At 42.3% G+C, this 288,358-nt stretch overlaps 1 protein-coding gene and 1 non-coding gene across 2 annotated transcripts; both read left to right on the top strand.

Annotated features, from left to right (window-relative positions):
• The first annotated feature begins 52,775 nt into the window (after window positions 1-52,775).
• On the top strand, window positions 52,776-209,242 carry LOC124623038. The gene is made up of 6 exons (XM_047148831.1): window positions 52,776-52,842; window positions 71,839-72,242; window positions 175,249-175,468; window positions 178,711-178,888; window positions 192,195-192,331; window positions 208,321-209,242. The coding sequence occupies exons 1-6, from the start codon at window positions 52,776-52,778 to the stop codon at window positions 208,440-208,442; spliced, it is 1,128 nt and encodes a 375-aa protein (XP_047004787.1). The 3' UTR covers window positions 208,443-209,242.
• Trnaa-cgc lies at window positions 81,815-81,887 on the top strand. The gene has a single exon. It is a non-coding gene; the product is annotated as a tRNA-Ala (tRNA).
• Window positions 209,243-288,358: the final 79,116 nt, after the last annotated feature.

Raw genomic sequence — 288,358 nt, 5'->3', positions numbered from 1 at the left:
GGCAGAAAAGCAATAAAGGGCGCTGAACACAACTGCTCTCTGTCTACGGGAGGCAGTGCTTGGGGGCTCTGTCGCTTTATTTTTGACGAACAAGTTACATTTTGGGAGGAGACCGTTCTTTTATCTCCTGTTGTTTAGCTGACTATACACACTTCTGTTCAGACGTAGGAACATCACTTAAGGCGGCGGGTAGATGGTGGAAAGCCGAGTGCGGGCAGTCAGCAGAACCGTTCTCCAGAATTTCGTTGTTGTTACAAAGGGCTTTGGGCATTCCGAGAAATACTTTCAACAGACTGCAAGAAAGAGTTGTTGACGTTAAATAAAAGTGTTTTCATCGTAGAGTGAGAGGCTTATTGGAGGTGCTGGGGACACACCTAGTCTGTGTCCGATCGTGATAATGTGCATTGACATCAGTTAGCTGGGCAGTAGGGTGATTTTTGGTAGGTGTCTGTAGCGAACTCTCATGTCAAACAGCGATAGATACTGTATGCTTACGGGAAATACACTTTTAAACTCCTCTCTATCCAACCCCAGCATCTCGTCAATTGAACATATAAAGAATAAAGGTAGTACCCTGCACCCCAGCCTTTTCCCTGGCAGCTTGTAGGTGTAGGGTAGAGTTTGAGTGCTTCTGTCGCTGGTTTGATGCTGCGAATTTTTTTCCCACCAGCATAACACCAGTTGTATGGTATCATCACTTTTTGCGGTTTATTGAACCTCTTTTCCGTCCTTGTGTAGCGCTATGCATATTGTTGTGTAATTACGCCTGACCTTTGTGATTAATTACGTAATTAAGATCGATATTTGCGTCAGTTTCGAGTGGTATTGCGAAATTTTTTCCCAGCAGGATAACAAAAGTTTTATGGTATCGGCAGTTTTCGCGCTGTATTGCACGTATATGCCGTCCTTGTGTAGCGATACGCATGTAGTTGTGTAGTTCGGACCGTTCTTTGTGATTAAATATGTAATTAGGGTCGATATTTGCTTCAGTTTCGTGACCAAAACAAATAAAGTACACTAACCTAACCTTCCTCTCCCACATCTGGACAGTTTCCGTGTCTTAGGGGGTGCACTTGGGATTTCCATCCAGTAGAATCAGGGGTCGAGTCCCAGAAGAGCACCACCATTTTTAACGCCCTATCAATTCCATGTGCCTCTGGTGATTTAATTGCGCTAGGAGGGTACATTTCGGCTTTCAGTGCAGGAGGACCACGGTTCGAGTCTCAGAAAGGGTACTGTCAGTTTTTAATTTCCCGCCAATTGCTGATTCCCGGTTGGGGGTGGGGTGGGCACATCAGTTCAGCCCTGGGACAAAGAACATCTCATGAAAATTCGAAATTCCCGCTAAAATTCTGCCATAATTCTAAATTCCTGCCAGTGGGGTAGGTTGGTGGGAGGGGGAGGGGGATGGGGGGGGGTCTGGGGCACACGTGCAGCTGAGAAAACACGTGGCGTCATATAGGGGTTGGGAGTGTGTATTTGGCGTTGGGGTGGGTTTTGGGCGGAGGTGATTAATTGATCAATTTAAATAATTTGAATGTCAATTTGATATCAAAATTGGACCGAGGTCGCCACTACCTTACTACTCCTGACTGCACACTCTCATTCAAGGTGATCGACAGATCATAACAAAATACCTAGCTGTTCAGCTGCAAGTATGTGCTAGTAGTGCTGACACACACACCCTCCAGTTCGGGAACTTAAGGATGTGTTCTCCCAGAATTCCTCATCCCCTAACAGAAGACCATAAAAAGCAACAAAGGACTACCTGTGGGGAGTTGTTGTACACTGAAGTTCAAAAATCCATGATAATGCATTGTGCGAAATTAAAAATTGGAGACGTCGGATGGCAGGAGATTTAAAAATTCAAGATGGCAGATGGGTAAGAGATTTAAAAATCCAAGCTGAGTGATGGGGAGTAAGTTTAATATTTAATGACGGCAGACGGACAGCAGAGTTTGAAGTTGTAGATGGAGGATAGTGGGGAATTTAAAAGTTAAGTACGGCAGATGGTGAGAATCTGAATATTAAAGATTCTGGTGGTGATGAATATAAGAAATGGCAAGAAAATGCTGGTGATTTAAATTAAAAAATTAAAAATAGCAACTGGTGGTAAATTTAAAAACTGAAGTTGATATGAGGGTCACTGCTCAGAACAGGAGGTCCGTGGGCATTGAGGTTCAACAGGGGAGGCAGTGATGTTGCAAGTGTCGGAGGCCGAGCTCTGAGGGCTGGTGATGTGCCAGGCTTATGACCAATGTGTCACTGAAACCATGGTATCAAATGGCTCTAAACACTATGGGACTTAACATCTGAGGTCATCAGTCCCCTTAACCCATGGTATCTTTAGTAAGAGGTTACTAACGCGATTACTACAATGAATACTGCTTCCATCTGTGCACATGAAGTGGGCCGGGCTGCTCACTCAGGCGCCGGCAGTTCACGTACCTTTCAGCAGGTCACGCACACTGTCTGACAGCGAAATGGTGCTGGGTGAGGTAGCGGGAGAGGTTGCCCATTGTAGTGCTTTTATGGATACAGTGGGCGTCCGTGGTCCCGAAGATGCGCATTTTCAGGATGGCAGTTGTTGTGAATGTGGAAGCCCAGAGATTCCTCAGTACACATGAGATACAGCCAGGAAGGTGGAACACATACAGCCTAGGCAGCGGCACTGAGGTGGTCACCCAACAACAGAAGATGCAACTTGCATCAGCCAGCTTAACCCTTCCCCAGATACAGTTCTAGTAGGTCCACATCTTCTATCAGTCAGAGCTGTGACCCATCGATAACAGTAGCATGGAGTGGCGAAACCCAAACATGGCATGCAGGCTGCAGTATTTTAGATGATGTCTTTATACGGGCAGCGAAGAGCACATCATGGTTCACAAGAACAGAGTTAACAGTCAAGATCAGTGATGCAGGCAGAGTGACCAGACACGTAGGCCGACATATCTGAAATATGGATATTTAAAACCAGACCTCACGCCATTTAGCAAATTAGGTGACCTTTTGCTCTCATTTAAATAACTTACCTGAGCGGTCCTGTCCACACAATGATGTCTCAGTTACCGGTAAGTTCCCCTACCTATCCATTTCTCTTGAGTACTATAATGCTTTGGAACGCATGTTATTACTCTGTACTGTACAGGTTGCAGAACGACATCCTGGGTGCAGACATACTCCACTGTTTGCACTCCTTGCGTTGAGCGATAGCTCTGAAAATTGATTACTGAAGACCACAGCGGGGTTGGTGTTCAACGACGGTTAAAAAAACATCAAAAACTCAAAATGGCAGGTCTAGCTCAGCTGTGCACTGTAACACTTCCCTGTCCCCTCACGTCCCCATCCTCTAGTTATAATCTATTAGTTTTCGGGCCATTAATATGATAAGCCAGTCTCAACGCAGCCATCTTGGTGCTTAGAAGTGCCCAAGCACTACGAATTAGTTTGGTCTCTGTGCCCAAATATTTACCCCAAAAATTACATAAATGATATTACTAGCTACATTATTGACCTGTCCCGAAAGGATCCATGTGCTCTGAATTCTTTACGCTACGTTCAAAAGCATTTATCAAAAAATTATGTAAAACATTACTTCCACACTTGCAAAATTTGATTTCTGTTCAAAAGGCGATTTAAGGCAAAACAGAGCCTCAAATTAATTATTTTACACAACTGAATTCTTGTCAAGTCTCAGGAGGCAGGCAGACAATCATCGGCAAAACTGAAATTTCTAACTGATTGTTTTGCGTGTTCAGACAAGTCTTGTGTTGCTTTCATGCAACGCATTTGATTATCATCACAACGTAGTATGAAACTTAATGAAACATTGCAGAACACACATGGTCTCTACTGTTGCTTTAAGTTTCAGGTTAGAGCGCACTAGTAAACTTGATTTACCTAAGTAGGCTATATTATTCCCAATCACATTAGTCAAACATTATAGTAGTCTCGTGCTAGAGAATTAACCTCATCTTGTTGCTAAAAACGTTTGTCATCGTCTACTGTCTTGTAGTGGAAACTAGGCCTACATGACACTGTGATGAAACAGCCCACTACACTGTAATAATACGTGTTTTCATAGGTAAGAACTGACGATTGATATATTTTCAGTCAGATATTTAAGTGATCCCATGTATTCTGCAGAACAAAAATGTACCACCTTCTAATAATGGCTCAAAAAATGGTTCAAATGGCTCTGAGCACTATGGGATTTAACATATGAGGTCATGAGTCCCCTAGAACTTAGACCTACTTAAACCTAACTAATCTAAGGACATCACACACATCCATGCCGAAGGCAGGATTCGAACCTGCGACCGTAGAGGACGCACGGTTCCAGACTGAAGCGCCCAGAACCGCTCGGCCACATCGACCGGCTGTATTAATGTTAAATCACGCTGTCACACCGTGGAAATATAGTGTGTGAACTGGGACATTTGACATTTTACTTGCATTTGCTATGATGTAACAGCTATGGGGAGTGTCATCTAGTGGGGGTGACATATACTGGATGGCAGTCTTCCAGTGTAGCAACAAAACAGCTAACAGGTAATGTGTAACAGGTAATAGTAAACAGTAGTGGTAAATTAATAATGGGTAATGGTGTAGTGGGGTAACCGTGCAATGGGATAATGGCATAATGATATAGTTGCCGAACTGTGTATGAGGTAAAGGGCATGGTGTAAAAAGTAAGAGATAACAATATATGGGTAACAGGTTAGAGGGATAATAGAGAAATATGGTACAGCGTAGTCAAACAACAGTGTAGTGGGATGATGGTGTAAAACCGTAATAGGGCAGTGGTGTAAGGGCGTAATGGCATAATGCTCTTTGGGATAATGGGAACTACCATTTGGAGTAACGATAGTCATCATGAGTAGGTAATGGCAGTCACTATGTGTGTTTAGGATAATGGTTGTCACTATGACTGGGTTAGTGGGAGTAACCTCTTAAACCATCCCTCTCCCGATCAGTAATAATATTCACCACACATTCAGGGTAATGGGATAGTGGTAGTCACGAACTACGTTCAGTATGTTATTTCGTCGAAGTGTCACGCAATTTTTGCAGTGTCAACACATGATTCAGCATTATTAGTAGAATACGAAAAAAGTTTTGTACTGCAAGATAAAGCTAATACTGTAGCGTGGGGTCACTATAATTCTTGACTGACTTCGAATGTGGGATGTTGAAAACTTATTACTCTTACCCATGTACCTTTATCCATTACATATTACACATTACGTGTTATCCGTTTTCCTTTTACCATTCAGCATTAGTGAATTTCACAGTTACCGTTTGCAGTCCTCGAACCAATCATCCATTTACCGTTTTCAGTTACCCATTTACTATTTATAATTACCTTACACCCTTACCGGCCCATTTCTTGGCTACATCGGAAAATCGTCCCCCAAAAGCTGACAGCACAGGGGAACTGCTAGTAAATTGTGTAAAGTTCTTAGAAGAACTGTGATGTACAAAATTTCTAGCAAATTTGTAATCTGAAAACACTAGTTTCCACTACGTAACAACGTGATGTTGCATTAGCGGCAAAAAGTGACAAACGTTTTGGAATGAAAATTAAAGCTAATACCCCGCATGGACATCACCGAGGTGCTTGGCTGACTTTGATGTATGTTTTAGTGGCTAGCTTTTGACATGAAAATAATATTCTTCAATATTATAACTGCCGTCGACAAGTGCACTTTAAGCTGTAAGTTAGATCAGCTGAAGTGCTCAAGCGCGTTGTGCCATGTGGAATGCTTCCCATATTACATCTGGACGAGAGCGAAATGCATCGAATGTAAGGAAGGCAAGACTTGTCAAAACAAGCCAATTACTCACTCAGTTCTGTCCTGTTGATGCCTGATCACGTGGTACAGAAAATTCAGTTTGTCAGTGTAATGTCAGTGGAGTCACTGGCCAGAGTCAATGAACACGAAAGTTTTCTGAGTAATGTACTGTGTGACACTGTCGAAAACTTTTACTGACTAAACCAAAATATAAGTCATGGTTAGCGTGTTCTTCTGTATCTGCTTGTGCACCAGAAAACTTTCATTTCAAAATTCGGGACGTTGGCTTACTTTGGAGCATAGGCAATATGAGTACATTGTCATTTGTTGTGTAATTATAATGCTCAGCAATCAACGTTTAGTATGCAAGTTACGCCTTCTACAACATTTTTTACAAGTATTTTTAAACATAGCACAAAAACATTCAGGAGCTATGTGTAGTTTTTAACAGCAAAATGGTTACATTGTGACCGGATATTTCATTTTAACAGTAAAGTACTACACTCTGACTGGGGCAGAAGAGTAGGGAAGGTAGGGAAATGTGTTAGAAAGCAAAACTGAGCTAGTTCCATCATACTAGACTATATAAATGTTTTTATTCATGTTTCATTATTAAATTTGCCACTGCTCACCATCTTTCATTTTTAAATTTTTCGCCAGTGACATTTTATCGTTTTATTTATCACCACTGACATATAAAATTTTTAAATTTTCTCCTCCCGCCATATATAATTTTAAAATATTTCATCATCCACCACCTATAATTTTCGAAATTTCCAGCGAAATCGCCATCTTCAATTTTTAAATTTCCTGTCCATTCGTCAGCTTGGATTTTTAAATTTGTGTCAGCCATCTTGGATTTTTAAATTTCCAGCCACCTGACGTATTGATGCAGCCATGTGCTCAAGGTCGTTGATGAAGTCAATGTCCCTATAATGTACCCAGCCCCTGCCCCTTTGTGTAGAGAACCTGACTGGAGAAGGTCAAAGTGAGCTGGAGTTTTCATAGTTTTGCTACTTGTGTAATTTGAAATATTGTTATACGAAACAGTTTCGCTTAAATCTTGTAGTCTGGTGGAATGAATCAATAATTTGTAAATTAGCGTACTTAGTATGCGTATTATACATGGGGCTAAGAGAGATTCACACAAATTGTAAGACCACTCATAGTCCATAGCATATGTCAAGCCACGTGCAGTACTTATTAATAAGACAGCGTACTCGAAATTACTGGTCGCATTGTTGGAAGCTCAAAGACTGATTTCTTTTCTATATTGTGAAGTTTCAACATAGGTCTGCATCTTTGGTGATTTACGAATAAACTATATCTTTTGATTTTACTCTTAAATAAGAAAATATCGACGTATTTGCCCATTCTGTCACAGTCTTAAAGTTGGTTTTGAAGGCACTGTAGACACGTGATTGGTTCACATTTGCCCAGTGACATTCTTAGTTTTTTTTTCTTTTTTTGGGGGGGGGGGGGGGGGGTTAGCAGCACAAAATCGAGGTTATTAGCATCGCTAGATCCCGTGCCTCATTTCGTCACAAAACTGCATTCAGTGTAGAGCCAAATATAATTGGACGATAAAGATGCAAACTGTATAATAGCCATGTGTACGGCTTTATACATCAATCTGTCAGCACTAATTACCTAATTACGCGACGATGTGTACACTGTCAAATCAAATGACAAATCCCTGATCGATGTGCGCTTCTCTTCCATATGTCATTACACCTATGCTAGACTTCATTGTATGGTATATATAATGCTTTTCCGTAGAGTTTTAAACTACACCTGTTAATGCAGCGGACATACACATGCTGAGAAATATCTGTTGAAGAGCGCAGATAATTAGTACTTGTGGTTATAGAAGTATTTCATGTAATACTGTAGACTTATCTGCATATGCAACGTCGATGGTTGAAAATGTAAACTACTGTTAGATTTATTCTCACGTAAGTCTAGTTATTCTATAAGTTTTGCCATTATTGAGATAAGCTGTACCATGTCACGTTCCTTCCCAAGAGTTCATCCAATTAGTCGAGCCTGGTGGTCTAGCGGATACAAGGTTAAAAATTACTAAATAAAGTGAACCGGGTAAAACAAGACAGCATTCAACAGAATTAATGTTAATTCACACAGACGTCTTGCTAATAATGAAGGAAAAGAACTTCGGACTGTTTTCAGGACTATTTCTGAATGAAAGAAATTTGTAAGTAGAGGAGACTAAGTCAGCATGAAGCGAAGATGTTGATGAATGTATTTGTTTCGAGATAATTCAGACATAAGTTTCGTATAGTTTTATAGCATCCCCCTTATTAACAAAAGGGAGTGAAAATGAGAAAATAACTGCTATTTGTAAAACGATTTCAGCAGGAAGCAAGGAAGTTAAGCTCTCAGTAATGCATTTGTGTGTGGAAGATATTTCCACATTGTATGTAGAAACCTACAGAACCAAGGAGAAAAAAGACTTTGAATTGTTGAAAGTAGTCCAGAACATAATCATACACGTAGATCAGCTTCAGGCACTAGCCAAACATCTATGCCAAGATTTGCCTACGTGCAGTGCGTTGCCTCCTTCAGGCATGACTACTTGGGTGACGTCATAGATTTGTTGTTTACTATACTGCAGACAATACTTTTTAATAAGATATACAATACTCTAGACGAAGATGCAATAGAAAAATACAACATGATTCCAGTTGGGAACAGGACCACAAGTGATAAGTCCCCATCAGTACTGTCACGGTCAAGTATCGTCCTTCTGAATGCATGATTTCTTCTTGTTTCAGAGTGAATAGAGGCTACTGTACTCCATTGTTCTGCGTGGTGAACGTTTTCCAAAACTTGTTTGTATCATAATGATAAAAGTACCTATAGTTGTTTTGCACCCTGCATTTGGACCACAAGCCAAAATTTTCTAGTTCAGCTAATTTCCAGGTCTGAAACTACTGTCTACAATGATCATAATCAATACCATAATGTCCAGGAACATACTTTGTCAAATTTTCTAGAAATAGGTGGACAACATGGTTACTTCCGACATTAGCTGGATGCTGAATTTGGAAGTGGTCACTGTAGTGAAACATGCAAAACTTCCAGAAATTTTCATATGCTGTCAGCTCAAAATTGCTTTCTAATAAACCTCGTAGAAGCCTGTGGAATAGGCCCAGAACCAGGAGTGGAAGAACAGTCCATAGGCCAAAGTGTTTCAGACACAGAAGCAGAATCCGGTGAAGTTGTGGAAATAGCAAGCAAAGTACAATACAGTGATGGTTATTGTAAAGCTGAAGGAGACTAAAGCAGAAATTAGTTTAATACTTATTGAAGTTACGTGCTGGGGCCATTGATACCATTCACTCTTATATGAAATATGACGCTATTGTGATGAATGAAGGGAAATATTTTAGCATTATTATTATTATTATTAGTATTGTTATTATGAGCTGAAAAGGAACAAAGGCAACAACCCTGACATATTTAAATTTTACAACAACAAAAAAAGAGGTAAAGCGCTTGAGTGGAAAACGAGAGGTCGCAGCACCGAATCCTGGTCAGCCCTTGGATTTTTCTGGGTTTCAACCAAGTCATCAGTTCTCAACGCCGTGAGAGGTCACCAGAAATACTTGTGGTTCCAACTGCACTTGAAGCTATAGGTTTCCTTACCCGCTTGGATAACTGGGGTATTTTAGATAAGAAAGTAGCCCAAGTGGAATCCAATTAAGACTTGCAGCAGGCCAATGAGCCTAGACGAAAGAAAAATATAAAAATGCTTATTTCTGAAGTATCTGTGTAGAACAGTTATATAAAATTCCTATGTATTACTTTCATTATAAGCTAATATTTATTTTCAATTTTAGGCGTAAAAACACGGATTTCGGTTTTACAGCTACTACGTTTATCGTGACCATATTGCCCCCAATTGTCAAGTGGACGTATTTCTAAATGCTTCCACTACTTTTTTTACCTCTAATACACTCTTGTCTTTCTTTCTCTCTCTCGTTTCATTTCGACTCATTGTTTGAACATAATCTGCTATTTAACTCGCCTGTCAGGCACTTAACATTAATTTCTGGATAAAGGCATTCTCTCCTAGATGTTTAGTTGTATTACCATCATACGATGCATGCGCCACATTTCTCAAACAGGTTTCCAAATTTTATCCACCCTCCATGGATTTCTCGGTCAATTTGGGCTTTTATTACCCCCTGGATTGCAATAAAGAATTTTCTTCGTCGGTCTAAGATGAATTTGCCTGATTATAGATTTAGGAAGTAATTCTGAAAGTCCGTAACACAGCATAGTGTGGATGTGGATAATGGTTTACGCAGGAACCGGAGAAGAACAGAATCGAAGGCTTTCAGACGTGGTGGTGTAAAAGGATGCCGAGGATTAGATGGCTTGATATTAGCTGAGGAAGTTTTCCACAGAATCGGCGAGAATAGACATACTAATATATCCTAGAAATAATGTTGTTAGGTGCAAGAGATACTATCATACGAAGAAACTGGCAGAGGAGAGAAAGTCTTGGGGGGCTGCATCGATCCAGTCTGAAGAGTGATTAAAAAAGGGTCACACATACTTTCATATAAGTCTCTTTACAGTCACAATTGCATCTATCACTCCAGTTTTTTCCCATATCCATATGCTTCCTTTAATCTCTCTCCTGATAATGCGCTACATGTATCTAAATTTCCCGCCGAATGACTTTAATTGTTGAAATCCCAAGAAGACTGTATGTAAATTACGTAAAAGAAAATTGGGTACTACACAAACTGTTTGCACATTGGGAGATCTGTTGTGGCAACCCTACTTTGTTTATCGAAAGCACAGCGGCCATTTTTTCTGTACTGTTTATTTATTCTCCTATCTACCATGCCATTGTTTTCAACTGGTCTGTAAAGAAAACTTACCACCTGGCTCTATGAATACATTGCTAATTTGTATTTTTTTCATTTTGTTTATTTTAGAATATATAGGCTTAAATATTCCTTCAATAGACCACAAAAACTCAACTTGATGTTTTTCATCATATGGAAATTTTATTTTTTGATGAATGTGTTAATAGATGACGCTTTACAGGCGCAGACATATTCCTGGTTAGGTTGCACATGATATGGACATCTGAATAGACTTTTTTTGAATGACTGAATTGGTTAAAAGTTAATAAACTATCAACAGTTTGTATACAGGATTCGTAAGAGCGCGTCTATGTTTGCCTTTGAGGCTATTAGCCAGTCATGGAGGTCGTAAGAGAAGGATAATTTCGGCGTCGGTTCAAAGACCGGTAAAAAGGTGTAAAAGAGGATTCATGTCATTGCTGGTTCGATGACGGTGCCAGAGAGAGCGTATAGCCTGGAACTAATGCTTCAGGCGGTAGCCACCAGATAACACTTGATTTATCTCCCTCACACCCTATTGGCTACCGGCAGCAGAGTACAGAGGCGCGTTGCCAGCAGACCTGCGTTACTGGAACATACAGCCTTTGCTGAAGAGACTATCGCACTCGCCACGTTAGCCACAACGATGACCGGTTATGTAACCTTACCATTGCTTTGAGCGGATTGGTCCTCTTCACCCTACCGACAGGCATAAATGCTCAAGCATAATTCGTGAAGCCTACTACCATTAGATAAATTACTAACTAAAACAATTAACATCTTTAAATGCTGAACAAATGTAGAACCGTACATCTTTTAACATACACCCGGTCTAAATGTGTCACGGCGTGGAGGCGACGTACCCATGATTCCTGTTTCAGTGTTTGCCGAGAACGTACTGTAACGCCGTATTCGCAAGAGCGTAGGGCGATGGTGAATCGTACCAGGCCTCAGCTCACTGCCGTCTCTCAACGTTACCTTGAAGGAATTTCTGGTTTGGGCGCACGCACGCGACGGGTTAGTGCATAAGCTTCAGTCTACGAAAGTATATGCACTTCGTGACAGCGGAACGGCGCCGCCATTGGAGCACGTTGATTACTGTTCTCACGACTTATGATTAGCGGCGCTCAGATACTCAACGCAATGTAAGGTCAGTCCTCCATGCACATAAGTCACACTGTACTCTGCACAACGTCTCCACACTGCCAACATTACGGTGGTCTACGGACTCTCCTATGGGTCCGTTCCTGGGAAAGCTACGATGGATCTGCTTGCCGACGTCACGGAGGAAGAAGTCAATGATGCAATCCAGTGGGTTTTTACGAGGAAGTCGTCCGGCCTTGACATCCTCCCACTAGCGTCTTATCGTACACTTCCTCTCCTGCTGGCGCCGGTGTGGACGGAAATTTGTCAGGACCTTAACGGCGCCTCATGCAAATCCCAGACGGTTTCTTCGACGGTCTCCTCATTGACATCCACAGGACTCGAGGTGCATCATGGACTTACGATTACCACTCCTTGACGTTCCTCAACAGCAAGAGGAAGATCTTTACCACGCTATTGGCTGCACGGATTAAACGAACTGCTCGGTATGTGATTTCCCCTTATCAAACCTCTTTGGTAGGTGGCAATAACTTCTGCTCTGCTCTCTGTCGCTGTCGAGGCATAACCACTGTTGCTCACGCTCGTCGTGTGCCTAGACTTTTGGCCACTCTTGATTTAAGCCAAGGCGTTCTATCCGGTCGACCACTACTACCTAGAAGGGGTACTCCGTAGTATAGGATATACAGGATACCGTGATACTGCTGTCGACGTCACAGTGCATCAACTTCGCGGTGCGGCGTCCCGCCTCACTTTCCCCATCTTGATCTGTTGTTCGGTTCGTCATGGCTGTCCGCTCTCTGCAGTGTTGTTTGCTTTCGCAATGGAACTGTTGTTCTGCGGCTTCCGTCAACGCCAGTCTGTGATGTCTCTCGGTGGCGCTGTACTTTGGTGCACTGCTTAAGCGGACGATCTCGTCCTCGTTCTTCGTAGCGGTGCTGAGGTCAGGGAACTATTGACACGCGTTACCACCAACGATGAAGCTTCTGGTAGCTGACTTAGTATCCGAAATCGAGCGCTGTGGCTATAGGTGCGGGGCCTCCTGAGGACGGCACTGCTCAATTCCGTGTAGCTGCACTATCCGATGCTTAAGGTTCGGTTTCGAGAGTGATCTGCGTCGCACGGTTGCCCTCAACTGCCGCCGCCTACTGTCCCAGTTACGAGCTGAGCTCCAAGTTATCGTTTATGTGCCTTCGATCTTCTGTAGCGGACACCGTATGTGCATGTATATTTGGCGTCAAGCATTCTCGCATGGGGCAGACGCTCCCCATTCCGCCATCCACGACCCGCCGAATGCTAGCTGCATTGTGTTCATATGTTTACCATGGCTTGCTGCTCATGATATGGTGTGGGCTGTGCGGCTGGTCCTGGCGGAGGTTCGAGTCCTCCCTCGGGCTTGGGTGTGTGTGTTTGTCCTTAGGATTATTTAGGTTACATTTTGTGTAAGCTTAGGGACTGATGACCTTAGCAGTTATGTCCCATAAGATTTCACACACATTTGAACATTTTAAGGTATGGGACTCTCACCCTCCCGCAGTGCAGGGTGGTTTAGGCCTGTATCATGTTCCTGACAGAGAGATAGCCTTTTTCGTCAGCTCTCACATGGATCTGTGCTGTGCACTGCTGTTCTATGTGCCTTACCGGCCTGTTGCTGGAGGCTCTTGCACCACGTCCTCACTCAGCCTCTATCCGACTTTCGCATGTGCTGCCTCCCTACTTTTATTTCCGCCATTTTTTCCTCGATATGAGCTATGTCCGTACTGTGGTACTGAACTCACGAAGACAACCTAGGGCTTTCTTCGGCAGAACAGGTCACCGAATGTGGTTAGGGGAAATGCTCCTATGTTTATTGGCGTGCCATCTAGCGACTGGCATGTGCTCCTTATTTTGCCACTGACATCCGGGCTTTATGTTACCTCACTGTCAATGAGAAGCAAGTATGCCAGTCACCTCTTCACAGCGTTCGCCTTGCAGACGCCCTGTTTGGTGCTGCCTCTGATGTTCTGGACACCAACGACCAGGACCTGGTGTACGAATCGGCAATAAGTGTCTGGTTCTTGGTGCGGCAGTGAAATCCCCTGCTATACACGCAGGACACGACAGATAGTTTAATTTGTGGAAAGGGGCCAAAATGAGAGGCTTCCAGTTGCACTCGAACATACTACTTTATTCATTTGACAATCTTTACAAGAGTAAAGAAAGCATTAAAAACAGGGCTAGCCAAATATAAATTTTAGAGATTGATTTCGGTCTAAATGTGCCATTCAATCTCACGTCTCAAGGGCAAAACAACTTTAATTTAAAACCGGCTGAAGGCAATCTCTTAAGACTCAAAAACAAGAGTTTGGATATTAAAAGGCAGAAGGCCTCGTCTTAAAACATATCTCTAAATTAGGCTGAAGGCCCAAACAATCTCACGCCTTAAGGGCTGCGTTGGTAAAGTACCGGAACTTCAAGCGCTGATAGAAAGCACCGAAGCTGAAATCGTTATAGGTACAGAAAGCTGGCTTAAGCCAGAGATAAATTCTGCCGAAATTTTTACAAAGGTACACACGGTGTTTAGAAAGGATAGATTGCATGCAACCGGTGGTGGAGTGTTCATCGCTGTTAGTAGTAGTTTATCCTGTAGTGAAGTAGAAGCGGATAGTTCCTGTGAATTATTATGGGTGGAGGTTACACTAAACAACCGAACTAGGTTAATAATTGGCTCCTTTTACCGACCTCCCGACTCAGCAGCATTAGTGGCAGAACAACTGAGAGAAAATTTGGAATACATTTCACATAAATTTTCTCAGCATGTTATAGTCTTAGGTGGAGATTTCAATTTACCAGATATAGACTGGGACACTCAGATGTTTAGGACGGGTGGTAGGGACAGAGCATCGAGTGACATTATACTGAGTGCACTATCCGAAAATTACCTCGAGCAATTAAACAGAGAACCGACTCGTGGAGATAACATATTGGACCTACTGATAACAAACAGACCCGAACTTTTCGAATCTGTATGTACAGAGCAGGGAATCAGTGATCATAAGGCCGTTGCAGCATCCCTGAATATGGAAGTTAATAGGAATATAAAAAAAGGGAGGAAGGTTTATCTGTTTAGCAAGAGTAATAGAAGGCAGATTTCAGACTACCTAACAGATCAAAACGAAAATTTCTGTTCCGACACTGACAATGTTGAGTGTTTATGGAAAAAGTTCAAGGCAATCGTAAAATGCGTTTTAGACAGGTACGTGCCGAGTAAAACTGTGAGGGACGGGAAAAACCCACCGTGGTACAACAACAAAGTTAGGAAACTACTGCGAAAGCAAAGAGAGCTCCACTCCAAGTTTAAACGCAGCCAAAACCTCTCAGACAAACAGAAGCTAAACGATGTCAAAGTTAGCGTAAGGAGGGCTATGCGTGAAGCGTTCATAGAATTCGAAAGTAAAATTCTATGTACCGACTTGACAGAAAATCCTAGGAAGTTCTGGTCTTACGTTAAATCAGTAAGTGGCTCGAAACAGCATATCCAGACACTACGGGATGATGATGGCATTGAAACAGAGGATGACACGCGTAAAGCTGAAATACTAAACACCTTTTTCCAAAGCTGCTTCACAGAGGAAGACCGCACTGCAGTTCCTTCTCTAAATCCTCGCACAAACGAAAAAATGGCTGACATCGAAATAAGTGTCCAAGGAATAGAAAAGCAACTGGAATCACTCAATAGAGGAAAGTCCACTGGACCTGACGGGATACCAATTCGATTCTACACAGAGTACGCGAAAGAACTTGCCCCCCTTCTAACAGCCGTGTACCGCAAGTCTCTAGAGGAACGGAGGGTTCCAAATGATTGGAAAAGAGCACAGATAGTCCCAGTCTTCAAGAAGGGTCGTCGAGCAGATGCGCAAAACTATAGACCTATATCTCTTACGTCGATCTCTTGTAGAATTTTAGAACATGTTTTTTGCTCGCGTATCATGTCATTTCTGGAAACCCAGAATCTACTATGTAGGAATCAACATGGATTCCGGAAACAGCGATCGTGTGAGACCCAACTCGCCTTATTTGTTCATGAGACCCAGAAAATATTAGATACAGGCTCCCAGGTAGATGCTATTTTTCTTGACTTCCGGAAGGCGTTCGATACAGTTCCGCACTGTCGCCTGATAAACAAAGTAAGAGCCTACGGAATATCAGACCAGCTGTGTGGCTGGATTGAAGAGTTTTTAGCAAACAGAACACAGCATGTTGTTATCAATGGAGAGACGTCTACAGACGTTAAAGTAACCTCTGGCGTGCCACAGGGGAGTGTTATGGGACCATTGCTTTTCACAATATATATAAATGACTTAGTAGATAGTGTCGGAAGTTCCATGCGGCTTTTCGCGGATGATGCTGTAGTATACAGAGAAGTTGCTGCATTAGAAAATTGTAGCGAAATACAGGAAGATCTGCAGCGGATAGGCACTTGGTGCAGGGAGTGGCAACTGACCCTTAACATAGACAAATGTAATGTATTGCGAATACATAGAAAGAAGGATCCTTTATTGTATGATTATATGATAGCGGAACAAACACTGGTAGCAGTTACTTCTGTAAAATATCTGGGAGTATGCGTACGGAACGATTTGAAGTGGAATGATCATATAAAACTAATTGTTGGTAAGGCGGGTACCAGGTTGAGATTCATTGGGAGAGTGCTTAGAAAATGTAGTCCATCAACAAAGGAGGTGGCTTACAAAACACTCGTTCGACCTATACTTGAGTATTGCTCGTCAGTGTGGGATCCGTACCAGGTCGGGTTGACGGAGGAGATAGAGAAGATACAAAGAAGAGCGGCGCGTTTCGTCACTGGGTTATTTGGTAACCGTGATAGCGTTACGGAGATGTTTAATAAACTCAAGTGGCAGACTCTGCAAGAGAGGCGCTCTGCATCGCGGTGTAGCTTGCTCGCCAGGTTTCGAGAGGGTGCGTTTCTGGATGAGGTATCGAATATATTGCTTCCCCCTACTTATACTTCCCGAGGAGATCACGAATGTAAAATTAGAGAGATTAGAGCGCGCACGGAGGCTTTCAGACAGTCGTTCTTCCCGCGAACCATACGCGACTGGAACAGGAAAGGGAGGTAATGACAGTGGCACGTAAAGTGCCTTCCGCCACACACCGTTGGGTGGCTTGCGGAGTATCAATGTAGATGTAGATGTAGATGATCTAAAATCGGCTGAAGGCCAGTTACTTAGAACTCAAAAATAGGAATTTGAAATTAACAGGCAGAAGGCCTTAAAACATTTCACTAAATTATGCTGAAGGCTCAAACAATCTCGCATCATAAGGGAAAAACAACTTCAATTTAAAATCGGCTAGAAGTTATACATAAACAAACAACAAAGACAAACGGCTCTCAGAAGTTTCCAAGATTCGGCCTGGAATTGAAACACTAACGCTCGCTTAGGTGAGACAGGCAGTCGGCCCAACAATTCTCAATCCGACGGCAACCCAACCGACAGACAGTCAACGGACCATGTGATAGGATAACTTACACTCCACCCAACCAGCACAAAGTAGGGAGTTCACTGGAACAAAAAATGGTTCAAATGGCTCTGAGCGCTATGGGACTCAACTGTTGAGGTCATTAGTGCCCTAGAACTTAGAACTAGTTAAACCTAACTAACCTAAGGACATCACAAATATCCATGCCCGAGACAGGATTCGAACCTGCGACCGTAGTGGTCTTGCGGTTCCAGACTGCAGCGCCTTTAACCGCACGGCCACTTCGGCCGGCTTCAATGGAACTACACAGAAGGTATCGGCGCCCACAACGAATTACACATTCAGCTGTCAAACTATACGCCGTGCTGGACAGCCACATCACGACGAAGAAAATACACTGCCTGAATTTACGTCAACGGCCAGGGCAGGTAACTGGAACGTTAACGACCACAAGGCAGAGGATTCCGCTGGTGCACTTCAATTCAAAAATAATTAAGTTAAGTTAAACTCCACAGGAGGGCGGCTAGAATTTCGCCAACTTGAAAACACACGTTGTTCCTTGCGGGAATGTACCAACAGCCCACAACGAAATTCCAACGACAAAATGTGTTAATTGAGGCTGGCTGGTAGAATAGTAAAGACTCAACTTTCGTGTCCCGGATCGGTAAGCCACGGACCTCGTAGCAATGGGAACAGCCCCTCACACTCGGAGCGCACGTGGATGCTGCCCGACACACGCCACGGGGACTTCATCGCTGCTCCGTGCCAACCGACCAACTCCCGCACACAACACAACCGGAAACTATCAGCACGAGGCCAAACATAGTAGGAGGGTGCGAATATCGATACACACTGCTGCTGCCACTCGCGGAGAGAGAGAGGATAACAGCATAACCGCGATAACTACGGGACACTAATCATAGAATATCAACCAAGGTTTAATGCAAAGCATAAAACGAGCCAGTTACGGCTCTGGCTGGTGGTGACCTTAAATATCCATACGACTTCTCTTCAGGTTCTTCCTCTTCTTATCCTCTTTCGGCACTCGGGATACTTCCAACAAACAAAACGACTCCGTGAAGTGGATTTGTGGACATATGGTTCATTACTTGTTTGCTGACCACGATGAAGGTATTAACTGAATCTTCTGTCGGTTCTTGGTAGAACAGCATTATAATAAATGAAAAGCACTAATTTGCTTTTGTTCTTGAGTATTTACTGTGCAATGCTCATAGCATTACCAGTATAGTGTCAAGTATGTTACTTAATGTATGTTTCTGCTTCAATACAGGTGTGTAACTTCTCTTCGAATGTTGTTTACAAATGTTGCAACGTATTTGGTGAAAATAGTAAACGTCTGAAGATGCCCTTGTAAGCCGAAAACTGGCTAACACAATAAACGTAATACTGTAGAACAAAAGCGAACTAGTGCTTTTCATTCATGATAGAAATGTTCGTGATTTTTGGCTCTTGCCTAATGAACGACATTGAGTAGTTGTCCTCAATCCCAAATACAGACAGCTTCTCTCTACCTTTCTTTGTAGTATCTTTTTTAACCTAACGAACGGTTGGGGTTGTCACTGCTGTGAGGAGTTGAGTCACGCATTTTTCACTCTTAGTAACGTTATTCTCTGCTCAGTACAATGTTCTACCCCGAAAATCTATGCGTCGATAGTCCCCACGAGCGTGACAAATTGCGATTCCCTGCTCACTGCAGAAGAATGAAAAAAATTGGTCTCGTTTATGTGCTTTGTAAGTTTACTCCCCCATGAACCATGGACCTTGCCGTTGGTGGGGAGGCTTGCGTGCCTCAGCGATACAGGTGCAACCACAACGGAGGGGTATCTGTTGAGAGGCCAGACAAACATGTGGCTCCTGAAGAGGGGCAGCAGCCTTTTCAGTAGTTGCAGGGGCAACAGTCTGGATGATTGACTGATCTGACCTTATAACATTAACCAAAACGGCCTTGCTGTGCTGGTACTGCGAACGGCTGAAAGCAAGGGGAAACTACAGCCGTAATTTTTCCCGAGGACATGCAGCTTTACTGTATGATTAAACGATGGTGGCGTCCTCTTGGGTAAAACATTCCGGAGGTAAAATAGTCCCCCATTCGGATCTCTGGGTGGGGACTACTCAAGAGAACGTCATTATTAGGAGAAAGAAAACTGGCATTCTACGGATCGGAGCGTGGAATGTCAGATCCCTTAATCGGGCCGGTAGGTTAGAAAATTTAAAAAGGGAAATGGATAGGTTAAAGTTAGATGTAGTGGGAATTAGTGAAGTTCGGTGGCAGGAGGAACAAGACTTTTGGTCAGGTGATTACAGGGTTATAAATACAAAATCAAATAGGGGTAATGCAGGAGTAGGTTTAATAATGAATAAAAAAATAGGAGTGTGGGTTAGCTACTACAAACAGAATAGTGAACGCATTATTGTGGCCAAGATAGACACAAAGCCCATGCCCACTACAGTAGTACAAGTTTATATGCCAACTAGCTCTGCAGATGATGAAGAAATAGATGAAATGTATGACGAGATAAAAGAAATTATTCAGGTACTGAAGGGAGACGAAAATTTAATAGTCATGGGTGACTGGAATTCGTCAGTAGGAAAAGGGAGAGAAGGAAACATAGTAGGTGAATATGGATTGGGAGGAAGGAATGAGACAGGAAGCCGCCTTGTAGAATTTTGCACAGAGCATAACTTAATCATAGCTAACACTTGGTTCAAGGATCATAAAAGAAGGTTGTATACCTGGAAGAATCCTGGAGATATTAAAAGGTATCAGATAGATTATATAATGGTAAGACAGAGATTTAGGAACCAGGTTTTAAATTGTGAGACATTTCTTGGGGCAGATGTGGTTTCTGACCACAATCTATTGGTTATGAACTGCAGATTAAAAATTGAAGAAACTGCAAAAAGGTGGGAATTTAAGGAGATGGGACCTGGATAAACTGAGAGAACCAGAGGTTGTAGAGAGTTTCAGTGAGAGCGTAAGGGAACAATTGACAGGAATGGGGGAAAGAAATACAGCAGAAGAAGAATGGGTAGCTCTGAGGGATGAAGTAGTGAAGGCAGCAGAGGATCAAGCAGGTAAAAAGACGAGGGCTAATAGAAATCCTTGGGTAACAGAAGAAATATTGAATTTAATTGATGAAAGGAGAAAATATAAAAATGCAGTAAATGAAGCAGGCAAAAAGGAATTCAAACGTCTAAAAAATGATATCGACAGGAAGTGCAAAATGGCTAAGCAGGGATGGCTAGAGGACAAATGTAAGGATGTAGAGGCTTGTCTCACTAGGGGTAAGATAGATACTGCCTACAGGAAAATTAAAGAGACCTTTGTAGAGAAGAGAACTACTTGTATGAATATCAAGAGCTCAGATGGCAACCGAGTTCTAAGCAAAGAAGGGAAGGCAGAAAGGTGGAAGGAGTATATAGAGGGTTTATACAAGGGCAATGTACTTGAGGACAATATTATGGAAATGGAAGAGGATGTAGATGAAGACGAAATGGGAGATAAGATACTGCGTGAAGAGTTTGACAGAGCACTGAAAGACCTGAGTCGAAACAAGGCCCCGGGAGTAGACAACATTCCATTGGTATTACTGACGGCCTTGGGAGAGCCAGTCCTGACAAAATTCTACCATCTGGTGAGCAAGATGTATGAGACAGGCGAAATACCCTCAGACTTCAAGAAGAATATAATAATTCCAATCCCAAAGAAAGCAGATGTGAAAATTACCAAACAATCAGTTTAATAAGCCACAGCTGCAAAATACTAACACGAATTCTTTACAGACGAATGGAAAAACTGGTAGAAGCCGACCTCGGGGAAGATCAGTTTGGATTCCGTAGAAATGTTGGAACACGTGAGGCAATACTAATCTTTCGACTTATCTTAGAAGAAAGATTAAGAAAAGGCAAACCTACGTTTCTAGCATTTGTAGACTTAGAGAAAGCTTTTGACAATGTTAACTGGAATACTCTCTTTCAAATTCTGAAGGTGGCAGGGATAAAATACAGGGAGCGAAAGGCTATTTACAATTTGTACAGAAACCAGATCGCAGTTATAAGAGTCGAGGGGCATGAAAGGGAAGCAGTGGTTGGGAAAGGAGTGAGAGAGGGTTGTAGCCTTTCCCCGATGTTATTCAATCTGTATATTGAGCAAGCGGTAAAGGAAAGAAAAGAAAAATTCGGAGTAGGTATTAAAATTCATGGAGAAGAAATAAAAACTTTGAGGTTCGCCGATGACATTGTAATTCTGTCAGAGACAGCAAAGGACTTGGAAGAGCAGTTGAGCGGAATGGACAGTGTCTTGAAAGGAGGATATAAGATGAACATCAACAAAAGCAAAACGAGTATACTGGAATGTAGTCTAATTAAGTCGGGTGATGCTGAGGGAATTAGATTAGGAAATGAGACACTTAAAGTAGTAAAGGAGTTTTGCTATTAAGGGAGTAAAATAACCGATGATGGTCGAAGTAGAGAGGATATCAAATATAGACTGGCAATGGCAAGGAAAGCGTTTCTCAAGAAGAGAAATTTGTTAACATCGAGTATAGATTTAAGTGTCAAGAAGTCGTTTCTGAAAGTATTAGTATGGAGTGTAGCCATGTATGGAAGTGAAACATGGACGATAACTAGTTTGGACAAGAAGAGAATAGAAGCTTTCGAAATGTGGTGCTACAGAAGAATGCTGAAGATAAGGTGGGTAGATCACGTAACTAATGAGGAGGTATTGAATAGGCTTGGGGAGAAGAGAAGTTTGTGGCACAACTTGACTAGAAGAAGGGATCGGTTGGTAGGACATGTTTTGAGGCATCGAGGGATCACAAATTTAGCATTGGAGGGCACCGTGGAGGGTAAAAATCGTAGAGGGAGACCAAGGGATGAATACACTAAGCAGATTTAGAAGGATGTAGGTTGCAGTAGGTTATCAATGGAGAGACGTCTACAGACGTTAAAGTAACCTCTGGCGTGCCACAAGGGAGTGTTATGGGACCATTGCTTTTCACAATATATATAAATGACCTAGTAGATAGTGTCGGAAGTTCCATGCGGCTTTTCGCGGATGATGCTGTAGTATACAGAGAAGTTGCAGCATTAGAAAATTGTAGCGAAATGCAGGAAGATCTACAGCGGACAGGCACTTAGTGCAGGGAGTGGCAACTGACCCTTAACATAGACAAATGTAATGTATTGCGAATACATAGAAAGAAGGATCCTTTATTGTATGATTATATGATAGCGGAACAAACACTGGTAGCAGTTACTTCTGTAAAATATCTGGGAGTATGCGTGCGGAACGATTTGAAGTGGAATGATCATATAAAATTAATTGTTGGTAAGGCGGGTACCAGGTTGAGATTCAATGGGAGAGTGCTTAGAAAATGTAGTCCATCAACAAAGGAGGTGGCTTACAAAACACTCGTTCGACCTATACTTGAGTATTGCTCATCAGTGTGGGATCCGTACCAGATCGGTCTGACGGAGGAGATAGAGAAGATCCAAAGAAGAGCGGCGCGTTTCGTCATAGGGTTATTTGGTAACCGTGATCGCGTTACGGACATGTTTAATAAACTCAAGTGGCAGACTCTGCAGGAGAGGCACTCTGCATCGCGGTGTACCTTTCTCGCCAGGTTTCGAGAGGTTGCGTTTCTGGATGAGGTATCGAATATATTGCTTCCCCCTACTTATACCTCCCGAGGAGATCACGAATGTAAAATTAGACAGATTAGAGCGCGCACGGAGGCTTTCAGACAGTCGTTCTTCCCGCGAACCATACGCGACTGGTACAGGAAAGGGAGGTAATGACAGTGGCACGTAAAGTGCCCTCCGCTACACACCGTTGGGTGACTTGCGGAGTATCAATGTAGATGTAGATGTAGATGTAGATGTACTGGGAGATGAAGAAGCTTGCACAGGATAGAGTAGCATGGAGAGCTGCATCAAACCAGTCTCAGGACTGATGACCACAACAACAACAACAAGTTTACTCCACGTTTCCTGCGCTTTCCTTGGTTCCTGGGGGAGGGAACGGGACATGGTTCGTAGCCTCGGGCTGCGTCCCCTGCCAACTTCGTCACCATAACTTCGTTTGCGACGCAGGAAGGCTCCACTGGATAAAAAAGAAAAAAAAAACAAAGTTAGCATCTTTGACAGTAATCAATTCGCTCTCAGTCCGGGGTTCCAGCCTCTCCACTGCTTAAATTTTGAACAAAAATCGTCTGCGGTGGTGGCCGATGACTCAGAGTAAGAAGTTACCATCGTCTGGCATCTGCCTTATCAAGAGGGAGGAGGAGGAAGAGAGGTAGAACTAAGAGTGTATAAGGGCCCTCTCTTGCCCTTCGTGTAGATACTGCCACTACAAGATGGAAATCAGCAATGGTAACAGCATGAGGACGTAGAAGGCAATGGATACCACTGCAAAAAAATGGTTCAAATGGCTCTGAGCACTATGGGTATCAACTGCTATGGTCATAAGTCCCCTAGAACTTAGAACTACTTAAACCTAACCAAGCTAAGGACATCACACACATCCATGCCCGAGACAGGATTCGAACCTACGACCGTAGCAGCAGCGCGGCTCCGGACTGGAGCGCCTAGAACCGCACCGCCACCGCGGCCGGCCGATACCACTGCATCAGACACACATAATGTATATCTATAGGACATGTGGCCTTTAATTAAAAAAGTGTTATGATGATCTCTCCATTGGCAAAAGATCATAGACTAGTCCCCCATTTGGATCTCCAGAAGGAAACTGCTAAGTGGGTGGCGTCCATGAGAAAGAGATTCAATAACCAATGAAAGGGCAACGTAGGGGCGCGGAATGTAAGAGGTTTGAAAGTGACAGGGAAGCTAGAAGAACTGAAAAGGGAAATGCAGAGGCTCAGTTTAGATACAGTATGGGGCAGTGAAGTGAAATTGAAAGAAGACAAGGACATTGGGTCAAAACTGTGTAGGGTAATACCAACAACAGCAAAAATGTTACAACGTAAGTAGGATTCGTTATGAACAGGAAGGTAGGGCAGAGAAAGAGTCACTGTGAACAGTTCCGTGATAGTCTTTGTTGGTCTATTGTGGATATGGGGTATCGGCCAGTCCCATATTTACCAATGAAAATCGCCAAACAGTCGTATGTTTTGAGAAGTTATTTTATTTTGACAACCAGTTTCGACATCTCTACAAAGCCATCTGCAGACTGCTGCATATTGAAAACGAGCGTTTATGAAGATATACTATAGCTGAGTTTACAGAAAATGGAGCATTATAATAAAAGTTCTTAAAACCTACATTACTCAGTATGCAGCCTTAAGACAAGTACTTGTGCCCATACAACACAACAAAGCAAAATATTTACGCATAAAATACACAATAGCGTGCCTATCTGTCGCCTAATATTATCACTGATGAAGATATATTATAATTAGTTGACCCAACATCAAAAACTCAGCCAGATGGGAAACCCAACGGCCGACAAAACGGTAAGTGATTAGCGGTATGCAAGGAACATGAGAAGAATACTTATGAAATGCCTAGAGGACACATGTTACATACCAAATCAAAAAATAAAAAGATATGACTAGGTGCTCTTACATCAATTAATGGGCGGGCAATTACTAGAGTGGAACAAACAAGGATCTCCAATCTATATTAATCAAGGGGAGTCCTACAAAACCTCATTTCCTTGGAAATGTATCATGCAATTCACCAAACTATGAAATGACGCACCCATCCAAAGCAGAACTGCCATAGCAAATTACATCGCAATGGGTATTATAAAGATGAAGAAAGTTAAAGGCGAGGTAAGTGTGTGAAGACCAACAAGACGCCAAATCATAAGCCCAGCAAATAAAGAACATACAGGTGGAAAGAGGGGCAACAAATCTGAACGAAAAACAAGTTGTTAAATAGCCTCATACTATAAATCAGTCATGGAAAGAAACAATACTAAATCAAAACCTTGTAAATCATGAGGGAAACCAAGGCTGTAGACGAAACAATGTAATAGCACGAGCCTGAATATGCCAGGAGCCTCGAGCCACACAGCAAAATTGGTGACCCACAGCAGTAACACGTAACATACTCAAAACTCACAGCTATCATGAGGTTGACATCAATCAAAAATCCATAAAGATCATAAAATACGGTTGTCTGGTAAGAACATCATAAAATTCTCCATAAGGTGTATGGCGAAGTAAGAGTCACAAAGCTAGAAATATAATAAGCCAACCAAATACAACTCATGAGACGCACTCAAGAAGCGCCGAATACTCCCCACAGGACCTGGGGAATATGTCAGTTTGGGTCTATGAACCAAAGAAAATACTACTAAATGATAAAAGAAAACATACTAAAATACCTGTTATCGTGGTTTACCTATATTTGTGTACTCTCTCATTAACTCAGTTTCTTATGTGTTTGACCATAATGTTTCCAATATTCTATACCTTTCTTTATTTGTGGTATTTTGTCTTCGATTCTTAGAATGCATGTGCTATGTTACTATCAATGAAATGCTTTGGTTTGTCTGCCTATGAGTATTCGTACAGCTCACAGATTATTGTTGTTTCTGCAACTCTGTGAATCTCGCCTTATAACGCTCTGTACTATTGGTATGCAACACGTTTTTATTATTGACCATGTTTTGGTCATTTGTAAGCTTATATGCATCTGTGATGAAATTTTCCTTATGTTAGTGATGTCTTCTTGATTCAAAGGACGGTGAGGTTCCTGCTGCTTCATTGTGGTCTGCTTTTTTGTAATCAGCCCATTTTCATACCATTTTAGCCTGTTACATTTTTAGACTCAAACTGACATATCATCCGGGTCATGTGTGGAGTATTAGGTGTTTACTGACTGCGTCTGATGAGTTTGGTTTAGTTGGTTTAGTATTCTGATAAGAACTGTGACCGGTTAGCGTAGTCGTTTAGTATATTGTAGCTTTGTGTATATTTTATGATCCTTGTGGATTCTGGTTTGAAGTCGACCTGTGGTGGGTCACAAATGCTACTGTGTGACTCGGAACTGCTTGCATATGCAGGCTTCCGCTACAACAATGTTTGTTTAGAATCCTTGGACTTTCTTAGGCTTTCTCATTATCCACAATGTTTTGATTTAGTATTGGGCTATACATATCGAAATTGCAAGCATAGGACATTGAGGTAGAGAAAATATGCGAGCGTACTGAATGGGTAATTCAGTACGTAAAGGGGGTATTAAAATCTAATGGTCATGGGGAATTGGAATGTGATTTTAGGGGTGGGAATAGAAGAAAATGTTACGAGAGAATTTGGGTTTGGTAACAGGACCGGAAGAGGAGAAAGACCAATTGAGTTCCGCAGTAAATGTAAGTTAGCAATAGTGAATACTCAGTTCTAGAATCACAAGAGGAGGAAGTATACTTGGAAAAGGCTGTGAAATACGTCAAGATTACAGCTAGATTACAACATGTCAGGCAAAGATTCTCAAATCACGCGTTGGGTTGTAAGGCTTACCAAGTAACAAATATAGGCCCAGAACACAATAAAGCTAAGATGAATACATGCTCAAGAAAGGAATGAAGAGGCAGGCTTGAAGTTCTCTGAGGCTATTGATACTGCAATAATGAATAGCTCAGTAGGCAGTTCAGGTGAAATGGAATGGACGCCTCTAAGAAGGGCGACTAAAGAAGTTGGAAGGACAACCACAAAAAATAGCTGCCAGAAACCGAGGCTAACAGAGAAAATACCTGGATTGATCGACGAAAGAAGTGACTACAAAAATGTATAAGGAAGTTCATTAACACAGAAATTCAAGTCACTTAGGAATGAAATCGGTAGGAGTGCTGGGAAGATAAGGCGAAATAACTATATGAAAAACGTGAAGAAATCGAAAAAGAACCGATTGTCGGAAGGACTAACTTAGCACACTGAAAAATCAAAACAACCTTTGTTGAAATTGGAGGCAAGGGCAGTAATAATGTGGTATAAAGGGGTCTTCACTATGAGGAGAGAGGGGATGGATTGCAAGAGTATGCTGCAGACCTCTGTGAGGAGGAAGACTTGTCTGATGACGTGATAACGAGGAAACGTGAGATAACAGGAAAGATACGGAGATCCAGTTCTAGAATCAAAATTTAGAATACCTTCGACTGACATAAGATCAGATAACTCAGAATGGGTAGATAGCATTCCACCAGTATTTCTAAAATCGTTGGGGAAGTGGCTAAAAAACGACTACTCACGTTTGTGTCTTGAATCTACAAGACTGGCGATATAATATTAGACTTTTGGAAAAATGTTGTCGTACTTCTGACCTTTGTATCTGCACAGTGAGTGTACTAATGTGTGCAAACGTAGCCCACCACTTAGCGCGCAACTGGCCAAAACACCTGAACTGTCTTCTCAAGCCCAGGGTGTCAAACAGACATACTAAATAACTATGACCCTGGCCCTGTAAGGCAGTTAATATCAGGTGTGGATCGTAACAAAATCATTAGAAATGCTGCTGTCACGTACCTATAATGCATAAATTAATAAAAGTGAAGGTTGGGGGTCTATTCTAGAAATACAACACAGCTATTCCCTTTTTTATTCTATATATAATTTATCAACTGTGTTTTCAGGGGTCAAGTGATAAACAACAATCATGTTCAATTACCTCTGACACTCAATAACAAAATATTTAATTCTTGGACATACTGAAATTAAGATTATTAAAATTGGCATCTCTATATATGAAAATTTTTATCACAGGAAAGAATGATTGTTGCAAATCCTCATCAGCTCATTTAAATCTACGTTGTCATAGCTGGTGAATGCACTGAGCTGATGCAGAATAAATTCGCTTTTTTAACCAATGGAAAAAACCTCTCATGTACTTAATGTGAGTTTAGGTTAGTATCCTAGCTTTTGATAGTCAATGGTCAAAGCGTACGTAGTTGGAGTGAGCAAAATCTAGACTCAACATTTTCTGTGGCCTAATGCACGATGGTACTTTACCAAGCAGTATCTGCAATGGTGTTGCCTCTGTGCTGGATCTGAAATGCTAATTCCCTACTCTGGCCTTCACTGAATTCACGCAGTTGCACCTTTCCTGCATTCCATAGAACATTAATCGTTCCCTAGTCAAAATAATGGCTATTGCACACTCGCAATGGGTTGGAGCGACGTGACAATTTCTTTGCCCTTAATAATTTCCACTGGAATAATTAGCTACTACTTTGCTATCTGTCGCCACGATACATGAGACATATCGTCCTCACTTTGCAGAAAGCAAATCTCTCAGCGCCCTCACTTATTTTCACACTCTTGTACGGTCCACCACGACATGAGAGACAGAGATTGATATTTTACGTCTCAAAACACTTTTATATAGGGGGATCTCCCCACCTTGTCGCGTTTGCTTCACCAAGTAGGGCTTCAGCCAATCAATGGCTTTCTGGAGGTTAATGTATTTTTAATTTTCTTGCTGGGTTGCAGCCTAGCCCTGTTAATGATGTGCAGCCACTTATCCTCGGTCCTGGCCTTATTTACATTAAGAGGAATAATGTTCTGTTCTGGCCTTATCCCTTTCTGTGCTGAAGCTCGCAGTTCTCATGCTAAATGGGACTTCTATGATATCAGTAACCACCTGCTTAGTCATCTCCAAAATGTGTTTCCCTTTAACTTGTTTTTTTTCAGTTTTTCATGCCAGTCCATATCTTGGTAGATATTGTTTTGTTAGTTTTCGATACATGAGATTAGCTACAATTGCCTTTTGTTGATATAATATAATTATTATTTTCTGAGGATCTCATACTGTATCGTCCTGTATCTATGGAAAATCCGAACGCCTTACAATACCATCCACAAGTTAGTACGAGAATACAAGAGCGAGAATGGTCACACATTCAGCTTTACAGTTCATGCATTCAAGTTTCTGACAAGACTAATAAACAGAAGAATTGAAAAGAAAACTGAGAAACTGTCAGAGGACGATCAGTTTGCCTTTAGGAAAAGTAAAGGCATTATAGCAGGAGTTAAGACATTGCGAGTGATAATGAAAGCAAGAGTAAAGAAAAGTCAAGACACTTCCATAGCAATTGTCGACTTGGAAACAGTGTTCGGCTGTGTAAAGTGGTTGAAGAAGTTCGAAACTCTGAGAAGGAAACTAGGGACGTGTTATAAAGCAAGACGGGTAGTACACTGTATGTATATTCAGTAAGACTGGAAGACCAATAACGACGTGATATTACTAAAAGGGGTGTAAGACGGAGGTGTAGTTTTTCGCCCCTACTGTTCAATTTATACATCGAAGAAACAATGAGAGAAATAAAAGAAAGGTCCAATAGTAAGATTAAAATTCATGGTGAAAGGATATCAACAATAAGTTTCACTGTTGACTTTGGTGTCCTGAGTGAAACTGAAGAAGAATTACGGGATTTGTTGATTGAAATGAACAGTCCCTGAGTAAAAACTGTAGATGGAGAGTTAACCGAAGAAGGACGACTGTAATGAGGACTAGCAGATACGAGAACAACGAAATAGTTAACATCAAAGTAGGGGATCACGAAGTAGAAGTAGTTAAGTTATTCTGCTAACTAGGCAGCAAAATAACTCGCCACGAGCAGAGCAATGATGACATAAAAAGCACATTGGCTGAGAGAAGTCTGCTAATAGCAAAATATACGAGTAGATCTTAATTTGAGGAAGAAGTTTCTATGAATCTGTGTTGGGAGTAAAACATTGTATGGTACTGAGACATGGGTTATGAAAAAAACGAAACGTAAGAGAATAGGAGCCTTTGAGACGTGCTGCTACAGAAAAATGTTGAATATTAGTTGGAGAGATAAGGTAAGGAATGATGAGGCTCTCTGCATAATCGACGAGGAAAGGAACATATGAAAAACATTGACAAGAAGAATGGATATAATGATACGACATCTGTTAAGACATCGGGGATAAGGTTCCATGGTGCTAGAGGGACGGTAGAAGGTGAAACTGTAGAGGAAGACAGAGACTCGAATACATTCAGAAAATAACTGAGGACTTAGGCTGCAAGCACTACTCTGAGATGGAAGGGTAGGTACAGGAGAGGAATTTGTGGCGGAACGCATCAAACCCGTCAGAAGAGTGATGATTAAAAAACAATGTAGAAATATGTATTCTCCATTCTTCTGGCGATGATAAAAAAAGGAATCATGATATTCTTGCTAAGCTTATTCATGAAACCCTCACTTCTCGATACTGAAAATTAAATGAAGCTTTATAGAATTGAAACCTATACTGCAGTGTCTGGCTAAGATTCCTCTTCAATAACTGCGTAGCAGAGAACGAGAAATCCTTGGATCGGACAAGACTTAATTTTCAAAATGTTCGTTGCCGGTACGCACCTCTTCAACCATAGAACCGCCCCACCTCCCCCCACCACCAATTACACGAATCAAATGTTTCGATTTTTGAAAACATGTGGTAAATGTTACAACGAGAAATCATGTTTTGAAAACACTGTTTGATATTATGGTTTTTAAAACATAATTTCTTATGATAAAAATAAATAAACGACAAAATGTAGTATAAACAACAGGTGCTACACCGTAGCAGTGTCACTGTGCTCCGTAGTTCTGCTGGATACACGTCGGCACCAGTCGGTGATCTCCATGTCTGTCAAGTCATCTCTTCAACAGCCGCCAGCCGCAACGTCAGTTGCGTTGTAGGTGCTCGGTGAACGTGTATACGGCATTGATTTTTGGGTACAAGAAGGTAGTTGAAAATAATCTATGTGAATCTCTACTTACCTGGTTTATACTGTGGATCTATGTGATCATTGGTAGTCGTAAGTAAAAGACAGGCTACCTGACGGTTACTTATCTCGGGTGTATTGTACACACACACACTCACACAAACACACCTACGTGCGCGCGCGCGAGCCCGTGCGAGCACACAATGCCTCCCCCACGCTCCCGCCCATAGCGTCGCATTGGTGTCTTGGAGCAACGCCAAATTATAGTTAGTTTGCAATTTAATACACGCGTATGGTTTGAAATCTCCGGTGCCGACTTGTTCCAATGAGTTAAAAATAATATCCGGAGTTCCGGCCGGGATTAAGCCCTGGGATAGGTCACGAGATACCCTGACTGCAGACGTAGTCACGTTGTGGGATTATATGACACATATCCTACAAATGATGTACACAAGAATCGTACTCGAATCTGTGTCAAGATGCTGCAGCTTATCAACATTATGCCATACATAAACAGAATAACCATTCTGTGTGAACCGTGTACACGTAGCACCGTTATTTATGCTTTTCCTTAGTAAACCTTTAACACATAAATGACCTTATTTCATACCTTAAATATTTTCTAAGTTTCCAGTTTAAATTAAATAAATGAATGTAAAAAAAACTATTAATATTTTTAGAAAAAAATGTTACACTTTTAGCTGTCTCGACAAGTAGATCATAACGAACAGCTCCTAATATGTCAATACTTTCTTTCGACACAGCACTAACACGCGAAATTGTCAACGTGTAGTCAGATATTACAAACATACCATTGCTGCTTTGAGTTTCATTTGCATTCCCACACCGGCCTTTTCAATCGCATGTGTAGTTAAGTGAGTTATGATTTCTACTACAATAAATGATGTTCATGGTTTTATGTGTAACGTACTTCCAGTCCGATTCCTATCGAAACAGAAACTGAAAGAGAAAGCTGAGCTCTTGTATCATTCTTGGGAATCGAATAACAGGAATATTTTGATTTCCAGGGTAACGGATAACACATGCTTTGAGCCCTAACATAGCTACTGCGTTTTTCAGTAGCTTTCCCACAATTCAGGTCCGATGTACCGGCACATTACATTCAAGCTTATTAACGCCTCCCATGTGCTTGTGTTCGAATCAGTCTAGGCTGTGAATTATGAAGATAGGTTTTGTTCCGACTTTCTCCGTCATTTGCCCTGAGTCTTTATCTACAGACTTTCTACGTCATTTGAACTGAATCGTTGGCTACAGTTCCTGACAATTAAACAGCACTTTCATACAACTGTTGTCTTTTTACAATCCTGCTAGTTTTTCGGTTTTAGTGTCATAACTGTGATCATAGGTTCCCCTTTCTTCATTATGTCATTCTAACACTCAATGGTGAAGGTATTCATTGTGTTTGAACGGGAAGTTGTTGTTTATCCAACTTCCATTTCTTTAAGAAGATCTGTCTGGCGAAAACTCGTAATAAAATAGACGAAGTACTTTTTATCATCTTCAGGATTGTCCAACAAGAAACTCTTCTTCTGTAGTTCCTACCGCAACAACTGAAACTTCATTGTAATCACTCGTTTCTCCTTCATGTAGCGTCTTTTAGTGGCAGTAACCTCATCAGGGGCAGCGTGTTGCACACTGCTTGAACCAATATCTCACTGGCTTCCCTCTTGGGAACTGTTTGAGAAGATAATGACCACAGTATGAAACTGTTATCGTGTTGATATTTAGGCATTTTGAGTACTCTGAGAACTTGCAGAAACTGTTTTTGGGATGAATAATAAAGAGACGAATTTTGTAGCGTTCGTCCCTTTGTTCAGGTTTATTGCTACTGAGGGGCGCTTTTTTAGTGAGTATTTATTTTGTCAACAAGGAGCATACTAACTATTTACTATATACTCCTTTAATCCTAACTGTCTCGCTCGCTTTTGATAGATACATTACTGTTAATAGCTTCCAACTTCAACAGTCATCGCCGAAACAAAAAAAAAAAAAAAAAAATAAACAAAAAAAATACGGAAACAACTAAACAGGCTGTGTTTTGTAGTACTTGACACCTTATTATGGTAACAAGATACAGAATTGTTTGTTCTGATGATGGCTGTCTGGAGTTGGGAATGGTCATCTGTAATGTATCTGTCAAAAGCAATCAAGACATTTATGAATACAAGAGAGTGTTTAATTGTTGAGATGAAAATACTACTTTACTTCTAGATCCTCATCTTCGTTCGAGTACAGTTACTTTTGTAAGACGACGTGGTATCCTCCTTAAAGCAATATCCATAAAATCTTTCTGAGGCAGTTTTTCGGCAGATGGAAATCCCACAATGAATACTGGGCACATTCAGTGACAACCAGAATCAAAACTGGTACATCAAAAAAATTGTCTTTAACATTTCAACTATGACTCTTCAAGCTTTCCGGGCGGATATCCTGCCAATAGTCTTCACTGGTGTGCCGCCGGATGACGCTGTGCAGATTCCACAATATTTTGTTGCTTAATATCTGACATCACCGTTAGCACCTCTCATAGGCAATTGTGACCATAATACTCGAAACTATGACGATTTCCTAGATCCCCAGAAAACTCTTAGATTGCGATCGTCGGATCTGTTTGTAAGTTTTGATGTTGTGTCTTTATTTAGAAAGGCACCCTTGAAGGACTCTTCAGAGCCCATTAGCAACATGTTTGAGGAGGATATATTTGCCTTACACACGTGCTTACCTAAACCTACTTTTTATTTCATTACCAATAGTGTGAAGAAGTGGACGGTGTCGCCATGGAAAGCCCCCTGCCTTCTGTGGTGGGCCAATTATTTTATGGAGGACTTTGAAGAAAGAGCACTACAGTCAGCCATACTCAAGCCCTCTTGTTTTCTGCGGTATGTGGATGATACATTTGTGGTTTGGCCACATGGACTTCATACTCTACCTTCGTTTCTTCAGCATTTAAATTCGCTCCATACGAATATAGACTTCATACTGGAAGTGGAAAAAGATGGTACCTTACCTTTTCTTAATGTTCTATTACGAAAGAAAGCAGATGGAACCTCAGGACACAGCGACTGCCGCAAGCCAAGGCATACAGATCTATACCAGCAGGCCACAAGCTGTCATCACCCTGCACAGTGAAGTTGTGAATTACGCATGTCAGTTATAGACCACGTGTGGTGTCTGATCTCGAAAGCCTTTCAAGTGAGATACAACGTTTGAGGACAGTGTTTCGACAAAACAGTTATTCCTGGAGACAGATGCGTAATGCATTCAGGTCCAAGTGAGTACAGTTCATGGAGCAGAATGAAGATACGAGGACACCCACCACTTTGACCGTCTCGTCAAGAATCGAAAGTGTCCTTGGAAAATATGACATTAAATGTTTTTTTCGACCATCTGCAAAACTGAGGAACCTATTGAGTTCTGGTCAGAATGACCTTGGCGTGAGGAAACGTGGTGTGCATAAGATTTCTTGTCAGTGTGGGACGGCATATATAGGCTAAACATGTCGCACGGTACAAGTACTCTGCGACGAACATCAGCGTTATACACGTCTACGCCAATCGGAGATATCGGCAATTGCAGAACACTGTCTGAATACAGAACATAGCACGATTTATGAAAAGGCGGAAGTTTTATCTCCGGCATCATCCTTCTGGGATTGCGTTATTAAGGAAGCAATACAAATTTTAAAGCTGATAATCTCGTCAATAGGGATGCGGGATTTCAGCTGAACGTAGCCTGGAACCCAGCATTGGCCGCTATTAAATCACGACGAGAAAAGAGAATATCAAGAATTGTCGCAAACATAGTGTACAGCGCACGCACAGGAATGTCGCTCTGCGATTGTCGCCAGAGGGCGCTTGAGTGTGGAGCCATCTTTCTGCAACTCATTACGCAAGCGTGTTTTCCGCCCCTGCGCATTCTTCGCGTGCATGTGTGGACGTGCGGATACTCCACCTAGCCACCAGCAACGTTCAACCACCTGAATATGTCGGACAGTTGCTCTGAGGAAACATTGTTGAATTTGCAAGTCATCCAGGGGCAATCCCGTAAGGACTGTTTACAATTCAACAACTGTCTTTCCTTTTATAGTAGCCGCCAGACTGCCTTTCCGCTGATCAGTTGCTTCACAAGTAGGTGTCTGTGTCTGTGGCTAGCGTCTTTCCTTCCACGCTTTTAATTCATACGAATATCAACATTATATCTTACGCTTCCATCGACATTTGTAAACTGCAGAGATGTGTCGCTATCAAGTGTGGTACATCGGATGGAAACTCTTCCTCCAATACATTTTATCAGTATACAAACAGTCCGATACATCATCTACCAATTTGGAGTAATTTCTGCCATACCAAAGAATTTATTCGTCATCAGTATTCACGGTGTTACGATCATAGAAAGTTTCTTTAATTTCAATAACACTCAAGTCGCTCCAGTAACAAATTGCAATCAGGAAGGTAAATGAGAGGAAGTAACCAATTCACATGGAAGATATCGTGAGTGCTAATCGGTAACGAAAGTTAGAGATTTCCTCATGGAAAACTAAAAACTATTTGTAAGACTAAAAGTGATGATCCCCTCCCCCCCCCCCCCACTTCATCAAAAAAAGTTTAGAAAACAAAGTAGGAACGGATGCAGCAAACCGTGTATCCTCCTACGTGGCTAACGATTTTCGAAAACAAACACATATTGTAAACTTCATAAAACATACATTTAAACACAAAATAGATACCACACCTCACATGTTTAACAAGATACTCACAATCAACCTACTCACAGGTAGTCCTCTGCAACATTGTGAAATAGTTGCCATTTTTACCAACATACAGATAATGAAATAATGCACACAATAAAGGAAATCACCAAATCCATATCGTGGAAGTTAATGGACTGGAGGTGATTGACTTAGTACTGCTACTGTGAGATACAAAACAATATCGTTCACTTTTTTGATGTCACATTTTGCGTGTATTTTGTTATAACGACACAGTTTTCTCCACAACTTATAGTAAGTGGACAACGTTTCCGCCAGAGTAGGTAATTACTTTCCTTAAAGGCAGTACCGACTCATGTTATCTTATTAGGAGAGATCTAAGGAATTTTGACAGACACTTTCCTTAAACTTTCTTCTTATATTCCTTTTTAGGTAATGTTGCGAGGCGACACTACCTCAAGGGGCAGAAACAGTTTACTTTTGTCTCTTGCTTGAAATAATATTCTGTGAATACCGCGTCGCGTTATTCTTTCTTCGCAATTATAGTCAAAGAGAAAGAACTTCTTTCCAACATGAAAGGCAACTTTTTAAGATATAGACCTGTTAAGAGGGAATCAAAATAAGAGACGGTGGTTTCTCGTTTTGCATTTATCGTTCCTACATAGAGGTTCCAGGGTCCTTGATGCAGTTTCTCGTATTAGTTAATACGCATACCATTCCTACGACAGCCACTTCAATTTCTGAATAAATTCCTATTTCGTGAAATGTTTATAAAATAACCTGAGAAACTGTTACGGGTGCGTGGTAGCCTTCAGCAGAAACGCAAAATTCACTCATTTATCAAAATGAAGAAATGAGATTGTTTCTTAGTCATCAGTTAAAAGCGAGTGCAATCGTTACCTTTTGTTATTTGTGGTCATGAAACGCATCTTTGTTTAAATGAATTAAATCTGTATTAATGATAAGAGAAATTTATAAGTGCATTTGTTGCAAAGAGCAAAAGCAACTCTATTAATAAGAGACCACAAATAACATTCATGTAACTATATACAGTATAGATACTGCAATATATAATGAACATTTAGCCTGCACACTGTGGTTGTTTTACAGAGAGGAGGAAAATCTATAATTAACATTCAGGAGTTACGTCGATTCTTCTTTCACATTATATGGAAGCTGAAATATCGGTCCAGTTATCCGGATTTAGGTTTTCTGCGACATCTTTAAATCCCTTAAGACAATCACCAGGATAATTTCTTTCAAAAGACATGGCCGACCTTATTCACCATCCTTCCTCCATTCTTAGCTTGAGCTCCGTCTCTGAAGATCTCATCACCCACGAGACATTAAACTTTAATCTTCCTATTCCTGTTTCATACAACATCTAGAAACATTCGTGAAATGTGGATAAGGAATGATGAAGTTCTATCGCTTTTACTGATTGGTGCCTGTGCTGGGATACTGTGACAGCCCGACGAGTGTCACACACTCATAATCTTCTAGTCTACAGTCGGAATATTCTTCGTCATCATTATAATTAAAGTACAGCTACTCAGAGTCCATGGCACAATACTAGTGCGAGCGTGGAGGAGCTCCATTTGAGAACGGTATCTACAGAGTTAGTCAGATGGATACATGACACTTTTCAAAACCTCGAGATATGTCAACACTGCTCACCAAAGAGAAACCGGAGAGTTTTCCATTGACATGTACACAGTTTAAAAAACCATTCCTTTAAATTCGTAGAGTTTTATCAGAAAATGGTACGTCATGGTTGAAATATGAATATTTAATACGTTTGTTTGACGAAGATTCGTCAGACCTGATAAATGTTCGACAAGAAGTAATTAAAAACCAAACAGCTGGTTGCTGCATTTGTCGTCATATATCAAATGCCTCTTTTGCGTGTTTGGTAAATATAAAAGTACAGGCAGGAAAAACGAACTCTTCTTTTATTGACATGATTATGTAGAGATGAAGTAACAATGAGCGTTGAAAGACATGTGGAAACATGTTTACAAAATAAACATGAAGAAATAATCTTCATAGGATTTATAACATTTCATTATGGAGCAATGGTGAATAACTAATAAAAATGAGGAACTGACAATGTATTACATACTTCTTCCTCTTTAGGTAATGGTCGCGAATGCTCAGTTTTCAGAACATTTATTGCTTGAGGCATCTGGAATTCACAGATTTCTTTTTTCAATAAAAATGTAGGTCACATAGTATAAAATAACAGATGTATCGTTTGTTTTTAATAGGTAGTCCAAGACCTCTCATTCGTTAAGTCTTTGAGGAATGAAGGATATGAGAGAGTTACAAATACTTTGAGCTACTTAATGCACTGACACATGGAGACTCCTTAATGTTTGAGACAGATCCTATAATCCAGGCTGAGAATCTGAAATGTGATTGTCAACTTCAAACCATTTACTGGGGCAGATACAATAATTTATTCTGAAATGCACAGCACTGTGTGATCTGCAGATCTGAAAATACTTATATCGATTGTCAATAACATGATTCAAGAAATGTAAAGAATTTGTTCGTAATTACGGTGCCGTTGTCTGATCCATGTCATGTGGAAGCATAATACAGCACTGGTCAGTTTCATAGACGTTCACGTGGTTTCAGGTTAACTGGAAAGCTGGAAGCAGAGAAATGTTAATAGAATACGTCAAATTTTAAAGACAGACTTCCAAATGGAACGTTCATAAAACCTTAATAAAACAGGTTGGGAGAACATGATGACTTTCCATAGTTTACGAGAATGTTTGTGGGGTGAATCAGTCAAATTTACAATGAGTCTGGCGGTATGAGGTCATTAACTACGTAGTATGACGTTAAACACCGCATAGTCCGGACGCATCCACTGTTTAGGTCGAAGAGGCTTTCATAAGGCCGTAGCATTCACTCCTGAGACAAGCTGGCCTACAACAGTTGTGACTAGTCCTTGACATACCGGATACTGGCATTGGGACAAAGATGACGTCTGAGCTGCTACCACACTTTTTCTATCGATGACCCTCCTGGGCATCTTGCTGGCCGTCGGAGAACCTCAATGCAACGCGTAGCTCATAGGGACACACGCCAGGTATGGGTGGCAATTTCCTGTTGAAAAGTGGCACCACGATACTTCCGTTAGAGAGTTAACACATGAGTACGCAGGATTTCAGTGACATATTTTTGAGCCGTCATAGATCATTATATCAATGTTGGCAGTGACTTGAAGTCATATCCGCTGGCTACCTGGACCATGACTCCAGCAGTAACACCATTGTACTTCTCTACAACATTACGAGAATGGGTCCTCCCCCACGTTAAATGTTTACAAAGTGTGATGAAGCAGAGATAACGCCGACGCAGAGGAACAAAAAACGGCTTCAAAAAAGACGAAAAATTATCAAGAGCGAATGTGAAAGCAAGTTTCTTTTGATGTCATCTTCCGATAATTACGAAGGAGAGAACAGAAGTTTGTTGAAGATGTAAACAAGAGGCAGAAACATCTTAAGTAAATTTAATATTTTAACCCTCCTCAGCAACTATGGTTATATGTAAAGAAATAATAAGCCACCAGCTGCATAAAATAAATTTAATTTAGTTACCGGTTTCACGCAGCTGGTACCCTTCTTCAGAATGTTATATCTATCGCATTGTTTGTGAATGTCAACAATAAGAAGCACGCCGAAAAATGATATGGTCCTAGACAATTCAGGAGCAATAAGTAATACACTACTGGATCCAATTACAAAATAAGAGCTCGTAGATGCTTACATGTGGTTTATAGCGTGTACTATTTTGGTACACTCACTATGAACCACGTGTAAACATATACAAGCTCTTACTTTATTAATGGATTCAGTAGTGTATTACTTATTGCTCCTGTATTTTTTTTAGGACTGCAGTATCTTGCTGCATGCCTCTTATTGTTGACCTTCGTAAATAATGCGATAGGTATAACCTTTTGAAGAACGGTAATAACTTCGCGAAACTAGCAAATAAATCGATTTGTTTAATGCAACTGATTGCTTATTATTTCGTTACATAAGTATGTCATCTTTAGAAGAAAATACTGTATTTCATCTATAAAGATCAATAAGTACAGATAAATTATACATCCATAGTTCCAGAATGACCACAGAAGATAATTCATAAACAAGCGAAACACGTCTACCGTAAAAATACTCTTTGATGCCAGTGGGCTTAAGACGGAAAGAAACCAATAATAATTGATTATAACAGCTGCCACGTAAGATAGCATTGCAAACAAACGAATCAGTATTTAAAGTATATGTTTATATTACCAGGAACGGCCACTCATTGGATATTATTCGTTTACAATACACTGCCGGTAAAGGAAAGCAACACCCTCAGGGACAGCGTTCATTTGCATTGGGACATAACATGGGTATACTCAAGCGTTGTAAAGTTATTCATTTGTCACTGTCATCGACAATCACATAGCGCTCAGGAGGTCTGTCTGTGCACACTGCGTGTTTACCCCCCGAGCCAAGAGGTTCGGGTTCGATTCCCGGAAGGGGCGGGAGATTTTCTCCACTCGGGGACTGAGTGTTGTGTTGCCCTCATCATCATTTCAACACCCTCTCCGATGCGCAAGTTGCCCAATCTGGCGTCGAATGCAATAAGTACCTGCCCTTGGCGGCCGAACTTCCCCTAATGGGGGACTGCCGGCCCACAATGCCATACGCTCATTTCCATTTGACTCAGCAGGCAGAAACTGTGTTGAGCTTAGAAATGCACAGTTTTTGGAGCAGTCTTTCTATGGTACAATCATGCCCCACCACCGAGTAGGTACTCGTTTTTGAACAGCTTAAGCCATATGAACGGGGTCGCAGGAGGACGTGTCGAAGAATTGCAGCACACGTTACTTACACTGTATTGTGTCGTTGCTTTCAACATTGGTCTGTGGACATTCCCAAACCTAAAGACCTTCTTCTGGATGTCCTCGTAGTACAGACACACGTCAAGATCGAGGATTGCGCGAGCAGCGGTGGCCGATTGAACATCGTTAGGTGCCAAACAGTGGCACATGTTGCACCTGCTACGTGATCAGAGATCACTGGAAGCCGTCGGCTTGAAGCAGGTTTACGACTGCTTATGCCTCTGTCCATATAATCATGCCTACTCTGGTTGGCTGGAGAATTGAATGGCACTCTGTTGTCTTCAGTGATGATATAGATTATTCCTATATGCGTGCACTGGACGTACACATGTGCGGCGTGGGCATTGTGAGCTGCCTACTCCAGTGTGCATCCACCCATAACACACCGATACGAACCCTGGCTTCATGATGTAGGGACCTATCAGTTACAATTTGCTGTCATATTCGTTTTTTCTGCAGGCTAAAGTAACAAGTAGCCACTAGACTGCATAAGCTGTTATCCACATGCAACTACCATTTCCTCGACAGGAAGGTGATGTGACTTTTCATCAGGACAACTCACGTCCACATACACCACCTGCAAAGCATCGGACCCATCCTGTTGTACAGAAACTACTCTGGCGAATATCCCACCAGTTCTCTCACCAATTAACACGTACTGGACGTGATTAGAACTTACTCGTTCTACAAGACCTGCGAGAACCACTGCTGAATGCATCGGAAGTGCAATGTCCTTGCGACAGTCTATCGTAGAATACCATTCTGCACATTTAGGATCGTCTGCGTTCGAGAGTGCATCCCTGCGTTGCAACCAAAGGAGGTTACACTGTGTATTGATGCGACTCTTCGGTCAAGCATTACTTTGACACGTTTGTTTCATTCGGTCTAAATGTGTTACTATGTACTCCTACAGTGATGAACTACCTATTACCTCATTTGTAAATAAAATGACCTAGCCCTTTTTAACTGTAAATCGCTCATATTCACCAGTTCATCGCTCATCAATTTCCACTCTCTCGCCTTGATCCTGTCCCACTGGCACTGTCTTCTTCATTCTTTTCCTAGCACTGTTCTGTCAACTATGTTCCACTGCAACTGTGTTCCTTCTTTCTCTCACACTGATAATATCTGCTTTGCTCTTTCTATACCAAAACCACTGCCTACTATGTTCCAGTACTTATATTTAGACTCTTTCCCACTGCTACTTTCTCCTTCTCTCTTTAGCGTAAAAAGTGCGGATATGTTCGCATGGCCAAAGTTTTGATAACATTTTTAAATATGGTCGGGAAGACAGAATTTGGTACTCAGTAGTCCACTTTTCAGTCAGAATCCTATTATAAACATGAGTTTATTCAGGATTTCTGTGCTCCGATACGTGCATTTTTCCGCTGGTTGCATTATTTTTCCTGCTACAACAGGGAATGTTACTCGTACGAAAAGAACTTTATGTGTCAGTAGTACTTTCATGGTTTGCTTATGTGAAATTGAATCAACCCAAAACTACAAAATTTGACACCTCAGACCGCATTTTATGAGCAAAAAAATTTTGCGTTTACTTCAGCACTATAACAACATGACTTCACTACAGCCCTTACGAGGCACTTTGCAACAAAATTCTCCGTACCACGTCCGTTTATAAACTACGTTTGTACTTCACATCAGATTTAACGTGTACAAGTGGGATCACTCTGAACCTCTGTGCCTCGGAAACGGATACAGATACCACGAAAGTATTCAGGTTTATTCAGGATGATGATCTTAGAGATACGTCGTACAAATTTTAGCCATTTACTGTGCATGGTCATCGTAGAAACCGCGCCTTCGTTTTGGTTCCCAAAGACAAAATATTTCGGGTTTTCTTGACATACCTTCATAACCTAACTAGCGTCGTTATAAGCCTCTTGAAGCCCACCATAGAGCACATCTATTGCGATAAGCAGCAATCGGTTTGTTCCATTTGCATAAGTTCGAGGAAGTGTATAATACTTAGACTTCGATCCTGCATTGTAGGATGGTTACAGTAGGACGAGTCTTCTGCTGGGTACACAAATAGTCCCTAGCCCAAAGATTACCTAAAACACGCGAATATGCACTTTTATCATCAAAAGAAATCGAGGAACAATCCCCTGAAAAATTGAGATTTTATGCGCAGCGCTATGAAACATACTAGTTAGCGCGTATTGTCGTATGCGTACTATTTTGAAGCATTTACAGGACAAACAAAATAGAGTATCACTGCCAGTTCTTTCAAGTTTACCATATCAAAGCCTGGCGGCGGCTGGGGTGGTATATCACACGCCCGTCTCCTCTTTTGTTATCTCCCCTACTTCATCTCTTCTGTTCTTAATGTATCGTATTTGCTACGTTTTCCTATACATTTCATCCCCGCACTGTGGTATGCTTTCATAAACGTACTAATACTTGTAAGTAAATGTCAATTTGCTTAAAAAAACTGGGCGAACGGATAATGTTTCCTTTCTTTTTCAGTATAGAAAAATTAACTGTAAAATCGTATTTCACTTCATGTATATCTATTTTAGATAGAAATATAACGCTCGGTGTTGGTTACTTGCAGCACAGAAGGAAGGGGAGACGTTGGGAAAACAAGACAATTCTAGTCGCCAGTTATTACCCGACGGAGCATGGAGCATAATCTCGGAGAGTTATAGTCCCGCAACTACTGGCTTTCTCATTATTGCGGAGCGTCGTGTTTCGTAGAAATCACGTTCCGAGATATTCCTTTGAGACTCCTCGCAGTATACTGTAACTAATGTTCATAGCTGAAGCGAAGGTATAGAGGTGCTAAAGCTACAACCGCGTCTTGCACTGAGGATGTCCTACATTTAACAGAACTATTTGACTGTAAAGCAAAATTTGAATCAATTATTGGTTCTATATACTGTTTCATGTTAATGAAGTTAAGGGCAGTTGGAACGCCCTATCCCGATAATATTAAATTTAGTAACTTGGCTTCCCTGTATTGCAGCAACCACTGTAGCCATTGACAAGAAACTTTTACAGGACATTAATCTGTGTGTTCTGAGTCTACTGAACTACAGTAGTTGCATTTCAGCCACTGCTTTCGTAAATATAATTCTTTAAGTATACGGTTAAAATTCTGTGTACATAACATTATGTTCTTCTTTATTTCAGTATACTCATTATATGTATGTTATTACTCCCTGGAAATTTGAATACTCTACTGTAAGTGGTTTCTGAGATTTAGGGGAAAATGCAACAGAAAATGTAAATTTTCAGGAACGGCTTCTAAAGTTTCAAAAGACTGTAACTCAATATATGCTTACTTTTTTAAATTTTTAGTCACTCAGAAGCACCCTACACCATACTGTATATCATCCTTTTGATCTATTTCCAAGTCTTTTCTTCTTTCTGTACTCCTTAGTGGCCGACTGTGCTTCATACTCCGCTTTATCAATGCGAACCTGGTCCATCCGTTCAAGTTCTCTGAAATTAATTGCCATATGCTGTAGCACGTTCACCCTACCTATGTTGCCATCATTAAAAGCAATAACAGCATCACTGACCCCGGACTTTAGTATCTTCATTCCAACAAAAGTAATCATTTTATTCGGAAAATTTCAAATTTTATAACGAGATAAAATTTTTTTTTCCTTTCTAACTCCCCTTAATTGTAACACACCTGCACACTTTTATTTTTCGCTAGAGGGACAACATACAGCAGATACACATTATCTTATTATCATGTTATAATTGGTACCGTATGTTAAATTATTTTTTATTCTTATGAAAGGCATCGCCGAAAAAAAACTATTTGAGTTTAGCAGTATTGTCACGATAATACTTAAAAGAAAAATGATTAAATAGTCCAGCATCGAACCACTATCCTGTGTCCAGCACTGTACATTGAAGTAGGTGTTACTAATGTTAGTGTTTCGGCTTAAAGCTGCATGAATGGTGCTGTTCAAACCAGTCCCACCTGTACGTAGAGTAAAGAGGCGCGAGTGAGATTAACAACTGACAGCGTGCCATTCAAATGTCAGACTTTTTTTAAAAAATGTATTACACTTGAAATTTTTTGCGTTATTTATAAACGAGTTATATTATTGCACCTGCTCATACATATCTGCAACTGTGTTGCAAAAATTCCATGATGCCATTTAAAAAAGAACACTGGTGCACTTTGTATATTGTATTCTGGAACATTTCGTTCAAAAGATTTTAACTAAATACCCATTGTCCAGACTCGTTTCTTGTCACATCAGCCTAAACATATTTATTCCAGATGTCAGAGTTATATGGACATCCTGTTTATGTGTTCGATTAAAGAGCATCTAGAAGGATGACTGGTATTCATCCTAGGCCTTTTGTAATAACTGGCTAGGTGCTATTTCTAATAGCAATATTACTACTAATACTAATAATAATATTAATAACAGTAATAATAGTAGTTGGGTATATGAATGTAATCATGAGTAGTGCACTAAAATGACACATTATATCACAATCAGAGCTAAGTTCGCTACGATCTCTACGAACTGAATAACACAAGTATGATGCTTGTAGAACGTGAACCTGGGTGGGGGGGGGGGGGTACTTTTGCCCCACCATACTTCTCTATGTGTCAAATGTGCTCCGCATCTCCCTCTCGGCGACCTGCTCTAAAATTAGTCAAGTTAAAATACTCTGACTTATACACGCGTATTACTTGTAATGTTTGTGTTATTAAAAATCTTTATCTGATTGTGATCTTTGTTTATGTGCTTTCGCATTCGGACACTGACCACAGTGATGTACCAGTAAATAGTCGCAACGCACTATCTGCGCGGATTCGAATATATCACCGCTTTTCGAAAGCTAAATATTACTATCGCTACTTCTTCAAAATTGAAGAATTTGCAATTTTTTTAAATAAATAACAGATTCAGCCCTGCAGTGCTGACATGTGCTCACCGCTGCCGAGATGTATTTCAAAGGATCGCATTTTCTTCACGTGTCACTGAATTTGGCCTTACAAGTACCACGCACCTCTCCACAAGTAAACAGTCTTGTAGCAGAAGCAGGGGGAATTTATTCCTGGCAGAAAGCTCTAAGCTAACTATAAACAGTAGCCATAAAGTCAAAACCAATAGTATCTTGTTGGTAAAGTAGTTATCCAGCACATAACCTGTTCTCTTGATATCACTTACACAGATTCAGGTGAGTACGATGACTGCTAGATACCTATTTGTGTTTTTGATACTGTTACATATGATTCCGAACCGATAAAGTGTCAGAAGTCCGCCAGATAAAGGTAATTTATTCTGAAGAAAAAAGTATTCTGCAAAATCAATTGCGTGCCTAAAATGGAGTTTCCGATCTTTACTGAATCTCTACCAAAAGTTGGAATTCTCTTAGCCAACGCACACATTGAGTTTGCGCCTGATTTATAGGTATGTACCTAACCACGTATGTCACCGTATCGTGCCCTGATGATGGTGACGACACGTTGGGCGACGGACCAAATTAGACACTGAAAATGCTAGGAATTGGTCCCGATCCTTTACTTCACAGTCGCCACCCGCAAATGCTAGGAACTTGTTCGTGGCTGGATCTACCTCGCAAGATACTCTACCAGCTGTCAACAACCTCGTTGCTAACAGGTGACATGGAGTTGGAAAGAAAACTTTTTGTGTGTGTAGGGGGGTGGGTGGGTAGAGGGTGGTGGAAGGGTGGAGGGGGTGGGCTAACTTCCATTAGTGCATCATGTTCATCAAACCCTTGTGTCACAGCTCGTGTGCGATGAAGCAGTACATTGTCGTGAAGGAGACACGGAAATATAAGGAGCCCTATGAAGTTCAATTTACAAAACCCGTCCTGTTTGCTAATGAAGTGTATCTCCTCGCGAGCGTGTCGAGATACGCGTTTCATGCTATTAGAATGTAGCTAAGCAGATGATAATCACTGGGATGTCCGCCCCCGTTAGCTAAGAAGTCAGCCCGACAGAATGCCACTCCTAAGGGCCCGGGGATCGATGTCCGGCTGTGTCGGAGATTTTCTCCGCTCAGTTACTGCGTGTTGTGTTGTTCTAATCATCATCATTTCATCCTCATGGACGCGCAAGTCGCCGAACTGGTGTCAAATCGAAAGACTTCCACGCGGCGAACGGTCTACCCGATGAGAGGCCCTCGCCACACGACATTTACATTTATTTATCACTGTGATGTGAGATAGAGAAGGAAACATGCATCTGCATTCAATAGCTACGTGATGTTCATGATTAATATACACTGATGTGCAGAAACATTATGACGACCTGCTCCATAGCCTGTTTTTCCGTTTCTGGAACGACATATATGACTGATTCGGTGTATTAGGTCGCCAACAGTTTGTTGGTAGGTTTGTAGAAGTATGTGGCACTAGATGCCCACACACTGGTCACGTCATTCGAATAAATGACTGGCAGCTGAACTGCGCAAGCGGTGATGGCGATCGATAGTGACCCAAAGGGGTGCCGTAGGATTTACATCAAGCGAACTTGGTCGCCGAGATATCAACGTAAGTTTACTATAATGCCCATATGAGAACTGTAGCATGGTTCTGACTCCGACACATGAACAATTATACTGATGAATGGTGATATCGCCTTCGGGGAAGACATCAAGCATGAATGGATGCAGGTGGTTTGAAGCTTCTGCGTGTCTTCGCTTACTACCAAAGGGCCCGTGAAAGGGCAGCAGAATATCTCCCACAGCATAGTACAACCGCCACCAGGCTGCGTCCATGGTGCGCTGCACGTTTCGAACCGCCCTTCATCTCGATGGCTTCTTTTGGGTAGACAACGTATTGCAGCAAAATAGCGATGAGTCGACATATTTCCTTTGATCGACGGTGGAATTCCGATGCAATCGTAACTGACAATGTCGTTAGGCCAACATGTAAACCCATAAGGGCGGTGGTTTGCCCCGGGGCTCTATGCTCAACAACGTACGATGAACGGTGCGCTCCGCAACACTTGTGCGTGCACCAGCATTGTACTCTTTCGGCAGAGATGCCACAGATCACCATCTATCCTACTCAGCAGAGCAGACAAGCCTCCAAACGCCACATTCTGTGAAGAGTCGTAGACTTCCTACCATTTAGCGCCTAGTGGTAGTTTCACTATGCTACCTCTTTCCGTAGATGCTCACAACAGTAGCACGTGAAAATTCCACCAGCTTCGCCGTTTTCGAGATACTCGTTCACAGGCCCTGTGCAATGTCAATCTGTCGAAGTCGTTTATCTCAATATATTTCCCCATTTGCAGCCCGTCTTCTAGCTAGGGTGATTCCCCGTTCGTGCCTCCTCTGCTTACAATTTTTGTTTACCGCGTCACGTATCCACAACGCCATAAGGCGGCATCCAACGTCTCGGTGGGCTGTGTAACAATATTTTGACTGATCGTGTACTGTGTAATGTAATTAAAGTACCAGTTTCCAAATGCTGTAAAAACAAAACAAAAAACGAGAGAGAGAGAGAGAGAGAAAAAGAAAGCGTATATTTAAAATGACGTCAAATGAGGACGGAATATTGTCGAAGGAAGGGGAAACGTTATGGAAAGAAATACATTTAACGAAAATTTAACCGCTAGATGCCGCTCTCAGCGGAAGAACATGCAAAATAAATGACGTTGGGTGTCCGGCTGTTCCTCAGTTTACGTCTGAGACGTTCGGTATGACTTTCTCGAAGCAGTGTCACAGGCTGCTGCTAAAGTTGTTTTACGAAATTGTTGACTATACAACAATAGCTGTGCAGAAATTCCGGACCCTTAAGGATACGCCAAAAGGCATTCGTCCGATGCTTGCCAAGAATCTGGAGAAAATGATAACGAAATTAGAAATACAGGTTCGGGTGACAGAGGAAAGCAATTGATCCTACATTAATCGAAAATGTGGCCACTGCACTGCAGGAGGGGTCGAGGGTCCTGTGAAGACAAGCAGTGCGCGGCGAATTGCCCTTACTTTGGACAAGCCTGTGAGCATAGTGCATAAACTTCTACAAAACATCATGCATTGTTATCCATGCAAAATCACCTATGTTTAGGAGTCGCTTCTTGCTGATTTGCCATAAGGCAAATGTTGACTGTAGAATTTCTTGCTCACGTGGAATAGCCATTGAACATGCGGTGGACGCAACGAAGCTCATTCCCATCTCGAAGGAAACGTCAGTACACAGAATTGCAGAATATAGGCAACAAAAAATCTGCTGGCACTTCAACGGACAACACTCATTCTGCGAAAGAAACAGTTTCGTGCAGGTTGACGGTAGTGTCTATCGGAGGGCCATACTTTTAGGAGGAGATGAGTGCTGCAGGTCTGCTTTCCTGTGCCGTTACTAGTAAACGCTATGAGAGTCTTTTGTGCATCAACGTCATTCCACGCATTCAACAGCTCAGAAATGTGAGTAGGATCATTTTTATGCAAGATGGCGCTTCTCCGCAGATTGGACAGCCACTGCAGAGGCAGTTTGAAAATTATTCACTTATGAGCCTTCATTTCCCTATAGCCTGGCGGTCGACACCAGCTGATCTTCACGCTTTACTGTTATCTGAAAGATGCTGTGTTCAGTGCTCCAATTACAAACGTAGTTGAATTGAAGGTACATATTGCGTAACGCATTTTGAACATTGCTCCCGTGACACTACTACGTGTTGAGGAACATGCTATTTCTCGATATTAAGTTCAGCCAAGGAGGTGGTCAACCTACTGGTTATGTCTTGCGACAGTCTCACGACAGTTAAAATCCGATTTGATCGTTGCTTTCCTTGCGTTTTTTTCCTCAGAACAACAAAAAATGATTTTTCCCGTCAGATGTGGTACAGTGCCACAGCTGTTGAATGTTAAACTTGTGCGGTCACGCATATTGCACAGTACTGATCTTTCATGTACAACTCACACCATAGCCGTCGTTTTGCCACTCATCTGTCATTTGTAACAAACCCAATTACAAAATGACGTTTACAGTGCCATCTAGGGGCAACATTTGCGTAAATGTTTTAGTTTCCATGAAGTTCTCCCCTTCTTGATAATATTCCGCTCTAATTTGACGTCACTACGAGCAGCGGTTCTTCTTTTTTTTTCATTTTAACATTTTTTTGAAACTGTAACGTTAATTATCACCACCCAGCATGTATTTGACGGCTACTGTCCACCAGTGAAATGCAACTGATTTTGCTGCGCGGCGTCGGCCAATTCACTGATACGACTCCTGCCGTTGCAGCCTCTGCAGATCCAGCGATGTGACAAGAGATAATTACAAGTGCTTCATCGGAGATGATGCGTACCTTGCGTCAACATAATTGTGGTCACTGCAATAACTGGACAATTAACCAGAATCGTAGTATTACACCTGTAATGTTAGATAACTGCAATATAATACATCATGACGTCATGTAGGAAACCAGTACGGAGTTGCACTGGCAAGTACTAACCAGCTGGTTACTCATGGTGAACAATACAAATAGTCTCTGAAGTGATAATGTTTACAGAAAATGTCCAGCGAGTTGCAAGTGTAACAATTTCTCCCACTCTGCGCAGGCTGAAGTATAGCAAACTACTGATAGATTCACTGTAGGCGTTTTTCCCTTGCTCGTCTTTGTAAGCCGCACGTAGCGACCGCGCGGTTTGAGGCGCCATGCCACGGATTGCGCGGCCCCTCCCGCCAGTGGTTCGAGTCCTCCCTCTGGCATGGGTGTGTGTGTTGTTCTTAGCACAAGTTATTTTAAGTTGTGTGTAAGTCTAGGGGCCGATGACCTCAGCAGTTTGGTCTCTTAGGAACTCACACACATTTGAACATGGTAGCTTGGTGCTACCGATGTAGAATATGATTACCAGTATTTCGGTTGGAAACCTACTGTGCTCCGAGAAATTTAACACGTTACCGTAGCTTAGAAGCATACTATATTACATCTGGATATGTGAAGTGAAGTTTCGAAATCGATCATGCAGTTAACTTGTAACATTACACCTTCAGCCTGAGGGTAGTTTTATTTATTCTCATTAATATAAGCAGGAGCGTTCTCATCTTCACATCACCCACTCTGCTGGATAATGAAGATATGTGTCAGCTGTTCCTTGGTAGTGGAACATGTTCTTCATTAGAGCCAAGATTTTTCCGTGTTTTTCTTTTAGATCTATATTGGAATCCTTAATGGCTTATTTCACACATTCCTGATCCACTCTGAAATGGGGTGTACACATGTCGCAAGTTGTTTCACCGCTCAAAAACGTCTTTGAAAACGATACCAAGAAGCAAGGGCTTTACTCATTACAACTTTATCGACTGACATTCATTTCAAAACCTTAGTCCTATGTTCCGTCAATAACTCACTAACTCACTCCGTCAATAACTAATCAATACATTAAATTAAATATTACCTCTGTCAACACAACAAATCTTTGAGAGACATAACCATGAACGCAGAAGGTATAAAGGGAATAACTTTCACATCATAGCTAAGCCAAATCCATCTCTTGTTTCTTCCATTAAACAAACATTTAAATTAAAATACATCCACAACCTGTAATTTATGTGATTACTATCCTTACCTAAGCTTGCAACAAATTTAAACAAAATTGCTTCTATGCTTTTTACTTTTTTTGCTAAATTTGCAACAAAAAATTAAAGAAATATACTAGTAATAAAAAAGAATTTGTATGAAGGAACATGTGATATCACACAATGTACGGCCTGCTATATAATAACCGGCAGCAAGTCTTAACTTAAGTAATAAATAAATAATAAAATAAAAAAGTAAATAAATAGTAATAAAAATGTTTCATCACAAACAAAGTTTGTCTGCAAATTAGAAAAGGCCGCATCGTTACATCAATAGAAGCCTACTGGATAGGAGTTGCCTTCAAAAGGGAGTAAAAATTGGACTAGGAGCCTAAAGAACACGGTGCACCTGTGAATCACTAACCCACCAACAAAACACAAAAAAAAAAAAATAACAAGTATTTGTAACAACTGTGGAAAAGTGGTATGCAGTTGCCACTTTGGACAGATTATGATGTACTTAGAATGTTACGAAGATGAGTAGATGTATTGTGCTGATTTGATTATTTCTAGGCTCAATAAAACTAGAATAAGTATTTCATTTTCCTTTTTTTACCATAACTGTAGAAATAACAAAAACTGAGAAATAAAAGAAATATTTATGTTGTATCAGAAACATGAAATTAAACGGTATGTCCCAGAAGCGTTTAATAATTAAAACTAGCAATAGCATGTAAGTTGTAAAAAAATAAACACGCTTACTGTAACAAAAAGCAGTTTAAAACAAAATGTTACAAAATATATAATGCTGATTTTTCTCGCACACAACTTAAGAAACAAATTCTCATTAGATGTATACGACCCATTAATAATAAAATCAGTATGGAACATAACAAATGGATGTTACGACAAAAAAATGACTAGAGAACGCATCAATAAATAAAGTGCTCCAGTGAAATATGCCGAGTCACGTAACTTTTCCAACGTGGCCAGCGGTGGGTTAACACCTATGCTGTTTGCACATATCACTTCTCTCGTGATTCTCTTTCACAGTAAGACCCTCACAAAACTTTACACTCACTTGAAACGATAGAACTCTCTTCTTAATCTCATCATACTCCTTGTGAGACGTATCCCGTGTTTCAGGGTATTTATTCACCCCTTCAGCGACCAACTCTGTGTCCAAAGCGGCTGCATTCATAACACGCTGACGGCAGCTATTGCTGGCGTTTCAGACGCGTCTTCTGTGCCTCATTCCATTCCTCGCGGCGAGATGTCAACGTCACTGAAGTAGTGTACACGGCTCGATTGTTTCACATGCACTGCTGGATCGCGCGACAAAATGACTCTGGGAACTCGCGATACTAAACTACTCGTGTGCATCGAGCCTAATATACCAGGCTAACCTAGTGAGCGCGTCATCAGGAGTGCTCTCTCTCCGACACACTCTCTCTAATTCATGTCTTTGTAATTGTATATCCTTGGTGAGGATACTGGTGTCCAGAGCTGAGCATTAGCTTCCAGTCTGCTGTGACTCTGCTGACGCACAGTGAGAGCTGAGGCGCGCGTGTGGTGCGTGTGTTGCAGGGCGCGGAGCGGCGGCGGCCCGCGGGCGCAGATGCGGCCGGGCTGGAGGATGCGCCCGCGCCCGCCCCGGCCCGGCTAGCCTCACCATGAGAGCGGCCTGCCGCTGCTGTCTCATCGCCATGGCCGCTCACGTCGTCCTATCACTCACTCCAGGTGCGGCTGTGCGTTAGCGCAAAGTGCTCCGCAGGTGTATCTTAGCCCAATGTCTCACTCAAAAAAATACACTGCTGATCATTAAAATTACAGCTGCGTGACTCTCAGTATGCGCCACAATAAAATAAAAAATAAATAAATAATAATATGAATGTTTCATGACAAACAAAGTTTGTCTGCAAATTGTAGTTAGGATGACAGTTTGTGCATCTTTACATCAATAGAAGACTACTGGATAGGAAGTGCCTTCAAAAGGGAGTAAAAATTGCTAAAAATAAGTATACTAAAAGGTTTTTAGGCCAGATAATCAGTAAGATGAAGAATACTCTTGAACAATAAAAACCTTGCAGCAAGTAAAACATTTTACGTGTCTATGATTACTTACGAATAAAACCATGATGTTGACCAAAGATTAAATAAATTTACTTCCATATGTGGAAGCATAGTAAAATAAAAATGTTTCATGACAACCAAAGTTTGTCGGCAAATTAGAAAAGGCAAGAGTCCCTGTTGTAGTTAGGATGTCAGCTTGTGCATCTTTACATCAATAGAAGACTACTGGATAGCAAGGGCCTTCAAAAGGGAGTAAAATTGTTAAAAACAAGTATACTAAAAAGTTTTTAGGGCAGATAAACAGTAAGATGAAGAATAGCCTTGAACAATAAAAACCTTGCAGCAAGTAAAACATCTCACTTGTCTAGGAATACTTATGAATATAACCATGAAGTCGACCAAAGATCAAATAAATTTACTTCCATATATGGAAGCATAGTAAAAAGTTTGCAGACTGAAGTCAAGAAAGAAATCCAGCTGAAGTTTTACGAAGCAATAGCAGTACCATCCCCTAATTATGGAAGTGAAGCATGGGCAACAACATAACGTCAAGAAAGTAGAATAAAGGCCCAAAATTCGAGATTTCTAAGATGAGTGGTTCAAATGGCTCTGTGCACTATCGGATTTAACATCTATGGTCATCAGTCCCCTAGAACTTAGAACTACTTAAACCTAACCAACCTAAGGACAGCACACAACACCCAGTCATCACGAGGCAGAGAAAATCCCTGACCCAGCCGGGAATCGAACCCGGGAACCCGGGCGTGGGAAGCGAGAACGCTACCGCACGACCACGAGCTGCGGACAAGTGGAAGGATGTACAAGGCAAGATCGAAAAAGAAATGCAGCTGTAGGGGAAGTTTTAGGAATACATAAGCTAAAAGAAAATATAGAGAAAGAAAAGAGAGTAGAACTATAGACCATCTCACTGAAAAAAGTTTCCCCGTAAAGGCTCTAAATTACAAATGCTCTGGAAGAAGAAATTTAGGAAGATCATGCAAGAGACAGGTACTTTAAAAGGCCATTTGCGTAATACATGAAGTGAGGAAGTAGAACACAAATAGAGTTGATACAATCTAGAGTAGTTTCCCACCTGAGCAACAAAAATATCACAGCCAACCACAGTTTAGATACTAGAACTGTTACTCTTCTGAGAATGCCACTTAGGTGTTAACTCACCAAGTTCTCAGGCATTAAAAAATTAAATAGAGCTGGTTGATGTTTCCTCCGACCCATCTGAAGCATTTGACTGAGTGAATCACAGGGAAATTGAAATTCTGTGTGTCTGATAGTATCTCCAGACAAAGAATAATGTATGTAGAAAAAAAATGCTGAAAGTTGTAGTTAGTAATTTAATCAGTATAGGTCGGTGATATTATTCTGACTGGGAAGAAATCGAGTATGGGTTGCCCCAAGGCTCAGTGTTAGGACCACTGTTGTTCCTCATACATGTAATCTCTAATACACTGTGTTGTGCAGATGACACTAGGCTATAGTCAATCCACTTCCATACATGGCTACACTCCATACAAATACTTTCAGAAACGACTTCCTGACACTTAAATCTATACTCGATGTTAACAAATTTCTCTTCTTCAGAAACGCTTTCCTTGCCATTGACAGTCTACATTTTATATCCTCTCTACTTCGACCATCATCAGTTATTTTGCTCCCCAAATAGCAAAACTCCTTTACTACTTTTAGTGTCTCATTTCTCAATCTAATTCCCGCAGCATCACCCGACTTAACTCGACTACATTCCATTATCGTCGATTTGCTTTTGTTGATGTTCATCTTATATCCTCCTTTCAAGACACTATCCATTCCGTTCAACTGCTCTTCCAAGTCCTTTACTCTCTCTGACAGAATTACAATGTAATCGGCAAACCGCAAAGTTTTTATTTCTTCTCCATGGATTTTAATACCTACTCCGAATTTTTCTTTTGTTCCCTTCACTGTTTGCTCAATATACAGATTGAATAACATCGGGGAGAGGCTACAATCCTGTCTCACTCCCGTCCCAACCACTGCTTCCCTTTCGTGTCCCTCGACTCTTATAACTGCCATCTGGTTTCTGTACAAATTGTAAATAGCCATTCGCTCCCTGTATTTTACCCCTGCCACCTTCAGAATTTGAGAGTTTGACAGAGCAGTGAAAGACCTGAGTCGAAACAAGGCCCCGGGAGTAGACAACATTCCATTACAACTACTGACAGCCCTGGGAGAACCAGTCCTGACAAAACTCTACCATCTGGTGTGCAAGATATATGAGACAGGCGAAATACCCTCAGACTTAAGGAAGAATATAATAATTCCAATCCTAAAGAGAGCAGGTGTTGACAGATGTGAAAATTACCGAACTATCAGTTTAATAAGCCACGGATGCAAAATACTAACTCGAATTCTTTATAGACGAATGGAAAAACAAGTAGAAGCCGACCTCGGGGAAGATCAGTATGGATTCCGTAGTAATGTTGGAACACGTGAGGCAATACTGACCCTACGACTTATCTTAGAAGCTAGATTAAGGAAAGGCAAACCTACGTTTCAAGCATTAGTAGACTTACAGACAGCTTTTGACAATGTTGACTGGAATACTCTCTTTCAAATTCTGAAGGTGGCATGGGTACACATTATTGCAACTAAAATTGTTGCTAACTTACCCAGTGGTATAGCACGTCTGTCACACAGCAGAGTAAAATTTGACAAACTGAAAAAAAAAATTTCTTTGAGAATTCCTTGTGCTCCGAAGAAGAACTTCTTGCATTTTAGTTTGTAAAAGGTGCTCGTTGAGAATTTATAAATATTCGGCATGTAGCCATATTTCCAAATAAATTTGCGATGTGAATAAAAAAGTCTTGTTTCACATCATTACGATTTATCGTGCAAATGATCCGTGGAACATAAAACTAACTAACCGACTAATAGGGTTGAATGTGAAAATTATTTTCAAAAGTTGGTGCGCCACAGGTCATAAATAGTTCAAGAACGTCATGATTTTTCGGCAAGAGTTGCTGGTAAAAAAATGTTTTTATGGACCTGATGATTGTCTGTGGAGCGATACTGGTTGCTCAGTAAAGAGATATTATTGAACAACCAGTGTCAGTCCACAAACAATAATCAGCACCATCAAAGTATTTGTAAGGGATTGATAAGGCGATATAAAATCAATGATATCAGATAAATCCACTAAGCCGTCACTGTTGACGCATAGTAATATGACGACGTAATTAATATAACTATGTGACAACAATGACGAATTCATAAATTATATTATCTTACGCCAGGAATCCTAGCACAGAATTGAAGCACCACGAAATGGCTTACCCATACCTGTCAACCGAGCTGAATTCAATCAGATACCCAACCAGATTAGACCATTTGTTGCTGCGAAATGGGTTAGCCATGTGAACTACATTTTGCGCCGTCTGCATCCCTAAATCATCATCAGATTTAATCATGCATTCTTCTTACCATAGTACATAACCACAATAAGTAAAATTTCACTGTTTCTCATCCGTCCTGGTTTTCCAGTTGTAAAAGCCACCAGCGTCCATCTACAGCTATGGCCTGCATTCTGATGTGACGTTTATCGTAGAGGTTAAGTCCCACAGTACCAGTTGTTAGAGTTTATTTTCAGTCCATTCATTTATGGATCTCGGGTATAATAACTGGTTAAGGCCCTCTTTGCACGCTGTAACTAACCCTCTGCTTGCAAAAGTTGTATGGATATCTGCCCGACCAACGCCATGCACTCTCCCTTTCCCTAACCATTTACCTACGCTCGTATGAATCCGCTTCCAACTCGTAAAGTTCTCACCCCTCCTCACCCACATCGAACTCCTGCTCCTATACCATACTGACCGTAAACTAGATTCCAATAACACTATTGTCTCGCCTCTGAACATCAACTCTGGTATGCTGCGGCATCATTAAAAACACGTGCCACCGTCCCTACGTCGACGAACACTCCATATACTATCCCCACGCAATATCAACCAAATCCCTCTTTCAGACAATGAGATCCGGTCCAATATGTATCACCCTCTAGCGACTTTTCCACACCTGTCCCACTCCAGGTCAATGCTCTCCTCTTCTTTTCCCTCTCCATCGATTCCCATTCCTTTCCTTTTTTTACCACTACCATACCGTAACGTACCCAACACTCCTTCACTCGTCCCTGGATATGTGACCATGTCACCAGATCGAACCTGAAGCCACGGTCTAATGTTAGTCGAGGCTCTCGCCAGAATATACAACCTAACTCAATTCATAGCCAAAGCCCAAACCCCACTATGCTTTCCAAACTCACTCCACTTTGACTGTTCTAACATACCAATCGAAATGCGTTATCGCTTCTATACGCCAGTCCAATAATTATGCTCCTCCAGTTCCACTGCTTACCGTGACAGACACCAGACATCTACAAGCAGTTACAGATAATTTTGAAGCTTTCGAAAAAACTGGTTTACATTATAAGGAATTTTAAACACTCGCGAACATTGTAGACCATTCTCGAATTTATTCCCTTGAAAACTACAGTGATGCGAAAGAGATGATATACTGGTGATCGCTACGATTTAATGGTGACACGCATGTCTCATCAACTACAACACCTATCAAAAACACAAACACCATATTGTACACTGGGGAAACCAGGGCAGCACCATAAACAGGAACAGTGATTAGTCGTGAATGGTGTTGAAGGTATTGTTAACCTCATCCACAAAGACATTAATAAATAGAATTAGGTGACAAACGTCCTGGGATCTCTCCTGACACCGCGTTAGACCGCCTTTTGCCCAATATGCTGTGGACTCAGCAATTCGTTGGAAATTCTCTGCAGAAATATTAACCTACTCTTCCCCTATAGCCGTCCATATACGTGAAAGTGTTTCCGGTGGACGATTTTGTGCACGAAATTGCCTCCCGATTACGTCCTGTAATGTTAAATAGTATTTATATGGTCAAATCATTTGCTCGAGTTGTGTAGAGTGTACTTCACACCAATTGTCGACAAATATGGCCTGCTGAAATGGTGCACAGTCATCCATAAGAATCCATCGACGTTTGGGAATATGGTGTCCATGAACGTCAGCGAATAGTCCTCAAATAGCCGGAGAGAACGAGTTGCCGATGGTCCAGTCCATTCCATGAAAACACAACCCACACTAATATGGAGCCTCCACCGGATTGCTCAGTGCCTTGTTGACAACATGGGTCTTTGGCTTCATGGGATCTGAGCCACACAGAAACAGTACCATGACCTCATTAACAACTGAAATCGGGACTCATACGACCAGTATCATATTTTCGGTCGCTAATGACCGCGCAGTTGAGAACCCCACAAACCAAACATCATCATCATCATCAGTATAAGGTTTAGCACTTGTCTAGGGTCCCACTGATATGGTCAGAAGCCTAGTGCAGGCATTCTAGTTCATGTCGCGTTATTAAGCGAAGGCATTCGCTTCTGTCGTCTGCTACTATAGCCCATTAATGCTAAATTTCACCGCACTGTCTAAACGGATACGTTGACTTTATAGTTATTTCACGCAGTGTTGCTCGTCTGTCAACACTGAGAACTCTACGGACACAGCACTGCTTTCAGTCGTCAAATGAATGCCAACGGCCATTGCGTTGTCTTCCGTGCGAGGAAATACTTGGCATTTGGCATTCTCGGCACGCTTTTGCCACGGTGAATCTCGGAATATTGAAATTACTAATGATTTCCGAAGTGGAATATACCATGCGTCTAGCTCCAAGTACCATTCTGCATTGAAAGTCTGTTAATTTACATCGTACTACCACAATCATGTTGAATATCTTTTCACATGCATCACCTGAATACCAATGACAGCTCTGCCAGAGCACTGCCCTTCTTTTATACCTTGTGGTCGCGATACTACTACCATCTGCTTATGTGCATATCATTATTCCATGACTTTTGTCACATCAATGTATATTTATTCGTAAACTGTTTCGATACGCGAAGGCAGCAACTTCAGATGCTAAATGGTGGTGGCTCACAACACCTAATGACACACTGAAGCAGTGTGGTGTACTGACGTCGTCTCACATTCCGATACACTCCAGCTTTGTACTTGTACGGTGCATTGCCAGCTAACATGATTTTTGATCTTGAAGGAGCGTGGTGTGTGAGTGGTGGGATTTGGGGCCCACTGGAAACGCTGTTGACATTTTAAAATGACTTTTACTAACTGCAATATATAACGCTGCGATGTCAACACGCCTCTCAGTGTTGTGTCATGGCTGGCACTGACATATGTGTAGTGACTATCGCTCTAGTTGCTGAAACCGCACCACGAGACACTGACGGGAGGCGCATGATGGGTCGGCAGTCTACGCCCACATCCATTGACGTAAGCTGCGCGCTGCTTACCTCACTGTCGTGGAGCGCTTGCAGGCCCACACTACACTCGTCACCACGGTGGGTGTGCGAAGAAGGCTGTGTGGGGCATAACTCACTGCCCTCAGATGATGATTGGTGCTGTGGCGCGTAGTCTCACTAGGAACTCAGCGTTGAGGCAGCAAGCACGGGCGGTATGTCGACGAGGCTGTGGCACCAAGACCCATTAAGGATTAAGAGCTGGAAGCAGCCACAGCCCGGTCTGGAACCCATCGCTGCCGCTGATGATGCCTAGTTGTCTGGTTGTCAAGAATACTTCTGGTGTCGTGGTGGTGCAACTTGTTTCCAGCGACGACCAGTCACCCCTTGCCTAAAAATGAAAACTTTGCCGGCCGCGGTGGTCTAGCGGTTCTAGGCGCTCAGTCCGGAACCGCGCGACTGCTACGGTCGCAGGTTCGAATCCTGCCTCGGGCATGGATGTGTGTGATGTCCTTTGGTTAGTTAGGTTTAAGTAGTTCTAAGTTCTAGGGGACTGATGACCACAGATGTTAAGTCCCATAGTGCTCAGAGCCATTTGAACCATTTTGAATTTTTGAAAACTTATTTATATGCCTCTGGCGCCCACTTGTTTCACAAAAACAACCATAACAAGAGACTGGCCCTAGTGTGGTGAAATACCCCGTTTGCTAAATGATTAACACTGTGCGGTGCAGTTTATTGCTGTGCTCAGCTGTCCTTCACTTACAATCATCTGCTTCACTGTTACTGTCCGCCACAAATAACAATACTGGTGGCTCAAGACTCTCGACTGCTGATACAGTGCTCTGTGGTGGCTTGTTCATTACTTCATATTACTTTTGCTGGAGACTTACAACTTTTGTCCCAAGACTGGGAAGCACACTGCAGTCTGGAAATAATAACTTCGTAGTTGCGAAATTGGTTGAAATAGTTCAGTTTTTTAACGAGATTGATCGGATTTCACATGACTTGGTCTTCTACATGAATCAAGATCGATACTTGGAGTGAAATTTAACTTAAGCATTGAAGCTAAAAGACTGTCACGGTGCCAAATGTTATCGACTTTATCGACTGGTTCATATTCTGGCTGGTAGAAGACTGCCTAGTACAGCCAACACGCTCAGTCTATTGTTCATTAAGCAAAGTGCATCGAATCAGTATGGGGTTAACACAACAAGAATAAGCATTCTGCATTCTGTATTTCAACAGCTGCAAATCACTTCCGGTTCTGTAGCATGATATGTGGCGGGAGTACTCCAATGCACCTCCTATAGGAGAAAACATCTACTGTAAAATGACGCCCGAAGTTACTAGGCAGTATTTAAGTAAGGGGATAGCCACAGGTCGTCCCTTTGTGCTCATTCGAGGTGGTAAGAGTATTCAAGACAGTTCAGCAGGTACGAATAGTCACCTGAAGCCTCCCAATATCAGACTAGAATTATCCATTCATGTGTCTGCCTTGCGAGCCCTACGATAACTTTAATGTTGCAGACGATATACACTGAAAGGTCGGAAGCTTCCGGACACCCCTATGTAATGCGGAATCGACTACTACATTCACGAAAGGCGGACGTGACACTATAAAAGAAAGAGGAGTTATTGTAGAAGAGAAGCGGTTCGAACAGAATGGACCTGTCAGCAGAGCTCAGTGACGTCCAAAGTGTGCCAGTCATTGGATGTCACCTGAGAAACTTGTTCATTAGGGGTATTTTAACACTTCTAAAGCAGCCAAGCTCAGATGTTGGCGATGTAACTGTGAAGCGGAAACGCGATGGGAAGACAAAAAAATGGTTCAAATGGCTCTAAGCACTATATGACTTAACATCTGAGGTCATCTGTCCCCTAGACTCAGAACAACTTAAACGTAACCAACCCAAGGTCATCACACACATCCATGTCGTAGGCAGGATTCGAACCTGCGACCGTAGCAGCAGCGCGGTTCCGGACTGAAGCGCCTAGAAGCGCTTGGCCACTCCTACCGGCAAGGGAAGACCACAGTTAAGACCAAGCAGACCTCATGTACTGATGGGTCGGGACCGTCGAGAACTGCAGAAAGTGGTTGTAAAAATCATGTGAAGTCAGCAGAAGGAATCACTTGTGAGTTCCAACGTGCTAAGTGAAGCTTGAGGTGCTGTTAAGTAGGAAGTCACTCACAGTGGATGACTGAAAACGAGTGGTAAGTCACGCAGTACCGTGTGGCAGTGAAATGGTAAGGTTTGGGTTCGACAAATGCGTCGAAACGTTACCAGCCAACAGTGAGGTATGGACGAGGATGTATAGTTTTTTACAGGTGTTTTTCGTGGTTAGGGCGCGGTTTCCTTATAGTGCTTAAGAAAACGCTAAATGCGAAGTAATATGAACACGTTTTACAGGACTGTGTAAATCTTACAGTTGAGTGTCATGTCGGTACGATGATTGTTTGCATCATCATGACAGGAAGTCTCTTCTGTGAAGTAATGGTCTGCAGAGACAGCATTTCTGAAAAGGACTTGCCTGGCCAGAGGCCAATGGAACACCTTCAGAATGAAACGTCGACTTCATCCAGTCCGCAGCAATCAACAGCAGTAACTTTTCTGATTTCTGGTGCACTTCCTCCTCAGACACGTCACTGAAAGTTCAAGCCCTCATAAAGGCTTAGGGTAAACATACGCCTTATTAATGTCATCTAATAGGTGTCCGCATACCTTCTTCCAGTAGTATATAATTCATTTTCTACACGATCCTCATGATGGCGATAAACAACTACGTGAAGAGTTCTGTGAAGTTGTTGATGACAGTTTTAGATCTCGTTTAGTGTTCAGTTACGAGGTTAGGATCCATTTTAAGTGAAAAAGTGAACCGCCAAAACGTAATACTATAAGGAAGACAGGAGCTACATAATAAAATAAGAGAGAAACTTGGACCAGATTCATGTATTCTGCCCCGTTTGTCGAGACAAGACTACGGTTCTTTCTTTTTAGTGGATGAGAAGCTTACAGAAACCACGTACTCAAATGTCTTGGAGCTCTGGCATTTTCCTCGATTACGAGGACAAGCCGAATATTTCATTTTTAAGCATGACTGATGACATAAGATAAAAACCCTAATGATGCATTAGCCTCCAAGGTCACCTTATCTCATGGAATGTAATTTTTTCTTCTTGGTGGTTAATGAGGGACTCCGTCTGTGAGCCTTCCCTGCCTTCAATAATGTCGGAAGTGCGGCGACGCATAGCAGTTGCGAATGTCGAAGCCCAGGCATGCTTGCTTTAGGAAAGGTAAAGGCACCAAAGAGGCGGTTCTCACTTTGTGGTTGATAATGCAAGCAAGACTAAATAAAAGTGAAGACATTTTCTTAGGATTTAACGACATGGGAAAAGCATTTGTCAATGTAAAATGGTGCGAGATATTCGAAATCCTGAGGAGAACTGGGATACACTACGGGGAAAGAAGGATAATAGACTCAGGTGACAAAAGTCATAGGATACGTCCTTTGGCCACAAGTGGTGCAACAACTCTACGTCTCTTGCACTCAGTTAGTAGGTGGAAGAGCTTGCCGAAATATTCAGCCATGCTACATCTATAGTCGTCCAAAATTGCGAAAGTGTTGCCGGTGCAGGATGTTGTTCATGAACTAACATCTCAATGATATCTCATAAATCGTCGATGGATTCATGCCGGGCGACCTGGATGGACGAACCATTCTCTCGAATTGTACAGAATGTTCTTCAGACCAATCGAGAACAATATTGGCGTATTGTCAAGGCGCATTGTCAGCCATAACAATAGCATCGCCGAATGGCTGCAAATGGTCTCCAGGTAACCGAACGTAGAAATGTCCAGTCAATGAACGGTTCAGTAGGACCAGAGGATCAAGTTCGTGCCATGTAAACACAGCCAACACCATTATTGAGCACCAGCTTGCACAGTGCTTTGTTGACAACTTGTGTCTTTGTGGGCCTGTAGTAAACTCGAACCCTGCTATTAGCTGTTACAAACTGACATAATTACCCACCTAAGCAGGTCACGCTTTTCTAACCGACTACTGTCCACCTGATATAATCACGAGCCCAGGAGAGGCGCTGCCGGCGATTTCGAGCTTTTAGTAAAGCCACAGGTGCAGATCGTCTTCTGCCATAGCCCATTAACGCCAGATTACGCCGCTCTGTCCTAACGGACACGTTCGTCTCACGTCCCACACTCTTTTCTGCTGTTATTTAACTCAGTGTTTATTTTCTCTTAGCAATGACAACTCCTAGCAAACACCGCCGTCGACCTCTGCGATTTGCGAAATGTAATGTCCCACGCGTCTGGCTCGAACTATCATACCAGTCGTGCGGCCATAAGAAAGCCTTTCATATGAATTACCTGAGTACAAATTACTGCTCCGCCAGTTCGCTCGTCTTTTATACCTTGTGTACGCGATACTACCGTCACCTGTATATGTGTTTATATCTGCTCAAAATTCAAATGTGTGTGAAATTTTATGGGACTTAACTTCTAAGGTCATCAGTCCCTAAGCTTACTCACTACTTAACCTAAATTATCCTAAGGACAAACACACAAGCCCATACCCGAGGGAGGATTCGAACTTCCGCCGGGACCAGCCGCACAGTCCATGACTGCAGCGCCTTAGACCGATTTATATCTGTATAGCATGAATTTTATCACCTCAAAGTACACAATACGGATAAGAACCAGGAGGACAATAAGACTAGAAACTGAGAACGAACTGTGTGGAATAAAAAGTCTTTCAGTCCTACTGTTGAGTCTGTGTGTCAAAGAGGGAATGACGAAAAGAAAATATTGGTTCAACAGTTGAGATAAAATTAAGGATGAAAGGATATGAGTGATGAGATTCGCTGATGACACTGTAGTCTTTAATGAACCTGAGGAAAACTTACAGGATCTGCTGAGTTCTGAATAGGGATTGAGAGTGAATCGAAGAAAGACGATAGTAAGGAAAAATAGGAGAAAAGAGAACAGCAATAAACATAACATCAAAATCTATGGTCACTGAAATTAAGGAATTCTGCTACCTTGGGAGCAAAATATGCCATGACCGACGTAGCAAGAAGAAAATAAAAGGCAGCCATGACTGATAAACAGGGCTTTTCGTGGCCAAGAGAATTCTAGTGGTATCACACATAGGACTTAAATTGAGGAAGAAATTTTTGAGAATGCGTGGAGAACAGTGGTTGTGGTTCTTGGACAGTGAGACAACTGGTAAAGAAGAATACTGAAGTGTCAGACATGTGTGACTAGAGAAACCATTTGAATATGTTGAGAACTGATAAGAAAAGTAATTAGGATGTTCTCCACAGAATCGGCAAGAAAAGGAATATAGGGAAAACACTGACCTGAAGAAGGCGCAAGATGATGGGATATGTGTTAAGACATAAGAGAATAGTACCCTTGGGATTAGAGGAACTGTAAAGGCTAAAAACTGTAAGGGAAGACAGAGAGCCGAATATATCCAGAAAGTAACTGACAACGGAGGGAGCAAATGTTGGTCTGAAATGAAGAGGTTACATCAGGAGGGCTAGTCATCTCATTAAACTGTCCACCATTTCTAATTTCATCCTTTGTAGTGCAATATCAGCAGGACATTTATTTAAATTAACAGTAATGCTGCAAATAAGTGCAGTAAAGTTCCCTGGGGAGAGAAAAAGGAAACCTAATTAGCTCCTTAAGCGCAGTATACAAAAATTCCGTGGCAACCTGGCGCTAAAGTTACAGGGCATCATGTGAAGTCGCTGCTTTTGGATTATGTGGCGGCGTCTTACCGACCGTGGGAGTTGCTCTCCCTTCGCGTGTGCAAGCCAAGGGATGAAGGTGGTTCTTCCACGTGAGGCTCTCTTGTGATGGTATCCTAAGACCGCTGGTAGGGGAGCCACTCAGTGGATAAATTTGAACGACGAAGACATAAAGCCGCCAGCATTTCTTTAAAATAACGTAATCTCCCTCTTTCATATCTGTCATCGCCGCCTTGCCAAAATGAGAACAGGTTATCCATGGGGTGACCTCTCGCGTCATTATCTTTCCTTGCTCTATGCACAATCCTTTTATCTCTAACAAGGCCCATGATAAAGTAGTCATTGCGGTGACCAGCTGTGGAAGAACAATGTTATCTTCCCAGTTTTCTATGAAACGTATACAGATACGTGTGTGCGTGTTTACAAGTCACGCTTTGAGCACAGATAGGCGCTCAGTGTAATATAATGGACACATTCTTGGTAGGCCACTTTAAAGTACCACCTCATTGTCAAACGCATCTGTAAACTGCTTTTATTTGTTATTTGTTTTTCTTATAGGTATGACTTGTGTGTAGGTGTTGACAGATGTGAAAATTACCGAACTATCTGTTTAATAAGTCACAGCTGCAAAATACTAAGGCGAATTCTCTACAGGCGAATGGAAAAACTGGTTGAAGCCGACTTCGGGGAAGATCAGTTTGGATTCCGTAGAAATATTGGAACACGTGAGGTAATACTGAACTTACGACTTATCTTAGAAGAAACATTAAGGAAAGGCAAACCTACGTTCCTAGCATTTGTAGACTTAGAGAAAGCTTTTGACAATGTTGACTGGAATACTCTCTTTCAAATTCTAAATGTGGCAGGGGTAAAATACAGGGAGCGAAAGGCTATTTACAATTTGTACAGAAACCAGGTGGCAGTTATAAGTGTCGAGGGGAGGGGCATGAAAGGGAAGCACTGGTTGAGAAAGGGGTGAGACAGGATTGTAGTCTAACCCCGATGTTATTCAATCTATATATTGAGCAAGCAGTAAAGGAAACAAAAGAAAAATTCGGAGTAGGTATTAAATTTCATGGAGAAGAAATAAAAACTTTGAGATTCGCCGATGACATTATAATTGTGTCAGAGACAGCAAAGGACTTGGAACAGCGGTTGAACGCAATGGACAGTGTCTTGAAAGGAGGATATAAGATAAACATAAAGAAAAGCAAAACGAAGATAATGGAATGTAGTCGAATTAAGTCGGGTGATGCTGAGGGAATTAGATTGAGAAATGAGACACTTAAAGTAGTCAAGGAGTTTTGCTGTTTGGGGAGCAAAATAACTGATGATGGTCGAAGTAGAGAGGATATAAAATGTAGACTGTCAATGGCAAGCAAAGCATTTCTGAAGATGAGAAATTTGTTAACATCGAGTATAGATTTAAGTGTCAGGAAGTCGTTTCTGAAAGTATTTGTATGGAGTGTAGCCATGTATGGAAGTGAAACGTGGACGGTAAATAGTTTGGACAAGAAGAGAATAGAAGGTTTCGAAATGTGGTGCTACAGAAGAATGCTGAACATTGGATGGGTAGATAACATAGCTAATGAGGAGGTACTGAATAGAATTGGAGAGAAGAGAAATTTGTGGCACAACTTGACAAGGAGAAGGGAAAGGTTGGTAGGACATGTTATGAGGCATCAAGGGATCATAAACTAAGCATTGGAGGGCAGCATGGAGGGTAAAAATTGTAGAGGGCGACCAAGAGATGGATACAGTATGAAGATTCAGAAGGATGTCGGTTGGAGTAGGTACTGGGAGATGAAGAAGCTTGCACAGGATAGAGTAGCATGGAGAACTGCATCAAACCATCTCAGGACTGAAGACCAAAATAACAACAACAACATTACTTTTTAATCGTTTGATTAACGGTCTTTGGAGACAGGTCTTATCCTTTACAAGTGTAAGGAAATAAGAAAGCTATTTTCACAATACCCGACTAATTAGCCAATGTCGGTACATACGCTTGCGCAGTCGTTCTCGGAAGTGGGCCAGTTCAAATCCTGGTTGTGGAATTTTCTCACTGCCACTTTTTGGTTGGGGTGTGCCTGATCATCAGTCTTTGCACCAATGTCTTGGTGTAAATTTGAAAGTTCTCCGCATTGTCTCATGAGATCAGGGCATGTGGCTCTTTTGACAGTGATCAGTTGCATGGGAACGACAAGCCCCGCGACTCCCTAGATGTTCGTCGAGTGGCATCGGGTGCGGGCAACGACTCTCGCCATTTTCCTTCATTTCATCCATAACTAAACCTGCCCAATAACCCACTGTGAAGGCACTCACCGCAGGGATACACACTTGAAACATCATATCAAGCAGACGAAAGGCAATGACAAACCCCTTCCACTAGGGCCACACCTAGATCAGCGCTGCAGGAGTCATAATGCTGCTCCCCTATGCCTTTTCCGTAATTGTTTGACTACTTTGGCTGCTATCAACATTACAAGATTCGAATCTGGCCTGAAAGTAGGCTCAGAAGTCAGAATTACCAGCACATTATCTTTGGCGCTGCGTGTGGATTAATTTCACACACGCAGCATCACCAACCAAAAGACCACTCATCCGCCCGGCCCTCCCTCTCCCCAATCCGCCCTCCTCCCCAGACACTTCCATCCGCTCAAGTCTTCTTAATCTCCGCGATGCTTCACGGTGGCGGCACACTGAGCATTTATGAAAGGTATATGATAACACCGACCCTGAAGGTAGTTGAGAAAAGCACCTCAATGTTGCATATGAACACACACGTGTTACCAAACAAGGAGCAGGTAGATGGCTGCACACTAAAAACTTAACTCTTCATCAAGAAAAAAAAAAGAAATTTATTTTAAAAATTTCTTCGAACTATTATCAAGAATTTCTTCTCACATGTGAAATTTGAGGAACATAAGTAAATGCAAGAAAACTAGCAATGAGACATTAATATTTGAAATTTAGGCTACTTTCAGTTAAAGTTTCCAGTCGTGACATTAAGTTGACTCTTGTCTCAAATAAATTAAATAAAGCATCGTATGAATTTAGGCCTTAGTAAAACATAAAGATAATAAAAATATAATTTAACACATGCCACAAAGAAAAAATGAAACCTCGGGCATAACTAAATTTCTAGTTAACATATGAGTTCACATAGCATATTTGAAAACCAAACTACAGCCATAAAATAGTGTAAATACAAGCTTTGAGTAAAACAGAGAAATTATATTTGAAATCCTATAAGGTGGTAATGGGTGTCTTGTAAAAGAAAAAGGATCAGAATATCGGATTTAATTAAATTATATTTCTCTCAGGCTAGTTCTATAAAAGAATTTATAAATTATATTCAAAAAATAGTTTAAAACAAAGCAGCAAGTAGTAACACAGAACTTACATTAATCCTGAGGAGTAACTAAATTTCACAATACCACAGCAAATAGTACTCATAAATCAACAACTTTCGGAAAAACATCACGCACGTAATCTCGAATATAGCAATCAGCGTAATAGCTCATGCGTCCGAGATGACAATAGGACTAATACACAGAACAATTGTAAAGAAAATTGTAAATCTATTAAATGACGATCAATTTGGCTTCTGATTGGTAAAGGGACCAGAGAGACCTGGCGCTTGATAGGATTCGTCGAGCTAGAAAATTTCTCGAAGGTGCAAAATAGTGTATGTTATTCGAGACTCTGAGACAAATGGGAGTAAGCTGCAGAGAAAGGCGGGTAATATACAATATGTACAAGAGTCAAGAGAGAACTATAAGAATGTAAGACCAAGAATGGTGTGCGTGGATTAAAAAGGGTGTAAGACAGGACTGCAGTCTCTGTCGCATACTGTTCGATCTATACATCGAAGAAGCAATGACGGAGGACAGAAGAAATGTTTAAGAGTAGGATTAAAATACTTTGTGAAAGGATATCGATGATCAAATTTGCTGATGGCACTGATATCATCAGTGAAAGGGAAGATGAATTATAGGATGTGTTGAATGGAATGAAAAGTATTATATGTACAGAAAATGGGCTGAGAGTACAACAGAAAAAGCCAAAGGTAATAAGATGTACCAAAAATCAGAATAACGAGAAGCTTGACATCAAAATTGGTGATCATGAAGTTAAGGAATTGTGCTAACTTGCCAACAGATTTACCCAGGACGGACGAAGCGAGGAATGCATAAAAGACATAGCAGAGTCAAAGAGGACATTGCTGGCAAAGAACGTCTACTGGTTCTAAACATAGGCCTTAATTTGAGGAAGAAATTTCTGAGTGTCTACGTTTTGTATACAGCATTGTGTGGTAGAGAATCCTGGATAGTGGAAAAACGAGAACAGAACAGAATCGAAGCTTGTGAGATGTAATGCTATAGAAGAATGTTGAGAATTAGGTGAACTGATATAGAATAAGAAGGGTCTTGGCAGAATCAACGAAGTAAGCAACACATGGAAAACATTGACGCGGAAACGGTATAGGATGATAGGAGATTTGTTACATCAGGGACTAACCTCACGGTTCTTGAGGATGCTGCAGACGTTAGAAACTGTAAGAGAAGAGAGAGATTTGAATACTTTAAACTAATCATTGAGGACATGGGGTTCAAGTGCTGCTCTGAGATGAATAAGTTGGCCCAGGACAGGAATTCGAGGTGATACGTATTAAACCAGTCAGAAGATTGGTGGATAAAAAAAAAAGTCCGTTCTCAAGGCTCGCGTTCCCCTCTCCACGTTCTGGGCCTTAACTGTAGTTACATCTTTATAAAGGATGGCTGGAACACCTCAGCTGTTCAGTGTAAAATGGTAAATCAAAGTATCTCCAGCTTTATTTTATTTTTTATACCACTTTCGCCTTTACACTACGCTATCTTTATGCCCCCTCCCGGTGTGCGGTAGGGTTTTGGAACATATATTGTATTCGAACATTACGAAGTACCTCGAAGAATACGATTTACTGACACATACCACGGTTTCAGAAAATATCTTTCTTGTGAAACACAACTAGCTCTTTATGCTCGTGAAGTAATAACTGCTATTGAATTGGCATGTCAAATTGATTCCATATCTTTAGATTTCCAGAAGGCTTTCGACACCGTTCCTCACAAGCGTCTTCTAACCAAACTGCGTGCCTACGGAGTATCACCGCAGTTGTGTGACTGGATTCGTGATTTCCTGTCAGAAAGGTCACAGTTCGTAGTAATAGATAGAAAGTCACCGAGTAAAACAGAAGTAATATCCGGCGTTCCCCAAGAATGTGTCATACGGCCTCTATTGTTTCTGATCTGTACTAACGACATAGGAGACAATCTGAGTAACCGTCTTAGATTGTTTATAGATGATGCTGTCATTGTCGTCTTGTAAAGTCATCAGATGATCAAAACGGCTTGCAAACTGATTTAGATAAGATATCTGCATGGTGCGAAAAGTGGCAATTGACCGTGAATAAGGAAAAGTGTGAAGTTATTCACATGAGTGCTAAAAGAAATCAGCTAAATTTCGATTACGCGATTAGTCACACAAATCTGAAGGTTGTAAATTCAACAAAATGGTTAGGGATTAAAATTACAAATAGCCTAAACTGGAACGATCACATAGATAATATAGAGGGTGGAGCAAACCAAAGAGCGCAATTCATTGGCAGAACACTTAGCAGGCGCAACAGGTCTCCTAAAGGGCCTGCTTACATCACGCTTGTCCGCCCTATTCTGGGGTATTTCTGTGCGCTGTGGGATCCGCGTTAGGTGGGACTGACGGATTACATCGCAAAAGTGCAAAGAAGAGCTGCTGGTTTTGTATTATCGCGAAGTAGGGGAGATAGTGTCCCAGACATTATACGTGTATTGGAGTGGCAATCATTAAAACAAAGGCGTTTTTCTTTGCGACGGGATCTTCTCATGAAATTTAAATCACCACTTTTCTCCTTCGATTGCGAAAACATTCTCTTGGCATGCACTTACATAGGGAGAAATGATCATACGATAAAATGAAAGAAATCAGGGCTCGCACAAAAAAATTTAAGTGCTCGTTTTTCCCGCGTGCCGTTCGAGAGTGGAACGGTAGAGACACAGTTTGAAGGTAGTTCATTGAACCTCTGCCAGGCACGTTATTGTGAATAGCAGAGTAATCACGTAGGTGTATATGTAGATGTAGATGTGAAGGAAGAATCCCTCCTGTTGTACAATTCAAACAGGGGCCAGCACGTATCTGTAGATTTCTTTTTAACCAAGCGATTGCTTTGACCATCGCTTTGTTTAAAAGAAGTCTGCTGTGCCGTCAGGTCTGTTTGCTACCACTGCCTCTTTATAAAAAGCTTACTGCTAACTGCCGGATTATTCTGCAGCAGTGCGCAACGCAGTGAACTGACTTCGGTTATCTGCCGAGTTTCAGTAAATCTAGAATTTAGGAAAAAAACAAACCAGCGAAATAAATGACACCTCACATCTTGTGAAATATGTGAATTCTACAGTTGTACTCCTTACAGTTCCTAGGGATTAACTGCACACAAACAGATCTGTTGGTACGCCTGCAGAACCCGGGACCGCCTCCAGCAGCAGCGCGGCGACCACGGCGACGCCCGCCGGCAGCCTGAGCGAGTCGCCGGCCGCCGCTGGCGCGCCGCAGCCCCCGGAGGCGGCGCAGCTGCAGAGCAGCGCCTCTCCCCAACCGCCGCCGCCGCCGCCCCCGCACGTCGCCCACGCGGCGCCCACGCCCGGTGCCGCTGGCAGTGGGCGGCGGCCGGGCCAGCACACGGTGGCGCCGCTGCTCCTGGCGCACATCTTCGACACACACTCGCCCGCCAACAAGCACCACCACCACGACCACCGCTGGGGACCTCACTTCGAGGACGACGGCCTCAACGTCTCCAACGTCACCGTCCAGGTCGGCGACACCGCCGTCCTCAACTGCAAGATCAGCCTCTTGCAGGACAAAGTGGTAAGTCACCGTGTGTCACATACGTTGCGGAGTCATAGAAAGTCATCACGTTGCGGCAGGCCGGGTTGTCCTCGCACTATGCTTTACACAATCAGCTCATCTTCCTGGATAGGTTTCTGGTTGTCTGCCCCTTCACTCGGCGATGGTAGATACAGGTTTAGCCAATAAAAACAGCGTTGACGAAAATTCGACTAAATAACGACTAAGAAAAGGCCACAAAACTCCAGTTCGATGGCAGTAACTGCAAGTTTGTTAAACTATCGAGCGTTCGGGATATCTAAAATTTACCTTACATTGGTTTATTTACTTAGAAACACAGGACATGTTTAGCGAGTCCGTATTTATCATCCCAACATCAATTATGCAATGTTACTGATTATCTCTGTTAGAAGTTCACACGCGAAATCATCCAGAAGAAATTTAATTCTAAACAATCGCTGGCCCACTACTACTTGCGAGTGAACATACTCAGTCGTTTAGTGAGCTTCTTGTAAGAAGTGCACGCCGTAATATTTCGTAATCTGCGCGAAACACGCCACGTGGAGTTTATGTACGACATGAAATGTTCACACGAAAATATCTTCTAAAATAAACTATTTACGAAACTCAAACTTTCACTAAATACACAACACTTTAGTTGCTTTTCGTCAACGACACGAGAATTGGTCAAACGTGCGAATTTCTTCATTTTGGTACAGGTTTGGCATAGGTCTTTAGCAAAAGACGCCTCCCGAGCGACTATAACGACTCATGGATCTGAAAAACAAAGCCCTATTCAAACGCGTGGGAAATGTTGAATTCGTATTGGCTAGTGTGTTAAGCAGCCAATGGCATCATCTCGAGCACTTGTATACTCGCGGCATTTGTAATGTCAGCCAATCGGATTACCCCAAATAATTTAGGCTAGAAATTTCGTAATTCCGAAACTAAATAATATTTAATGAAAACAAAATAGGATTTCTTTCCACAAAGTAATTTACTAATGAATTTAATACTCAACGCCCCTTCAGGCCGCCTTTTTAGACGTCTAGCTCTCTCTGGTCATTAATCACAAACTCCCTTCATGCACATCAACTATTTTCACACATACATTTACATTGTTTGAACTAAATGTCGCGTTCTCGCTATACGTATACCCCACATCCACTCTCCGTTTCTCTAAAACACTCACAGAGCCAAAACATGTTGAAATATTACTTTTCCATTTAACTTTTAATGAAATCAGAAATCCGTCTAATGAACCCAAAGAAAAATTGTAATAATTAGATTATATCAACTAGTCATCTTGGTTGTAGCTTCATTTGGTACTATAGATGAATGCATTACAGTCCAGGACGTGTTTTAGGTAAAAAGTTGACTCTCAGAAAGTGCTGACGTACTTGATACGAAATTTTAAATGTATTGTTGTGTTATCCATAGAATTTCTTATACAAACTATGTAAACGATTGACTAATATTTAATAGTACTTCTTTAGATTCATATAGAGTATGTGTAACGCATTGAAATCAGCATTTCGCAAGTACACTGTTCGCTCGGCCAAGTAGCCAGCGTGAGAATCAAAATCTGCTCTCCTCCCGCCTCCAAGGCAAGCTACTCTTTCAGTGCAAGATGACGGAATAGTTTGCTTAGTTACAACGTCTCTTAGCTAGCTTGGCATAGGAACGAGAGAAATAAACATAACGGTGAAAAAAATCACCGATCCTTAAGAGCTATCAGACTAATGCAATGTAACACCGGCCCTAGCCTTGACAATGGACAGGAAGGGAATCCACAATCTTAGCCCCGTATACCGCATCCAGCTGAAGTCATTAATTGCTGATCACCCCGTTAGAGCTGTAAAATTGCAACCATGTCAATTGTTTCGTTTCTTCCAGTGTTTCAGATAGTCCAAGACATTTACGTCTATTTATTCAGGGGTTCAGTTGTGGTGCGACAGGGGTAGGTTAAGGAACACATGTGTGCTACCCTAAGAACACAGAAGTTGTCTTGTATTGTAACACTACCGGCAGTTACCAAATTAGCCTCTCCAATAACGGAACCCTTCTGAGAACCGTTTAGCCTGATCGTGGCTGTACGTAATGACAGGGAATCTGACTATAATTTAGTAATGGCGAAGTAAGTGAAACAGAAACAATAACAAAGCGAAGGGTTTTAACCTGACATTATAATAATATTTGGGGAAACTGTAATTATATATACATGCAGTCGCTAGACTAATTAGGCAATGGGATGTCAAGTTTTATGGCAAAGTGGAAATAAACTTCGCCTAACAAAACTTACCTCACTTGGGGCCCTAACTAATGTCTTCCAACACAGTTACTCTCCAAATTGTACGCTTAGTTGCCCTAGCGAACAACACAACAGCTAACCCTTGTTCATAATATAGAATGGTCAATAAATAAAACAGTACACACTGTCTCACAATAACACTTCCTATTGTGCAAAAATTACTATGCAGTATAATGAACAAATACCGAAGGGAATATGAACCTATTATTCAGGGGTTCAGTTGTGGTGCGACAGGGGTAGGTTAAGGAACACATGTGTGCTGCCCTAAGAACACAGAAGTTGTCTTGTATTGTAACACTACCGGCAGTTACCAAATTAGCCTCTCCAATAACGGAACCCTTCTGAGAACCGTTTAGCCTGATCGTGGCTGTACGTAATGACAGAGAATCTGACTATAATTTAGTAATGGCGAAGTAAGTGAAACAGAAACAATAACAAAGCGAAGGGTTTTGACCTGACATTATAATAATATTTGGGGAAACTGTAATTATATATACATGCAGTCGCTAGTCTAATTAGGCAATGCGATATCAAGTTTTATGGCAAAGTGGAAATAAACTTCGCCTAAGAAAACTTTCCTCACTTGGGGCCCTAACTAATGTCTTCCAACACAGTTACTCTCCAAATTGTACGCTTAGTTGCCCTAGCGAACAACACAACAGCTAACTCTTGTTCAGAATATAGAATGGTCAATAAATAAAACAGTACACACTGTCTCACAATAACACTTCCTATTGTGCAAAAATTACTATGCAGTATAATGAACAAATACCGAAGGGAATATGAACCTATTATTAAAGTCTGCCTGGCAGTATCATGAGCTACAATTCTCTTAATGAACTATCACAAAAAATCATGATTTGGAACAGTAGTAATTACCATAGGCTTCAGAAATTTGCACATGCGGTTACAATACTCTATGGAAATAGGTAGTACAGCTGCTAATATTATAAAAAAATTGGTGCATAATTAATGAATATACCGATTGCTACACTTGCTCGCCGGCCGAAGTGGCCGTGCGGTTAAAGGCGCTGCAGTCTGGAACCGCAAGACCGCTACGGTCGCAGGTTCGAATCCTGCCTCGGGAATGGATGTTTGTGATGTCCTTAGGTTAGTTAGGTTTAAGTAGTTCTAAGTTCTAGGGGACTAATGACCTCAGCAGTTGAGTCCCATAGTGCTCAGAGCCATTTGAACCATTTTTTTGCTACACTTGCTCAGAAGGAACCTTGACTTTCATTTACCACACAAATAAAGTAGCTTAGGTGGTCCCTTGAGCTGGTATGGTTTTTAAGAACCGTAATTAGTTGTAAATCGTAACACACAAAATCGAGGAAATGGCAAATATGTTTAGTAACACCTTTAAGAATAATGACTAGTGCAAAATTAGTCAAACGGTTAACAAGGGGACCTAGCGACTAGTCTATCATTGGACTCAAAGCCAAACTGACTTCATAAATGAATATATAACTTGAAACAAACGTCTGTTTACAAACTCGCTCAAAGGGAAATAATACTGCTTGGCAACTTCTTACTTAATGAAAATCATTCTTTGTGAACACAGTTTAGGAAACTCCAAGATGAAAATTTGTGTCGAGAAAATCATTTACTACTCTACAGGAAACTAACCAAACTTCATATTCCACAAATTTAATAAAAATTGCAAAATATTTTTCTGCCAAAACTGTTTCTTAAATAAAATCTGGACACTCGGTCTTAATTCACTTCGAAAGGACCCTGTCTAGGAATGTGATTGGGGATAGTCGTGGGTGTGCACATGTAAGTTATGAGTTCCATAAAAAGTTGTTATTCGGTACATCATACCTGGTACATTGGATGTAAATATTTAGATACCAGTTCTGCTGAAGGTGGTGGCGCGTGTGGCAAATTACTGTGGCTATACAATTGGCGGTAAAGCAACCATGGTTTTTGATTTTAGCCATGCCCTGATATAGCGCTTCTTGGAGTCGTAAATTTAACCAAACAGGGCCAATAATCTTACCTTGCTCGACAGGTCACTTAACATTCTCACTTAACATTCCATTCGAGGCTAATTTAGATGCTCGCAAGCTCTTCTTGCCTCGATTCATACATCGAAATTAACCACAATAGCTGATCATGGCTGCCACCGACCACTCAGTGTCACACTCAGAACTCGAATATTCATTCTATTCATTATCACAGTCAGAACTCGAATTGCCACTCGCCACAAAGGAAACAAGCGCCTTGAGCGCCTTGGTAACCTTCTTTAGATCCGCCAAGCTACGTCCATGGTGTCGGGGCTTTATTCCGGGTTTTACAATTAGCTTCACTACTTGTGGACCAGTAAAAATAGAGAATATTTATAAACTATTACATTCACAGAGTATTACATATAAAATGAAAGGCACAGCTACAATGTAGTTTCTTAAAACGTCAAATATTAATAAGTTCTTAAAAACCAAAGATATTTACCATGCAGATACACAAGTGTACAATGTCAGCAGAGAACGTACACGGAAAGCACTTTAATCTATAGATTACTGGTGTTACAGCCTCATTTCTAAACATGCAAAATCACGACTTGTCGTCATGTAAAATAATTACAGTTGTTGTGTCAGTTGGCTCAGTGGAGACGGGCGACTTAATGTGCAACTGTGAGCAATTGCATTTTGCTAGGTGCACGACTCTAAAAGTACACAGTTTGTAGTTCCCATCATAGTGTTTGTGTGGAAACTTTTTGAGTCATGATTACATTCACAGAGTATTACATATAAAATGAAAGGCACAGCTACAATGTAGTTTCTTAAAACGTCAAATATTAATAAGTTCTTAAAAACCAAAGATATTTACCATGCAGATACACAAGTGTACAATGTCAGCAGAGAACGTACACGGAAAGCACTTTAATCTATAGATTACTGGTGTTACAGCCTCATTTCTAAACATGCAAAATCACGACTTGTCGTCATGTAAAATAATTACAGTTGTTGTGTCAGTTGGCTCAGTGGAGACGGGCGACTTAATGTGCAACTGTGAGCAATTGCATTTTGCTAGGTGCACGACTCTAAAAGTACACAGTTTGTAGTTCCCATCATAGTGTTTGTGTGGAAACTTTTTGAGTCATGATGCGGCAATTATTGTCTGGTTTGAAACCGACGGTCATTATCAATACGTTGCACTCGTCTCCAGGCTCTCTCGATTAGCATATTTTCCATACTGTGTTCTGACACCGTTTTACATGGCTGCAAGTGATATGACGATGCGCGATAATACACCGACAATTCTGGCACCTACATTCCTGGTGTGGCCATGAGCACATCCCATCATTATTCCTCCTTTCTGCCATTCTGTCTCTTTGTCGACCCATATTTCTAAACTGATTGTTTGCTAACGGCTGGTCTATGTACATCACTTCATTGTTCTGGCTTAAATCGTTGGGCGGTACATGACATCGCTCTAACAATTCTTCAGCGCCCCAATGTTCACTTTTAAGTGGTGACTAATAGTTTGTCTGATAATATTATAAGGAGCAGTGAATCATTCCCTTGAAAAATTATGAATGACTGTGCTGGTAAACTTCTACGTTATTTGATTTTCAAGCAGCTGAGCAAAACTCAACGTACTCAGTTTTCTCTTTACTTATTCTAATCATCACTAAACTGACACAATATTTTTAGCGCAACGCAATCTGACTTTCAGTAATCCCTACACAAGAATGGCCCTGACTAACAATATCCTATACTTTTCATGAATCATTTACCTCACAAAAATCTTCGTTACTCAACCACTGAAATACAGCGAGTGCTAATACTGCCAGCTAAATAAAAGTTTCTAACTACTGAAGGCACTAACTACTGATAGGCATAGTTAGCAAATGAAAGATTTTGATAGAGAACAAACAATGTATTTACCTTAACAATGTTCAAAAGTAATAATATATATCTATGAGTTCATGACATCCATCTTGACAAATTTCCTTTTTCTGGCTGACTCACGTCCAGATCGTCCGCTTATAGTAGCCTCTCAAAACTCTGGCATCTCACTCTCCACATCCACCACTGCTGGCGGCTCACCTCCAACTGCACAACGCTACGCGCTGTTCACATCCAACTGCCCAACACTACACAAGCGAATATTCCAACAGTGAGTCCAACCAGCCACAGACTGCACACAACACAGTCAAGGATTTACATACAGAGCGCTACGTCGCGTTACTAACATAAGAACCTAAACAGCCTACTTACAGCAGCCTTTACTCGGAAGTGTCGTGTGCCTCATCACTATCAGATACGGAAAATCATAAGACTCGGTTATCTTAGTGTGATGCCCTAAACTGACATTTCATGATTCTATCTGCCAGCATTCCACTTGTTATATCTTAGTTTTGGTACAGCCTGCGATTTTTGTCTGAATATGGCCTCTGCACCTTACACCCGCATCTCTTTCTGTGAAGTTAAATATCTCTGTACTTCCTAAGAGTGGCGGCGTCAGTGGTGTGAACTGATTAGTAGATTTGTAATGCTTAGAGGAAATTCCATTAAACATGAAATACATATTGTTTAATCTTAGAGCACATATTTTTTACTACCAAGAAAGTACTAGTTGACTTCTAGATTCCCTTGAAGGCCTCCTGGTGCTGGTGTGGAATCAGAGCATTATGTAAAAATAAGTACGTTAATCCAATTTTCAGTCTTTGTGGCATGTAGAGCTAAAGTCAGTCCCAGTCATGTGCTGTGTGTATAAAACAGAGTGCTTGTGTCTGTGTCTGGGCTATCCTCCCAAACCACAGTATTGATTTCAATCAATTTTGCCTGAGAAACAGCACTCCTCACGAGTGTCAGTACTGTTTTATAGCCTCCTAGCTCTTACAGGATTGGAGATGTGGCCAAAACAAGTTTTCTTCGTGTTTCTGCCGTGTAGACTGCCACGCATGAAAGGCATGTTGTGTGGGAACACTATTATCCTGTCCTGCTTTCCAGGCCAGCATGTACGTCAGAGGGCAGAAACAGTTGACTTGCCCTGGACGTGTAGGCTGCCATGCGTAACAGGCTTCTTGTATTGGAGTATTATAAGTCTACTTCACTGATCTGCTTTGCATGACAGCCTACATGTAAGAGGAAAATACATGATTTTCTTGTTGTGTAGCCCACCCTGCAAGATGTATGTCATGTGGGTATTATCAGCCAGGTTTATGGAACAGTTTTGCAGGGGCTGTAGAAACAGTTGCCTAGCCCTGGACGTGTAGGCTGCCCTGCGTGACAGGCTTGTTATATTCGAATATTATAAGTCTACTTCGCCGACCTGCTTTGCATGACACTCTTTGTGTAAGGGGAAAATACATGATTTACAAGACTTTGTAGTGTAGCCCACCCTGTACGACAGGTATGTTAGGTGGGTATTATCAACCAGGTTTATGGAACAGTATTGCAGGGGATCTAAGTGTCAATGAGCATAGCTGGTGACACATTGAGATGGATATTGAAGGGGATGGAAGAGGGAGGAGGTAGAGGAACTGGACAAAGAGAACAGATGGTGGGAATGAAGAGACAGAGATTAGGGAGAAGGCAATAGACAAATCGAAATAAGAGAATGAGGTGGACAGACAGAGGGATGGAGAGGTGAGCACAGCGAGGGGAAGGAGTTGGTGTGTTCAGTATAGGGGTGAAACCAGGGGGAAGAGGCTAGTTAGACCATAAAGCTGAAATTTTGTTAAAGAAAACGAATGAAACTGTATAATATTCTGAAGGTTCTCGAAAACAAAAGGTAAAAGAATTTTAAACTAACTAAAGATGGCCATAATATGTACGTATGCTTCTATGTTCTGAGGATCATTCATCTTCCTACACCCATATATGAATGCACACGCACAAGTGCGGAAGGGAGGAAGAAGTTTTAGGTTTATGGACTGATCTTTGTTTCTTAAATCACTTGCATCGTATTCTAAAAACATGCTAATTTTTAGAACATATAGATAAAATTACTTTCATTTTATACACTTGATGAACTGCATTCCTTTATCATGATATGGAAACCTCGCATAAAGAAGTAGTCAGTTGGTATTATATGCACAGGAAAACGTTGAGGCTATTGCTCAAGGGTCAGACCGATATGCCTGTTAGCGTTCTTATAATAATCGTATTAACAAATTACAGAAAAAGTAACAATAAAATTTAATAAAGCAAAAACGATTTGTTTTAGTACCGTTAATTTCAATGCAAAAAGTACTTAAAATGCTTGCATTAACTAACTGTTCCCATTGCCAGAAGCACTGAATGAGAAACAAATCATTGCAGATGTGGCCACTAAATATGAATTTAATAGAGGACTTTATAAGTGTTGTTTATGTCTTTCAAAGTAACAGCTGATTGTCACTAATGGTAGCCATTCCTATATAAATGTAACAATAATGCTGTCTGCACACGAAACACACATGAGCCCACCCACCGCAGGAGCAATAGTGCACCATCTCTTCCACAAAGGAGTCCTTGTAAATATGCCAGTCAGTCTTAATCGTGCTCCATCTTATTCCATTGTTTCCATAACTATAAAGTCAATCTTAGAAGGACCTTAATCCAGTTTTTGACAACGTTAATTAAGAAAGGTACAAGATTTTATACATACTGATACATCTTTCTGCATGAAAATGGTTTTACTCCGCACCCTACAAACATTTGCAGCAATGTAATTTTTTAAAGTGTTTTACTGCTGGAATTATGCCCTTCCAGTGGTATTCATTTTCGTGTGCCATCTTTCGAGTACCTAATACACCATGCATTACGTTTCGATTTTCGTAGTCCAACTGTTGTAATTTCTGAACATTTGCTTAAACATCAAGAAAAGAAAGAAAGGTGAACGTAATACCGGAAATTAAGAACAAAAAGTTGTAATAATAGCTAGAGTGGAAGATCATGAGTATACTACTAGTTTCAGAAAGGAAAACCGTTGAAGAATGTAGGTCAGTACAATGCTGTATCAGAATATATTATTACTTTTACCGTTGCGTCTTTCGTCTCAAAAGAGGATGACAAAGTAGTGTTTTATTCGCTGTGCTTCGTTCTAGTTGCTATGACAAGTGTTTTGGAAACCTCACAGAAAATGATTGTACTGATATACTGCGGTGTTCCCGAGAGTTTATCACAAAAACAAACAGAACACATTTTTAATTGGCTTTCATGTTGCAAACCCGATATGTAGAAGAAGGATGGCCAAGGCGTCGATTCTTTTAGCAAATTGTCACAGAAGCACAGACGCATTCCCTATTATTTCTTGTGTCAGTATGTACTGAACAACTTGGTGTGTACGGAGCGAGGTGGCGCAGTGGTTAGCACACTCGACTCGCATTCGGGAGGACGACGGTTCAATCCCGTCTCTGGCCATCCTGATTTAGGTTTTCCGCTGTTTCCCTAAATCGCTTAGGCAAATGCCGGGATGGTTCCTTTGAAAGGGCACGGCCGATTTCCTTCCCCATCCTTCCCTCACCCGAGCTTCCGCTCCGTCTCTAATGACCTCGTTGTCGATGGGACGTTAAACACTAATATCCTCCTCCTCCTCCGACTTGGTGTGTGCTGTATAACTTTTGTTTCTATCTTTGCTATAACAGGGAACAGAGTAACAAGGCTTCAGCTATTAATGCTTCGAAGGCTTCAGCTATTAATGCTTCGGAAGAAGAGTCCACAAGATATGCGGCGAATGGGCTATAGCAGCTGCAGTTGTAAAAGTCATTCCTATATAAAAGTCACCGTACTCTTCACGTGAATTTAGATATTTGGACTACTTGCTCACAACGCAGTCGATGTACGACTTGTTTCAAACAAAAATAATTTCCTGCACTACATGTAAGTGCCATGCCAAATAATTCACTAAACATTTCAGCTGTCATTCGGTCCACCACTAGTTGACACATACATGAAAAGAGAAGAACTCACATTAAAATGAAAAGTTCTATGTTGAACGTTACTGCCAAAATAGTAGCTGTCGTAGAGCTTGTTGTACGTAAACTCTGAACTGATAAGTTCTCCAAGAGCATGAAACCTACTGAGGAAGAATGCAAAGATAGTGATTCACTTCTTGATACTTGTTTTGACTTCATGCAAAACTTTCTATTACCAAAGCGGAGTGTACAGGACGCACTGTATCTTCAGCAGCTATGTGTAAATGTATTTTTATACGTTATCATGAAAATAACTAGTCTGTAGTGCATGTATACAATGAAGGTATTGCGAAGAAAGGAGCAGATAAAGTGTGCACCTTCCTATTCGACTTTGTATGAAGGAATATGTACTAGAAAATGTCAAAGAGCTATGCTCGAATTCCGGTAGCTGCATTGGGCAAAATAAGGATCTCTGTACTATTCGAATATGTGCAACTATGGTGGGCAGTAAACTTTGCGTGGAATTTTGTATAATTCATTAATTCTTGTTACAGAACCCCACCCCCATGAACTATGGACCATGCCGTTGGTGGGGAGGCTTGCGTGCCTCAGCGATACAGATAGCCGTACCGTAGGTGCAACCACAACGGAGGGGTATCTGTTGAGAGGCCAGACAAACGTGTGGTTCCTGAAGAGGGGCAGCAGCCTTTTCAGTAGTTGCAAGGGCAACAGTCTGGATGATTGACTGATCTGGCCTTCTAACAATAACCAAAACGGCCTTGCTGTGCTGGTACTGCGAACAGCTGAAAGCAAGGGGAAACTACGGCCGTAATTTTTCCCGAGGGCATGCAACTTTTCTGTATGATTAAACGATGATGGCGTCCTCTTGGGTAAAATATTCCGGAGGTAAAATAGTCCCCCATTCGGATCTCTGGGCGGGGACTACTCAAGAGGATGTCGTTAGCAGGAGAAAGAAAACTGGCGTTCTACGGATCGGAGCGTGGAAAGTCAGGTATCTTAATCGGGCAGGTAGGTTAGAAAATTTAAAAAGGGAAATGGATAGGTTGAAGTTAGATATAGTGGCAGTAAGTGAAGTTCGGTGGAAGGAGGAACAAGACTTCTGGTCAGGTGACTACAGGGTTATAAACACAAAATCAAATAGGGGTAATGCAGGAGCAGGTTTAATAATGAATATGAAAATAGGAATGCGGGTAAGCTACTACAAACAACACAGTGAACGCATTATTGTGGCCAAGGTAGATACGAAGCCCACACCTACTACAGTAGTACAAGTTTATACGCGAACTAGCTCTGCAGATGACGAAGAAATTGAAGAAATGTATGATGAAATAAAAGAAATTATTCAGATAGTGAAGGGAGACGAAAATTTAATAGTCATGGGTGATTGGAATTCGAGTGTAGGAAAAGGGAGAAAAGGAAACAGTCGGTGAATATGGATTGGGGCTAAGAAATGAAAGAGGAAGCCGCCTGGTAGAATTTTGCACAGAGCACAACATAATCATAGCTAACACTTGGTTTAAGAATCATGAAAGAAGGTTGTATACATGGAAGAACTCTGGAGATACTAAAAGGTATCAGATAGATTATATAATGGTAAGACAGAGATTTAGGAACCAGGTTTTAAATTGTAAGACATTTCCAGGGGCAGATGTGGACTCGGACCACAATCTATTGGTTATGACCTGTAGATTTGATCTGAAGAAACTGCAAAAAGGTGGGAATTTAAGGAGATGGGACCTGGAAAAACTGAAGGAACCAGAGGTTGTACAGAGTTTCAGGGAGAGCATAAGGGAGCAATTGACAGGAATGGGGGAAAGAAATACAATGGAAGAAGAATGGTTAGCTTTGAGGGATGAAGTAGTAAAGGCAGCAGAGGATCAAGTAGGTAAAAAGACGAGGGTTTGTAGATATCCTTGGGTAACAGAGGAAATATTGAATTTAATTGATGAGAGAAGAAAATATAAAAATGCAGTAAATGAAGCAGGCAAAAAGGAATACAAACGTCTCAAAAATGAGATCGAAAGGAAGTGCAAAATGGCTAAGCAGGGATGGCTAGAGGACAAATGTAAGGATGTAGAGGCTTCTCTCACTAGGGTAAGATAGATACTGCCTACAGGAATATTAAAGAGACCTTTGGAGATAAGAGAACGACTTGTATGAATATCAAGAACTCAGATGGAAACCCAGTTTTAAGCAAAGAAAGGAAAGCAGAAAGGTGGAAGGAATATATAGAGGGTCTATACAAGGGCGATGTGCTTGAGGACAATATTATGGAAATGGAAGAGGATGTAGATGAAGATAAAATGGGAGATACGATACTGCGTGAAGAGTTTGACAGAGCACTGAACGACCTGAGTCGAAACAAGGCCCCCAGAGTAGACAACATTCCATTGGAACTACTGACGGCCTTGGGAGAGCCAGTCCTGACATAACCCTACCATCTGGTGAGCAAGATGTATGAAAGAGGCAAAATACCCTCAGACTTCAAGAAGAATATAATAATTCCAATCCCAAAGAAAGGAGGTGTTGACAGATGTGAAAATTACCGAACTATCAGTTTAATAAGTCACAGCTGCAAAATACTAACACGAATTCTTTACAGACGAATGGAAAAACTAGTAGAAGCCAACCTCGGGGAAGATCAGTTTGGATTCTGTAGAAACACTGGAACACGTGAGGCAATACTGACTTTACGACTTATCTTAGAAGAAAGATTAAGGAAAGGCAAACCTACGTTTCTAGCATTTGTAGACTTAGAGAAAGGTTTTGACAACGTTGACTGGAATACTCTCTTTCAAATTCTAAAGGTGGCAGGGGTAAAATACAGGGAGCGAAAGGCTATTTACAATTTGTGCAGAAACCAGATGGCAGTTATAAGAGTCGAGGGGTATGAAAGGGAAGCAATGGTTGGGAAGGGAGTAAGACAGGGTTGTAGCCTCTCCCTGATGTTGTTCAATCTGTATATTGAGCAAGCAGTAAAGGAAACAAAAGAAAAATTTGGAGTAGGTATTAAAATCCATGGAGAAGAAATAAAAGCTTTGAGGTTCGCTGATGACATTGTAATTCTGTCAGAGACAGCAAAGGACTTGGAAGAGCAGTTGAATGGAATGGACAGTGTCTTGAAAGGAGGATATAATATGAACATCAACAAAAGCAAAACGAAGATAATGGAATGTAGTCGAATTATGTCGGGTGATGCTGAGGGAATTAGATTAGGAAATGAGACACTTGAAGTAGTAAAGGAGTTTTGCTATTTGGGGAGCAAAATAACTGATGATGGTCGAAGTAGAGAGGATATAAAATGTAGACTGGGAATGGCAAGGAAAGCTTTTCTGAAGAAGAAAAATTTGTTAACATCGAGTATAGATTTAAGTGTCAGGAAGTCATTTCTGAAAGCATTTGTATGGAGTGTAGCCATGTATGGAAGTGAAACATGGACGATAAATAGTTTGGACATGAAGAGAATAGAAGCATTCGAAGTGTGGTGCTACAGAAGAATGCTGAAGATTAGATGGGTAGATCACATAACTAATGAGGAAGTATTGAATAGGATTGGGGAGAAGAGAAGTTTGTGGCACAACTTGACCAGAAGACGGGATCGGTTGGTAGGACATGTTCTGTGGCATCAAGGGATCACCAATTTAGTATTGGAGGGCAGCGTGGTGGGTAAAAATCGTAGAGGGAGACCAAGAGATGAATACACCAAGCAGATTCAGAAGGATGTAGATTGCAGTAGGTACTGGGAGGTGAAGAAGCTTGCACAGGATAGAGTAGCATGGAGAGCTGCATCAAACCAGTCTCAGGACTGAAGACTACAACAACAAACAACATGTTATAGAAAATTTTCCATGGTGAAACTGATAGTCAGGAGACCTAATAGACGGTACACGGTGAATAAATACTGTGAAATGATTTCCATTGGTTCCAAAAATACTAAATTAACCATAAAATGATGGAAACTAAATACATTTATAACTTCGGCCAGGAATCTCACTCACAACCAGCTTGGGGTTTTGACGATCTAATGCCCCAGTTGGTGAGAATTCGGCACTACATGCCTCAGTAGCATATCCCACAACCCATTTAATGCCAAGACGAAGAACTGCTTGCATAACGGGCAATGATGGACCAACGCGTTATTGACTTGCTCAACTTGTGAAACTCTTTCTCTTGGATAAATCACACAGTGTTCCTAAAATTGTAATCGTTTGTTTCTTTGCGCATGTAGATTATTTGTAGTGTATTTGCATGCAGAAATCAGGGAGCCATTGTCCAGCATAAAATGATTTAACGTTCTAGAATGGACTTCAATACCTTACGTAAGAACTATTTATATTTCCATGTTTAAAATTCTGGAATTCCTATCACAATAATTATTTTCTAAAGCCCTAACCGGAATGAGTGCATTCAATAATTTCGCCTAGTCTTGTCGTATTTTGGTAACAGGTCGTCAAGAATCGGAAGTGTCCTCTGAAGATATGACACTGAATGTGTTTTTCGACGATCTGCAAAACTGAGGAACCTATCTGGTTCTGCCTCGGGCATGGATGTGTGTGATGTCGGTAAGTAGGTTAGGTTTAAGTAGTTCTACGTTCTAGGTGGCTGATGACATCAGATGTTAAGTCCCATAGTGTTCAGAGTCATTTGAACCATTTTTAAAGTAATAACCACAAAGAACAAAATAACAGCAATGTGTAAACTGCTGACGACAAACTTGATTGTGCTGAGCGGTTTCTTACTAGCTGTTACGGCGTTGTTTGAAATACTGGAAACTGGTAAAAGTAGTACCTGAAAAACAGGAGCATATCTATCAACCACCTCAACAATTAGCATTCAGAATTATCTTCTGTTTTATTGTAAAGTTTTTCACAATATACCGCAACAAACCTTCTCAGCACGATCCGAGTAAATAATCCAGTTCCAGATAACTTTAGGTTTAAGACACTTCGGCGGTTAATTACTGTTTGAAAGTACTTGCGTCTCAGTTGGTTTGCCAATTATCACACAGAAAATGCTGAATTCCTCGTCGACTATCTAAAATACAGGTGTGCTTGTGAGGCGTCAGAAGGCGACAACAGTATTATCATATCTGTAATTGCAAATTCAGAAATAAGCGACGCAGAAGAGGTGATCGTATGATAGTATGTTGTCTAGCTGGGTGAACTGTAACACAATCTAGGTAGATGTTATGTAGTGTGTGCCAAGCATAATTTTCAGCAGGAGTACAGTCTGATTCTGAACGTGTTCTTAGAATAACCAGGCTCACAAATTGGACGACCAACGATTGGTTACAAAGCGTGTGGGAAACAGAGTTAAACGTTGTTCAGATGGCAGAGAAGGTTTTCTGTGTCTATGGCAAACATATTTTGGAACTGAAGTTGTCACTTCAAGTTTTGGAGCAAGATGCGCTTAAAGTAGCCAAGGAACTCCCTTAAAGCATCCATCTTGTCACAGTGTCACAGAGAAAATTGTTCGTGAACATTGAAGAATAGTTTTTTTAGGTTTTCGATAAAATATAACAGCCAGGCAGTTACAAACGCTACTGCAGAATGTTGCAGTGAAATTTTAGTCATAAGAAATACGATAAGATTATTATAAGAGACAGTCCACGATGCAGATAATTTGCTTCGCATATTTTAAGGTTAATGAAACTACGTTGGTACGTAAATGTTAAAAGCGTTATAATCTTCAGAACAAACAGAAAGATTAGAGACGTTAACATGAATACATAAGTACGTTTTTGTGTTTCAATATGACCTATAGCTCAAAAGAGTCTCCCTCAAGCACACTGAATGAGCACCACCGGACGCAGTGGCCGAGCAGTTCTAGGCGCTTCAGTCCAGAACCTTGCGACTGCTATGGTCGCAGGTTCGAATCCTGCCTCGGACATGGATGTATGTGTTGTCCTTAGGTTAGTTAGGTTTAATTAGTTCTAAGTTCTAGGGGACTGATAACCTAAGATGTTAAGTCCCATAGTGCTCAGAGCCATTTGAACCATTTGAATGAGCACCATACACAGGGTATCCCAGGAGTAATGTTCAGTATTCAGAGATTTGACAGGAACGATAATTAGAAGCAAAAATGTCTGGCAAACAAGAGTTCTAAAACGTAAACGTCGGGGCTATTAACACTCGTTCACGAGAAGAGTTGAGCTTCGCAGTATCGAAGACAAATAAGCGCTCATAGTTTCTAAGGTATACTGTTTAGAACCCATGTTTGGTGGACATTTTGTCTTGCTTTGGTCCACACAAGCACTTCTCAAAATATGGAAACCAAAGAGCTAGCAATAGAAGAGACCTGACTCACAGCGTTGAAGATAAAGAGTAATCAGGAAATTAATTCTGAGATCTGAATCTCTGACAATAAACGAAGCTATAAAAAAAATGTATCATTAGCTTTAAAAATAAAATTAATCTTCTAGATGGCAAAGTTAATTCAAAAGTTCGGAATAGGCACCTATAATCGCAACTGATATCCTGAAAACTCACCATTGTCCTACTGATCGATTGCACAGATTCCTTGGCTGAATGTTAAATTGGAATAAACGCGTACATCTACCAATGCACTGACGGATGTCATACTGTTAACCGCAGTACTTAGACTGATTTCTGTTCAGGGATTGTCTTAACAAGCACCTGTTGCTGCTCACCATGCAACCAAGACGCACTTCGAAGTACTCGTCTTGTCAGTCTGAATCGAACAGCCTGCTCTTTCCTTACCACAATAAAACATGATCGCCATTCATTTTATACGTCTCTCTGCCACCAAAATCATAACTGCTTCTTCAACGACATATCCCACCAAGAAAGCATGTCACATTAAAAGACTCCATTGATTTCTCTATCCTCCCTTCTTCTTCAAAAAACTTCCTTCTATTTGATTCGATCTAATGATGTCATATGAGGTTTATCAGTCAGTGTATCTGTGTCCAGCAGGGATCCTCGCTTAACAGATCCTGGGAAAGTTAAAGGACAATGCCTGAGGCCAGCTGCTAATTCTAAGGGATCTCCACATCTTCATGTTGTTTGAAAGTGACAGATTTTTATCTGGTGAACGCATTTTTCTTAGCACAGGCAGTGCACTAGCGTCTTGCTGATAAAATTTCTTTCTCCCATCTCACAGCTCTCTTCTCGGCCAGTCAGAGTCCAAGCGTGCCATAAAACCGAACAATTTCAGTAGTCCAGCAGGGAGACACACTGCGACGCAATTTTAAAACTGACAACGCTTCTCTCTCTCTATCTAAAGTTTTGTCTGACTGTGTTTCCAGAAATACTTTTGTTCCACCTGCATACTTAGCCCCACCCTTTTCTGCCAGACCCTGCATCGCCTGCCCTACGTCCATTGCATTTATGATCCCTGAGATCTCTTAGAAAAACAAAGCATCGACCTAGCTGCAGGTTAAATGTGAAATTGCTAATTAAAACAAGAAGTTAGCATACACAGTAACTGCAGTCATATTTCTTCTTCCAAGCTATTGTTGTTGGATCCTACCTCATCATCATTCCCTAGTTCAATTAATTATCATGTTAAGTGAAGAGAGAGAAGCCAAATGGCTTGCCACTTTACACCTTGACCTTTTCCCTCAGTAAATAACCTTACTTTGGTGGGAAAAACTGTGCAGCAATCACTCTAACGTCTTCACTGCATTAGGAGTTAATAATACAATTGATTTTACTGTGGCCTTATTACTACTTTGAATTTATCATTGTTCGGTAATCGTAACAGTAATATAATCGAGAGTTCTTCCTACAATCGTTATGTAGGCGAATGTTCGTTTGGGTGGTAGTACTTAAGAAGAGCCTATAATTGATCACCGACAATCTCAGATATTCCAAACCCAGAAAAAATTCTTCGGCTTTTCTAATGAATTAACCACATGGTTTAATACACTTGCTTATACCACGAAAACCAGCTTCGCTACTGAAATGTCTCCTACTATGGCCACCCTGTGTGTCTCTGAAACACTTGCCTGTCATTTTATAATTGTTATGGTTAGTGTAAAAAACAATGTAACGCAATATTTATCCCAGACCAGCGATGCTACTGTAAAATTTTCAACTATGACAATCGTTTAGTTTGCTAAAAAACTTGTCTGACCGTATCTAATTCATCTACATGCATACTCTGCATATCACACTTAACTGTCTGGCAGACGTTATCGATAATACAAAAATGATTTAAAGAATTGCTTTTTCCAACCCAAAAATTAATTACTCGTGCATTCAATAAAGTCTCAAACAGAGTTGGATAAAGTATGCAAAGAATAATAGTTTAAAATTCATAAGTAAAATACAACGATAAATGACCAAATTATGTTTACCTCTGAATTTATCAACAACGTAAGACACCACAGAATAAATGATCTCCTGTATGAGATGTGGAATATACGTATTTTGAGTAACACTGAAGAGCCAAAGAAACTGGTACGCCTGCCTAGCATCGTGTAGGGCCCCCGCGAGCCCGCAGAAGTGCCACAACACGACGTGGCACGGACTCGACTAATGTCTGAAGTAGTGCTGGAGGGAACTGACACCACAAATCCTGCAGGGCTGTCCATAAATCAGTAAGAGTACGAGGGGATGGAGTTCTCTTCAGAACAGGACGTTGGAAGCCATTCTAGATATGCTCAATAATGTTCATGACTGGGGAGTCTGGTGGCCAGTGAAAGTGTTTAAACTGAGAAGAGTGGTACTGGTCCCACTCTGTAGCAATGCGGAACATGTTGGGTGTCGCACTGTTCTGCTGGAATTTTCCAGGTCGGTCGGAATGCACATTGGACATGAACTGATGCAGGTGATCAGACAAGATGCTTATGTACGTGTCACCAGCCAGAGTCGTGTCTAGATGTATTAGGGGTCCCATGTCACTCTAACTGCACATGCCCCACACCATTACGGAGCCTCCACCAGCTTGAATGGTCCACTGTTGACATGCAGGGTCCTTGGATTCGTGAGGCTGTCTCCAAACCCGCACACGTCCATCCGCTCAATGCAATTTGAAACGAGACTCGTCAGACCAGGCTACATGTATCCAGTCATCAACAGTCCAATGTCGGTGTTGACGGGCCCAGGCGTGCGTAAATCTTATGTCGTCCAGTCATCAAGGGTACACGAGTGAGTCTTCTTCTCCGAAAGCCAAAATCGTTGATGTTTCGTTGAAAATGGCTAGCACATTGACACTTGTTAATGGCCTGGCATTGAAATCCGCGGGAATTTGCAGAAGAGTCGCTCTTCTATCATGTTGAACGATTCTCTTCAGTCATCGTTGGCCCGATCTTGCAGGATCTTTATTCTCCGCAGTGATATCGAAGAGATGTTATTTTGTGGGATTCTTGATAGTCACGGTACACTCGTGAAAACGTCGTACAGGAAAATCCCCACTTCATGTGTCCCATCGCTCGTGCGCCGACTATAACACCATGTTCAAACTCATTTAAGTCTTGATAACTTGCCATTGTAACAGCAGTAACCTTTCGAACAAGTGCGCCAGACACTTGTTGTTTTACATAGGCGTTGCCGACCGCAGAACCGTATTCTGCAATCTCACAGATATCTGCATCTGAATACGCATGCGTATACCAGTATCTTTGGGGCTTCAGTGTATATCGAATGGCTATTGATCAAAACTAATTTCTACGTCAAGAAATTTTTTACCATTATTTTATTAAATTTCAACTAACGAGTCATACTAGCTCATACGGATTCCGTAAAAATTTAATGATGTATACAGATAGTCCATGTGTAGCTTTTGATGAGTGAGTTTGCGACTATCAAAATATGTGATATAAATGGTCCTATCTTTTCATTGTATTGACGTAGAATCATAAATGTTTTACACCACAAGGATCTGGAGAGCTTAGTGTCTGGCATAAATATCGGCTTGATACCTCTATCTGTTTCTGAGGAAATGTGGTGTTAACTGAAGGGCAGATAGATGAACAAAAATGTGATCCTATGAAGGTTCCGTTTTTACCGATTGAGGTACGAAAACCTAAATCTGACATTCCTTATCTGCACAGCATTACATCTGTAACTACCAGACCCCATACACAATCCTTTTTTTTTTTCATTCACAGAATAAATGTTCATCTTCACAAAGTCGTTTAAGCTATGCAAAAACATTAAGTTGCATACTACCAGTTGGTCTGCTTCTTGCTCCTGTGAGCTGTGTTGCGGTATGCTAATCTCTACAAATTCCGGATATTATAGTTGCAAGTGACCGAAAGATGGAGCGTTTCCGACACCTACTGTTACACGGACTAGAGGCAAATGAAAACACAGCTTAACAATAGCATGCAAAGAACTATTTTGACATATATTTAAATTAACTAATGATACATACGCCCATGGTTTATTCAAGATTGATGTACATTTTCGAAGAAGGACCAAGTATGTCTAGTTTTATAGTATTAGCTGAAACATCTTAGGTATACTCCGACATCCCGTATCACATTATCTACGGAGTACAAAAAATTATGGTTGCACTTTCTCTGTGGTAACTATGCACTGTCCGTTGAATACTTAGACTACCTCTATTCATACCCTATCAAAATAGTTACACAGAATAAGACGACTGTAAAATCATAGATAACACTGTTCCCTATAGTCACCACGCAAATCATCGAAAACAATTCTTTCCTCACTCGGTATGCAAGAAAAAAACAATTTTTCTTTTCTCTATGCATTTATACTGAAATATCCATAGAAATTTGCATCTGAAAGAAGAGTATGATGACAGCAAGTTTTTGACCGAAGATCCGTAAATACAGAGGTCTCAAAGATTCTCCTATATGTGACACATGAATAAGGCCTCAGAAGCGTAGACCGTTAACATCTCCCAAGTCAAATACCAGCACCACAGAAATATAGCAGTATTACATCAGTGATAGTTTTATATAGATTGCATGTCTAAGCATTGTAATTTGTAATATTATTTTAGATGAAAGTCCAGATTCAATGATTTAATTATAATGTAAACACGACACTCTGACGCATGTGATTCTATTTATTTAGACCTAAGCTCAACATTCCAACTACCGACCCAACTTCTTGAAGAAACAATCGTCAAATCAAACACGCAGAGGGTCTTACAATAACACCCTTTAATCATATAAATGGCTCTTTGAACAAATTACGTTTTTATGTTTCTATAAGTTACAAATTTATATAATCCAATTCAAAACTAGATGCTCCTGAGGCCACATTCTTAATCTGGTGCCTCCGATACAACACAGCTTTTATAGCATCGTGTGTTGGATCCTTGGACACGTTATTGTTGTGGTCTTCAGTCCGAAGACTGGTTTGGTGCACTTCTCCATGCTACTCTATCCTGTGCAAAGCCTCTTCATCTCCGAATAATTTCTGCAGCCTACATCCTACTGAATCTGCCAACTGTATTTATCTCTTCGCCTCCCTCTATAAATTTCACCCCCACATTTCCCCTTAATACGAAATTGTTGATCCTTTCATGTCTCAGAATGTGTGCTGTCAACCAATACCTTCTTCTAATCAGGCTGTGCCACGAATTTCTCTTCTCCCCAATTTTATCCAATACCCTTTCATAAGCTACATGATCCACCCAGCTCATATTCAGCACTCTTCTGAAGCGCAGCATTTCAAAGGCCTCTGTGCTCTTCTTGTCTAAACCGTTTACTGTCCATGTTTCACTTCCATACATATCTGCACTCCAGGCAGATAACTGCAGAAAATATTTCTGTCATTGCCAAGTCTATATTTACATCCTCTCTGCTTCGGCAATCATGAATTATTTTGCTGCCAAAATGACACAAATCGTCTACTACTTTGTCTCGTTTCCTTATCTAATTCCATCAGTACCACGTCATTTAAAGATTACATTCCATTTCCTTGTTTTGCTTTTTTTGATGTTCATACTATATCCTCCTTTCAAGAAACTGTCCATTCCGTTCACCTGCTCTTCCAAGTCTTTTTCAGTATCTGACACAATTACAATGCCATCGGCAAACCTGAAAGGGCCGCCCCGTGTAGCGGTGCGGTCTCAGGCGCAATGCCACGGTTCCTGCAGCCCCTTCCGTCGTACGTTCCAGTCCTCCCTCGGGCATGGGTGTGTGTGTTGTCCTTAGCCTCAGATAGTTTAAGTTAGATTAAGTAACGTGTAATCCTAGGGACCGATGATCTTATCATAAATTTCTAATTTCCAAAACTCAAAATTTTTATTTCTTCTCCCTGAACTTTAAACTCTACTCGAAATTTTCCTTTGGTTTCCTTCATTTCTTGTTCAATTTACAGTTTGAATAACATCAGGAATAGGCTAAAACCTTACATCACTCCCTCCTCAACTAATGTTTCTCCCTGATTCTCGTCGACTCTTATAATTTCTGTCTGATTTCCGTGCAAGTTGTAAACAGCCTATCGCTCCCTGTAATTTACCCCGGCCACCTTAAGAATTTCAAATATAATATCCCAGCCGACACTGTCAAAAGTCTTCTCTATGGCTACAAATTCTATAAATGTAGATTTGCCTTTGTTTATCCTGTCTTCTAAGATATGTCGTAGGGTGAGTACTGCCTCTCGTATTCCTACATTTCTCCGGAATCCAAACTGATCTTCTCGATGTCAGCTTCTACCAGTTATTCCATTCTTTTGCAAGGCGTTCGTGTTTGTATTTTGGAACAAAGACTTATTAAACTGATAGTTCAGTAACATTCACACCTGTCAGCACCATCTTTCATTGGAGTTGGAATTATTATATTCTTTTTGAAGTGCGCGTGTATTTCGCCTGTCTCATACATCTGACACATCTGGCTCACCTGGTGGAAGACTTCCGTCTTGGCTGGCTCTCGCAACGCTGTCCATAGTTGTGATGGAATGTCGTCTACTCCTCCTGGGGCCTATGTGCAACAAGATCTTTCAGTTTCTCGCAGTCTAGTATGTCAAATATCATCTTCCTCTTCGTTGTCTTTAGTTTCTCCAATATTGCACTGAAGTTCATCTCCCATGTATAGACCCTGTATATACATCTTCCATCTTTCCATTCTTTGCTTAGGATTGGTTTTCCATATGAGTTCTTGATATTCACATAGCTGCTTCTGTTTTCTCCAAAGGCCTCTGTAATTTTCATGGAGGCTGTATCAGTCTTTCCCCAAGTGATAAATGATTGTGAATTATTACATTTGTCCTCGAGCCATTCCTGATGAGACATTTTGCACTTCTGTTCAATCTCATTTTCTTAGATGTTTTTATTCTCTTTCTCCTGCTCCATTTGCTACATTTTTATATTTTCCCCTTTCATCAATTAAATTCAGTATCTCTTTTAATATCCAAGGATTTCTATTAGGCCTTGTCTTTTTACCTGTTTGATCCTCTGCTGCCTGAACTGTTTCATCTCTCAAAGGTCTTTTATTGTATTCCTTTTCCTGTTCTAGTCAATCGTTGCGTAGTGATCTCTCTGAAACTCTCTACAACTTCTGCTTCCTTTAACCTAACTAGGCCACACCTCCTTAATTTCCTACTTTTTGTAATGTCTTAATTTTTAATCTACAGTTCACAACCAATATATTGTGGTCAGAGTCCACATCTGCTACTGGAAATGCCTTGCAATTTAAAATTTGGTTCTGGAGTTCCTGTCTTACTATTATATTCTCAATGTGAAATCTTTCGGTGTCTCCAGTTCTCTTTCACCTTCTTCCATAAATCTTGAACCAAGTGTTAGCGATGATTAAATTTTGCTCTGTGCAAAATTCTACCAGACAACCTCCTCTTTCATCCCTTTGCCCCAGCCCATATTCAGCTACAATTTTTCCTTCTTTTCTTTTCCCTGCTATCGAATTCCATTCCCATCACAATTAAATTTTCGACTCCCTTAACTATCTGAGTAATTTCTTTTATCTCACCATACATTTCTTCAGTCTCATCATCATCTGCGAAGCTCGTTGGCATTTCAACATGTACTGTTGTGGTGGGTTTAGGCATCGTGTCTATCTTGGCTAAAAAAATGCACTGATTATGCTGTTCATAGCAGCTTACCCGCATTCCTGGTTTCTTATTCATTATTTCATTTTGTACTTATAGCACTGCTTTTACATGACCAGTTGTAATGTTCGTCTCGTCACAGACCTTCACTAATTCCCACTATATCTAATTTCAACCTATCCGTTTCCCTACTTGCCCGATTAATGAATCTATACTCTATGCTCCGATCAGCAGAACGCCAGTTCTGTTTTACCTGATGACGACATCTTTCTGGGTATTCACTGCCCGGAGATCCGATTGGGAGACTGTTTTACCTCCAGAATATTTTACACAAGAGGAAGCCCTCATCATGTATCCACACAGTAGAGCTGCATGCTCTCGAAAAAAAAAAAATACTGCTGTAGATTTGCCTTGCTTTCAGCCGTTCACAGTTACACACATCAAGGCCATTTTGATTAATGACACAAGGCCAGAGCAGCAAATAATCCAGGCTGTGGCCCTTGAAACTGCTGAGAAGGCTGCTTCCCACCTTCAGGAATCACACGTTTGTCCGACCTCTCAACAGATACCCTCCCCACCCCACCCCCACCCCTCGTTGTGGTTGCACCCACGATACTGCTAAGTGTATCGCTGAGGTACTCAAGCCACCACACTAAGGGCAGGGTCCATGGTTCACGGGTGTAAGGTCCTTGAACATAAAATTGATTTAATTGTTTCGTCCCTTCAGTCGTCTCACTAACAGAGAAGCCTTGTTGATGAGCTAAAATTCATTCTTTGTTGACCTGTTACGGCTTCTCGGGAAAAGTTACAAGAATCTCAGTTTTTGGAGGTGTCTTTGTATTGATAACGAATGAAGTATCTATACAAGGAAATTTTCCTGTGTCATTGATTCAGACTATTCTGTCTTTCCTCAGCAACGTTTGAGTATGTCTCATTGAAGTCATTTAGTGATTTACATTAGTACGAAGCAGTCAAACTACATATAACTTTTTCTGCATCCAGGTCATTTTTACAACGCCTTGAAGATCTCTATCATAATGTTAATGCTACGGCACCTCTCCGAAAATAAGTTCTTATTCCCAGGCAATAAAATTAATATCATCTCAACGTACACACGACTGCTGATTGCGCCATCCGAAGTAGCGGTGCCTAGTACTTGGTTTTCTTATGGCACCGGAGCCAGTATTGGTGATAGTATGACAGCAGCCTTTCTTTTCCTGGGAACTGCTACCATGATCTAAGTCTGTTTTAGGGATCTTTACGAAAATCAGTAACGTTTAGTCAGCTTGAGTCCAAGGCGTCCTGGTAATGCCTATATGTTGTGCTCTTATCTTAACCCTCCTACATCATAAACTATGACGATGAGAGATTTTTCAAGTTTTTACAAGGAAAGATTCATCTACGTTCTTCAGCAGGTAGGTCGTTGGAATGTACTTGCAACCGTTTATTGCGCGATTGACGCTCAACTTGAGCAAGAGTCGAAATCCATCTTTACGAGTTATAACTCTTATCTCTAATTTTTAATGCAAAAATATCCCAGGTTGACAATCTCACCCACAAGACGTTCTACATTCCCCAAGCTTCCATCTGAACAACGCTTTTTTACTGATAATTATCACAACAGAAAACATTTCCCTACATTTCAACATTACCGTGCAGTAGCTCTCTAAAATACGAGGGGCGGTACCTAGTATACACATACCAATATGTCGCCCCTTTTATATGCAAATATTATGCTGTGGAAACACAGCTTCTGGCTAGACATATATACCGATATTCGATATAGTCTTTTCACAAGGATGGTCATGAAAGTTTATCACTAATAAAAAAACTTTATTTAGCCTTCAGCAACGTATAAAAATACAAGCAAACTACTGGCAATTTTGCACGTACGTAAACCTCGAACATCAAATTATATTATTATATCTAGCACCGCTAAATTTGCCATACGTTGTTCAGATGTACTTCTGAGGTTTTAAATGTACCTAACTGCAAGGGACACGATAACATAAGACGAAAGATGCTCCTTAACACTCTTCTAGAGGTGTACCAGGTGTAATGTCATAGATTATAGCTCACTGAGGACATTAAACGTCCGAGATTTTCAACTTTTACGACTTAAGAGAGGTAATAACCAGCATTAAATAAACCAACCTGTATTTTCATCTACGATTTATTCCATAGACAACCGGTTTCAGCGTTTCATAATGCCCTCATCGTGTACTATCAACAATATAGTAACAGCAATACTGCACCTGATGTCTCATAAAACTGTGTGTAACAGATGTTACGTGAAATGTGAATAACTACACTAAGAAGCCCATAATAGTGAGCCATAACATTATGGCTACCTGCTTCATTGCTTATTTGTCCGTCTTTCGAATGATATACACCACTGATTCTGCGTATCAGGCATCCAACAGTTTGTTGGTAAGTTTATGGAGGTATGTGGCGTTAGACGCCTACGCACAGGTCACGTAATTAACGTAAATTATTTACGCGACCATGATGGATTGCATACGATGTACACCAGGCGAATTTGGTCGTCGATACATCAAAGTGAATTCGCTATAATGCTCCTCAAACAACCGTAGCACGGTTCTGGCTCTGAAAAAATGGTTCAAATGGCTCTGACCACTATGGGACTTAACATCTGAGGTCACCAGTCCCCTAGAACTTAGAACTACTCAAACCTAACTAACCTAAGGGCATCACACACATCCATGCCTTAGACAGGATTCTAACCTACGACAGTAGCGGTCGCGCGGTTCCAAACTGAAGCGCCTAGAACCACCCGGCCACATCGGCCGGCTCTGGCGCTGAGACACTTGCAAGTGCACTGCTGAAAGATGATACCACCGTCGGGGAAGACATCAAGCATCAAGAGATGCAGGTGATACGCAGCCGTCAGCGTGACTTCGATTACTTCTACAGCGCTGGAGAATGTACTAATCCCACCAACCTGTGTCCGTGGCACGCTGCGTTCAGTGCCGCTATTCACATCGATGACGGTGTTCGTGGAGACGACTAGCTACCTAGTGAAGCAGAAATGTGATTAACTTGATACCACATGTTTCCATTGATCGACGGTCGAATCTTGATGAGTTCTTGCCCACTGCAATCGTAATTAACGATGTCGTTGGGCCAACATGTGAACACGTAGGGGTAGCCCACTGCGGAGCTTCGTATTCAACAGTGTACAATCTACAATTAACGATGTGCTTCGAAACGCTTTGCGTTTAACACCATTGTGCTCTTTTCTTATGGATGTCACAGATCACCACCTATACTTCACAAAGTAGACAAACCTCCGAGCCCCACTTTGTGTGAAATGGACCTACAATCATTGAGCGCCTATTGTTAGTTTCACTGTCCTTCTACCTCCTTCCGTAGATGCTCATGACAGTAACAAGTGAACATTTTAGCGGCTTCACCGTTTTTGAGATACTCGTTAACTCTGCGTAATAATAATCTGCCCTTTGTCAAAGACACTTATCTGAATGGATTTCCCCACTCGCAGCTCATTTTGGCTAGCATAATCCCCCACCGTTGTCTGCTACTCTTACGTACTTTCGTTACCTATTCATGTTCCAGCAACGCCACCAGGTGGCATCCAATGACGCCGTGCGCAGTGGTCACAATGTTATGACTGACCGGTGTATAACTAAATACAACAATCTGTTATAGGAAAATTTGAAAGTAGCATTGCAGGCTCCAGGTATATTACTTACTAGAGGAAATGAAATTAGAAATTGTAAGTAGGCTGTTTATGTTTTCTCTATGCAAGTAGGCTGTTTATGTTTTCTCTATGTAAGTAGGCTGTTTAGGTTTTTTTCATGGTAACGCCACCTCTGTATGAAAATCACTGGCTGTGCTGTGTGCAGTCAGTGTCTGCTTTGCATTGTTGTAATACTCGCCATTGTAGTGTTAGGGAGCTGGCTGTGAACAGCGCGTAGCGTTGCGCAGTTGGAGGTGAGCCGCCAGCAGTGGTGGATGTGGGGAGAGAGATGGCGGAGATTTGTAATTTGTCGTGAACTGCTATATTTATATATGATGATATCAAGGTAAATACATTGTTTGTTCTCTATTAATATCTTTCATTTGCTAACTATCCCTATCAGTAGTTAGTGCTTTCCATAGTTTGAATCTTTTATTTAGCTGGCAGTAGTGGCGCTCGCTGTATTGCAGTAGCTTGAGCAGCGAAGATTTTTGTGAGGTAAGTGATTTGTGAAACGTATTGGTTAATGTTAGTCAGGGCCATTCTTTCGTAGGGATTTTTTTGAAAGTCAGATTGCGTTGCGCTAAAAAATATTGTGTGTCAGGTAAAGGACAGTCGTGTATTATTGTTCAAAGGGGACGTTTCAAAATGAATAAAATAGACTATAATCCTAATCGGGACCAAAAAAGCGGCGAATAAACTTGCATTAGGAGACCACAGTTATATAATTCCATGTTAATCGTAGCTAAAAAATCGTAGCTACAAGAACAAATAATGTCGTCTCTTAGGTCAGTTAACATTTGCTTATGTGTACGAGGCAACAACGAAATTGAACTGTCTGCAACACTGTTCAGTATCACAAAGAAGGAGACGGTCATATTAGTTAAAATGCCAAAAATATGGAGTAAAGGGACCAGGGAACAGCCTCTCAATAACACCTGTACGTAGCCGCAAACCACGACGCAAATGTAACCGATACAATGTATATAAATGACACTTATTATGTCTGAGAGGGAACAACATGTCTATTATGGAGTAGCAACGTACAACAAAGGAACATATATGTACCCAACCTGCTTTGCACAGCAAGAAACTTGAAGCTACATATCATGTCACCGCGCAATCGCAGCTACCCAATCATAAACACATAGACGTAAAAACCATATTTAACGGATACAGCACAACATATAAACATCTAGTCGAGATCCCGTTAGTTATACATCGAGATGACAAAAGCCATGGGATAGCGAGATGCATATATACAGATAGCGGTAAAATTGCGCGCACAAGGTACTAAAGGGTAGTACATTGGCGAAATTGTTGTTTCTACTGAGGTGATCCACGCGAAAAGATTTCCGACCTCTGACCACGGACTACGCAGTGGCCGATGGCATTCGCTTAAACGAGGGGGAGTAGTGGCATTTGCGTATAGTTTTCAGTGCTGATAGGCAAGTGGCATTGCCTGAAATAACCGCAGAATCAATGTGGGATGTGCGATGAGCGTATCCGTTAGGACACTGCGACGAAATTTAGCAGACGATTTACTCGGTTGTCTTTGCTAACGGCACGACATCGAATGCAGGAGGTTTCTGTGCTCTGTCCTTGGTTGGATTCTAGATTAATGAGAAACCGTGGCCTGCTCAGATGCGTCGTGATTTAAGTTGGCAAGAGCCGAAAGTAGGGTGCGATTGTGGCGCAGATCTCACGATGTCATGGACAACACCGAGTACAACTTGGTGTTGGATCCCACTACATTCATGCTCATAAATGAAGGATAATGCTGTTACATGGTGAAACAATGGTCTGGTGGGCGCTTTTACGGCTTTAAATCACCTCGGGGTATGACCATGCAGTGCATTTGACCTGCGACCGTCGCACAGTGGCGCTGGTAGCGGTCCACATACGGAGAGGGGTGTTGGTGCATGTCAGAGTACGGTGCAGCGAGTAAGTGTGCAGACATTTTCAGATGTACTAATGGTGACTGTGTGTTGAAAATGGCTCAAAGAACACATATTGATGACGTTATGAGGGGTAGAATACTAGGGCGACTGGAGGCTGGTCAAACACAGCAGGTCGTAGCACAGGCCTTCCGTGTGCCACAAAGTGTGATGTCAAGATTATGGAAACGATTCCAGCAGACAGGAAATGAGTCCAGGCGCTACAGTACGGGATGTCCATAGTGTACAACACCACAAGAAGACCGATATCTGACCATCAGTGCCCGCAGACGACCACGGAGTACTGCAGGTAGCCTTGCTTCGGACCTTACTGCAGCCACTGGAACAGTTGTCTCCAGACACACTGTCTACAGTCGACTGAACAGACATGGCTTATTCGCCCGGAAACCTGCAAGGTGCATTCCACTGATCCCTGGTCACAAGAGAGCCCGTAAAGCCTAGTGTCAAGAACACAGTACATGGTCATTGGAACAGTGGTCACAGGTTATGTTCACAGACGAGTCCAGGTACAGTCTCAACAGTGATTCTCACCAGGTTTTAATCTGGTGTGAACCAGGAACCAGATACCATCCCCTTAACGTCCTTGAAAGGGACCTGTATGGTGGTCGTGGTTTGATGGTGTGTGTTGGGATTATGATTGGTGCACGTACACCCCTGCATGTCTTTGACAGAGGAACAGTAATAGGTCGTGTGTATGTGAACATCACTTTGCCCCAGTCTTTCCATCTTCTCAGGGGTGCAGTGTTTCCCAACTTCAATCTGATGGATGATAATGCAAAGTCCCACCGAGCTGCAATCTTGGGGGAGTACCTTGAAACAGAAGATATCAGGCGAATGGAGTGGTCTGCCTGTTCTCCAGACCTAAACCCCATCAAGCCTGTCTGGGATGCTCTTGGTCGACGCATTGCTGCACATCTTCAAACCCCTAGGACACTTCAGGAGCTCCGACAAAAATGGTCCAAATGGCTCTGAGCACTATGGGACTTAACATCTGAGGTCATCAGTCCCCTAGAACTTAGAACCACCTAAACCTAACTAACCTAAGGACATCACACACATCCATGCCCGAGGCCGGATTCGAACCTGCGACCGTAGCGGTCGCGCGGTTCCCGACTTAACCGCCTAGAACCGCTCGGCCACACTGGCCGGCAGGAGCTCCGACAGGCACTGGCGCCAGAATGGGAGGTTATACCATCTGATCCAGAGTATGCCAAACCGTTGTGCTGCCTGTGTGCGTGTGCATGGTGATCATATCCCATATTGATGTCGGAGTACATGTCTAGGAAACAGTGGCGTTGTGTAGCACATGTGTTTCGGGACGATTTTCTCAACTTATCACCAATACCGTGTACTTACAGATCTGTGCCGTTCCCTGTGTGCCTATCCTATTAGCGCCAGTCGTATGTAGTGCCATGTTGTGTGGCACCACTACTGCAATTATCGTTAATTTATGAGCATGAGTGTACATACTCTGGTCCATTGAAGCGATCATTGACTGGAAATGGTTACGTCTGGCAACTTGAAGAACATCTGCAGCCATTCGTGGACTTTATATTCCCAAACAACGATGGAATTCTTATGAATGACAATGCGCCATGTCATCGCTCCACAATTAATCAAATGTTCAAATGCGTGTGAAATCTTATGGAACTTAACTGCTAAGGTCATCAGTCCCTAAGCTTACACACTACTTAACCTAAATTAGCCTAAGAACAAACACACACACCCATGCCCGAGGGACGACTCGAACCTCCGCCGGGACGACCCGCACAATCCATGACTGCAGCGGTCTAGACTGCTCGGCTAGTCCCGCGATCGGTTTGAAACATATTCAGGACAATTCGAGAGAATGATTTGGCCACTCAGATCGCCCGACATGAATCACATCGAACATTTATGTGACGCTACCTGTGGCCCTGGGTTAGCGTTTTTGATTAGCAATAAAACGTGTCGAGTTCGAATTTCGCTACAGCATAAATTTTGAATAAAATTCATCGGCAATGGCGGCCGAAGACTTCCGTCTTAAAAATCCACTCCTGTTCTGCCAACGGCCTCGTTGGCAGATGGGAGGTGCGGACAGAGGTGCAGGGCAATCTCTTGCCCTTGGGTCGGGAAACTGTCCCTAAGGGCGGAAGAATCAGCAGTGATCAGCGGCATGAGTATGCCAAAGGCTGCGGAAATCACTGCAGTAGAAACAGATATTGCTTATCCACAGAACAAGTGGCTCCTAACTGGTAAAGTGCCATGATGTTATCTCTATCGGCAAAAGTTTCAGGAATAGCCCCCATTCGTATATCCGGGAGGCAACCGCTAAGGGGGAGGTGACCATGAGAATAAAACTGAATAACCATCGGTAGGATGATGTTCTACGAGTCGGGGAGTGAAATGTCAAAGCCGGCCGCGGTGGTCTAGTGGTTCTAGGCGCTCAGTCCGGAACCGCGCGACTGCTACGGTCGCAGGTTCGAATCCTGCCTCGGGCATGGATGTGTGCGATGTCCTTAGGTTAGTTAGGTTTAAATAGTTCTAAGTTCTAGGGGACTGATGACCACAGATGTTAAGTACCATAGTGCTCAGGACCATTTGTACCATTTGAAATGTCAAAAGTTTGAACGCGGTGGGAAACTAGAAAATTTTAAAAGGGCAGTGTTAAGGCTGATCTCGATATTGTGGGGGTCAGTGAAATTAACTGGAAACAAGACATTTCCTGTCAGAAGGGTATAGGGTAATATGGACGGCAGTAGAAAATAGTACAACGGACATAGGATTAGTTAAGAACAGGATATAGATCAGAACGGAGCTACTGCTAACAGCTCAGTGACAGGGTTGTTATCATCAGAATCGTCAGTAAACCAACACCGACAACATTAGTTCATGTATGTATGCCAAAGTCGCAAGCAGAAGACGAAAAAATAGAGACAGTATATGAGAATACTGAACAGGTGATTCAATACATAAGGGGATGAAAATTTAATAGTCAAGAGGGACTGGAATGCTGTTGAAGGGGAAGGAGTAGAAGGAAGTGTTATAGGAGAATATGGGTTTCGTAATATGGACGAGAGAAGAGAAAGGGTAAATGACTTGTCCAACAAATATCGTTTAGTTATAATGAATTTAGATAACATCATCGTCAGACGGAGATTCCAAAATCAGATACTGGATTGTACGGCGTACCCAGCAGCAGATTATAGGCCCCTGAGCACTATGGGACTCAACATCAGTGGTCATCAGTCCCCTAGAACGTAGAACTACTTAAACCTAACTAACCTAAGGACATCACACACATCCATGCCCGAGGCAGGATTCGAATCTGCGACCGTAGTGGTCACGTGGTTCCAGACTGACGCGCCTAGAACCGCACGGTATCAGCTGATTATACTCAGCTCATAATTTACTAGTGATGAAGACTGGGCTGAAATTTGAGAGAGTAGTCATGAAGAAACAATGCGTAATGAAGTGGAGTACGGAAGTGCAAAAGAGTGAAGAGATATTCTTGAAGTTCTCACAGGCTATGTATACTGCGATGATGAACAGGTCGGTAGCCAGTTTAGTTGAACAGGAATAAACATCTCTGAAATGGCTAACACGGAAGTTGGAAATAAGAAAATAGGTACAAGAGAGTTAACTATGAAGAAACCATAGGTAACAGAAGTTATACTTCAGCTGTCAGGAATAGAGAGATCAAAGCCACTTAGGAATGAAATAAATAGGAAGCTCAGGGAAGCTAAGGTTGCCTCATCTAACGTATAGAAAAGTCATAGGAGCCATCGTTGAAACTAAAATCAAGGTCGGTAACACTGAGAGTGAAATGTGCGAGAGCTGACAGGTGGAAAGATTAGATTCAAGGCCTCTATGAAGCTAATGAGTAATCTGATGACGTGATGCAAGAAGAAATAGGAGTCGATGGAGAAGAGATACGGGGAGCTTAGGGCGACTTTAGATTAAATAAGGCAGGCAGGTAAGATAACATTCCAAATGAATTTCTAATGTCACTGGGGAAAGTGGAAAGAAAACGACTATACACGTTGGCGTGTAGACTGAGTGAGACTAGAGATATACCATCAGACTTTCAGAAAAACGTCATCCACACAATTCCGAAGAAAGGGAGGGCTGACACGTGCACTACCTACAGCATAGTCAGCTTAACAGCTCACGCATCCAAGTTACTGACAAGAGTAATATACAGGTGAACACAAAACAAATTTGAGGATCTGTTAGATGACGATCAGTTTGGCTTCAGGAAAGGTAAAATCAGCAGAGAGGCAGTTCTAACATTGCACTTGATAATGGAAGCATGAATGAAGCAAAATTAAGGTTCATAGGATTTGTCGATCTGGAAGAAGAGTTGGGCACTGTGACATGGCGCAAGATCTTCGAAATCACGAGAATAATAGGGGTAATCTATAGGGAATGGTGGGCTATAACCAATAGGGAATAATAAGAATGGAAAACAGGGATGTAGTCTTTCGTCTCTACTATTCAATTTGTATAACGGATAAGCAATGACGAAAATGAAAGAAAATATTAAGAGTGAGATCTAAATTCAGTGTGAAAGGATATCTACAACACGATTCGCGAATAACTATTCAATTTGTATAACGGATAAGCAATGACGAAAATGAAAGAAAATATTAAGAGTGAGATCAAAATTCAGTGTGAAAGGATATCTACAACACGATTCGCGAATAACATTGCTACATTGCTATCATGTGTGTAAGTGAAGAAGAATTACAGGGTGTCCTGAATGGAACAAACAATCTAATGAGTACAGAATATGGACTGAGAGTAAACTGAAGAAAGACGAAATTAAGGAGATTTAGCAGAAATGAGAATACCGACAACATCACAATTGGGGACGACTAAGTAGAAGATGTTAAGGATATCGGCAATCTATACAGTAAAATAACCCATGACGGACGGAGCACGGAGCACGGAGGATATAAAACGCTGACTAGCTTCGACAAAAAGGTCATTTCTCGCCAAGAAATATCTACTGGCACCAAACATAAGTCTTAATTTGAGGAAGAAATTTCTGAGAATGTGCATTTGGAGCATAACATTGTATAGTAATGAAGCATAGACTGTGGTAAAACCGTAACAGAAAAGAATGGAAGTATCTGGGATGCAGTTCTGCACAAGTTTAGTTTGCAGATTTGGTGGACTGATAAGTTAAGCAATGAGGTGGTTCTCCGCAGAATCGGAGAGGAAAGGAATATTTGGAAAACTCCTACAGGAAGGAGAGACAAGATGAAAGGTCATCTATGAAGACATTGAGGGTTAACTTCTATGGTAATAGAAGGAACTGTAGAGGGTAAAAACTGTACAAGAAGACAGAGACTGGAAAAGAACCAAAAGGTAATTGAGGACTCAGGTTTCAGCTGCTACTCTGACATCAAAAGGTTGGCACAGAAGAGGCATTCATTGCGGACCTCGTTTAAGTGGTCACATGACTGATGATACGAAAAAAATTTCGAGAAGTCAGTTTGTGCACAATATTCGACACAGGCAACACTTTTGGTATTATGGACGGCTATAGAGACACCATAGCTCAGTAGTTCTGCAGGTACTTCCAACGGCTACTTGTGTCCAAATCACATCGAGTTCCGGCACTGCACCATGCAAAACGAACGCCAGCACGATGTTAAGAGGCATCTTTGTCAATGCATTGTAGGTTCCTTAATGTAATTTTGTGTAATCTCAGTTGGAACAGGCGTCGGAAGGCTCAACGTTTCCGACCGACCGCCGTGTCACCATTAGCCGATTGGCTTCACTTGATATGGATATGGAGGGACGTGTGGTCATCACACGGCTCTCTGACCCTGATCTGAACCGCTAGTTCTTAATGAAGATGCTCTTCAATTAGCCTCACTAGTGCTGAAAGCATCCCTCCTGCCAACAGCATCCGACTGAGCGGAACAGTGAACCATCCAAGTGTTAGCCTAGCCCGATAGCGATGAATTTCGGTGATCTGACGAGAACGGGTGTTAATTCTGCGGCAGCTTTGTCTAATGATAATAAATAATTCATAAGAAGTTTGCTGCCCACAATTTGATGCCATCTCAGGTGTACTGCTGTTGCTCTGTTGATCATAGGGTCTGATATTGACAAAATGGACTGCCGAAACCGGTTGCTTCTGGAATTAATCAGAGATGAAAATACAGTTGTTGGTTTATTCATTACTGGTTCTGTATGTATAAACATATCGACTCTCCTCCAAGCGTCCTTCTTAGCGAGGATGGATGAAGCGAAAACAGAAGAATACTTCTGTTAAGACAGTGACGAAAAATTTTAAATGGTATCTTATTCGATCTTTTGGGATGTGCGATAAAATCCTGGAGTATATGTAAGAGTAATACGTTTATGACAAGTAGTCAGTGCTAGTTGCAAATATTGTATGAAGAATTGGATGTAACCATCATCATTCCTATGAGATATAATCATCTTTTTGCATTAGGAAAGCTGTCCAATGATATCAGCAGCTGTAGCTCGCAAACCAATTCGTAATATGTACAAGAGAATTTTTCGCGGAGACCAGTTTCTCATCCTTTTTCTCTTTTGTTCAAGAAGGGTGTTCGTGACGACGGACTATTGATTAGCCTCCAGATGAGCTGGAATCTCCCTCCTTCTCTCGACGTGATCATTCCATGAAAGTAATATGGTTGAATGTGTTACGTCGCTTGCGTTTTCACGAGACGTGCGTTCTCGGTATTTTGACAGTACACCTTCTCTTTTCCTCCAAAATATATATTTGATATGTACTATTTTCACAGTGGCTCTCTCGTACCGTTTGCCTCTGGAAGCGCATGAGCACGTTTGTGACCTTTTCGCGCTCTGCACTTATTTGGACCCAAAACCCACCTGGTAAACGTACCAGAAAGATGAACGACACTCATCTGTCACTGGAACGAGATTTCTGTTGGATATTTTCGTCTTGATTGATTCGTCTTTTATTACGATTATTGCTATGAAGCTCTGTCCGAGATATGTCGTCCCTCCAACGTCCGGGCTGCCATACGCTATTGCCATTTTTCGGGGTGCACTCAGCCCTGTGATGCCAATTGAGGAGCTACTCGACCGAATAGTAGCGGCTCCGGTCAAAGAAAACCAATATGTAGTTCTACTCCGGAATTCATATCCCTCAAATATACTTTCACGTAATCTACGATTCCTTTTTTTAAATTTTGGATCCCACAATTAAACAGATAATTGTACCTATGCACGGGTCTGACCAAGGTTTTCGGGGGTTGTAAGACACTTGCCTCCCAAGTATTACGAAGGGGCTTCAGAAAGTGAGTTACACGTCAGTGTGCCAGGACAGGTAACTTTTATTGAATGCTGCACTACGCTACAAAAGTGACACAGATACATGACACTATATTTTAACTCAGGCAAGAAGTGTCAGTAAAAAACGGTCGGAAACTTATACCTGTATTATAAGTACTAGTGGCATTCGTGAACCGCTGCGTGAAAGTCCTCGTAGTCGGAAAATCTGTGACTGAAGTGTATCAGTTTCTTGATTCTCTGGACGTAGTCGTCTGTGGCTGAGGTCGACGGCCTTCCATCCTGAGCATCAACGAAGTCTCAGCTACCCTATTCTATCTGTTGGCATAATTCCATTACAGCTGGAGGTGACATAACATGTGGCCCACATACCACCAGAATTTCACGGCGACGCGATGTGCAAAATTTTTTACGCAAGATCCATGCTGTCCCGCGTACCTCAGCTTTGGACTACCATTCCAGTTCCGCACCATTCCACTGTCACACACTGCTGCACCCTTTTACGCTTAGAGCAACGTAACTGCGTCCGTAGGAAATTCGGACCATGTGCTCTCTTCGGAAAGTTCGCCACTCTTGCTGCTCAGTGTTATCGTGGGATGGCACGTGTAACGTATTTTTTGAAATCCTCTCGCCCCATTGAGATTCCCTTGGCTCAGTTATCATTTAACCTGTTATGCGGCTGGCAAATCCTTGACTCTTCCCTGAATCATTAGTTGAAGAATCTGATCCACGTTAAAGGATAAGAAACGATTTTTTTTTAAAGAAAGAAGGTAAAGTCATATCGCTGGATGTTTTCTGCAGGTAGGTGCGCTTTGGATTGTGTGTGTGTGTGTGTGTGTGTGTGTGTGTGTGTGTGTGTGTGTGTGTGTCTGTGTGTGTGCGTGCATAAAGGCTTCCCCCTCACATAATAAAACCTCAGATGAGGATGTTTATGGCTTTAGGGCGCAAAAATATACTATCGTCAGCGACCAAACGAAATATTAGACGAATAAGGTTAAAATCGATTAAAACTGTAAAAATCTCCAGAACTGAACAGGAATAACAAAATAATAAGTCGAACAGGATATTGAATGCAATATTGACTCAAACACGGTCATCGGTTGCAGTAACACGCAACACAGATAACAATGCAGAATGACGATAAAGATTTTATACTGCAGTAAAAATACTTTCAAAACATAACCTGATTAGTGTAGCCGAGTGACCTGTTAGTGAAAGTGAGTGACCCAGTGTCTTTGTAACGCGCTGAAATTTCCCTCCCAATATTTTGGAAACAAGGAGACAAATTAACAACAGGAGACAGGGTCTACTTCACAGGGAGCTCTTTTGTTTTCTTTAAAAGATTTTGCTACACACAATGGACGACCTATGCTGATGCTGTTAGCGTCGCTTAACGGAATGGTCATCTGTGTTTTCTAGAGAACACACAATCGATTTCATGTTTTCGGTATAAGTTTCATCTAAAAACATGATCGTTATATTACCAAAGAGCAAATATGTATAAAATCTTCTTTGCACGTAGAAACAGGTCTGTGAAAATGTGCGCTCGAACCTTATTCCCAGCACTGTCCTAATTTAACATCAAGTTCAGAAATCTCAGAATGTCAATAGAGATAGTGAAGATCGCTATTGCTAAGCAAACGATCTTGTTTGAGGAGATATGGATTCAAACGCTGGGTGTCTTTCATCTTAAGAGCAGACACCACACATGCAAATATAGGCACCTTGACGGCAAATATTGATACCTCCAGTGCGAATGCGCTCTTCGTTCGACGTCACGCGGGAGTCAGGTGTGAGTGGGAGTAATGAGGACATTGGACAGAGGAGATTGGACAGTGCGAGACACGGAAATTTTGGATGGATTGTCAGCATCTTCTGTCAGCCGAAGTTTTACGGCGAGCGCTTGCGATAAGCGGGTAATCCGTTTACAGTTACTAGTCCGGCACAACTTTTCATTTGTCGCTATGGGAATTATTTGAATGCTCGATTGCAGGAGATGTCGAAATTTCTCTTTCATCAGATGTGTTTCAGAAGACTTTTTCATCTCATTGGGAAATTTTATTCTCAGATAAATGTTGTTCTTTTTTTGGCTGTTTATCCTTGGTAGCTGCAAGACCAAAACGTTCTTATTTCATCATTTTGTGTAAGAGTCCGGGATAGTATGTGTTCTCACATGGCGCAGTAGGGATAACGAGTTTTTTTAGATGATTCCTTGCAATGAGCCCCAATACTGTTTCTAGATATTGTTCCTGCGGCCCGTTTTAGCATTTCAAAAATTATGTCCATGTTTTGCGCCTTAGATCTGCAGAAAACAGTCCCACAGCTAAAAAGAGAGTTTACGTCGGAGTAGTGGGTCACCACAAGACACTCGCTGTTACATACTCATCATAGAATCCTAACATGCTGAACACATTCGTTTTGTATCTGTGTTTATTACTGAATCTATGAATTTATCAAGTATGTTTAATGTGAGAGACTTGTTTTCCATCTTTTTGTTGAGGTGCGTACTATTCGCTTTATTTGTGTTCAGTGTTAATTTATTAAATTCTGCCCAATCGTTAACACCCTTGAGTTTTTCGCTTTCTTTCTCTAAGACGAATTCCGACTTTTAATGATTAAGATGTTAATGTCGTCAGCAAATAGTTATGTTTGTCCATGTTTTATACTGTTTGGAAAGTCATTAATTTATACTAACCGCAGAACCGGACCTAATTCACTGTCTTGAGGGTAGTAAACATGTTTCTTATCTCACAGTTCATTCCCTAGAAATTTATAATCAGCAGACACAAACTATTTCTGCCTTTTCCACTCTGTTTTCCAGGTAACATTGGAACCAATATTCGCTATTCGCTCTCCTCAGTCAGTCAATTTTTAACAGCAGCTTACATATTGCATTGAAAGGCTTCCTTGGCGTTGACTTTTCACACTACACGGAGAGCAGGGAAGAGGTCACTGCTGTTGTGCGTTTCGCCCCCGGATTCGTTTGCCATAATCTTAAATTTTGGAACCAGCAATTTTTTGTCGTGTCATGTGTGCTTCCAATTGTGTGACTACAACATAGAACACCGGCTATAAGGTAAAGAATTTCAACTAAATGTCCGTCGTTCTGAATGTATAGAAAGCCGTTTCCAAAACAAAGCAAGCTTATTGGCCGGAAAAATAATATCAGTGAATAAGTGCATTTGAATTCCAGAGAGCGGCCAACAGCCACGTTCGCGAAATGGTAGTTCAACTGTTTTATGAATTAGTCCCAATATTGGTTAGCTCCAGTCAGATGATAAAAATTGGCCCGCATCTCGTGGTCGTGCGGTAGCGTTCTCGCTTCCCACGCCCGGGTTCCCGGGTTCGATTCCCGGCGGGGTCAGGGATTTTCTCTGCCTCGTGATGGCTAGGTGTTGTGTGCTGTCCTTAGGTTAGTTAGGTTTAAGTAGTTCTAAGTTCTAGGGGACTTATGACCACAGCAGTTGAGTCCCATAGTGCTCAGAGCCATTTTTGATAAAAATTGGTAGTAGCTTCATAGGCGTCCCCCTCCCATTTACTCTTAAAAGTGGAGTCCCGACATTTTTCTAACTACAGAATTCACACACATTTCTGTAAGTAATGTGTCATTATTCCGCCAGCCTCTCATTTAGTTACTTGTAGTCTAATCTGGCTGATCTCAGTAAGACCATGTTTGTTTATATCACAAACTACGCTTTTAAAATCTTCATTCCCTTTCTCGCCCACACCCTCACGTGTAATTTGCGGACGCCCGTGAGATTGTTGTAGCTATTGTTGCATACATCCCAAGAAAAGCCAGTACTATTCCTGTGTTTAACGGAACAAAACGCTAATCTCGTGACGATGTAGATAATAAACATCGTTGCTGATAATGCTGTTGCGACTTGCGATTAAGGTATGGTTTATTGTTGAATGAGAAGTGCATTCGTCAAATATCAATACGAAAATGCACTCGAATTGGTATGTGTTGGCGTTAGAATTTACATGTGCGTTTCACCACTCCTGAAGGCCGAAAAATTCCTACTCCTTACCATGCTACGAAGTATATCACTGTTCACAGTAAGTGCATCAGGAGCACAGAAAGCATTTTTACACTGTTTCTGTGATGCATATTAAACGTACTAGAATTCCTGAATCTCTGTACCTTGTTACGTTTTAATCAAATTTGCAAAGTTTCCCCTTTGTAGCCACCATGACGAGCGCTACGTGAATTTATCATTATCCATTTAGAGTGGTGCCTAATTGTTTTGTAATTTTAATCACAATCACAAATTAATGACCCTGTTAACAATGACGCCTGTTTCAGGCAGAAGGTGTCTTGCATCTTCATGAAGGCCCGTATTTACGTCACATCCCTCATAGGCCAGCGTTTGGCAAAGTAGGCGCCCCTACATTAAACTAAAAATATATGTAATGGGATACCATGGTGTAGGATGTCCAAGAGCTCTCTGGAACTTTCTATGTAGTGTAAGAAACTACTGATCAAGAAAGTGCTGATTTTTATTTTGTAATATTTCATCAATCAGTAGTTCACATTGAAATGTTTCTAGTTCTAACAACTGCTGAAGACCTAAGATCCAGATGACATAATAACGAATAAGAAAGTATGCAGTTCATTGTGAATGTGAGTACAACATAGGATTCTGTGGAAGATAACCGCTGCGAATCTATTCGTTGGGCTCGTTGTTCTTCGCGCCCTCTTAACAACAACAAAATATTAAAATCAGATGAGCCTCTTTTTCAATTTTCAAGTTGCATAAGCCTCAGCACACAACATCGACTAACTCACTGAGATCACTGAAGACAGATGACAGGCTTGGACATTTTCTTAGAGCAAAGAATGTGAAATTCAGAACACTGGGTATATATCAAGTGTTTGCTCTAAAAATAAATCATGCAACAGGACTTGCTTTGTTGCAAGTCCTAGGCATCCACGGCCAGTCCCAATTTCATTAATTTTTTTTTTGTTACTAGGTTATGCTACTCTGTAAAATGAGAGACGAAATATACACACCCGTATTTAGACTGAGTTGCAATGGTCCTCTTCAGGGCGACGATACTTTAGTGATCTTCCGTATACACTGCTTCGTTTCTCGACTGTCATGTTATAAATAACGCCACAATCCTTTGGCGTCTCTGGTCTGTGATAACACGTCGTTATATAGGTGGACTGATTTTACGGCCGGTTATTCCTTGTGCTGCTCTTTCAGGGTGGTTGGGAGACAAAGGCTAATCGGCAGGTTGTTCGTAGTGGCAGCGTTTAACTCCAGCAAGCCATTCGTGCTGCACGGCAGTTCTCTTTTGTCTTCTGTTTACTTCCGTGCAGCCGAGCAGCTACCTAGCTGGGCTTAATACTCCGGTATGTCTGCAGATAGAGGATATCTTCCCTGCTAATCCTGTGATCCCTTTTAGCAATCCGACTAACCTCTCATATTTTAGTTTGTTTCATCCACGTCTGTCGCAAAGTCCTTTTGGAATCTGATGCGGCAATCATAGTCAGTTATTGATCATCTCCTGCTTATTTGATGAGTTGTCTCTGCCTCACATTGTGTTAAGGGTCTCTGGCATATGCGGTGGTTTGTCTGTTACCAATGTGTACACACATTGTAGGACTCACTCCAAACTTCGTGCACAAAATATGTTGTCTTTTTACCCCTGTGCAACAGACAACTGGCTGGCAGCGGTGGTCTCGCGGTTCTAGGCGCGCAGTCCGGAACCGCGCGACTGCTACGGTCGCAGGTTCGAATCCTGCCTCGGGCATGGATGTGTGTGATGTCCTTAGGTTACTTATGTTTAAGTAGTTCTAAGTTCTAGGGGACTGATGACCACAGCTGTTAAGTCCGATAGTGCTCAGAGACATTTGAACCATTTGAGCCAACAGACAACTTCCTCTTGCCTGGCGAGTATCTGTTACCGTAATACGAGCAATGGTTTCCGCACAAACATATCACTCAAGCATCATAGCGTTTTTATAACGGTTGTAGTAGATGTAGTGAAGTAATTTTGTTACTTGAGTACCAAAACCACACACGACGGGCTATGCACGGCGGATATAGCAAAGACGCTTTTGAAGGCGCGACCTTAGCCGAACCAAGTTTCCAAGTATTGAACGTAGACGTTACTTTAAGGAATAAATACCTCAGAATGTGCATCTGGAACACAGCATCGTACGGGACGGAATCGCTCAATGAGGAAAGACCGGGAAGGAAATTAATTTGTTCGAGATTTAATTTTACTGATGATGCTTATAACGGTATGGACAGAAGATAAAAAACGATAAAAATAAGAAATAAATAACTCTCCACAGTGTGACTGAGTATAGTTGTGTGTTGAAAATACTGACTAGGAGAAGGGACAGAATGTTTAGCTGAGTGTTTAACGTTAGATAGTAACTTGTACGCCATTGGAGGGAGCCTCAGAGGACCATAATTGTAGAGGTACACATATAATGGAATATTTCTTATTAATAACCGATGACGTGAGGAGCAGGTGCCGCTGTGAAATTCAGAGATTACCTCAGAAGAATAACTCGCGGCAAAACTCATCACACCAGTCAGACGACTGATGACAAAAAGATTTGCTCAGAACAGTGACGAGTCTATGGCATAGTACTTTGAAAGGATTTGGTAAACAAAGAGGATAATCTTCAGAATCCACCAGTTTCCTTATCTTTTAAGCGGACGGTTGTCCATTAATTGTAGAACAACACTATCCAGTACACCTATGGATTTTGTTGGAACTCAGAGTTTGTGGAGAAGCATATGCAGCCGTAGTACTTGATGTATGAGGGGTTTAATTTTCTTTTTTTTTTTCTTTCGAGAACTCATCAATGTAGTCACCCTGAAGAGAATCACAGCCGGACGAACAGGATGTGCTTCTTTGTTTATAGTTCTTATCTACTCCTACATCCTAACGCCGAAATGCATTTTACTCAAGGTGTGTGTTGGCAAACAACGTAAACGGCGGAGGAGAACTGATTATTTCTCTGAATGGTTAGACCGTAAGGCTGTTCTTACTCCTCTCTCACGGCTGCTATGTTCGTTCATGACACAATACGTGTGGAATGGAAAAATTAAGCAAATAATGAGATATTAAGGAAAACCCCACATACAGAGCAGAAGAATTGATAATTTTTCGATTACTGACTTGTTCCGTTGAACAGATACTGACTACTGCTCGTCAAACCGAACAGCAATTCAGTTGGAAGGAAACGTTAAAAAAATTCTGTACAGATTCCTAATATAATCTAAATACTTATCAAGTACACACTACTCCTCTAAGGTACACACTACTCCTCTAAGGCTGTGTCGATTGGGAACGATTTATGCCGGTCAGAGGGTACCTTAGTGAACACCTATAAATTGTGCGAACGAAATTTTTGATGAAATATTACAGTGTACGACAACTAAAAACGCGACACACAAATGTGACTTAGAAAATTCCTGTTGCTGTACACATAATGCAACCCTTTTCTGGGCACGAATATGCACTATAAATTTATAGAGTTGCCCAAAAATACGTACCATAGAAAGTAAAGCCATGGAAGTAAGCAAAGAGAACAGGTTGTTTTGTTTCACCATCCCTATCGCTCGATAGTATTATTGTACAGGGTGTTTCAAAAATGACCGGTATATTTGAAACGTCAATAAAAACTAAACGAGCAGCGATAGAAATACACCGTTTCTTGCAATATGCTTGGGACAACCGTACATTTTCAGGCAGACAAACTTTCGAAATTACAGTAGTTACAATTTTCAACAACAGATGGCGCTGCGGTCTGGGAAACTCTATAGTACGATATTTTCCACATATCCACCATGCGTAGCAATAATATGGCGTAGTCTCTGAATGAAATTACCCGAAACCTTTGACAACGTGTCTGGCGGAATGGCTTCACATGCAGATGAGATGTACTGCTTCAGCTGTTCAATTGTTTCTGGATTCTGGCGGTACACCTGGTCTTTCAAGTGTCCCCACAGAAAGAAGTCACAGGGGTTCATGTCTGGCGAATAGGGAGGCCAATCCACGCCGCCTCCTGTATGTTTCGTATAGCCCAAAGCAATCACACGATCATCGAAATATTCATTCAGGAAATTAAAGACGTCGGCCGTGCGATGCGGCCGGGCACCATCTTGCATAAACCACGAGGTGTTCGCATTGTCGTCTAAGGCAGTTTGTACCGCCACAAATTCACGAAGAATGTCCAGATAGCGTGATGCAGTAATCGTTTCGGATCTGAAAAATGGGCCAGTGATTCCTTTGGAAGAAATGGCGGCCCAGACCAGTACTTTTTGAGGATGCAGGGACGATGGGACTGCAACATGGGGCTTTTCGGTTCCCCATATGCGCCAGTTCTGTTTATTGATGAAGCCGTCCAAGTAAAAATAAGCTTCGTCAGTAAACCAAATGCTGCCCACATGCATATCGCCGTCATCAATCCTGCGCACTATATCGTTAGCGAATGTCTCTCGTGCAGCAATGGTAGCGGCGCTGAGGGGTTGCCGCGTTTGAATTTTGTATGGATAGAGGTGTAAACTCTGGCGCATGAGACGATACGTGGACGTTGGCGTCATTTGGACCGCAGCTGCAACACGGCGAACGGAAACCCGAGGCCCTGCACTAGCTGCGCGTTGCCCTTTGTGGTTGCCGTATGCGGTCGCCCTACCTCTCCAGCACGTTCATCCGTCACGTTCCCGGTCCGTTGAAATTTTTCAAACAGATCCTTTATTGTATCGCTTTTCGGTCCTTTGGTTACATTAAACCTCCGTTGAAAACTTCGTCTTGTTGCAACAACACTGTGTTCTAGGCGGTGGAATTCCAACACCAGAAAAATCCTCTGTTCTAAGGAATAAACCATGTTGTCTACACCACACTTGCAGGTTGTGAACAGCACACGCTTACAGCAGAAAGACGACGTGCAGAATGGCGCACCCACAGACTGCGTTGTCTTCTACATCTTTCACATCACTTGCAGCGCCATCTGTTGTTGAAAATTGTAACTACTGTAATTTCGAAAGTTTGTCTGCCTGAAAATGTACTGTTGTCCCAAGCATATTGCAACAAACGGTGTATTTCTATCGCTGCTCGTTTAGTTTTTATTGCCGTTTCAAATATACCGGTCATTTTTGAAACACCCTGTATAAGCAAAGAAAACAGGATCTTTCTTTCACCATCCTTAACGCTCGATGGTATTATTGTATCAAGAAATACTGAATTTCTGTGTAACATTCGATTTGTCATACGTCGAAGAAAGCTATTCACCTAGTCTCAACGGTATTATTGTATCAATAGTACTGAATTCTTGAGTAACATTCGATTTGTCATACGTCGAAGAAAGATATTCACCTAGTCTCAATCATAAAACTTTTGAATATTGATCTGCTTGTTATTTTATGTCACTGTAACGAACTTTTCTTCCAAGAATTCCGTGTCGGAAACTCACTGCCCTTTGTTTTGATAATCAGAGCCTTGTGAATATTCGCTCCCCTCCCACAACTTTATCAGACTTAATTTTGTTTACTACACATTAGAGAACAATCGTCTGCATGCTACACACTAGATACGAAAGAGCCGTTTTTGAAAATTCTCATTAAGTCCATGATGCAGCAATTCAAAGGAATGTGTGTGATGATTTGCATCTTGACATGTTTTTTGTTGAATTTAAGAAGATAAAGACCTTTATGTGTAAACGATTTCCCTTTGCCATTAATAATTTGCGTTCTCGTGTCCACCACTGCCACAATCATGTATAGTGGCTACATACCTGCCAAGTCTATCTGCAATATCACAGAACGGACATTCAGTCCCTCGTAGCCCAATGACTCGACCTCGTTCTAACTCAGGCAAGTGTTGACAATGGCGTCTTTGTCGACTTAAAGGAATTCTGGAATAATATCAACTCACCACGCCCAATCTCAAAGGTAACTAACGATCTTGAATTTTACAGCGTGTATTTAAAGTAAGCCTGATTTGCATTCTCTTAGTGGCGCTACTAGCGCAACTCTTATGCGACAGGCGCGAAATTTGAACTGACATCGTCCTTCAACTGCAGGCACGTGCCTACCAACTTTCTATTATGTCACTCCCTCATGATACTGTGTTTCTTTTTTCAGTTAGTGTATTTACAAAATGGAAGCCACTCTCGGACTTATACCGTAGCTGACTACAGAATATGATACCGTACACTGAACGGCATCGTTTCCAACGATAAGTTAATGCAAATCGACCTGTGAGAACTACTATCACACACATTGCACAGCTCTCCAACTTTCGTCACTACAATCCATTTTTTTCGTATGACTCGATACCTTTAGTGGTTTATTCTTTAAATCTACTTACAACCTGAGGAAAAAAATGGTTCAAATGGCTAGCAGTACAATGGGACTTAACATCTATGGTCATCAGTCCCCTAGAACTTAGAACTACTTAAACCTAACTGACCTAAGGATATCACACAACACCCAGTCAAACTGAGAAAAATTCGTGTTAAATCGAGATTAATACGTTGGAGGTACGAGTAATTATAACAAGGTCACCAGCTTCCTATTTCATTTTTGTTGTTGTTGTTGTGGTCTTCAGTCCTGAGACTGGTTTGATGCAGCTCTCCATGCTACTCTATCCTGTGCAAGCTTCTTCATCTCCCAGTACCTACTGCAACCTACATCCTTCTGAATCTGCTTAGTATGTTCATCTCTTGGTCTCCCTCTACGATTTTTACCCTCCACACTGCCCTCCAATGCTAAATTTGTGATCCCTTGATGCCTCAAAACATGTCCTACCAACCTAACCCTTCTTCTAGTCAAGTTGTGCCACAAACTTCTCTTCTCCCCAATCCTATTCAATACCTCCTCATTAGTTACGTGATCTACCCACCTTATCTTCAGCATTCTTCTGTAGCACCACATTTAGAAAGCTTCTATTCTCTTCTTGTCCAAACTAGTTATCGTCCATGTTTCACTTCCATACATGGCTACACTCCATACAAATATTTTCAGAAACGACTTCCTGACACTTAAACCTATACTCGATGTTAACAAATTCTCTTCTTCAGAAACGATTTCCTTGCCATTGCCAGTCTACATTTTATATCCTCTCCAGTTCGACCATCATCAGTTATTTTACTCCCTAAGTAGCAAAATTCCTTTACTACTTTAAGTGTCTCATTTCCTAATCTAATTCCCTCAGCATCACCCGACGTAATTCGACTACATTCCATTATCTACGTTTTGATTTTGTTGATGTTTATCTTATATCCTCCTTTCAAGACACTGTCCATTCCGTTCAACTGCTCTTCCAAGTCCTTTGCCGTCTCTGACAGAATTACAATGTCATCGGTGAACCTCAAAGTTTTTACTTCTTCTCCATGAATTTTAATACCTACTCCGAATTTTTCTTTTGTTTCCTTTACTGCTTGCTCAATATACAGATTGAATAACATCGGGGACAGGCTACAACCCTGTCTCACTCCTTTCCCAACCACTGCTTCCCTTTCATGCCCCTCGACTCTTATAACTGCCATCTGGTTTCTGTACAAATTGTAAATAGCCTTTCGCTCCCTGTATATTACCCCTTCCACCTTCAGAATTTGAAAGAGAGTATTCCAGTTAACATTGTCAAAAGCTTTCATTTTTATGCAGCTGAAATAATAAACTGGTATGCAAAACTTAAGCAGAAGAGTAGCTGCCACACGGCTTACAACGAAAAGTAACACACCTCGATGAAACAAGAACCTAAAATCGATAAAACTGCTACAGCTTAGTACTGATGGTAACTGATAGATATACTCAATGAAACGAATTGGAATGTCACTTTTATTCTAAGATCATAATCACACTGAAGTATCCAAGATTCTTAAAGGTCACCTGGACATTACAAAAGGCGGATCATGGTTCTTAATAGGGCGTACAATCAACACGGATGGCAGTGCTTCCTCTGTAACGTTCCTCCATGCTGGGCACAATGTTGGTTGTAAGGATTCTTGTGGTAGGGCATTACACTCCTCCACCAGTTCGATTCACAAGTGCTGGGACGGTAGAAGTGGACTTGCTGCATTACGTCTCCTCACTGCATCTCGCACTTGTTCGGTGGGATGTAAGTCAGAAGTCTGGGGACTGGAGAGGCCAGTCCACTCGCCGGATATCCTCTCGTTCCAAGATCTCCTCCACTTGTGCTACTCAGTTCGATAGAGCATACTCACCCATAAAAATGATCCCATGGCCGATGGCACTCCTGCAAAGACGCACGTGGGGAAATAGTACAGTGTCACAATAATGTCGACCGGTGAGTGTACAGTGTTCAAATTTTGGTGTTCAGCACGCCCGGGCAGGACTACGCCTCTCCACACCACAACATCTGGACCAACAAAGCGATCATGTTCAACAGTGCTGGACGTACCCCCAGACAGCGAGAGGTGGGAACACGTAGTGCACCCAGGAATATCGTCGAACATAGTCCTCTAGATGGTCTAAGTGTTACGGTGTGAGGAGGCATAAAGTTGCAGGAGCATACTGACATCTAGAACTCTGAACTCAGTACAAACTAACACTCTACCAAAAGGACTCTTTACTAAACTTCTGACCAGGAAGGGACCATGTTGCAGAGCGTGAAATTTCTTTCAAATGGTTCAAATGGCTCTGAGCACTATGGGACTTAACATATGAGGTCATCAGTCCCTAGAACTTAGAACTACTTCAACCTAACCAACCTAAGGACATCACGCACATCCATGCCCGGGGCAGCATTCGAACCTGCAACCGTAGCGGTCGCGCGGTTCCTGACTGAAGCGCTTGGAACCGCTCGGTCACAGTGACCGGCGTGAATTTCCGTCCGTAGTCATCACACATCCTGTTAAAACCATGGCCCGCAGTTTGTAATGTCGAGGGAACCATCACAAATCTCGAGAATTTCAATGTCATTATTGTCTTTAAATAAAACTGTCATTTCTGTTCGTCTCAGTGCGTATTGCTTTCAATTACCTTCTTACCATACAGTATCAGTTCTTTCTATGGATGGTGCCAGCTTCATCGAGCTATGTTACCTGGCAGTGATATACCGCAAGAAAGGTCCCAACGCAATTTAATTTTGCATACCAGTGCATATTCCTTTGTCGTCATCGAGGCAATTCTATATAGTTAAGGGAAACAGCACGTTGGCTGGTCAACACATGGTAAGGTCCTGTTGACAAGCCACACCTCAAGGAACACATTCAGAGGAAGATGAACCAAGATTTCGCATTTAGTAAAATGTGTTAAGGGTTTCAGGGCCACGAAACGTGTGTGTGTGTGTGTGTGTGTGTGTGTGTGCATGTGTGTGTTTGTGAGTGTGTGTGCTCGTGTGTGGATGCATAAGAAAAATGACTACCGTTGGAGTTCACATATTTATTGTATTTCCTTTCAAGTTAGTGATACCACTGTCAGATGAGCGTGTGATATTTCTCTCCTAATAATTTCGAAAAACGAATGAAGCGACTTAAATGCGTTACGAGAAAAGTGTAAGCATTTCGTTGTTTGCTTATCTCTTGTCTTTATTTATCTCTTGTTCGCAGCCTTTAATTAATGGTATTCTCTAACACTTCACATAACATTGCGGAAATGAACATAAATTTACAAAGTTATCAAAAATGGTATGTTTACTCCCAGTAACCCACTATTCATGAAAGAATTCGTATAACCGAGTATCTGGTAACTCAATTTTTCAGTCTGAGAGAATGTTAATAAAGAATTAAATGGAAACTGCAGATATTAGTTGTACCACTCATTATCTGACCCAGAGAAAGAATTCAGTAGTTTACACAGAAAAAGAGTAGGTACAACACATTACTTAGAAATATAAATTAAGAAAAAATGTGTATACTTTTATTTACAACTTATGTCGAAGCCCTCTGGATAAATATCTTTTACTGTGGTTTCTTTCTATATTAACGATCTACATGTCGGAAAGAACTCTAGTTTTGCACATAAATATGTTTCAGGAGTTGGCTGTGTGGAGGTGTGAATCCAGTTTCGCAGACATAAGAAGTATATAGCAGTTCTTTCGTTATGATTGTATTAAAGAAAGAGTTCAAAAGTAAGTCACATTGCTAACGGAATTCAATGGACATCAGCACTAAATATGTAGAAGCTGAAGCATAGCTGTGTGTTCTGTAGCCGTAAAAGTGGATAGTTGTGTCGCATGTTTCGTTGCAAATACTTTAAACACTATGAACTGATATTAGACACTGTTAATACGAAAACGAATTAACTTCTAGAAAAGGTTCTGTTTGCTTGGCATCAATGTGTAGCTGATCGATGTGCTGCTTGTAAGTCCCCACGACAAGAAAACATACCTGTCTTTGTAGGTAACCGGCTGGACGAAAATAGAAGAAATTTGTGAAGAGCTATTTCCTTTAAGAGACGTCCGTGAAAATAATGAAATCGTCAGAGATATCCGCTGCGGGCAGACTGTAAGTCTGAGGGCACAGAAACCAAACTGTACGTATCGCTCTGTGTCTCTCATAGCATGTTGCTGTGGCTTCACGCAGATATGAGGCTCGCCTTTTTAGCCTGCTTTGACATCGTAAATATCATTGTCAAATATCTGTGTAGCATTACTGTTGTTCGACGCTCATATACAGTGAGATCGCAAATGTTTTATGATGGTGTGTGGAGATGATAAAGGGAAATACATTTACGTGTATTTTTAGTTCTTGAAAGTGCATTGCTCTTCAAATGGGAAACAGAGATAGTGTTCAGTAAGATAAAAATTTCGCAAAGCATGATTTTAGCACTAATTGAAGACTATATGCAGGATATGTACTGTAATTACGATTAACTGTGAACTGAATGCAACAGGATATGCTGTAACATATGATTGTAGCATTATAGCGCTATCTAAACGCAAGCTTAGGAAAAATTGTAATCATTTACGTACATTAGAGCACAGACACATCCTTTGGTGGTTAGTGGTAGCGAGAACTACTGTACGATAACTACAAAGATGTATTTGGGATAGTAAAGCACAAGACCAGTGGATGGCAAATATCTTCGTATTCAGCTGCGGCGTACAAAACGGTGAGAAACGATACGAGAAAGTACATTCTAAATAGAAACTTAGCCGGCCGAAGTGGCCGTGCGGTTAAAGGCGCCGCAGTCTGGAACCGGAAGACCACTACGGTCGCAGGTTCGAATCCTGCCTCGGGCATGGATGTTTGTTATGTCCTTAGGTTAGTTAGGTTTAACTAGTTCTAAGTTCTAGGGGACTAATGACCTGAGCAGTGGAGTCCCATAGTGCTCAGAGCCATTTGAACCATTTTTGAATAGAAACTTATTTATAGATGTGTGATTTCTGAAACACCAACAAACCTCTTCCGTCGAGGTGGCAAGGTAGTTAAAGCAGTTGATGTAGAGGATCGGCGTTCAGTCCATCCAGATGTAAGTGTTTCATAGATGTTTTTAAGAAATAACAATGAAAGACACCACGAGAAAGACTTTATATATCTTGGAGAGGCTTACAAAATTACACTCCTGGAAATGGAAAAAAGAACACATTGTCACCGGTGTGTCAGACCCACCATACTTGCTCCGGACACTGCGAGAGGGCTGTACAAGCAATGATCACACGCACGGCACAGCGGACACACCAGGAACCGCGGTGTTGGCCGTCGAATGGCGCTAGCTGCGCAGCATTTGTGCACCGCCGCCGTCAGTGTCAGCCAGTTTGCCGTGGCATACGGAGCTCCATCGCAGTCTTTAACACTGGTAGCATGCCGCGACAGCGTGGACGTGAACCGTATGTGCAGTTGACGGACTTTGAGCGAGGGCGTATAGTGGGCATGCGGGAGGCCGGGTGGACGTACCGCCGAATTGCTCAACACGTGGGGCGTGAGGTCTCCACAGTACATCGATGTTGTCGCCAGTGGTCGGCGGAAGGTGCACGTGCCCGTCGACCTGGGACCGGACCGCAGCGACGCACGGATGCACGCCAAGACCGTAGGATCCTACGCAGTGCCGTAGGGGATCGCACCGCCACTTCCCAGCAAATTAGGGACACTGTTGCTCCTGGGGTATCGGCGAGGACCATTCGCAACCGTCTCCATGAAGCTGGGCTACGGTCCCGCACACCGTTAGGCCGTCTTCCGCTCACGCCCCAACATCGTGCAGCCCGCCTCCAGTGGTGTCGCGACAGGCGTGAATGGAGGGACGAATGGAGACGTGTCATCTTCAGCGATGAGAGTCGCTTCTGCCTTGGTGCCAATGATGGTCGTATGCGTGTTTGGCGCCGTGCAGGTGAGCGCCACAATCAGGACTGCATACGACCGAGGCACACAGGGCCAACACCAACCATCATGGTGTGGGGAGCGATCTCCTACACTGGCCGTACACCACTGGTGATCGTCGAGGGGACACTGAATAGTGCACGGTACATCCAAACCGTCATCGAACCCATCGTTCTACCATTCCTAGACCGGCAAGGGAACTTGCTGTTCCAACAGGACAATGCACGTCCGCATGTATCCCGTGCCACCCAACGTGCTCTAGAAGGTGTAAGTCAACTACCCTGGCCAGCAAGATCTCCGGATCTGTCCTCCATTGATCATGTTTGTGACTGGATGAAGCGTCGTATCACGCGGTCTGCATGTCCAGCACGAACGCTGGTCCAACTGAGGCGCCAGGCGGAAATGGCACGGCAAGCTGTTCCACAGGACTACATCCAGCATCTCTACGATCGTCTCCATGGGAGAATAGCAGCCTGCATTGCTGCGAAAGGTGGATATACACTGTACTAGTGCCGACATCGTGCATGGTCTGTTGCCTGTGTCTATGTGCCTGTGGTTCTGTCAGTGTGATCATGTGATGTATCTGACCCCAGGAATGTGTCAATAAAGTTTCCCCTTCCTGGGACAATGAATTCACGGTGTTCTTATTTCAATTTCCAGGAGTGTACATTCAAGCTCGAGTCAGCTGAGGTAGTATTTCCTCCAATATGAATCTTGGCTTATTACCAAGAAGTTAACACCGCATTAAAAAAAAAAAATGGGTTCACAGATACCGACCGTGTTCCTTTCTGCTTACCATTCACGAATGGGTTAGGAAGGGAGATAGTGGGTGACAGGGAGGGGGTGGGGGGCAGAAGGGGGGGTAGATAATACTGTGCACTGTGTACTCATAGGTATATAACCTGTTGTGGCTTTCGGAGTACACACGAATATGTAAATCTTTTTCAGCACACTGTGACTAAGAAACTTCTGATCTCTTACACATAAAACGAGCATTATCTCACGACTGACAACGCTAGAGAGTCTATTGCTTTCATTCCACCACTATACGTGATACACCTACAACATCCGGTTAAAAATACAGCAAGCTCATTACTCACATGTCCAGAAGATGTAACAGAGGAAACCCGATACAAATGGTGTATGATATGCTGAAGCTGGCACGCAGAGTGCCATATGAAGAACAAAATCACACGAATAAATGGTAAAAAGAAGAAAATATTATAACCGAGGCTTACTCGTGGTAAACGATGACATAATATAGGTTCTGCGGAGTAAAATGTACATTTACTAAAGTTCAGACTTGGGGACTACCCAGAACGTGCAGTATGACAAAATAACGGCTATGTGTAATCCATGGAAAATTAAGATTTCAGTAAAGTGCTGCTCGATTTGGGTCCATACAAACCAGTAGCAGACGTGAACATAACCTGGGCGTCTCTGATGTGCGAAAGAAATAAAACGGAAGGTAATGTGAGATAACGTTAAAAGTCCATTGAGTGGGACGAATATCAAGAGCAGTTTCGAAAATCTGAGAGAAATAACAATGAATTAGACTGTAAGATCGTAATCCACAAGAGGTTAGTGCAATAAAAATACTGAAATAAATCAAGAAAGACAGTTCAGAGCTAACAAACTGAGTAACGCAGAACTGTAGACTGTTGCACCTGAGAGTATAAAAATAAAGCTTGGAATAGCAATTAAAATGAAGCGGAAACGATAGTATTGTTCAAGATTAAGGTATTTACAGCCTTGGTCTCTCGTAAAATGGGAGATAGGTATCGATATTATTAAAAGGGTAGCGTGGTTTTGTAATGCAACTACAGCACCTAACTCATGCTTTTGTCAACATCAAAATCATCGCCTAGAAATCAGGAGATGAGGTGGCACAAACAATAATTGAGGATTTTCACCATGATCATGATCAGCATCATCTTCTTCATCACACCTCCGACAACTACTGTTACACAAATGCCTCCCCTAGACTTTAACAAGCATTAAAGTCATGTAAGTATTAGAAATAAAAAAGCAATAATTATCGTTGCAGTAGATGAAATGAAGGTACGTGGCGTAATAATGTAAACACGGTCTGGGATAGTTTCATTTTTCCCAGCCATTACAGTACAAATAAGAACTAACAAAAAACTGAAAGGTATGGAAGACCACGATCGGATGCTCGTATTAAAATCTGTGTAAGAAGAGGGCACAGTAGTTCTCAATTAATGTTAAAAACTGTACATCGAAGAGGTAATGGCAGAAATAAAAGATAAGCTCCACAATCGGATTAAAATTCAGGTTGAAAGAATATCAACGATAAAATTCGCTGATGACATTGCTAAGAGGAATTGCAGAATGTTAATGAATGTATTGAATAGTGTACTGAGACAGGCGGTTAATTGAGACTGAACACGAGAGAAACAAGAATAAATTAGAGAGAGAATCATAATCCACACGAGGCTATTGTAATAATGAAATTGAAACAAATCAAGAAACACAGTTCAGAGCTAAAAAAAAAAAACAGGTACTCCAACAGTTGTTTATCGAAAAAATACTAAAGGTATAAAATACTAAAGGTATAAAATACTAAAGGTAATGGGGAACTGCAGAAATGAGATTTGTGACAAAATTCGGGACGATAGAGTAGACGAAGTGATGGAATTCTGCTATCGTGCAGATAAAATAATGTATGAAGAATGAAGCAAGGAGGACATATGAAGCAGACTAATATGGGCAAGAGGGCGTTCCTAGCTCAGAAATGTCTATGAGCGTCAAACGTTGAAATTAATGTGCATAAGAAATTGCCTATAATGTACACCTGGAGCTCAGCACTGTACGGAGGAGAATCATGGACTTCGCAGGAAATGGAGAAGAAGAGAATCGAAGCACTTTTTGTGTGTGGTGCCGTTGAAGGGTGCTGAATTGGGTGGAGTGACAAAATAAGAAATGACGAGATTCTGAGCAGAATCGGGGAGCACAATGAGAAGAGATGGGATTGTACGAAAAGTTTTGAGAAATAAATGAATTGCCCCCGTGGTACTGGAGGGAGCTGTAAACCACAAGAACTCTAACGATACAAAGAGATTTGAATGCACCCAAGAAATGATAATGTCGAGTGGGAGTGATACTCTCTTGTGAAGAGGTTGGCGCAGGATTGGAGCTCCTGGTGGACTGCATAAAGCGGTTAGATGACTGACGGCCCAACAAGACGTACACTGATAAAGTGTAATCATAGTTACCATAAACACAAAATGTACTTAAATAATTGGAAGTATCATTTCTAGGTATGGTGACACACCATGCTTCTCATGGAATATAAATGTTTGATCGTGCGACTCACCATCGGGCTTATGAAACCGCCCCCGCCCCCTCACACTAGCCCTACACAATGATATTGCTCAGTTCATGAAATTAACCAGCACATGCTCGCAAATTTTTCCATCAACTTTCTCGAGGACACATACAGTTTCTTGTCTGAGTTGCAACAGATAACGGCTTTTCTTCTGGTACGTCGATAGGAGGAAGTGGCTTCAGGTAACAAGATGAAGGTTTGTAGTTTTGGTCCCCTCGCAACTAGATTAGTCTGTCCGGGAGCATTTCACGCAACAGAGTGATTGTGTCTCCTGAACTGGGACAAGTTGGACCATCTTGTAAGAACAATACATTCTAGATATTCATTTGATCCCAGCTGAGCCATAGGAAACGGTGATGCGGTGTGGCCGCGCGGATTAAGGCGCCATGTCAAGAATTGCGCGGCCCCTCCCGCCGGAGATTCGAGTCCTCCCTCGGGCGTGGGTGTGTGTGTTGTCTTTAGTGTAAGATAGTTTAAGTAATGTCTAAGTATTGGGACTGATGACCTCAGCAGTTTGGTCCTTTAGGAATTCACATAGATTTGCTTGTTCAGAATGCCATTTAAATAGTAGTGAGCCTCATCTAAGAAAATGGTGCATTTTACGAAAGCATGGCTCTCTCGTTCCTTTTCCAAGATCCATGAACTGGTGTCGTTTACAATGTACGGGTGTAAGTACAAATGTTTTGTTAAGAATACATGCACTGTTGCTGAAAACACGTGCATTTCATTTGCACGTCGGCGATGTTATTCTCCCGGACAGAATCGCGCTCAGCAACATTTGCCTCATTCCGACAATTTCGAGGGCGTCCACGGTTTTTGATATCAATTGTTGAACGTGCTTTTTTTTCAAATTTCTCGATCTGCCTATGAACAGTTGATTCGTTTGGTACATTGTTGTGTCCAACAATAATACGGAGTTTCCAAATGGTTACCGGCAAGCTTTCACCTTATCACAATCAACACTGGCTCTTCCATACTTTAGCTTTCCATGCCAGTGCTCCTCAAATACCGACCTGGAAAAAGAAAAGCACACTATTACGCATAACGTCAATGATTACTGGTGACAACTGCAAATCCGACTTCATTTTGAGATACCCATTACATAAAAGAAAATTCTACGAAATAAGCGCACATTCTAGACACCTCGAAGTCATGAGAGGAATGAATAATGAAAGGCCTTTGTCTACACAGTCTTGGTCTGAAATAAAATACAGTATTCCTTCCATTGTTCATACAAAAATATTCCTTCCTTTCCCCCCTCCCCCCTCTCCCGCTCTACCACCCTCCAGCCCACGCTTGAAGTAGCAAAAGTGACGTATTGGTGTCGTTATGACAGATGTTCACAAAAACCTTCTTAAATGATGCAAAATTACTTAGAGTGGTAATAAACAATGTCTGATTTAGACTATCAGTCACGTCAAAGTTACCACCACGCATGTTCAACATCGACGTGCAATAACCACTCACAGACAGGAGCTGGCAGGACTAGCAGTGGAGAGAATATAAACGAGGTCAGGGGCCGGGAAAAATTGTAGTCGTCGTCACAATGCGGAAAATGGAGAGATTCCCTTACGTCCAGTATAATACGATCATTGGCTGTCGGGAAAGGGTGGAAGCACTTTCGAAACAGCGGAGATTCAAACCGTTCACTTGCCGCCATTACTAACGTATACCGTGCGTGGCAAAATGGCTCAATTCAAAACCGGTGCCACGGCATCTGTCGTGCACCACAGGCCATACATGACAGTTGTGAACGTCGCCTGCAGAGATGTGTACGGGCAAATAGACATGCAACTGTTGAGCGACTGCCCGCATCTCGTGGTCGTGCGGTAGCGTTCTCGCTTCCCACGCCCGGGTTCCCGGGTTCGATTCCCGGCGGGGTCAGGGATTTTCTCTACCTCGTGATGGCTGGGTGTTGTGTGCTGTCCTTAGGTTAGTTAGGTTTAAGTAGTTCTAAGTTCTAGGGGACTTATGACCACAGCAGTTGAGTCCCATAGTGCTCAGAGCCATTTTTGTTGAGCGACTGACGTCACAGATCAGCCAAGGGGGCCACTGACGGTGGCTCCTCAACGACCTTTCAGGAAACGTTGCTGCTAATGGGCCTCCGCTTGCTTTATGCACACCTTGCTGACTGCTGTTCATCAGCAACGAAGGCTCGAATTTGCACGCCAGTACCTCAGCTGGACGTCCATTGCTTGGCGACAGATGGCCATTTAATATGAATCACGTTTTATACTTCATCGGACAGATGGCGTCTACGGCTTGAAGTAGCTGAAAGCAAACACCCTGCAACAGTCCTCGGAAGCGTCCAGGATGAAGATGGGAGTGTTACGGTAGGTGGAATCCTTTTTGGCACTCTCTTGGAGATGTCGTCATTCTAGAAGGCATAGAGGATCAACACAACTATGCATCTATCCTTGGGGACCATGTCCACCCCTTGATGCAGTTAGTGTTTCACTTGTCCTTAGAGGAACGGTGTATATTGCACAAATCAGGGCCGGCTTCAGTCCAAAGGCGAACCGTCCTCAGACTGTTCTCTGCAATACAGAATCTATAAATACAGTGGGACATACAGATAAAATATAAACTATTGCATTAAAACCAAGTTCCACCCATTTTTATTACGTTATATACATTTTATCTGTATGTCCGTCTTTACCTACAGTAATCTATAGATGAGAGTAGGGTCTAAAAATAGTCCATCTCTAGATTAAAACCGGTCACCAAAAATATGCTTTGTGCGATAAGGACTGTTTTTCGAACTACAATTGTGAATTTCGATCGCTGTTCTTCCCCTAATGTTTACGGAAAGATTGTTTTTCCTCGGCAGGACAATCCAACGTGTCACACAGCTAGCAGTGAACGTGCGCGGTTCGAAGAGCGTCAAGATGAGTTTACCATACTACCCTGGCCATCAAACTCCCCCGATTTAACCCACTCGAGAATCAGCGGGCCAACAGCCTTGCCGCTGTGGTAACACTGGTTCCCGTCGGATCACCGAAGTTAAACGCTGTCCGGCTGGGCTATCACTTGGATGGGTGACCATCCGGTTTGCCGAACGCTGTTGGCAAGCGGGGTGCACTCAGCCCTTGTGAGGCTAACTGAGGAGCTACTTGATTGAGAAGTAGCGGCTCCGGTCTCGGAAAATGACATACGGACAGGAGAGTGGAGTGCTGACCACATGCCTCTCCATATCCACATCCAGTGTCGCCTGTGGGCCGAGGATGACACGGCGGCTGGTCGGTACCCTTGGGCCTTCATGGCCTGTTCGGGAGGAGATTCGAATCAGCGGGACCATCTGTATCGGGCTGTCTGTACCATGGACCTTCAACCGACAAACGTGGCGCAGCTGCCATGGCACTAGAGTCGTCGTGGGTCCACATCCCTGTCCGTAGCTTCCAGAACCTGACTGACCTCCTACCTACCAATCTCTCTACAGTCCACGATGTAGAAAATGGTTATCCAAGCATTTGACATTACTGTGACTGGATTGTGTATTTAGCAACTCATTTAAGATTTGACAGCACGGAAGGCCGACATTTTTATGTTTGACATTTATGTTACAATGATTCAAAGACTTTGTTATCGCCATAGAAACATCGATATTTAAATCCCTATCACTCACATTTTGTAATCACTCACATTTAGTTACTATCGACATTCGCCGATCGTCTCTACTTCAAAAAATCGATTTTTCTCTATTTTGTACCAATGAACAAAAAGTTACATACGACTTGTGGCTGCTACACAATTGTATAATTAATAGAAGAAAAATGATCTGCATAACGGCTGCAGCTGGACTTTTGTTTATTGTCACAACCGGTTCGCTGCATTAAAACAGCGTCCTCAGGTGAAATACATAAGAAGGAAAGGATCCTATCTAATAAACGTGATCAGAATACTACAAGAATCTTAAAAAATTTACTTAATTTTTAAACTTTTTCGAGAAATTTTAAAAAATATTTCATAGGCACTACGCAAAGAATTTAAACAGGCAGAAAAAATCGAACTTACTTACAATCAAACTTACTTACAACACTGTCACGTTAGCGCATTAAGATATCCCCAACGTTCCTATTCAGAAATCAAACCCCTGAAGAGGAATGTCGTCAAAAAAGATAAAACAGAACGTCGGGGCGAATAGTGTGGTGGCGTACTACGAGAAAAAAGTCGTATATAAATAGAATGAGAGAAAACGGAAGACATAAATGAGATTCGTTAAGGCCTCGGAGTCAATCGCATTGTGTGGAAGTAAATATAGCGAACAAACTGTGATCGTCTTACATCTACGAACTGCAGCTACAATAGCTTGCAGGTCAGTTGCTAGTGGAAGAACAGATGAGTGGTGTGCGTTACTGATGAACGATGCGACACCTCCGATGACCCTTTCCCCAGTAAGGTCATTCTTGCGATATAGTGCATAGCCCTACTGGGCAGGGGTACCAGACGCTTTAAAATGCGTTTCCTGCAAACACAACCACAGCGGACGTTTTTGTGCTAACAGTTTCAATTTCTCCACATGTTCCCTAAACCCATTATGTTACGCTGTACAACGGGGGCCATCTATCACGGGGTAGCACTTACATCTTGTCTTCCTGCTGGGGAGGGGAGCCCGCAATAGATGGATTCCCCAGTACGACATCAATGTCCTTCGCATCTAAAGGAGAATCGAGAGAGAAAGGATGACGTCGACATCGTCCGACTACTTACTTCCAGACTCGGTCAATGGAGGACGCTTCGCCTTTGATTTTTCGCCCTAGATAGGCTTCGGAGTCACAACCGCGGATCCGTACTAGATTGGCCCCTTGGAGTGGCAGAGAGATGTGCAACGTCGACAACGACAGCTTTTTCTGAAGTTCTGGGTGTAGGTAAAGGCGTCGAAGTAACTTCAGCAGCACTCTGCATTGACAAACGTGGGTCTTGCGCTGGCACTAGCAACCTCCGTTTATGTAACGGCATCGGCTTTCTGCGTTGGCTGTTTATCAAACGAAGCAAAGGAGGTAGTAAACTAGGGGGGTGGGGGGGTGGGGGTGGGGGAGGGGCTGGGTAACATGGCCTTATACACCTTTTTGGCCGCACCGTATGGGATGCGATTCGTAATCTTAAGCTCTTGTATCTCCCGTTCTTGTACGTTGCATTCCCGTCTCTACACAGGGTGAGCTCAGAGAAATTCACACGCTTCAACGGAGATGAACAAGCGACTCTTCGTGGCCAGCCTTACCACATCTGCCACAACTAGCTTCTCCAAGGCTCCCAAGAACATTATGCTCAAAGCGCTGACATTTGAAACAGTTTATTGTGTTGGTGATATTAGGCCGCACGCTTTGACGAAACCTGCCTTGACGTGCTCAGGAAGTTTCGTTCTACCAAACGTAACGATAAAGGAGTCGGATTTTATAAGGTCCCCATCCACCCTCTCCATTATGTTTTGCACGACGACTGTACCTTCTGGAGCCATCTCATCATCCAGTTCCTCCTTGGGAATGGCCGCCAGATCCCTGCACATCACAACAACTTAGTTGTAATTCAATGTGCATGCAGCTCAGTTTCGATGTCATGTTCCCCAAGGCACCCAACTTCCAGCAGGACTCTAACTTTTTGGAAACTAGACGTTTCTACCAACAGTGTTCCATTACACAATCGCTTAACTGATTTTAAAGTGCCAGCGGTGCACTGTAAGTCTTTTTGAAAACACAAAAGCGAAACTTTCTCGATGCTACCCTCTTTCCTGTTGACTACTGAAAACAAATTATGAAGACCAGCGTGCGTACTGTTACTAGGCCCATTACTAATCGGATTAACTCCCGAGTCAGGGGGACTATATCCATAGCACTACCAGCAATCACCCATCCCTATTTTAGCCAAGATCAACTATAGTACGTTTTTTGTTTGCTTGAGCTCAATTGTTTTTTGTGAATCAATTCAGCTCTTACTAGCAACTGAATTAAAAGTAAGTGCTGCCGTTTATTGTTTTTCTTCTGTTTGCCTACGCGACACAGTTTCTAATTACGGATTAGTAAGTGACAACAAAATTGAGGAAAACCGATTCTGATTCATCCACTAGTATTGTAGTAAGTCGAAACTATACACACACTACTAAGATATAATAATTACCGATCTACAGCTGTTTCTTTGGAGACTGCCAGAACTTTGGAGTTGTAGAATCTCACTATTTCGTAATGCAGCGGAATGATATATACACTGATCAGCCAGAACCTTGTGACCACCTACCTAATAGCCGGTATGTCCACCTCTGGGACGAATGACAGAGGCGACGGGTGGTGGCATGGAAGCAATGAGGCCTTTGGTAGTTCGCTGCAGGGAGCTGGCACCACATCTCCACACACCAGTCATCTAATTCCCGTAAATTCCGGGGAGGGAGCGATGAGCTCTTACAACACGTTCAATGATTCCCCAGATGTGTTCCATTGAGTTCAGATCTGGCAAGTTGGGGACCAGCATAACGACTGGAACTCGTCAGCGTGTTGCTCGAACCGTTCCATTACAATACTGGCCTTTTCACATGGCGCATTACCTTGTTGAATAATGCTCGATAGTTACGAAGGGGTGTACGTGGTATGCAGCCAGCGTACGATACTCCTCGGCCGTCGTGATACCTTGGACCAACTGCACAGGGCCCATGCATGCCCACGTGAATCTTCCCCAGAGAGAGTCAATGTAGTCACCGTCAGCTTGTCTCCGTCCTGCAGTACAGGTGTCAAGGAGCTGTTTTCTGGAAGACAACGGATTCGCATCCATCCAGTGGCATGAGGAAGAGGGTATTGACATTCATCAGACTATTCAACAATCTGCCACTCCGTCAACGCCCACTGTCGATGCTCAAGTGCCCACTCGAGTTGTAGCTGCCAATGTCTTAGTGTTAACATTGGCAAATGTATGGGTCCTCAGTTGCAGGACCCACCATTAGAAGTGTTCAGTGCACTGTGTGTTCAGACACGCTTGTACTCTGCCCAGCATTAAGGTATGATGTTAGTTTCGCCACAGTTCTCTGTCTGTCCTGTCCTGTCCGACGTCTGTAGTGGGGATTGTCCGCCCAGCCTCACGCCGTCTGGACGAGTTTCTCCATTGTTCCGCTAAGTGTTGAAGACCATAGCACTCTTCGAGAGGCCGACAAGTCGTGCAGTTTCCGAAATGCTCGTGCCGATACTCCTTGCCATCACAATCCACCCTCGGTCAAAGAGATACATTGTGCACTTTCCCCACTCTACGCACGGCCAGCACGCTCACTCATGCTACATCCACCGTGCTTGGGTCTGACTAGCTTTTTTTCCCCGCCACTGACGCTGCTATATCCTGGACTGGTGTACATTGATAGTAGGTCGGTTCTCATAACATTCTGGCTGATCAGTGTCTGATTACATTAAATTAAAATAACTCCATAAAATCACATTTGGATTTGTCTCTGTCGTCCAAAAATACCACCCAAACGTCACGTCGATCGTGGCATTGCTTTTAAAAAGATTGCTAAATATTGTATCATTAAAAGCCCAAATGGCAAAATATTGCCACTCTGGTCACCCACGTGGTTCTCATGTATGAAATCCAGATATGTTACTTAACGATGGGCGGGGTGGGAGGGAGTTTGTAGAGAGTGGCGGTGGCAAGGATATCTAATGATAGCACATTTTATAATTCGATTTCCAATAAAATTTCAGCGATCTGTTTCATTTCGTCTGAGCTGATTGCACCCTACATTTCCGCGCCCCTCATCCTCCAGTCCCGTCCACTTAAAATATGCATGCATTCATGCGCCAGATATGCACAAATAAAAGAAAAACATACAATATCAGAATTCTATCTTTTCTAGTGATGCATTTTATATTATTTTAAAACAATGTATAAAAACCAGTTTATCTATATTATCCATCCATCTGGGTAGCTCTGGGCGTTGCGGCGATGAGGTAGCAATCCGTGGATTCAAGAGGCGAAATAATGGTTCAAATGCCTCTAAGCATTATGGGACTTAACTTCTGATGTCATCTGTCCCCTATACTTAGAACTACGTAAACCTAACTAACCTAAGGACATCACACACCTCCAAGACCGAAGCAGAATTTGAACCGGTGACCGTAGCAGCCACGTGGTTCCGGAGTGAAGGGCCTAGAACCGTTCGACCACAGCGTGAAGAGTCGAAATGGTTCGAATTCATCCTCTAGTAACCTTGAAAATGCTTTTTTTTTGTTTCCATTTTAGATTCAAGCAAGAGGTGGTCTCTTAATGTAGGTCATAGCCAATTTCTTCTGAATTCCTTTCTTTTGTGACAGATTCCTATACGCTTAAAGATGCAGTCTCTTTTCCTAAATGAAAATAGCTGTATCGAAGGCAAGCCAAACATTTCTTCGGAGACTCTGGGTACTAAGAGCCATAAGTTAAACACATAATAATGCAGATCTAGTGATTTAGACTCATGGGACATTCTATAATGCAGAAAATGATCTTTCTACATTGTAGGAAGGTCAGATGCATACTTGAACGAGGAAATCTGGGGAAACCTAAGGTAAAATGATTTCAGATCCTTTTAATTTTCTCCTCCAAAAATTGTTGTAGGCTCTCTGTCGAACAGAGATCTCTTTACCCTAAAATCCCTGTACATAATAATTACGGTTTCCCGAAAAATTAACGCCCGCCCGCTCATAATCACCTCCTCAGCTCACATCCAGACTGAAAGAGGAAGAGTGTAAAGTGACTTTGTAGGGTTTGGGGAGACTGGAGCATGAGTGCTTCGTAGTGGTTTGTCAAAATAGAGCACACGTAAGTAACGAGTTATATCCCCTGCATGGTGAAAACTCCGAGATCATTGTGGAATAAAATGGGCTTGTAGTTCTGTATGGTACGTTTCAGAATAAATGAAAAATATGAGTCTTTCTAAGGTCCTCCACAAGAAATCGGACCACCCAACCATTCCCAACCCCCTTTGGCAAAAAATCATGGCTACGTCCTTGTTTGTTTGGGTGTTGGTATCTGTACCCTGGGAAGAGAAGTAGAGAATTTCGATGGTTTCATCCCGGTCCCACAAACATCCAGGGAAATAAGAGTCCACCTAGACAGAGTACCGCGTGCCTACGTAAGTCTTATACGACTGGGGTGCGGCAGGTTCCCGAGTAGACGCCCGCTTACGACTGTTTCACAACAGCCATGCATCTCATAGGCGCTCAGCACAACTTGAGGTTTAGAGTTTTTTACTATTCGTGCGATCCGGGCGGGCAAGCCAAAATCCCCGTTCCCTGTGACACAACGTTCCAGCTTACAGTGTTGGCGGCGCTTACCATTTCCTAACCCAAGACCTCTATGGTCGCCAAGCCCGTACCCAGAAAACGAATGCTTGGTCCCTGAGGGCCGAGATTTTTTAGCACGAAAGTTTGGGGATCGGCCTAACAATGAAAGACTGTATCATAAGACAGGATAATTTTAATCTAAGGTCCTCCTTTACATGGATTTCTTATGGATACTCTTACCGGCTTGTTGCTCAATCTGCCTTACTGTCTCGACATTTATTCATATTGCTGTAAGGGTGAGTGAAGGAAAGAGGGTGTGTGAAAGCGTCAGTGGTTGGCGGAGTTGCTTATTTAGCTCGCTGGAGGCCCCAATTTTGATGTTTCCTTATTTATGTCTTTCGTTTTCACTCATGGTACTTAAATATTTTCTTTCTCGTAGTGCGTCATCGTGCTAATCTTCCCTATATCCTGTTTTATTTATTTTGACGACTTCCTCGTCATTATAGTTTTGATTTTTTGACTACGAATGTCGGAGGCATCTTGGTGCGGTAATGTGACACTGTTTTTACCTTAGGATTATGTTTCAATGTAGCAAAACCGCTTATGACAGTAAACATTTTACTTCCATTCATTATGAAGTTTAATGGCTGTGGCCACTCGCACTACAAAGTTCTTTGCCTACAGTTTTTATTTCTAACTGTCGCTTTTCCTCCCGCAGGCAAATGTCTGCGCTAACTAAATTTGGTCTTCGACTTTCATGTTGTTCGCTGATACGTTGCACACGGCTTAAAATGGCTTTGAGCATTATGAGACTTAACATTTATGGTCATCAGTCCCCTAGAACTTAGAACTACTTAAACCTAACTAACCTAAGGTCATCACACAACACCCAGTCATCACGAGGCAGAGAAAATCCCTGAATCCGCCGGGAATCGAACCCGGGAACCCGGGCGCGGGAAGTAAGAACGCTACCGCACGACCACGAGCTGCGGACTGCACACGGCTTCCACGGTAGGCTTTTTTACTACTTTAAAGTGCAAATAGTCAGGGGGTGGTGTTCGCTTGTAGTCATTAGGGAGCAGGGAGTGGCAGTGAGCGCAGTTTTCTGCAGGCCGTGCGCTTCCAGCTGTTGTACCATGTGTGGAGCAGCCAACATTGGACACGGGCCTCATTGCTAAGCCAACGGTGGCTACACGACTTTACGCCTGCCCGGTGGGCGCACGGCGGGCAGGGGTACAGCATCCGAGCATCGCCGGAAGCGCCGGGCCGGCTTCATTAGCAGAATCCTCCTTGTTCTGCACACGCAGCCCACATGCGCTCGAGCCGGAACTAGGGTATTAACGATAAGCGCAATGTGCAGGTTTTCTCCTTTAAATGGGCCGGCAGTATCGTCTGCGCACGTGCTGGAAAATATCGAGTCTACCGTGTTCCACCCAATAGCAAGTTTCATACTAAATGCACCGCATTATAGGAACACTAACAAAATGAACACACGTAATGCTTCGCTGTAGGCAAATAGCAGTGTTGTAACTAGCAGCAAGAGACATAATGAAAGTAATCAATATATTTCATCGAATTTTGCACAAGCATACAGCACCCTCGGTTAACTGGGATAATTTTAATCAATGCAGGAACATAGAGCAGTGAGCTGTTTGCTGGATGAATACATTCGTAAACAGTTATCGATATTCCAAATTTTAGGCACACGTATGTCATCAGAAGTTAGCCACAAGTCAGTCCACTTAAGTAGATTCCAATTCTCACCTTTAACTGATTATGATTTCCTGCTAATATGAAAAGGTACATACATAAGGTTTCCGACAAATCTGGATCTGGAATGCAAAGTGAAGGCAAACTATATTATTAGAATCAACTAGCATCCGAGTATTTAACTTCTTCATCCGATTAGAGCATTTTAGAGAGTGTCTGTGTCTGTGATTGTCATGAAGCGTCAGTTTTGGAAAGACAGACACAGTAAGTAACGGATATTTGTAAAAAATTTGTGGTAAAAGTAATTACATAGCAGTGTCATTACGCTATCATGCATATTAAGTGGTCATAATACGACATTGTAGAACTTTTTTAATTAAAAGTCTTCGGAGCAGCACTCACCCACAAAGGTCGCTTGGTTCATGGCCTGATTGAGCCATAATATCCTATATACGGAGCTTACGGGCGCTCAACGTGGAGGTTATCAGCGAATAACCTACATGCGGTAACAATGACCCCCTTGTAGAAAACTGACTTCATGTACGTAACGTAAAGAACTTCTGCAGCGTCCTTTTATATTAATTTTCCTTCCGATCTAACCGTTTCTATTGTAAAACCATAATGTTTTTGCACCTTTTGTTTGTTCAGTTATCGAAAAATACCTCTATATGCTTCTAGTTTACCTCTTGACCAGTGCAGAGTAAATTTGTCTCTATTGGTGAATAATGTTCCCAATACCGTGTTAACCCTTTGGGTACCAGTGTTTCTGTCTTCAAGCATCGTTTCACAATTTTTTTTTAACCTGAACTAACATTTCTAATGTTTCTCACGTAACTAACATGCTGCGATCTGTCAGACCTCGGAAGTTTATTTCAGATAAATATGATCCATCTTTGCTGAAAACTATTTTATTGCCAAAAATAGTTATTGTCAAGAAAAATATTACATATGGAGAAAAAACGATCACTTTAAGCTTTGGACTGAAGCCTGTGACTGCCTTAATAAAATCGCTCCTATTTTTTCGTTTCAAAGGGCATTTTACACAGTTTTCGTGCACATTCAAAACATACTGCGCGTCAACACTGTTGACAAGGATATTTAGTCATCCTATTCACTTTCAGAGGACAAAAGTCGCAGGTTTTTCTTTTTCCAAAAGTGTCCTCAAGAAACTGAAGTTGTGGATCTTCTTCGTCTAGTATCTGCAGTATGTGTCTGATTGAAAGAGTAAGTTTCCTTGGAAGACTTCTTATCTGCAGTCGGCGTGTCACAAGGGGATATGTTAGTGCCTTTGCTAACGATTTCATGAAGTCAAGACGTGTTACGTCTGGAGTCTTCTTGAAAGATTGGTATAGACGTAGGCGTTTACTCCACAGGCAATATGTACCAAAGCGAACAAAATTGCTACAGGCCATCTTCTTGTCCTTCGGCTTCGGTATAAGCTGCAGATTTTTGATTCAGAGAATCCACGCCGCCTTTCGAGACGTTATAGAAAGAGATAATTTCTGGTTTACCATTCTCTGGATCGAGGCTCTAAGAATTATGCATACTGGAGACGGGGATTACAGCTTTCCCCTTATTCGGAACATAAGAGAGCAGAGACATCTCTTCCGTGAAGCCATGAGCGGCAGTCTTCTTCACTCTTCTTCTTTGAGGAAGAAAGTTATTACAGATTTATGGCTTATTCTTCTTTACTGTGCTCACAAATGTCAGCCCTTCTTAAGAAGGTGTTGAACCCGTTCTGTGGGACCAAACCAGTTATCTGCTGTCACGTTTCTAAGAGTTTCTTCTATTGGCTTCCCCAGTCTAACCATTTGATGAAGTCCAACTTTCACTCCCTCTTCCACAGTAGACGTATGCATTATAAAGACAATGAGTTCCTGCACCATCCAGACGCATTTACTTTTATGCCATATTTTACCGGTATCTTTGGCATGTACACAACGAAGCTGCAACGCTCTATGAACGGTACCAGAATCTCATCCACAATCACTGTAGCTCCCTAGATTGTTGAATTTTTTCAAGAAACAAATTAAAAACCTTTATAATTCCTGCAGCAGGATCTTCCATCTTTCTTTCTTCCCTATCTACTGGGTTATCAAACGTAAGAGCAGTCAGAAGGAACAGCATCCTATTTTTTTGTCATGATACATGGAAAAATGTCACTTCCTGTCCCATTAGATGCAAAGCAACAGTCTAGGGACTCGTTTCCCGATTGGAAAGTAAGAAGACGAATGAGTGCTTTTAGTTCGGTAATGTCAAGGTCATGAAGTTATGTCTCATGGTTCTCATAATTTGTTCTCATTTTTTATACGTCTGAATTTTTCCATATGATTATTTCTAGCAGAACAATTTTCAGAAAACAGAAGTTCCCATTTTTTTTTTTTTTTTTGGTCATCAGTCTACTGACTGGTTTGATGCGGCCCGCCACGAATTCCTTTCCTGTGCTAATCGCTTCATCTCAAAGTAGCACTTGCAACCTACGTCCTCAATTATTTGCTGGACGTATTCGAATCTCTGTCTTCCTCTACGGTTTTTGCCCTCTACAGCTCCCTCTAGTACCATGGAAGTCATTCCCTCATGTCTTAGCAGATGTCCTATCATCTTGTCCCTTCTCCTTATCAGTGTTTTCCACATATTCCTTTCCTCTCCGATTCTGCATAGAACCTCCTCATTCCTTACCTTATAAATCCACCTAATTTTCAACATTCGTCTGTAGTACCACATCTCAAATGCTTCGATTCCCTTCTGTTCCGGTTTTCCCACAGTCCATGTTTCACTACCATACAATGCTGTACTCCAGACGTACATCCTCAGAAATTTCTTCCTCAAATTAAGGCCGGTATTTGATATTAGTAGACTCCTCTTGGCCAGAAATGCCTTTTTTGCCATAGCGAGTCTGCTTTTGATGTCCTCCTTGCTCCGTCCGTCATTTGTTATTTTACTGCCTAGGTAGCAGAATTCCTTAACTTCATTGACTTCGTGACCATCAATCCTGATGTTAAGTTTCTCGCTGTTCTCATTTCTACTACTTCTCATTACCTTCGTCTTTCTCCGATTTACTTTCAAACCGTACTGTGTACTCATTAGACTGTTCATTCCGTTCAGCAGATCATTTAATTATTCTTCACTTTCACTCAGGATAGAAATGTCAGCAGCGAATCGTATCATTGATATCCTTTCACCTTTTATTTTAATTCCACTCCTGAACCTTTCTTTTATTTCCATCATTGCTTCCTCGATGTACAGATTGAAGAGTAGGGGCGAAAGGCTACAGCCTTGTCTTACACCCTTCTTAATACGAGCACTTCGTTCTTGATCGTCCACTCTTATTATTCCCTCTTGGTTGTTGTGCATATTGTATATGACCCGTCCCTCCCTATAGCTTACCCCTACTTTTTTCAGAATCTCGAACAGCTTGCACCATTTTATATTGTCGAACGCTTTTTCCAGGTCGACAAATTCTATGAAAGTGTCTTGAATTTGCTTTAGCCTTGCTTCCATTATTAGCCGTAACGTCAGAATTGCCTCTCTCGTCCCTTTACTTTTCCTAAAGCCAAACTGATCGTCACCTAGCGCATTCTCAATTTTCTTTTCCATTCTTCTGTATATTATTCTTGTAAGCAGCTTCGATGCATGAGCTGTTAAGCTGATTGTGCGATAATTCTCGCACTTGTCAGCTCTTGCCGTCTTCGGAATTGTGTGGATGATGCTTTTCCGAAAGTCAGATGGTATGTCGCCAGACTCATATATTCTACACATCAATGTGAATAGTCGTTTTGTTGCCACTGCCCCCAATGATTTTAGAAACTCTAATGGAATGTTATCTGTTCCTTCTGCCTTATTTGACCGTAAGTCCTCCAAAGCTCTTTTAAATTCCGATTCTAATACTGGATCCCCTATCTCTCATAAATCGACTCCTGTTTCTTCTTCTATCACATCAGACAAATGTTCACCCTCATAGAGGCTTTCAATGTAATCTTTCCACCTATCTGCTCTCTCCTCTGCATTTAACAGTGGAATTCCCGTTGCACTCTTAATGTTACCACCGTTGCTTTTAATGTCACCAAAGGTTGTTTTGACTTTCCTGTATGCTGAGTCTGTCCTTCCGACAATCATATCTTTTTCGATGACTTCACATTTTTCCTGCAGTCATTTCGTCTTAGCTTTGCTGCATGTCCTATTTATTTCATTCCTTAGCGACTTGTATTTCTGTATTCCTGATTTTCCCGGAACATGTTTGTACTTCCTCCTTTCATCAATCAACTGAAGTATTTCTTCTGTTAGCCATGGTTTCTTCGCAGCTACCTTCTTTGTACCTGTGTTTTCCTTCCCAACTTCTGTGATGGCCCTTTTTAGAGATGTCCATTCCTCTTCAACTGTACTGCCTACTGCGCTATTCCTTATTGCTGTATCTATAGCGTTAGAGAACTTCAAACGTATCTCGTCATTCCATAGTACTTCCGTATCCCACTTCTTTGCGTATTGATTCTTCCTGACTGATGTCTTGAACTTCAGCCTACTTTTCATCACTACTATATTGTGATCTGAGTCTATATCTGCTCCTGGGTACGCCTTACAATCCAGTATCTGATTTCGGAATTGCTGTCTGACCATGATGTAATCTAATTGAAATCTTCCCGTATCTCACGGCCTTTTCCAAGTAAACCGCCTCCTCTTGTGATTCTTGAACAGGGTATTCGCTATTACTAGCTGAAATTTGTTACAGAACTCAATTAGTCTTTCTCCTCTTTCATTCCTCGTCCCAAGCCCATATTCTCCTGTAACCTTTTCTTCTACTCCTTCCCCTACAACTGCATTCCAGTCGCCAATGACTATTAGATTTTCGTCCTCCTTTACGTACTGCATTACCCTTTCAATATCCTCATACACTTTCTCTATCTGTTAATCTTCAGCTTGCGACGTCGGCATGTATACCTGAACTATCGTTGTCGGTGTTGGTCTAATGTCGATTCTGATTAGAACAACCCGGTCACTGAACTGTTCACAGTAACACACCCTCTGCCCTACCTTCCTATTCATAACGAATCCTACACCTGTTATACCATTATCTGCTGCTGTTGATATTACTCGATACTCATCTGACCAGAAATCCTTGTCTTCCTTCCACTTCACTTCACTGACCCATACTATATCTAGATTGAGCCTTTGCATTTCCCTTTTCAGATTTTCTAGTTTCCCTACCACGTTCAAGCTTCTGACATTCCACGCCCCGACTCGTAGAACGTTATCCTTTCGTTGATTATTCAATCTTTTTCTCATGGTAACCTTCCCTTTGGCAGTCCCCTCCCGGAGATCCGAGTGGGCGACTATTCCGGAATCTTTCGCCAATGGAGACATCATCATGACACTTCTACAATTACAGGCCACATGTCCTGTGGATACACGTTACGTGTCTTTAATGCAGTGGTTTCCATTGCCTTCTGCATCCTCATGTCGTTGATCATTGCTGATTCTTCCGCCTTTAGGGGCAATTTCCCACCCCTAGGACAAGAGAGTGCCCTGAACCTCTATCCGTTCCTCCGCCCTTCTTTGACAAGGCCGTTGGCAGAATGAGGCTGACTTCTTATGCTGGAAGTCTTCGGCCGCCAATGCTGATTATTTATCAAAATTTAGGCAGTGGCGGGGATCGAACCCGGGACTGAAGAAATTCCCATATGAATACCATTTCTGGATTTTTCCCAAATTTCTAGACAGTGGTCGAAGTCCAGGGACTTTAACGATTATGTTACATTGTCTTATGTTTATATTCAATGGAGGTTGTTCCTTTCGCAACTTGAAATACTTACTTTTTCCGTAAAATTATGTGAAGAGTCATCATTCCTACTATAACTCCCAGTATTTCCATCATCGCTCTGATTATTGCTACCATCAGTAGAGCTATAATCCATCTTTGGTACGTCGCCTAATTCTTGCTCAGAATCTGAGCTATGACTGCTTTCAACTTCGTAAGATACTTGCATGTCACTATTATCGTTTAGGCCCTTAGCAAGCGAAGCCTGAAGAGGAATCTCAAAATTAGGGCCATTTCCCCTTATAATGCTCGGTGTAGATGGTCTTTCTGCCGTCATCTCTGTAATGAATAAATCTGGAACTAAGTTTCTTTATTACACGACATTTAAAGCTAAAGAAATAAAAATCAATTTAAATATATAGAAAACAAATTACCCGAGAAAAGTTAACTGCTATGCCACGGTCTCACAGACCGTTCCACACAACAATGAGGGACCTAATAATGATAGAAACACAATCTCTTCACTGCATGGCCTCCACACACAAACTGAAAGGCAGGTAGAGGGTAAAGGTTGTAGCTCCAATACTTCAACACACAGGAAGCGAGAAGAAAATGGTACCGGTCTACGAGATTTATGTATGTCAGTAAAAGGTTAAGTATCTGTACATTGCGCTCGAAGCCACCGATGCTATTGAAAGACGGAGACATCTACTAGCATACTGACGTACTTCAACGAAGGCAGTACATTGCAGGCATCACAGCGATCAAAGCAACAGTCGGCACGGAGATAGTGCCACGTTATTGTAGGGTATTTTTCTAAATGATGCTGCCGTAGTTTACTGTAATAATTTTTATTTTATTGTTATACGATCCATATTTCGGCCTTAGGCCATTCTAAGTACAAAAACATATCAGGTCATATTGATTACATCTGTCAGTAGTCAACGTGAGATCATCTCTAAAGCTTTTACTAATGATAAATCTGGCCTATATGATCAGATACGCTTTCTCGAGAAGGACCTGTGTTTTATACTAATCTCACGGCTTTTGTATTGGAAAATGGCCTAAGGCCAAAATATCGATCACATAAGTATAAAATAATTATTACAGTCAAATGACGGCAGAATCATTTAAAAAATTTGCCGCGCCTGTGGCTCCAGCCAAAATAAACAGTAGTGATTGTAGGAGATTGTGGCCCGTGTTCCTTTTTTTATAGTAATCATATTGAGGAGAACACTGACTGTGAAATTAAGGTTATCTGAAGGAATTGTAACGTAGATTTGAAATTGCACTACTGCTTTTATAAGAGGTTTCGAAATGAAACCCACCGGAGTAGTACGTACTTTTCATATAAATTTAGTAAATTTTAAGCCCATTTTTGCTTGTTGTTTAGAACCATGATTTGCTTTAGGCGTTATAAGTTCATGGAAGTTTAGAGGTGTGGGATTGCATCTACGAAAAATGTAAAATTCCTTTCAAATACATCGACGGGTCATAGAAAACGGTATGTCCCTTTGGTTCCCTACTGAAACCAGTACTTCAAAACAATTGGTTGTAAGTTTTTGCAAATTGCTTCTTGTATTGTTTGCTTACTATCATAATGGGTTGAGGGTTAAGAGAGCCTCGCTGACGCGACGGAAAATGCATTATGGATCACTGGTGTTGAGCGGGTGGTGACAGCGTGAAAGATAACTTTGGACTTCCTACACCTGGGGTCTGTCATATTCCGCCAAAACATGGAAAATATTAAACCAGACGAACGCAGCGCGGTGTCTCCTAACGTGTCACGGAACATTTACTCAACGCATTACTCGAGGAGGAAAATGAATCTGCGTTATCAGATCACATCTTAACGCAAAAGCGTGTGTTCGATTTCGAAGAGATTTCAATCATCCACTGAGTTTTCTATGAGAGCATTACTACGGAGGCACTCGAATATCGTGTGACGACGACTCTCGTTAATCGAGATTAGTGTTCCGCTCTCACTGTAGCTTGGCAACCAGTCTTTGAAGCAATTAAGACGGGAGAGGCAGCACTCAGCATCGTAAAGGTCGAAAGCAAATTACTAGGTACGTAAACAATCGGCCGGGTTGCTGTTCCATGGCTTTGGAGGGGCTTTGAGAGATCTGAATCCCCGCCGCCGGCTACTTCACCAAAAAGTGGAGAACGATGGTAGCCTTTCAGAAGAGTCACAAATTAAACTGCGAAATTATGCGGGAAGAGAGCCGTGGAGATTTTACTGCACGACATGCAGCGTTATCCTTTATAGACACATTACGTAATCTGTGTGAAAATTAATGAAGTCTGCAGGTCTCTTCCATGTATACAACCTTCTAACTAGCATGTATGATTCAAACTGACTACCTGGCATGCTAGTTGGCATGTTGGGTCGGGGTTGGGTTGTTTGGGGAAGGAGATCAGACAGCGAGGTCATCGGTCTCATCGGATTAGGGAAGGACGGGGAAGGAAGTCGGCCGTGCCCTTTGAAAGGAACCATCCCGGCATTTGCTTGGAGTGATTTAGGGAAATCACGGAAAACCTGAATCAGGATGGCCGGACGCGGGATTGATCCGTCGTCCTCCCGAATGCGAGTCCAGTGTCTGACCACTGCGCCACCTCGCTCGGTAGGTTGGCATGTTCTTCTATCAATAACTCTGCTTGAAGTTATCGAGCATGGTTCAGCGGACTTCACCTGGCAATGAAGATGATAACTCTGCGACTGAAATCGATACATAAGAATAAAGAAACAGTTTCAAAGTTATACGACGAATGCAGGAATTTCCCGTGTTTGCATCCCTTAAATATCACAGATAGTATGACAACGTGTCAGACTGCTTTGGACAATGTAGCACCGAATATACTAACATTTCACATAGGCGTTACTGCCATGTCTGTTTTTATTGGCAAGACTGCAAGTATTTTCAAGATATTACTGAAATCTCGAAACAATGTAAACCGAAAACTCGCTCTTCAAGCTTCCATCTAATATTGTTACAACAGCATTAGAAACAGCTGCAGATGGCACTGGCTCCTCTTCATATAACAAATTCTTAATTACTGCTTTTCTGTCAAAGTGGCATAACTAGTGAATTTTCTTACTCTTCCTGTAGGCAGATCATCACAAAGATCGCTCCACTAAGCAGTGAGTGTAAAAGCATAGCAAACTCGGCATCCAGCCGTAAGGGAACTTCATATTCGGAATCGCCATCGATAATGAATTTATAGATGATGTTTCTTTTCTCAAAATCTACTTTTGGACTTCCTACTTTAGTTCCTTGTTCAAGAGATCTCGCTTGTAATGTGGTAGTGCTTTAGCCAGTACGCTCTTTAATATTTTATTTGTGTGTCCAAAGACGCCACGGTAACGAATTGTTATTCTTTAATACTCCTGCTGCAGTCGTTTCCAGTTCAACAAACAGTCTCTCAATTCCAAGCGTGTGATTACCGTGAAGTTCATTAGGAATATCATGATGGCCTGAACTACAGCTTGTAGGTATGCTCACGCCAGAGGGCGCTCCGGCCCTATGATGTGTGTGCGCCCTGCCCCCACTCTTCAGAATTACTGGTCTCTCTATAACGACAAAAGTCGTAAAGTACTTCTCCGAAAGGCTATCTGGATGACCCACGGTCTCCGCCTGCTATTACCTCACACCACCGAGGTCATCTATAGCATCTTCGTGCTGCACTTTGCTTATAATCGGTCTGTTAATGTTCTTTGCCATTGTACCACTGAAGTTGAGGACTTCGAAACCCACTAGTTTAACGAGCCATGTGGAAAATACTGATTATGATACTACACATCATCCCTACAATGACTTTCACTCTGTTAGGTGCTGTATGTGTTTTGCCTTTGACTCCAACTGCACATGACATGCACTGGCCTAACATCATCTAGCTATGGCGCTGTGTTCCACTGTTCTGAGGAAATGGACGTAATTATCGTCAATATCTCATGGTGTGGTAACCAAATCTCCATGAGTATAGTACAGCAGCATACACTGTGCATCCACTGCTAACAGTTCTACAAGCATGTGCGCATCAATATATTCAGTATTCACAGATCCTTTGCAATCTCGTAGATACTTGTTTCCTCTCATGAAATCTACTTCCAGCTCACGTTGAATTTCCAAGGACCAATAAACTTTAAAAGAAATTCCCCCCGAACTCATCTTTACGACCCTTGACAACACCATTTGTCCATCAAACGGTTTCCTCTTTTGAATGTTCTACAACAAAATAATTTGCAGCTGTGCAACCGGCCTATTTCAACGCCAGCCTCACACTCTCCCTGCAATGGCTGGCTATCCCCATTGCTGCCGTTTCTGGTCTGCAGTGACACAAGACAATCCGCTTTAGGAAAATTGCATCTAATGTCTTAACTGGAGGGTTCCAGTGGAGACACTCTTAGAATGACATATGGCATAATTTCTCCTACCTCCTAACAATTACTACCTCTAATTTCATGGCGAACTACTTTTGCATTCACATTCTGCATTGCATTCCTCTCCCCCATCATTTTGCATCTGAGGATGGGTCCGCCCCTGTGAACTACGCCATATTTCTAATTCTTGTTGTTGTTCTTATGCCAGATTGCCAAACTTTGTGACGCTGCACTCGGAACTCCCGTCATCATAACTCATTTTTTGTGCTCGCCTTCACCTTACTGCCCAACAGTGGCTTTTCGTGGCCACTACCAGCTACCGACAATTCCGATTACTATGCTCAACCAAAATCCAAATATTTCATGATCCCAAGCTTAGAACACACCTTTATTGCCAGGCTCACTTCAACAAAATTAACATCCATTTATTTAGATTATCATCTACCACCTTATCGTAAACAATAGTGTTATCTGCAAACTTAGTACCTCTGAAAGTTCATGAACAAAAGAGAAGTATCCGTGTATAGGTACACTAAGAGCTAAGTTGGCAAACCAGCACCAGTAAAGGAAAGGCAGGAAGGTGAAGAGAATGTGTACGACTATTGAGAGGAAAGAAAATTGAAGACACTACAATGGAAAGTGAAGAGGAAAATTACTAAATTGCGATGGGGAATGCTTTACTGCTAGACGAATTTGATAGAATATTAAAAGACATAAATCGAAACAAGAAGCATGTGTTAGACCAAATTCCATCAAAGGTTGTCCCTGCTAGGATATACCATTAAGAAACTATTCCGTTGTGTATGCAACATATATGAGAAAGGCAAAATAACCTCAGATGTAATCAAGAACCTAGTAATTACTGAATGGTGCGAATATTAGCGAATATTCTGTTTAACAAGTCATGGTTGCTAAATACACGAATTATTATAACATCTGGATGGAAGGAGTGGTAGCAGTCGACGTCGGAAAATACCAGATTTGGTTCCGAAGAAATGTAGGAAAATGGGAACACTGAGCCTTTGCCTTACCTTAGACTCACGAAAGGAGAAGCAATGTTGTGTATTTATAGAAAGCTTTTAATAATGTTGACTGGATTGAAAATTTATAGTTAACAAGGATAAAATCTAGATCTACATCTACATCCATATTCCGCAAGCCACCTAACGATGTGTGGCGGAGGGTACTTTGAGTACCTCTATCGGTTCTCTCTTCTATTTCAGTCTCGTAATGTTCGTGGAAATAAAGATTGTCTGTATGCCTTTGTGTGGGCTCTAATTTCCCTGATTTTATCCTCATGGTCTCTTCACGAAATATACGTAGGAGGGAACAATTTACTGCTTGACTCCTTGGTGAAGGTACGTTCTCGAAACTTCAAAAAAATCCCGTATCGAGCTACTGAGCGTCTCCCTTGCAGAATCTTCCACTGGAATTTATCTATCATCTCCGTTACGCTTTCAGGGTTACTGAATGATCCTGTAACGAAGCGCGCTGCTCTCCGTTGGATCTTCTCTATCTCTTCTATCAACCCTATCTGGTACAGATCCCACACCGGTGAGCAGTATTCAAGCAGTGGGCGAACAAGTGTACTGTAACCTACTTCCTTTTTTCGGACTGCATTTCCTTAGGATTCTTCCAATGAATCTTAGTCTGGCATCTGCTTTACCGATGATTAATTTTATACGGTCATTCCATTTTAAATCACTCCTAATGCCTACTCCCACATAATTTATGGAATTAAGTACTTCCAGTTGCTGACCTGCTATATTGTAGCTAAATGATAAAGGATCTTTCTTTCTATGTACTCGAAGCACATTACACTTCTCTACATTAAGAGGTAAGGAGGTAATCTACAACCGTACAGAGATCCGATTGCAGAATCTAAGTACATCAAAGCAGCACTATTTGTGAAGGAAGTGAGACAGGATTAAATTCTATCCCCGATATTATTCAGTCTGCCTCCTGAGACGCAGCAAGGTAGGAGTAGGCAAAATGCAACAGGGAATAACAATATTAATGTGCCAATAGTAAACTGCAGGAGCGTCTACAGAAAGGTCCCAGAACTGCTCTCATTAATAAACGGTCACAACGCTCGTATAGTACTAGGGACAGAAAGTTGGCTGAAACCAGACGTAAATAGTAATGAAATCCTAAACTCAGATTGGAATATATACCGCACAGACAGGCTGGACAGAGAAGGGGGAGGCGTGTTTATAGCGATAAGAAGTGCAATAGTATCGAAGGAAATTGATGGAGATCTGAAATGTGAAATGATTTGGGTGAAGGTCACGGTTAAAGCAGGCTCAGACATGGTAATTGGATGTCTCTATAGGCCTCCTGGCTCAGCAGCTGTTGTGGCTGAGCACCTGAAGGATAATTTGGAAAATATTTCGAGTACATTTCCCCACCATGTTATAGTTCTGGGTGGAGATTTTAATTTGCCGGATATAGACTGGGAGACTCAGACGTTCACAACGGGTGGCAGGGACAAAGAATCCAGTGAAATTTTTTAAAGTGCTTTATCTGAAAACTACCTTGAGCAGTTAAACAGAGAACCAACTCGTGGCGATAACATATTAGACCTTCTGGTGACAAACAGACCCGAACTATTTGAAAAAGTTAACGCAGAATAGGGAATCAGCGATCATAAAGCGGTTGCGGCATCGATGATTTCAGCCGTAAATAGGAATATTAAAAAGGGTAGGAAAATTTTTCTGTTTAGAAAAAGTGACAAAAAGCAGATTTCAGAGTACCTGTTGGCTCAACACAAAAGTTTTGTCTCAAGTACAGATAGTGTTGAGGATCAGTGGACAAAGTTCAAAACCGTCGTACATAATGCGTTAGATGAGTATATGTGCCAAGCAAGATCGTAAGAGATGGAAAAGAGCCACCGTGGTACAACAACCGAGTTAGAAAACTGCTGCGGAAGCAAAGGGAACTTCACAGCAAACATAAACATAGCCAAAGCCTTGCAGACAAACAAAAATTACGCGAAGCGAAATGTAGTGTGAGGAGGGCTATGCGAGAGGCGTTCAATGAATTCGAAAGTAAAGTTCTATGTACTGACTTGGCAGAAAATTCTAAGAAATTTTGGTCTTATGTCAAAGCGGTAGGTGAATCAAAACAAAATGTCCAGACACTCTGTGACCAAAATGGTACTGAAACAGAGGATGACAGACTAAAGGGCGAAATACTAAATGTCTTTTTCCAAAGTTGTTTCACAGAGGAAGATTGCACTGTAGTTCCTTCTCTAGATTGTCGCACAGATGACAAAATGGTAGATATCGAAATAGACGACAGAGGGATAGAGAAACAATTAAAATCGCTCAAAAGAGGAAAGGCCTCTGGACCTGATGGGATACCAGTTCAATTTTACACAGAGTACGCGAAGGAACTTGCCCCCCCTCTTGCAGCAGTGTACCGTAGGTCTCTAGAAGAGCGTAGCGTTCCAAAGGATTGGAAAAGGGCACAGGTCATCCCCGTTTTCAAGAAGGGACGTCGAGCAGATGTGCAGAACTATAGACCTATATCTCTAACGTCGATCAGTTGTAGAATTTTGGAACACGTATTGTGTTCGAGTATAATGACGTTTCTGGAGACTAGAAATCTACTCTGTAGGAATCAGCATGGGTTTCGAAAAAGACGGTCATGTGAAACCAAGCTCGCGCTATTCGTCCACGAGACTCAGAGGGCCATAGACACGGGTTCACAGGTAGATGCCGTGTTTCTTGACTTCCGCAAGGCGTTCCATACAGTTCCCCACAGTCGTTTAACGAACAAAGTAAGAGCATATGGACTATCAGACCAATTGTGTGATTGGATTGAGGAGTTCCTAGATAACAGGACGCAGCATGTCATTCTCAATGGAGAGAAGTCTTCCGAAGTAAGAGTGATTTCAGGTGTGCCGCAGGGGAGTGTCATAGGACCGTTGCTATTCACAATATACATAAATGACCTTGTGGATGACATCGGAAGTTCACTGAGGCTTTTTGCAGATGATGCTGTGGTGTATCGAGAGGTTGTAACAATGGAAAATTGTACTGAAATGCAGGAGGATCTGCAGCGAATTGACGCATGCTGCAGGGAATGGCAATTGAATCTCAATGTAGACAAGTGTAACGTGCTGCGAATACACAGAAAGATAGATCCTTTATCATTTAGCTACAAAATAGGAGGTCAGCAACTGGAAGCAGTTAATACCATAAATTATCTGGGAGTACGCATTAGGAGTGATTTAAAATGTGATGATCATATAATGTTGATCGTCGGTAAAGCAGAGGCCAGAGTGAGATTCATTGGAAGAATCCTAAGGAAATGCAATCCGAAAACAAAGGAAGTAGGTTACAGTACGCTTGTTCGCCCAGTGCTTGAATACTGCTCAGCAGTGTGGGATCCGTACCAGATAGGGTTGATAGAAGATATAGAGAAGATCCAACGGAGAGCAGCGCGCTTCGTTACAGGATCATTTAGTAATCGCGAAAGCGTTACGGAGATGATAGATAAACTCCAGTGGAAGACTCTGCAGGAGAGACGCTCAGTAGCTCGGTACGGGCTTTTGTCAAAGTTTCGAGAACATACCTTCACCGAAGAGTCAAGCAGTATATTGCTCCCTCCTACGTATATCTCGCGAAGAGACCATGAGGATAAAATCAGAGAGATTAGAGCCCACACAGAGGCATACCGACAATCCTTCTTTCCACGAACAATACGAGACTGGAATAGAAGGGAGAACCGATAGAGGTACTCAAGGTACCCTCCGCCACACACCGTCAGGTGGCTTGCCGAGTATGGATGTAGATGTAGATGTAGATGCATTCTGAGTCGAACAATGAACGGAATGTAATTTGGAAAGGGAATAGATGTAAAGGGACAAGACATAAATCCATTTAGTTTTGCCAGAGGTATAGTATTACTGTCAGAGACGGGAAGGGACTTGAAGCATCAGTTGCACGAAATAAACAGTGTCATGAAGCGAGGTTATAGCAGAAATATCATCAATAGTAAAACGAAGGTTATGAAATGTAGTCGAATTGCCTTAGGCATGTGACGATGAATTTAGATTAGGAAATAACCTACTGAAAGTAGCATATAAGTTTTACTATTGGGGCAAAGCAGAGAACATATACCGCCAACACTGTCAACAGCAAGAAATGCATGCCAGAAAAGAAAATTTCTTAGAACTGAATATAAATTTATGAGCTACATAATCTTTGCTGAAGGCTTTTTGTCTGTAGTGAAGGTTTTTACTACATGAGATGTGAATGATAAACAATTCAGATAAGAAGAGATTAGAATCTTTTGAAATATTGAGCTGCATAACGATGGTATAGATTAGATTGGTACTGCACGATTTATTGAAACGATTTGGCGAGAAAGAAATCTATAACACACGTTGACCAAGTAATATGCACTAAAACAGAAACAGGAATGCTCAATGTATAGTCCATGAGTAATAGGGCTAGGTGGTTTCCGTCACAACTTCCATTGTAGTCAAATTTAGCCAATATGGTGGCCGTAAATGTGGCAACATCACACTGACGTCAGGAAACTCCTATGACATCACCAATCCCACAAATTCCCGGAAATGACGGGAAACTATCAGTGTCTGCTGATTTGCAGGTGGACGTAAGGCCTTCATTCATTTATTTTGGCATGAAAAGTGTTCTCTGTGGTGTTACCTTGCAGGTGGATTGTCCTCCCCACTCCACTACACCCGGCCTCCACTTTCTGCCACCCTTCCCCCTACTTTTTCAATCGCACAGTTGGATATTTGCTTCGAAATTTGAAGGCATACTGCAATAGACCACAAGACTGCCACCAAAGAGTACTCGAGACTATCCTACAATCATACCCCCACTTTCTGCCATCCCGTGCCTCACTGACCGAGTTTAAGCTGCTTGTTTGGAGGCACTGTCAGAGAGAAAAATATTTCAGAGTCCTACACCTAATGTGACCCTAATTTCTATTTGCTGCTAGAGTCAGGGATGTTAAGGCGCTTACTTTCTATTTTCTTCGCTTTTCGAAGCACAGTTCTACAATGGGTAACACACACCAATGTCTAAGCACAGATCGGAAAATCAGAACAATTACATATCTAAGAGTTCATTACATATTTCGAAACCCATAACCACAGACACACAACGGATCAGATCTCTGAAAGATGCTCCTAGAATTCGAAGTGCGGTACTACAGACGACAAAAATGGTTGATATTCTCTGTGAATATTCGATGTCTTACAACTGCTGGTCTGGAGATGCTCTAAAGCGACGATAGTGGGTGGGGGCAGAGTCCCATCTGTCCAAGTCAGAGGAGGCTGCTTTGCCTCGACGTGTCTTTGAACGCTCCAACAAAGAAAACATCACATGACTCCCTGACGACACGAAACTTCCCGTAGATGCCTTGTTCTGCCCCTGTCTTGTTCGAACAAGTCCGTAGGGACTCTTATGCCTCCAACAAAAGATGTCGCATGACTGTCTGACGTCATATAACTCCCTGCGAATGGAGCAGACTACTTGGTTCTTATTGAGATTACCTGCTAAAATGCTGTTGCTGGTGTGGAAGCCCTCACCGCTACATTCTACAGGCAGTCAAATTACGAGAGTTTCGGTGGAAAACTATTTTCTATAGATCGAAAAAGAACATACAGCAGTCATTTGCACTGCCAGTTAAACCATGCAACAGTGGTCTACAGGTCAAGAAATACAGAAACTATCGCCTAAGGAACTTAGTCATTTACATTGCTCAGCTGCCGTCGAGGAAAGTTTGAAGTTTCCTGCGTGAAAACGAACTGCGAACAAGTTATGGCACTACAAACGATTCGACTACCATACCATACGGCTACTATGTTATAGTAAACACATTCATTTCCTGTACCATAGGAAATCGTCACTTCTGCATTCTGCGTATAGCTGTGGACCACCAGAAACTTATACATATACAACGATACCACACAACTTCCAAAATCATAAGCACATGGACCGAATGTAGACATCCAATGAGGTCGGTCGGTCACCCACTGCGGCTACTGGTCACGAGGCAACTGCTTCCATTTGCTGGTCTTACGTGCGATCAGTTTGGAACGATCTCAGCAGACCGTGTACAAAGGCTGGGCTGGTTCCTCCGGCACAAAGTCGTCCGCTAACGATATACACTCCAGGAAATGGAAAAAAGAACACATTGACACCGGTGTGTCAGACCCACCATACTTGCTCCGGACACTGCGAGAGGGCTGTACAAGCAATGATCACACGCACGGCACAGCGGACACACCAGGAACCGCGGTGTTGGCCGTCGAATGGCGCTAGCTGCGCAGCATTTGTGCACCGCCGCCGTCAGTGTCAGCCAGTTTGCCGTGGCATACGGAGCTCCATCGCAGTCTTTAACACTGGTCGCATGCCGCGACAGCGTGGACGTGAACCGTATGTGCAGTAGGCGGACTTTGAGCGAGGGCGTATAGTGGGCATGCGGGAGGCCGGGTGGACGTACCGCCGAATTGCTCAACACGTGGGGCGTGAGGTCTCAACAGTACATCGATGTTGTCGCCAGTGGTCGGCGGAAGGTGCACGTGCCCGTCGACCTGGGACCGGACCGCAGCGACGCACGGATGCACGCCAAGACCGTAGGATCCTACGCAGTGCCGTAGGGGACCGCACCGCCACTTCCCAGCAAATTAGGGACACTGTTGCTCCTGGGGTATCGGCGAGGACCATTCGCAACCGTCTCCATGAAGCTGGGCTACGGTCCCGCACACCATTAGACCGTCTTCCGCTCACGCCCCAACATCGTGCAGCCCGCCTCCTGTTGTGTCGCGACAGGCGTGAATGGAGGGACGAATGGAGACGTGTCGTCTTCACCGATGAGAGTCGCTTCTGCCTTGGTGCCAATGATGATCGTATGCGTGTTTGGCGCCGTGCAGGTGAGCGTTACGGTCAGGACTGCATACGACCGAGGCACACAGGGCCAACACCCGGCATCATGGTGTGGGGAGCGATCTCCTACACTGGCCATACACCACTGGTGATCGTCGAGGGGACACTGAATAGTGCACGGTACATCCAAACCGTCATCGAACCCATCGTTCTACCATTCCTAGACCGGCAAGGGAACTTGCTGTTCCAACAGGACAATGCACATCCGCATGTATCCCGTGCCACTCAACGTTCTCTAGAAGGTGTAAGTCAACTACCCTGGCCAGCAAGATCTCCGGATATGTCCCCCATTGAGCATGTTTGGGACTGGATGGAGCGTCGTCTCACGCGGTCTGCACGTCCAGCACGAACGCTGGTCCAACTGAGGCGCCAGTGGAAATGGCATGGCAAGCCGTTCCACAGGACTACATCCAGCATCTCTACGATCGTCTCCATGGGAGAATAGCAGCCTGCATTGCTGCGAAAGGTGGATATACACTGTACTAGTGCCGACATTGTGCATGCTCTGTTGCCTGTGTCTATGTGCCTGTGGTTCTGTCAGTGTGATCATGTGATGTATCTTACCCCAGGAATGTGTCAATAAAGTTTCCCCGTCCTGGGACAATGAATTCACGGTCTTCTTATTTCAATTTCCAGGAGTGTAGTTTCCTTCTAGGCCTGCTCGCCGCCGTGGCTTCTGCAACTAGCTGCGACCAACTCCAGATCATAGGATTACAAGCATATTTACTTTCTGGGCTCTGTTGAAGAGTAATGCTTCTCTAATCGTGAATTAATTTGCCGGGCTCGAAACCGTAATGAGCTGCAATATACGATTTTACACGCCTTAATCACGACATTTGTAACAATTTTATGCTTAAATCCTCTAGTAGCATATGAAACATAAAAGAGCATATGAAAATATCCAGAATATCATATATTGTCTCATGGATTGCCGGAACATCATACCATTTACGTGACTGTTCTCGATGTCAGTCGCATGGAAGAATGATAGTATAATTCTGAAGGTTAAGAGTGAAAATTTTGTCTTCTGAGAACTTAAACTTTAGCCAGATCATTACGTGGGATGTGCTGCAAACCAGTGAGGAACTAGAAAATGGAGGAAACTGATAGTACCATTCCCATCTTTTAATGAATACCGTTGTCAGTGATATAACAGACACCAGACCATCCTTGTACTTTACAAACTCAATTAAGGTTTCAGTACTTTTGATCATACGTGTTTCTCATGTCTAAGGAACCGGGAAACGTCTCTTCCACCAGTGTTTCCCATCTCAATGCAAATAACAGTTCACAGTTGATGTTCTTTCAACCATATAAAGACCGGAAATGTGTAGAATGGCAATATACCTCACAGTCGAACAACGCTGCTGGAGAATTTGTACCTGACAGACCGGCGACACGCAAAGATAGAGACTTCTAACGACTTGTCTCACTACAGCACCTATAAAGAAGTGTGATGTCACAGGTCACACCACCCCACAGTCGCACAACAGGTTTCTGTTTCCGGTCTACAGAAATCAAACAGAGATAGACAAAAGACTCAAGAACAGGGCGCTTCCTGCAAGCAGTTATATGTAGTTCTGGAAAAGACTGGCCCCACTGGAACAACAGAGAAATATCTGACTATACGACATAGATGAAGAACTGAACAGTGAACAACGCTATGTTTTGAATGTTCTGCATGAGGCGGCACTGTCTGATAGTGGTCGTCGGCTAAGCAAAATCCGACTCAGGCAAGGAAAGCATTCTACTGGTCAAAGTTACTCGTTTACACTTCTCACTGCAGATACAGATCCTGATACTGATAGCTACTGGAAACTTCTATCACTGCTATGTGGTCTCCTGTGCGTATTCGAGTTCATCAGATTTAGTATTACACCTTAAATGAATGTTATTCCGTGTTGAGGCTATTCTAGAATAATTTCTGTGAACTGTGACATCCCTTTAAAAAATGTGTTACACTGGATAAAGCCACTCTTTGACGCTTCTCACAGCTGGTACCTTCATACCTATACCCATCAGAAACATTTATGGTCGGTCGTTTGCTGCATTTAGTATCATATGAGAGATGTTCACAGCACCGCTTTCAAGAAAAATTGATGGGAACACTGAATCGCTTTATAGCCTAGTCCACATGAATTTGACGATGGAGTTCACTCAAAATTCCTTCCTAAACGCATCTACAGATCATGCACGAAGAATGCACAGTGAACAAGTGCGGGGCCCAGTTCACGGAGGTAGCCGCTGTGCATGGCCTCAGGTGCCGTGAGAGCGACGTCTGCGGCTGGCTAACAATCCAGGCATGTACGGTGTCTAGCTCACAGTGACGTTCTCCCCAATACCAGAGTCAAAAACCTCGTCCTCGTATCGCAACTCTCTATCGAGGAACATCGCCCATCTAGTCCATCAAAAACTCTACAGCCCGCGTTCTCTAAAGGATGCTCTATGGTGATTTCGTCCTATTCCGCTGTCCCATGAAACGTACCCTTACAAAAATTTATAAATGACTGTGCTGATATACCTCTTACATTATTTGCTTTTCAAACAGCTGAGAAAACTCAACGTACTCAGACATTACTATCTTTACTTATTCAGATCAACACTAAACTGACACACAATATTTTTAGCGCAACGCTATCTGACTTTTAATAATCCCTACAAAAGAATGGCCCTGAATACAATAACCTATACCTTTCATGAATCACTTATCTCACAAAAATCTTCGTTACTCGAACTACTGCAATGCAGCGAGCGCCACTACTGCCAGCTCAATAAAACATTCAAACTACTGAAGGCACTAAGCAAATGAAAGATTTTGATAGAGAGCAAACAATTTATTTACCTTAATAGTGCGCAAAAGTCATAATATATATATATATCAGTTCATGACATACAGTCTTACAAATTTACTGTCTCTGGTGGAAACGCGTCCAGATCATCCGCTCTGAAAACTCCGCCATTTCTCTCCCCACATCCACCACTGCTGGCGGCTCACCTCCAACTGCGCAACGCTACGCGCTGTTAACAGCCAACTGCCCAACACTACAATAGCGACTATTTCAACAATGCTAACCAGCCACAGACTGCACACAGCACAGCCAGTGATTTTCATACAGAGCGCTACGTGGCATTACCAATATAAAAACCGAAACAGCCTACTTACACCCAGAGGGATCGCACGGAGTTAGTTCACAATACAACCTTCAGAAAACTCATCCATTAGGAAAAGCTAGAATATTAAAGATCTTTTAGCTGAACTGGCCATACTACCTTGGTGCTCGAAACACACAGATCCCGATGCCCAAAGTAACAGAAAATGTACCATGAATATGTCTGAGACAACCGCCACTCTATATTTGCTGCGAGAAACCATTAAGAGCATTATACACGCTGCTAATACTTGTAAGTGACCAAAGCATCGAAAAAAATCGTGAAAAATCACTGTAATGAAAGAAAGATCCAGCCAGAACACTGGAGGCATCTGCGATTATTCACCTAGGCATCAGAGGACCTACTAAGTCAGTTCGTAATTTGACAGTTAGAGGGTGCTGTGAGAAGCAGTCTCCTATCTCCCTGCCTCCCTCCCCTTCCCTAACACTCGCGCTGGTTTGTCTACTGGCACAAATCTGTACCTAACCTCACATGTACACATGGACGAGCCGGCCGCTGTGGCCGGGCGGTTCTAGGCGCTTAGTCTGGAACCGCGTGACCGCTACGGTCGCAGGTCCGAATCCTGCCTCGGGCATGGATGTGTATGATGTCCTTACGTTAGTTAGGCTTAAGTAGTTCTAAGTTCTAGGGAACTGATGACCTCAGATGTTAAATCTCATAATGCTCAGAGCCATTTGAACCATTTCAACATGGACGAAAGCAAACAGAAGCTGTCACTGCTCTGCAACATTAATGTATTTCTACCTGCGTGTCTGGTATTTGACCAGTGGAACCAGACAGTTCTTCCTAAACAAAACTCCTATATAGAATATCCCACGAAGTTTTGAGCGTTCTGGCTTCAAAGACGTTCCCGAGCGCTGAGAAGAAATGTTCTTCGCAAACCGAAGCATGGGTACCTTGTGAACAATAGTAATACACTTCTCTGCTGACCATGCCTTCCAAAATGTGTATCCCTGCCTCGTATTCGTAGTGACTCAGCAAACACATGTTTTCACATCGCTGAAGTATAGTGAAAATCATGTACAACAGTGTGTAATAGACGGTATGTTTCCTCTAAGTATTCTCTCATCCAGTGAAAAACAAAAAGGAATTCTGTTATTGTCAGCTTAATATTTGTCATGTCCTGCATCACAGGATTAGAATATTAAACTCATTTCATTCACCTACGAAGCCTTTTAAGGTATTCAAACAGCAGCCCAGAGGATTTCTAAATATACTATACTGTGCTATGTGCGACTTTACCAGTTTCGTATATATAGTTGATTTTATTATGATGGCTGTCTCTTCTAGTGCAGCTCGGAGATCACAACCACATGTACAAGGGAGTTAATTTTTAACATTGCTGGAAGGGAGCTACCAAATGCCATGAAACACCCCTCCTTAATTCTTGCATCCCTCAAAAAATGGTTCAAATGACTCTGAGCACCATGGGACTGCTGAGGTCATCAGTCCTATAGAACTTAGAACTACTTAAACCTAACTAACCTAAGGACATCACACACATCCAAGCCCAGGGCAGGATTCGAACCTGCGACCGTAGCGGTCACGCGAGTCCAGACTGTAGCGCCTAGAACCGCTCGGCCACTCCGGCCGGTTACATCCCTCAAAGTGTTCTGAAATACTCATCGATATTTTTGCGCGAATGTTGAGACATGGTGAAAGGATTGTCTTCTCTAACATTAGACACATCCCTCCATAGCTTGTAACAGCGCACTATAGTAAATGAAAATGTGCTTGGAAAACGTGTGTTATTTCCTAACATCCAGCGGGATAAGAGGTTGAGAACGCTACCAAAACCTTATGTCGTCTTTCCCAGTGATTTAATTTTCCGTCACATATTTGAATGGTGTATGACAGCCTGTACGATCCTAGCAGCATCCATATGAAGCTTTTGCTTCACATATCAGCCTCGTATGACAAACAGATGTGGGCCCATAGAATTGGTACACAACGACTATGCAGTGACTAGCTGACTTACCGATATTACTCTTCACTAGTATGTGTCGGCTTAGCAGCTATCAAATTACCTAGGAGCTATAGTGCAAATTGAGAATTTATGGTTAGGTGCGAAACTGTGCCTCGATCAAATAGAATGATGAAAGCTATACAGCAAACTATTGTATATATCATGGGACAGTATTATCCTGAAATTTACAACTCCTCTGGTCTGCTATGTCAGTACCCTAAGAACCTTCGTAGCTGACCGTCACTAGCGAAAAATGGGTTTAATATTCTAGTCCTGAGACGCAAGAGTTAACGGATATTGAGATGTTATGAAGAGACTCTTCTCTTGTTTTTAACTTTATAAGAGAATTCTTACAGGATATACACTCCTGGAAATTGAAATAAGAACACCGTGAATTCATTGTCTCAGGAAGGGGAAACTTTATTGACACATTCCTGGGGTCAGATACATCACATGATCACACTGACAGAACCACAGGCACATAGACACAGGCAACAGAGCATGCACAATGTCGGCACTAGTACAGTGTATATCCACCTTTCGCAGCAATGCAGGCTGCTATTCCCCCATGGAGACGATCGTAGAGATGCTGGATGTAGTCCTGTGGAACGGCTTGCCATGCCATTTCCTCATTGGCACCTCAGTTGGACCAGCGTTCGTGCTGGACGTGCAGACCGCGTGAGACGACGCTTCATCCAGTCCCAAACATGCTCAATGGGGGACAGATCCGGAGATCTTGCTAGCCAGAGTAGTTGACTTACACCTTCTAGAGCACGTTGGGTGGCACAGGATACATGCGGACGTGCATTGTCCTGTTGGAACAGCAAGTTCCCTTGCCGGTCTAGGAATGGTAGAACGATGGGTTCGATGACGGTTTGGATGTACCGTGCACTATTCAGTGTCCCCTCGACGATCACCAGTGGTGTACGGCCAGTGTAGGAGATCGCTCCCCACACCATGATGCCGGGTGTTGGCCCTGTGTGCCTCGGTCGTATGCAGTCCTGATTGTGGCGCTCACCTGCACGGCGCCAAACAGGCGTACGACCATCATTGGCACCAAGGCAGAAGCGACTCTCATCGGTGAAGACGACACGTCTCCATTCGTCCCTCCATTCACGCCTGTCGCGACACCACTGGAGGCGGGCTGCACGATGTTGGGGCGTGAGCGGAAGACGGCCTAACGGTGTGCGGGACCGTAGCCCAGCTTCATGGAGACGGTTGCGAATGGTCCTCGCCGATACCCCAGGAGCAACAGTGTCCCTAATTTGCTGGGAAGTGGCGGTGCGGTCCCCTACTGCACTGCGTAGGATCCTACGGTCTTGGCGTGCATCCGTGCGTCGCTGCGGTCCGGTCCCAGGTCGACGGGCACGTGCACCTTCCGCCGACCACTGGCGACAACATCGATGTACTGTGGAGACCTCACGCCCCACATGTTGAGCAATTCGGCGGTACGTCCACCCGGCCTCCCGCATGCCCACTATACGCCCTCGCTCAAAGTCCGTCAACTGCACATACGGTTCACGTCCACGCTGTCGCGGCATGCTACCAGTGTTAAAGACTGCGATGGAGCTCCGTATGCCACGGCAAACTGGCTGACACTGACGGCGGCGGTGCACAAATACTGCACAGCTAGCGCCATTCGACGGCCAACACCGCGGTTCCCGGTGTGTCCGCTGTGCCGTGCGTGTGATCATTGCTTGTACAGCCCTCTCGCAGTGTCCGGAGCAAGTATGGTGGGTCTGACACACCGGTGTCAATGTGTTCTTTTTTCCATTTCCAGGAGTGTATATAGTCTATGACATACTACTGCGCATGATTTTCCTGATACCTTAGCCATGTCGATACACGTGTTTGCTCAGTAACTACGAATACGAGGCGGGAATTATACAGGTCAGAAGGGTACTCAGCACATGGATATCTTGTTATTGTTGACAAGGTAGCCATGTTTCGGTTTTTGTTTATCAAGAACTGTTTGGTTCCACTGGTCAAATTCCACACACAATTAAAAATACGCTATTTTTGCTGAGCAGCGATAGCTCCTGTTTGCTTTTGTCCATATGTACACCTGTGGTTAAATGCCTATTTGTGTGAAGATCCTGCAGAACTGACCACATCAACATAGAAACCAGCGCGAGGGTTAGGAGAGGGGATGGAGGCTGCTTCTCTCTGCGCCTTGTACACGTGAAATGCTCCTGTGATGCCTCCACTCCTCTGGCTGAAAGGTATGTTTTTTACAGTGATTTTTCGCGATTTTTTTCAGTCCTTTGGTCGCTTTCAAATATCAGCAGTGTGTATAATACTCTGAATGGTTTCTCACGACAATTTAGATTGGTGTTTATCTCATAAGTTGTTTATGGTTCATTTCCTGTCATTTGGGGAGCAGTGATCTATGTGTTTTGAGCACAAAGATTGTTTTCCAATTCAGTTATAATATCTGTAATATTATAACTTTTCCTAGTGGAGGTTTTCGAAGGCAGTGTTGTGAACTAACTCTCTGCGAACCGTGAGGCACTTTGGAGCAGGACGAAGTCGCCAGAGAGCATCGTTTAGATAACCCGGAGGGTAAAATGTTTGGTGGAATAGGTCGGCGGTCTTTCCAAGTTTCTTATCATTAGACTGGTATTATGAAGATGAGGTTTTTGATAGCTGGTACTGGCGAACACCTAACTGTGAGCTCACGCAACATACTTGCCTGTGTTAGCAGCTGGAGGTGTCACCCAGCAGCTGACGTCACGCTGGCCAGGTGCCGCCGTGACTCGTACCAGCAACTCCGCACGTGTTGGCTGCGCATTCTTTGTACATGGGCTATGAACGCGTTTAGGAAGATTTCATGAGTGAACTCAGTTGTCAGATTCATGAGGGCTAGGGTACACAGCAATGTAGCGTTCCTGTAATTTTTTCCGAAATCAGTACTGTGAAATCTCATGTGGTATAAATACAAACCAAAACAGACGATAAAAGTTTCTGGCGGGTATAGATATGAGGGTATCAGTACTAAGAAGCGTCAAAGAGTTGCTAGTCTAACATACGAGCTTGCGGGATGTCCCGCTTCAGAGAAGCTGTTCTGGAAAGCCTTGAAATGAAATAATGATCGTTTAACGCGTAACACGAAATCTGAGGAATGAGGGTATGTACAGGATACCATTTTTCAGTGCTAAAGGTTTCCAGTAGGTATAGATATAAGAGAAAAATAGAGGCATAAGCAGTGCGAAGCATAAAAGTGTAGCCTTGAGCAGCCTAATGTTTTTCCTTCATCAGCCTGATTTCACTTAGCTGAGGACTGCTGTCAGACAGTACCGTCAGATCCAGAACGTTTGAAAGCACAGCGCTGTTGACCGTTCAGTTCTTCATCCGTGACAAATAGTCAGGTTTTTTGCTATTGTTCCTGGGGGACCATTCTTTTCGAGAATAAGATTAACATCGTGCAGGACGCATTCTTTTATTGAGTATTTTGTCCATCTGTGATTGATTTCTGTAGACTGGAAACAAAAGCCTATTGTTCAACTGTGAGGTGGTGTGGTCAGTGATATCATACTTCACCATCAGGGCAGTAGCGAGAGAAAGGAAATCGTTAGAAGTCTCTCTCTCTCTCTCTCTCTATCTCTCTATCTCTCTCTGTCTCTCCGTGTGTGTGTGTTGTTGGCCCAGCGGGTCCGAAATCTCCAGAAGCCTTTTGAACGACCTTTGAAGTATATTGCCATTCTACATTCTCATTTCTTCATCGGGTTAGGAGAACGTCAAGTGTGATGTGTTACTTGTATCGAGACGGTGAAAAACGTGCGAAAGAGACATTTCCTGGTTCCGTAGAAATGAGAGTCGCATGTCATTATTAATACTGAAACTTTAATTGAGGTCGTAAAGCACAATGGTGATCTGGAATTTCTCATATCACTGACATCTTTGTTCATTAAAAATAGGAGTGGTAGTTTTCTATATTTTCAATTTTTCACATAGAAATCTCTGCAGATGAGGTAAGTCTCTAGTTTCTCAGTGGTTTTGCAGCGCATCCCATGTAATGACTTTGTTAAAGTTTCCGCTCTCAAAGACAAATTTCCACACTTAATTTTCGGAATTATACTAGCTTTCTGCTTTATAGTTGATATCAAAACAGTCACGTATTTGGTGTGATATTGCGGCGGACCATGTGAAAATACAAGAAATTCTGGATATTTTCATATGTCAGTCGATGATTACACCATAAAAGTGTAACAAATATCGTCGTTATGGCGTGTAAAATCGGATATTACAGATGATAACGGTTTCGGGGTAGGGAAATTAATTCGTGATTGACGAATCATTTCTCATTGACAGAGATCAGAAATTAAATGTTCTTGTAATCTCTGAGTCTGGAAATGGTCGCAGCTCTTTGCAGAAACCATGGCAGCAGGCAGCCCTTGTCGGAACAATATCGTTAGCGGACACCTATGTGCCAGAGGAACCATTCCACCCTTTGTAAATCAGTTCGGGCACAGACCCCAATCGGTAGAGGGCGTCCCGATAGTGCATCAAGACGGGGAATCCTAGGGCAGTTGCTTCTTGGCCTTTAGCAATAGTGGATTGCCAACCGACCTAAAGGGGAATGCCTAGTGCTACGACTATATATGGTGCACGTTCTTCTGCTTTTGGGACCTGTGTGTATTTGCAGTATTTGTAGGAGTGTCTCGTGGTCAGCAGCAATGTGCAGAATGAAGAAGTGAGGATTTTGTATGGTGCACGGTACTAATTGTGCTTACTTCAGCAACGTAGCAATATGGTATGGTGTACAAGCGGTTATGGTGCTATAGCCTGGTAGAAATTGGTTTTCCCAACGAAAAATTCAAGCTTTCTTCGTCAGTAGCAGAGAAGTTTTACTGAATGTCTTTGGTGATAGTTGCTGTATTTCATGATCTGTAGATCAATTTTGCGTGGTCTAACTGTCAGTGTAATATGACTGCTGTATGTTTCTTTCGATCTCTATAAAATAGTTTTCCGTTGAAATTGTTGTAATTTGTCAATTTGCAGAAAGTAGCGTACAGTGCCCCAAAACCAGCAGCAGCATTGTGATGGGAAAATTCAGTAATAACCCTTGAGAGTTTGCCATTCAGAGGAAATTCCATGGCATCAGAGGCATAGGCATGAGAGGCATAGGACTCTCTAGAGATTGTATCGAAGAAGACAGGGGCAGAACAAAAGTCTACGGAAAGTTCTGTGACATCAGAGAGTCTCGTGATGTCTTTTATATTCGAGCATTCAAAGATATGTCCATGCAGAGCAGCATTTTCTGGTTGACAGGTGGGATGCTGTCCTTCGATTTCTAGGAGACCTTGGGCCATTCGAACTGCCGTGGGTCCGTGCTTTTTTCTTCCGATCTTGTGGATTTGGAAAAATGTAAATTTTTTAATATGTTATTGTTCTGATTTTCCCATCTGTGCTTAGACACCAGTGTGGGTTACTCATTGTAGAACTGTGCTTCGAAAACTGACGAAAACAAATACTAAATTCCTTAACATCCCGAACTCCTGACGAAAATATAAATTAAGCCCAGTGAGCGTTTCAGAAAAGTCATGAACTCTTGAGTAGCTCTAGGACTCTGCAGTTATTTTCTCTCTGACAGTACCTCCAAACAAGCAGCTGAAAGTAAAACAGTTGGAGGGGTGGGGATGGCGGAATGTAAGGGGTGGCTGTTGGGTAGGTGAGTACACTCTGCTGCCTGTTTTGTGGAACAGAGCAGTCTGTCTTCAAATGAACATTCAGAAAAGTGGGGGTGGAGGTTGGAAGGAAGTCGATGTGGCGGTGGCTGAGTGGAGAGTACAATCGAGCAACAAGATAACACCACCATGAGTACATTTCGCACCAAAATAAATTAATAAGTACTATGTGTCCTTCCTCTCCTGTAGCTCAGCGTGGACTGAACGTTACCCGCATTTCTAGGGACAACGTGGTGTTGTGAGTTGGTGACATCATTGGAGTGGGAGAAGGGTGGGACGTGTTACGTTTTTGAAGTGCTCCAGTTGCCCTACTTCCCAAAAAAAGTTTAATTTCCAGCTATGACGCCCGTGTGACATTGTCACATCTATGGCAACCATCTAGGACTCGCTATCTTGGAGAAACTTGTCAACAGTGCAAGCTGCACCACAAAGCGCCTAGCCCCATTACTCTTGCAAGCAGTATGTGGTCCAAAGCAAATATCAGTGCAGATCTGGATCGAGCATCTAAGTGAGTATCTTACGTAAAGTGATGGTAAACTGAACATTTTCAGACCTGCCTCACGATGGTTTTCTCTCGTCCATCTTTGGTTTTGTAGTTTTTTTCTTTTCTGATCTTTATTACTGCTAATTACATTATTTAGTGTGGCCAGGGTAAGCTCAAAGGTAGGAGCCCTTGCACTAAAGTATCATCAGTTTCGTAATGGCGGAAAGGGCCGGGAGTATAATCAGTAAAGGGAGACGGAGACTTGACTTTCCCAAGCACAGTCAATTGGGTGTATGTTACTGTAGTTATACAGAGATGAAGAGGGTTGAATAGACTATACCAGTGACGGAAGCAGCACCAAATCTGTTTTCGGACGTAGGACCACAACAACCACAAACAACTTAATATTATTTTTCTTCGTCTTAGTTTTGTTATATTTAATTCTCTGTCTGTTTAAGATAGACAATGAAATACAACAGAACTGTGTGAAAGAAAAAATAATGTTAAGTTTGTGGTTGATGTGGCATTATGTCCGAAAACTGATTTGAGGCAGCTTCCCACACTGGTAGAGCAAGTCTCTTCACTTCTGGATAACTACTTCTAGAGGGCATTATAGGATAACATTAAACACCTCGTTAACATGTTTATTATGTCCTAATGCCCTTTAGATATGATATTACCACGTTGTTTTGTTTGTTGACGCAGTCTCAATCACGTTCGAATTATCAATAAGTGCACTTTTCCCCTAATTGCTGCCGTGTTCTATTTGAGGTTTTTGTTACATTTGGTTTTCGTTCTACATACAACGTTATGAAGGCAACTCACCTAGAATCGAGAGGAGAGTATAAATATAAAAGTTTCTAAATTTGCAAGCTTTCGGGACCACTGGCTCCTTCTTCAGGCCAAAGGGTTGAACGGGAAGGAAAAGATGTGAATGACAAGTATTGGTGGGGCTTAGAAAATGGAAAGAGTTCGGAAAAGTCAGCCATAATCCCGGTTCAGGTACAATGTACCAGGCGGGATGAAATGAAACACTTATTGCGTGGGTCTGCACCAGACGACATTCGAAAACATTAGAACTTAAGGTTTAAGACAGGATAAATCGCAAGACAGATGTTGTTGCCAGACGTGGGTAAAGGGGGAGGAGAGGGCGGTGAGAAATTGAATGATCAGAGAGTGAAACACATAGAAACCTAAAAGGTAGTGAATATAGAAGCAGTTACAGGAGAAATGCTGAGACCGAGGAAATTAACATAAATTAGGGTCAGATAGGTGTTGTGAACCACCAACATGTTGTAACACCAATTCCCAATAGAGGAGGTCTGAGAAACTGGTGTCTGGGGGAAGAGTCCACATGGCGTGTGTGATGAAACAGGCATCGAGATCAAGACCGTCATGTTGTACGGAATGCTCAGCAACAGGCCAGTATATACCCTCAGTCTGTGCCCATTCATCCTATCGGATAACTTTGTTGTAGTTATGCCGATGTAAAAGGCCGAACAGTGTTAACATAGTGGCTGGTATATGGCGTATCTCGTGTCACAAGGGGCTCTCCCTTTGGTGGTATATGTTTCCCCAGTTACATGGTCGGTATAGGTGTTAGCAGGAGGGTGCAAAGGGCAAATCTTACAGAGGGGATGATCGCAGGGGTAGGAGCTTTAGGGTACAGAAATGTGTGCACAAGGAGCATGGGTTTGAAAAGGATATTGCGGAGATTGGGATGGTGACAGGAAACTGTTCTGTGGGTGGAAATATGTGCGGAATGGACCACATTTCAGGGCATGATTTTAGGAAATCATAGCCTTGGTGAAGTAGCTGAATAATGCATTCAAGACCAGGGTAATACTGCTTGAAAAGAGGTGTACTCCTAAGTTGTTTTTTGGAGGGATCATCAGTGCCAGGATTGGACGTGATGGCCTGGAAAAGGTGATTTTGAACTATGCTGGTGGGGTAATCACGTCCAGTGAAAGCTGTTGAGGGAATACTGATGAACTGCAGTAAAGAGCCTGCATCTGGACAAATACTTTTACCTCAAATGCCAAGACTTTATGTGAGGGAACATTTGATATGGAAAGGATGACGACCATTGCCACTTTCCTTGACGTTAGCTCAATCGTCACAGAAGGCTAGCTGCACATTTCTATTGATATTAAACCTACTAACAAATAACAATACTTACGTCTTGACAGTTGCCATATTACACATATCAAGGTATTTAAATTTTAAAGCTTACGAAGCCAGTGGCTCCGTCTTCTGGCAGAAGGGAAAGGAAGTGAGGTGAAGAAAAGTATTCGTTCGGTTTATGACATAGGGAGAATTTGGAAAAGCCGCTCCGAGCCCTGGATCAGAGGAGAGTTATCGGATTGAATGGGAGGGAAACACAGGTTTTTGGGGACTGAACCGGACGAGATTTGGAATCGTGAGAGCTCAAAGGTGTAACACAGGTTAATACACAATACAGAGATCACTGTCAAAACGTCATGCACGTGAGGTGATTAGATTTTTCATCAATCCAATTACACTCTATTTCCAAAAACCGATTATTTTCCTTGATATACAACATGTTACGCTGTTTCCCAAAGAACCATTCTAAAAAATTGCTAACTTTTGTCATTGTATGCCGTCTATATATAGCCGTTATTTTCGAAAAATGCTGAAACTGTAGGTTAATATCATGTGATATGCTTGGCCATAATTAACGTCTATGGTTTTCTGCCTATTTCTTTCTCACTGAACGACGAAGAATTGACTCCTTCGAATTGTGATGTTGGAGGAAACTTCTTAGAGTTCAATGGACTGTACAGAGAACCAACAGATCAATATTGGATCAAATAAAACCAGATTTCTCCCTGGAGGGTCTAAAGTTAAAGCAAAAGCTGACCTACTTTGGACACACAATGCGAAGGCATGCCTCGCTGGAAAAAACATTAAGGCTGGGGAAGACTGAAGGAACTAGAAGAAGAGGACGTCAGAGGATGAGATGGATCGATGTCATCACAGAAGCAATGTGTTCCAACCTGGAAGGTCTACGGGAGAAAGTGCAAGACAGGAAAAAGTGGCGTGATTTGGTTCATGGGGTCACGAAGAGTCGGAACCGACTAAACGAATAGAGAGATAGAGAGACTTTACATAATCGGTTTATGGTTGGAGATCAGGATTTAACATTCCGTGGAAACCGAGGTCATCAGAGAAAAATCTTCTGACGTATCATATATGTCATTTCTGGAACAGTATCCAAAATTCCCTATGAGGAACCATTATCTAGACCCTCTCCTGCTTTTACATTTTAATCCCCCCTTACATTACAGTCGTGGGATTTACTGCCGCTCATTTTATTTCTCTTCCTTTTCACAGGAGGCTACTTGGTGATAAGAATGTTTGCTCATTGACGAGTAATTTTACAAGATTACTGTCGAATATTTTTATATATTTCAATATCGTGCCTTCATAATTCATCTGAGATTTCATCAGCATCTCTACAACTCTTTTTAATTATCGTGGTTAGAATACAGTTCAGTTTCTTCCCTCGTCTATTTATACATAAGAAATAAGCATTACAGTCTTTTTTGTAAAATAACACTTATCAGAACTTACAGATAACATAACCCTTTAGTAAGAGATCCGTAACGCTTATGTTCCACTGCTGACTGTTAGAATAAAATTAATTTACTCTGCGACAATGAATTGAAGCGAATAGCATTTGACATCTGCTGTATGATTTTGCAGATAGGATTACGTTAAAGTTTCCAATAATCGCAGGACAGCCATTTCCTATTACGGGGCTTCGCATCCAGCCAAAAATAGCAATAAAAACGAGACAGATAAGTGTGCTACCTACGTATCGAGATTCATAGTTTCCCTTGCTGTTCTGGCTTGGAACCTCCTACATTATGATCAAACAGAATCGATAGATGACACACTTATTAATCTCAGGTTGTTAATGTACTTCAGATTTTTTGTTTCTTTTAATCGTAACACTCAATTCGAGAGGCAGTCACGGAGCTTCTTAAATAGTTTCACTAATTCCTTTCCTTGTGGCAGTGCCTATATCACGTTTGCAGTTGAAATCAAGGTCGCACATCCGTTTGTGCTTCTAGTCATACCCGAAAATTTACCATTTTGTGTGTATTTCGTCTTATCAGTCTACCCTATTGTTAAAAAAATTAACAAACCTCATTTGCTTTCCATGTTTAATTAATGAACTTTTATTTCATCAGCAACAGTCAAGAAAATATAGCGACAAATTCTGTTTAAGGAAATGTAAGGTCTTTGTAAGGTTAGAATGTGTCACAGAATGGTACAAAACCTCGATTATGTGCTTACGTTGAGTATGAACCCTTTTTGTCAATATCAATAGTGGTCTCATCTTGCTAGAATAACATTCGTCCTATTTGTTTCCTTCAGTTTAGGTCCACAACAGTCATTAAATCTTCTTCTTAGTAGCGTTACAGTACTGTCATAGTTGAATCGCCGATTTTCCGCCATACGTTACAAGTGAAGTATGTTCGAAAATCTGTTAGTTCACAAGAGTAGCGCTTGAGCACAATATCGAAGCACGGGCGTAGACACGCATTGTCGTCGTCAGCGCTGGGTGATTCCAGCCCATTGTCCTGAAGGGATGGCCGCCTCCTGCCTCCGAACGATTGTTCACATGGAACGTTTAATGGACAACACAGGACTCCAATCTTCACTTATCATACGTACAGGAAATGCTCTTAATGAGGCGCGTTTGGTCCATCACTATGTAGCCCCCACCACAGCCGTCACCAATTATCGCTCTGGGTACACAGATATTGGCCTAACTGTTTTGTGAGATTCGTACCTACTGCCCAGAATGTAACCCTTGCTTTGTTTAGAGTACCACACAAAGGGAGCTAAAGAGTAATGTCACAAATTGTACGTGATTTCACACTTTGTCAGAGATCGTCCATCGCCTTAGCAGCATTATTATTTATTGAGAATGATGAGATAATCAGAAATCTCCGTTTCTTTATGTGAGGGACATTCTTTTCGGTCTCTTTATGTGGAAAAAAAGCTTCTTACGCGGAAAAATGTTCGTATCCTGGTGTGCATTTGTGCCGGTCTTTTCCCAACTGCGTTTGTACCATCTTGGTGTGCTGTAGAATATGGGCACTAAACACTGATTGTGGTATAATAATTTTACGAATTTTATCCATAGTGGATGCTGTCGATCTCCTTGACTGTTCCTTTTGGGGTTGTAGAAAAATTTCCGCTACCAGTCACAATAAAAGGTTGTTTATTTGTCACACGACCGGTTTCGGGCTAGCGCCTATCTTCAGGTGTTTATACATTCATGTACATGTTTGTACTGTTGGAGATCACTGTATAAATACAAAAAAAATATTTGCTGGTGACTACAGAGACACAAGTGGGAAATTGCAAGTGGTAAGGAAGCATTTGACGAAAATATATCTGTACTTACAAAAAGATGAAGCACCATTATTACAGTTATGCTGTGGTGATAGTTTTGCCACTTAGTTACACACTTATGGTCATTTTCACGTCCATATATCAGTTTTACCAAGTATAGCTCCATATTGCACTATTATTATGTGCACTCGTGAAATACACTGTGTGTACATACAAACATGTCGGCTGTGGTCAAAGAACTTAGATGTAGCAGATGTAAATATTTTCGTCAAATGCTGCCTTACCACTTACAATTGTCCCACTTGTATCTGTGTAGTCACCAGCAAATTTTTGTTTTTGTTTTTATGCAGTGATCTCCAACAGTACAAATATGTACATGAAAATACAAACATGTACATGAAAGTACAAACACCTAAAGATGGGCACAAGCCCGAAACCGGTCGTGTTACAAATAAACAACCTTTTATTGTGACTGGTAGCGGATATTTTTTCTACAAACCCGTATAATAATTTTCGTTGAAACACTTTCTATTTTGTGCCTGTGGTTTCTACAAACTTTTCTCTTGTCGAGTTTTATCCTCCGCCGTTGTGACGGCGGTGAAAGGGTGGCTAATTGCCGGAGGCGGTGGTTTGCAGGTGTCGTGGGTGTTCCGGCAGGACGGCTCTGAGGACATGCAGCTGCTGACGGTGGGCCACGCGACGTACAGCGCCGACCAGCGCTACGTGGTCGACTTCCAGTACCCCAACAACTGGCGCCTGCTGGTGCAGCGCGCCGCCATCCGCGACCAGGGCCTGTACGAGTGCCAGGTGTCGACGCACCCGCCGCGCGCCGCGCAGTCCTACCTCCTGGTCCAGAGTGAGTCTGCCTTCCTCCGTTCACACTAGCTACCACTTGCACTTGTACCCTAGCGGCTAATTCTGTTAGAAGCATCTCGTGGACGTGAGTTCTAGAACAGGTAGCTATAGACACTTCACTGTATATGGCAAGCTCTTCGTTCTTACACTACTGGCCATTACAATTGCTACACCAAGAAGAAATGCAGTTGATAAAAGGGTATTCATTGGACAAATATATTATACTAGAACTGACATGTGATTACACTTTCACGCAATTTGGGTGCATAGATCCTGAGAAATCAGTACTTAAAACATCCATCTCTGGCCGTAATAACGGTCTTCTTACGCCTGGGCATTGAGTCAAATAGAGCTTGGATGGCGTGTACAGGTACAGCTGCCCATGCAGCTTCAACATGATACCACAGTTCATCAAGAGTAGTGATCGGCGTATTGTGACGAGCCAGTTGCTCGGCCACCATTGACCAGACGTTTTCAATTGGTGAGAGATCTGGAGAACGTGCTGGCCAGAGCAGCAGTCGAACATTTTCTGTATCCAGAAAGACCTGTATAGGACCTGTAACATGCGGTCCCGCATTATCCTGCTGAAATTTAGAGTTTCGCAGGGATCGAATGACAGGTCGTAAAACATCTGAAATGTAACGTCCACTGTTCAAAGTGCCGTCAATGCGAACAAGAGGTGACCGAGACGTGGAACCAATGGCACCCCATACCATCACGCCGGGCGATGACGAATACACGCTTTAAATGTGCGTTCACCACGATGTCGCCAAACGCAGATGCGACCATCATGATGCTGTAAACAGAACCTGGATTCATCCGAAAAAATGACGTTTTGCCATTCGTGCACCCAGCTTCGTCGTTGAGTACACCATCGCAGGCGCTCCTGTCTGTGATGCAGCGTCAAGGGTAACCGCAGCCATGGTCTCCGAGCTGATAGTCCATGCTGCCGCAAAAGTCGTCGATGGTATACATTTCTCCTCCTTACACGAGGCATCACAACAACATTTCACCAGGCAACGCCGGTCAATTGCAGTTTGTGTGTGAGAAATCGGTAGAAAACTTTCCTCATGGTAGCACGTTGTAGGTGTCGCCACCGGCGCCAACGTTGTGTGAATGCTCTGAAATGCTAATCATCTGCATATCACAGCTTCCGGTCGGTTAAGTTTCGCGTCTGTAGCACGTCATCTTCGTGGTGTAGCAATTTTAATGGCCAGTAATGTATATATGAAGGAAATGAAAATTACCAACGACGGGGCAAATCTGCGTTGACCTAAGCCTGTAGACCATTGGTCGATCATGACGAAACTGTAGTATTTTACCTGCTTCTAGATATCACTGAGTTACTACTACAAACGACAGTGTCATATATCACGCTGGTGGTTGGTATAACGCGATGGCGGCGGAAAAATGAACTCACCTATGTTAACGTCCTGGCTTCCTCCTGTCAAACAACTCCAAGTAACACGATTCATTTCCTGTACAGGTCGCACTGTTGGAACCAGTACGAGACTTTCTTGCCTTAGCATTAAGGAATTTTACGTTTACCGCTGTCTCTTTTTTCCTCGTCTATTGTGAAATGCACTTTCTAGGACATGCAACTGTTTTAGAAGGAACCGCCTTTGCTAATGTTTGTTCCCTTGGCGGAAACTTAGAAATTTCCTCGTTTTTCCTGCAGCTGCTAGAATCTACGTCGTATTTTCCCAAAATTGCCAGCCATCCTCTGGGTATCGCTCGGCCGATGTCAAGGTGAACCGAATGTAATATCGCCTCATCTTTTTGGTTATCTGAATGTCACTGAAGAGTTCACTCAAGTTTAAGGACGACAAGAAATGGTTGCGTAGTTACGCGGGGGCTATTAGTGGAATCACGCGTCAAGAGCAACTTACGCGCTTCTGCCTCTATGTTTAGCGAATTACAATTACCAAAGTTCTTTAAATGAAAAGAATAAGGCACAGTTCATTCTGTCACTTCTGTTTACTTTATAGTCCCTTTCATATTCTCTCAATCCAGCAGCCCTCAGTTTGCTTAGCCACGGATGTCGGTTCGTTTCAGTTTCTCACGCTGTGAATAATACATTTATTTAGTTACTTCAGAACACCTACAAGTATGATCGCCTAAGATTAGTACTGATTCACCTAGCTGAAGTGACGAATTAAAACTTGTCCCAAGGCTGGGATTCGAACTTGGGTCTCCTGCTCAGCAGGCAGATGGGCTAATCACTACGCTACCCTGGCAACCTGCATAACTCTACGGTCTACCCTATCACACCTCCCTCTTCAATACCAAGGGATGGGGACGTGCTAAGATAGACCGAGCAGTTGTGCAATAATGAGCAGCAGACGCAGGTTCGAATGTTGGCCTTCGTACAAACTTTCATTCGTCTTTTCAGTCTGCATATATAGATCATAAATGTCTGAGACTCGAAAAGGTTTATGAAATCGTATAGTTTTGTGTCATTCATGAAACACTTCGCGATCATCGAAAAATACTCAAAATTCAGTTCCACACATCTTTTTACAATACTACCTGCTTTGAATGTTTAATCATGACACGAATCGCATAGTTCTCCTTTTCACAAGTTGATTTAATACCATCTAGGCCTCTCACCAGCGTGTAACTCACCCTCATGATCGAAAGCGCTATCTCCCGGAGATTCACCTGTCGTTTGTGTGTAGCTGCTATTTCTGTGTATTGTAAAACGATAGCGCTATTGCAGCTAACAGAAATTGTATGATTATATCAATACTGTTATATAGGTATCGATGATGTTACCCTCACACTGTCCATTAAATCTACCTGAAACTCCGTACTTACTTGCAAACAAAGCATACAGCACTAATGTGGGTAGTGTTTGCTCTGGGCCATGCACTTACTCTGCAGCTGATATGTCGCCATCCACTACACTTTCACCAAATGTGAGGAATATATTCTGCACTGTACTGCATTTTGAGGAAATGCATGGATCCCTGTGACCTCAAAAACTGATCACCATAGTTCCTTATCTTATTTTCTATCAAGTATTTTTGTCAAATTTGCTATCAGTGACTTATTGAAACAGCTGGATAGTGAAATGGAATACATAGATGCTCTTATATTAAAATTCAGTTCACCACTTTCACCTTTCGCAAATGTTTTAACTCAAAATTTTTGATTGGTCGAAAGTACCATACACCATGAATGTTTTATTATTCTTTTTCTAAAGATGCCACGCATTACAAAATATAACGTGTCCAATTACAGCTCCGGAGGTTATGATAGTCGACGAGCAAGGCCATCAAGTCCACGACAAGTTCTATGAGGCGGAGAGCACGATACAGCTGTCATGCCTCGTGAGGCATGTTTCCATGACGTCATCAGTCGTCACGTGGCTTCATGGTGACCGCGTCCTAAACTACGACACGACGAGAGGCGGGATAAGGTAAGCACAGTTCGTCTGCTCCATCGCTAGCTGCCCTCACCCCTGTGCACGGCGGCTTCTCCTACGTGTGCCGCTATCCATTAATCTTCTCCAGCCACCCTCCCCATTCCTCTCTTCATGGACGATTGACTCCACGCATGCACTTCTACCTTTTCTGCTCAAGCGAAGTATCTTTCAGTAGTCAATAATCCGCAATGTGTCCGTTTCCTTATATTTTTTTCAATATGCTATTTGTCTGCTACAGTCCACATAGTTTGGTTAACTAGCTTGTAACTATACATTCCAGTCTTGGTCATCAGTGACTCTTTAAAGTCATGAATCTCTTCTTATAATCAGATACACCTTGTAATTTACTAACTTGCAGCATGCTGCAGGTTAAAAATAGGTCCCAACTTGTCTTATAATTGAAATAAATGGTTGTAGCTCCGCCAAAAATTGCATTGATAAGTATCTTTTTTTATTTTGTGATGCTGACTAGTTCCAGACACCTGTGTCAATTTTCAAACCATTCGTGTTGTAAGTGTCAAATACAGGCGATTGCCTATGTACAAAAAACAGCCCATGCGGTGATGACAGTGATGATCAGGGCGGAAGCATGGCAGATTCAACAACAGTAAATACACCACATTGGACGGACACTACAGTTAATAATGTTGAGTCGGCCATAGAGCCACTCTTACCATCACTGCTGGGGTAGGTTTCTACATAGGCCATCGCCTGTATTTGTCACAGTTATGACACGGATGATTTGAAGATGGACAAAATTGTTCGAAAATAGTCACCATCAAGAAATAAAAAATTGTACTTCCCAATGCAGCATTTATTAGAGAAAACGAACGTTAAATATGGGTTTGATACAGCAGCAGCGACATGTGAGCATGTTGGAACTAGAAGTAATATGACGAAGAGTTCAATGCTGACGGGAAATCGAACCCCACACATACCGTTGTTGACTACACACAAAGAGACGTCAGCTACATAATTTTTCTCCACCAGCACCTCGGAAGAACATCCTTGAACTTAGAGTGAACTCTCTAATAGTTATGTGTCTCACTGGGAGTCAAAAACGTCAGATATTGTTAGTGTTGACAGCGAATGAAAATACAATAATAAATCAAAATTATTATCCATCGCCGGCCGCGGTGGTCTCGCGGTTAAGGCGCTCAGTCTGGAACCGCGTGACTGCTACGGTCGCAGGTCCGAATCCTGCGTCGGGTATGGATGTGTGTGATGTCCTTAGGTTAGTTAGGTTTAAGTAGTTCTAAGTTATAGGGGACTGATGACCACAGAAGTTAAGTCACATAGTGCTCAGAGCCGTTTGAACCATTTATTATCCATCAGCAGATATCTATCTCATGCTAGATCTTGATAATACATAATGAAAACTTTAGTGCCGGGCCAGCATTCGAACCCATTCACGCGCAATATGTGGAGATGTTGAGGAATCTGCAGTTTTGAAGAAACAACAAACTGTAGTCGAGCTGTATTGACACGAAGGGAGCAAATTCCGCGTTAAGGGCGGTCTGAGTGTCATTCCTAGTTCAAAACCAATTTTATCGACGTACAGAAGCTCAAATAAAAGATTGAACAAGGGTCCTGTGACACTACAAAGCGTTTGTTTCGTTACTATAAAAAAGTAACTAGACACTCAGGTTCCTGGGAAGAGAAAAATTAATGTTTCTTCTCGTCATTTCAGTTAAAACATCTAGCTACTGCCGAGAAAATCCGATATGTCACAGTTGATTATGCTTCGATAACAATCCGATTAGGTTCTGGGTTCGAATCCCTGTCCACCACAAAGCTTTACATCACGGCATTTCATGTAAGTTACTTGTGAAGAAGCAATATTTAACATCTCTCGTAGTTCGTTAGCAGGAACAATAGATGCTGGGCAGGAATTCGCGTCCGTTAAAAATGTTTACGTTATGTAATTTAAAGTTGATATTTGCTAACTGATACTGTCTAAAATGGAGGTATATCACTCTCTATATGCCTAGTCAGTAATGACTGTTAGTTTCCGTCAGTCACGAAATCTTAGTCTGCATGATCTGGGTTTGAATCCAAATGCAGAACGAGACGGTTCGTCGTGTCATTTGAAGTTCATACATATTCTCAACTAGCTGCTCGTGAATAACTTAAATTTTTAATTTCATTTTGTGTTAAATAACAAGTACGGTATGTTACTTTGAAGAGGATATCATGAATACGACGAACTTGCTACGTGCATTACCTATCTGACGTAATAATGAGAGTGGTAACATTTCAGGTATGTCATTTATTGCAATAAATGTGAGCTTACAAGCCTTAAGGACAGTCTTACCTGTGATAAGGTGTTCCCTGATATTTGTAGTACCGTGGTATTACTTTACATCTTGAGTTATTGCGATACAGAGCCGAGTTTTCTAGTGGTGACTTGTTGGAGCCATTTTCAATAGTGAAACGACTGTACCAAGGAGCGATCAGAGGACCTGCTAGACAGCTGCATTATGTGGGTTGCATGCGAATCAGGTGAAATGTAATTCAGGTCGTTCGGTTACTTTTGAACACTACTGTACCTAATCAAATCAATTAACTGTCTATGTATATACTAGTTTTAAACGTTGTTAATTATTTTATGAGTGAAATGCTCAAAAATTCGTGAGTCAGCCACAGAAGGGAACAAAAGTGTGACTCATCGTAGGAGACCACGATGCGATCAGCAATGAAATAAAAGAGCGATGAAATAATAGAGAGATGAATAAAGTTTGCGAGATCGGTGGGATTTTCAAATCTTTGAAACTCATATGTCAACTAGGGGGATAGATAGAGAGGATGCAATTCATTTGAGAGCTGACGGAGACGGTAGACCTTCTTACAGACTTATATTGATAGGGCCGGTTGAAGAAAGGTAACTGCAGTGTATGATGGTGTGCTCGTGATTATCTGCTCTGTCTGCACGCAGCCAAATTCATGCACATGCTCTCTCTGAAGACTATTATGCGATGTAATCTAGGTAACAATATACAAACATGAAAGAGAGGGAACATTAGTCTGCCATGCATGTTCAGGTATAATAAGTACAGGTCAAAAGAGGTATATGGATTAGTGCTTTAGGCAAGTTATTCTTAATATTGTCATAATGCATGCAACAAATGCATTACAATTTCAGCTTCGTAATACATGTACAGCGTGTAGTGTACTATTTCAGTTTTATAATCGTGCCATGAGGCATACTGTTGTACCTAGCGAATATTGTCAAACAAAGGATACCACATTTATGTCACAACCCCAAGCAAAGACAGGGTGACAGTAAACAAAATGGCTCTGAGCACTATGGGACTTAACATCTATGGTCATCAGTCCCCTAGAACTTAGAACTACTTAAACCTAACTAACCTAAGGACAGCACACAACACCCAGCCATCACGAGGCAGAGAAAATCCCTGACCCCGCCGGGAATCGAACCCGGGAACCCGGGCGTGGGAAGCGAGAACGCTACCGCACGACCACGAGATGCGGGCGACAGTAAACACAACGCTGCCGACGCTAATGTTCGGAAATCAAAGTGGAGTAGATCCACGTTTGCAACAGACCACTCCTAGTGTAAGTATTCGGTCAGTGGGCCACAATCAACATGCAGGTTTGAGCACATAGGTGTTCAGTAAAAGCATAATGCTGGTGAATGCTGACAATCCTTCTCGATAATGATATGTGTTAGTATTTTTAAACTCTCCGAACACTCGATATCATTCAAAAGCATTCGTGAACGTAAGTATTCAAAAGTATTCAAGAGATAACACAGCAAACAGGGAGTAACATTTTTCATGCAGCGGACGATAGCAGTACTATAGACTGAGACATTCTGCTCCTATGTGAAGAATAAAGGAGCACATTGACTCTGACTGTAATGGAATTCTTCTATTCTACATAAACGGTTACGTGCATTTGTTACAGGTTTACAGACCACTTACTGAAAGACTTAGGTGTAGATGAAATGTTATTGGTGCAGATTACATATGATCAAATTAACAATGAAATACAAAGTGGCGGACACCTTTCGTGGAAATAAAAAAATATTTCTTGCATTGAAACTGAATACAGTAATTCAGTGTAAGTAGTATTCCAGGTACTTTTAGCATACTAACTTCTACGGTATAATAGTTTATGATACGCTAGGCATCCACGAAAATCATTTTTAGCCCAGTATGAGGCGGTCAGAACTATCCGTCGCGACACACAAATGCACTGGAAACGTTGCACAATTTTTCGGAATTCAAGGTTTCTGCTGTAAAATGTTGTCTCAATCAATAGGAGCTGTAGCATAAACTCGGCCAACGCCGGACAAAAACACCAGTGAACAGAATTTTCTGTACACTTCGGCACAATCCCTTCTCTATAGGATTACAATACAACTGCAAATGTGAACCAGTGAATCCCACATTTCCGAATCTAATTTCAAAGACTTCGTAGTGGTTACCTACTTTTATTCTGGAATTTCCTCTCAACTGCTTGGGACTTTTCCAATCTATGCCTAGTTTACGAGTATATGTAAGTAGAATACCCACAGAAATTTCAACATATATGGTGCCTGATTGTGTGCGTGAGTGCGAGCATGCTTGTGTATGTGTGTGTGTGTGTGGTTATTTTGAATCTGAGATGCCCGCACTGATGAGTCATAACATTATGGCCACCTGCTTGATAAATGAAACAGCACGTCAGGATTGTATGATTTAGCTGCCGACCAAGGTTTCCATCTCATATTCAGATCATGGCACCACAAAGCGCAAATTGTAAATTTTTGTATGAAACTGACATAAAATATTGAGGTGTTGCATAAGTTTGTAGGGTTTCCCATAAGTTTAATAATACACAAAAGCAACACGTAACATAGGTTTTAGTCATCAATAATATTTCTCCTTCGCTATTTACTACAGTCTGACAACGTTGGGGTAACTTTTTCATTCCGCGACTGTTGAAATCACGTGGTTTTGAGCCTAAGAACTCGTCAAGTAAAGTTCGGAGGGCATTTTCATTCGCAAAGGAAGGCCCTTCAAGGTTGTTCGATAGAGGGCGGAGAAGGTGAAAATCTGAGGGTGCAAGACTGTGTGAATAAGGTGGTGCGGAATGACTTCACAACCCAACTCCGGTACAGTGTTTCCTGTCAGCCTAACAGGATGCGAGCGGGCGTTATCGAGGAGGAGGATCATTTCATACAGTATTCCTGGTTGTTGTTCTTTGATTCCGCCTGAGAGACCTCTCAGTTGCCGTCAATAAATGTCAGCAGTGATGGTTACACCTTGGGGAAACAATTCGTAGTACGACAAGCAGTCGCTGCTCCAGCAGATACGTAACATTATCTTTCGTCGATGCGGGCAGGGCTTGGTACGGGCAGCTGCTGCTTTGTTTGGGCTTAACCATTCCTTTATTTTCCTTACGTGTGCATGAAGACACCATTTTCCGTCACCACTAGAGACGCAGGATAGGAATGGTCAATGTTGCTCACGAGTCAATTGCTGACCAACGAACAGAGATTCACATATGGCTACCCGCTGATTTCTGTGATTCATGCTTAGAGCATGTGGTACCCATGCACCCGATTTTTAAACCTTCCCCACTGCATGAAAATGTTGCGCGATGCGGAATGATCACAGTTCATGAAATTTACCAACTCTCGAGTACACCGACTTGGATCATTGCGGATTAATGCATTTAAGAGATCATCATTAAATCCCGAAGATCTTCCTCAACGTAGTCACTAATGTCAAAACAATCCTCCTTAAAACGAGAAGAACATTTTTGGCGTGCTCTTTCCAGTGGCGTTATCCCCATCCACAGCCCAAATATTTCTGTCTGTCTCCGTTGCTGTCACGCTTCTACTGAAATCAAACAGGAGAATATGTCGGAAACGTTTCAATTTCACCCCTTGGCACTCCGTTTTCTAGCATCCCCAGTTCCATTCACTATTTCCGAATGACAAAATGGCAATATGTAAACTTAAAAAGCAACAGAGAGCTACAAATCAAAATTGACAATTGCTAGATAAATCCAAAGCAACCGGAATTACAATATACGAGACAAATAGGCTGTGAATTTATGCATGAACCTAATACAATGTTCTATATTTATATATACGTACATACTCCACAAGCCACCTGCAATGTTTGGTTAAGAGCACCTTGTACAAATTATCGTTTTCTTTCGTGTTCCACTCACAAACAGAGCGAGGGAAAAAGTGTCTAAAACCGTCCTTACGAGCTCTACTTTCTGGCATCTTGTCTTGGCTGTCCTCCTGCGAAATGAACTTTGTCGGGCATAGAATCGTTCTGCAGTCGCCTCTAATGCCGATTCTCCATATTTTTGGAACTGTGCGTTGCGAAAACAATGTCGCTTTCGCGCCGGAAATTCTCATTAGAGTCCTGGAAGCACCTTCGGTTACCTGCGCCCTAGTCGAACCCAGCGGTAAAATACCTAGCAACACCCCTCTGAACTGCCTCGACGTTTTCGTTTAATCTGCCCCAGCTGGGATTCCAACACTCGAACGGAACTCAAGAAAGAGTCGCATTAGCGTTCCATCTACTGTCTCCTTTTTTTAGTGAGCTACATTTTCTCAAAATTTCCCCAATAAAACTAAACCGAGAATTCGCCCTCCATACTATCAGCCAGATTTTCATTCAATTTCATGTCGCTGTGCATGTTGATGCCTAGTTATTGATGTGACTGTGTCAAGCTGTACCCTACTAATGTCGTATTAGAACATTACAGGATTTTTTTCCATACTTCTCCGTATTAACTTACATTTATTTACATTTAGTGCAAGCTGCCATTAATCACGCCACATCGGAGCTGCGACACTTTGCCGTACATCACCGTATCATCAGCAAACACCCTGGCAGTGAAGTCATTTTTTTATACAGAAAATAAAAGCGGTCCTATCACGTTTCCCTTGGGAACTCCTGACGATACGGTTGTCTCTGATGAACTCTCGCCGTCGAGGACAAGGTACTGGTTTCTATACTTCGAGCCTATCATATATCAGGGAACCTGACCCGTAAGCTCGGACCTTTGTCAACATTCTGCAGTGGGCACCATTTCAAGCGCTTTCTGGAAATATAGGAGTATGGTATCTGCCTGCTGCCCTTCAGCCATGGCTTACAGAATGCCGCGTGAGAAAAGGACAAGCTGAGTCTCGCACGAGCGATTCTTAATAAATCCCTGCTTGATTGTGGTTCAAATGGTTCAAATGGTTCTGAGAACTATGGGACTTAACATCTGCGGCCATCAGTCTTCTAGAACTTAGGACTACTTAAACGTAACTAACCTAAGGACATCACACACATCCATGCCCGAGGCAGGATTCGAACCTGAGACCGTAGCGGTCACGCGGTTCCAGACTGAAACGCCTAGAAACCGCTCGGCCACATCGGCCAGCTGCTTGATTGTGGACAGATGGTTTAATGCCTCAAGAAAATTTATAATTTTTTAACTCAGAGTGTGTTCAAGAGTTCTGTAGCAAACAGATGTTTCGGATATTACTCTGTAATTATACGGGTCAGTTCCTTTATCTTTCTTATATACGGGAGTCACTTGCGTTTCCTTCAAGTCGCTTTGGACTGACAGAGAGATTCATGATAAATTCAAGCAGAGCAAGAGGCTAATGCCACCACCCCCAGTACTCTCTGTAAAATCAAACTGAGATTCCATCCGGGCCTGTCGACTTACTTGCCTTCAGCTCTTCCAATTGCTTCCCTTTGCTGTGCATGCCGATTTCTATGCCCTGCACGATGGAGTCTGTACAACAGTCAAATGATGATATGCTTGTACGAATCTCCTGCATGAATGATTTTCTAAACGTGAAATTTAAAACTTTATCTTTCCTTTTGCTGTCTTCCATTGCCACCCGTGACTGGTCGACGAATGACTGAATGGAAGCCTTCGACTCATTTTGTGATTTCGCGTATGAGCAGAATTTTCTCGGCTTCTCGGCAAGACTATTTGCAAAGGTGTGACGGAGCAAATTGTTCTATCCTTTGCGCATTGATGTTACGGACTCAAGAAAATGATGTGCTTAAAAGTGTGCTGGTCCTCTTTTGCAACTCAGTACAGCAGCGATTCAGCTAGGATTGGGTTCGACAAAACCTAGCTCTGGTTCTGGAAGTATATGACATCAGATCTCAAAAGTTCAACGGGTGTTCACTAACATGTACGAGGTGCATTCAAGTTCTAAGGCCTTCGATTTTTTTTCTCCGGACTGGAAAGAGATAGAAACATGCGCATTGTTTTAAAATGAGGCCGCGTTCATTGTCAATACGTCCCAGAGACGGCAGCACCGTACGGCAGATGGAATTTTACCTCCAGCGGCGAGAATGAGAACTGTTTTAAATACTTAAAATGGCGACGTTTTCCTGACTTGAACAGCGTGCAATCATTCGTTTTCTGAATTTGCATGGTGTGAAACCAATTGAAATTCATCGACAGTTGAAGGAGACATGTGGTGATGGAGTTATGGATGTGTCAAAGTGCGTTCGTGGGTGCGGCAGTTTAATGAAGGCAGAACATCATGTGACTCAAACCGAAACAACCTTGGGCTCGCACAAGCCGATCGAGAAAGTGGAGAGAATTGTTTTGGGGGATCGCCGAATGACTGTTGAACAGAGTTGGCTTTTCTGTGGGTTCTGTGCACACAATCCTGCATGACGAACTGAAAAAGCGACAAGTGTCGTCCAGGTGGGTGCCACGAATGCTAACGGACGACCACATGGCTGCCCGTGTGGCATGTTGCCAAGCAATGTTGACGCGCAACGACAGCATGAATGGGACTTTCTTTTCGTCAGTTGTGACAATGGATGAGACGTGGGTGCAATTTTTCAATCCAGAAACAAAGCGCCATTCAGCTCAATGGAAGCACACAGATTCACCGCCACCAAAACAATTTCGGGTAACCGCCAGTGCTGAAAAAATGATGGTGTCCATGTTCTGGGACAGCGAGGGCGTAATCCTTACCCATTGCGTTCCAAAGGGCACTACGGTAACAGGTGCATCCTACGAAAATGTTTTGAAGAACAAATTCCTTCCTGCACTGCAACAAAAACGTCCGAGAAGGGCTGTGCGTGTGCTGTTTCACCAAGACAACGCACCCGCACATCGAGCTAACATTATGCAACAGTTTCTTCGTGATAACAACTTTGAAGTGATTCCTCATGCTCCCTACTCACCTGACCTGGCTCCTAGTGACTTTTGGCTTTTTCAAACAATGAAAGACACTCTCCGTGGCCGCACATTCACCAGCCGTGCTGCTATTGCCTCAGCGATTTTCCAGTGGTCAAAACAGACTCCTAAAGAAGCCTTCACCGCTGCCATGGAATCATGACGTCAGCGTTGTGAAAAATGTGTACGTCTGCAGGGCGATTACGTCGAGAAGTAACGCCAGTTTCATCGATTTCGTGTGAATAGTTAATTAGAAAAAAAATCGGAGGCTTTAGAACTTGAATGCACCTCGTAACACGACTTTGGCCTTGAGATACAGTTATCCTGGTGGAAAATGTCATTGACGCTTCGAATACGTGAAGTATGAAGTGATGCAAGAGGTTGGCAATAATGTTATCATCGTCCCTTAAAATTTCCAGCTCAGATTAATGTCCTTTGCAAGATAAGTCAGCTACCACCGGCCTTGATCTGTGGTGCGTTGCAGGTACCGTGCAGTGATTCGCCAAGATTACGACATTCCAGACATGGTGGATGGTCTTGTGTGACAAGGAACGTGATCCGATCAGGTAACTTGTAACATTGATCCACAGAACACACTGTCGGTGTTCCTGTGCCCACCACAATCTTAATTGATGGCAGGAACACGTAGGGGTCTACTACTACGTAACGATAGTTTCAGAAACAATAGTTGTGGTTGCACAATAATTGTTCTCAGTCGACAGATTTTTACAGAGCGGGTAGGCTATGCTGTGACGTGCCACGGACGCCCAAAACCTTTTCACCTATTCGCGGTTTCCCTGTCCTTTCCAATGATGTTCGCGGTATTTTCACATGAACCGAGATGTCCGTATAGAGGCGGGAGGCCGTAACAATCATCCCTTTGTCAAAGACGCTTATTTCAGTCGAGTGTGTCGTTTGCTGCCCGTATCGTCGCTAGCGTGATTTCCTGCGCGTCACTGCCCCACTTACATTCTTTCTTTACCTTGTCTCGTGCTCTCATCACCATCAGCGGGTATTCAGCCTTGCGGTGCGCTGTAGTCATAATGTTATTTTTTTTTTTTTCATCAGTCTACAGACTGGTTTGATGCGGCCCGCCACGAATTCCTTTCCTGTGCTAACCTCTTCATCTCAGAGTAGCACTTGCAACCTACGTCCTCAATTATTTGCTTGACATATTCCAAACTCTGTCTTCCTCTACAGTTTTTGCCCTCTACAGCTCCCTCTAGTACCATGGAAGTCATTCCCTCATGTCTTAGCAGATGTCCTATCACCCTGTCCCTTCTCCTTATCAGTGTTTTCCACATATTCCTTTCCTCTCCGATTCTGCGTAGAACCTCATCATTCCTTACCTTATCAGTCCACCTAATTTTCAACATTCGTCTGTAGCACCACATCTCAAATGCTTCGATTCCCTTCTGTTCCGGTTTACCCACAGTCCATGTTTTACTACCATACAATGCTGTACTCCAGACGTACATCCTCAGAAATTTCTTCCTCAAATTAAGGCCGGTATTTGATATTAGTAGACTTCTCTTGGTCATAAATGCCTTTTTAGCCATAGCGAGTCTGCTTTTGATGCCCTCCTTGCTCCGTCCGTCATTGGTTATTTTACTGCCTAAGTAACAGAATTCCTTAACTTCATTGACTTCGTGACCATCAATCCTGATGTTAAGTTTCTCGCTGTTCTCATTTCTACTACTTCTCATTACCTTCGTCTATCTCCGATCTACTCTCAAACCATACTGTGTACTCATTAGACTGTTCATTCCGTTCAGCAGATAATTTAATTCTTCTTCACTTTCACTCAGGATAGCAATGTCATCAGCGAATCGTATCATTGATATCCTTTCACCTTGTATTTTAATTCCACTCCTGAACCTTTCTTTTATTTCCATCATTGCTTCCTCGATGTACAGATTGAAGAGTAGGGGTGAAAGGCTACAGCCTTGTCTTACACCCTTCTTAATACGAGCACTTCGTTCTTGATCGTCCACTCTTATTATTCCCTCTTGGTTGTTGTACATATTGAATATGACCCGTCTCTCCCTATAGCTTACCCCTACTTTTTTCAGAATCTCGAATAGCTTGCACCATTTTATATTGTCGAACGCTTTTTCCAGGTCGACAAATCCTATGAAAGTGTCCTGATTTTTCTTTAGCCTTGCTTCCATTATTAGCCGTAACGTCAGAATTGCCTCTCTCTTCCCTTTACTTTTCCTAAAGCCAAACTGATCGTCACCTAGCGCATTCTCAATTTTCTTTTCCATTCTTCTGCATATTATTCTTGTAAGCAGCTTCGATGCATGAGCTGTTAAGCTGATTGTGCGATAAATCTCGCACTTGTCAGCTCTTGCCGACTTCGGAATTGTGTGGATGATGCTTTTCCGAAAGTCAGATTGTATGTCGCCAGACTCATATATTCTACACACCAACGTGAATAGTTGTTTTGTTGCCATTTCCCCCAATGATTTTAGAAATTCTGATGGAATGTTATCTATCCCTTCTGCCTAATTTTACCGTAAGTCCTCCAAAGTTCTTTTAAATTCCGATTCTAATACTGGATCCCCTATCTCTTCTAAATCGACTCCTGTTTCTTCTTCTGTCACATCAGACAAATCTTCACCCTCATAGAGGCTTTCAATGTATTCTTTCCACCTATCTGCTCTCTCCTCTGCATTTAACAGTGGAATTCCCGTTTCACTCTTAATGTTACCACCGTTGCTTTTAATGTCATCAAAGGTTGTTTTGACTTTCCTGTATGCTGAGTCTGTCCTTCCGACAATCATATCTTTTTCGATGTCTTCACATTTTTTCTGCAGCCATTTCGTCTTAGCTTCCCGGCACTTCCTATTTATTTCATTCCTCAGCGACTTGTATTTCTGTATTCCTGATTTTCCCGGAACATGTTTGTACTTCCCCCTTTCATCAATCAACTGAAGTATTTCTTCGGTTAGAGCCGGCCGAAGTGGCCGTGCGGTTAAAGGCGCTCCAGTCTGGAACCGCAAGACCGCTACGGTCGCAGGTTCGAATCCTGCCTAGGGCATGGATGTTTGTGATGTCCTTAGGTTAGTTAGGTTTAACTAGTTCTAAGTTCTAGGGGACTAATGACCTCAGCAGTTGAGTCCCATAGTGCTCAGAGCCATTTGAACCATTTTTTTTATTTCTTCGGTTACCCATGGTTTCTTCGCAGCTACCTTCTTTGTACCTATGTTTTCCTTCCCATCTTCTGTGATGGCTCTTTTTAGAGATGTTCATTCCTCTTCAACTGTACTGCCTACTGCGCTATTCCTTATGGCTGTATCTATAGCGTTAGAGAACTTCAAACGTATCTCGTCATTCCTTAGTACTTCCGTATCCCACTTCTTTGCGTATTGATTCTTCCTGACTGATATCTTGAACTTCAGCCTACTCTTCATCACTACTATATTGTGATCTGAGTCTATTTCTGCTCCTGGGATCGCCTTACAATCCAGTATCTGATTTCGGAATCTCTGTCTGACCATGATGTAATCTAATTGAAATCTTCCCGTATCTCCCGGCCTTTTCCAAGTATACGTCCTCCTCTTGTGATTCTTGAACAGGGTATTCGCTATTACTAGCTGAAACTTGTTACAGAGCTCAATTAGTCTTTCTCCTCTTTCATTCCTTGTCCCAAGCCCATATTCTCCTGTTACCTTTTCTTTTACTCCTTCCCCTACAACTGCATTCCAGTCGCCCATGACTATTATATTTTCGTCCCCCTTTACATACTGCATTACCCTTTCAATATCCTCATACACTTTCTCTATCTGTTCATCTTCAGCTTGCGACGTCGGCATGTATACCTGAACTATCGTTGTCGGTGTTGGTCTGCTGTCGATTCTGATTAGAACCACCCGGTCACTGAACTGTTCACAGTAACACACCCTCTGCCCTACCTTCCTATTCATAACGAATCCTACATCTGTGTTTTCCATCTCTCCATAATGTAGTGTCTTCAGACTGAGCTCACGTTTAAGTGACAAGCATTATGAATATCTGACAATTAGTAATAGCACTGACCTTCTACTGTAAGTGTTTAGTTAAGTAAAAGCAGCAGGTAACTGCATCCATAATGCACTCTGTATGCTGTGTGCTGTCACAGCGTGCGCACGGACCTGACCAGTGAAGGCGCCAACAGCTCGCTGTCTGTGGCTCGCGTCGACAAGGCGGACAGCGGCAACTACACCTGCTCCATCTCCACCACCGAGTTCGCTACCGTCGCGGTGCACATCCTCAACGGTGAGTACCCGCCTCGGGTTAGTGAGTGGTGGATCGATAGGCATCATGGTTCCCAGGTATCCCGATTTAGGTGGCATTTTCTCGACTTTTCTTTTGAAAAGCTGACTCTAGATTATATCTTGTCGGAATAAGCAAACCTCCGGGTACACGATAACGAGTAATGTTTCAAATAATGAAGTCTATTCACTAGTCAAACACAATGAATGGGTGATTGAAGGGGCAAGAAAACTGGGAAAGGAAAGCTCCAAGAAAGGATAAATGTGTGGGAGGGAGTCGTGAGACAGTGTTTACCGAAAAGTAAACCAAAGAACTGTGAGGTTAATATGAAAACGAGTGTTCAGTTACCTGTTGTGACTCCACTGTATATAAACATCAGTACGGATATTCTGACGTTCCAGTTATCAAAATTCGGATTTATTTAACTTAAAAAACGGATCGTGCTTTTGTCAGACTGTAAGAATACTTAAGACAAGGACGAATGAACGTAGGCTTAGCGGACGTATGCTGCTGATGAAATATTCTTGGGCTGCCATCCGCGACGTTTCGATGAGTGTTACTCTCATTATCGTCTGGTAATGCGTCAAGATTGCCCTGAAATCCCATTTAAATACCAGTTCCAAAACCCGGCATTGCCCGGGTACACATTTTTCCAACTTTTTGTTAGAATTGAAAACTATGTTTGTAGTGAAATGTTGAATAAATTTCATTTCCATATTTAGGCCTGAATGCACCGAGAATCGAAAGGCGTTCCTCGCCCCCAAGACAGATCCTTAAATCCCACGCCTGTGTGATGGAATGCAGAGAGACGGCCACCACTTAGGTATACGTATGGGACGCCAGCGCAATCTCGACACTTTGTGGGACGATGATGTAACACTCATCGGAACCTCGCAGAATGTCAACGCAGTTATCTAGATGGGAGTCCGAGAAGACTTCATCGTTATCAACGAATATAATTACAGAGAGAACACTTGGGTAGCAAAGCTCCTTCGGAATCAGCAGCACTATTCATTGGATTGAATAAATTGAATTTAAAACAATAACTTTCTGTCAAATTTAGAGGAAATATAGTAAATAAACACTTTCACAGATGAACGACTAGTCAACGTGTAAACAAAAAGACAGATATGTCCAATGGTCATTTCTGGGCGCACTTTAGCAATATGCTAGGGAAAAGAATGTCTAACGTATTTAGCAGTAATGAAGTTCGTTATGTTTATAATTTGTAATTGATAATTTATGTAGTGAACACATTTTGGAACGTAAATCATGCATTAGTCACGAGGATTCGACTGTTTGTAAAGGGCTGCGTATGTGGGATGATATACCAGCGAACATTATATTGTGTCAAATCACAACAGATGCAAACATATGTTTAAGGAATACATGCGTTCAGAGGCTTGTGTTGACAGTTGTGTTTAGTTGGCATGGATGTATACACAACAAGACAATACAGTCTTTGGTAGGTGAGTGATACTTGATTATCGCCAGTTCTGTGAGACTGTTAAGGAATGTCATAATACGACTTGTACAATGGAGAGTGTTTTAAACTTGATAATGCTCGTTTTATTCGTGTATGCTTCTGAGGTATATAATACTACGTGGACAATAGAGTCAGATACGTATATTAGTATGTCAAATGATGCGAAATAATGACTTGTGTTTCCCTTGTCTGCAGTACCTGATAATACAACCATGTCTTCCTGTAAAAGTTTTTTTTAATTAAATAAATCAATTGATATGACAAATAGTACGTCAGAATCTCCGTACCGATCACTAGGAGTAAGATAATGTCAATACCTCTAAGTATCAGAGAGCAATTACTAAAGAAAGAGGAAAATTTCCATTCCCTGGCGAGCGTGATTCAACAGTGCGAGTAATGATAAGCAGATTAGTGAAAGGAAAATTCAAGCACAACGAAATTTAGCAGAGGCTAAGAAGCTTATTCAGGACGACGGAAGTAGTAGCAAAAAGCAAACTAGTGTTATACCGTGCATACTATGCCCCAGTAATCACGTATGCATCGGACACTGCTTATTGAATAAATGAAGGTGAGTAGGCTGCAGACTTGCGAAGTAAAACGTCAAATAAGCAAGATAGGAATAGCTGGAATAGACAGAGTAACAACTGAAGCAGTGAGAGCTACAGAGAAACAGAATCCATGCAAGGAACTATAGAAAAGAAATAAGACATTTTAAAAGAATGGATTTTGGTAGGATATCAAGACAGGCTCATGAAACTGTGACTCAGGAGACGTAGGGAGTTGAATGTCGCTGTGGGTTGTGTAGGCATAAACCACTGACCACGAGTAAATACATTTTTTTAAACCGTATAATAACTCGGAGCGCGTAAAGGAGAAGGAACAAAGCAAGAATCACCACTAACTTTATCAAATGGCACTAGATATATGAATGGTAATACATCATCAAATACTAACTCCATTGGCATTAAGCAGCTTTGCGAAAGGGTATACGGATAAATATACCGAACTATTAAATCACTAACCTACGACAACAGCACAAGGTATCAATAACGTAGCGTCTGTGACCAAGTACATTACAATAAAGTGGAAATAACAATATTCTCAGCAAGAGGCGATGCAAGAATAACAAACAAAAGATCATAGTATAGTAACTAATCATGCAAAGCTGCCAAAAAAGGCCTACACCCTAAGTGAACACTAGACAGTGAATACAAACAGAGCCCCAGTCAACAGTACGACATCAGTTAGATGCACACGGTAACAAGCAAGATAAAGAAAAGCAACAGCAAAAACAGAAAAAATTCAATCAAATGGAGTTCTGCCATACAAATTCCAGGTCCAACAGCGGCCTAGCTCTAGCTGCGCGTCACAACTGCAATCTCTTGGTGGCTTTAGGCCATCTTTGACTCAACCTTTTGAAAGGCAATATAGCATCAGACCTAGAAGATTTCTAGGTATCGCACCGTACCATTGTTGAAAACCAAAGCTATAGACCCTGAATAATGCCACTGTAATCGTGGCCGAACAGCTGATTCCTCCACTATAGTTTTTTATATTATGACACGGTACGATGCTCAGAAAACTTTTATGTCAACTGACTGGCAGCGAAATTCTACGCAGTTATAAATATAGCTCTAGTCACAAACACACTCTGCTATACCTGTTATGGCAGAAAACTCACTACAGCATGCACTTCCTAGATCCCAGCAGCGCAATGATCCTCGGACGCGTAAAGCTAAACACTGACCGCTGCTCCAGGCGGAGTTGGTTGGTTGGTTGTTTTGGGGGAAGGAGACCAGACAGCGAGGTCATCGGTCTCATCGGATTAGGGAAAGACGGGGAAGGAAGTCGGCCGTGCCCTTTGAAAGGAACCATCCCGGCATTTGCCTGGAGCGATTTAGGGACATCACAGAAAACCTAAATCAGGATGGCCGGACGCGGGATTGAACCGTCGTCCTCCAGAATGCGAGTCCAGTGTCTAACCACTGCGCCACCTCGCTCGGTCCAGCCTGAGTCCATTGCTGATAGCAACCCATAATCAGCCTCTGCTGTTAATCCATCAGTTTGCCCTGCTGTTCCCCTGCACTTCTTGCTTCGTCTCCAGGCAGTTATACAGAGCTCCAGTTCGCTAGAAGAGATTATTTTTATTGGCTGATTCCAACTCCTCCTAGTTTCAAAGACGAACGCGGCTACTGCGTCTTCCATCTTCACTGGCCAACCCCTGGGTCAACCATATCGGAAACATCAAAAAGCTCTGTCGGTCCATCATGCCAAGACCGACGCCGATCCAGAAGTGTTGCCCACCACTGCTCAAGGTGTCTTACACCATCTCCAAGTTGGTGTCCCCTGTTTCCTGTCTAGTCGTCTGATTGCCGACCACTCTGATTCCAATGCGGCTTTTCGCCGCGCCATGGCACTGGGATTGCCTAAGTCAGAAAAACGAGCAAGCTCTGGCGCGACCGAATCACATGTGCACTGGTCGAAGAGCAAGGCACTGCAGGAAATTTAGTTGTGTCACGATTTGCTAATTCACAGCATAAACTGACGATACGAGGCAAGACCTGGAGGAAGACCAAGAGAAAGATGGATCATTTAACTGAAGGAATGTGTGAAGAAAAGACGAGGAGAGTGGGACAGGCTGGACAGATAAACGTGGTGAGAACGAAGGGAAAGGGGGAAGGGCTTATTCTGCGAGCAGGCAAATCGTCTGGAAATTTGTAGGTCCTATCACCAACTTTGGGTAACGGTGTGGCCTAGTGAACCGAAACGGAGCGAGAACGAATTTAATGTGCGTGTTGCATACTTCACATGTCAAGGCGCCGCTGTTACGTCAGCACCAACGGGCTTCCTTTGTTCCCTGTAGGTCCGTGAGTATGACAAGCATGAAAACCGTGGCGCTGCGGTGGCTTCATACTAGTCGACTCGTTTTCTCTTACGGAAGTGTGCAAGAGTTTAAGGCTAGTCGTGACTTACAGTTAGCACGGAGGACGACTACACGATCATGTTGCTGTGAAGTAGCACTGACAAGGTGAAGTGAGCACTTGTCGGTATCAGATGGCCTTCAACAAACCTGTATTTTGTGAGACTGGAGGATCTACGACGACAATTACATGATTCAAACTACACATTCTTCCGGGTTATATGGCCGTGGTCCATGAAATTCTTCTATTCCTAACGTTTCATCCAATACTACGTTGGACATCCTCAGAGGTATGGCTGGTCCTGCTGAGTTCTGCCGACTCATCAGGACCAGCCATACCTCTGACGATGTCCAACGTAGTATTGGACGAAACATTAGGAATAGAAGAATTCCACGGATCACGGCCGTATAACCCGGAAGAATTATCAACAACAGTACCATCCGGTCGTGAAAGCCTTCATCGTATGATCAAACTACACAATTGCGTATATGTTCCATTAGAGGAGGAGTGATATCTGGAAAGAGTTTCATGCTGTAGTCCAGACGAAAAACAAACGAATTTCGTCCAATGCAAGCAAAACGGTTGTGTTCTGGTTTATTCCACCTCCACCATGGGAAAACGTACGTACTGCGCTAACGAAAACTGGGCACAGCACTACGACACTGTTACATGCCTGAGAAAAAAGTGCACTCTTTCTGTGTGCATTTGGTCATGGGAACTTGCGTTTATGGGCATTCATTACTGTAATTTATTTTACTACTTACTCATCATTTACAGATTTCACTTCATGATGTGATTTTTGGTACTGTCGTTAGACATTTGGTAGCGCCTCGAGAGTCTGTGTACGTCAAATAATCGTTAGGCATTCTGTGAATGTAGATATTAAAATAGTAAAAGTAAATTTACTGCAGCCATCAGACAAATTTTGCGTATGACGTAAAATGATCGTATGGCACTGATATCTGAGAGTCCACACATGGGAAAGCTCGACAGCCGAGAATCAAGTTTTTTCAGCTGACGCCACACTGGACGTCTTGGGTATCAATGATCATGAACTGATGATGAGGAGAACACAACACCCAGCCCACATAGGAAGAAATCTCTAACCGATGCACGAACAGAACCAAGTCCACCGCATGACAGTCAGACGCCCTGGCCTCTCAGCCTATATGAATGTATCAAGAAACCGAACAATACTCGCTGCTAACCGATGAGTCATTACATTGATATATACACTACTGCCAATTAAAATTGCTACACCACAAAGATAACGTGCTACAAACGCAAAATTTAACCGACAGTAAGACGATGCTGTGACATGCAAATGATTAACGTATCAGAGCTTTCACACAAGGTTGGCGCCGGTGGCAACACCTACAACGTGCTGACATGAGGAAAGTTTCCAACCGATTTCTCATACACAAACAGCAGTCGACCGGCGTTGCCTATTGAAACGTTGTCGTGATGCCTCACGTAAGGGGGAGAAATGCGTACCATTACGTTTCCGACTTTGATAAAGGTCGGATGTAGCCTACCACGATTGCGGTTGATCGCATCGCGACATTGCTGCTCACGTTGGTCGAGATCCAATGATTGTTCGCAGAATATGGAATCGGTGGGTTCAGGAGGGTAATACGGAGCGCCGTGCTGGATCCCAATGGCCTCGTATCACTAGCAGTCGAGATGAGAGGCATCTTATCCCCATGGCTGTAGTGGATCGTGCAGCCACGTCTCGATCCCTGAGTCAACAGATGGGGACGTTTGCAAGACAACAACCATCTGCACGAACAGTTCAACGACGCTTGCAAAAATGGTTCAAATGCCTCGGAGCAATATGTGACTTAACTGCTGAGGTCATCAGTCCCGTAGAACTTTGAACTACTTAAAACCAACTAATCTAAGGATATCACATACATCCATGCCCGAGGCAGGATTCGAACCTGCGACCGTAGCGGTCGCGCGGTTCCAGACTGTAGCGCCTAGCACCGCTCGGCCACTCCTGCCGTCCCACGTTTGCAGCAGCGTGGTCTACCAGCTCGGAGACCATGGCTGCTGTTACCCTCGACGCTGCATCACAGACAGGAGCGCCTGCGATGGTGTACTCACTGACGAACCTGGATGCACGAATGGGAAAACGTCATTTTTTCGGATGAACCCAGGTTCTGTTTACAGCATCATGATGTTCACATCCGTGTTTGGTGACATCGTGGTGAACGCACATTGGAAGCGTGTATTCATCATCGCCATACTGGCGTATCACCCGGCGTGGTGGTATGGGGTGCCATTGGTTACACGTCTCGATCAACTCTTGTTCGCATTGACGGCACTTTGAACAGTGGATGTTGCATTTCAGATGTGTTACGACCCGTGGCTCTACCCCTCATTCGATCCCTGCAAAACCCCACATTTCAGCAGGATATTGCACTATCGCATGTTGCAGGTCCTGTACGGGCCTTTTTGGATACAGCAAATGTTCAACTGCTGCCCTGGCTAGCCGATTCTCCAGATCTCTCACCAATTGAAAACGTCTGCTCAATGTTGGCCGAGCAACTATCTCGTCACAACACGCCAGTCACTACTCTTGATGAACTGTGATATTGTGTTGAAGCTGCATGGGCAGCTGCACCTATACACGCCATCCAAGCTCTGTTTGACTGAATACCCAGGCGTATCAAGGCCGTTATTACGGCTAGAGGTTGTTGTTCTGGGTACTGATTTCTCAGGATCTATGCACCCAAATTTCGTGAAGATGTAATCACATGTCAGTTCTAGTATAATATATTTGTCCAATGAATACCCACTTCTCATCTGCATTTCTTCTTGGTGTAGCAATTTTATTGGCCAGTAGTGTAATAATCATCATGTCCAATGTTTGCCTCTGTCATTTGGACATGTCGGACGGTTTTTAACATTTCAGCTTGCACTTGACAATGGCAATAAAACCGAAATCATGATTGTGGGAAATACGTAAATGAATAATAAGTTATAGTGTAGTGGCTGAAATCTCTTACAAAACGTTTTCTTATGTAAAGGGAATACCCTAAGTCCGCGGTTAGACGGGTGATCTCGTATACTCTCTCTACTTCAAGAGCGAGTCGAGTCACTTGTGCCCAACAACTGATTCGGTTGACCACTGGGCAGCGGCGGAGTCTCACGAGTCGAGTCTACGAGAACACAGGACGGCGAGCTCTTCGGAGATGACGTCACAGGACTCGCAGGTGAGTTTGAAGCGCATATACGTAAACCACTTCTAATCGCTGGTGTGACCTGCTTGACTGAATCAGGACGACGACGACAGAGTGGGTTGAGGTCTACTAAGTTACCTTTAATGTAGAGAGAGGGTCCCCTAGGATAATTAGCACAGATGATTCTGGAGCGGAGAGGAGAAGTTATTGGCTTTGCAGAAAGTGAATGAGGATCTAAAAAGTGGAGGATGCAGTTTAAGAGCTATTTATTTCCCAATACTTCAACCTTATTTGGGGAGCTGTCTTCGATTGCACCCTTCCAATCTATATATTAGTCCTTTCAAGCAACTCCCAGTTCCTGGGTTCTGCCTTTCACTATTAGAGGCGCTCGCTATGGATGCAATTTGGTCTTGCTTACTCCTGTCTACATTGCGACGCGCAGAAAGTACTAATTATCACTCGGTGCAATTCACAAAAATAGGTACCTTATTCATAGTAGGTGACATTTACACTACCGGCCATTAAAATTGCTACACCACGAAGATGACGTGCTACAGACGCGAAATTTAACCAACAGAAAGAAGATGCTGCGACATGCAAATGATTAGTTTTTCAGAGCGTTCACACAAGGTTGCCGCCGCTGGCGACACCTACAACGTGCTGACATGAGGAAAGTTTCCAACCGATTTCTCATACACAAACAGCAGTTGACTAGCGTTTCCTGGTGAAGCATTTTTGTGATGCCTCGTGCGAGGAGGAGAAATGCGTACCATCACGTCTCCGACTTTGATAATGGTCGGATTGTAGCATATCGCGATTGCGGTTTATCGTATCGCGACATTGCTGCTGCCGTTGGTCTAGATCCAATGACTGTTAGCGGAATATGGAATCGGTGGGTTCGGGAGGGTAACACGGAACGCCGTGCTGGATCCCAACAGCATCGTATCACTAGCAGTCGAGCATGGCTGCAACGGATCGTGCAGCCTCGTCTCGATTCCTGAGTCAACAGATGAGGACGTTTGCAAGACAACAACCATCTGCACGAACAGTTCGACGACGTTTGCAGCAGCATGGACTATCAGCTCGGAGACCATGGCTGCGGATACCCTCGATGCTGCATCACAGACAGGAACGCCTAAGATGGTGTACTCAACGACGAACCTCGGTGCACGAATGGGAAAACGTCATTTTTCAGATGAATCCAGGTTCTGTTTACAGCATCATGATGTTCACATCCGTGTTTGGCTACATCGTGGTGAACGCACATTGGAAGCGTGTATTCGTCATCGCATTACTGGCGTATCACCCGGCGTGGTGGTATGGGGTGCCATTGGTTACACGTCTCGATCACCTCTTGTTCTCATTGGCAGCACTTTGAACAGTGGATGTTACGTTTCAGATGTGTTACGACCCGTGGCTCTACCCCTCATTCGATCCCTGCAAAACCCTACATTTCAGCAGGATATTGCACTATCGCATGTTGCAGGTCCTGTACGGGCCTTTCTGGATACAGAAAATGTTCGACTGCTGCCCTGACCAACACAGTCTTCAGACCTCTCACAAACTGAAAACGTTTGGTCAATGGTGGCCGAGCAACTGGCTCGTCACAATACGCCAGTCACTACTCTTGATGATCTGTGGTATCGTGTCGAAGCTGCATGGGCAGTTGTACCTGTACACGCCATCCAAGCTCTGTTAGACTCAATTCCCAGGCGTATCAAGGTCGTTATTACGGCCAGATGTGGTTTTTCTGGGTACTGATTTCTCAGGACCTATGCACCCAAATTTCGTGAAGATGTAATCACATGTCAGTTCTAGTATAATATATGTGTCCAATGAATACCCGTTTATCATCTGCATTTCTTCTTGGTGTAGCATTTTTAATGGCCAGTAGTGTATATCTTCTATTTAGACATCTCACCCTATTCAACTAACCTTACCCTAATCAAAGGAGAAATTTGTAAAATTAAAGACCTTACGCAGCGCAACAATGTCAACTGTGTTAGTAATATACATGATGTAACTAAAAGGTACGGCCATATTTTCAGGACATATTCTTCTCACACAGGAGAGGAAAAGATGTCATACAGTCAACATTGTTGCTAGTGTTTTGTCCGTCGAATGTTAGGCATGGAGCTCCCCTACGTGCTGTACAAGAGGGATTGGTTATGTGCTGGCACCGAATTTAATCAGCTCACTTGTCTAAGCATCATATCACTCAAACATGACTCCGCAGTGTACATATACCTCTTACAGAAATCTACATTCAGACACTTGCGACGTAACTGTTACGAAGGCTAGGATGTGTGAAGGAAATGAAACGCTTTTAATTAGACGTCTGAGTAATTTCCCGCTGCCCCCAGACATCAATACCGTATGACTTTCTTCACCACAACAACTCGTTTTTTGCAGTTATTCAGAGTAGATAAATCACGACTATCAAAAGTAATAGAGCTTACCAGTAGATCACATTAAACATTTTTTAAATGAAACTTTAAACCTACCCGTTTGATTGTCTAGATTAATTTAGTAATTTTAGGTTCAGTGCCCGTGTTTAGTGTTCTGTTTTACCGGAAGCAATGTTCACATGCGGCTAACGTCTTTTTTTGTGTTGACTTGCGGCAGTGAGTGATTTGGTGAGTACCTACTTGTTTACTAGTGTTCTTAACTTAGGTAGATTAGCGGTACTCAAATCGCCCAAATTGTGTCAAATTGAAAAACTTGCACCTTGCCACTGAGCCACTGGAATTATAAGAGACTTTTTTCCGGTACAATGCAATGGAGGTATACACAACTGCTGGCAGATAGATACGAGGGACGTTCAATAAGCAATGAAACATTTTTTTCTACCAATTTCGGTTGAAGGAATGTGAAATCTCTTGTGGGTCATCATGGAATATCCCCCCGACACCCCTAATAGTTTCACGTTTACAGAAAACCAGAGCATCGCAAGTGTTCATAGACACTTGCAGAATGTCTCCATAGACCTTCTACTGAACAAAAGCACGGCTAGTCATTGAACGAGGCATCTGTAAACATCGCAACAAGGTCGCGCAAACTATTCTGATACGCCGCTTGCCTGCCAGCTGCACACAACTGTGACTTCTGTAATGTTGGAACGTGCGGACACTCTCATTCGAAATGATCTACAGATCACGATCAAACACGTCGCTGCTCCACTGAGAGTCTCTGTTGATAGGACTGATATACTTTTCTACCGGTTTTGGGAACGCAAAACTGTGTGGTTGGTTTGTTCGCTGCCGATCGAAAAACCATAAAGATCAGCGAAGGACCCTCTGTGCGGAACTGCTAGCATGTTACGATGCTGAACGTGACAGCTTTTGTCGCATATCGAGACAGAGGATAATCACTTTAAATCGTAAACAAAGCAGCAATTCATCGTGTGGTGCCGCAGCTTTCCGATCCATTCAACTTTATTATCGATGTCCTGTGCAAGATGTGAACTTTATGACGTTATTGGGTAATGCTACAACTCATTCGCAACACTCAAGGCAATGAAGGCAGGTAACACAACGCAACACAACACATGCTGAAAGAACGCACTGAACATTTACTGTATTGTATTGGTACGTTCTGATTCTTTTTCTCAAATTTAACGTATGAAGGAAAGTTGTGTAAAATGATTTCTGATATGAACATAAAACGTTTCGAATCGAAATGTCACTGTCACACGTATTTTTCTGGAACTTCATTTTATAGTGTGCATGTAAGCTGATTACCAAATTGTTATCAAACAGCGTCTTAGTACTAGAGAGAAACATAACATAAAATTACTAAAAATAAGAAATCAAAGGCAGTGTCGTCATCCAAGATAAATAGTAATAATTATTATGATTGTAAAACGTATTAATTGAGCTGCTTTGGTACATAGTAATACCAATCAGAATAGGAGCACAGGTGATAAAAGTACCTCGAAAAACATTCCTACCGCAGGGTTGCAACTGTTGAAACGAAAATGTGAAAGAGGTGAAGGGACTATATTGCGCCATCCGTGAATTACCAAGAGGACATCGAAGAGTTAATGAAGAAAAAGTTTTAAATCGTTAAGAGGGGATTCCCTATTAGAATTAATGAGTCTGAGAGGAACGGCGGAAGTTAAAGCGGAGGTCAATTAAGTATCTGGACCTGGAAGACAGAATAACAATCAAAAATTCATCAGCCATAGAAGCTATTGGATTCAAATTTAAGAACATGGAAGATTAGGATAGAAAACGCCGGTGAATATTCACCTACAACAGGAAAGAGCTGATTATAAAATTATACCTCTATGTGAATCAGTGAAGAATCAGCTTAGACCGGACAGTTCAGAATTGAGTAATGATGATGACGCTTATGAAATTTGTAACATATAGCTGTTGTAGAAATAAACACGATAGACGTTGTTGTAACTGTTTGAAGTATAATAATTTCCTGAAGAGCGACTTGGTATAATAATTTTCTGAAGAGCGACTTGCACTTATGAACTGGTAATGTAGTCCGGATAAATGATGAAGTGAATGGATGAACAACAACAGTAAGCAATTTCTTAAACACATTGTTTCTAACAGTGTCGAACATAATCATCTTCTTTGAGTAAGTTGTTTAGAAAATTTATTTCCGTTGATCGATATTTGTGATAGTGTTTGACACTCTATTGAAGCTCAATGTGTATCTCCTAGACAGCAGATCTTAAACAAAATTTCATAGTTGAAGCTGTATCAGTTTTATTCGAGCCTTTTGACTGATTTCAGGTTGCTTGCAACGAATTCCTCTCTTGTGCTAACCTCTTCATCTTAGGGAAACATAGAAGTCCACCTAGTACCGTGGAGGTTGTTCCGTAATATCTTAGAATGTCCTAACACTCTATTCTTTCTTCTTATCATTGTTATCCACTCTTTCCTATCTCCGATCCTGTGGAGAACAAACTCATATCTTATTTGTAAATCTATCTGTAAGGTACAGAATTTCCTCAACGCCATAAAAAATTGGTTTGACTTGACAGACTAAGACAAATGTCCTTAACAAAGCGAAGTGGTGCAGTGGGTAACACACTGGACTCGCACTCGGAAGGACGACGTTTCAAACCCACGTTCGGCCATCCTGATTTAGGTTTTCTGTGATTTTCGTGATTTCAAGCAAGTGCCGGGATGCTTCCTTTAATAGGGCACGGCTGATTTTCTTCCCTATCTTTCCCTCATCCGATGGGACGGAAGACCTCGCTGTTTGGTCCCCTCCCACAAATCAACCAACCAGTATGGCAGGCATGTCGTAAAACGAAGACTTTTTTATAATAGATGTCAATCGTTTCCTTACGTTCAGAGAATTTAACCTTATTGTTATTGGGACATTAAACTTATCATAAAACTGAATCCGCAGCGGCGTGTGAGAAAGAGCAGCTGTATATTACAAACTACTTTAGTTATCCTCTGCGATACTAAAGAACATGAACGGCATAATTAGCAGGCGTTTTTACAGTGCTACTCATTGCTGTAGTCATAGATAATAATAATATAGACAGGGAAAAGTGCACATAACCCGACATTACTAACGAGATGTTCAGTATAGCACCTTGTAAGAAACAGAAAATTAAACGATACTTCAATAATATGTGTGAAATCAAACTTCAGACGGCACTTTTCTGTCTTCTGATTCACCAGTTTCACTCAGAAACTCGGGTTTTTAACATTTCGCAATATTTTGTGTAGAATGTTCAAATTTATTCACTCTGCAGTCATAAGCAAACCTTGAGAAATCACAATCCGGAGACGTTACTGAGTTATCCAGAATACAGAGGAAATGGTAATCAGAAGCTGCTTGTATCATGGGAACACACATTTTTCCTTTTTTGTTTGTATCCACATTCCCATCTACATTTCCATGCATGTGATTATAGTTTGTATGCATTTAGCGGTTTTACTTTTATCTCGGGTTTCTGGAAGTAGAAAGAAGAAAATACGTATATAAGGGTTTAACGCCACGCCCCCGATGAGTATAGAGACATATTACGAAAACTTATTGGACTGGATAGGGAAGCATATTGACAACGTCCTTTTCAAAGCCATTTGGAATTTGGATTAAGCAGATATGAAACTGGGTATTAGAAAGGCCATATCTTACTGCTGCTTCACCCTGCTCAGTTTCAACAATGAACTCAAGAGCTCAACGCACGAAACTATGAAAGACCTATAGGGTTTAACATCCCATCGAGATCGATGTCATTAGAGATGGACCACCAGCTCCGAAAGTTAAGAGCATTGGGAAGGAAATCGGCCGTGTGCTTCCCAAGGAACCGTCCCGGCATTTGCTTGGGGCAATTCAGGGAAATCGCGGAAAACCTAAACCTCGATGGAGGGATGCGGGTTTGAACAATCGTCCTCCCTATTGCGAGTCCAGTGTGCTAACCACTGCGCCATCTCGCTCGGTACGAAACTATGGCGACGCTCGTAATTACGAGGAGTACTCAATAAATGATTCTACACATTTTCTTTCTCGGCAACTTTCGGTTGAAAAATGCGGCTTTGCTGTGGTATGTGGTGGAATATTTCCGCTTCACCCCTTAGAGTTTCGTGGACTTCTGATACATGGCGGCGCTATATGTGGTGTTCGAAGCGTCGATTGTAACGGAGGTGCCTTACAACCAGAGAACAGCCACTGAGTGCCCTTTGGCGGAAAACCCGAGCCATTCATATATTCATAGGCGCTTGCAGAATGTCTAACAAAACATGAAAGTAAACAAAAGCATGGCGAGTCGTAGGGAGAGGCGTCTCTCCCCATCACAACTAGGTTGGGCAAACCTGTTCTGTCTCCCGCGAGACCACTGGTAGCCCACAATTGAGATCCCTCAAATCTTGGAAGGTATGTACACTCTCTTTCGAGGTGACCACAACACCACAACGGGACGTCTTTGTTGGTAGTACCGACACACTCGTCCACCAGTTGGGATACCCAAAGATGTGCATACTCTGGATTCCTCACCGGCTAACAAAATACCATAAAGACCCACGAAGGATCATCCGTGCGGAGTTGCTTGCGCGTTAGGAGGCTGATCGTGGCAGTTTTTGTCGAACATCGTCACAGGCCATGAAACATAGGTTTATCCATACAACCAGAAACAAAACGGCAATCCACAGTAGGGCGCCGCACCTCTCCTCTGAAGAAAAAGTGCAAAGATACATCCTTAGCCACTCATCAGAATCTGAAGGGGTTATTCTGCCTGATATCCTTCCTCATCGTGCAACGATAAACATTGAAATGTGTGGTGCTGCGCTAGGGAAAACGAAGTTTGTGGTAAGATCTTATGGGACCGAACTGCTGAGATCATCGGTCCCTAAGCTTATACACTACTTAATCTAACTTAAAGTTACTTACGCTAAGGACAACACACACACCCATGCCCAAGGAAGGATTCGAACCTCCGACGGGGGGAGCCGCGCGGACTGTGTGACAAGGCGCCTTCAGACCACGCGGCTACCTCGTGCGACAAACTGCAGGTAGGGGGCTTTACCGGTCCCTACTAATGGTCGAAACAGGAGGACAATCTTCCGAACTACAAAGGATTCAACAACGCAGCTCACCAGTAAATGGCAGCAGCCAGCAGGTTGGTCAACAAAGCCTAAGGAAGGCGGAGCGGCGCCACGAAGGTCTCAATAGGAGAGCGCGGCAGCTCACACGGACTCAACACCGAAGGCAGTTCCTTGAAGTACACCCCACATCACCATGATGAAACTCTATTCCTCCATACGCCAAACTTCTTCTGCACTGAGCTCTGACAGCAACAGACTGATCTAAGTGATCACTACAGGCCAGGCTCACAGCTTGCCCACCAGAATGCTGCCTGCACCACAAACACGGCAGCCAGGTCTGCCGTCCGTGAACTGCCTCCGAACACATCCTGACTACTTACAGCTACCTCTCCAGACTCCCCTGCAAACTAAATGATAGCACCCTCTTAAGACCAGCCAAACCAAAGAGCCCGATGACAGGCGTATAGTGACACGGAGCAAAATCTTTTGCCAAACACGGAAAGCACATATCACCCACAGCAGTAATTTTGCGAGTAATGGTTATCTGAAAAAATTTGCTCGATTCATTGTTCCCTTCCCTACTCAGACCTGATTATTCAATTGTTTTCCTCCTCCCTGTTGAATCCGTAAACATTGTAGTCCTGTGGAGGGAAGTGGTACCACATATGTAGAGATAGTGCTGCGATGATATCTGGCTGCATAATCTCAGAGGTGCTATTGGGTCGATCCATGGTGTCGAACAGCTCAGATGCAACACTTTTAAGACCAGTTTGTGCAGTTGGTCGCCGGTGTACGAAGCTGCTACAGAGATTTAGTCATATGCCAGTAGCTCAGCCGAATGTAAGACCACCTTTGAGGGGAGTCCCCTATGTTCCAGGAGAAAGCCTAGCAGAGCTGCACCTGAGCCACTGTGTGCCGACACCGCCCGCCACCTCCGCCCCGCTGCTGCTGGTGGTAGCACTGGCCACGCTGTTGGCAGCCCTGCGCGCCGCCAGGTGAGGCCACAACTGCTGGTCTTGTTGCGGACACATATCACCCGAGTGCCTCAGTCGCCAGCAGCTCTGCGGCCACCGACGACGTCTGCGTCGGACCCCACGAGAGTAGCTGACCACGGAGAACGCTGTGCATGCAGTGGTGCGCGACCTCGCCAGGGGTCCAGCGGGCGACCTGTACTGTACCTCCAGCCGGCTGTACACTCCGCTTGGAATCTGGTGCTACTCTCGAAACAGAGTCCCATTTGACTTCCTTTCTGGAAGCAATGCTGCGAAAGACACCAAACGAAAGTGTTCAGTATGTGACTTCCTATCAATGACAGAATTTATTTATTATATTTTAAGAGAATCGCGTACTTCTAGAAGTGTAAATGTGTTCGTCCAGGCGTTCAGACCCGTTTTCTAACGCCCAGAGATTGGTAAAGGACACTGAATTCTAAAAACTATCGTTGTTCGTACGAGAATGTGTTTTCAGTTCGGACTAAAACTTTATTTCCCGTGTTGATGATTCGAGATTGATTTATTGTGGTTGTCTTGGAGATATAAAAATTTTAATCCAGAATATTTTTTTCTGGTGAGCTTTCTAGAGAAGAAATATACTGTCTAATAATGGATAAAAAACGAAAAATATATATATACAGCGTTTTAAAGGTCTACAGGTTTTTACACAAGACCAAGTTCTCGATATTCTAATTTCATTCCATGTATTACTACTGTCGGTGCAACATATTTGAAAATGTCGTATCATTGAGGATATGAACAACTGTTTGTATGAATTGATTTCTTGGTGAATTTTTTGATAAGAAGAGGGCCAATTCAATTGTTTAATGCGCACAGAGTAAAAAATACAATGTGTGTTACTGATATGTTAATATGACTTTCCTGTATTCCTTTCTCTCATACATAAGCTACAAGCATTTACATGCAAGGTATGTATGCAACACATTCATAAGCACTGCCAACCTGAATAAAATTGTAGTTTTTCTCCTGCTTACGATACGGCAACGAAAAGAAATCACTGCGTGAACTTTGTCTAGGGTGATAATAATAAGATTAAATTAACTTTTACTCTTTATCAGGATTTGGAGGAAACTATATTAAATTTGTCAAGAAAACGTTCTGAAAGTGCTTAGTTCTCGGTGGTTATAAAGTAGCGACGCTATAATCTGGAAAGTATTATACATGCTCACAGACAGTGGTTGCAAACATTTACACGCCGAAGGATTTCTCACAACTGCACAAAGTACCTACCCATAACAAAAAAATGTTGAGAAAACATTAAAGCATATGTTGGGGATGCGGATGAAGCAAGTGAATGCTATGTTGGTGTAAAACACAGGGTAAGAGGCATATAATGTTATTATCAGAAGTACAAGTAGATTGGAACACTTTAAAAATGAAATGGCTACAGGTAATTAATTTATACAAACACTCAGCCTAGAATACATTCCTATAAACTACGCTCTTATGGCGTCTGCTGAACCAGCGGTGAGTCCTACAGTTCCCCCTTACACAGTCCACATCTTGGAATGATCTTCCTGAGTATGCTAAGATCGAAATGAAGTCCAAAATGTTGCGGCTTTCCTTTCATTTCTTTGGGCATGTCGTTTAGTGGTCTTTTGTTACGATTATTTTATCTAGTCTATTCATGACGTTCTCATTATCATGTGTGGTGACTTTGTCGCATCGTATTATCACTAATGTAGATTTTGTGTCAAAGCGCCTAGGTGTGACGGTTTTCTCCGTCCTGCGAATTTGCCCAAAATTATTATAAAGATCCCTGAAAAAAACTCCATTGAAATGGCTTGTGTGTGTGTGGGGGGGGGGGGGGGGTAGAAAAGAGGGAGGAGAATAACGGTGACACGCTGCACCTGAGCTGTTCGACTAAGTCCTTTGGTAGGCAGTGTACCGAGCGAGGTGGAGAATGATTAGCACACTGGACTCGCATTCGAGAGGACGACGGTTCAGTTCCGCGTCCGATCATCCTGATTTAGGTTTCCCGTGATTTCCCTAAATCGCTCCAGGCAAATGGCGGGATGGTTCCTATCAAAAGGCACGGGTGACTTCCTCCCCATCCTTCCCTAATCCGATGAGACCGATGACTTCGCTGTCTGGTCTCCTCCCCAAAAACCACCCAACCCAACCCTTCCATCGTACGCCACGTAGAGAGAGACGCAGGCAGTGTGCCTGCCGCAGTGCGTGTTATAAGACTTGTCGTATGAACTGGATATTTGTTTCTGCAGGATTCATCCACACTACGGTAGTGTTAATTCGAAGCAGCAGCTGTTCTGGTAACGTTGACTTCGAGTAATCTTAAGACGAGCCTGAGATGACAATGACTTCCCCTTTGTGAAGTAGTTCTATGGTAAACTACACCACGGAGATGAATGGTTCTGTGCTATCAAATTGGCTTTCCATGAAAGTCGATAATCTCTGGGTGGACAAGCCCTTTTGTCGGCTTGTAATATTGGCTTGACAGTTGCTCGCTTGGAAAACAACGTCCACTTCAAGGTACAAAGGCAATTCCTTCGACACACGTGGAAAATGGGGCGTTTTGCATGAACCTTAACTCGTATACCATATTGTAGAGAATGTTGTTGCTACATAATGACACACTGCCTGTTAGCTTTCTTCTCGGAATCTTCGGCCCTATTTGTTTTGATAATTTGGACTTTTCAGCGGTACGTATAGTTCCTGACATTCACAAAGATTAACGCCCTGTTGTTAGTGGCGGACTGGAGTCGAGCATGCAGTTGGAAGTAATACGTATAGTACCCCCAAAACTGATATCCACCCGGAGGTGGGATGGTGGGAGGGCGGGGGTTGAAGGTATTTCCCTCGTTATCATAGCTATAGCCCCTCTGTTGGACGTTCGCAGCATTACGGGAATCTAGGCTCGATTCCTCTTCAGGGTTTCTTCTTGGTTCTTAAAGCTGTGCTTGTATTTATGAATTTCGGTGGCTTCCATGAACAATGATAGTTCTTTTCCATAGGAATAACCTACAAGGCGGCGAATTTTATTACGTGGTCTGTGTGGAACAGCATGCGCTAGGCCACAGCTAATTTCTCCAATTGCTTCGACTTGCATTACTTTTTATGTACAGCTATTGGCCTATGGATATGTGTGCTTTCGATACCTACTGCGTGCCAGGTTTTTGCTGTTCCTTGTAAGCGGCACTTCTGTAAAGGGTACTTATTGATCCTGTTCTATTTCCACAATAAATTTATTGTTGGAATGATTAAGTCACCTAGCTGTTTATCACTTTGGCTCCATACGACACACTTGTCATCGACGTACCTGTACCGCAGTTTAAGATTAGATGGTTCCAAGTCCAGGGCCTGTCTGTCGAAATTCTCCAACCAGAAATTGACTACTCTTGGCAACCTCGATGCTATTAGTGGAAATCACTATTTCATGTAAGATATCTCGTGAAAAGGAATGTATGGAAAAGATTGACAAGAAAAAAGGGCGGGATGATAGAGCATTTGTTATCACTAGAGTGGCGGAAGTCATATCATAGTGTTTCCCTTCATTGTCATACCCAATTTATTTACTGTGTTAATGAAATCATATGACTTGTCTTAATCTTTTCTCCTCTTTACGATAATTATTTGAATTAGAAAATACTTATAGTTTCTTAAACATTTCAATCGATACACCGAGAATGGCGGAAAGGGTCAATTTGATCCCACTGTAATTTCTCTTCTGAATATATGCAAATTATCCAACAATGTAGCGATGACAGTCAGCAGTCATGCAAAGTAGTTGCTGCTACTTTTAGCAACTTGACAGGTGTAGATTCCATTCGCCCACAGAATATATCATGTCATTCAGCACGGTTTCGAACGTGTATCGTCAGCGTAGACTTTCTGATGAAGAATTGTTACGCATCTTAGAGAATTCCGATGTTCAATCGGAAACTGACATTACTTTTGAAGATGATTATGTACCTGAGACCAGTGAAGTTGAAGACATTGTGAACGAGGAGCGATTAGTGGAAGAGTCACAGTAGGCGCACTTGGAAGCCCCTACAAAGATGGTCGCTAGGGGTGAAACCGTGTGGGAGAATGCCAATTTTTCATCTTCTGGAAGAAGGTCGGCTGTGAACATTGTGAAAGAGAGAGGAGGTCCCACTGCTTACGCTTTCTAGCGAAGAACTGGACTGTGTCACTTGAAGAACTGGAGAAACTGATAGCCATCATATAAGTTCGGTGTGTCATTTGTACAAAAGCTATGTATTTGTACAAAAGGTATGTCTGTGGATGACCTCTGGTCGCACTCTCAGGGGCTTACTTTCATCGAGCACATTATGCCAAGGGCAGATTTCAATAGCTTCTCAGATTTCTCCGTTTTTATGAAAAATCAACTCGAACCGGAAGCCTGGTAGCCAGAAACTTCGCCCTTGTAGCTGAATTCACTTCACTGACAACAGTACTCGTCTTAGGGCTCTGGAGAAAATATAACCATTAACCAGCACCTGTTACCAAGCAAAAGAAAACGCAGGTTCACTCATTTTGTGTCCAACAAACCAGACAATTATGACCTCAAATTCTGATTGACTGTCGATGTGACGACAAAGTATATATAATGCTTTCCCACAGTCTATCATAGAGGACACGCATAGGGAGAAGTAACCACTTGGAGATTAATCTTTCTGTATCTCATGGAGCCATTTGCAAAACAAGGAAGAAATGTGACGGCGGAGAACTTCTTCATGTTCCTTCAACTTGCTAAGAAACTCAAAGAAGAGGAAACGTCATTAGTTGGCACAATGAAGAAGATCCATCGTGAAATTCCCGACGAAGTTCAAATGGTTCAAATGGCTCTGAGCACTATGCCACTTAACCTCTGAGGTCATCAGTCGCCTAAAACTTAGAAATAATTAAACCTAACTAACCTAAGGACATCACACACATCCATGCCCGAGGCAGGATTCAAACCTGCGACCGTAGCGGTCGCTCGGCTCCAGACTGTAGCGCCTAGAACCGCACGGCCACTCCAGGCGGCTCCGATGAATTACGCAGGGCTAAGGCTGAAATACACATCACCACCATTTTGTACCACAGGTGCTACACAGGCTGCACCATGACTTTATACCAAAGAAAGAAGAATAAAAATGTCATTTTTCTGAGTGCACACCATCCTGGAGTAGAAATAGGCAAGGAAGGAACGAAGAAACCTGAAATCATAACATTCTGCAGTGGAACGAAGTATGGGGTGAAAGTGGTTGATGAAATCATGGCGGTATGGGTCATCTACAACACAGCAACGAACAAGAAATTGGAAAGGATAAAGTTCATATTTCAGCTGGCGAGTGAACAAGTAAACGATAGTGGAAGAGCATCAGGCAAAGGAAGACTTAAATTACCTAGAAAGCGTAAGAAGTGTCAAATAAGAATCTGCAAAGGGAAGAAGACCAGCGAAGACTGTATAAAGTGCCACAAAGCCGTGTGCGGAAAATATTTACGCAAAAGAGAAATAACATGTGCTTAGAGCGTCTAGTAGATTCCAATGAATTGAATGAAAGGCAATACAAAGACGTGTGCAGCACACATGCGAGAGTAATATGGACTAAATATACTAAATGTGTCTATAAGGCTACACAAACAGTTAATAAACAGAAATCTACTGTTTAGGACACTTGTTAGCATCAATAAAAATAAATTTGAAAGATATTTTATTGTTGAAATATATAAGTAATTATTAGTTATTATGATAAATAACTATTGTGCTTACTAGAAAGAGGGTATGGATTTACAAACACTAAAATGATGTACCAGTTTAAGTCACATAACTAAGTATATCAAGCCGGGTCAAAATGATCCATTCCTGCCGTTTTAGCAATGTCATTAACTCCCCGTTCTAGTGTTAAGACATCAGGGTAAAGTTTCCATGGTGCTAGATTGCGCTGCAAAGGGTAAAAACTGTAGAGTAAGTCAGAAAGTAACTGAACACATAGATTGCAGTTGCTGCTCTTAGATGAAACGGTAGATGCACTAGAAAAATTCGTGGTAGGCCATATCAAACAGTCAAAAGACTGATGATACAAAAAGTCTAGAGCAAGACATCTGGAAAAAAAATCGGTAATTTCCAGATAGTTAATGAGTGACACTTGTAAACAAAGTAACTACCTATAAGACGATAAGATGTAATTTTGTCGTGTTCCAATGACTGGCAATTCCATTAGTACCAGGATCATCAAACAGACGATGTTGCAGGTTGGCACATGTGCAGAAATCTGCCGCAGCGGAGCACATGTTGTATGAGCCCCACCACGTAATAAAATTCACCACCACACACGTTCTCGTTGTGGAGGAGTGCTACCATGCCCATTTGTTCAGGGAAGTAACAATCAAGGAGCTACAGCGATAATAACAAAGGCAGCGTCCCCTGCCGACGTCAACGTGGAGATGACATATAACCTCTGGCAGGGAATCAGGCCACCACAAGTAATGGAGAGAGAATGATAGCCACTCGTGCTGGTGAAGCGTCAAATTCTTTGAACAAACGTCGTCCGAATATCCCGAAATGAAAATCAATAGACAGTTCGGTGGTAACTCATATATTCATGACAGGACGTTACGGTGATGGACGATTTTAATACAGATCTGTTGTAGAAGAACAAGTCTGTGCCACACTAACCTCTGAACGAGTCTCTGAGGTAGTGAAATATTGACTTTATAAATTCAAATGCCTGTTCTGCTGCCATATATTTTTATTATTGTTTCAGAAGCATATTTGCTTCTACATGAGGCTTACGTTGTGGGTTTAACCTGGAATAATACCATTTGGGTTTTATATATTATGCTTACGTCAGTTGTGAGCTCTGCAAGGTCCATGAGCTATTTTATATTAACGTGAAAAATCCTAATTCTAGGGCTATATTTGTTTTCTGCCATATGGATCTATGCAAACAATTGTAAAAACGGCGATGGTACATTAGTCCTTACTAATGTAAAATTGTTACCTTCTGAAGAAGACATATTTGTGCCCAGTTTATTCTCGAGACTTATTATGTATTTATAGACTGGCATGCGGTGGCGGCGATGACGATCCACACGTCGACGAGGCATAGTGCTTCAATGCTGTTGCAGATAAAGCTCACAGCGGAATGATTCCGCTGACGTGCACTGCCCGCTTATATAGAGAACGCTTGACCTGCTTCACGTAACGCGATGATAACGGACTTAGAACGCATCGCTACCTGGACTAGAATATGCCTTTTACTTTGTATATCCGTTATTGTAGGAAAGTGTCTAATGATGGGAAAATACATATATGGATGAATGGACTTGGTGTACTTGCTGAAAATGTAACTGTTACTGGTGATATTACTTTGTACTATAATTATTAATAAAGTGTCATCTGTACTGTCAGCCGAGAACCGGTGAGCGTACATCGTGAACCGGGGCCTCAAGGATGCAACAATTTGAAAAAAATTACAAAGCATAGTGCCGCACAGCCCGCTGGGCGCCTAGCCGTCTGGTTACGCAACACGCTGTTTATAATTTTATTATATCTTATTGTGTTACTTTGGCAGGATGGAGATACTCTTTCGTCACAAAGCTCCATCGAACATTACGTGGTAGCTACTGGCGGTTTATGCTGGATTCCATCCAGAAGGTCTGTCACCCCTCTTTCCAACTGAATTTAGCGTTGTAACACATCGTTGGTTGGGAGGTGAAGACTTGTAGTTTTAGTCGCTTAACAGGAACGGGTTATCTCTCTCCGTTTAGAACGGCCTCTTCCCTCGCTGTGTAGGGTTGTTGTCTGATAGATAGTGTACCTGTGATACACGTGTGTATGGTGTTGGAGTCGTAAGAGTATGAGAGAAGAGAGACGGCGGAAACCGGCGCCAGCATAAGCTACTTCTTTCGATTAGCACCAATGGCCTCCTACCTTAACGAGCCTATCCGACGAACGGATCGCCGTCTACAATTTCACATGCTTTCATTCAGTGAGGCACAGCGGAGCGCTTTGTGAATTAACTCATTAGTCAGAATATTGTCTCAGTATCTGGTGAGCTGGAACTTTGCGCTGCGTATCGTCCCATTCAGAGCTATTTAATGGCAGTGAAAACTTGTTCCACCTCCAGGAAAAGAACCGAACCTACAGCACAGGAGTATGTTAGCAACCACGGAGGTGTGCTCTAGCGTACACAGACGACACGATCTCGCTCTCTGTAAGACAAGCATTCTCTGACAGTGGAATACGAAAGTTAAGGACGAAAGTAGCTTTCGCGTGGGCAAGGTGTGTCTCTGCGAAGTCCCAGAGCTTGGTGACACTAGGGCCTTACCTAGAATGAACTGCTACAACGTAGTACTGAAGGTAATGGAAGGAAATACCCAATGAGACACCAGCGCATGCTCTTCAACGTGTTCCCACGCTGCCCATGTGGCAGGAAATTTATTCCTCCACCAGCAGGGTTAGCAACTGTTGGATGGTCTTTGGTGTATGTGAACGTTCTGCAATACGTCTCTCCAACAAGTGGCCCGTGAGATTTAAGTCGGGAGAACAAGCAGACCATTCCATTCACCGAGTTCGTCTCAATCCAAGAGCACCCCCAACAGAACTCTTCAATGCAGTCGCACATTGTCATACATAAAAATGAAGCTAGGGCCGAATGCATCCTTGGAAAGACGCAAATGGGGATGAAGTAAAGTGTCGCAATAGCAGTGACCAGTGAGTGTACGGTATTCTAAGATTTGGAAGTCAGTACGCCAACGTGACGTTACCCCTCAAGCAATGTATCGCGTGGACTACAAAAACGATCACTTTCGACAGATTACCTGGTACAACTACATGTTCTACGCGCAAAACCTAAAGCTTAAAGCTTCTTGCATGGCGAGGGAGCTGTTGCTCTTCTTCTCCTGCAAGGAGCTCAACATCTCAACAGAAGTTAGACTTTACAAGGCAACTGTACTATCAAAAATCATTTATTGTATCACTTCATGGGGGCCTCGCTAGTAAGACTCAAATGCAGAACATCCAGGTATTGCAAAATGAATCCTTTCAGCGTATACTTTGGGCTTCACAGTACATACAGGGTGTTTCAAAAATAACCGGTATATTTGAAACGGAATAAAAACTAAACGAGCAGCGATAGAAATACACCGTTTGTTGCAATATGCTTGGGAAAACAGTAAATTTTCAGGCAGACAAACTTTCGAAATTACAGTAGTTACAATTTTCAACAACAGATGGCACTGCGGTCTGGGAAACTCTATAGTACGATATTTTCCACATATCCACCATGCGTAGCAATAATGTGGCGTAGTCTCTGAATGAAATTACCCGAAACCTTTGACAACGTGTCTGACGGAATGGCTTCACATGCAGATGAGATGTACTGCTTCAGCTGTTCAATTGTTTCTGGATTCTGGCGGTACACCCGGTCTTTCAAGTGTCCCCACAGAAAAAAGTCACAGGGGTTCATGTCTGGCGAATAGGGAGGCCAATCCACGCCGCCTCCTGTATGTTTCGGATAGCCCAAAGCAATCACACGATCATCGAAATATTCATTCAGGAAGTTAAAGACGTCGGCCGTGCGATGTGGCCGGGCACCATCTTGCATTAACCACGAGGTGTTCACAGTGTCGTCTAAGGCAGTTCGTACCGCCACAAATTCACGAAGAATGTCCAGATAGCGTGATGCAGTAATCGTTTCGGATCTGAAAAATGAGCCAATGATTCCTTTGGAAGAAATGACGGCCCAGACCAGTACTTTTTGAGGAAGCAGGGACGATGGGACTGCAACATGGGGCTTTTCGGTTCCCCATATGCGCCAGTTCTGTTTATTGACGAAGCCGTCCAGGTAAAAATAAGCTTCGTCAGTAAACCAAATGCTGCCCACATGCATATCGCCGTCATCAATCCTGTGCACTGTATCGTTAGCGAATGTCTCTCATGCAGCAATGGTAGCGGCGCTGAGGGGTTGCCGCATTTGAATTTTGTATGGATAGAGGTGTAAACTCTGGTGCATGAGACGATACGTGGACGTTGGGGTCATTTGGACCGCAGCTGCAACACGGCGAACAGAAACCCGAGGCCGCTGTTGGATCACCTGCTGCACTAGCTGCGCGTTGCCCTCTGTGGTTGCCGTACGTGGTTGCCCTACCTTTCCAGCACGTTCATCCGTCACGTTCCCAGTCCGTTGAAATTTTTCAAACAGATCCTTTATTGTATCGCTTTTCGGTCCTTTGGTTACATTAAACCTCCGTTGAAAACGTCGTCTTGTTGCAACAACACTGTGTTCTAGGCGGTGGAATTCCAACGCCAGAAAAATCCTCTGTTCTAAGGAATAAACCATGTTGTCTACAGCACACTTGCACGTTGTGAACAGCACACGCTTACAGCAGAAAGACGACGTACAGAATGGCGCACCCACAGACTGTGTTGTCTTCTATATCTTTCACATCACTTGCAGCGCCATCTGTTGTTGAAAATTGTAACTACTGTAATTTTGAAAGTTTGTCCGCCTGAAAATGTGCTGTTGTCCCAAGCATATTGCAACAAACGGTGTATTTCTATCGCTGCTCGTTTAGTTTTTATTGCCGTTTCAAATATACCGGTCATTTTTGAAACACCCTGTACGCATCCTGACACTGCATGAGGAGCTCAATATGGAAACTACTGTAGAAATGGTCAAACTCAGGTCCATAGAAATTCTTGTGAAAATAGACCAACTCAGGCGTGTCACACGTCACATGCGAGAAGTACGTACTACATGCTGGTAGATCCAACACTGTCGAATATGACTGTTTTCATCGGCCTAGTGGTTTGGTGAGGGAAGGTGTAATGTTACCTCCAGATCTCTGAACACAGTACTCTCACTGGTCAACGCTATTGTGACACTAAATTTCTCCCGTCCGCAGCTCGTGGTCGTGCGGTAGCGTTCTCGCTTCCCGCGCCCGGGTTACCGGGTTCGATTCCCGGTAGAGTCAGGGATTTTGTCTGCCTCGAGATGACTGGGTGTTGTGTGATGTCCTTAGGTTAGTTAGGTTTAAGTAGTTCTAAGTTCTAGGGGACTGATGACCATAGGTGTTAAGTCCCATAGTGCTCAGAGCCATTTGAACCATTTTTTGTACTCCTCCCCAAAATCCATATATTCAGGGGTGAATTCTGCCCTGACTACATTTTTATGAATGACAATGCACGACTGTATCGAGCAGCGCTGACGCAGAAACTCTTGGAATGAGACGATAGTTGGTGAATCGACTGGCCTGTCCGTTCTGCTGTCTGAAATTCCATCTAGCACGTTTTGTGTGCTTATGGCTGATGTATTGCATCATGCCCACATGAACCAATGACCAGTCAAAAGTTGACAACCACGCTGGTGGAGCAATGGAACGCCCTACGACAAGAACTTGTTACTAAACTGGTGGCGAGCATGGTTGCTGATCACACGCCCTACTGAGACTCATGATCCACCTTTTCTAATGTCCAGGGGACCATAATGAATTTCAGTGAATTAAAGTGTCATTTATGCTCGTCGCACTGCTTATATCTTTCAGTTACCTTCTGTTCTACACTGCAACAGTTTTTCTATTTGTGGTCCAAGTTTCATCGAGGTATGTTACTTGGCAACGATAAATCTTGCAAAAGTTACATTCCTCCTTGAGTTTTCCACACCTTCTAAATAATGACAACTGCCGGAAAAGTTAATAACAACTTAGAAACCGACCAGTCCATCCGTTTAATCCGTGGTAGAACCCTTGGACGTCAGCTCCTGGATGACGGAATGCGGTTGCCATCGGAAATTACAGAGCCTTCTCAGAACCGGGTAGGCAGCCAGACCTCTAGAAGATGAGAACGGAAGACTTACAACATGGTGACGCGTCAGGCAGTCATGTATCAGGCAGATCAGTCCAACTTTGTGGTAGGACCTTCAAGCTCCTCCCATAGCAGTAAGTCCGTATGTTTCCTCTGCCGACCGTTTAGAATGAGTTTGCTTCTCCTCTCCTGTACTTCTTCCAGAAGACTTCGTTTGCAGTTTTTATCGGATTTGGTCTCTTTGTTCTGCATTCATGAGAACGTGAGTTTCAGTACCAACGATTACATCATCTCTCACTCATAATATTACTTGATGACTCGTCCTCCAACTTAAGTTTCACGCATAAGCTCTGAAGACGTTCAGCTAGAGGTACTCGCTTCTGAAGACGCCATTCATGTTTCCGAAATTCAGCACATCGATTAAAATTGTAAATGATGTTTCAGCGTGTCAAATGACAGAAGGCATCCGCCAGACAACCAATAACAGTTCTTTCTAGAGCGACAAAGGCTTCTTGTGTTGTCCTTGTTTTAGATACCAACAGAGTCTCGTCAAGTTTGGCTGGATGCACACCACTCTAACTGTTCAGCTGATGCACAATGATCGTCGCATGTGGGAGTGCGTAAGAGATTCACCTTATTATTTAGTGAAAACAGAGGCAGCGAACGTACCCCATCATTTAAGATTTACCTTCTTTGTGGATACTGATACCGAGCTCAGCTCACGAGATTGTTCACGATTCAGAGGTATGTGGCAGCAGTGTCGAAGGTGAGGAAGAATTAGTTACGAGAGCCATTCGTAAACTAACATATGATTGGCTATAAAAATAAAAAATAGATTTTCCATTAATTTTCGGGCATGCAGCCTCGCAGATATTACTTCTATAGCTGATATTTTGGCGGCGTATCGTCTATCCATCCTTAACGTGAGTCGTAAGACTGATGAGAAGAAAAAGCCCCATAGCTTCTTCAGCGATCTCCGCTTCTCGGTGACAGGGTAAGGTTTAGTCTTCACCAAATTCTTTACTTCACATGATGATGAATTGTAACGTCCACGGGTCCGTAAGTCTTTGCTGCGAGGGTTTGTTTCTTTATTTGTAGCACCACATTTCTAATTATTGTTTAACTAACACTTGTGGGACTCTGCACCGATGCCAGGGTTCTGCTCTGGTAGTACTTACTTCTCGGTTGTGACGTATGACATGTGTCAGTTGGTCTAATTTCTCATGAATTTTTGTGGACCTGAGTTTGATCATTTCTACAACAGATTACATACAGAGCTCCTCATGCAGCTTCTGGATGTGCGTGTGTTGTGAAGCCCTCGGGATCCACCAAAGAACTTTATTTTGTAATACATGATTGTGCTGATTTGTGTCTTGCCAGCGAGCCCTCTGATGCGCTCCCACAAAGGATTTTGATGACTTAGTCGTCTTGTGGAGTCTAACTTTTGTTAAAATGTTCATCTCCATACTTCAGAATAGTGGCATCACTTCTCTCGCCATGCCAGAGGTTTTAAGATTTAGGTTGTGCATATGTCTAGCGAAAAAGTAAAGGCGCCTATGCAGTGTGATCCCCAGAAACTTGACAGTTGAGCTCCATGGTACCTCTTGTCCTTCGATAGTAAGGTTTCTGTCTAGTTGTGGACATTTTTGCTAAAGAACATTGTCTTTCTTTTGGCCGTGGTGATTTTAATCTTGTTATGTCCGCACCACTCTGTGATGAGAGCATTTGCGTCTGTAGTCTTCTGATGATGGCGTTATCATGAAGTCCACTCGTCAAACTACACGATGTCATCAGCGAACTGTGCCAGTTGAATGTTTGCGAACTTCGGCATTTCGATGACGCAGATTGTAAACAAGAGTACTGGCAAGACAGAGGCTTGTGGAATTTCGGCCTCTGTGAGTTTCATGTCAGTTTTGATGCGTTCAGTTTGCCCTCGGACGAGAAGGAGCCAAGCGAGGCGTTATAAGCTCCACCGTGGAGGTGCTGCGCACGCAGGTCTTAGATGCTGGTCGGTGGCAAAGAGGTAGATTCACACACGTGCCACATGTGCCGATAGCACTCACACATTCGATTCTGCAGGTGATGTATAATCGGCATCAGTAATACTTTGATGACTTCTCTGTAATTTAAATACATCAAGAGCCGAATTCCATACCTTATCTAAATTAAAACCATTATATCTATTTATTAAGCTACCGGTTAAACTAATTTCTTTATGGCTTCCTTGAAGAGTCAGTCCCAAAAAAAGATACATGTCAAAATCTTCACCTCACTGTAGTTCATGGAATAACCCGCATGTATACTATGTTCTCCTTCAGCGGACTTGTCTGGCTGTAATAAGTAATTGTATCTTCGCTGTTCCAAGCACTTTTCATCAATTGTGCTGTCGTCGGACCTATATATGACTCATTATAAATTCCGCAAAGGATCTGATAGAAACCCGCTTTACGAAGCAATAAATCAACCTTCAGAAAACCGAGTAAGTCTGCAGTTTTCGTAGGAGGCCGGAAGATCACTTTAACAGGTGAATATTCTGTTCAGGAATTCCTTCTGGTTTGCACGGTAAGTCTGGAGGAATGTCAGGGTCAAAATTATTCTTTCAGTTTTGGAAAGCGTAGCGCACGAAACTTGTGGTAACCGAACTGTGACATTACAGTCTTGCATACTCTGTGTTATTCCAAATTACGATGCAAAGTTCCTTTGGACATGCATGTATATCTGAAGGAAACTTGCATCGTAATTGTTCACTGCAGTATCGTATTTATATGCCGACACCCAGCAAGCTGCTTTCAAATATAGTATAAAAGCCTGCATGGGAATGTACATAATCGATGTTCGAGCACAGGTTGCAGACACATTGGTGACGATATATAGAAGTTTGGGTCAGGCTGTGAGTCGTGACAGGGTGGCCAAATGGTCAGGCGACCGCTCACGATAAGTGAGAAATTCGAGTCCCGGTCCAACAAAAATTTTCATCGTCCTCATTCAGCTATACAGCTGACAGTTGTGGATATTTGGAACGGTGAATATATTTAATGTATATCTATGACAATCCTAGAGACAGTTATTCTGGAAATGTGAAGTACATCTTCAGAGGGTTAGGAAATCGTGAAGCGGCAATTTTGTTAATTTGTTCCACAAGTTCATCAGAAACGGCTGAAAATCTTTTTCGACCACTTTCTTCGTGCACATCCGTGTGACCAGCCTCGAATTTTCTGCACCACTGCGTCATAACATTATCGCTCATAATCCCACGCTCATGCATATGAGGTAGTCGATGATGAGCCGCGATGACACTGGCTCCTTCTGTTTAAAGTAAGCTAATGACACAACGTACAACTGGAGAGAGACGTAGTATCACCGTACAGTTCAGTCGGTCACTGTTTACACAATGACGAGCGAAACAGGGAACTGACTGACGCAATGTGATCTTCAAAGCCTTCTTTCCCAACCACGTATGCGCTTTGAAGCTAAAACCATATTTTTAAAATTTCCAGTAGCCAGTCGGAGGTTAATTGATGAATAGGCCTAGGATAAATGTTGATGTGGTGATAATCAGCGTCAGGCGCATCACGATAATAACAATTGCCCTTCAGGTCACACTGTGCAGCAATGCATGAAAAGGCTCTGTGATGCAAGACACGTGTCTCAACAGGGGATGCTGTTAAGAAGAAAAATAGTGGAAGGTAGGTAGTTGCTTGTAAAATAGTTACCTTACTGAAAAACATGAGTTTTCCTCTTTTGTACAGATACGCTGTAGTAGTTAATCAATCCTCGAAAGCATAGTCTGCAAACAAAAACCAGATTCTGGTGGCACCAGCTCATGACATGGAACGTAAGTGCATTGTCGCCTGAACTTATGCTTGTACATGGGAAAGCCCACTTAACCTCATGCTAAATAATTGTTATTTCATAGCTATCAACTTTTCAGTTAACGGCCAATATATGTTTGGCTGACGATGCTATTGCCACTCGTAAAATTTCTGATAACGTGGTTCTTGAAGGTATCCCGGCGTAGAGCATGTTCCATGAAGTTCTGGGATTGAAGCCGGATGACGTCGACATCTTGCCTCGATATTTAGGCTGACAACCTTTCATCCATCTTCAGGTAAGTGTTTTTACAGGAGGTTACTTGTACACGTCGGAAAACTTATACCAAAAATTGGCGCGAAGACGCTTTCACAGTGGCTGCAGCTAGATTGGTCACAACACACGCACAGTTAAGTCAGCCTTGACGGGAACTGTATCTCCATATGACTTTAGATCTTTGTACTACGGAAATATAGGATCCGATGACACCCTTCAGGTATTCATTTACCAAGAAATCTGTGGAAATACATCTGACAGACGTGATGACTTGGGAGTGGACTCCGGTGATTTCTTTCATATTTTCAGAAAGAAAACGTTCTATGTCTTAAGATACGTCCTACAGCATCTAAGTTTATTGATCTGACCACCGCATTCTTGCATTCCGACACAGGGCGTGCATGTACTATAATAACATTTACCACCCGCCAGCGCGCCGTAGATGGAGCAATATTCGACGAAGGCGCTCATTATGGATGGTGATTATCGCTGAAACTATCGGTTCTCGGTTATACCTTTTCTTCGTTTCCAGGTTAAATAGACAGTTAAAACCTCTCAAAATAACCGGTTTCTGGAATAGCCTAGTTGCAGTTCTTTATTGCTATTATTTTCAGTAAGAAACGTAGATATCGAACGAATATTGGAAAATTGTAAAACTCCCTTAGATGTTTGCATTGTACGTTCCAAGAAACCTACAAACATAACATCCAAAAAGGTAGGTAAATAAAGCAAAACTTAAAACCTGTATTGTTCGCTGCTTTTCTGGAAAAGTAATGAGGGTTTGAAGTAACCAGTATTATCCTATTTACCCTATTTATTTACATTCTGTGCTATCCCACTTATCCTATTTATTCTAATTTTATGAAACTCGACGCTGTAATTATGTTGTAATGTAGGATCATACAAGTATTTGGGCACTGCTAATAGTTTTTGCTAATGGGTGAAAATTGAGACTGGATAACTCGGTTTCTGGTGTTTTGTTGTCTGTTTCAATGACTACAGACAAATAAAGTCATATTATGTTGATACCGGCATTTTCTATTTATATTATGAAAATGACTGAATTACCAAGTTTATAATTTATTACTGTTATCTTAATTTACTTTATTTTTTATTATTTCACAGAAGAGGCAGATATGTAATAAGCTTTTAAGTAAAAACTTTAGCTTTCTTTATCGAATGAGAAACTCGTTTTGTAGGGAAACATATTTATGAACTTTCTAGCAAGAATTGGAAGAGAATTTATTCTTGATGGTAGCAGTTAAAATGTTCTTTCAGATAAGCAGTTCAAATGCCAGGCAAAGTGGAACATTTAGCAGCAGCAATTACTTAACAGTTGTTAAAATTTCAGTTATGAATTAATCCATTTGCTAAAATTTACTGTCCAGGCTCTTCATAAATACTCATTGTATAAAGTGTTGATCTGGAAGTTGACTCATATTTGCGGGCTGCTAATGGCGTACGTGGCATACGTCTTGCACTCTGCTCTCCAGAGAAAGATAGGGTCGCTTTTTACTGAGCAGTAAAGGACTACAGGTACAGGTATTGTCTCAAAAATGCTATACCGATTCTTGTGTCACATGTTTGTTGTTCACTTCTAACTGTCGATGTTGTTTTTAAATAACACTGGCCGCCACTTCCATTTCCTATACAAACTCACTATTCCAGAAAATGTATATTTTACGAATAAACATTACTGGTTTTTAAAAAAGTTTTATTTAAAAACCAAAAATCTTTGCACCAGTGCTATGACAAATTGATATACTCGTTTTTTACTTAACTATTGGTAACTGATTCACAGAACTTGTTATAACTCAGACGAATCAAATATTGAAAAATTCCGGTTATTTTGAACTAAAATACTGGTGTCGGTTTGAAGTGATCAGCGTTTCCCATCACAAGCGCAAATGTCGTGGTTGCTTAAGCCCATGCTCCTCCGTGCCAGTATTTGCTTTTAAGTAAGTGACGTAAACCAGAAATCTCGTGGGTGAAACACGCTCCTGTAGAAGGCTGAATGATTGTTGGCAGAAATATCTTGGCAAGAGAATGACGTCATCCGTTTGCAACCCCGAAACTTCACAGAATACTCTAATTACTTGTTCGTAGAATATGAAAACCACTAAGAATTAATGTTACTCGTTACACAATATGAATAAACCGTAATTTTTTCCACAGCAGACGAGGAAGACCCCATACCGGTACACTACGGACCAAAAACCAATCATGTCAAATATCTGAAGTTCGTTATGAAACGTCTCGAAATGTGATAAATTATGATTTTTTGTAAAGGCACAGGTCAAGAACTATGTCTCGAGTTATTTCGTTGAAGTTTTGGTATTAAAAGGCTGTTTACATTGGATTTCCGGAATTTCGCAGTGGATGTGCTTCCTTCAGTGGTGAATTTGGTTCAGGGGGCCAAAATTTACTGTTATTGTTGTTGTTGTTGCAGAAGCATCGATGATGCGTGCAACATAATTGAATAGGATCAGCATGTTATTTATCAAGAGATGGGGGTATTCTTGGGCATATCCGATTTGAACCAAAATTTATTTTGTGAATATTCTGCAAAATTTAACGGAATCTCAACAAAAGATCGTGTCAGTTTCTGTAAACAGAAGTTATGCTCAAAACATTTTACTAAAGAACGGGGAAATCCGTATACCAAAATACAGCAGGGGAGAAACTTATATTTAAATGGAAAGTGTGCGAAAATCAACAGTTTTATTGTTCTTGTACGAACTGAAACCCGTAAAAGTATTCTCTTCGTAAAGCATTTCCAAGGGAATGATCCCTCCATATATAGCGACCATTACTTTAGAGGATCCATTAAGTGATGAATAGTATACAGCTTTTGTTCTTGCCACAAGTCATGGATGCATCATGCCTCACAGTGACAATGCCTGTCGTTGCCCAGCCCGTGAAACTGACTGAAGCACAGAAACCTCGCATTCGTAATACACTATCGAATTAGGTGTATCCGGACCACCCAGTGTTATAATGGACCACAAGATCTCACGAGAGGTTGACACGCCAGTGTAAAAGAAGGTGAAGGGTACTGCATTTTGAGTAGAGAAGAAATGACGTCATAATGGAACGGTCAAGAGAGCTAAGTGATCTCAAACGTGGACTAGTCATTGGATGGTATATGCGTAAAAAATACATCACGGACATTTCAACGCTTCTAAAGCGGCCCATATCGGCTGTTGGAGATGTGATAACGAAAGACATAAACAAACTGGAATATTTTGAGTACACGGAACTGAAGACAGCGTTCTTAAAACCATGTTGTTTTTGAAAAAACGTCATTGATATGTTTATGGTATGGCTACATCGGAGGGATGTTCTGGATCATTTGCTAGATCAATTTAATCATCTGCATCCCACTGTTAAGTTCATGATGGAAGTCGAAAAGGGATGGAAAACTTCCGTTTTTGTAATGTTTTGGTCTGCAAGAGGGATGATGAGACATTAGGGTACAGTGTTTTCCGTAAGCCCACGCATACGGACCGATATCTTCATGCATCAAGTTGTCATCCATCGTACCAACGCAATGGGCTCCTAAGTACATTGGTAAAAAGAGCATTTTCCATGTCAGATGTAGATAGTTTGACACAAGAATTTGATCACCTAAAGACTGTGTTCAGGCAGAATGGTTATACAGACAATCAAATCAGTTGTGCTCTATAGATTGGACCTAGAAGGGAACCAAGAGAAGGTACAAGCAAATCAGTTGCGTTCATACCTTTCACGGGAAGCCTATCTCCAAAAATAGAAAGATTTTAAAGATATTTGATATTATAAGTTTATTCCGTCTACCAGCTAAGACCAGAGCTCTGCTGGGCTCAGTGAAGGATTATTTGTTTTTGATGAACCCCGGTGCCTAAAAAATTCCCTGCCATTGCCGGAAAGCCAGTATTGGACAAAGAATTCGTACGGTCCAGAATCGATGCATGGAGCAACATCGCCACACTCATTTATTTCAGCCAGAAAAATCTGCGGTTGCGGAACACTGTCTTACTGAAGAACATAAAAAGTTGTACGATAACACACAAATGGTTCCCCCAACGTCGCGTTATTGTGAATATGTATTAAAAGGAGCTATTGAAATTCACCTACCAGACAGGTACTATAAACAAAGGTAAGGAGTATCCTTTAAGTAAGAGTTGGAATCGTATTTTGTTTGACATTAAAATACAACGACCTTTGTTTCGGTCAAAAAAAGCTGTCAATAGTCTTTGATATCGATTTATCGTATTCGCGATTTTTCACCAACGGTGCTATGTTATGCCTTGCGCTAGAGGGCAGTTATATTCTCGCCAGAGCGGTGGTTCTACAGGCGGTATACAAAGGAGCCGCGGCGGCGTGTTTGATTTCAGTTCCGGTGGGTTACGGCGACAGCTTCCTCACCTGAAGATGGCGGCCAGATGGACGTCCAGTTATTGTGTCACAAGATGTCGTTATGCTCCGGCTGGAGACCCGACATGAATATCACCAGGTACTACACGGGGAAAGTTTACGGAGCCACAACATACTTACTTATCTTACGACACTAAGTTAGTTAATCACCGGGTATAATTTATCAATTCCTCCTTGTTTACTAGAGCGCCCTGGAACTACAAGAGTTTGCTAGATGGCGACGATATTTAGAATTATATATCTGTGGGCTGTGTTTATACCTCAGCAGATTAATTTTTCCCAAAGGTAACTGTACGTATCGACGGTTCAAATGGTTCAAATGGCTCTGAGCACTATGGGACTTAACATCTGAGGTCATCAGTCCCCTAGAATTTAGAACAAGTTAAACCTAACTATCCTAAGGACATCATACACATCCATGCCCGAGGCAGGATTCGAACCTGCGACCGTAGCGGTCGCGCGGTTCGGGACTGAAGCGCCTAGAACCGCTCGGCCACACCGGCCATCACGTATCGACGCTTTGGAAACATACATTCTACGTATATGCAATCCTACTCCTTCTTTAGCACGCCCCTTCGATGGAAGGCGTTATATGTGTGTCTACCATGACTAAAAACTTACAAGTCTCTTACAAACCAAGTTGTCGTTGAATCTGATTGCCATTAGAAGCTTCACTGGCACGCGAAGTAACTCATTATGATGATGACGAAGATGGTGATGTGCTGATTTGTGCGCACTACAGCAAAGGCTTTGCGCCCGCACTGAAACTGTATGAGACAAGTACCGATAAATATCATAGAAAAAAAAATCTTCGGATACAGTAAGCAAACGTAGAGAGAGAGAGAGAGAGAGAGAGAGACAGACAGACAGAGAGACAGAGAGAGAGAACAGGCGAGTAAGAAACGGGAAATACGAAAATCATGCATTTTGTGAGACCTAAATCTTCCAGTAAGAAAAGAAAGGCAATGGTACGATTAGAATAGTTTAGCATATAACTAGCTGATCATTGGAAGAAATAACTAGCCTGAAAACTTAAGCTGGAATCTGGACGGTAGACAAAGATGAAAATCTTCAGTGCACTCAACTTGCCATCAGCTAAAGAAGAGGGCAGATCCCTGCCTAAATTTCCTGCTACCTTCTAATAGCGATATATACTTGAGTCACAAGGCTACCGCCAAACTCGTCGTTACCGATTTCGTCCAGATTTATGGTATTTACAGGACTTGGCCAGACATGAAAGTGACGGAAGTGGGAGCTTCAGAAAGGTCAACCATTTAGGAAAAAGGCAGATTCGCCGCAGGACGGGCGAAGTCTGAGTTACTTATATCAGCGTAGATTTCTGGCAGCGGTAAAAAAAAAGGGTCATAGGCCCGAGGCACAAAGTAGACTTTTATTTAAATTTTCAGTTTTGACTTTACTCATACTACAAATAAACAGTTATAATACTCAAAATATTTGTTTTATTAGTACACCCTCACACAAAAAAGAGAAGTGCAAGAGAAACGACGTACCACGGAGGAATTATCCGAATAGGGTGGAAATCGGTACATATGACGTACATGTACAGGCAAAAAAAAAAAAAATAAAATAAAAAAAAAATAAAAAAAAAATTACAATTTCAGAAAAAAGCTTGGTTATTTATTCAAGCGAAATAATTTCACAATCTGAGTGTATCAATAACGCGTTGATCCATCTCTGGCCCTCATGCAACCAGTTACTCGGCTTGGCATTGATTGGTAGTGTTCGATGTGCTCTTGACGAATATCATGCCAAATTCTGTCCAATTGGGACGTTAGATTGTCAATATCCCGAACTGGTCGGCAGATACTGCCCGTGATGTTACAAATCTTCTCAAGTGGGGAGAGGTGTGGCGACGTTGCTGGCCAAGGTAGGGTAAGGCAAGCACGAAGACAAACAACAGTAACTGATGCCATGTGCGAAAGTGCATTATCTGACTGTATTGTAAGCTAAGGATGGCTTTCTATGAAGAACAACAAAACTGGACGTACCGGTCTGCTGTAAGGGTGCCGTGGATGACAACCAAAGGGATAATGTTGTGAAATGAAATGGCACGCGAGACTATTTCTGCTAGTTGTAGGTCCTTGTGGCGGGTGACGGTCAAGTTGGTATGTGATTGCTGTTCGCGGTATCTCCAACCACGTCTTCACTGGTCATCGGGGCTCGTTTCCAAGTGGGATGCATCACTGAAGAGCATCAGTCAATAAGACCTGAAGATGTACCTGGAGAAGCCACGGAAAGCGGTAGGATACCAACCTGACTGTCACCCATGATACGGCCCAACAGACAGCAGTAATGGCCTTAGGTGCCATTTCTTTTCATAGCAACATCCCTTTGAATGTCATACGAGGAACAGTTGCTGTACAGCCGTGCGTTGACGATATTCTACGCTCCGTTTTGTTGCCCTTCATGGAAAGCCTTCGTGGCCATACATTTCAGCTGGGTGCTCACAGCGAGAGATTATACTTTTTGTCTTTGTGTTTGCCGAACGCTACGTAGGCCAACAAGGTTGCCGGTTCTACCCTCAACTGAGAACGTTCGGAGTACTATGGACTGGGCTTTCAAGCCAGCTAGGGATATTTACGATCTAATACACCGATTGGACAGCATTTGGCCCGATATCCCTCAGGAGGACACCCAACAACTCCTTGAATCAATGCCAAGTCCGAGAAGTGCTGGCGTAGGGGCCACAGGTGGACCAATGTGTAGTTGACTCGGTCAGTTAGTGAAGCTCTCCTTCTTCTTTTTTTAAATGAATCATACAGTTCTTCTCAAATTATAATCATATGTTTTCCTATACATGTACGTCATATCTAAGGATCTCCGATCCATTCGGATAACTCCTTCGTGGTACCACCTTTTTTCCTTAGATCATATTCTCATAAATGGCCTGATTAGAAAATACAAAAGGAAATTTGGATTTGGAAATAAATTTAGAGGAGGGGAATGTAAGGTGTACACGAGAAGTTCGTATATAAAATTACTTACTTTTATTATTTTATGGCTGATGATTTGTGCTTGCTGAGGTGATTTTCATTGTGAATATTGGGGTAACAGTAATTTTCTCGGCGTCTTACACACGTTACAAACCGCACGTATTGACATTTATATGGATGTTTGGAAGTTGCTGTACATAAACAATTTTAGTATACATTCATTTAAGGTTGTCTCTCATCACACACTTTTCCAGTAAACGATGTATAATGCATATTTTATCTAATACTGCTGTGGATATCTTCTGATATACAATGGCATAGATTTTGATGCAGTCTTCTTGACGTGTGATTTCGTTTTCCCTCTCGACGAGATAAGAACAGTTTTGTAATCTTTTGATCAAATTCTTTAGCTGACGATAAAACATACATCGCTATGTTGCCATAGTGGGGCGCATTTTGGAGTAATCATTTTAATTCCGCATGATGGAATCCTCCTTCAACTTTAAAATCTTGCCCTTGATTTGTGAATTTGTTTGTACTCCCAACGAGTCAGTTTAGAAAAGAAATTTATTCGCATGTATCACAGTGTTTTATTACATCAAATACAATATAGTTAACATTATCTCAGTCTGTAATGTGAAAAACCGAAGATAAAAATTTTAGCCAGATAGGGACTCGATTCCATGAACCTCGGATTATCACACACCACTCTTTCCGCAGCGTCAAACACTGTCTCGAAGCTATTCTCCCGTAAATGGCTCATACCTCGCTCGACTTGCCCTAAAAAGTCTATTTTTTTCTAACTGCTTGGCCATCTGAAGCTTCCACTTCTATTACTTCCATTTCTGATGAAGAACTTCATACAACACAAATTTGGACGAAACCGGTGACGACGAGCAGGCGCGGTCCCCCTGTCAGTTAAAACGTGCCATCTGTGCGTCACAGATATCACAAAATGAAGGATCTTCTCACAGCACAACAGTGCCCTGTAGCGAGGTGCCTCAAGGTTAGTTCATCCCAACAGAATAACCAGAAAGAGCTTCATCACTGCCATTCATGTACGTCCTTCTTGTCGTAGATGGTTGCGGCACTCACCTGTTCAGTACAGAATATCAAATCGAATGAATACCTTTCAGCCGCCTGATTTCCAAACTGTTGTTTTATTGAGCTCTCAGTTTCTGCGATATATTATGCCGCCTTCAGGCCACCTGACCGACGTGTAAGAACATTCCAATCTCGGTTCCGATCAAAATACGGGCCAGCACTCAAAATCTGGTAACTGTAGATTTCTACTTGATAAAGCGACCCAGATCGCAAGATGATGTTGAAGTAACCACTGTGTCAAGCAGAAGTCTACAGATACTAGTCACTGAATGCTGACACCTATTTTTATCGGAATCATGGTTGGAATCTGTCTATACAAATCGGTCAGGAGCTTGATAACGGGCTAACACATTGCCGAAATAGGTAGCCCAGCAAAATAAGAGTTTGGTAATTAGACGGCTGAAAGGTTTTCCATCTGACATTCTGACTACTGTTATTTGACTCTCACTGCCAGTAGCTCCTCCCACACCTGCACGGCCATCTGTTGACGGAAAAGTGAAAAAAATAAAAAAAAAATAGCCTGCAGGGGAATGATACACTGTGTCAATTCATGTTCCCGACAGGTCTCCTTATCTGCTTGCTCTGCCTATTAATTTCCCCAAATTCCCACTTGCCCTGATACCAAGCAGAACGATGCAGACTTCGATAGCTGCTGGTGAAGAAGCAGAATGTCCTGAACTGTTTGCATAATTTATTTTGATGGTTACATCCGTTTCCTTGGTTGTGGGTCAGACAGCAGAAGAGAAACTATTTGCTGCGAAGACGCCGCACGTGGTCCAGTGCCTCAAGAGAGCATGGAACGCTGCTGTGAATATAATGTATTGACTGGGAAGGCGAATGGTAAAGACACGGTCGGGGATGTGCGGCTGTACAACCAAGGGAGTCCCCTAGCTCTGATCCATCACTATAAACTGTTATAAAACCATGGTGACTTCTAATTTATTTTTAAATATACATTTGCAGGTTAAATTTGATGTGTTTCCTCTCGTAATCTTTTTCCAGATCTAAAAGAATCGTGGGCCTCTTTAAAGCCAAGGTGAAGAACTGCTCCGAGCTCGGCGTAAAACATTAGAATAAGCCACGCCCATCTAAAAAAGACAATCTTTTACCCGAGTCCCATAGATATTAGCTGCTCTACATCGACCGTTAAAAAGGCTCTTCATTGATGGCACACTGAATTTTATCAGAGGGCGAAGTTTTATTGTTTCTGTTTCGTAAGGATTTTGTTGACCATGCTGTTTTCGGATGCACCTTGTTTAATCATTTCTTCAAGAAACTTGAAATTCTAACTCATAAAAACGATACAAAATATATAGCAAGCCCTCTTATAATTTATTCTGATTTCCAGCAGTAGACGTTCCGAATTACCATTCTAATAACGTGTTAAGGTGGCTTCTCTTACTGTATTCGAGATTTGGAAACATATATTGTAGTATATCTTGCAATTCAAAGCGTTTCGTGCCATCGATTCTGCATGGGCTTTGGATTCATACAGTGTACGCTCATAAAACATTTCGGCACAGCAGAAACATACAGTAGCTAGTTAATTTAGACTGTTTCCCACTGCAGTAAATTTTGAGTTGCCAATGTATGTATTTATACTTGGCATATTTAAAACCGCAGTGACGTATTTCGCAGTTATCGCCGTCTGTCATGAGAGCCGTAGCTCATAGCTTTGGTAATAAAGAAACCGCAACACACCCTATGTGTAAATACTTGAAATTTCTGATACTCTACTAAAATTAATACAGCGCTTACACATCAACTATGTCACGCGAATCCAGATGAAGAATTTAATTCTGATATTTTTAATATGCATAAAATACAACTGGCTCAACGATGATAATATTAACGAGGAACTGACCTGTAATCCAGAATGTGAATGTCTATATGAAGGCAATAATTTTATACGATATTGTCGCTGTAGGTTTACGTAAATGAGGTAGTGTGCTTAAATAAGTAATAAATCTGTTTAATTAGTGCTTGTGCAGTTACATTGTGAAGCAAAATTTATGTAGAGCAGGAAATCCCAAATAATCTCATTTAAAAACGTTCTTTGTGTTAGGACATACTGAGAACGCACTTTCGTACTTAAATACAACTCACGTTAAGAAATGATGTCATAAAAAATTGATAGTTCGCAGTCAGTGTGAAACTATTTTCTCCAATGATTAATGTTTCACATTAATTCTAGTAGGAAGTACAGCCCTCAGCTGAAGAATAAAACTGATATTATTATAATACTGGATGCCTCATGACATAGAAGAAGCATAGCTGAGAACTAGTAATGATGTAGACAGCCACAAGGTACTGTTCTTGCGTTTCATGTTTACTCTGAGAATATTTCGTACCTTCCAGGTAACTAGTACTGCCCTGTCATTTAAGAGCACAAGTGACCGCAGCTCAATGAAACAGCTTCAGAAATACTTTCCTCTTTCCATGTAAACCATATCAAATACTCGTAACTGTTGTGATACGACAGAATATAGGAAGCGAAGAAGAACTTGATCACTATAGTCAAAATAGCGACTAAACGAACGAGTTGCGACGGACTGCGTGGCTGATAACCAAAGTCCAAGTAACCAAAAGAGAGAAAACCCGAAACACGGTGCAACAAATATCAAGAACCAAAGAGCGTTACGACAACGAGACGACAGTCAAACAAGTCAACAAATGCTTCATTGCCTTTCTTTTCGCCGGCCCGTGTGGCCGAGCGGTTCTAGGCGCTTCAGTCTGGAACCGCGCGATTGCTACGGTCGCAGGTTCGAATCCTGCCTCGGGCATGGATGTGTGTGGTGTCCTGAGGTTAGTTAGGTTTAAGTAGTTCTAACTCTAGGGGACTGATGACCTCAGATGCTAAGTCCCATAGTGCTCAGAGCCATTTGAACCATTTTTTGAACCTTTCTTTTCTTTATTGTTATTCCCTACCTATCGCGTAGTATGGGCGGACGGTGGGTTGCCAGCGGTACAACATCCCACGCTTTTTTTATTATTATTATTTAAGAGGTGGAGCCCCTCCAAGCCCTCAGCAGTATGATCGCCAACTCAAAAGGTCTACTGCCATCTCTGCATAAGGGTTAGTTTTCACTAATGTGAGGTGTCGCAGGACGTGGGTACTGCGATGTTTTCGTACGTCTGGTTGAGGTTAACGCGGTCATCTAGATATAGACTAGGTCGAAAGTCGAACGTAGGGTAGCGGTTTAAGGGCAGAGGGAAAAAAGTGTCTACGCAACCGCCAAGGGGAAAAAACCGCCGTCATAGGTTGCAGCGGATGTCTCGCTGACTGCGACGGTTCGTGCAAGGGTAGGTTATGTTAATAGCGGGTATAGTGCAAGAGGATACCGTGTCAGTGCCATTCGTCGTTATAATAAAAGGAGTCCGGTGCGACAACACAGTGCATTGCCTTGCGCCCTCTGCTGTGCCCGCCGTGTTGTCAGTGACAACAGCATCATCAGGCTGGTGCTAAACAGCGGCAGCTCGCTGTTGGTCGGCGTGTCATGTTACTGCGTGGTGCAGCTCTGCCGCATCTGCTCCTCGAGCAGCTCTGCTTGCTCGGCGTACTGCACGGAAGATTCATCGGAGAACTGCAGGCCGTTCTCTCGCGCATGCGCGGTGTACGCTCCCCTTTTGGCTTCTCGTTCCGCTCCTTCCAGGGGAGCTCCTACTGCGCTGTCCCTCAGCTGGACCGGGCTGGTCTGCGCCCGTCGTCGTCGTCGCCGACGTCGTCGTCTCTTCCAGTGAGTCGGTGCTGCCGCGGCCGCCTCGCTTCCTTCGGCACGAATGTGGCTTCAAAAAACCGGGCAGCCGTGCCAGCTGGCGACGTGCTGGCCACACCGGGCGCAAGTCGGCAAAGCTTCTCTGCCGCGGTCGCAGGCGCGGCTGTCGTGGTCGCCGGAGCACTTGAAGCACCGCGCTGCGTTGCGCCAATACTTCGCGACTTGAGCCTCGCTCTAGCACTTGAAGCACTGGGTCTCGTAGTCCATGGCGGGCGGGAGAGCCTCTGTCTATACCGGGAAGCCCAGCATCTTCCGCAACCCGAAGATGTCACCCTCGTCGTCGGCCGTTAGCACGGTCACGCCATAGAGCGGCGCCCTCTTCTTGTTCGTCCGTTTGTGCAACTTTGCGGTTGCGTTACCGACTGCGGTTCGCAGCAGCCCTTCCCGGACCGTTGCCTCGTCACAGCACCAAGGCAAACCCCTCAGGAGTGACTTGGTCGTTTTCTTCTTCCCTGCGTAAGGCGCCTTCTCCCGCGCTGGCGGCGCATCGACGATGTGGGCGGCTACAGCGCCCTTGATCGACCTGTATTCGTTCAGGTTTGCCGCCAGAACGCGGCTCAGCGAGTCTGTGTCGAAGGACTCGTACACCTACTCGTTCTTGGGGCAGGTCGTCACCAAGTCGAACAGCGCTGTCCACCCGTCTCTGCACTTCACGTACAAAGGGGGAGTAGGTTGCGAGTTCTTCTTTCCCATGCTACGGCGCGCAGAACACGACAATTTGCTGGCGTTGTAAAAACAACACACGACAATTTGCTTCTCGCGGAACACACAGCAGAGAACTACTTCTAGAACTCTCCTCGGCCGAGGAAGCGGAGCAGGCAGCGGCAGCGCCGACTCAGGCTGGCCCGATTGTGCTGCGGTGATGTAGTGGTCTGCGATTCTGCCTAGTAATGAACATCCCACACGTCAGCCAAAACCGTTATAATGTGACATACAGACGAAATAAATACAGTTGAAATGTGAAAAATTACACAAAATAATGTTATCAAGACGTATGGAAAGATTGAATTTTTGAGGTATTAACATATTAACCTAATGATTAACTTTTCTTTTAAGTATAAGTTAGTAAGAAAAAGAATAAGAACCACAAAGAGCACAAACGTGCTCGAGAAGTCACTTTGACAGTGATTGATGAGTCAATATGAAGCAACATATCTTCCAACTGTACAATTTTCACACTGCTAAACTCAACATCAGTTGCATGAGATGAGGTAAGAGGAGGTCGCTGGTGCAGATGGACTTTGGCCCATGTTTTCTCCCGAAAACCTTTGACTGTCCTCTGAATTGTTAAAGACATGAGACCTCGTATTTTACTGTCTCAATCAGAAGATTTTTAACAAGTTTACTCTCAATGGTTCGGCAGTACTTTTTGGAAGAGTGTGATTGCCACCCCATGACAACTCACAATTCCAGAAATTTGTGGAGGCTTACCTGTGGCAAATCGTCACTCCTAAGGTTGCAACCACGGACAAGCCAATAGCCGGCCCACCCAAATTTTCTCTAAATTTCCTTTCGCAACGACCATGATCGTGGTGCTTGTGGCATGGCAGTACAAGACAAAAGATTCGCATGTGGAAGCGTCTCGTGACTCCTAAACAATAAAAACAGAATGTATTTTCGAGGGTGGTCGACTTCCTTTCAGAGAAAGCTGTAGCGAGAACTGAGGGTGGCCACTGAACCCAAAGGAAGGAAGGATCGTCTTTGTGAGCATTGTTAATCCGATCAAAACATCACGGCGCTCTCAGTTGCTGATAAGGGGGCTCAGGTGGGCCACTGTTGCACCCAACCCCCACCGCTGTTTGGTGACTCACCTCACCTGCAGAGGCCTGCAAGAACCGCTGCGCCATAATTCCACTCACCACCAACTACCAAAAGAACTTTTGATACGACAGCCCCATCTACAACCGAGACTCCTCCTCCCTCTTTTCCCCCCATTTCCCTCAACGTATACCTAAATCTCCAAGGATCCTACCCAAAGGTGACTTATATTTATACAAACGTTATTCAACCCTACAAACACTTCAAAGTTTTCTCTCCCTAAAACCATATACACCAAACCAAGCACTTCAACTTCTTCGTGAAACTGTAGTGCTCTTTTTTAAAGAATGTTTATCTCACTCAGTTTTAAGGTGAAATCTCGGCCATGTTTTTGCCTTTTAGGGTTCTCTTTCTTTTACTCACTAACTTTCCAATGCTTCATGACCACCAGTTTAATTTTGCTATTAATTGTCAGTTAGCACAGTCAACACGTTTTTTATGCCTTTTGCTTACTCCCAGTGATCAATAATTATAATGCACTGATATGTGTGTCTGCACTTACTCTCCTGTAACGAGTTATTTGACAGATGTTTGTTCTGCTGAGATATCATTTAAATTTGCAGTCAGTAAATGTACATAATGTGTAATCTATCTTTCATTATAGCAACTGAGAGTTGTTGTCACTCCTTAGTAATTATTAATGTTTGTCAGGGCACACAGCTATAGTTCACGTTAGGGCCAACCCTTCCTTATATTTCCTTGAGCATAGATCATCTAGACATGTCAAGTCCATAGTGGGGAATTGTACGCCGAATGGAGATACTCAGTAATGGGGATACTCAGTACTTAATGAATGTCTGTTTCAAATAATACTGAGTAGAGCCTTAATTGCAGCAGTGTCTTGCACCTGATGCAGAGTGGCAGATGTGGGTAAGAGGTGTGCTAATAGGATGGATAAACATTGGAGACGATTTAATTGTCTGGTAGGATAGGGTGTGGAGGATGTGTAAGTGTTGAGTATGATGGTATATGTGCTACAGGATACCAGAATTGGTGATGAGAAGGCAAAACGAGGTTATTGAAATGTGATTTGTTGATAGTGTAGGATAAGTGCAGTTGTTCAACATGGGTAAAGAGAGGTGGGAATTCGAAGAGAGAGTAGATGATCGATGTGGATGAAGGCAAATAGATGGGTAAAGCAAGGCAGAGAGTCTATTGCTCGAGGATCTTGAGAGAATGACATAATTTGTGTGGAGGGGATGTCGAGGCACCATTAAAGAGCAGAGGTGTGGAGTACAAAGTAGGATTACAATCCTCACGTTCGTCCGGTAAGTAGTATTTTTAGTCTGGTTTGGGCTTTCTGTTGTGTGGTTAGTAGGTGAAGTTTCCGTGTTAGCTGACACTCAAATGATAAACGGAGATATTACAGTGTATTAATTAATTGGGTGGCCAGCTGTAAATGGTCAAGTAAAGGTCGCAATATAAATATTACCTGGGTTCTGTGGGATTTATGTTCATGAGCAACTGATAACACCAGAAGATGAAATGAATATGATGGAGGGATCTTTTAAGTTTCTTTTCACTAGAGGGCTAGAGAAACAGGGTCATCAGTATACTGAAGCAGGTGAACTGAAATGGATGGTTCTGAAGTATCAGCAATGTCAGGGAAGAGAACCTAGCCATGGGGTACACCTGCATCAGAGTAGAAGATTTGGAAATCGGTATTGTTAATAGTGACTGAGCATGGACGGTTAGATAGAAAGGAACCAATAAGGCAGACATAGTTCACTGCAAGTGCGTATGTATGGAGTTAGAAGAGGAGCGCAGATTACCATATAGAGTCGCAAGTACTTCTGAGACCAAGGGATGCAAAATTAGGCGGCTTTCTTTTGTTAAGTTAATGGTATGGCGGATGGGTGAGGTCCAAATTTGATCAGATTTGATAATGTTGATTAAAACGATGTGAGTGTTGGGTCATGTGTTTGTCGACGCGTTAGGGGAGGATCGGTTCGAAAACTCTACTCAACTCAGAATTGGCGCTAATTGGATCGAAAGAGAAAGTACAGCTTGTTGGTTTGTCTGGTTTCAAAAAAAGTAGAATTCTGGAGATTTTGCGCAGTTCGAGACACTAGCCCGTGAGGAGAATCAAGTCCAGTTTTGTTAATGTTACCAGGGAGAGATAGAATTTTTTGGTGTCTGTAGATAACGCAGGTGTAATCGGGTGAAGACTTTTTTCGTTAACACGTGCTATATATCATGTGCTGTGGTGGATGATTTCAGCTGCTCTGTCTTCGGTATGTTTTTGAAGTGTTGGAACCTGCGAGAAAATGGTAGGACAGTAGTATCGGTACTTTCTTTGTCGAGATAAAAATTCCCTTTTGAAGATATCGGAGAGATAGTGTACGAAATCATCAACATCCCTCAGATCACCAGGTAGAGGTTAATTGTGATGACGGAGTGACGACGACAATTTAATTCAGTGGGCAGTCCTAACTGTCAGTTAGTTGTTCAGTCTAAGTAGCAGCACTATTTCCGCTATCCCTAATTACGTTGCGTGTTTATTTTCGTACATCTTGGTGTCTGTCACATTAGTTCTAGAGTTATTGATCCAAGCTTTGTTTGCTACGGCAGCTGATTTGCGGTCATCGGGTGGTCCCTCTCCTATCTCGCTGGTTACCGAAGTTCGCTACAAACCTACTTCCCGAGTGCTGCATCGTTTCATCAAACTGCCAAGCAGTCTGTCTGAACTCGTCTCGTGGCACTGGGTCACTGGTAACCTCGTGCAGTTCCCGCGCCGAGAACTCCAGGGGAGAATGGATGAGTAGCCTTAGAGCAGTAATCGACGGAGGTGGCTGGCAGTTGCATTCCCCCACATAACGGCAGTGTATTCTAGCACTGGTCGGAGCAGAGTTAGATACCGCGTGATGCTGCAGCGTCGTGCAGAGTTGACTCAGGGTTTACTAAAGGATGAAGTTATTGCAGACGGCCAAGTACTTTGCCCTTAACCTCTTTCATATACAGTCCCCACGTCAGGTACCCTGTTTAGGGACACCTCCAGATACTTTACCGTGCGAGGCCATTGGATGAGGCCTTCCGTAATCCACACTGATTACGCCGCGTTTTCATTACAGCTTCACTTTTCACGGCGTTAAATTTCAGACGCCACTTAAAGACCCGGGCACATAAGAACGGCCGGCCGCGGTGGCCGTGAGGTTCTAGGCGCTCCAGTCCGGAGCCGCGCTGCTGCTACGGTCGCAGGTTCGAATCCTGCCTTGGGCATGGGTGTGTGTGATGTCCTTAGGTTAGTTAGGTTTCAGTAGTTCTAAGTTCTGGGGGACTGATGACCACAGCAGTTGAGTCCCATAGTGCTCAGAGCCATTTTTGAACATAAGAACGTCGCATGCCGTCCGCAGACGGCGACACAAGACACGTGTCCTGAAAACTGTCTTTAGCAGCTAGTTGGGCAGCCCAAACGCGGTGCAAATGCCTAAGACCTTGTAGCTACGAGTCAAAGCAAAGGAACTTTTGAGAAAGCGAATATTTATTCTAATTATAGAAATCTGAAACATACGCTATTTTTCTATATAATATTTATTCTAATTATAGAAAGCTGAAACATACGCTATTTTTCTATATAACAGAAATGCACTCCAAAGCCCTTTGTCCAAAGTTTCACAAGTTTCTTGCTTCTATCAGAAAAAAGGTTTTTGGTGGCACCTATAACCAATTTCGCACCGCATCAATGACTTTTTCTGCGGTTGCAAATCTACTTCCCCTGAGTGCTTCTTCCAACGATCCAAACATATGGAAATCGCTTGGAGCTCAGTCTGGACTGTATGGGGATGGGGTGGGGGTTGTTCCACGAATTACAATAATAACTTGCTTATTGTTTCGACCACCTCTTTGGCAGAATGTAGCCGTACGATATCTTGCTGCAGGATGACACATTTTCGCGGTTTTCCGTCACGTTTGGATCTGATTGCAGGTTTCAGTTTAATTCGTAACTTATGTATCACAGTAGTTCTCAGTGTTCATTGCTTCACCTCTTGGGGTGAAATGAACGGATACCACACCTTCCACGTCCAAAATAGAGTGAGCATAATCATGCCCGTGATAGTTGACTTTTAAACTTGTGTAACTTTTCGAGATGATAGATGCTTCTAATCCATGCTCGCAGCCTAACTTTACGAGGGATGTAAATCATTTGCGCCTTAGTCTGTGCTGAAAGTCCTTTCGGTACACACCTTTCACATAATTTCCGAAAATTTAGCGTATCTTTATGAAGAAATACGCCGAACCATGGTTGGTATTACAAGTATTAGCGATTTTGTCCACAGTGATTCGTCTGTTTTCCATCACTGCATCGACAACACTTGCAAATTGTCCACAGTTGATGAGGTCGATAGCGTGCCCGATCTTTAATCACCCCATAGAGAAGATCTTTCTTGTTTGAAGCTGTCTATCCAGTGGTTTATCATCGCGATAAACTGCTGTTCCCATACCGCGCTTGCATTCTACGAGTAATTTCCACCGATTTAACACCTTCCACAGACAAAAGGCGAATAACTTCCCTCATTTGCTCCTTGGTGCAGATCGGCAATGGAGCTGCCATGTTCTACGGTCTGCTACAACACAACGACTAACACTGGAATAAGAGTGACATTTTGTACAGAATTATTGCAGACGACAATACTTCACCCTTGTATACTACCAAGACTACCAAACCTACTTCCCCTCGAACAAACAGCAGTGAGGTTGTCGATAGCGTCAGTGTAGAGACGGAGATTAGTGCCCATAGTTTCATTATAGCAACTAAGGTTACAAAAGTAAATGAATGAGTCAAGAAGCCTAGGAGAGCGTTTCTGTTAGGAAGAGCAGATAAGCAGTTGTTAGCATATCATTTTGATAGTGAACTGACATAACTTTCTTCGAGTAAGATGGACGTAGAGAAGCTACGGGCAAAGTTTATACAGCTTGTAAATCATGGTCTGGATAACTACGTGCCTAGTTAGTGGATTATGGACAAAAAACGCACCAAAATTTAGCAAGAAATTCGGAAAATGCTGAGGAAGCAAAGGCTGTGGGGGTCCAACGTTAAACTAGGCTGTGGTCGTCCTGCGTAGAACTACTAAGAGGGTCTATAGCTTCCATCTAGTCACTCGTTGACCAGTTGGGTGTGGCAGGTAAGACAGCAAAACGAAAGCCGAAGTTTTAAATTTCACGTTTAAGAAATCATTCAAGCAGGAGAATCGTACAAACATACAGTCGTTGGCCATCGAACATTCCCCCTATGGAGGACATAGTAATAAGCATCCCTGGCGTAGAGAAACAACTGAAAGAGTTGAAAACAAATATGACGGCAGATTCAGATGGAATCCGAATTCCGTTTTACAACACTGACTCCATGATTAGCTTGCATATACCCAGAATCTCTCGCCCAGCGGAAAGTCCCAAGCGATTGGAGAAAAGCGCAGAGGTGACTCCTGTATATAAGGAAGGCAGACAAAAGGACATGCAGAATTGTAGACCAATATCCTTAATATCAGTTTGCTGCAGAATTCTTGAACATATTCACAGTTCGAATACAATAAATTTTCTTGAGACTGCGAAGCTTATGTACACGAATGAGCACAGTTTATTGAAAACGTCGCTCGGAAGGAGCTCTGGTTGCCCTTCTGTCACACTATATACGGTGAATTAAGGATGAAGGATAAGAGGCAGATGTTTTTTTCTAAATTTCCGGAAATCCTTTGACGTGTTGCCCCACAGCTATCTGTTAACGAACCTACGATCATGAGGAACATGTTCCCAGATTTGAGAGTAGCTCGAAGACTTCTTCATAGAACAAAATTGGTTCTCTCCGTTGTCGAGTGTTTATCATAAAAAACGGTATCGTCCGGAGTACCCCAGGGAAATGTGACTATCTTCTATATACAAAAATGATTGGGTGGATTGGGTACGAATCTGTGGTTTCCGTTAATGATGCTGTGGTGTACGAGAAGGTGTCGAAGATGAATGACTTACACAACTTAGACATTTCCAATTTGTATGATGAAAGGCAGCTGCCTCTAAATGTAGAAAAATTCATGTTTGTGGGGTCGACTAGGAAAAATAAACCGGTAGTATTCGGAGATAGCATTGCTATTGTCTCACACAGTTACGTGCTTTAAATATCTGGGCCTAACCTTGCAAAGCGAAATGAAAATGAAATAGCATGTAAGCATTGTGATAGGGAAGGCTAATGGTCGACTTCGGTTTATTGGGAGAATTTTGGGAAAGTGAGGGTCATCTGTAGAGGAGGCCGCCTATAGGATGCTAGTGAGAGCTATACTGATCGAGTGCTTGCGATACATATTAGGTGTGATTAAAGATAGACATCGAAGCAACTCAGAGACTAACGGCTAAATTTGTTACCAGTAGGTTCACACAACACACAAGTGTTACGGAGATGGTGTGGAACGCCAATGGGAATTCTTAGAGGAAAGTCGACATTTTTTTTCGAAGAACGCTACTGAGAATACTTGAAGCAACTGTATTTGAAGCTTATTGCAGAACGGTTGTACTGCTGTCAATATATACACTCCTGGAAATGGAAAAAAGAACACATTGACACCGGTGTGTCAGACCCACCATACTTGCTCCGGACACTGCGAGAGGGCTGTACAAGCAATGATCACAAGCACGGCACAGCGGACACACCAGGAACCGCGGTGTTGGCCGTCGAATGGCGCTAGCTGCGCAGCATTTGTGCACCGCCGCCGTCAGTGTCAGCCAGTTTGCCGTGGCATACGGAGCTCCATCGCAGTCTTTAACACTGGTAGCATGCCGCGACAGCGTGGACGTGAACCGTATGTGCAGTTGACGGACTTTGAGCGAGGGCGTATAGTGGGCATGCGGGAGGCCGGGTGGACGTACCGCCGAATTGCTCAACACGTGGGGCGTGAGGTCTCCACAGTACATCGATGTTGTCGCCAGTGGTCGGCGGAAGGTGCACGTGCCCGTCGACCTGGGACCGGACCGTAGCGACGCACGGATGCACGCCAAGACCGTAGGATCCTACGCAGTGCCGTAGGGGACCGCACCGCCACTTCCCAGCAAATTAGGGACACTGTTGCTCCTGGGGTATCGGCGAGGACCATTCGCAACCGTCTCCATGAAGCTGGGCTACGGTCCCGCACACCGTTAGGCCGTCTTCCGCTCACGCCCCAACATCGTGCAGCCCGCCTCCAGTGGTGTCGCGACAGGCGTGAATGGAGGGACGAATGGAGACGTGTCGTCTTCAGTGATGAGAGTCGCTTCTGCCTTGGTGCCAATGGTGGTCGTATGCGTGTTTGGCGCCGTGCAGGTGAGCGCCACAATCAGGACTGCATACGACCGCGGCACACAGGGCCAACACCCGGCATCATGGTGTGGGGAGCGATCTCCTACACTGGCCGTACACGACTGGTGATCGTCGAGGGGACACTGAATAGTGCACGGTACATCCAAACCGTCATCGAACCCATCGTTCTACCATTCCTAGACCGGCAAGGGAACTTGCTGTTCCAACAGGACAATGCACGTCCGCATGTATCCCGTGCCACCCAACGTGCTCTAGAAGGTGTAAGTCAACTACCCTGGCCAGCAAGATCTCCGGATCTGTCCCCCATTGAGCATTTTTGGGACTGGATGAAGCGTCGTCTCACGCTGTCTGCACGTCCAGCACGAACGCTGGTCCAACTGAGGCGCCAAGTGGAAATGGCATGGCAAACCGTTCCACAGGACTACATCCAGCATCTCTACGATCGTCTCCATGGGAGAATAGCAGCCTGCATTGCTGCGAAAGGTGGATATACACTGTACTAGTGCCGACATTGTGCATTCTCTGTTGCCTGTGTCTATGTGCCTGTAGTTCTGTCAGTGTGATCATGTGATGTATCTGACCACAGGAATGTGCCAATAAAGTTTCCCCTTCCTGGGACAATGAATTCACGGTGTTCTTATTTCAATTTCCAGGAGTGTATATGGACCTCGAAGATACGATACTACAAATTAGGGCTCATACGGAGGCATATAGATGGTCGTTTTTCCCTCGCTCTGTTTACGAGTGGAACAGAAAAAAATTACTATTTGCTGTACAGGTTACTCTCAACCACGCACCGTACGGTGCCTTGCGGTGTATGCACATAGACGTAGACGTGATGTAATGACCATTCACCTCACTCCTTCCAATGAAAACGTAAGATACTTTTCAGATGACGCTCCGTTACTTCTGGTTACATCAACTTTTAGGCAGCGACCGTAGATTGTGATGTCGCCAGCATAATGTGTTAGCAGTACTTCTCCGTCCTTTGGACGTCTTAGGTATACAGGGAGCAAGCAGGGGGCCAATGACAGAGCCCTGCTTCATCCCCTGCAAGTATAGGCCTCGCTGTCGATACGCCATCTCCGGCGCGGACATTGAATGTGCGATTCGGGGGTGAGATGCGATGTGTGTGACCCGCGGCGTCAGTACACCAAGAACACAGAGGTTGCCCAGGAGGCCTCTATGACGCACACGCAAAGGCCTTGGGGCGTCACCGAGTGCCATGTAAAGGAGTAGCAAAGAATGGAGCATTCCAGTAATGGGAGGAAATAATGAGGAGTGTAGCGTTAAGTCTGCTGCATCTTGGCAATAATCGTGAAGCCTTTTTTTTAGGGTTGAGTAATTTTCTGATATGTCTCATGGAATGTATCCCGGTACCGAATCTCCAGAACTGAGCGTTGTAAGTGACGGAACTTACACAGGAAGAGGAGAGCTCGTTGAGGAAGCGAAGGGTGTTTAGGATAACGGTCTTAGTAGTGATGTGAGTGAACATGGCGCCCAGACAGATGGAGGAAAGAAGGGCATGATGTATGTCGTTGGAGGGTTGAAAAGTCTGTGGCTGTCTTCTGATAGTGGTGCTTATGGATTCCTGGTAGGCATTTCAGAGATGAATAGAAAAACTGTATTTTGAATCGACTGCATTAGACTGTATGTAATTCAGGACTCTAGAGCTACTTGTTGGGTTTCAACGGCTGTACCGAAACGATACTGTATGTTGTCTAATGCCATCCTTCATGCCTTTGGAATATTCCACTGACGCTGCTGAGATAAGAAAATGAGAAAATGACTGATAAGTTATTTTTTTCTTTAACTATGTATCAGTGGTTCAAACGCATGGGACTATCTCTTACAGGTTTTTGCATCTGAGACTAATGGACGTGTTAACTAAATCAGTGAGAATGTGTAGAATTTGGAAAAGCAGTGTTCTACAACGACTTCTTTCTAAAACTGGTAATACTAGTGATTACAACGATGGGCAAGACATCACATATGTATTTATATGCAGAAGATGTTTCTTGTCACTCCCACAATTTCTTCTCATTTACGCCGGCCGGTGTGGCTGAGCGGTTATAGGCGCTTCAGTCTGGAAGCGCGCGACCACTACGGTCGCAGCTTCAAATCCTGCCTCGGGCTTGGCTGTGTGTGATGTCCTTCGGTTAGTTAGGTTTAACTATTTCTAAGTTCTAGGGGACTGATGACCTATCAGATGTTAAGTCCCATATTTCTCAGAGCCATTTGAACCATTTTCTCATTTACTTACGGAAGGTACACAACGTTCTCCTTCACCTTATGTATCAGTCTTGTTATTGCAGTGCCACACGATTATCGGACAAAACAGTAATGAAATCCATATATACGGAAACACAGGCCAATAGTTTCCTAAGAGCTTTGCTTGAGATTGCAGTCATCTACCTCTTTTTTCTGCTCTCAGATTTCTTTCATCGGCTTCAGTAGGCTACCTTCTGCTCCAGTTCTTCTGTAATCTTCTTAATCGGTATTCCTGTTTCTTACGTTCTAAGAATCTTGCTCTACATTTTTTTATGAATTAAGGTATTATACGTTAGAAGACATATGAAGAGCAACCATTATAGTCTTCTGATAGTTCTGATTACATTTTCCTCTTGACACCGGGTCAGTTGTCATCCTCCCTATCCACTTGATGTTGGCTGTTCTCGTTCATCGTATTTAGACGATTCATATCACCCTTCAAGAGAGTAACGCTTTCATAACGATGCAATAGCATGTTCGTCATTTTGAAAAAAAAAGAAAAGAAAAATAAGAATCCTTTGTTTTCTCGTCGCTTAAAGCCTGGTTTTCTTGTCGACAAAGGACCTTTTCGTAACAGTAATATTCTCCTTGTACACTATAGCGAGTTATGGTATATGTCTATAGTACCGATAACAGAACACATTCACTTGTTGCAATATGTTTCTTTCAGCGTAAATAGCTCCCACATTATTCGTTCGGAGGTACCATTTTATTAATCTTGTTTACATTAATCCTCAATTCACAAAAATATTTCACAACTTGTTCACTTTCTGGATCTTGTTTTCTATATGATGGTTCCATTTATCCTTACTCCAGGTGGTTGCGATTTCAAGACAGTCACTGCTTCTGCATTAAAGAAGTTGTATTATAATGGTGAAAATTCTTGACCTACCCTCTACTGATGTTTGCTTTGTAAAAGTAATAATCATGAGCAAAATGTTTTCGGATGAAGGGAACCCTGTTTTTCAAAAAGTTTTTGTATGCATTCCATCTATTGAACTGGTTGTAGGTTCGCAGAGTTTTTCCATAAGTGTAATAAACGCAGCGGATACTACTAATAGAGACTTTAAAATACTAAACGTACCTCCGCCCGAACAGGCCATGACGGCCCAACGGTACCAACAGGTCACCGTGTCATTTTCAGTCTACTGGCGTCACTGGATGCGGATATGTAGAAACATGTGGTCAGCACATCGCTCTCCCGGCCGTACGTCAGTTTACGAGACCGGAGCCGCTACTTGTTAATCAAGTATCTCTCACTTTGCCTCACAAGGGCTGAGTGCACCCTACTTGCTGACAGTGCTCGGCAGACCGGATGGCCACTCATCCAATTGCTAGCCCAACTTGACAGCGCTTAATTTCGGTGATCTGGCGGGAAACAGTGTTACCACTGCGGCAAGTCCGTTGGCCCATTAGAGACTTCAGTCATCAATAATGTATTCTACTTCTCTATGCACCGCGATCTGCCAACGCTGGGGTATCTTTTCCATTTTTCGACTATAGAATTCACTTGGTTTTGAGGCTAAGAAGTCGTCGAGCCATGTCCGGAGCGCATTTTCATACTGAAGGGTGTTCCTTGCCGTTTGCTCGACAGAGAGCGGAAAAAGTGAAAACCTGAGGGCGCAAAATCAAGTGAATAAGGCTGGTGCTGAATGACTGACCTACCCAACTCCTGTAGGGTTTTCTGTCAGTCCAGCGAACCGCGGGCGGACGTTATCGTTGAGTAGCATCGCCTCACGGAGTCTTCCTGGTCGTTGCTGTTGGATTGCCTCTGTAAGACGTCTCAGTTGTTGACAAAATATGTCAGTAGTAATGGTTACACTTCGAGGAAGCACTTCGTAGCACATCACACAATAACGTTATTTTTTGTGGCTGCGCGACGGTCTTCCTACGGGGAGTTGGTGCTTTGTATGGGCTCAACCATTCCTTTCTTTTCCTTATATTGGAATACAAACACCATTTCTCGTCACCATTAACGATACAGGATAGGAAAGGTCGGTGTTGCTCACAAGCCAATTGATGACGAGCAAGCCGAGATGCACATATGCCCACCCACTGCTATTTGTGATTGTGGTTTAGATTAGGTGGTAGCCGTACCCCCTACGTTTAAAAATCCACATTAGATGCAAATTACGCACTATGGTGAAATGGATTACGGTTGATCACATCTGCCGGTTCTCGAGTACACTTACGTGGATTATTGTGGACCATCATAACGCGTTTAAACGGTCTTCATCAGACACCGAAGTTCTTGCTGAATGTGGGAAGTCACAAATGCCAGAAAGATCCTACTTAAAATGAGAAAACTATTTTCTTGTTTTGCTCTGCCCAGTGGCTTTACCCCCAAACAGAGGGCAAATATTTCTGTCTGCCTCCGCTGTTGTGCCTCCTGAACTGCTGTCAAGCAGAATGATATGTCTTAAATGTTCGGTTTCTCCACTTCACAGTCCATTTCCCCATGTCCCAAGCTCCACTCACTACCTACAAATTACATGAAATGAATTGATCGTACGGCAATGATGGCCGGGAGTCAACATCTGGGCAAGTCCAGCCGCCTAGTTGCAAGTCTTTTCATTTGACACTACATTCGGCAACTTGCGTGTCGGTGAAATGATGATGAGGACAATACAACTCCGACTGCCTGGGCGGAGAAAATCACCGATCCGCTCGAGATTCGAACTCTAGCACACTGCATGACTAGGGAGGCGCACTCCAAATGACTAAATGACAATATGGAAACTCAAATAGCAACAGTGAACTACAAATAAGAAAATGCCGAGCTATAAATATACCCATAGCAATCGAAATACCAACATGCAAAACAAAAATCCTACGAACTTATGCACCAACCTAATAGAAAGTAACTATGCATAGCGCTTACCAAATTTCTATGGAATAAGTCACAAGGGATTGGCTCTCTTTAGACGATAACTAAGGATTGCCAAATAGGCTATTTTGATTGGTCAAATTTTTGGGCTCTTAATCGCTCTTGAATTGCATTCTTTAACTGAGAATAGTAGGCTAGCATTCGGCGGTGTTTGCCTGCCTCTTGGCACTTTAGTGTGACTATTGTACGAGGTGGATAATCGCTTGTAGACCCTAATTCGGCGCGACTGTAACACCTCGACTCCTCGCAGCCCGTTACGCAGAATCAGCCGCCGGAGTCTGGAGTTACGGCACTTGGCGCCAGACACCCCGGTCCAATTTGCGCTGAATGCAGGGGATTCGGGCGTTATCTCGAAATTGCAGCTGCAGCTACCTGCAAGGCTCCGAACCGTAGCGCCGTCAGCTGCTTCTATAGCGCCGCTTCCGAAGTTTCACTCACAGAAACTCTTTAAGTTTAATTATCGGAAAATGCATTGAGAAGACCTGCAACGCAGCTGGTTATTCGATTCTTTCTTTTTACGTATGAAATAACTGTACCATGAATTATGAGTCCAATAGGTGGTGCTCTCTTGTCCGCATTCGTATCTAAGTGGTCAGCGCATCTGAGAGTTGCACGGCTGGCCTTGGTTCAATTTTCGGTACTGCCAGGGATTTTTCGTTAGTGAGAAGACTAGTACGGGGTGCACTCAGCCTCGCGATGTTAACTGAAGAGCTACTCTTGGAATAGCCGCTCCAAGCGCGGGTAACTGTCAATTTCCTGGAGAGCAGTATATTTATTCCACACCCCTCCATATCGCAGACGTATCGCAGGCGAATGAGGCCGATTCCAGAAGATGACACAGCTGACAATGCCTACAGAAGCAGCATTAGCTTTAAGTGCTCCTATCTCCAGAAATCTTAATACTCAGCTGACTGACGTTCTAAAAACCAAGAACATTACTTCTGCAAAAAATATTCCTCTTAAATACTAATATTATTTATCACAAGTGTGACATATGCATCTAATAGGATTTATTTATCCATGGGTAGTATTTTAGATTGCTCTTGCTGTGCATTTAGTATGTGTCACTGTGGGCCAAGGTTCGATCTGTGGCATTAAGACATTCTTCTTTGAGAAAGAATTACAATGGGGTTCCCTCAGTTCCTTAAGAAGGACTAATGGCCTCAAGAATGAATTTTTTCACTCTGCGGTGGAGTGTGCACCGTGGTATGAAGCTTCCTGGAAGATCAAAACTGTTTGGCGGACCGATACTGAGAATGGGGACCTTTGCCTTTCGTAGGCAAGTGCTCTGCCGACTGAGCTGCCCAAGCACGACACACGACTTGTCCTCACACCCTTAAATTCGACAGTGCCTCGTCTCCTATTTCGAAACTTCACAGATGCTCTCCTGCGAATCTTGCAGAATCAGCCGTCCTGGAAGAAACGATATTGCGGAGACTGGCGGATTTAAAGTTATCAGGACGGGTCGTGAGTCGAGTTTGGGAAGCTCAGTTGGTAGAGCACTTCCCTGCGAAACGTAACGGTCCCGAGTTCGAGTCTCGATCCGGCACACAGTTTTAATCTGCCAGGAAGTTTCAACTTACGTCCTGTTGGACTCTTTTGTGACCAGTGGGACGTATGTGTCACACGCACACATTTATTTCCCTGCAACAGGCTCATTGTTCTGGCCCTAATACGTAAAATATCGCTTAATTAGCGCAGTTGTGCATTTTTTGTCTTGTGTTTTGGCGGTTTCGTGATGCTTTTCTCCTATTTGCAATAGGTCAACTCAGTGAATTTATAGTATTTTTTACACGGTCTGATATAAATGTTAAGATCTGTGTACCTACGAGGTCTGTTCAAAAACTTCTAGAACATTCTTAATTTCACCCCAGCCGTGTATTGGAGCGGAATGCGGTTGGCATCACTGGACAGGCCTCTTTTTAATCTGTAGCTGCTGGAAATTTAGTTGTTGCATGTCTGTTAGTTATTGTTCAATGCTGTATTGAGGAGAACGTTGCGTCGCACAGCTTGAAAATTTTGAGACGACAGTGTTAGAGGAGCAACGCGTCTGCATCAAATTTTGCGTGATGCCATACCAAATGATGCAGGAACTCTACGATGCTGAGAGGTTAAGTCGTGCTCTATGTTAAGAATGATTCACAAGGTTTAAGTAAGGCCGGACGGAAGTTAATGACCCTCGTTAAGGACACACTGCGACGTCTAATGGCGACGCTCATGCCAGGAACGGCAGAGAAATTGTGCGTGATAATCGAAGACTGACTGTCCGAGAGATTGGAGTAGAATTTAACATTTCAGTAGGATCGTGTCATGATATCCTGACACAGCATTTTGGAATCCATCGTCTTCCCTCCAAGTTCGACTCACAGCTCGTGACTCCACATCAGAAAGATCTTCGCCTCGCAATCTGTGAAGAGATTTTGGATCGCACAAATGAGAGACCTAGGTCCTGCGGAAAGGATTTATTTACAAAGTTGAAAACCCAGTTGAAGGGGCGAAGATCTGTAACTATAGTCGAGATAAAAGAATTTGCAGACGGCACTTTGCGCGATCCTGCAAGAAGCGTACCAAGACCGCTTCCGGAAGTGGAAACGGCGTTGGGACCGATGTATCATTTGTAGAAAAGGGTCTTTCGAAGGATACCAAGCGCAATAAGTAAAAGGTACGGGTAGAAAAATTTTGTGGACAAAGTTCAGGGATTTTTTTGAACAGACCTCGTATTTATTGATAAAACGCTTCGAAATCCATTTAGTGGTTTCGCTTTGAGCCCACTGTGCGTAGCGAACATCTGTTTCTGCCGTTTGTTCATACTTGTGCCTAAATTTTTACAGTTATATACTCTATTCGGTGCAGCACTCTCGTTTTATTTCACTTCATTTGATACGAAAAGGAAAACCCCACAAACTCGTCGTTTGTGAATGCTCACCTTCCCCTTCTCTTTATATCCCAGTTGAAATCTCGATACAAAATCATGCTGAAAACCAACTTATCCTGCTCCATTGTTGCAACAACTAAAAGAAAAAAAATCTGGAAATCAGTGGTGAGGTCTTATGGGACCAAACTGCAGAGGGCATCGGTCTATAAGCTTAGACACTACTTAATGTAACTGAAACTAGCTTACGCTAAGGACAACACACATACCCATGCCAGAGGGAGGACTTGAACCTCTGACGGGGGCAGCCGCGTGGACCGTGATAAGACGCCTCAGACCGCAACTAAAAGAGCCGCCACCTGGGAGATCTACTGCCAATAGCTTATATTCTTTCTACAGCTCCCCGTAAGGCTGTGTGCTGTGTACTCTGCAGTGGATGCAGAACAGGACACAGCTGAGGTTGTACCATCTCAATTTTTCTCTTGTGACGAATCTTATACCTTACGGATGGTGGGCAGTTCAGAAAACTGTAACTCGCTTATTATTATGATCTTGCTGGAGATGAGAATGGTGATTACTTTCATCTTTTTAAGTATCCTGAATGCTAATAAATAATTATTTTAAATAGAATGTATATCTCTCGCTGGAACTCGAGGAGGAAAAGTTTAGGGAACCATTTAATTCCTAATTATTCTCGGCCATAACGGCTACGTTTGTGAACCGTGACTGTGTGGGATAATTATTTATTTGTAATTTCTGCTCCCAGTCACCATTTTATTTTTCGTTTTATGTTTAATCTAACATAATACAATGCGTTTCGAACATGTTCTGTTCATCCTCAGGCGCTTGTACATACATACAGAGAAATCTTACTTAAAAATAAACCGACTTAAACTTGAATAATCTAGAACTCTTTGTCCATTGTTTGTTACTGTAACGACTGGGATGGCATTTGGGGGAGGGGGAGGAGGGGGTCAGTGGATGGCCAGAAATCGAAGTCAGTGATGCTTTCTGCTTGTTTTCTTCCTTGCTTTTGACTATGTATGACATCACGGCCTGTATAGGATGCATATAGTTTTGCATCAGTTGTCTGTTACCAAAATAGCGTGAAAGGCTTTCATATGACAGTTGATCACTTACGATTTCATCACCTTGCAGCTTAACTTGTATCACTGGTGTAATGGCGGAGCTGTTGATTAACATTACACTATTGCACATTGTATTTTGTCACTGATTTCCAACGTAACTCACTTCAGAAATTACTTTGACATACATGTAAACATTAAGCACGTAACACAAGATGGCGGACATGTAGCATGTGAGTCAGTATCGACTATCGAGATTTTGAATGACTACTCTTGGTACTGACAGATTTGTAGTCATTTATTTACATTGTGACATCTTGAATCTATTGAGTTAGAACTGGCTTAAGACTGTTGAAGGATTTTGAGTTTTTTAATTCGGTTATCTCATTACGAATGTTATCTCCATGCTTTGCATTATGTATGAAAATTTCCATTTCTTCCATGATATCCAATCTTTTACTTTTCCTATTTTGTGTAAAATTACGAGGTTGTCTTCGATTTTGAAAGGGTCGCTTGTGTCTTTAATGTGAGTTGCTACTGGTGATTTGTTACATTTAACAAGCCTGTAGCAGTCTAAATGTTCTTTAAATCGGCTTCTGAAATTTCTGCCGGTTTGACCAATGTAATATTTATTACATTAACTGCAGGTAATTTTGAAAATGCCAGATGCATCAAGACTTGTATCTGGTGGTTTTATATTGTGAATAAGCTGTCTACTTATATTGTTGTTGGTGCTGTAGCAGATTTTTTATTTCTGTGTTTTTGAATAGTCTTGCTATTTTGTCAGATACTATTCCAAGATATGGCCTTTTTACATATTTGACTGCTGGGGCATTGTCAATAGGAAGGTTCAGATGTATGTAGGGTCCAGAGGCTATGAAGAAATCAAGAGATTTGCACAGGCTTCTGAGTGAAGACAACAACAACAACAAAAAGAAAGAAATCGGTTGAAATGTGGAGACATCGCTTCCATCCTTGTTAGGGAAATAGTATATTCGAAAACGACATTTCACAATTAGTAGTTTCGAAAAGATATTTGCAGAGCAAAAGCTGTAAGGTGATGTGCTTTAGGTGGAACAGCCCGCTGCGACTAATGACGTGTCTATACTGCATATGCTGTTAACCAGACAGGGACTAGTTGCCAGCGGAGCAACACGTCCGTTACAGGCTCCGCGTACATTCGTACACGTATCGTATTTTCCTCATGTGTTATTCTAAAACAGTGTGGCAGTCTTATGAAATACACAAACGATAAATACGTGGATTTGCTTCTGGCCCTTGGTGCATCTGATAAAAAGGATGGTGAATACGCTGCTAGTGAATATGCTGCTAGTTATCCTGGTCGACGTCATCCAGATAAAAATGCTTTTCGTCTTCTTCATCTTAGTCTTCGGGAGACAGTTTCCCTCCTTCCACCACCACGTCACAAATGTAGTCCACCAACCCGCCGTACTCCAACTATTAAGGAAGCTATTGTAGAGGTCATATACCAAGAACACCAGCGAACTTCATGTAGTGTAGCAAGGCAGTTGTGTACCTCGTTGCGCATCGTCATTGACGTGCTGCATGGGCATGGGGTGCACAGATATCGGTATTCTTTAATATAAAACCTTCAATCTGCAAACCACCTTCTAAGGATGGAATTCTGTGAATGATTCCACCAACAACACGAAGTCAGGGACGACTTTATAAACACTGTAATGTGGTCAGATGAAGCAGCGTTCAGTCGTGAAGGTGTCTCCAATATGCAAAATGCCCACTACTCGTATGGCGTTAACCCACACGTCACGTGCAGCCATGGATATCGAGTTCGCTTTGGCATCAGCGTCTGGACCGGAATACTAAGAGACATGTTTTTGGATCCCCACTTGTTGCCTCACCGGTTGATTACACGAAGGTATCACGCATTCTTTTCACACTATTTACCTGACGCACCGGAAAATGTTCCACTTCAAGTTCGGCAGAAGGTATGGTTCCAACATGATGGTGCACCTCCAAACTTTTTAATTAATGTACGACGGTATTTGGACAGAAGATTTCCAGGGAAATGGCTAGGACGGAGAGGTCCAGTAGTATGGTCTGCGCCTTCACCCTACCTAAGTGCCCTGATTTATTCCTGTGCAGACATTTGAAGGAGCACGTATATTGTACTCCTCCGACACATGTACAAGAACTGATAGCACGTGTTTGTACTGCTCTTTTATAAGTGGTTGCAACGTTGTAGCGAACAGTCCAGACGTATATGATCCAGTGGGTCGAGCGATGTTTGAAAGTAGATCGCTTTAAGCGTCTTCTCTGAGGGCAACGTACTCTATTGTAAATTTCATGCGGTCATTAATACGGAAATTATTATTGTCACTGGTTGCTAATCTCTTATATCAGCTCGGACGTTCCGCATGTACTACTAATGATCGGTAGATGCTGACTATTTAACTGTGCTATTTTGCATCTCGAAATTTGTATTGTTTTTGTATTTATTCTGTTCTATTTCAGATAATTTGTTTCCACTGTCTATTTCTGGCTTGCCTGATCACGTTTTCTTCATGTTCAATCCTACAAAACAATGTACTGTGTAAATTTTGAAAACAAAATTAATAAACAGTGTATTATATGGCAGAAAAAAGGTGGTAAATAAAAACAAATACATCTCGAGCCAGAATCGATCTGTTGACCTAATGCATGCTAACCCAAATCGTTATCAATTGTATCAAATCCACAGGACGCCTAATACTCCATGCAGCCCAATAAACAAACAAAGTATTTAGGTAACATGTAAAAGTTACGTGGCTGTAAAATAAGAGGCTATATGTTTCTTAGAAAGTATGCAATTGAAAGCTAAATTAGATCTTGGATTTATGACGTGATTATGTACTTCTCTCATCCCATCTCATCATATCTTATTTATAAACTTCTAGAAATCTTCTGCAGAGCTACTGTTTTCGGTTACTGAAAAAGCAGCGTACGAATGGTTGGAGGGACCAAACGAAATCGACAAGTGATTGAGATGTTAACGTCATTTTCTCTTCACTAAAACGATGGCTGATATATTTTTCTGCTCTCGTCCAACCACGTTTGCACTAAACTAACTACTTGAGAGTGAAAAGACAATATTTGATTTACTTCAGATAACTCTGGTAATTAGGTGTATTCCTATCAAGATTTACTTCACTGGCCTATTACCTTTGTCAATTTTAACTCATTGAAGTTCATTAAATGTTCACTAAGAGTATTAAATTCTAATTCATTAAAGTCTTCTATAGTGAACGGAGGAAAAGGGAATGAAAGAAACAGATTTTTCTTTGATAGTAGTTTGAGTTTGTAGGACATCTTGCTTGGTTATCTCTTACATTTGTCAAAACCGGTAATAGAAATAAAAAATTACTAGCGATATTCGCAAAAATTATTCTTCAAGAGTAATATAATCTTCAAATAGCCCGCAACGATTAACACAATGTCAAACATAACAGGGTAATCGAAATTTCCCTAACAAACTGCCAGGACTTCTAGAGGGGACTGAATACATAATATTGTGAATAGGCAATTCGGAAGGAAACATAACGAAGCATCATTTTATCACTTTAGCACATTTGTTTGTATTAACACTTGGGGATGACGTGTGTACATTATTCCAAAATGCAAACGAACCAAGCATACTGTAAGTAGAGAACGTAATGTTTAAGTGTTAATACTAACAGATGTTCTTAAGGGATACATGATTAGATAAACATCTGAACTGGAAGCGTAGCAGAATGGAAAGGATATGTTTCCGGACTTCGAAATATTATAAACACACTCATTTCTACGTCATTATATTTTATCTATTATTGTTCGTAAGGAGCTTACCGCCAGGGACACGTCACACTGTAGTTCTCTGTTCTTCCACTCGCTTACATCTCCTGAAGTAAATATTGTCGTCATTACTTTCAACATTAATTTCCACGTACTCTAAAGGGATGCGGTTCAAATTCAGGCCAGGCCTTCATGATTTTGGTTTTCCATATTTTCCCTGAATAACTTAAGGCAAATATCGGGATGGCTCCCTTGAAAGGAGGCGGCAGACGTCGTTCACAAACGTGAGTTCGTGCTCCGTCTCCACTGACCTGGCCGGCCGAAGTGGCCGCGCGGTTCTGGCGCTGTAGTCTGGAACCGCGAGACCGCTACGGTCGCAGATTGGAATCCTGCCTCGGGCATGGATGTGTTTGATGTCCATAGGTTAGTTAGGTTTAACTAGTTCTAAGTTCTAGGGGACTAATGACCTCAGCAGTTGAGTCCCATAGTGCTCAGAGCCATTCCACTGACCTACTCGTCGACGGGGCGTTATATCCTTATTTCCCTCTCTTCCTTCACGCTATCAGTGGCATTACTTAGATGGTATTGTGTTGCTAATTATTCAACGGTGCCCACTGAATCTGTGTTTGAAGAAATATATGTCTTAGTATGGTGATATTGCAGGTGATTAGATAACACAGAAGTTCAAATGGTTCAAATGGCTCTGAGCACTATGCGACTCAACTGCTGAGGTCATCAGTCGCCTAGAACTTAGAACTAATTAAACCTAACTAACCTAAGGACATCACACATATCCATGCCCGAGGCAGGATTCGAACCTGCGACCGTAGCGGTCACGCGGTTCCAGACTGATGCGCCTTTAACCGCACGGCCACACCGGCCGGCTAACACAGAAGTCCTTACCATAATAGTTCTAATAGCTCATTAAGAGCTATGTGTTTGAATCTACAGAGAATCATGTAAATACTGTTGTGGGATATTTTAAGAATGTTGACAGACATCTGCCTAATGGACTCCTAGTGGGAAACACTTTCTTTTGAGGGAAATCTCTCGATGATGTAGTTCAGGAGTAAATTCTTTGTTGGTTTTCCTGTTCTGTTTGTTGTATTGAGATACTATGAATTTCAGTCAAGTTTGACGCAACGCTTTATATAAAAATAGTTTTTGAATCATCTTGATGTTGAAGCTCTTTTCTCTGTTTTTGCTGTAACAGTAACATATGTGTTTGAGTGGATTCCGCCTTCAGCAAAACACAGTTTCGTTTTTTGTCCTAGACTTGTTTCACTGCAGTTGCAGCATCATCAGTGGGATTTTTATTATTATGGCTGTTAAACATATGGAATGTTCTTTACTGTTTAAATACCTATAAGTATTAGTTTCTAAATCGTAATTACAGGTTTTTGAAGAGCACATATAATTGTGTATTCATACCTTCCTACCACATGCTGTGGTTTTACTGTTGTATTACATTTTTACAGTGACTGTTATTCTTAACAGTTTGTCACCTGCGTAAATTTTTTGCCTACATTAAGTTGTATATAGTTGCAGGTGACAAACTGTAAAGAAAAACAGTCACTGTAAAAACGTAATACAGCAGTAAATCCATAGCATGTTGTAAGAAGGTATGAATACACAATTTTATGTGTTCTTCAAGAACCTGTAATTACGATTTAGAAACTAATATTTATATGTATTTAAACAGTAAAGAACATTCCTTATGTTTAGCAGCCAAAATAATAAAAACCCCACTGATGCTGCTGCAACTGCAGTGAAACATGTCTGGGACAAAAAACAAAATTGTGTTTTCCTAAAGGAGGACCTCACCCAAAAACTATGTAATAGTGTTTTATTTCCATTGGTGAAGTACTTTTCCCTGCATAGAGCACCAACCAGAAGGGTTTGAAAAAAATGTAGTCAAATTTTACTACAAGGAATACAGAGACCTTCGAACGAACTTCTTCACAACCGTATGATGTTAGGAAGAGCTCCGCCAACAGCTGTTAAATGGTTGTTTATTAAAACACAACCGGTTTCGCGGCTTAAAGCCAAACCACCAGGAGCAACAACAGGCAACAATAGGCATACCCTTTGCTCGTTGTCAAACTTTACTATGTGTATAGCTATGTTCTCTTAACGATGTTGTACGTGATGATGCTGCTTTAAGCCGCAAAACCGGTTGTGTTTTAGCAAACAACCATTTTAGCAGCTGTTAGCGGAGTTCATGCTAACGTCATGCATTTCAACAGCTGCGGTTGCCCGGAATATAAAATAGTTTGTGATGCCTCGAATGGTTTGAGAATTATGTAGTGAAACTGTTGTCATATACCATGACATCTGTTAATTATTCTGAACTGTAGGTAATTTAAATTTTTTGAGCAATTGCCAAAAATTTCTTTCCATGGTCTGCTGTAACACTATAGTAACGACGTAGGGCTGTAACCGTTGTTAGTTTCCCAATTAATGAAACGTACCTTACCATATTCTTAAAGATTTTGTGTGACCTGAAGTCTTGGAACACCCAACGCTAGACATTCATCAGCATCGTGTAGGACATTTGTTTTAGTGATGAACTGATCTGGGATTCACACTGCATAAGAATTCCATACATTTTCGACGGGTGTCATATTGAGATAATAAGCATCCACGACAAACATGTGGCTGGCCGGAGTGGCCGAGCGGTTCTAGGCACTACAGTCTGGAACCACGCGACCGCTACGGTCGCAGGTTCGAATCCTGCCTCGGGCATGGATGTGTGTGATGTCCTTAGGCTAGTTAGGTTTAAGTAGTTCTAAGTTCTATGGGACTGATGACCTCAGAAGTTAAGTCCCATAGTGCTCAGAGTAATTTTTTGAACCACTACAAACATGTCATTACTCTCAGCGTCAGAAACCATGACTATTAAGGAAGCCTAAGACCCAACATTCATGTTCAATTATATTACTTTAAAACCTACGTAACATATAATTACTAATTACTGCTGCACATTACCCATGAAGTTTACTCCTTAAATAATTCCTCCAAAAACTAATATATTTGTGAGAACTGTTTGCAACCGTCATTTCTTTTCTCACTTCATCACTTGTGCTCTTAGCATCTGATCTCTACCAGTGGTTCACTTTTATTAATCCGTACTTCATTTTCATTACTTCCTTCTGAAATTATTAAGGCGGTATTTTATGAGCAAATTGTTTTATTTGCTGTGAGATCCAAACCAGGCTGCTTCAGTTCCTTAGTAGCAATCACGTCAGTTTTCTTGACCATATCCAGTTCGTTAGCTTCTGCACAATTAAAATGGCATGCTATATTGAGCGAAAGAGATAATTTTAGGCCCAACTATTGACTGTAAAAAAGAAAGGAAGATTCGTGTGTGACGTACGATCGATATGGAGGTCACTAAAGACGGAGCATAAGTTCGGATTGTTGCTAGGATGGGGAAGAAAATCGAGCGTGTCCTATCAACCATCGTGGGATTTGCTTTGAGCGACTTATTGAAATCACAGAAAACCTAAATCGAGATGGCTGGACGTGTGTTATAATAGCCGTTTTCCCGAATGCGAGTCCAGTTTGCTCACCACTGCGCCACCTCATTCGGTAACTAATCACTCTACAGTAGGAGAAACGTCGCATCCTTTGATCGTTATGGTTTCAGAGAGCTGTGGTGCGAATGTAATAAAACAAGTTTCTGAGCTTGTTTGTGTTTATGTTCATTGTTGGCTAGTACTGAGTAACTCGATTATGGCTTGTTATTGTGTTATTTCGGAATGTTTGAAGCGGAGTCCTTCAAATAATTACTTTCTTACAGTTTGTTCTTAATCCCTGCTGCAGCTATTTATTCTGACGGGGCTCCTTCTCCTTTCAAGGTTCAGAAGTGTCTGCTCTTAGTTCTGTAATACTGAACAGTATCCTACAATAAGCATTTGAAGGGGCCAATATCAGAGTCGCAGAATGGAAGGAGCTATAAAAGTTAGAATAAAAAGCTGCGTTAAAAAAAAGAGCACATGAGAATTTGTGCTTTTGGAACAAAGAACAGTTTACGAGGAAACAAACCCTCTTACTGTACGTAGTAGGTGCAGGGAACCTCTTATCGTGGCGTGGGTTGGACGCAGATTTTCCTTGGGTAAAGTCGCTCTGCACGAACTCTTTGTGGTGCAACCTACTTCCATTTAATGTCAGTTTGCAACGGCACGAGGACTTTACTGACCAGCCAGAGGATCTATGGTATACATCTGTCTACTTTACGTGATGGTGTCTGACATCTGTCAGTGAACAGAATGAGAGCTTTCATATGCGATCATTCCCGACTGAATTTCACAGGTGCGATGCGACACGTTGCCGAAGCATCTGCTTTCGCGTCTTGTAACGGTGCTGTTGTACCACTAAACTACGTTAGTTGGGGTCGGACACTTGCTGCGCAGGATTTGCGAGCTATTCGTACATTTGTCGTTTCGACAAGTGCTTCTCTTATCGGGCGTTTCTGCATCGCTGCTGGCCATCGCATAACACGCAACAGACAACATGCCTTTCCAACGAGTGAAGTGACCACGGTGCCATTTAACTCGGTGCAAATATAATCCTAAAGACGTCGTTTCAAGTCCTCGTCAGTGGGTCCAGATTTACGATTTCATCATTTCGTAAAACACGTAAGGCGGATACTGGGTTTGGGCCCTCGGAAGGGAACAGCGTATTTTCATCACCAAATAGTGCTGCGTCTCTAATGCCCACAACGTCGACGGAAAAGGAAACACTATTCTTTCTTCCTTACACAAATTAAGTATTCAGATAAAACAGCTGTACGTCGCACATAATTTGGTTTCCTATAAACAATTTTGCTCGTCAAAACCAAGCATCATTACACAGTGCGGTGACAGAAGTCATGGGATAGCAATATGCGCAAATACATATAGCGGCAGTTTTGCGTACACAAGATACGAAAGGGCAGTAAATCTGGCAGGGCTGTCATTTGTACCCGGGTGATTCATATTAAAGGATTTCCGAAGTGATTGTAACCGCACTAGGGGAATTAACATCTTTGAACGAAGAATGGTAGTTGGAGCTAGACGCACGGAACATTCCATTTGGGATATCGTTAGCTAATTCAATGTTGCAGGATTCACAGTGTCATGAGTGTGTCAAAAATGCCAGAGTGCAGGCATTACGGCTCATCAGCGACAACGAATTGGCCGACTACCTTCAAATAACTAACAAGAGCACCGGCGTTGGCGCAGAGTCGTCAGTGCTAGCAGACAAGCAAGTCTATGTAAAATAGACGTAGAAATCGACGAGGTACATGCAACAGACGTGTCCGTTAGGGCAGTGCTGCGAATTTTGGCGTTACTGGGCTATGGCAGCAGGCGATCGACATGAGTGTCGATGCTAACGGCACGATATCGACTGCAGCGCCTCTCCTGAACTCGTGAAGATACTGTTAGGACCCCAGACGACAGGAAGACCATGGCCTGATCAGATGAGTCCTGATTTCCGTTGGTAAGAGCTGGTGGTAGGTTCTAATGTGGCGCAGACCCCTCGGATCCATTGACCCAAATTGTCAACAAGGCGCTTTGCAAACTGGTGATTCCTCCATAATGGTGTTAACCATGTTTACTTGGAATGGACTGGGTCCTCTGGTCCAGCTGAACCGATCACTGACTCAAAATGTGTACGTCCGGCTTCATGATCCCAAAAAGGTAAGAATGATATAGATGATAATGCGCCATGTCACTGGGTCACAAATGTTCGCGATTTGTTTGAGGAACAGTCTGGACAATTCTAGTGAACTGCTAGGCCACGCGGATTACTCAACATGAATCCCATCGAAAATTTATGGGACACAATCGAGAAGCCAGTTCCTACACAAAATCCTGCCTCGGCCAAATTTTCGCAGTTGTGGACGGCTGTAGAGGCAGCATGGCTCAACATTTCTGCACGGGGCTTCAAACGACATGTTGAGTCACTCCATGTTGAGTTGCTGTACTACGCCGGGCAAAAAGAGATCCGACACGATACTCGGAGCCGCGCCATAACTTTTTGCACCTCACTGTATAGTCCTTGCCCTTGTGGAAACAAGTTAGTGGGTTAACGGTACCTTTATGCCTGTGTACGTTACTGTGCAGTACTCTAACGTGATAGACTGTTGTGACCAATAGAGATTTCCATAGGAAGAAATTTAGTAAAAGGAGGCTCCATATACTAAACTGGATGTGATGACTTTGACAAAGTGTGTATCGGGAATATAAAAAACCTTTCCGATATGTTTTAAGGAGCACACAAAAGCTAAGACAATAGTACAAATAGCGTTGCACAAAATCCCGCAAACACCGAACATATGCTGAAAAACATCAATGAAAAGCTGCAAACTCCACATTAAAGCAACGGAAGAAAATAATTACATTGGAAGAAATTAAAATATTTAAAAGTGAACTAGATACACTTACTAATGAACAAACAGATATACAGAGGAGATAATTTTTCAGTAACATCAGTCATATTCTTCTAAAGACCACTCAGAAATCTTGTTTGGAAAGAAAATGAAATTTAACATTTAGTCTTAACTCACCGCACATTTCAATATTTCCGTTTTTCGTATTATTAGTAGTTCTTCTTATTTATTAACTTTTTCCTGATACATACATAAATATACGTATCTGTTTTAAGAACGTAGGCTTCCGCGGCCGGTGTCATAGTAATTAAAATTGTTCTGGGTTTTATGCCGCGTCCTTGCTAAAAACTAACAACAATAATAAACTAAAACCGACGTTTCGGTCGAATTGCAACGGCCTTCCTCAGGGCACGACTGGTTTTGCGTGGGATCGGTACTTCTATTTATTACAGCGGTCGCGGGCAGAAGCTACACGGGACATGGAAAAACAGCTGTAGAACAACTGTCAGTCCACTTTCGCGCACACCAGGAGGAAAACTTGCCGACTGGAAGCCGAACGCTGATTGGCGGACAGCTACCAATCGTTGACGACATGGACATCCACGAATAGCCTCTTTCCTTCCATCTTCCCTTACGTCATGACTAGCCAGTCATATTAGAGGGCCAATTAAAAGTTGTACAATAGTGACGTCAGACATCGAGAGTCTGTAATAAATAGAAGCAAACTGTATCCTGAGGAAGGTCGTTGCAATTCGGCAGAAACGTCGGTTTTATTTTATTATTGTTGTTAGTTTTTAGTAATGACGTGGCATAATACCCAGAAGAATTTTAATCACTATGGCAGAGTATATGAGAACCGGAACAAAACAGATTTTGTAAATTTAAAGACGCTGCTATTTTTAGTTATAGGGCAACTTATTCCAACCGCAGGTAAATGCGAGGGCAAATCAGAAAGTCTTTGCCTCTACTTTCTTTTAGCCAAATTACAGCCGTAAATGCGAAGACTATTCCCAGCATAGTACCTTTCTTGGTTCCTGTACGGCAGGGCGGGTTGCTCTCTCACTACCCTTCAATCTGCCTACCTACCTGGATAGTCTTCATGTTTCCTGCCCTTCACTCTGCGATGGTAGATACTGGTTTAGACGATAAAAGCAGCGTTGACTAAATTCGACTAAATACCTAACACGTAAACACCACATAAATCCAGTCCATAGGCAGCACATGAAATTTAGTTAACTATGGGGCGTTCAGGATTCTTGAATGAGAAGTTTGAAAAATGTCTAAAATATCTTGTAAGTTGGTTTATTGTCTTTAAAATACAGGAAATGGCTATCAAGTCCTTATTTAATATCCCGACACAGATTATGCAGTGGTACTGACTATCTCTGTTCACACCCAAAAGCAGCCAGAAGATATTTACTTCTTGATGCAATAATTTACAAACAGCCATATGTATTGTAGAAATTCTTTTTATTTTATGAAGTTCTATGTGCTACCAGTTTCAGCATTACAATAATGCCATCTTCGGGCCCCACTCGTCATCGTCATAAAATCGCTATACACGGAAGGAGCCATATAACTGGATCCATGAATGAAATCGTCCTCCAACAGATCTTGGTAGGCAGGCGACACAGACTCTGGAGTGTGGAAGGTACGTAGAATAGGATGTATATGTGTCATTACCGGTTTCTACCTCACTTTGGCTAATAAAAAAAAAGGGTCAATGAAAATGGTTCAAATGGCTCTAAGCACTATGCGATTTAACATCTGAGGTCATCAGTTCCCTAGGCTTAGAACTACTAAAACCTAACCAACCTAAGGACATCACACACATCCATGCCCGAGACAGGATTCGAACCTGCGACCGTAGCAGCAGCGCGGTTCCGGACTGGCGGGCGGCCAGGGTCAAAGACGTTCCGATTTGCTCTCGTATATTTATAATAAGTGAAATTCCGTTTATAATCTTGGAGGCAATGTAGTGTAGTCGATATTTTACAGAAAATCCTTTGATGAGGTCTATAAGCAGAAACATCTCGTGCCACAATGAAATAACTACAACGGGAAGAGACGAATGCTGTCTTCTTTCCGATGATGCTCGCGTCCAACAAGAGGAAACCACCTATAATAACCATTAGTCGGAGACTAGCAGAAGTCGACTGGGGAATTACCATCCACTGAGTAAGCTGCCGTTAACACTACAACACAAACAACAACGCTTGGAGAGGTACCGTGATCAAGAAGTAAAGACTGCTGATGAATGGCTGCGCAATGTGTTCAGCCATTGATCGCGGTTCTGCCCAATCCCGGTTGATCATTGTCGGCTAGTGTGGTGGAGATATGGCGAGATTTCCCGTTCTTCCATTGTTTTGTCACAGCGTGGTTACTCATCGCGTCCAGGTGTGGGAAGCCATTCTGTATGACAGCAGGTCAGGTAGTGATTACGGGAACTCTGAACGCACAGTGGTACGTCACATAATACTGCGTCTCATGTGTTAACTTTCATGCAACACTACTGTGTTGCTGTTTTTCAACAGGACAATGCTGCTCCTCTCATGCCAAGTGTGTGTTTGAACTGCCTGCATGATGGTGAGGTGCTTACACGGCCAGCTAGATCCACAAACCAATCCTCAATAGAACATGTGATGGGGCAGTTCGGACGTCAGCTCTGTCCCACTGCCCATATTCAGGGTATCGGCGACCTGTTTCGGCAGTTGTGGGTCAGCTAGCTTAAGGAAAAGATACAACGGCTTTATGATACCCTTCCCAACCGAATCAGTACATGAATCAAGGCTAGAAGGGCTACAAAGTCGTACTGAAAGCTGAGCTCATGCTATCAAGGTTTTGTAGATTTGACTCGATTTTGTAATCAATGTAATAACATCACATACCACTCTCAACCTTTGAAGTTTCATTTCGTTTCCTTCTCACATTCTGCGCATTTCACTTCTTTTGTCTTTATTTGAACAAGTAGATAACATTTGTTAGTAAATGGAAGACCTTCCACTAGCAGTTGCAAATCATATTTATTTGATCAACTAGCTGAATAAAATATGTTTTCAGAGCATCAGGAAAATGTTTCCTTTTTTTTTTTTAAAAAAAAAGTAATGTTATTTTCTGTCAAGCATGGATGAAGGATTATGTTAACAGAAATAAGTAAAATGCATTTAAGGGGTCACGAACTGCAGGGGATTGCTAAATCGTTACAATAAGTCGGTAGACATGAAAACAAAAAATCTTTTACTTTACATTACGATTATAATTTTCACCAGCATCCATTACAAAAACGTTTAAAAGTGCTTTATATCTTCATTAATTTAGTGCACGCCACTAATTCTGACTACCAAAGTGAGAGTTACGATATATAACCGGGGTAGTAGATGTGTGGACAGAACGAAATGGGAAAGCTATCGTGACCAGTTACCAGAGCTTCAAAAAAATTTGCTTAGTTCAGAGCAGAGAACGTCAGCTAGTGCGTCACTACACGCACACACTATTCCCTCTGAAGACTTTCCACTGACCAAAATAGGGTTGCAGATTACTCAACCAGAACTGCGCTGCGTCCCTGCCTAGAGTCTAAGAAAGGAGATCTGCTGTCGACTTCCAACTATATGCATTCGTCACTAAGGATGATTCAAGTACTGAGTTGAAAAGACAGTTTTGCAGAGCTTAAATATAGTCGCAGGCAGTTAGTGTCACACGGTCTTAGGTTTGTTATTCTAGAAATTGCTGCTTGGTCCATACAGTCGGTGAGAAACAATAACAACCCAACAGCATCCTTCTATTGACGCACGTTTTCGTACCGATCAGCTCAAAGTAAAATGTGTGACATTATTAGTTGAATGATTTTCAGCTATTCGTCCTGTATAATATTTCATTTGAAATAAATATACAGAAGCTATCTTCGTCGTTTTGGAAGTACAGTGATGATGTGTTTTTTGCGTATACGAATTCTCTAACGGAAACATTTCGGAGGCATTTTAATATCACTAGTCTACCTGTCGGAGCTAACAAAGACAATGGAAATCCAGTGTAAGAAGTTTTCGAAGAATCTGTGTGTTATTACGCACCATCACTTACTGTTTTGAGGTCGCTTAGACATCGACCGCTGCTTGCGTGCCGCCGCCTCTCACGCTATGAAGCTGGAAGGGAGAGTAGAAGGTTATATGCACTTATGATAGACATTAAACGCATGAACAGCACTACAGAGACAGTAGTAATCGGCATAAACGCTAGGGGTTTTGCATGTAATGTAGTTATCTGAATAGTAAACTCTTAATTTTTTTTTAATTACTAATAAAAGTAACAAGAAAGGGCCACACGGCCACGTTGGGACTTCGGCTGTACTATTTAATACATCTTTTTCCATTTTTGGTCCACTAGAAAAAATTATACTGTTTTTTGCCGGTGTGCTCCTACAAATTAAAAAAAAAAATTGAACCAGCCACAGAGTCGTTCAACGTACAAGGAAGAGTTAGACGCGAGTATGCTAGTGGGATATATGAGAAATTCGGTAGGAATTAGAATTGCGGTACGTCAACATTCACACATTAATTGGAAAATCAGGGCGCTTTAAATCGCCTGTACTGACCCATGATTGCCGGCCGCGGTGGTCTAGCGGTTCTAGGCGCGCAGTCCGGAACCGCGCGACTGCTGCGGTCGCAGGTTCGAATCCTGCCTCGGGCATGGATGTGTGTGATGTCCTTAGGTTAGTTAGGTTTAAGTAGTTCTAAGTTCTAGGGGACTGATGACCACAGTAGTTAAGTCCCATAGTGCTCAGAGCCATTTGAACCACTTTTTTGACCCATGATCGTAAATATGGTCGCTTCTCACGCAGATGTTGACGGATAAGGATCCACTGTGACTCCAACCAAGCGATTTTAACCTTTAAGAAGTTCATAGCATCTGTGGCACAGGAGAAAATGAAATCTATTTAGAGGAAGGAGGAGAACAGTAATGTTTTGTGGAAAGTTTGTCGGTGACTTAGAATGACTTTGACGAAAACGGGAAATGAGTTCTGGTTTGTAATCGTTTATAAACCAGAGGAATACCATATCGTTCGTAAACACTAATATCTTTTGTCTCAATCTACTAATTCGACTCAAGTTTAAAAATGACAGCTGAAAGCAAGAACAGAGCGCCTTTCGTATTCAGTATGAGGAGTGCTTTTTTCAGTTACACCTACAGGTACACTAATGTCAGATAATTTAGTATTATGTCAACATTTTCTTTTTAACACTTTCTCCTATCAATTTTCAAAATATAGCGTCATGATAGTTCCATTTGTATCACCTACATTAGTACAGTAGACTGCGCTCACACTGATAACATATAGAACCTCAGCTGCACTAAATGAAAATGGGTTATCGAGATTGCGGTCTTCACAACTTTTTCACTGACAGATTCATATCAGGTGTTGTTGTTGTTATTGTTGTTGTGGTCTTCAGTCCTGAGACTGGTTTGTTGCAGCTCTCCATGCTACTCTATCCTGTCCAAGATTCTTCATCTCCTAGTACCTACGGCCACCTACATCCTGAATCTGCTTAGTATATTCATCTCTTAGTCTCCCTCTACGATTTTTACCCTCCACTGCCCTCCAGCGCTAAATTTGTGATCCCTTGATGCATCAGAACATGTCCTACGAACCAGTCCCTTCTTCTTGTGAAGTTGTACCACAAACTCCTCTTCTCCCCATTTCTATTCAATACTGCCTCATTAGTTATGTGATCTACCCATTTAATCTTCAGCATTCTTCTGTAGCACCACATTTCAAAAGCTTCTATTCCTTTCTTGTCCAAAGTGTTTAACGTCCATGTTTCACTTCCATACATGGCTACACTCCATACAAATACTTTCAGAAACGGCTTCCTGACACTTAAATCTATCTTCGATGTTAACACATTTCTCTTCTTCAGAAACGATTTCCTTGCCATTGCCAGTCTACATTTTATATCTTCTCTACTTCGACCATCATCAGTTATTTTGCTCCCCAAATACCAAAACTCCTTTACTACTTTAAGTGTCTCATTTCCTAATCTAATTCCCTCAGCATCACCCGACTTAATTCGACTACATTCCATTATCCTCGTTTTGCTTCTGTTGATGTTCATCTTATATCCTACTTTCAAGACACTGTCCATTCCGTTCAACAGCTCTTCCAAGTCCTTTGCTGTCTCTGACAATATTACAATGTCATCGGCGAGCCTCAAAGTTTTTATTTCTTCTCCATGGATATTAATACCTACTCCGAAGTTTCCTTTTGTTTCCTTTACTGCTTGCTCAATATACAGATTTAATAACATCGGGGAGAGGCTACAACCCTGTCTCACTCCGTTTCCAACCACTTCTTCTCTTTCATGTCTCTCGACTCTTATAACTCCCATCTGGTTTCTGAACAAATTGTAAATAGCCTTTCGCTCCCTGTATTTTACCCCTTCCACCTTCAGAATTTGAAAGAGAGTATTCCAGTCAACATTGTCTAAAGCTTTCTCTAAGTCTATAAATGCTAGAAACGTAGGTTTGCCTTTTCTTAATCTAGCTTCAAAAATAAGTCGTAGGGTCAGTATTGCCTCACGTGTTCCCATATTTCTACGGAGTCCAAACTGATCTCCCCATAGGTCGGCTTCAACCAGTTTTTCCATTCGTCTGTAAAGAATTCGCGTTAGTATTTTGCAGCTGTATCTTATTAAACTGATACTTCGGTAATTTTCACATCTGTAAACAACTGTTTTCTTTGGGATTGAAATAACGATATTCTTCTTGAATTCTGAGAGTATTTCGCCTGTCTCATACATCTTGCTCACCAGATGGTAGAATTTTGTCAGGACTGGCTCTCCCAAGGCCGTCAGTAGTTCAAATGTAATGTTGTCTACTCCCAGGGCCTTGTTTCGACTCAGGTCTTTCAGTGCTCTGTCAAACTCTTCACGCAGTATCACATCTCCCATTTCATCTTCATCTACATCCATTTACATAAAATTGTCCTCAAGTACATCACCCTTGTATAGACCCTCTATATACTCCTTCCACCTTTCTGCTTTCCCTTCTTTGCTTAGAACTGGGTTTGCATCTGAGCTCTTGATATTCATACAAGTGGCTCTCTTTTCTCCAAAGGACTCTTTAATTTTCCTGTAGGCAGTATCTATCTTACCCCTAGTGAAATAAGCCTCTACATCCTTACATTTGTCCTCTAGGCATGCCTGCTTAGCCATTTTGCACTTCCTGTGGATCTCATTTTTGAGACGTTTGTATTCCTTTTTGCCTGCTTCATTTACTGCATTTTTATATTTTCTTCTTTTATCAATTAAATTCATTATTTCTTCTGTTTCCCAAAGATTTGTACTTGCCCTCGTCTTTTTACCTACTTGATCCTCTGCCTCCTTCACTACTTCATCCCTCAGAGCTACCTATTCTTCTTCTACTGTATTTCTTTCCCAAATTCTTGTCAATTCTTCCCTTATGCTCTCTCTGAAACTCTGTACAAACTCTGATTTAGTCAGTTTTTCTAGGTCCCATCTCCTTAAATTCTCACCATTTTGCAGTTTCTTCAGTTTTAATCTACAGTTCTTAACCAATAGATTGTGATCAGAGTCCACAACTGCCCCTGGAAATTTCTTACAATTTAAAATCTGGTTCCTAAATCTCGGTCTTACCATTATGCGATCTATCTGATACCTTCTAGAATCTCTAGCATTCTTCCATGTATACACCGTTCTTTCACGATTCTTGAACCAAGTGTTAGCTATGATTAAGTTATGCTCTGTGCAAAATTCTACCAGGTGGCTTCCTCTTTCATTTCTTGCACCCAATCCATATTCACCTACTATGTTTCCTTCTCTCCCTCTTCCTACTCTCGAATTCCAGTCACCCATGACTATTAAATTTTCGTCTCCCTTCTCTACATGAATAATTTCTTTTATCTTATCATAGATTTCATCAATTCTTTTATCATCTGCAGAGCTAGTTGGCATACAAACTTGTACTACTGTAGTAGGCATGGGCTTCGTGTCTATCTTGGTCACAATAATGCGTTCACTATGCTGTTTGTAGTAGCTTACTCGCACTCCTATTTTTTTATTCCTTATTAAACCTACTCCTGCGTTACCTCTATTTGAATTTGTATTTATAGCCCTGTACTCATCTGACCAAAAGTCTTGTTCCTTGTGCCACCGAATTTCACTAATTTCCACTATATCTAACTTTAACCTAGCCATTTCCCCTTTTAAATTTTCTAACCTACCTGCCCGATTAAGGGATCTGACATTCTACTCTCCGATCCGTGGAACGCCAGTTTTCTTTCCCCTGATAACGATGTCTTCTTGAGTAGTCCTCGCCCGGAGATCCGAATGGAGGACTATTTTTACCTCCGGAATATGTTACCCAAGAGGAGGCCATCATCATTTAACCATGCAGTAAAGCTGCATGCCCTCGGGAAAAATTACGGCTGTAGTTTCCCCTTGCTTTCAGCCGTTCGCAGTACCAGCACAACAAGGCCGTTTTGTTTAGTGTTACAAGGCCAGATCGGTCAATCATTCAGACTGTTGCCCCTGAAACTACTGAAAAGTCTACTGCCCCACTTCAGGAACCACACGTTTGTCTCGCCTCTCAACAGATACCCCTCCGTTGTGGTTGCACCTACGGTACGGCCATCTGCATCGCTGAGGCACGCAAGCCTCCCCACCAACGACAAGGTCCATGGTTCATGGGAGTCAGTCTGAAAGAGGGTTGTCCTGAGATTCAATTGTTATGCCTAGATGAGAACAGCAACATGCCAATTTTGTTAATGAAATCATCTCACGTTACTGGCGGAGTCGGGGCATTGTGTTCTCACAACGTGTCGAGTGTCTTACTATCTCTCATTTTCAGATTAACTGAAAATTGCGACTAGGAAACGACTGATGAAAACTTTGCGACAACACGACTCCATAGCTCGGCTGATAGCCCTAGACGATTTCGGCAGTTAAATTCTCAGAAGAAAACATAGATTTCCGTAACAATTTTATTTAAGATGTGCAGGCAGATTGCCTGAGTCACGCTCTTATTACTCTGAAACTGATAACGATGTCTCGATCATAGACGAATGCTTTTTATCTTCTTGTTTCTGTCCCTAGAATAAAGAGTCAACACTAGTATTTACTCGTGCACTTTTATCGGGTTCTAATACTTATAGTAGGACGTATTATGTATGAAACCGTTTACACAATTACAGTCGCAGTCATTTCCACAATTCATACATCTTTCGCTTCGTAATCAATTTTATTTATTATGTACTGATCCGCTATAAATATTTATGCTGTAAGAAATATCCGAATTGCATTTATATCATTTCTCTAGTAAATTATGACATTTTTATTGAGAGGTTGATTTAAGAGCTACATTGTATTAGTTGAGGAAATTCTGTTGGGTGAGAGCAACTTTCTTGTAAGTTTACTCTGTCTCCCTCCCCCTTTTTATTTTGTTAATTTTGTACGTAAAACATCTGTTCCAGCTGTTTATTATCTTGTCGCTGTATAGAAATCTTATAGGGCATGTGTGGCTACAGTGCTCCTGAATCCGTACCTTAGGCTGAAACCTCTCACTAGTAGTGATGCACGATTGGAAGTAGCCATTCCTAAATCTAGAGGCGAGGCTAGGGGAGCCGAGGATGCGTGTTATAATTTACGACCACCAGTTTTTGCACAAAATTCCCTGACTAAATATTAATTCTTCGCATACTTATCATGTAGAGAGGGCATCTGGCACCCACGACAGTAGTAAGATGGCTTTCATCAAGTAACGCAACACCTTTTTTTCTCAGCATGTTTTGGTTGAAAGATGCAGAATTTGTTGCGATACGTCGTGGAATATTCGCGCTTCAGCTCCGATAGCTTCATGATGTTCCGATAGGCAGTGGCTGTGTAGGTAGCCTTCAAAAGGGTGGCCTCAATGGACGGGCATTCCAAGCAGGGAGCTGTCAGTTACTTTTGGCGGAAACCGAGACTATCGCAGATATTCATAGGCGCTTTCAAAATGTCTAGGGCGATCTGGCAGTGAACGAAAATACGGTGAGTCGTTGGGTGACGCGTCTCTCATCATGGCAACAAGGGCGCGCAGATCTCTACTATCCTCCCACGTACCGACCAATCGCAATTTTGGAAGCGCCGACATTCTCACTGGAGGTTGTAAGTAGGCTGTTTAGGTTTTTTATTGGTAACTCCACCTCTGCATGAAAATCACTGGCTGTGCTGTGTGCAGTCTGTGGCTGCTTTGCATTGTTGTAATACTCGCCATTGTAGTGTTAGGCAGCTGGCTGTGAACAGCGCGTAGCGTTGCGCAGTTGGAGGTGAGCTGCCAGCAGTGGTGGATGTGGGGAGAGAGATGGCGGAGTTTTGAAATTTGTCATGAATTGCTATATTTATATATGATGATATCAAGGTAAATACATTGTTTGTTCTCTATTAATATCTTTCATTTGCTAACTATCCCTATCAGTAGTTAGTGCCTTCCATAGTTTGAATCTTTTATTTAGCTGGCAGTAGTGGCGCTCGCTGTATTGCAGTAGCTTGAGCAACGAAGATTTTTGTGAGGTAAGTGATTTGTGAAAGGTATAGTTTAATGTTAGTCAGGGCCATTCTTTTGTAGGGAATTTTGAAAGTCAGATTGCGTTGCGCTAACAAAATATTGTGTGTCAGTTTAAGCACAGTCATGTATAGTTGTTCAAAGGGGACGTTTCATATGGCGACCCTGACAGGATACCCCACTGGAATCTTCTGATTTTTTTTCTTGTAGTTTGTGTAATTAGTGTAGCCTTTGTTTATTGCTAGCACGCAATTGTAGAGAAAATCTCCTTTGTAGTTGCAGTCTTTCATTGTTGTACAGTAAAACAGTTGTGGCATGCATGAAGATTTGCACCAAGTATTTCGCAACTGCAATTAACTAGATATTATTTTCAGTGTTATGTTAATGTGTTCTCTTATTTTAGCTCTTCAAATTGTGCTTATCTGTGTTGTCGTGTGAAATATTGTAACAATAATGGCGTGTGAAAAACGTAATACTAGGCTCCAAAGTAAACTGAGAAATGACAGTGAAGAAGAAAGCAGTGTGTTAGCGCCACAGAGTAATGGATTAACAGACATTCAAAGTAGTAATTTGGTAACTGTGCATAGGGAAATGGAGCGGGCGGCAAACAATGACGTGGACAGTGAAACAATTAGTGAAGAGGGACGCATTATCGATCGATCGGTCGGCAACAGGTCGCCTCAGGAATCGGGAATGACAGGACACAATTTTGCAAATACTGTAGACTCAGGTTTTCGGTTCTCACCGTTTTCTCAAATGAGTCAAGACACATTTTCCGCTTGTCAAAATGTGAATGTTGCCGGTGCAACTTCACTGCCGAAAAGCACTGAGGAACATGTTTCGGACACCAGTGCATTGTTATTACAATTAATGCAACAAATGGGACAAAAGCTTCAAAAGTTAGACACAATGGAACAAAATCAGAGACAAACACAGCAAAAGCTTCAAAAGTTAGACACACTGGAACAAAGTCAGAGACAAACACAGCAAAAGCTTGAAAAAACGCGTGAAGATTTAACTACTGAGTTACATAACATTGAATCGAAATGTTAAAAGGTCTGTAATGACGTAAAAACACAAATTAGTGAGCATTTCCAACCTATTTTTTCGCGTCATGAAAATGTATTACAGTATCACGAAGCAGCCATAAAAGAACTGCAAACTATTGTTCATGAAAATCATGAGACCTTGCAAGCTAAATTTGACTCAGTTGCATCTACCGATTCGGTTACGCAACTTGCAAGAACTCAGGAAAACTTAAAGGACACAGTAGATTCGATTTCAACACAAATGGACACTCTGAAACTTGGTTCAGAAAAACATACTGAGGAAATGTGTTCACTATCAGAGAAAGTAGCCAAACTTTCGGATCAGTTCAATAATTTATCTACGAAGGTAGATGATAATCTGAATGACACAGAAGAGTGCAAACAAATTAGGAAATTCAAACAAAATCAGAATCAAATTAATACGCAATACCAAAGAGAAATCCGGGAAGTACAAGATCAGTTGGCACAAGTAATACAAAAATTTCGTATTTCAGAGGACACTCGCGCTCCAACACGGGAAGAGGAACTTAGAAATACGGAAAAGCCACAAAATAATAACACAGGGCATTTCGGAAATTATGAAAGAAATTGGCAAGGTGCACCGAATTTTGAAGTGGAACCGCCGAAACGACGTAACAATGACCGATATGCGACTCGCCAACATGATGACTTTGCCTATAAGCTGTTCATTACTACACGTAAATTCAAAACATTTAAGAATTCTGGCAACGACATTCATCCACAAGCGTGGCTCCATCAATTCTCTCATTGTTTTCCTCCCAACTGGTCATTAGAGCACAGTTTAGAATTTATGTGTGGCTACTTAGAGAATGAACCAGCTGTAAGAATGCGATCGGTCATTCACGATTGCCACAGTGAAGGAGAATTTTACCATGCCTTCCTCTCAGCATATTGGTCTCAAGCCACACAAGACAGAGTAAAACATAGCATCATAATGATGAAACGTTTCGAACAATCTGAATTTTCCAGTCTTATGAAATATTTTAAAGACATGTTGCATAAGAATCAGTATCTTTCAAACCCATACAGCCCCTCAGAACTCATCCGCATTTGCTTAATCAAGCTGCCTGAACATTTACGACATATTATTTTGGCAGGACGTTGCAAAGACGACATTGAAGAATTTCAGGGACTCTTACAAGAATTAGAAATTGACACTGACAATCACGGAACGCGAAACCAGGAACACAACAATTACAGGTCACATCCGTCGCAATTCCCCGATGAAAGAAGTAATAACTTGACACGACAAGGCTATTCTCACAACACAAATCGTGACCAAAACAGACACCACCCGTATGACAACCGTTGGCAGAGTAGTAATAACTACAGGGAAAGATCACCTCTCCGTGGTAATGACTATCACAGAGACAATAAGAGAAACAGACAATATGGGAAACAAAACAATTATTATCAAGGGAGACAGAATAACTTTAGACGCAACGGTCCAGCGCGCAGTTACGATTCAGGAAGAAATTCTCCACCACATGACCGACAAGAAAGAAACTATGTAAACTACCGACATAACGACAGACCTGAATTTTATCAGAACTGGCGGGATTCAAACAGAGCAGGGCACTTTCGACAACGTGAATTTGCAGAAGCTAGGTCTCCTAATTCCAATAACGGCGCGCGCCAACAAAGAGGCAGACAATGACTCGCACCGCAGGCAGCCACCTGCGCTGGCTGGCTCAGAGAAAAATAACACAGACGCTAACCTTGAGAAAAATTCCAGTATTCTTTACTGACATATACCAAACAATGATTCCGTTGAAGCTGAAACTCTGCGTACTAGGAAGAGTAAAGGACTGCACCACATTTCACATGTAAAACCGTTTATTGAAAGATAATCTGCTTTTTAACTTTGTCTTTGCCATATAACTTTTCACTTTACATTGCTAGTAGGCTTTGTCAGACTTAGAATCTGTTAACATACAACAATGTTTGAAGTTAAATATCCAGTCAAGAACCAAGAGAACTTATTTAAACAGAAATTACGAATGTGTTGTTATTGTGAACAGACGACACAGTGTTATTGTGTGTGTGCATTCTTGCTTGATTGTTGCACGTTTACGTAACGACTATAAGGATCACATACTTAGAACATATACCAGCAACGCTAATGAGATTTTAATGAAACATTTTGGTTTAATTGAAAATATATTCTGGATTTAAAGTACTTTCAGTGAGATACCAGATGACACAGTGGTTAGTTTATGTGACAGCTACACGATTTTATCACGACGCTACTAATGAGTGACAATTTACAATGTTGCTTTTGCAGTGTTTCTGTTTTATATCTGCACAGTTTTTCTGAATTATTCTGGAAAGTAAAACAGGTTTTAGTAGTAACTTTTGTGGTATAGCTACAATGAGACTGCCTTTTCCGTAGCACAACAATACGTTACAGCACAGTACTTTCCTCATCACGGCAATAAGCGTAATAACTAAGACATTTATACGCAAAGCATTTCACTTTTGTGTATTATGAGGTAAGTACATTGACTTCTGCAGATCTTAGCTTTCGGAGGACGATAACTACGACACTTCCACACATATTATGTTGCAACAAGACGCACATTCAGCGCTACAGTACACGTATTTGAGTGATTAATTTTGTACTTAAAACATTTATTTTTAAAGATTTTTGAATTACAAAGAAAGTTTTCCGTGATACATTTCATTCCATTGCTGTAATCTGTAACACCTGAGGGTATAATTACATTAATTCTCAGGGGGGTACACGCCTACTTTGTGTACCATGTGTTTGGCAAGCACAAGGAGCCCTAGCTAATATGGTATTTGCTCATACAACTTTACACATCGGTACCATATTTCTCTAACATGTAAATTACACAGCTATCTGATCATTTAACTGAGAGAGACAAACATTTATTTTACTACATCAGTGACAGATGTTTACGCAATTACACACAGTTGGATAACTTCACACTTATGAAATTGTATTTTGTCTGTACTTTGTGAAATGCTCATATTTTTTCAGAACCATTGTGATACTATGAGAGCTTTGAATGATATATTTGGTAAGGGAGCATGATTTTAAAGTACGTTTGAGGCAGATGACACTATTGAAATGAGCAGAGAATTTTTTTTAGGTTTTGAAATTATTGGAGGAAGCTACGATGATTTTGAGAATTGACTGAGATGTTATGATATTATTACGACGACGATGTGTACTATGCTGTTGAGATATGTTTATGATCAATAAGATGATGCTACCGTATATGAGGAATAAGAAGTATGTTGGAAACCAAGAAGCGTACTTTAAGAGTTATGAAATGTGCGTAAATGCGTGACTGTATCACAATGCTGACGAATATGTTATTTGGACACTTATATTTATAGGGTTTTGTTTCTACACATTTGCAACGCAAATTCTCGACCCGTGAAATTTTGTATATGAGACTGTTACAGTAGCGGAAACTGCTGTTGTAAATATTTCCGTAAGAAAGTTAAGTGACCACCTGCACGTAATGCGTCGTGGGCACGCAGCTGTGTCAGACGCTGGGAGAACAAGTCATTAGTGAGTGCCTCATCAGAAGCACAGGTAGAATAAAAGAAAGGGGAGGCCATTGCCCTCGCAATTGACAATTTCTTGTTGAAAGCATACTGTGGAGCTCGTAATATATGATATTTACTAAAATGCCTAATGAAATGATTAGAAACATTTTACATCTATTGTCTTTGTAGTTAAGAGATTGCTCATTTTGTTTAATATCTGGTTTCCAGCTGTGTTGCAGCATTGGTTTTATAAAATAAACTTAAATGCATCTGCTAATGTGAACACTTTCTGTCAACAGATTTATTAAATAAGTATTTTCTGATCCACATTCTTCGAAAAAGGAGCTCTTGGAATGGAGAGAACAATAAGAAGGGACTAATAACAGTAACTGCATCTATAATTTTCTTTTCAAGTACTTGGTAATTTCTTTTGTAGAATAATTTGTGGTGCACCACTTTAATTACATAGACATTAAGATGTGAATATACATTTCCCTTGTCTGCATTGTTGTCTTTAGTGTACTATTTTTTCTGCTTGAGCTATGTCATATTTAGGTATTTCATTTTCTGCTGCTGTTTGCCAGGCATAGTGCTACTGAATTTCAATTTGTGGTACTCTGCTAAGCTAGTTTTACTACTCATTTATTTTTCCTGTTGCTGCACATTGGCTCATATTAGTTGTAATGTTGCATTGCTTGGTAATTTAGATTTACTGTAGCTTGCTTTGCAATTTTCCATTTTTTTGGTCATTGCTGTTTGTGTTACTTATTTTGTGCTGCTGCATTGCCTCGTCCCTTAGTTTAACATCTGAGCTCAGTAGATTTAAGTTAGCTTAAGAGGGGGTAGCCTCTAAGAGAATGAGTTGCGATGAATTGGAAGAAATGCATTGAGAAGTTATACGAAAAAAAGTACAGAAAACAGGTTTAGGTAGGATTTTCTTGGAAATTAATGTTGAGGTAAGAAATGTGTGAACATATAAATACAGAAAGCATGCTTAGATAGAATTTTTTTTGGTGGAAATAAAGGATGAAATAAGAGGAAAGATATATGAAGTTTTGGGTTGGACTGCAGTACCACATGTTACACTGAAAACGAACCCTGTCCTTTTCTATTGGTGTTATCCCACTATGTGTTTGTGTACCCTTGTGTATTTGTTTTCTCCCTGTCTCTGTGTAGTTTCATAGAATTTTTTCTTCTTTTAATATTAAGCTACATTCACAATGATGAGGAATACTTTTATCCTCGAATATAATTGGCATTAATAATATGTTATTTACTTTGTAAAGATGTTAGACATTATTAATTCTGTTCTGTTTAATGCTCATTTGTGAAGTTGATGTTTCAAAAGTTATTGTGATCTTTTATGTATGTACTCATGTCATAATTCCACTGATGTATATGTTAGTTCGATTCTTTTGTAAAGCCTGTACTACAAATGTTATCTGTATTGTCATGTTTTTAATGATGTATTATGTACCTTTGTTATTGTATTCTCATGTTATAAAATTGTAATTGACACCAGTTTATCAAACTAAGTAACTTGTAAGCATTCATTTCACTGCACACATTTCCGTTGGTCATAGTATATGGACAGTATGTGAGAAGTAGGGACTGATAGTGTTTGCACGTGTGTTAATGATTCAGCAAGGGACTGGATAACAGCATTGCTGGTTCTAAGGACAATTCCAAAAACTTTGTGAGTGCACAAGTGGTGGTTTATGGACTTGCTACATTATCCGCAAGACTCTTCAGTGGTGATTGTGCACCTGCACAGTCACAACAGATGGCTGCTGGCCATCTCTTCAAGGACTACAGTGGGTCTACATCTTTGATGATCCATCAATACCATTATTTCTACAAGGACTACAGTGGGTCTACATCTTTGATGATCCATCAATACCATTATTTCTACAAGGACTGCAGTGGGTCTGCACCTTTGATGACCCACCAATACCGTAATCTCTACCAGGACTACAGTGGGTCTGCACCTCTGGTGGCCCACCAATACCATACTCTCTACCAGGAATACAGTGGGTCTGCTCTGTGATGACCTACCCACCAATATTCTTCAAAACTTCGACTGACTCTGCTGTGGGTTTGCTCTGTTGTGGCCCATTATCTGTCAGCATGTCAAGAGTCAGCACTGTCTTTCCGTTGGAAGGACAACACTACTTCTTCAAGATTGCATGGAAATCCACTACTTCCATGTGCATTTTCTTCTACTGCACAGACTTTGAGAAAAACACTGCTATTTTACCGTGATGAACGATCAGGACTGTCTTTATGGACTGTGAGAAAATTTGAGCTTTTGACCAACATTGTATCAATAAGTGTGTGCATTTGATTTCTTTGTTATTGTAATTATGAAAATTTTTTCAAATCTGTATTGGCCACTGCCCAAACCAATTTGTAAAATTTTTTGTGGGGAGCGTGGGGGCTATGTAAGTAGGCTGTTTGGTTTTTTATTGGTAACGCCACCTCTGTATGAAAATCACTGGCTGTGCTGTGTGCAGTCTGTGGCTGCTTTGCATTGTTGTAATACTCGCCATTGTAGTGTTAGGCAGCTGGCTGTGAACAGCGCGTAGCGTTGCGCAGTTGGAGGTGAGCCGCCAGCAGTGGTGGATGTGGGGAGAGAGATGGCGGAGTTTTGAAATTTGTCATGAACTGCTATATTTATATATGATGATATCAAGGTAAATGCATTGTTTGTTTTCTATTAATATCTTTCATTTGCTAACTATCCCTATCAGTTGTTAGTGCCTTCCATAGTTTGAATCTTTTATTTAGCTGGTAGTAGTGGCGCTCGCTGTATTGCAGTAGCTTGAGCAGCGAAGATTTTTGTGAGGTAAGTGATTTGTGAAAGGTATAGTTTAATGTTAGTCAGGGCCATTCTTTTGTAGGGAATTTTGAAAGTCAGATTGCGTTGCGCTAACAAAATATTGTGTGTCAGTTTAAGCACAGTCATGTATAATTCTTCAAAGGGGACGTTTCAAGGTGATCGACGGATCACAATAGAACTCCTCGATGCTCAAATGGACGTCTTTGTTGGCAGTGCTAACACACTCGTCCACCAGTCTGTGGTGCTCTAAGCTGTGTGCACCTGGGCTCCTCACCGCCTAGCAGAAGACCATAGAGAGGAACGATGGACTATTTGTGCGGAAATTTTTGCGCATTACGAGACTGATGGTGAGAGGCGATGAAACGTGGGTCAATGATATGGGACCTTAGTTTCTCCCGGAGTGTACAATAATGAATTAACTTATGAAAATGCAATTGAGTGACGTCGTCGACAACAGCCGGTATCTCGAAAGGCGCAAGCTTATCCCGCCGATTTCAAGATAACGTAGCAAGAAGTTAGCGAGTAGCAAAGCAATTTAAAATCTCCGTTTTCAGAGAAACTCCGTAAAGGTAACGCACACGCAGAAACTCTCTCTCTCTCTCTCTGTCTCTCGTTGTTTCCCTCTCTCTCTCTCACACACACATACACCCTGTACATGCCCGAAGTCAGAAGATGACCGAAGTCATAAGTTATCGATGGTGAAATTGTCCCTCTGATTTTTGACAAGTGAGACAACGGGATTCCATGTAGAGCTTAAACATCTCTATTTATAGAGTTACTTGCTTATTAAATTTTATCAGTTTCCTTAGCTGGAATTGCATGCCATAGGACGACCAGTGCCATGACAGTGCTCTGCTGCTTCTTCTCAGTGCACTAGTCCTCCAGTCCTGATAGAGCAATTATATGACATGCCACAACTGAAAGTAACGCGGTAGGCACCCATCTTGAAATCATCCCTTACGGAACCAAAAGGTCCGTTTTCTTCGATGGTGGTCGAAATACACATTTCACTTCATATTTCCGCAAAATACGACCAATACTGTTCGGAATGCTCCCTGCATTAAGAAAAAAGGCCATCGACTTCGGCGCCCCGCGTGGTCTAGGCTGCCTTCCCACGGTTCGCACGCTTGCCCCCCCCCCCCCCCCCCCCCCCGCCACTCCTCCGCCACCCCCATCAGAGGTTCGAGTACTCCCTCGAGCATGGGTGTGTGTCTTGTCCTTAGTTAGTTTAAGATAGATTAAGCGATGTGTATGCCTAGGGACCGATGACCTCAGCAGCTTGGTGCCATAGGAGCTTAGCACAATAAAAAAAAAAAGAAAAAGGAAATACTTCGGTGCTACCTCGGTACTGTCACCACTCACCCGGTATACAGTTGGTCGACTGTGCACGGAGTCTAATCTGACTTTCATTGTAATCATTCTGTCGAACGGTGATATGAACTAACTCAGCTGGAACGCTCTCAGGGCCCGATATGACATGCACCCTGTGAACCAGGGCACGAAGTGTCCCTTCATGTTGAGCCAGGATAGTGACACGGGGGAAGGACAGGTTTGCGTGACCTTCTTGCTGTAGTGACAACCCCTTGCCCAACGGCTACCCGTGCTTTTGTTCACTACCAGGTCTCCACAAAGATTCCGTAAGCGCCTGCGAATACCTGCGCAGCTTTGGTTTTCCGCCAAAAGAAAGTCAATGACAGCTCTCTGCTTGGATAGCAGCTCCATTACAGACGCCATTTTGAATCATACGTATATCACCGACACCAACTGTAACTTCATGAAAACATAGGGGCTGAAGTGGGGATATTTTACAATTTCCCTCAGAAAATTCGGCATGTTTTCCACCGAAACAGTCTGAAAAAAAAAATTGTGCCATTTCTTAGTGAACGCCCCCTTGTAATTAATGGTGAGGTATGATTTCGATGACGGTTGAGGTGAAGAAATCTACTTTTGACAAATGAATATTGGCAGTAACAGCTTATGGCTCTGGAACATGGACATTATTTATTGTTAGGAAGCTAACAGTAGCCCAAATAGGAATGGAAAGATCAATGTTGGGTTACACATTAAAAGACGCGAAGAGAGCAGATGAGATACGACGAACAACGGTCACCGGCATAATGGAAAGAGGGAATTCGTTGAAATGGCAGTGGACTGGTCATGTTGCTCAAACAAAGGATGGTAGATGGTGGAAACAAGTCGTTGAGTGGAGCCCAATTTACCAAAAAAGACTTAGACGAAGACCACCAGACTGATGGGACAGAGATATAAGGAAGACAGTGCTATTCAATTGGCAACAGGAAGTCCAGTATCGGAAGAAATGGAACATCTTACTGGCATGCTTTTTTACGTGATGACTGAAAGAGGCCACATCATTAAGTGATAGAATTGGCTGGTGATGATAATGATGATGATTTCGAGAAATAAGATGAAGTTCGATCTGATAAAACTGAAGTGATGTTTAAGTTAGATATTTTAAAATTCAAAATGTAAGCAATCTTTGTGCAATACAAACTAACGGCACACGGTATTTTTCTGTTTTGAAAGTCTGAAACTGTTTAAACATCGGATTTGTGAACTGAATTACCAGCTGATTAGATGAAAAAAAATTCGGTCATCCGAAAAGTGAAAATATCAAATATTCCACTTACCACACGGGATTTCATGTAATCTACGCACAAAAACTTATAAGAAATCTAATCTACATTAATTTGCAAGTCTCTTTCAATCTAAAAAATATTCTTAAAATCGGTCTTCACCGATTTTATAGAAATCGCGTAACAAACGTTTCAAACTGGGAGAAGTTGATGTTTTTATTGTTCCGAAACTAGTTCCAACGTCGTAAGTCATCATCTAGTAGAATTTTAAATATTTCATGTTGAAAACCACATGTCTACAATTTTAAATTGTAATCCATACCGCTATTATTTGTCACTCTGCGTGAAGAGTAATCTGGTTGTAGAGTAATGAAAACAAAATTTTTTAGCAACGTGTATAGTTTGTTACAACAAAATGAATTTTAGTCTATAATAACACAATTTGGAATATCAAGTTACATAAAGTTACATATACTTAGATAAACTTACATTACCTTGCATAAAAACAAGGGCATTCAATAAGGAATGCAACACATTTCTTTTTCTGAAAGCAGAGTGGTTTAATTCAGGATTTCAATACACCATATTATTCCCCACTCCTTTGGTTACCAAATCCTGTTTTCCAACACAGTCTCCATATAATTCGACCTTATGCCACCTAACTGGCAGGGTCTGTACACCTGCTTGGTACCACTCTACTGGCCGACGTCGGAACCTGCATCTTGCTACGTACGTTACTGTACCCACACAATGGAAGTCGGAAGTTGCGAGATCCGGGCTATAGAATAGATGAAGAAGAACAGTCTATGTTTTCTATGAGCCTCTCGGGTCTACAGACTTATGTGAAACCTTACGTTGTCATGGAGAAAGAGAAGTTCTTTCCCTTTTTTTGTTTATTAAGAAATTTCCTCCATTTGTCTGTTAATTATTCATTTATTTTACACAATCATTATTGTGGCTTTGTAGCCATTCTGAAGTGTCAATTGAAATATTCCACTGTGTCTTGCATGTCTGTGACGTGAAATCGTCAGACATATTTTAACATTTATACATGCACTTGAGAATGGCTTCAGACCTGAGAACATGATACTGTAAAATAAATGAACAATTAACAGTCAAATGTTGGAAATTTCTTTAAAAATGCCGTATATGACGGTGAAGCCCCACGAAGGACATATTATTAAGGAGAAGTTCGTTTGCATTTTTGTGGCGCTGAATTCGCTATAGACGTTTCTTTAGGTTTCTGAGGGTAGCACAGTGCACTTCAGAGTTCACAGTTGCACCACGGAGGAGTATATCAAATGAATAGCCCTTAAAAGTCCAATAAGACCGTCGTCATGACTTCACCGGCTGAGAGTGTGGCTTTCAACGTTTTCTTTCGGAGAGAGCTGGTGTGGCGCCACTCGATGAATTGCCGCTTTATTTCCGGTTCTAAGAGATGAGCCCACGTGCAAATAGCTTACGAGAATGCAGCTAGGTGCCGTTGTTGACAACCGCCGGTGTGTGACTAGATCATACCCTGCCATTTACAATGCGAAGCAGCTGCAAGTAAGCGCTGTGACAGCCAGGTTTAAACCTCGGTTTTCAGAGAAACTCCGTGAGGATAAAACACACTCACACATACACAACACTGTAAACACTACAGTCATCACAAAAAAAAAGATAAGCGTCATCAGAAGTAAACAATAGTAAAATTAATAATCAACTGGTAAAGTAGCATATACTCTGTCCCTCTGTTTTTTGACAGGTAAGAGTGCAAATGTCCTAGCAGAATTTAAACAAAAACCCCCATCCCCATTTAGACGGTTATTTGCTAATTTAATTTCAACGGTTTCCTTAATAACACTGTCCGAATAGCAAGAAATTGTTATATTCCAAAGAATGAGCGCGGCCAAGGCAATGTTATGCACTAACGGACTCCTGCAGTGCCGGAACGTCCGAACACTCTCATTCCAATGGACAGAGGGATCAGAATCATACACCTCGAAGCTCAAAGTTACAGGCGATGAATAATGTTTTCATCTCTTCGAACCGGAAGAATAACTGCAATTCATGGAGTAGCCCCACCCCTCCTCCCCTCCAAAACGAGGTTCAAACTGCACCCTCAACAGACAAAGTCGTGGAGACGATTTTCTGGGACTCTGAAGGGGCTATTCTGTTTGATGTCGTCCATCATAATGCAACGATCAGCTCTGAAGTGTATTGCGCTTCTTCTTCTTCTTCTGTAGTGGTCATCCAATGGTTGGATTGCAAAAGCTACAATGGCAGCTTGTCTCCATTCTGAGCGTCTTTCAGCTTTTCGCTTCATTTCTTTATAGGTGTTACATCCCACATCTTTCACGATTTGGTCCATGTCCCTCAGCCGTGCCCTTCCTCTTGGTCTTTTTCCATCGACATATCCCTCTATGATAGTGTTCAGGAGTCCTTTATGTACAAATTTTGTAAATTGCACTCTTCTTTTAACTATGAAACTCCAGAAGTCTCTCGTCACACCTACTCTTTCCAGAACCACTTCGTTTGTGACCTTGTCGATACATTTTATTTTCAGCATGCGTCTATAACACCACATTTCAAAAGAATTTAGCTTCTGGTCTTCCTCTGTCCTGAGAGTCCATGTCTCACACCCATAGCATGCCACACTCCATACATATGATTTCAAAAATCTTTTCCTGATATTAAGCCTGATGCTCTTAGATGTTAAGAGGTTTCCTTCTTGTTAAAAGCAGCCTTTGCTTGAGGAATTCTACTTCTGCCTTGCTCCTTCCATTCCTGGTTACATTGCCGCCCAGATAAGTAAAGTTATCAACTTGTTCAGGCAGTTCGTTGCCTACATGAACTTGGACTTTCACTTGATCTTC

This window comes from Schistocerca americana, chromosome 7, assembly GCF_021461395.2.
Source record: "Schistocerca americana isolate TAMUIC-IGC-003095 chromosome 7, iqSchAmer2.1, whole genome shotgun sequence".
NCBI lineage: Eukaryota > Metazoa > Arthropoda > Insecta > Orthoptera > Acrididae > Schistocerca > Schistocerca americana.
The sequence above is the reverse complement of the archived record's forward strand: the minus strand, read 5'-3'. Positions and strand labels throughout refer to the sequence as shown.

Coding starts and splice junctions, on each gene's coding strand:
- LOC124623038 (XM_047148831.1), top strand. CDS start 52,776: ATGAGAGCGGCCTGCCGCTGCTGTCTCATCGCCATGGCCGCTCACGTC. Junction 52,843..71,838: donor CGTCCTATCACTCACTCCAG/GTGCGGCTGTGC, acceptor GTACGCCTGCAG/AACCCGGGACCGCCTCCAGC. Junction 175,469..178,710: donor GTCCTACCTCCTGGTCCAGA/GTGAGTCTGCCT, acceptor GTCCAATTACAG/CTCCGGAGGTTATGATAGTC.